Source organism: Colius striatus, chromosome 23 (genome assembly GCF_028858725.1).
Source record: "Colius striatus isolate bColStr4 chromosome 23, bColStr4.1.hap1, whole genome shotgun sequence".
In the NCBI taxonomy this organism is placed as follows: domain Eukaryota; kingdom Metazoa; phylum Chordata; class Aves; order Coliiformes; family Coliidae; genus Colius; species Colius striatus.
Window position 1 is genome coordinate 3,881,925 of NC_084781.1, and position 269,793 is coordinate 4,151,717.

The window sequence follows — 269,793 nt, forward strand, 5'->3', positions numbered from 1 at the left end:
AACGGCTTCAATCTTACAGTGAAGTGGTCTGAATATTTCTGCTTCCTCTATTTACAGAGGGATTTAGAGGTGGTCAGAGGTTTTGCACATCTGCCCCTGACATCTGCAGCAAGAATACAGTTCTTTGGGAGTTGAAGTGTTCATTTGCTCCCAGAATGAGAGAGGCTAGGGTGTTAGGATTATATAATATACCTGACAAAAAACACATGCAGAAGACACAGACACTGAGTTAGAGCAGGTTAATGGGTAATCAGGTTTGTTCTAGCATTAAACCACTTCTGAATCTACCACTCCCTCTGCCAAAATAAGCTCACAGCTTTGATGTGATCCTCTTGTCCCAATTATCATTATTTTGCTTTTGCACACTGTATCAATTCAGTGACCACAGACCCAATGTAATTTCCTTAAAAGCATGCACTCGAGAATTTGACACCATTAACTGTAATCAAGTAAAAATCCACTGTCTGGGACTCAGATATCTGGGCCTGCTTTTTACCACAGTTGAGTATAGCACCTAAGAGTTCTACATCTGACAGGAACGCTGCCACACCCTATGGCTGACAATTCTCAGGGGACAGACTGGCTGACACAGTGCATGTCAGAAAAAGCTGATGGACTGTTTTGCAGTAGGATGACAGGCTCCACCCCAACCAGAGAAAGAACAAAGCTTCTTTCCTCAAAGAACCTTTACTCAGAACCAAAACCATATCCCAAATGGACCACATTCAAAGAAAAGAAGTGTTGCTTTGAGCATGTGGTGAAGATGTGCTTTTTGAAGACAAAAAACCTCCACAAAACAACTCCAAACAACCATTTCCAACACCCTTTCTCCCCCTCTCCATGTCTAACAGTCCAATTCAGGGCTTCTTCTACACTGCTTGTTCTCAAAGTAAACTTCAGCCTTCCTACCACAGTTTTAAGTCAGACACCAGCAAACTCCAGCATTTTTTCTTAAGTACCCATGAAGGCAGTATCCTTTTGCAAAGATGTGAATAGACCAAGCAATCTTCTAGAGAACAACTTCATCTAGCATAAAGGTGTGTCACAGTAGCAGACCAATCTGCAGCCAGAGACTAAAGGCACACTGCAGTACAGACACTCAGGTTATCCTGGATGGCAGATGTAATCTGAACACAGACAACAGAGCAGCAGGATGCACCAGCCAGCTCAGCATCAGCCACGCTGTGCTGATGGGAGTACTTGGCTCATGTACACAGCAGCATGGATAGAGTAAGTCAAAGGAAAAACTGACATCTCCCATCTCCCATGGAAAAAGGTAGTCTCAAAGTCTCCCTTCATAGAGGGTACAACTTACTCATTGTCATGATCTACTACAAAATAGCAGCATTATATGTGCTAGGGTGCACCACTGCTGGGATTATCACAGGGTTTTAGCAACCTTTACACAAAAGGTGGTAGTTAACAAGCCACAGAGCCACCTCCCAACTACTCCAAATCACCATTTTTCTCTAGATGCTCAGCAAGAAAATTTGCTCAAAGAACTTTTTCCTGCAAATTTGTCACCTTCTGGGCACACAGACAGCGTTTAAGCCCATCACAGCATAAAGTAACTAGTACTCCACAAAATACAGCCCCACCCCATGGCCTTTTACTGAGGAAGCTGTTTTGCCTACACTCCTTACTCTACACAAGTCAGCAAAGAAATAAAGTCACTGCTCTTCTGCCAAGTAGGTATTTCCAAGTAAAGCACTGGTCTGGCAGCAGAAGCAAAATGAGCACACAACTGCAACAGACAACCTGGAAATTCTGCAAACCTCACATTGTCATCAATGTCTTGGGTGAGTCTACCTGGACTTGGAGAAAGAAATGTCTGTGCTCAGAAGCCCAAATTTATCAGGGATACAGCTATTTTTCAAATACAGCCCTTACTCAAATGAGTTTGATATGTGAAGGTTATCTTCATCTCTTGTCTTGAGTGTTCATCTATAAAAAGCAAAGCTGACCCTTTCCAGAAGCCTACTCCTTCATGTATCACCTGATGGCTCAGAAAAGCATCCTTGAAGACAGAGCTGTCAACGCACATCTTAAAATATTCTAAAGATGACAAAGTTACACAGGGATTTCCATAGGAGCTGAGATAGTGACTTTTCAAGGTAAAAGGAGAATGCAGTAATAGTACCAAAAAGGATGCTTCCTCTGCTTACAGCAATTTTGCAATTGGACATCATACTTCCACCTGTCTGTTTTCAGATTTAAACCTGTTCCCTTAGGAATAGAAAACATTTGTGTCCCTACAGCCAACTCCACCATTTTACCTCCCACAGGCTCTAATCTCACTTCTGCAAGCAGGGAATCAGCACAGAGCTAACCCAGTGCTTCTGAGAATGGAATTTGACCTCGAAGACTTGTGGATATTGATAAGCTGCAAAAGAAAAGCAGCTTTACAAACAAGAAACAGAACATTTATTAAGTCTGGTTGCACAACATGTTCCTATTTATCGCCCCCAAATATGAAACCTTCTCTTAAGACTCAATTCAAAGGTAAAACCAGCATTTCATTTTTGCCAGCCCTTCAGTTTCAAACATAAAAATCAGTCAAATGCTGCTTTATTACTACACAGTGTTATTTTTCCTCTGAGCAGGCACAGATGGCACCTCTCTCTCTCCTAACCACAGAACTAGACTTAGCACTTACCTAGTCCTCACTGCTCTCAAAGTTTTACAGTAGTATCCCTTCAAGGTGGAAGTACATCATCCCAAAAAGAGAAAGACAAGGAAAAGATTGGCAAAGATGGGATCAGAACTTAGGATCAAAATGCCATCTACACTAGAGGATTCTTTCAGTTATCCTATCTTTCAGTTATCCTATTGCTCTGCATTTTGCAGACATCATTAGTTTATGAGCACGTGATTCAGGATGGAAATGAGCAAGTAAAGCAGCTGGAAGCTGAACACTGCAAGTACAACTACTAAATCATTCACAACTCCAATTGGCTCCATCCAGCTATGTATTGCTTTTACTTTTTTAGCTGCCAATTAGAAAGAAAAGCCAGAAAAAGACCTCATTCTTCATTTGTAAGTCCCATAGGGGAGACCTGAAGGGAAGTGAAATTGGGCTTTTTCATTCCAACAGAAAATGGAGCTGTGGAATTTATTCCCTCTCCCACAACTCATAAATTTGAACACAAACCAGTTACCAGTGAACTGGAGTAGGGACAAAGGGGAGGCAGACTGCAGACAGGAAATTCAAGAAGAAATTGAACAGCTTCTGGTTTTGCATAGAGAGCTGGAGCACGGGATCTGAGTGACTCCCTGTGATTTACAAGGTCGCTAGACATCTATTCAATCCCCTTGGGCATTCTGCAGGATTGTTCCCTGCTGGAGAGTGATAGAATATGTAATCCAGTGTTCAGGAGAGTCTAATGTGAAATGACACAATCAAAGATGGAATCACCTTCTCTCTTGGGAAATGAGAGTGCACTCAGAACACTCTCAGACAATGTTTCAGCAAAAAGCTCACTGTTTGCTGTTATTCAAGTTTAAACTATGCAAACACTGTGGCCATAAAAGAGATTGGACAGCTGATCACAAGGCTGAATTTACAATTTGTTGGCTAATAAACACTATACAGATATAAAAGGAGTTCCTTCAGGAAATTAGTTCTTTTTCTGAGATAGAGCTTCTATCACACAAACAGGTCCTAGGCTTTGACCTAATTTCCTTCCATATAGCCAAATCTAGCTTCCAATAAAGGCATCAAGTGATTTGGAAGATAAGAGCCATCTTAGTACCTATGAGTGCTGAAGCAGAGAAATTAAAGCACACGTAGAACGCAGAGAAATGCTTTGAAAATACAAATATTAAGTTCCTCTCTGAACCATTTCCATGAAGAGTTCTTCATTTACATGCCATTTGCACCAGAAGAACTGGACATGAAGTTAAGAGGTTAGCCCATGTTTGAAGGCTATTGGTAACAGATATATTCTTTTCTTCAAATGAATGTTCTTGGTAGAAATGCTCAGCTGTAGGTGCTGAATTTCTTCAGTGAACCGTTGCATCCTACTTTAACTCTTGTTTACTTCAGACTGCTCACTTAAAATAACAAAACAGCAGAGATGAGTAATTGGATGCAAAAAAGGTACAGTCTCAAAGCCATAGCACCCTAACAACAGGGGTGGGCAAAACAAACCTGGCAGCAGGGAATGTGATAGCTTTGAGCTTCCATTTCACAGGAAATAAGCCTATTATCCAAGTCTTGCATGCTGTAAAATGACTCTGTATCTCCTATTTGTTCTAGCAGAACTACATGTCAGTGAAAGTCCTCAACTATCAGCTCCTGCTGCAATCCATAACATCCATAAGGAGAAAAACCCCAAAGACACTAAGACAATCAGTCCTTGATAGGCTGCCTGGCATGGCCCTTCTTGAAGCAATTAGATGGCTAACTTACCCACTTTCAGCCTCAGATGCCATTCAGAAACAGTGAAAACCCCAAAATAACACTTTAAAGTTTCTTTTAGATATGGTGATTCCATAGATATGGAAATGCCTACCAGCAGTTTCAGCTCACTACAGTTATCAAACCAAGCATCTTTCACCAATGTTAATGTGCCTCTAAAAAGGCTTTTTAATAGTTACATTAATATGGTTACTTAAGAGTTTAAAGTGAATTCATACATTATCTCATGCTCTCTTGAAGAACCCAATTTCCTGGGATACCAGCCTATGCTTGACTTGGAGATAAAGTATAATGTGCAATACAGACAGAGACTTGCAACACCTAGAGCAATAAAAAGACTTGCAACTAATATATCTCAGTGAAAAAGGCCCTGTCTCCCAGAAGGTTAAACTACTCAGAGCTATCCAAGCAGATAAAAGCCAAGCCTCTAACAATACCACTTTCAAACACACATCAGAAATTTTGGCAGGTTTAGAAGAGCAATTTCAGCCCTGCAACTTAGAATTTTACTGTCTGCAAAAAGGCTAAGTTGAGCACAAATAAAAGCCTTATGCAAGTTCAGATATAGATTTGGTATCAAACTCAGAGCACAAGTTAGTTCTGCCTACAGAAGCTCATTGTGCATTGGGGGGACTGTATAAGTATCAGCTGCTAACCTCAGGGCAGTTGTGAGCTGTGCCCTCTTGGGCTATAATCCAAGTCATTTGCCAGAATAATGGCCACAATTAGCTAGTTTTGATTTAAAGCCCAGAAGACAGGCACAGAAGAGAGTCATGACATCTTCACTTACCCTCCTTACCTCTCCCATTCAAGTGGTCATTGCCATCAAGGCCAAGACAAGCATAAAGCTGATAGATTACATTAGAGACAATCAGGCAACAGTAGACAATAAACACCAGAGATATAAAAGTTCACGAGGAACACTGGGGTTTCAAGGCTTTTTTCAAGGACTGGGTGTTTCATAATAAATGCAAAATTAATACAGCTCTCAGACCCCTGGGGCAGGCCTTTGGGGAAAAAAGATGGGCCTGGAGCTGGTTTTATTGGAATCATTCAGCATATTCACAATGTTTGCTCCATACCAAAAATACTCCACACAGATGCATTGTCCAAATTTAGCTCTTAAATTTCCCCTTCTTTCTAGCATTTCCACACACAAAACATTCCTCAGGAAGATCTTTCAAGCAGCAAAGAGAACAAAGCAAGTGAAAAATCAACAGTATATCAAGGGCATCATTTCTGCTACACAGCAAAACAGTTCCTCTTCAAAGTAATCTAATGAGAAAGCTTCCAATGTGACACTGGAAAAGAAATTGTATTGAGCATATGGGGAGAGCATCTGCTTCAAAGCTCAGACTTTCCTAGTCTTTCTGGGATACAAGTGACTACAATGAACATTGCACAGTGTGACTTTGAGAGCACAGAATGCTATTGACTGTCACTGATTCACACACTGGCCACTTACTACACCTTCAACTCCAAGACATGTGCTTCAGCAACAAGAAACATCCCTTCTTCCTTAATGAAAACCTTTTTTAAGTGTTAAATATGATGCTATAAATACAAACTCACACCACTGTGCAGACATACTTGTATGAAATACTTGCTCAACTTCTTAACTCATGCTGCTTAGACTGTCTTCATAAATGAATACTGTTGCTCAACTAAAGATCTCAAAGCCCTTGACAAGTTTGAGCTTTACTTGACACAGCTCCATCTTTGTGCCACTGTTTTCATCTGTAGAGGAAGAGAGACCAGCCCTGTAAGCACAGTCTCCTCATTAAGGAGTATTTCCAGCACACCTTGGTGTTTAAGCAGGCTGGCCATCCTTCCCACAGGTCTTCAGGGAAGATAAAAAGCTCTGATGGGAAGCATAATTTTACTCCTTCTTAAAGGAGCAGAAACTTTCCCTTTTGAGAGAAAAAGCATTGGCATTAAGAGGACTCAGCCTGGAGAAACTGCTCAGATATCAACCACAAAGCTCCAGTGAGCAGGATGTGGTAGAGCCCAGCCTCTCTGCAGCATGCCAGCAATTGCTACAGTTATTTTGAGCCTGCTGCAATTGACTTAATTTGTGTGCAGTATACTCTGTAGGGCAGGGATTATATTTTATTCTGTGTTTATACAGCACCCAGCAAAATCCTTCTCCAAGTTTAAGGCTCCTAGATGCTAAATGATAAAAGGAACAGATTTATGTACCATAACACTGAGCTATCTCTGGCCTGGTCAAGGAGCCACAGTCCTTAAGTGCCCTCTTATGCCTTATTATGTAGCCCAGAGCACAAAACCCAGTGCCTCTTGAATCCTTCTTACATTAAGCATTTCTGAAGGCATATTTGCATACATTCACTTGCATGAAATTCCTTTCCATATTAAAATGCCCTTTCCCCACCAGCAACCCACATCCAAACTAGCTCTTAATTATCATTGCCTAATGAGCACCTTCCAGCTTGAATTTGCTTTCCTAGTGTGCTAAATAGCAGCCTTTCCAGCCAGTCTTACACATAAGACTGTGGCCCAAAAAGCAAATGATTGCATGAAATCTTGTTAATTGCACAAATCCTGGCTCCTCATTTTGCCTTTAAGGGATTTTGTTGACATCCAGTAAGGAAAAAGAGCATATATAGGTATTTGCAAAGAACATTGCTGGGACATACCTGTTCACAGGTGGCACAGCTGAAGCAACCATCTGGTTTCTATACAATCTACTATATTCCTGTTAGTGCCCACCAAAATGTGCATGTGTAGGAAACAGCCATTCTGTGAGTGGACATACCTGCAGACCATCATAGTTTTGCCAGTGTACACAGCCTGGTAATTTACTTCAGAGTGCAAACCCTGACACTTAGCACTAAAATAGCATTTGTCCCCTGCAGCATTTGTCATGAAATGAAGAGCACATTTTACATATATATCAGTACTAAGGAGAAGTCTTCTAAGCAGTGGTGGAAAGCAGCCACCAGTGCAGTTCATTGAAACTCTGTAGAACAGTAAAAGACATCAGGCAACATTTCCTTTTGTTGGAATAACTGAGATGACAGGATACTATCTACTTTGCAATAAAGCCAAAAATAACTTCAGATGGAAGCACTATGTGCTATTTAATAAAAATAAGCCATCAGGACTGCTCTTTTGCACCACAAATGCATCTCCTGTAGTACATTATCCACCAAAGTAGTGTGGAAAAATTCCAGCATAAATAATCTCTCATCAGACTTTATGGAGTTTATTTACAACTCTTTATTCAACTGTTAACTTAGGCTAACCCTGCTTAAGTTCCCTTGCCAGATAAATATCATGACCTAGGAGAAATTTACTGTGGAAATCACCAGAAAAACATGCTTGTAATTCAAGTACAAGGTAGAGACAGATAAATGCACTAGGGAAAGGCATTAAGTTTCTTTGGAGGTCCAAGGACAACCATATTTAAGCTTTAATGTGGTATGACATGAGTAGACTTAAATTGTTAGATCGTGATCCATCCTACTATATCCTCTTCCCTAAATTCCTAGCAAGGATGAAGCACTAGACCCCAGTCAAAACTGCTTCAGTTTTTCCAAGCTGTTGTGCAGTGGTTTTTTTTCCTGAGACAATTTGTTTTATCTCTATTAGTCTTGTATACCAGACTAATAAGCTTCAACTATTGTCCTTTCCAATTTACCCCACTAACCCTTGCCTTGCCACCCTTTCCAGAGTTTCTTGCCTACCAGGATGAGCTTAGCACATGGAGCAGTAGCTGGAAGAGGAAAAGCTCAGCAAGGACTCCATCTGCTGGGACATGGGCTTTTCTGGCATTTCATCCCAACACGGGGATGAGGAGCTGACAGGAGGTTTTGATGCCTCAGAAAGGTTATAGCATTCATGCATACATTCAGTATGATCATACAGCTGCAAGAGGGAGACACCTGGGATAAGACAAAACCTAGATGTCCTGCACTTAATCAGGCTCCAAGCTCTTCTGAAACTTGTTTTTCACCTTTTCATCTACTGAACTGAAATAATCTGTATTTCCCAGAGTGTCCATGGTTAAGAGCTGAGAACAAAAGGAAAGACATTTTACAAAGCAGTCAAGTTTGACTTTTAATCCCTGCTGAGGGGGACTAGAGGCTGCAGCTCTAAACTAGAGCAAACGCCTCCCAGCCAGCTAGCCTCTTGCTTTTACTTCATACCTTCACATCCTCTTAGTATTTGTATATTCTCTGCTAAGTATGTTTTCTGATGAGCCCAAATCCTTGTCAGGCAATGCTTATTTCTGTGTAATTCTGTGTATCAAAGATAATCATTGCTAACATGTAAAAACTGTTGGCAGTCTCCTCCAGGAACGCTTGTTATGAAATGGAAACAGAAGGGATGTTTCTGGTTTGCAGGCAACCCACGAGCTCATTTCACACCCACTTCTTCCCTGTGACAGAGAAATCTACTATTTCAATGGCAGCATGAACTAATAAGCAGGCAAATTTCTATTTTTTCCTCCCAACCCTCGACATTTAAGGGGATTCTTTGTGAGATGGTACAGGCATTCAGTTAAGAATTCAGTGGTTTAGCATCTGTTTGTCCTTTCAGGAGCAGGTTGTTCTACACTGAAACAAGGGAAGAATACAGAATTCTAAAGAAAATATTAAAATAATGGTGTGTGCAGACAAACTTTTCAGGCCATGAACTCTTTTGGTTATCTTTTACAGCAAAAGCTTGAAAGAGGTGGAAAGATGAGGTTTTGTCTATGCTTATCACCATAGCATTGGAGCTTATCAGTGCTCAGGGGCTGTGGGTAGATGAGCTGCTCAATTACTGAAGTTTAACAAGCTGCCATGTATCAGCTGCTGCACAGCAGCTGAGTGGCTGGAAACATGTCCATTTTATCAAGTTAGAGGATTTTTCAGTTCTTACTTATTCATAGAAATAGACACCTACTCACAGTGGGAAAAGGATTCCTTATTTCCTGACAAAAATGAGTAGAACAATCCACATAACTGCCCTGTGCTCTGTTATTAACAGAATGATTTTGTTCTGTCCATCACTGTCAGAAGGTATCACGGCATGCACTAACTGTTTTTGTTGATGCTGCAGGCCAAGGAGTCAAAATGATCTCTCTACCACCCTTGCCTCATTCTTCTAATCCACCTTATCAATACTGGGTTACAGGACAGCCTCAGATATTAGAAATACCAAGAACTTTAAAAGAGCTGTTTCTCCATGCCTTATCTATCTCAGATGGATGTGGGATTTAACTGCATTAACCAGCTCTTTACAATCTTGAGTAAAAGAGCAGTGTTTCGAGGTGCTTAAAGTTTCCAATGAATGAGCTATTGTTGGCACTGCAGTTCTTTGGTATGGATTTGATAGAGGTGTCCAGAAATTAAGTTAGCACCTGCTGCTTTAAACAGTAAATTAAAATCCACCAAATAGACTTTCACTTGCTCCATCTGTGAGAAGTAACTGAAGAAACTGGGTAAGAATAAAATGTTATTGTTAAAAAGAAAATTGCTGCTAGATAAGGCTGTGTAATATAAGGGGGATAAGTAGTACATGGACAAAGGAAATACCACCAGCCTTTCCAAAGCATTGGGAAAATGTTCTGCCTGTGTCCACCCCCACTGTCCTTCCCAGCAGCCAACCCCACTAGGTGGCATTCCTTACCAAAAGAATAAGAGCCTGGAAAGGCATCATTGTGGTTTAGTCGAAGTACTAAACCACAAGCTTTGACTGAAGTTAGAAACCAGATTTTCATGAAAGAAAGTAGCTTTAAGGCCAGGTTTTCCCTTAGTCCAACTTTTAGAAATCAAGTCGGAGACTGTATGTGTTGTGCATGTGTAGAGCACCTACTTGGTGTGTGCAGCGCTGAGTGAGGCTCTGCAACACCACTGTAACTCAAATCACCAACCCCCTCTGAGGGGCAGGATGAGGCTTACTTCAGGGTCATGGTTAGTTTTAACAGCTGTCTGGACTCTAGTTTTAATAAACCTGTGTCTTCCATGCCCCAGAGCTTTCCTGTTGTGCATCTCCTCTCCAGTCCTAATTTTCATAATAATAACAACAGAAGTGCTCTCATCAGTTTCATTGCTTTTGACATATGCCTCAATATTTAATGACTGGAATTAGACCACTGCTTTCCATCTCTATGTCCCTTGTTCCATTTCAAGTTGCAAGTCTGACACTTTGCTTATTCCACCTTGAAATAAGTATGGTCTGATTTTCTGTTAAAATGCTCAGCAGTTGCTGAGAAATGTTTCATTTCTGTTCAGCTCAATGCTGTGTGTATCCTCCTTAGGGAAAAAAAACACTGTTGTTTTTTGCTTTCTCATGGTAGCAGTTTAACAAGTGCTTCTAAGACTATATCAATGCCCACAAACTGTATATTGATGGTATCTAATGTAAGTAAATATTGTACCCACTACAAACCACTATATAAGGATCCAAGATAGAAGCCTCCATTCTTGGTAAAGTCAATAGAATGAGGTAGCACATCTAGTTAAGGTAGAGGATCCACAGGTTACCCATGTTACCCATCCTGTTACCCTCTCTGAACCCCAAAACACAGTTTAGCCATGGTGATGTCACCTTTGGATCAAGTCACCTGCAGGTGATACAAAGCTGAAAAGTTTGTTAAAATCAGTCCTTGTCTTTACCTCACTCATCTGAGCATGGGGTGCAGCTGGCATCTGCTTAGATGATTTCCTCATCAATACTACACTCAAGACATAAAACAGAAAGAAAAGACAGCACCCCTAATTTGTAAAATTGTCTCACTGCTAGGTAAATAGGACTAAGAAATTGTCCTATTTTATTTTCAACTCCATTGAATATGAATAGCCAGGCTGAACAATTTCTGGTGTTTCCTGCAGAGCATGAGAGCTCCAAGAATCAAGGGTTTCTGCTGCTAAAGATCATTCTGTCCTTCTCTAACACCATTATAATCAATGTGACAGAGAAGAATCTGAAACAAGGTGATATTTTCTACTTCACTGTGCAAAACACAAAGTAGGAGTGGATTGTGTTCCCAAACTACCAGCAGTCACAAACATCTTACTAGCTGAAGGAAAAACTTTACAGACAAATATCACACCCTGTATGTGGTATGTGTGCCCATGCATGAATGGCAGAAGCCTTCTGAAAGATGGTAGATGTGCCCTCCTGCCAGGGGAAGGATAGATAACAGGCCCAAAATTTATTCCCACACAAGTTTCTGTTCTTCAAACACTAAAACCACAAAACACATGAAAAGTTTCCTTCATGTCGTGTCTTCCCCTTGAAAGCAAGGCAGGCTGGGAACATTTTCAGTGCATTGTTCTCTTTTCCCTATCTTTTTCCAGTTTGGGAATGGCTTTTTCATGAGCTCATGTGGAAAAGAGGGCATCTGGATGGGTGGAAAGTCTGTTTGAAGAGGGGACTATGTCATGTACCTGTTGTGAGTTATCTGCTTTGTAAAGACAAATGGGGAAAGAAATATGAAATGATAGTCCTCCTTTCACAGATGAGTGACCTAGGCATTGAGAGATAAAGCAAGTAGCTCCACATCACCCCCAGTTGTTGTAGTACAGCCAGGAAATGAACACTGATTCCAGGAGTCCCAGGAATTACCTGTCCTTTCTCATCACACAGTTAAAACTCAGAGCAAAAGTGAACTAGTGCCAGGATAGATACACCTGGCTACCAGCAGCTTCTAGTTCTGTTCTCATACCAAGCTGAGCAAACAGAGCAGTAAAAACAAATGGGAAGTGTTCCCTCTGGCTTCAGTTAGACAACTAACTTGTGAAAACTGGGAGTTCTGATAAAAATGTGCAACAGAACCTAACAATATTCCCAGGTAAGAGTGGTCACCATGGTGCTACATCAGGGACTGGCTTCCACTGCAATTCTCTAATCTGTGATCTGTTCAGCGGTGGCATTCTGCAAGAGAAAGCCATTTCAGCTCTTTCACCTTTCACTGAAACAACCCATCTCCTTTAGAAAATGGAAGCAGAGGTATTTGGTTACAGCAATGCATCCTCATTGTTCCTGCAATTTTTTCCCTCCATCTGTCCATGAGGTATAAATATTGTCAGTGACCAAGTTTCCAACAGAAGCTACAGAGAAACAGGAATGAGACACTAATCCTAATAGAGCACTGTCTGTGAATTACACATTAAGCAACATTTTTCTTTCTTTTTTTGTGGTCAGACATTGGGAAAACCACAGGTTCTGTAACATTGTCTTTAACAACTTGTGCATCTGCCTAAAACATAGTTTTGCTTTTAACAGGCTGCTAGTTCTGTTCAGTAGTGTGGAACTTCTGCATTCAGATGTCAAGGGACAGCTCCCAAAAGGTCATGTAGCTGTGTCAGAAGCATGCAGGCCCAAAAGACTCTGCAAGCATCACTGAAACCAAATCTTGAGGTACCATCCAGCCTTAACTTCACATCAGAGCACTGGCATCATGAGCAGGTAAGACATTCACGTTAATATGCTGTCCTCCTATTACATAACTACTTCAATTCCCTTCCTTCTCTTCAGACATCCTATCATTCCATTGTAGTGAAGTCACATCAAATCTGCTGCCAAATTAGTCTGAGGAATGGATAAATTAAGGGCTGCAGAGCTGTCAATCTAGAATTTTGCACTAACATCCCCTTTCAAGATAGAGCATCAGTCAACAGAACAAGCAACAAATCACTTGACCTTAACAGTGCAGAGGACTCTACATTTTCTATCTAGTCTCTTTGATTCTCAAAGATGAGCAGTATTTGTTGCTCTCTCCACATCAACCTTTCCACCCCTCAGCATTCCCTTCCACCCCTGTATCTCACAGTCTAAGAGAGGGAACAATTTTTCACATGACAATAACAGGACTGTCTGGGGAGTAATAAGGACTTCTTGTGGAGGATGAAAGGAAGAATACAAACAGAATGTCCTTGACACTGAGCTGATTTCCTATACAATGTGGGAAATAGCACCAATTTCAGACACTGATGCAGCTGCTAAATACTCAGCATTGCCACTTGAACTCATTGAAACTGCAGTTGAAGCGAGGCAAGGTAAGGGCCAACTCACAGCCAACACTCCAGTATCAGCAAAACCTTCACTTAGAAGTGACGAAACAAAATACACAACAGGGAAAGTAGTATCAATGATTAAGTGTCCCCTTTTCCCAGCATAAGAAAAAGCTGCATCTGCATGCCTTAAAATGCCAGGACTTGCACTCCCCCACTCTCCCAAGTGACAGACCACCCAGCTTCCCCCTGCTCAGAGACAGCAGGGCACAAGTTCCTAACATTTATGTTCCTCAAGCTTTTTGCTTTATTATCTCTCAGACATGTTATTTTGTCTTCAGTTCCAAACAGACACACAATGTACTTCTGAAAGATATTTACATTTTGAAAGCATTTCCATCAACTGGGTTTCCTTTTTTCCCTTTGCTTTTTTGAAGGTCAGTCATAAATAATTCAGAGCTACATACTGAAGGAACATGCAAAGTTCAATTTTTTACATACACTAGAGTTAGAGGACAGGTTTTCCATTAATGGAGAATCATCATTGTGGTAATCTGTGTGCTGTTACATGCAATATGTAAATCTAGTTAAGCATAGGAGTAATGCAGCACTAATGACAAAGCACACAATGTATTTCAGGGCTTGAATTCAGTTGCAGTAATGCACAGGCATACTTTATCCTGTAACACCAGAAGATGTTGATAGAACATAGTATCTAAATGCATAGTTATAACTAAGTATATAGTGACTCACATTAAAGCCTCAGACTGTTTATGCTTTCTGAAATTTCACAGAAGCAAAGACATGAGATGCCAGATAAAACATTGAACCGTGTACTTGTACAAAGCAGTACTGAGTCATGAATAGACTAAATGAAAACAGTAGGCTTTATCTTCCAATTTCCCAATTTCCCCAGCTCCTTTGAGTTAAAATAGTTTATTTTTTCAACCATCAAACATTGGGAGGCAGTTAGAGCCTCTGGCTCAAGGAATCTCCAAATCACTCCCTGTAAAACATCAGGGTGATGCAAAGGAGAAGGTCATACTCTGCTTGCCTGCTTCTTGTACTCATCCACTAAGCTTCTACTATCAGCCAGCATCACACAGAGAATGCTACGATTTCTGGACTTCTGCTCTCATCAAGTACAGTTGACTCTCTTCTTTAGATCTTCCACTAGGCAGGAAGAATATTCTTGGCCATGACCACAAGCAGAACTAAGACAGGACTCATAAGTAACCTTGCAACAGTGGTGTCAGTTATGATGCAATAGTCAAAGTGCTGCTGCTCCAGAAATATTATCATCCTCACCAGGACACATGCACATACTCTTCACCTGAAGGTTCTACTTGAGAGCTCTCACCTAGCAGCTCTCTTCTTGGGCTGAGGCTGTCAGATTATGACAACTTGTTTAAAACTTCACTAAAAATATTTCTCACAGCAGCAGCAAAACCACATTTCTCCAAGAGGAAAAGAACCTCCCCAACTCCAACTTCTTAGCCTCCGGTTACCAAACGTAGAGGAAATGAGTCACCTAAATTTGGAATCTACTTTCTTGGAGCATCTGTTCCTCATCTGATGGTGGACTACTAAATAGCATGATCCTGAGAATTAACTTACATACAGGATAAACATATTTGAGTCAAATACACAAAAGAAGGTGCAGCTGGTAACCCAGGAGGGGTTAGCCAAAGGACCTGAGTGGTGAGCAGTTTTCTCCACATGCACTTGAATGTCAAGAGAAAGAAAATCCTGTTTGGAGTTCAGTGTTTTTGGCAAAGGCACAGTATTCTGAGTGACTAAACCAGTGTGCAAGTGAACATCTTCAGCTGACTAGCAGTGTACAAATGAGATTTCTCCCCCACGCTGCTTCTCTCAGCTGAAGAATTTTCATCTCTACCTTTAACCTTCCTTTCCTTCCTCCTCTCCTCCACCTTCTCAAAATATTTGTATTTTAACTTAGTTGCAGAAATTTAGTTTGGAGCTGTTCCAGGTTGGAGCCTTCAAGTCCCTGTCAGCAGAAGCCTGTGAGTTAAGAGAAATAAATTTGCAAAAATCTGACACCTGCCACTTTCCATTGAGCTTTGGGTGGAAAATGTCCCTGGCCTCTTCCATTTTTAATGTCAGACCCAGCCTGGTGGAAAAGATTACCTCCAGGTAAAGTCATTCAGAACAGGAGTCTGCCTGCCAAGCCCCTCCTCTTTCACCCCTCCACTGATATAGCAGAACAGCCGTGTGTACTCAGACTGAGCATCACTTTTTCGGTGGTAACCTTCTATAGGGGAGATGCTGCAGTCTGCACAGACAGGATTGCTGCCTCTCTATTTGTATTTGTGAGGCTGGGACTCTAATGATATCCTGAAGAGAGCAGGCTGTCTCCTTTGCAGTTTTTTCACAATAGTAACCAGCTCATTTCAGGAGCTGGAAGAGATGCTAGAAGTTAGCAATGTGGAAAGCTCTAGCTTCCCAGATATTTAGCAGCCCTCAAATGCCCTTATTAGTCTGAGGGAAGAATGTCTGCTGGGAAAAAAAGTCAGGTTTGTTCCAAAACCTAAAGGATTATGCATTTTAGCTCTTCCCAGACAGGGTTACATCTCTACCAAAGGAACAGCCTCTTTCTGTGCTATATATCACCACTGCCAGAGCATTTGTGCTGCAAATAGGAAAGAAACAAGCATGTGAGAGGTTAGGAGGGTTTACTCAAGACAGAAAATTATTGGACTTAGTATTTGCACTTGTGATCTCAGAGGGAACTGAGAGGGGAATTCCAAGTGATGAATAGGTCTGATAATCTTCTGGCTCAAGTAAATCCTCATAATTATTGGACCTATTCAACGTTTGGATTTCCCTCTGCCAGTTCCCTCTGAGATCAAAAATCCCCAGCCCAGCAGAGATGTGCTCCATGGCAAAACTGACAGACCAGGTTTCCTCTTTAGGAAACTATGTAACACAGAATCAGCAAGGTGGTACCACCAGTTCACAGCTCTTCATACAAGAAAGGGAGACAATACCAAATCGAGTAATACAGCCTTTCAGGTGATGCATTTCAGATTAGGACTTAAGCAACAGCCTATAAGCTGCCTAAGTCTTAAGTAAATGGCTAATAAACAGATGGTTTGAACATGGAAATATGGAAGAGTCAAGGAATTCTTGAAGGAAATTCAGTGATAGTCTAAAAATGGTCTCCTTGTTATCTGGGTAAGAGATAAGGTTGTGACAGGGTGAGAGCAAGGTTTTACCTTATACCAAAGCAGCTAGATAGGGCTCACCTTTTAATTAGTACTGGATTAATTACTTCTATAAAGCCTCAATCTTCCTGAGAAAATGGGCTTGAAGTTCTGCTACAGTGACCATGCCCGACTATCCACTGAAAACCCATCAGCTTGCTGCTTCCCTCCCTATATTCTCTTATCAGTTCTTGATGTTCCTCTGGGACCTCTCCAGCCTGAAGCTGAGGCATTCAGACCTACCAGTCAGCTCTCTCAGACACCGAGGTGTCCTAGGAGGGGGCTTAAGGAAGGGTCACACAGCTGCTCATCTCCCACAGTGCAACACAAAATGCATTTTTTTTAATCAGATCCTCAGTCTTGTGCTTCAAATGTCGTTTTGAGCTGAATGGTATAACCTAAATTTTCTAAAATGGAAGGAAGTGAAAGCAAAAATGTCATTCTTTCCTCACTAAAGTCATAAGATACTGATGCTCTTCATTTATTGATAGAGTGCTCTCCCTCCAGCCTAGCAATCTCAACATCTTCATGAATATTTCTGTGCACACAGGAAGGAGATCCTTCTGCTTCTCTCCTTACTGCTGGGACCATGGAAATTGGTTTCCTTAGAGATGCCAGGCTATTGTAATTCAGCTGTCAAGAAATGTGAGCAAGCCCATTTTGTCTACCTGCTCTCCTTAAACTAGAACTCTTTGTGATGAACAGAAATCCAGTTTCAAGTAGCCAGGAATACCTTTGAGGAATATTACTCACTTAATAACATGACTAATTCACAGCACAGTACCTATGTGGTTAGCCTTTTACAAACACTTAAACCCATTTCATCTCCCAAGAATAGTCACAGTAGGTGGGAGAAAGTGAAAAATGGAACATTAACTCTGTTAAGTGAAATTTATTAGACCCATATTAAGAAGTAAAGAGAGAATAAGACTCCTTTAGACTTGATCAGTCCTGGATGGAGTCAGTCCAACGCACTGATCTTTATATCTATACAAAAAATTCCTACTGCAAATAGGCTATCATACCTCAGAGGAGACAGACAAATAGATAAGATGTTGGAGTAGATGTTCTTGTTAAATAACAGGAGACAGGAGCCTTATATCAGCAAGCTAATGCAGGAGTCAAGAGAGAGAGCTTCTGCAGGGGCACAGCCTCCTGAGACAGGTGGCTTGTACAGAAAGCAATTGCTCCCTGTTGTACTGGCCTGAGAGTTACCTAATTACTCCCATTAGCCATGATCTTGTTCTTTCCAGGCTTCCCACTGGTACCCAAATGATTTGACTATCACTCAGACCACTAGATAAGAACATAGGACCTTGAGGCAAGAGCCAAGGAAATTCCTGCATTAGCCTGCAACATTCGCTGCTCTTTTTATTTCCCTGCTTGAGCTCTTCTGCAGCTTGGTGTGGATTTCCCCAGCCACAGCTTGGTGACAGAGACACAGCTGTGAAAGAACTTTTAAGAACATTGCCCACGTGGGCATGGTAGGTTCCTATGGCCTGGGTTCCTTCTCTGTGCTCGATTTCCTATCACTTATTGAAAGAATCCTTTGAGACTTTGGGTTTAAATAGGTTTGATTGGTGCAACTAGGACTGTCAGAAAAGGTTTTGTAACTGAGCAGTGAGCCTTCCTGAGTGTCTTTTAGCCATACAGAGTCAGTGTCACAGCCTCAGTGACCACACTGGCATTTTAATAGAAGCTGAAAGAACAGGTCTTGGAACCTTCACTCCTTACAGCTCACATTAAATTAGTAATACACATAAAATCATCTTAGATGGCATTATTTAAACATAACCTCACAGGACATTTGCCTCAAGCAAACTGCAGGAGAGAAGATATTGTACAGAGTGACCATTTCCACATGGAAATAACCTGCTTGGTTCCTCCTCTCCCCTTCTCTGAAGTTGAATACATGAGAGCTACAAGAGAAGCAGAGTGTTGCTTGGATCTTGCAGTTTTGCTCTCAGCATGGGTATTCTTAGATTGCTCTGCCTGCTATATACACCAGCTTCAAGTTCACTTCTAAGCATTCAGAAGAAAACTTGCAAAGCATTTCATTCATGCCCTTCATTTTTTAAAACATGCCTCTTTTCTAAGTCAGCACTTCTAAAGAATCTCTTCCAACATTGAGAAGAAAATCTGGTTTGCTAACCAAAATGTATTACACTCTGTTAACCCAGCCAAAGGACTGACTTTGCTGGCAGTAGTGTGTCATACAAACTGCATCCTGTGATGAAAGTGGTCAAGAATGTAAGCTTCAGTCTAGTTGTTTATTAGAAGAGAGTTTATAGGGGCAGAAGTACTTGGATGGAAGATACCTGAAAGCAATTCAGTTATGGCTTGTTGTTCTGGAGTGTATTATTATCGATTTGTCCAAAAGCAGCACTAACTTTTATATTGAAGGTATAAAAAGATTTGTTTAAAGCTGAGAAGAACAGAAACCTCAAATGTGAAGTTAACCTTCTACCTTCTACAGTTTCATTTAAAAAGGCTTAAACATTTGTTCTTGGGGTAACAAAAAAAATGGTGATGTTTTTCCTGCAGATCAGACTCCATTTCTGCTAAGCTTTGTTGAGTCCTTTGAAGAAGTATGCACAGTGTGCTTACAGGCTTACATGGAAAATAAGACTATCCAAAAATGTAATAAGGGTCTTTTCCTGTTAAAAATAAATGTTGGACTAACAAGCTCTGTAGACTGAGGCACTTCAAATTGGCTTCAAAAGCAGCTCTCTGGTTGTTTTTTTCACAGATACACTGTGAGTGCTAAAGCTTGTTAAAGTGAGACTTTTCACTAATATTCAATTGCTAAATAGTGCTTTTAAGATCAATTATTGAAGCCTACTGGAGAGATGAGAGAGCTTCTTAAACAACAACTGGTTTACAAGTCAATAGCTGAGTGCTGATCTAGCCTTTCCACCAGCGACTGACTGTGAGAAGAAATCTGTGTGAAGGGTTTTAGTTTCTACCCTAACAGTCCTTGTTGTCTGTTTTCAGTTTCCTTGTTCAGAGACTGCTTTGTTAGTGTGGTGTGTCTCTCCTGGGTCAGTATTTTTGGTGCTTTTCTTTTCAATTGCAAAGCCAAAAGCCAAACAGAACATAGTTTTGCTCAAGATATTCACCAGCCTCTGAGGAGAATTAGTCCCTTCTGGGGGGACATGTCTCAGTGTGCTGCAGATAGATCCCCTTCCCCCAAACATCAACAGCAAAGGTCTTGAGAGCATGTGCTGGTGTGAATGGCAAGAGTGTCTTTGTACTTAACAGCAGCCTGCCTTTAGTAGCCTCTCACTGGAACTGTTAGCACACAAATGATGTCCTTGCCATAATAGGTGTGAACACCAGAGGGGTCACTGAACCCCAAAGCTTGACTTGCTCTGGAGGAGCTTCCCCAAAGGGGCTGAATGAAGTGTGAGAATGGACTGTGGAACGTCAGAGATGATGAAGAGGAGATTTTGCATGCATGGCTTCCACATCCCCCTCCCCTCCGTGTAAGTCATTCAAACACGAGGGATTTCAGTGGAGGCTGGGCAGTGGCTGAAGAGTGACAACACTTCTCTCTTGGCTTCTGATGCATTGATTCTATTAAAGCCAAGCAGCATGCTGGGTATTTACAGCATAGCTTAGGACATCTTCTGTCAGCCTCATAATGCAGAGAGACAAGCTCAGGGCTGCTTGGCTTCTGGAAAGAGGGGGAAGGGAGTAAATGCACTTTTCTCCATTGATTTATGTCCTGCACTGAAAATCAATGGTGTTCTCTCAGACCCACTCAACTGTTTGAAAACCAGCAGCCCATTTGGTCAAGTGTGTGGAGAAAACTTCTGGAGGAATTGGCCCTTTTGATATGTGTAGATGGGATAGATACAGTGGCTCTGTAGGAGCTGTTATATTCATCTGACCATGATTGCTTTGGTATCTTCAGTCTATACTAGTTGAATATGCTGTTTAAAGCATTTTTTTCTGTCAGAACAGCTGTTTTGCAGAGGAGGAGCCAAATGCTGCTTTTGTTTCTGTCTGAGGCTGGGAAGGGCAAATGAAACTTTAATGAAACATGATGCAGAAGGATAATTTTTATTCATATTGTTTCTCTCTGGGACCTGTCTGAATCTACAGTCTGATTTTGTTCAAGCTAGCAGAGTTTCTTTGTCTTCAGGTGAATGCTTGAAAAGCTTGCATGGTAATGAAAAACCAAGGTACTGAATTCTGTTGGAGCTTCTAAGCATAGTGCCCTTCACTGTGGACTTCATAAAGGCTGCTGGGTTTGCTTTCCACCCTGAAGAGGAAGAGCAAGGATGCTGTCGCTGATTTGACCAAGGACATATGTAGAAACTCTGTAGATGGTAGGACACAGGAACTAATGAGAGCTTAAAACTGCAGTCTGAGGACTGAAGCCACAGGCTGTCAGTCTTGCATGTGGCCAGCTCTTTGTCTTAGGTCTTGATGATATTTTCACAAGTGCTCCTAAGGGAAAGGATTTTTGTCATAGAGTCACAGACCTTGATGAGTGAGTTTGTTTGGTTTGGAATGAGCTGTGTATGATGAGTGTTTTGTGTATGTCTATTTTTTACCAAAAAAAACCATCAGTTGCTTATGTAGATGTAGCTCAGGACATTTAAATTAACTACCTGTGAGTAGATCTGCATAGATCAGCACAGGATGGCCACCCCAATGCTTACTCAGCTTTTGAGTGGTTCTACAGCCACTAAAACACTGTAGCTGGTCTTACTCTTCTGTAATAGCCACATAGGCTAACTGGAAGTGCTTTGCTTTTCCAAACAGCAGATGATGTATCCTACAGCATATGGCTACAAAGGTGTAAGCATGACCTGTTTATGTGCAATAGATAGAGCAATTGTGTACATACAGAAACACAAAACCACTTTTACCGTGACCTTGCTGTGAGCAGCAGGTTTTTTTGTTATACTAAAGAATGAATAAGTTCTGTTCTAGTTGTTTCAGCTCAGTAGATTGTCACAGTCATCATCTGTGAACTCTACTCCCTCCCACATTTGATCCTTCTTACAGAAACTGTGAAGTTTGTCTTCCCTGCTGTCACAGCAGAAATTGAGTATCTGAGCTAGTTTTTAAAACTTGCTCACTCACAGCACCAGGGTAGAGCTGAAGATATGCTGTAAAGGTCTCTTTGGCTGCCTTAAAATGGCCTTTGGGAATAACTTAATTCACACTTCACAGCAGTCATTGAATGTAGACAACCAATTTCTGCTTGTTTTGGTTTTTTTCTCTCCTCAGTGAAGCATATATCAAATGCAAAACTAAATCCCTTTTTAGGATTGTTTTCCTCCCGTAGAAACTCCAACAAAACCACAAAGAAATGATTCCAGTTAGACAAAATGCTTTAATTGTGCAGTTTATCAGCTACAAAGAGAATAAAGACAACATATAGATGTGAGTGTATTTGCTGTTGTGAAGAGCATGTGTGCTTTTCTCTGAGAGTCTCTCTTTAGCCCTGGAGTGACGAATCTGATTTTTTTCCATGCTGGATTTTTACTGCCTCCAAACTTAACTGTTTTGATACTGAAGAAATCCTCTTTGTCTCCTTCAGAGGTAAACATATATATATATATTACTGCTAGAAATGAGCTCTACCTCACCCACATGACTGGTCTTCACTATTAATCCCAGCTGATGGTAGGGAGGGGCTCTTCTGGGAGGCAGCCATGTGGTGAACATTGAGTGCAGTGTTTTCCCCTGCTTCTCTCCTTTTCAGACAGGCGAAATTGTTGTGTGCTGCCGTAGACGTGAACTCCTTGCTGCACTGCCTCTCTATCTCCCCTTTCTCCAGAAACTCGAGGGCCTGAATTACCAGCCACGGAGATCTAAAAGCTCTCACTGAAGCTGGAAGGAATATAGACAAGGAGATGCATAGCAGAAGGGAAGAAAGAGTGAAGTTGGTTATTTTTCTGGCACATGGATGCAATTACGCTCAGTGCATTCCAGAGGCGTTCATTTGAATCCTCTGCAGGTCTGCCTGCTGTTCCTGGGAGAAAGGGAGAAAAAGGGAGGCAAAGTCCCTCTTGCTTGGAGACGGAATGTCTGCACTTTCCATTCTCTTTTTAGGTAGGTTGGCTTTTTGGTTTTGTTTCATGTTTTAATCCAAACTTCCGTGTGCCCTCTCTTGCATGGCTGAAATTCATTTGTGATGAGCTGGAGAAAGAGATCTGTAAAGAAAAAACTTTTAGGGAAGACTCCCATTAGGGTTCTAATCCTTTTCTTGTTGCTTTAGCAGGAGGTACATAGTGATCTTGTAATATCTGGGCTCGTTTTTGAGAAGTGGTGGCTGAACAGACTCCTTTTCGAGTGCGTGCTTCTCGTTTAAGAGGGCACTGCTCTTAAGCCATGAACTAACGGGAGGCTCCAGCCTCTGTGGCAAAATAAGGTGAACAAAATGTCTTTGTTTCAGGCATAGTGTCAAATTTGTTTAACTCTGTTTTGATTTGCTTGGGCATTTAACATTCAGATCTCAAAATAATAAAGGGGGTATTGTTTCCAATTGATGCCTAAGATGAGAAACAGATGTGTTGAAGTATAAGAGGGAGGAGTTGGGGGGAGAAAGGATGAGAGAAGGGAGATAGAAAGGGGGAAGGCAAGAAATGGGAAGAAAGAGGGCTGCTGAAAGAAGGGGAGGAAAAGAGGTAGAGGCTGATGAACAGGAGAGAAGTGGAGAATGGGGAAGGAGATATTGGAGACATGAGAGTGAAGGCAGAAGGGAGGGTTGAAGAGAGCTGCTTCTTAAAACTATAGCCTATGGAGAAAAGAGTTTGCAGCCCTGAGGTCTTTGAGAGGGCTTGCCTACAAGACTGACTGTGATGCAGCCTGGGTTTCTGCATCTCCAGAGGCACTGTAATGTGATGAGTGAGCTTCCTTTCTGCTCACCAGATCATGCTGACAGGCAGACAGCTTTGAAATCTTTCGTGACTGGGCAAGGGCTATGATTCCTGAGTCTTCCTGTTCCCCAGGAACCTGAGTAAAGGTGTAAAAGAAGTGGGTTGATCTTGGATTCCCTGGGAAAAGTTGAGCCCCAGGGAGTGAAGGACTGATGTGGTTGGACACAGGTAGAACAGAGATTTTGGACACTTATGAAAAAATGTTGCAGGGGGTAGCCCTGTTCTGAAGTCACATAGAGATGGAACATGGACTAGATGCTTTTCTAGGTATCTGAAAGACACTGTAGAGCTGCTGAGTATGTGTGTGGTTGCTCACCACAATGCCCATGGAGTGTTACTGGTGATTCTCAGACAAAGACATGTTCAATGTGCCAGAATCAGTGTGTTATATGATGGAGTTGGCAGAGCTGTTGTATGAAAAATACCTTTTGTAGCAATATAGCTGAGCTCTGAGCTCCAAACTCTGAGGTCAGTGACTCTCTTACAGCACTATCCCAGGGGTATACAGTGTCTGCATTGAACACCAAGGCTCTGCACTGGGGAAAAGGTTATGGTGCAGATCTTTCCAGTGCCTGTTGGCATGAGGAATTGGGTCTGACAGCGTGCATTTGCCCAGGTATTCACCAGACTTCCAGCTTGAAAACACATGATGATACAGAAGCAGCTCTGCTGGGTTCAGCAGTGGCAGGTCAGCCTGGGGCTTTGCTCTTGTGTACTGACTCTGGCCTTCTCTCCTGCTATAAGAGCACAGACAACCTGCAGTGTGTCCTATCACATCTCCTTGAGATCCTCCTCCTTAAGAACTTGCAGTGCTGCAATTGAGCAAAGCCAAGAGCCACTGCAGCGTTATTTAAAATAAAAAGCACTCCTGTTCCTAGCCAGGTTACTGGGAAGTTTTACATTTGCATGGAATGCCTCTGCCTGCAACTTAGTAAGAAGGAGGGGAGACTGTTTTAACCACCTGAAAAGTAAGCTGATAAAACTTACCTCTGCTGGTTTTCCAGGTGTTTCCTCAATTTCTAGCAATAACAGTATATTAATATGCTTGCTATTTCCCTTTTTTCTCATGGCTCCTTTTCTGTTGCCTTTGCCTGTTTGTTTTATGGTGTACTTAGAAGCTTTGGGCAAGGATTTTTGTCCCTTATTTTTACAGCACTTAACAAAAAAAAAGCCTTGACTCAGGAGCAGAGTACAAAAAGGGGAATGAATCTGTGAGTGAGATATTTGTTGTGTGGATTTCACTTGCTCTTTGTCATTGGGTTCTGAAGGAATGCAAATGTATTTAGCTCAGACTACTCTCCCAAGGGCAGCTTCATCTAATTGATAATTGACAACTCATTTCTGTTATGAAGACTCCAAAAGCAGACAACAAAACATCAACTGTAAGCAAGATGCAACCTGTTAGGGTAGTGTGAATTTAATTCTAGGACAGGGCAAAGACCTCTTGAATAAAACACTTCTTCAGGAATACCTAGGGAAAGGGAGCAGAGCAAAGCAGTGAATCCATCTGGCTTCACATCAGGGGGAATTCAAAACAGCTAGACAAAATCAAGTTGCTATCTGGCAGAGTATCAGGGTTAACACTCCTTGTGAGACACAAAAATTCTTCTAAAGCCAAGGATGGTTTGCATCAAGTATTTTCTGTCATGACACTTGATAAGAAGTGGCCTATTTTTCTCTACTAGTGCTTTGTTTGATATGAAATAGTTTGCATTTTTAGCATCTAAAAGTGTTTATTTTGGGGGGTATTTTTATCCTTTGTTTTTTCCATTTTATTATGAGGAAGAAAAGGAGAAAACAAGGTAAACTCCCAGAGTGAGGAAAAGCAGCACACCAAAATTGAGATGAGGAATTCATTTTATGGGAAATGGTGCCAGGGAGTGAATGGGCAACTTTTCTGAGTTTCCCATGGAAAGCAACTGGTGTTTTGCCTTTTTGCTTACCCTAAATCTTGTCTCTTCCCTGTAGAATTAGTGGTCTGTTTCTGTGGGGTACCCTGGCCCACTTCAGAAGGACTTTTTGTGCAAGAGCAGCAAGATTTCCAGAAATGTCATTGCACAACTGGCTTGGAGATATCCCCATGTTTGTCCTCAGGATCACAAAAAACAACCCTGTTTTCCTCAAGGCAAATACAGGGCTTTATAGGGAACTCAGCAGGTTTGCAGTCTGGGATTTGTTTTGAGTTTTCAGGAACTGCCTGAAAAGAAATGTAAACAGTCACTCTGACAGCCCCAGTGTGTTTGAGAAATCTTTTGTGTAGAAGTGTGCTTGCTACATGGAATTAAATGATTGCAAATGTGTGTCTAGTGCCAATGAGATGGGGTGCTGCCAGCTGCTTTCTGTGCCTCTTCTCTCCAGAAATAGTCAAACTATACCTGATGTTTCTAGCTAAATCAGTCCCTTGTGTTAGCCAAGGTAGTGACCATTGCTTGTCTCATGTATTTTATACACTTTCAGAGCAATCTTGGCTCACATGCACACGGTATTGTGCCTATCTTGCATGCACTAACGTGTTACCAAAGAGGCTGCTTTGGGTGCAGTAGGAACTCAGTGGTACCCTGTCTGAAAGATGAATGAGTCTTTTTTAGTTCTTCCCTTCCCCAAAGCTGTTTCTTCATCTGTTTTTAGAAATGGTTGGTTTACAGAAGCAGCCCAGCAAAAAGCCAAGGGTGAAGTCAGGTCGCTGAGGTCTGTGAATAGATTCTCAAATGACAGGACAGTGGAGGATGCAGAAGTGGCTGTGCAGGCAGCACAACAATGGAAAATGTGTGAGGTGTTGCAAAGTCAACAGAACTGAGGAGGGTGGATTTCTATCTTCTTCATCTCAGACTCATCTCCCTTCTGTCTCCTTCAGTATTGCTGTGTGGAGTAACAGCCTATCTCTACCAGGCAGGGGTTCAAACCTTGCCTGAACCATGCTTTTTCCTGGGCAGAATACAGAGAAGGTGGATGCAATAGTGACTAGGAGCTCTAGCAGTACATTAGCAACCCAGAATAGAGATGGTCTTTATTCCAGAATCTCACCAAGTACTAGAAGCAGCAACTGGGCAGAGTGCTGTTGCTTAGCCTTTTTTCTCAAGCTACTTTCACCTGACTCATTGCCCTGTCTCTTCTTTGCAATTTGTTGTAAAGAGGACTGGGCAATTTCAAGATGCATTGAGGATAGTGAATGTGACAGAAGGTCATGAAGCAAGTCCTGTCCTCATCTGCACCTTCATCTTCTCAAGGAAAGCACTTGGCAGTTAAAGGTAAATGTTGTACCTCAGCATTTCTCTTAATGGGCCAGACCCAGATTCATGATAACAGAATTACTGTCCTACAGGAGTCAATATACATTACAGGATATTTTCAGCCTTTCTCTCCTACGTGGCTAACATCCACTTTTTGTGGCTGGAAAATGATTACCAAGTCTTAGGGTATGTGTCTTGTTCCCAAATGACTGGGGAGAAAGGTTGAAATTCCACTTAGTGCCTGCAGTTTAATTGCCTTTGGTAGGAAAAGGTCAGTGAAAATTTTGTTGTGCTTGTAATAAGCACTGGCAGAGGAGAGGCTGCTCTTCTGGAAACACTCTGTTGAAATGGAGCGTGCAGAGTTAGAGGCAACTGATGACCATGACTGGGCTGCATTTGGTCTACCATAACATTGCACTGCTGCTGCCTTTGTAGCATGCTTTGTGCTAAGTGTCACATGTAAAGCTTTGGGTAACTCAGTCTAGGAGAGACATATTGGCTAGAGAAGTATTTCATGCCTGTCTAACAGGAGGCAGCTGAGATGCAGGTGAGTGCACAGTGCCTAAAGGTAAGGTAGCAGTTCTGTTACATGACCCTCACTGTTCCACTTCAAGCTATTTTCCCTTTAATATGTCCTCAAATATGGGTAGAAGTAGTGATGGGCAGATCACTGACAGACAGCTAAATCCATCAGCTACAGTTTATGAAGCTGAGGTCCTTGAGCTGCCATCTGGAAGGTTGACTCCTAAGCAATGGGAAGGTTTGACTTACCCTTTCTTTTGTAACATAGTTAATAGAGTATTAATGGCTTTTTAATACCAGTGTGCTGAGAAACTGCACTCATGGTGTGGTCAACTGCTGGGTTATCAGAAGAGCTTTCACAGGAGCAAAATTCTGGCTATGTTGAATGGTAGGTAGGAGCTCCCTGTCCTCCTCTGTGGCTTTTGATAAAGAGGTATATTTGTATATCTGCCTTAAAGCATGCACACTGGCATTCACTCAAATGGAACTGCTCCTTATAATCTTTTAACTAGCAGTAGTGGCATAGTAACTCTAACAGCATTGTACTCTGTCAGTGGAAATGCCTCTCAAAGGCTGCTTTGTAGAGGGAAGTGGTGTGTTTTGCTGGAGTGTCTGAAGGTAAAACAAAGTAGCAGCTCACAAAATGCATCATCATGGTCAATGCATGAGCTGAGGGTCTAGAAGCTGGTCCCTGCTCTATTCCAGATCTTGGCAAGTCACGTTGGCCCCTCTTCAGCTCTTTTTCCACTGCTTTGAACCTTTTACTCTCTGGCTACTTAGGCTGTATGTGGTTTTGAGCAAGGAGTGTCTTTCCCTATGTGCCTGGATGGCATCTGGTACCAACTGGGCTGATAAGAAGCATTTCCAGAACCACAATGGGAAAATGAGTGACTCCCTTCCCTTCCCCCATTTGTGCCTCAGCAAAAATATTGGGAGCTAGGTGGTTTTCCAGTATTTGGAATATTTGAGATGCATGCTGGCAGAGACTCATAGTTCAGAGTGCTTAGGCTATTTTTTGTTTCTCAAAGGCTTGATTAAATTTTAAAAGCCATAGTTATGTTTAATACAGACGTGAACCTTTATCTATAGGGTAGGGCTGCAGCCTGCCAGGACTGATGGGGTTGTTTGTTGTGTGCAGAGGGAAATCTTTCCTATAGCATAGCATGCCTTGAATATTGAACAGAAACTGTCAAGCACTGGTTTTAAAAAAAATAATAAATAAATGGCAGGGTTTTCAACCTTGAAGGCAAATCACTTTCTGACTTCATTGTTTAAATTTAGGTTTTGTTTTGCAGGGGGGATCGTTAGACTTGAAGCAAAAGCCTTATAGCCCAGGGACTGTCACTTCTGATTACTTCCAGTGACACTTCCAATTATTTCCAATCACAATTCCAGGGACAAGAGGAAAAAAGGAGCCACGTTCTCCAACATCAGGGCTTTTGTTCTGAACAAAGGACCATTTATCGAATCTCTGCAGAAAAAGGTACATAGGCCAGCTTTGAAACTCTGCTGTGGCAGGGTAATTCCAGAGCAAATCTGCTGAAGTGAGACTCGAGGCCAGTGTCTGGCAGGGTGCTGGGAATCCTGCTGTGGATCCTGCCTTCTTGAGTAATATTAAGGAAATTGCTTCATTTTCCCCAGGCATTAGCTGGCACTAGGACTCATTTCAGTGCAGCACCGTGCAGCTTCAGTGCATGTCTGCTAAATGCTCTGTGGGTCTTGTAAGACATGAGCACGCGAAAGAACTGCTTGTGGAAAGCAAAGGGCTTAGTGTGCTCAAAATGGGAAAGAGGCTGCTGAGGGAACTTGACTGGCTTCCAGGTACATGAAGAGTTTAGTGCAGTGTGTTTTATCCAGTGATGAGCCTCAGCTATTGTGTCCTTCACAAAGTGAAGCAACACAAGATTGCCAGTGGAAGCTGGAGGACTACCTAACTTTCAGATGTCTCTGGTAGCATGACTTCCACCTGCTCAAATGTGGAAACTGTCTTAAAAGGGTGTCCCAGCTGTCAACCACATTTAGTGAAGCCTCTGATTTCCTTCATTGTACTGCACTGTGAGTGAAGTTGAGCCCACTGAGGGTAAGAGTGACCAGCAACTGCGTGCTTTCTTTGCTTTACAGTGGTCCTTAAACACCCCAGCTAAGATCAGGACTCTGCAAACACTGGGGAGGCTGTTTACATTGGACTTATAGATGATGAGCAGCAGATCTGATCTGATGTTAGGAGCCAATTAAGGAACCTGAGTCAATTAACAATGGGAGATGCATACTGGACGTGAGCAGCTTTTGAAAGCAGTGTCAATTAATACTTAGCTCCATGTGGTGACTGAGGATCCTTGACTCTGCTTTTGAAGTAGGAATGATATGTATCAGTCATCTGTCCCAGTGGTGTTCTGGTGATCACTTATTTACCCTGTTGTTCCTCAAATGGTTGTCCTTATCCTCATTTTTCTGTGTTGGTTGTGGTCTGCCTGGAGTTGGATGTCTCTGGATGCTGCCTGTGCCAGGACTAGTGTGTCTTTTTGTAGCACTGATGCTGCTATAACATACTAACACTGGGTAGTATTTACCAGTTGAGCACAGAGCAGACCACAGAGATTTTTGGCAGCAAAGATCAGAAATTCTATTCCAGATGAGCAGTTTGGCATTATTCTTGTTCTGAGACCTTCAGAGTATTCCTGGTCATCAAGGCCTGGAGCAGGTTGTTTCCATTGTGATGAGGTGGCACTTCATCTAATCACCTGGAAGTCTAATTCCAGTTGTGGAACTGTCCTACTGAATTCATCCCATCTGGATGGATGTTTCCATAGAACATATTTGTCTTGTTCTAATGTGGTCTGTGCTGTGGGCAAAAACCCCTCTTCCATTGTTTCAAGCTCTTGTTTGGAGACAAAGGGGATTTTAACCAGACAAAGCATGGCTTTGCAGCTGACAAATACTGTGATTTTTAATGTATTATTTCAAAATATCTCTTCCAAAGGGGAACTTTAAGCAACTGTAAGTGCTTTCTGGTCAAAGCAGCATCTATAATGTCTAGATTCTGTTCTGGGTTTGGCCAGTGACTCAGTGATTTAGTAATTCAGGCTCCATTTTTAAGTGCCTGTCAATATTGAGTGTCTCTATTGCAAGTGTTATAAAGAGCACTTCTGAAGAGGCACAAGAGCTTGGTCACACCAACTCTGTACTGTCAGGTATCCTTGGAGCATTCCATGTTTTGGGGATGCATTTGTAAATGCTGGTTTCAACTGCTTTGTGCCTCAGCTACCCTTCTGCAGACTTCAGTGTGAGAGCATTAAGATGTAGCACCCTTTCCCTTATGAGCTGTAAAGTGCTTTGGAATTTGGCAGCTCCATTTCTAGTCAAAGTGATAGCCTAAGATCTGTCAGGCACTGGTTTAATGGGTAAAGATAACACTTCAGTTCTGGAACCTTCCCATCAGTGTGGCAAATGGATCCCAGCTTGTCTGGCTTTGTCAGAGCTCCTTCTATTTAGCCCCAGGCTACCCCTGGAGTAAACAGAAGAGACAATCTTGCAGCAGTTAGTTAATTCAGAAGCAATATGACCTGGTACAAGAACAGCTCAAAACTCTGAGCTTCTCTGCTCTGGAGCTGATGGTCCTGCATTGCACAATACTTCTTCCCTCTAATAGTTGAGCTTGCATCTTTTTCCCATTTAGTAATGCCCTGGGCATGTTGCTTCCACTGTGGGATAGCAATGAATAGATACCCATTAGTAAAAGCCAGTGAATGCAGAGGAGGCTGCAGTGTTTCTTTTCCTTTCCAATTGACAGCAATCTCTTTCCTTCCTCCATATCCTCTTCTGTGAAAGCACCAGAAAAGAGGAGGAAAGCCAAAACCAGAATGTGAATGGGATAAACTGGGCTTTATTGCACCAGACTGAACTATTTAGGATGATATCTTCTGGGCCTGTTTCTTTGGTGGTTTGCTCTGTTCCCTACAACACTGCAGATGTGAAAGCATCGCCATCCAGGATGTCTTAAATGCCAATGATACGTGCTTTGAGTGTGCTGAGGCTCATTACATCCATATCTTCTCTTGTGGTTTTGGGCTCATAAGCCTTTGATGGGGTCTGGGATGTTTGCTTCTGGTGATGTAATCCCCCATGCTCCATGCTACTCTCTGCTTGGTACAACCTCCTCCCTGGGCCACATACCAAGCTAAGATAAGTCAGGCATAAATCACTAAGGGCAGCAGACCAGAGCATTGATGTACCTGGCTCCTGCTTCTCCTCTTGCTTGGAAAAGGCAATAACAATTAAGCACCTCCTGACAGCCTGGTGCATCTATACCTAGGTCATGGCCCAAAGTGAGGACACTAGGTCTTCAAAATTGAGCAAGTTCTAGGTCTGAGAAACTAGTAAGTTAGAGTGAATCTTGTCACTTTTCAATCTGTAATTAAGCCACTCTCTAGATTTTAACATTATACTGAATCACCTAATTAATCTTGATATTGAATAATCACTAAGTACTGCAAAGCTGAACATTTTGCACACTGAAAGCACCTGACATACTGAGTCTGGCACAGGAACATCTTTAGCTCTGTTCCTGCAAGGGAGGAGCTTATTCAGGGAGAAATTGGCACTGCTTTTCCATCCTTGCTCCTGATGTAAATGCTTCTTCATTTTTTTATGATCTTGTATAAGCAGAATGGAGGAAAAAATCCACTGAAAGAGCAAATTCTGTTTCTCTAATCTATTCTGTGGAATAGATTGGAGCTGAGCTTACTCAGTGTTCTCCTTGAAAGGATGTCTCCTAGCACCCTTTCAATATGGCTCTGCCTGGCAGTATGATTTAATTGTCCTGAATTTAGGAGTTATGTGACCATTTTGGTGTTTATTGAGTGTATCTGAGTCTCTTCATCCCTTTATGCCTTGATGTCCCAGCACCAGTTGGTGTCATTTCTGTTGTGACACTGGGCTGTGAGTGCTTTAGTTCATGAAGGGGAGATGAGGTGTGTGGTCTCCTTGTTACTAAAAATTGATCTTACAAGCAAATGAAGAATATGTGATGGGTGGAGGTTGTCAAAGGGGGTCTGTGATTTGCTTTCTCTGGATAAGGTCTGTAAGTAGCCAGGTTTGAACTGATTCTCTCTGAAAGGTGGGAAGGACAATAGTAGCTGTATGTTCCTGATCTTGAGGGAACAGCCCTGCTCATTGCTTTAAATCATTCTGGGGTTTTATTTTTCTGTGTCAGCACTGTCAGAGCCTATAATCCTCAACTGAAAGAGGCCATCCTGCCCTACCAAGAGAAAGGACTTAAAGTGAGGAATCCCCTTCAGCAAGGATGTGGCAAGCAGACTGACAATGTTAAACCAAAAAGGAATAACATCCTGAGCCAATATGCATAATATTAAGGCCTGATTATGATGCAGAATTAAACAAAACATGACTTTCTCTTGTACAAGGAGCTGGTGGAGGCACAGGATGGGCAGCACTTACAGCCAGCCATGCATTATAACACCAGTAATTGAGCAGGTAATGATTATGCATGCTTCATAAACACCCACCATCAGTTATGTCCATACTGTGCAGACAGGAAAGACTTGATGTTGCAGAAATAGGACATTTTAAATAGCAGTCACTGTTCATATATCCTCTACATCCCCCTCTGATGCAGGAGTAGTACATAATATATGAACATTCAGAGTAGATGCCAGGGAAAATGTCCTAGGCAGCTGTGAGATTAAAGATACTGGAGAATTAGACTTGCATCCATCCTGAGTCGTGCTGTATGAACGTTGAGAGGTTGGTTGTATGGGCAGAGGAGCTCTGTTCCTTACCTGGCTTTCAGGTCTCCTGGAAGACTAAGCAAGACACTAACCTTGTGCTTCAGGTGGAGATAGAGACTACCTGTAGGAAGCACAGTGTGACTTAGTGTATAGGAAATGACATGAAAGACTTGGGTAGTATCTTTACAGCAAGAGAGTCGTTGTTGTTTGTAAGGGGAAGAGATGGGAAGACAGCAATCTGTGGCTTCAAGTTCTATTGGTGACTCTGTAGTCTACTGGAATGAAAACTTTTCACTGGCAATATTCAAATCTGTTGTTCATTAACTTGTCTCATCTTGACTGTAATCCCAGTAGGTGGTTTTACAAGTCCTTTTGGAGCCTTGGTTTCCCCATGTGTAAAAAGGGAAATGTCTCATTATAGACTGTGGTTTATGGGTTTTAGACAAAATAATATGAAGTATTGGTAAATAATTGGATCTCTTTTTTTTTATCAGCCTGCCCTTTCCAAAGAGCTTATAGCTGCTGTCTGCTTGCATTTGTTTCATGCCACTGGGACACAACTCTGCTCTGACAGAGCCAGCTCTCAGCATTTAAGGAAGAAGAGTTTGACATCTTTAGGAGCCATACACATCCTTACTTCAATTCTTTATAAATTTTGTAGGAAATACACTCAACCATACTTCCTAAAAGAGGAAATGCTTGAGACCTGTCTCCTGTGTTTAGAATAAACAGAATCCAGATAATTTAATCTAAGAAAAATGTTCTTTTGAGGACAACCAGCCTGAATAAAACATTTCTGAGCAAACCCATGACAATGTCCCTCTCCTTGCACCATCCCCCACTCAAACAGCATTTTATATCCTGAAGGATGCCAGAAGCAGCTCGCTGATCAAGGGAATTGGCCTCATCAGAAACCAGACTGTAAATCTTACTCAGGATACCCTGTTATGCCTGCTCTGATCTTGCAGGTACCTGTAATCATCCCAAAAGATCCTTGAGGATCAGTCAAGACCCTGCAAGTAGGCACATCCTATTTGGGTTATTCTGCAGAAGTGGCATTTAGACCCATTGCCTGGCAGACTGATACTTTGGTTTTGTTTCTAGATGTTAATGAAAGCCAGATGCAGAAACTTGTGTGGTCTGGGGCCGATGAACTGCTGTTATCTACACTATGGAGCCATTTGATTTCTTTCCCCTTCTTTACTAGGCAAACATAATAAACTATTTTCAGTGCAACTTTTCTTCTTGCTGGGCTGAAAAAACACAGGAGGCAGAGACTGGAAGACTAAACTCAGGCCTGGAATAGGGAAATGGGGGGGTGTGTATTTGCTGTCACTCCAGATATGGCAACCAAAGAGCAAAGAGGCATGTTAATTGTCAGTGCAAGATTCACACATTAAAACTATCTGGGTGCAGTGCCAGCATCTAATAAGCATGTGCTACAGAATAAGAGGAACTATAAGGGTTAAGATACCCACTTAGCCTGTTATCTTGTTTCCAGTTATTAACAGGAGCTGTTTTCAGGGAAGGAATAAGGGAACAGTGTAAAAAAGGATCTCTTCCCTACCCATTTTTTCCCTGATATTTATAGTCAGCAAATGGCTAATGTACTTATTTAGCCATATATATACCCATAGGCTTGCCACAGTTTTTCATGCCCTTGGTTCAGTTCTGTGAGGTATCACAATTGCATCAGACTCTGACAGATGCCTTGGAAACTCTGCAATAACCCTAAGAAGTATTTCATTCCCCTTACACAGATTCAGCCACTGAGTCAGTCCTGCCTGAGAGCAAATGTGGAAATAAGGAGCTAGGACTGCTAGACCAGATGAGACTAGTATCTAAATAACTTGTTTCAGTCCAAAATGGTTCAGTATCAGGTGGAGTGAATTTGTCAGCTATAATAATACAGGCTGGATCATTTCTTGGTTTGATAGAGGAATTGAAACAAAAATAGGCTGGGGAACTTGTTGAGGAATTTGAGCTTTGGGCTTTGTGGAGAGTTTCGTGTAGTCTCAGGTGGTTTTGTGAGGAGCTGACCTGCCAGATCTCCCTGCAGCCTCCCAGCTCTTTTTCTCTGGTTGGTTCAGGACAGAAATGTGTAAATAATGAGAATGTGGTGCTTTGTTTAGGAGCTTGTGCCTGGAGTGTCTTGCTTAGTCTGGGTCAGGGTAAAGGTCCTTGCAGTAAGCCCCTGGCACAAGGCTGCTTTTCAGCTTGTTGAAACAATGCAGATGAGTGATGTTTAGCTCAAGGAAGGAATGTGGACTGTTTAAGACTGAGAGATGACTCTGGGCTGTTCTTGCTGTCAGAGATACACAAAGCTCTGTCAGAATGTGCTGTGTGGCATCTCCTGGCACCTCTAATGTTTTACCTGCTTATCTTTATAACAAATGTGGGTGTTGAGAACTAATATGTCCATGTGAACACAAACACAAGGATGACACGGTGGACACTGCCTGGATGAGGAGTGAGGGTGCTGTAATAGATTCCCTGAAAAGACACAGAGAATGAAACCCATCAAGTTATGTAAATCCCACCTCCCTGGTTCTGAATGAGCCCTGGATCCTAACATCAGCTGACAGCTGGGACTGGTTCATGTTAAACCTCCCCTTTTCTGCATGGAGCCTGAGATCAGGGTAGCTCCCACTGTCCTTATTAGATAACAGTTCTCAGAGGAGTCTAATCTAGAATACAAGGGTGTTTAAGAGCTGGTAGCTAAAAGACAAGCCTTGAGGAACACAGGATAGATGCTAAGGTTCAAGGACTTACAAGGGAGTCACTGAACCAGTCTATAGTAGGGCTATTTCTTGGAAATAGATGCTAATATTACTGCAAGCTGTCAAACTGTGCAAACACCACAAAGTTCTGTGGTCTCTGCTGTACTGAAAACCTGGATGATCAAAATTCATCTGTTCTGGCTTTGACAATCTATTAATAGACGTTGTGTTTCATTCTTAGAGCTGTATTGTGGGTTGAGACTTCACCAGTAATATTGGAACTGTGCACTCAATGTCTCATTGAACTCTTATGGACTTAAAATGTACATTCTGAAGTGAAACTGCAGTAGTTCTGCAGCACTGTGTTGTGCATCACCATTAAGTAAGGTGGCAAGTGCAAATGTGGGTAGACAAGTGTATAACGATGAGTGGGCCAAGTCAGCTCTTAGACTCTAAAAAAAGACCATGCAAATGTCTGACTTACCTAAACAAACTAAAAAAAGAGTCTGTTTTTCTTATCCATCTAAATTTTATATTAGAATAGAGGCCTGATTTATCCAGAGTCTTACAATTTATTCTGAAGATATGTACAAAGCTTCTTTTGTTGCTTTGAGAAGCCCCAAGGGGTTTGAGGCTTTGTCAACTTCTCCAGCTATTTTAAAAAAGCTTAAACAGAAGTTTATGTAGAAACAACAGGAAAAATTGATACCCACAAGATGTTTTCAGCCTGAATCAAGTGTTTAAAAATGCTTCACTTTCTGGACATAAAGCAGCTAGTTGAATGTTGTATCAGGAGGAAAGGTGCTTTAATTCCTTTCCAGAGCAGGAGGCAACAAGCAAGCATTGTGCATGTGTAGGTATAGAGTATGCTCTTGCATTGTCCCTCTTTTTGTGTAAGTTCTGTGCTGTTTCTTTCCCCATCTATGTGCTGCCTCTCAGTCTCTGCCAAAGGCTGCACAAAACCACAGGAATTTTGAATCCAAGTACAGACATTTAACTTTGAATGGTTTTGAAATTAACTGAGGAGTTAAAATCCCTGTTGCTTTGCAAAAATTCTTCAGCTGTCCAGTTTTTCCCCAGTCACTTGATAACCTAAAGATTTTCAGTCTGAAGTCCTCTTCTATGAGCTTCTCAGCTTCCCCTTGTCTCTTGTACACAAATTTTCAGTTACCCTGAATCACCACTCTCTTTGTTATCCTCTACTCTATGCAGCATCTAAACAAAAGATATCCTTGTCTGAGGGCTTAGCCCAATGTAAATAATATTGAGCCACATGTCAAATAGACATCTTTAATTAGCCAAATTATGTAGTCAGAAAAACAAGAGTGGAGGGGATTTTTTTCCTGAGTAGTAATCTGTCCCTAAACATAAAAGCCTCAGACGCTCTGTTTCTCAACTCTGAAATAGATCCACCACATCAAGAGCCTTACAATAGCAGGGAGGCACCAGGCTGCTGCTTGCATTTGTGGCATTTCTTTTTGATTGTTTAGTTATTTGATCTTAAAAGTTCTTTGGGGGAATCTCCTATCAGCTCCAAAATGTGGTTGTGCTGGTAAATAAGAAGCAGTGACATTAACAGTAATTGACATTAAAGTGTTGTGACATTAAAATGAATCATGTTTGATGGATGGTAGAGACTCAGTCCACTGAGGCTCCTGGGTTCATGTTTTAGCAAGTTTTGACATTCATTCTCCCTCTTGGTTCCTGCAGTGGTTGTGTAACTGCCTTCAGCAGCCACCGCTCCCGAAAGTTGTGGAAGGGAGGGAAAGGGCTTTTCTCAGAATTCATTGCTTGGTAGCTTGGAGTGTAAAGGCTTTTCTCTTCTCCATCCAGTCACCTAGTGTCAGGTTCTCAAAACCAACACAGTACTGGTGGCATTGGTTTCCTAAGTAGCAAGAGGAGGCTGAAGATGGAAGGCACCACTGGGATGTCAGCAGCAGAGCTGATGGAGTTCTTCTGGAGCCTTTGTTCTATGGTAGTTTCAGGCAGAAGAAGCCTTGTAAGAAAACCTGACTCTTGCAGTGTGAATAGGGATTTTTTTTGTTACCTTTTTAGAAAGAATGGGAAAATATTTCATTTTGGTAGAGGTTCAGAAAGAAACAGTTTCAGTTGCCAGTTCTGCTCCTGTGGCACCAGCACCAAGTAAAAAACTGACAGTGTTTTTCTTCACAACCTGGAATTTCTCAAAGAGCTAGGGAGGATGTGGTATAACCTGACACCTATATTTTACAGACAAGTTCTTTAGGAGCCAGGAATATGATGAGTGTCAGGAATAGCTGATGGCTGGTCACTATTCCCATGCTTACTTTATGAAGCAAGAGCCAGGTGTAATTATAACAGGCTGCTCTCTTCCTTTGGGTGGCTGAAGCTTACCTAGAGATGTTCCTTCCAGGCAGGGAGTGACAGGGAGAGATGCAGCATTTCGTTTTTTTTCAAGCATAACATTTCCCAACTTCCTTTTTTAGCCATGTGAAGCTTGAAGGGGCCTCAGAAAAACGAACCAATGTATTGGGCAAGAAGCCAGCTACCTCCTTGCAGCTTGAGCTGTGTGCTGGCTTCACTTTCTGTCCTATTTGGAAATGAGAAGTAATGAGCAGACATGAGCTGATTCTTCCCCCCTTCCCCATTGTGGTCTCTATAGGGTGCCAGTCTCTGAAGGCTGGCACAGTGGGCATGCAGCCTTTTTCTGTGGCCTCTTTTTGACTCACCAAGTGGTAACTTGCATGAGATTCGATGCATCTTAACTTTTATAAGAAGCCAAAAGACTGTTTAAGTTAATTTAGCTGGAGTTAAAGCTTGGCCTTGTGGTTAGAAGCACTGAGAAATTCCTGCCTTTTGCAAGCTGCCAGCCAAGAGATATTTCCAGTGTGTAGTTTAAGTTGGATGCACCTTGTGAACTGCAGATCTTATTCCCCACTCTGACACTGATTCCTTCTGAGCTTGTTGTTGTCTTTCTAGTCATCTATGGGAAAAATTGAGCTTTCAACATCTTTTTCCTTTGCTAACAGGAAACAATGAAACTTAGGAGCTTCACTAAGGGGCTGTGAAAAGAGCTCTGAGATCTTGGCATGGGAAGGTTGGGGATGAGGGTCATGATTTTGTCCTTTTCATTGTACAGTGCACACAAATCACTGGAGTACCAGTGTGGGAAGATCATGTTATGGATGGTTTTGCTTATGAAATCAGAACTAATTAATTGACTGCCACTGGTTAAAGTCCTAACATTAAAAACCTGACACTTTATTGAATATACCATTTCCTTGTCTTTACACTTTTCCATTTCTCTTTGGTGATACTCAAGTCCCTGAGGAGTAATAGATAAGCTTGAGTGTCTGGATGTGCAAGGTAAACTACAAACAAGTTACAACTGAGAGTGTCTTGCTGGCTGGTTTGCAGAGGTGCTGGACACCTGCAGCAGTGCATGTCCTCACTGAAGGATCTGAGGGTGAGCAGCATCTCGGAGAAGCAGAGAAAGACCAGAGTGTTCAGGGTAGTGTTTTTTAACCTAGTCTTCCTTCTGACTGAAAATGCCTTAAAGCAGGGGGAGAGAAGCTGTGTCAGCTCCTATTAAAGAAAATAGATTTTTCTAGAGAAGCCAAACCAGCAAAAACCCACAAGTACTGCAGAGATTAGCCAAATATTTTAGCTGCTTTTTGTGGCAGTTTTGCATCAAGAATACTGGGAACGTTTGATGAAAAACTAACTCATTGGAACACTCAACTGTAATAATATAAGATGATTTCAGCTTGCAGAAGAGCATGCTTTGTGAGAGAGAGAGTGCCTCCCTGCACACCTGGGTTTATCTGCATTTCTGGGATCACCAATAGAGTATGGAGACAAAGCAAAGTGGAGTGTTTGAGCTCCCCAGTTCTTCCTTCAGTTCCCCAAACCAGAGCACTGCTGGATAACATACTATGCAAATATTGAACTGTTACCTTAGCACATTTGCTTTGCCTATTTTTTGCTGCCACTTTCTGTGGTCAGTGAATGATTTTCATTCTTTTTCTGGCACTTGGAAATAAATTTGTGTTGCCCAAGTAAGTATTGGGGAAAACCAAATGTTAAATAGGTATCTTTACTTGTAAGTTCAGGCAATCAAGAAATAAGCTCAGGTGATGTATCTGATCAGTTACAGCAGCTTGTTTTTTCCCCTCATGTAGAGAGAAAAATAAAGACTGGTACTGGCATGAAACTGGAGGCAGCTGTGACCTGCTCACAGATACTGTCAGCAGTAAAAAGAGGTTGAGTTCATCAAATAAATGATGTGCTCAGTTATCCCCACAGACCACACATGTTAGGAGAGATGGGGTTTATTGTAAATGTGGCTGACAGATGGCTGACAGACGTTACAATGGACATAATCATGGAAGACCCCACCACCCTGATCTAGCAGCTGTGTACACAGCTTGTGTCATGGTGGCTGAAACCAAACTGTGGCATTTAGGACCTTCTCTGTAGCCAAGGCAGTGGGAGAGGAGCATTATATGCTTATTCTTCTGGGCAGTCTAAAAGTTGCAGTGAAGCAGAAAGGTCCAAGGCTTAGGGAGCAGACTTGAGTCTCATGGGTCTGTCCTTGACCTCCTGTAAGTCTTAGAGCTTGTTATAGAGCAGTATAGATCAGAAGGGATTTCTGGGGGTCTCTGGCTTAAAGCAGGGACAGCTTACATCAGGCTGATCAGAAATTCAGCCAGTCAAGTTTTGAATAGCTCCAAAGATTCTGACTCCAGAGTCTGTGAGCCAGTGTTCCAGTGGTTGACTGCTCACATAGTGAACTGATTTTCCTAATATCAGACTGGAATTCCTCTTTTTAGAGCTCCTCTATTGTGTCTTACACATTTGTGCACCTCTGAGAAGTCTGGCTTTGATTTCTCTATAGCTTTGTTGTTCCCTCTGTAAGCTTTACATATGCATCCCTGAGGCATGCAGGTTTTTAACATAAATTGAAAAGGACAGAAGTGAGGCATGGAAAAGCTTCAGCATGTCTAGGAAACCTTACTTCTACATCAGGGCTTGAGGTCTTTTTCTAGCTTGAGCCTTCCTACCAGGAAGATGAGATGGATTTCTTGAGAACTCCCCACTGCCAAGTCCCCCAAATCAGTCAGTAGAAATTTTTCCTCCATTACTTCTCATCAGACAGTACAGACCCACTGAGATCCTTGTTTTCATGGAACACTTGTATTCCTGCACTAGCTCTGGGGTACTTGTGTCCATCTCCCTTTGCAGATAAACTACCTGGGGTTTAGAGGGACAATATGAATGTGAGTCAGAAATGTGCCCTTACAGCAAAGGGCAACAGCATTGTGGGCTGCATCAGCAGGAGCGTAGGTAGCAGGTCAAGGGAGGTGATCCTTCATCTCTCTGCAGCACTGGTGAGGTCATATGTCAAGTATTGTGCCCAGTTTTGTGTACTCCAGTTTGACACAAATATTCTGGAGTAAGTCCAGATAAGGGTCACAAAGGTGATTAAGGGACTGGAGTCCCTGCTTGGAGCAGGGCATTGGACTAAGGCACCTCAGGACATCCCTTATGACCTCCACTGTCCTGCAGTTCTAAAGAAGTTATGATGAAACCGAGGTCAGGAGTTCTACAGATGTTGATTGCCTTCAACAGCAGTGTTAAAAGTGACCCTGAAAGTGATCCATACACATCCTGATCACCACAAAATCCAAAATACAGTTGTCCACAAGATAGGAGCAATGTAATCTTATTTTTGGTTCTCACACTAGCCGTTCTCCAGCACTTTACAACATTTAACATCTCCTGCTTTGTAAGTCAAGGCTGTTGATAGGAACACTTCATGATGTTGAGGAAATCAGTTGGTCAAGCTGTGGTAGGGTCTTCAGTCTGAATGAAAAGATGGGAAAAGTTCAGTGATGCTTTTAAGTTGGTCAGACCTCTTAGATATACTGCAAAGGAGGGTGGAAATGCAGAGTCCCAGCAGTGGAGCTTGTCGTGTGTGCTGCCTGTTCCTCCTAGGCTTAGTTCTGTATACTTCACCTGACCTTTGCAGTATGTTTCTTGATAAGATGCCTGACCTTTTCACATCCAATTAGTAGATTTCTTCAACTGTTGCCTGGATCCTGTTTTTTACCCTCCTCCCCCTTCTGAATCCCTCTTCCTGTTCAGCATCTTGGAAACATTATGCTTGCTCACCAGAGCTTGTAGCTCTCACAGGGCTGCTTTGCTCTTGGAACGCTGGTACCCAATGCCTGTTTTTGTGAAGGGCTCAGCCTCTCCAGTCTTACTTAGGGCATCCCTCACTTCAGGAAAGGGACAAGTGCCACAGGAGAACTAGATTGCTCTTTTGTGCAAAGGTCACAGGAATATTTGGCCGGTATGATGCTTGCATGTTCTCATTCAGGGTTTCCCCTAGCAATGGCCCAAGGCTTTTGCAGACTTTGTTGCTCTGCAGAGCCTTTGGTATTTGCAAACATGCAAAATATATGTAAGATGTATTTCAGCTGCTGGCACTGCAGTCCCGTGGTGAGCTGAGAAGAAAATCTGCTTCCTTACCCATCTCATGCCCATTGCAGAGGCAGTTTTTTTGATATGACCATTAGAAGTAAAGTACTTAAGTCAGCTCTGAAATCCTGAGCTGTTTAACTCTGGAATAGTTTCCCTCCTTGTTCTCCCCCCAACAGTTGACAGGTTTTATTTGGCTCAAGTAGTACTGAAGCTTTGGTTTAGTCTTTCCACCTGCATGTTTGGAAGCCAATTAAAACTGGATTTGGAAAGTCAGTACTTTGAGCACATTCCTATTTCTGAAGGGAGCAATATGCATATACTTTCTGGTTTAGTCCTTCTGCCTTTTCCAAACATCTCACATGGCAACTTAAGACATGCTTTGAACTTTTAAAGTAAGACTAGGGTTTTGCTATATCTCCATTAAGAAAGAAGCATGGGTTTAGAAGCAAGTAGACAACTGGAAACAAACAATATGCTTTTCCACTTGTTTTTAAACGTTCCTAAACTTTCACAGAAGAAAAAAATCAGTAATTCTTCATTTTCTTATGTTGTTTCTTACTTTGCAGCACTTGATCAACTTGATTAATGTAACTTTATTGTATAGTCATATCCTTTTTAGGATTGTAGGCTGCTGTCAAGTGGAATGGGTCCAGAAGTTGGATTTCAGCCCTCAGCTCACACACTGTAATGCTGTGGGTAGTGGAATCCTCCAACTTCACCCTGTCAGTGCACGAGGATGCCTTAGGTTCAGCTGTGCTCCCAGCAGTCACTGGGAAAAAGTATATGCAGGAATTCATGTTTTGTGTTAAATAATACTTCTTTCCTTCCTGTGTGTAAATTCTCAGTCCTTTTCTTGAGAATCACTTGCAGCAGCTGTGCAGTGTTGTCAGTGAAAATAGCTGTTGTGTTCCACGTTGGAGAGCTGTCTCTCTGAAGGGAGGATGCTTTCCAAATGATGCTTGTCCATTTGAAAGGCAACACAAGTTCTCACGAGTGTAATATTCAGTCTAGTCTTTGGCTTGTAAATGTTACTAGGAAGAAGCTCAAGAACATTTTGAGCACAAGTCCTCACCAAATGCAAGGTCAGACTTCCTTCAGTACAATGCTAATTCAGATTTAGCATGTAAAGATTTGGTGAGTTGTCTGTGTGATGCCAGCTCCCTAAAATGCAGTAGGTGAGCGTCTTCCAGTGTTCACAGGGCAGTGTGCATTCCTTGGTAATCCCCACTTGGTCAGTTTGTAGCTGTGATATGGAAAGTTGGAGTTAGAGAACTCCACCTCCGCTTGTCTAAGACCTTAGTGTACATGTCCAGATGCTGTAACTCCTGGTAACAGAGGGAAAAAATGAGGGGAAAGATGTATCTGATCTCAGAGTCAGCTTGCAGCTGGTATGCTGTTGTGCCAAACTCTAGGAAACATGCAGGGAGAGAGCTGAATCATAGTGATAAGATAATTAAGACCTGATCCTCCTTTTTCCTTTGTTTCATACTGTAGCTAGTGCAAGGATGAGGATTAAGAGAATGAGATTTCTTCAATTTTCTAACTTCTGATGGGTTCAGAAAATACAAAGTAATTGATCCTAACTATTATAGCACTGGTGAGAGAGCAGCTGCAGGCAGCTGTGTGGGCAGTGTCTGTAACATAAGTCTTACAGAGTTAAGCTGGTGTTGTTCCTGGTCCTGTTCTCAGACCAGAAGACTGCGCCTCGTGTGCTTCTCAGAAGTGTTGCAGAGTTTAATATGTCTCTTTCACAAGACTTATGGGGCTGATGGGGAGGAGCTGCTGCTGCTGTTCATTTTCTGCCTCAGGGAAAGCTGTAGCTGAGGATTTGAGATGGAGTGAATATAAGAATATGAAAAGTGACAGAGTGCTAATACATTAGGCATTCATTTTTGTATCATATTAGTAGTGTTTGTGGTGGATAAGTGAGATGTTCTACTGTGTTATGTGCCATTCTGAGGATGCAGCTGAACATCTCATTGAGGTAACATGGATGTGCTGACCATGGACTGAGGCTTCTACCTTAAAACCACCTCAGCCTTTGTGGAAAATATGTGAGAGTCAGATGCAGAAAGGCATGAGGTTTAGTTTTGGATATGTTCTGGGTTTCTTGGTACTTTTTTTTGGCAAGCTTAAAACAAGCTGTATTTCTATGACCAAAAGCAGTGGAAAAGCACCATCAGTTCAGTGCTTTCTGGTTAACATGTTACTCTTTGATGCCAAGAGAAAAAAGATAGAGGGAATCCACAGTAAAAGAATTACTTTCTTGGGAATCTTTATCAACCTCTCAAGTCTATTCCTCTTTCCCTGACTTTCAGAGTTACTTCAGCTAATGCAACCTATTCCTTGGGTTTTGAAATTGGTGGAGAAAGATCCAATGGACAAATACTATTTTGAACTTGGTGTTGTGGCTGTCTCTTTTTGTTTGTATTCTGGATTCTGCCTGGTGTCTGCCTTGGGCAGATAACTTCATTTCAGTATGCCTTAATTTTTGTGTCTGTGAACTGACAGCAACAATAGGCTCCCTGGAAGACTGAGGCCAAAGCAAACTTCTCAGACAGAAGACACCCTAGAAATTGTTGTTGAAACCTGCTTTGTTCTCAGACTTTCAAGCCTCATTTGAAACCAGGCAAAAGGAGTGAAATTCCTGTTGTTTAAGAGAGGAATGTCTTGTTCTCTTGCTTTCAGTACAAAGCTCTAAGGTACACAAGGCAGCCCAGAAATGCTTGCAGAGAAAGGGAGTATCAGACAGCCCTAGGTGCTTCAGCCCCAAGGAATCTGTGATATATACTGACAAGCTCTCTGTAAGGTCTAGCATACACAGCTTGAAATCACCAGCTGCATTACTGAAAGGTTTAGCTGAGCTGTGTTACTGTAAACAGAAGACACCTGGACTGTTTTACTGATAAAATTGTCTGGGCTAAAGGCTAAGGGACTTCACACATTCCTCAGGACAAACACTCTGTGAACCATTAAATAGGAAGATGCAGCTCTGATGTCTTGTTTTCTGTTCTCTGGTCTCCAGGGATGTAAGCCCAGAATCTCCTGCTTGTATTTGATTTAAAAATGCAATGGAAAAAAAAAGGCCAGCAGCAGTACATGGCTGCCAGTGAAGATCCTCAGCTAATGGGAAGCTTAAATGTTTTCCCAATATTCCAATGTCTCTCCAGGCTTTGGATTCATTAGTGTCTGTGTTGTTGCTGAAGGCAAACTTCATGCTGCCATTTTGAAGGGTAGAATTTACCTCTTGATAATAGGAATGTTTAGGCAAGATCCTGAGATTCTGTGTACTCACTGGGTACTGGAGGATCAGTCTTCCATCTCTTTAATCTAGAGGAGAAGCCCTGAGTTTTCCTCAGGGAATATATAGCATCCTTGCTGCTGGGGCTATTTGAGAGACCCAGACCTGCACTGGGGGAACCATCTCACTCATTCCTAAGGAGAGTGTGAAAGAAGGTAACAGTGCATTTAGACACACCCCATGTGCACTGCAGTGGTGCTGTGAACAGCATAGATCACTTCCCTGGCTCATCCAAGGCTGCCCAGGGAAAGATTTTGGCCAGCTCCTGACTATGCTTGTGAAAGACAGTGATGATCCTGTTGGTAGGAGCCTCTATCACCAGACAAATTCTATCCCTCTCCTGCACACTTGCTTTAGTTGTTGCAAACCTAAAAATGAGAGGCTTTGCTGTGTGAAACATTGCTTTTTCAGTTCTCCTTGGGCCTTCCTAGCTCCTCAGCAGTTTCAATTCCAAATGCTTCACGTCACCAACTTGGAAACTCAGCAACATGCAGGACTCTTCCCCTTTCCTTTCTGTTTTAACAGCCTCCTCAAACCTCAGCCCCAAGCACATGTGGTTCAGATTACAGAGAGCCTCAGCAATGCTATGTGGGTATGCATGGGGGGAGGCTGACCTCTTTATTTTAACACAGCTAGCCTGTTCCTGCGGGAGCTGACTGTTAGCTCACATTTTTCTTACTGGAGATGCTTTTGCTTCACAACCAAATTCCTGAAATCAAAGGGAGGCAGAGGGGAGCAGGCTGCAGGCAGCACGCACTGGGGGCTGGGTCTTGGTCACTTGGAGCACTCGAGCTCTTGGGAGAAGGCAACCTTTGGCCTTTATGTCTCTGCCAGCCAAGGAACACAGAAAGCAGATGTCCCAGAGCACAGCCTTGGCTGAGTTGATTATCCTTAGGAGACTTTGGCCGCCCCCAGCTTCTCTCCCCTTGTGCAAGGAATGCAAAATAGCTGTCTGTAAGAAGACACCGTTTTATATTTATTTTGGCTTAAAATGCTGTCAGGGTAACTAACTGTTAGGGCTAGTGTGGTCTGAGGGTGAGCAGGGGGTGTTGACCTTGTGGGTTCTCAGTACAACTCGAGTGAACCGACATAGCTATCCACTGTCTTGGTTTATCCACAGCAGAAACTGGGGGAGAGAGTCAAAGGGGAGATAAAAGCCTCAATGTGCATGTGTCTGTCATCATGACTGAACAGTATGGGGGGGAATGTTTGGTTTCTCAATAGAGAGCTTAATTTTAAGGCTTGATGAGCCTTAAATACTTAACTGTAGAACTAGTTTCTTTAGTGTCTTCAGCACTTCGCTCATTTGAGCTTCCAAGTCACTCAAGCATCTCAAAGTTTTACTCAAGACGTAGTTCTTTGACCATAAAAGCAGTTATGGGCTTCCTATTTAGGCCTGTAAAATTCTACACTTGCTTAATGCAAAATGCTCATTACCACTGGTCAGAATTAGGGGCAGGCTTTTGCTTTTCCATAAAGAAGCTTAGTAAATCATCTCCTGCAAGACTGCAGCGAGATCAAACTCTTAACAGATGTGAAATGTCTTAAATTCCTGGCGTGAAGGAGTGGTTCAAAGTTGCAACATGTCAGGCTGTCTTGGGCTTCTTGTTTTTAACTCTCAAACATATTATTCTTGTATATATCCAATTTAGACATCCTCTGTTTTCAAACAGTTTCCTGAGAGGGATAAATGTTTTTAACACAAAAATGAGTGAGTCAAATGTGCAGGATTATTCAGCTAGAGGAACGCTACGAGCCTGAATAATTCTGGGGAGATTGATTCTCTTTGGGCTAAACTGTTTAAGTTTTGGTTAATTTGGATCATTTTGACAGAAATGAAGTACTTCTACAAGCAGTTCAGCCTGCAGATCTAGCTGAGACCAACTAGAGCATGGGACTGTCAGATGTACTGAGGTGGGTTTTAATCCAACAGCCTACTTGAGAAGAATGTGTGTGCTACTTGCAGGACCAAAGCTTCCTGCTCAGAAAGACCCCATTTCTAGCTATGATAATCACACAGATGTAAAAATAATGAAGAGTATCCCAAGGAGGGCTCAAAATTAGGCCACAAAATTGGTTATTATTGGTTACACTTGAGAAGTTGTCTGTAGGGAACTGTTCTCCTTTCTTTCAGAAAGGATGTGATGCACCTTGACAACAGTGTCCATTCACTGTTCATGTCACACTTTCATCCAGGAAACATTTTGATATTAATGAACAAAAGCAGATAGAGCACCTATCACAGGTGAAATGGAAATTGTCCAGACAGTGCTATAAACTGCAGAGCTACCATCCTAATTCCTGCTTTTGCTGTTCTATTGAACAAAGTTTTCCTCAGTGGCAGATTTGAGCTGCTTCTTGAGTCACTTCCCTCTGGCTGCTGCTGGCACAGGATATCTCTAGCTGCAGGAATATTACAGATTGCATTTCTCTTCCATGGACATCAGTGTCTTGGAATAGTCTGTTGCAAAGGCCATCTTGGAAAAACCAGAAGAAATTACACAAAGTGCAGCTGAAGAATAAACTTCACAGACATTCCTGGAGCAGCTGAAATTGTTCAAGACCCATTTTGGGTATTTGCATCTTAAATGAACTTGGTGCAGGTGTGGTCTGAGACAAGTTCACAGACCATCATTATGGACTTCTTTTATCTCAGTTCTCTGAATCTTTTCAAGGCTGTTCCTCCTAATTCCAGCAGTTAAGTGATATAGCACAGCTTATTACTTTTTAAAAGCATGATCTTTATTTAGCATTGCTCCCTAATTGAAACCTTCTTCTGAACCTAATGAAAGATTTAAGTCTGGAAGCTCTTTAGCTTTTAGCACATGAATTTGCCTACCAATAATAATGTCAGCAAAACTTTCATTTTCACTTTGATTCTGCCTGTATGTTTATGGATCTTTGATGTTGGGTGTATATGGATATGCACAAATGTTATTGGATGGGCAGGAAAATAAACAGAGCTTCATCATAGTGTGTATATGAGAACATGTGTGATCATGTTAAGGATTCAGACCTGAAAAACACTACTTTGGATGATCATAGTCTGTGCTGAGGCTACACACCGTCCCAGTTTGCCCAGCACTTGCTGCATTGCACAGAAGGCGGTTCCTTCCCTCTACATCCATTTCCAAGGGCTGATGTCTCTGAAAATCAAACCCTTTGACAGTATGTATTCCAAATCAATAGTCCTTTAAAACTTGGAAAGGACTTCTGGGAGTTGCTCTGACTGACACCTTTGCATGAGAAGGATGCAGGGTATAATCCACATTTTACTCTCTTTCCATTCTGCTCAGGGTAGAAGGCAGAAGGGTCTGTTCTTGAGAGGATTAAGAGACCCTTTTTGTGCCCCAATCTGTGCCTTTCCCCTGGTAAATCTGTGCTTATGCTGTTTGGATACTGTCTTAGGTTTGGTATTGCTTAAAGTATTTGTTGCCCAGCGTTTCTTGGATATATAAAACATCAGTGTGAGATAGAGGACAATCTTTCTCCCTTGTCTGCAGGGTGTTGGGTGAGTTATTGTCTTCTGAACAATAGAGTGAACATTTCAGCATTACAATAGTCTCCTCCCCCCAAATACAGAACATTACATGGCCTGTGGTGTGTCAGCAAGCTTGGCACTGCACCCAACACTCTTTCAGGCCCAGGGCCAATGATTTCAAAACGCTGCAGTCGCAATAAGCTGAGGATTCCTGCTCTGCAGGAAAAACAAACCTCCCTCCTCCTGGAGTCGTGGGATATAGGCTGAGTAAAGCTGAAAGCAGCAATTCCCAAATTGCTCTTTGCAACATCGAGGGCCACATGCAGGATGTGGCAAGGGCAAGTGGGTTTCTTGGGTAAGAACTACGGAGCCTGCATGTATGTGGTGAGACTCTGGGATCCCACTGCTGGGAAAATCATCTATTGTTTTCATCTATTGTGTAGTGGAGCTGGCCAAGGGGGAAAGATGGAGCCATCTGCCTGTAGGACGTTTATTCTTTGTTGAATAATCAAACACTAAAAATAACCTAGAGGGCACTTGGATAGGTTTTCTAGTTCCTTCTTCTTTCTGAGGCACATACTGTAAATTGCAGCACATACCTAAAGGTGAATGGCCATTTAATCACTGCTTGCTCCCGTGAGACTCAACTACTCCAACTGTTGAAAGGCAGGAGCTTGCTTCACATGGAACACTGAGTTTGTCTGAATTTCCTCTGTTGGGTACTCTGTGAAGCTATGGTTTTGAGCTTCCTTTTGACTACATGTATGGTTTAGTTTACTGATGGGCCTGGCAGTGTGAGGTTGGTGGTTGAGCTTGATGATCTCAAAGGTCTTTCCCAACCTTAAGGATTCTATGATTCTGACTACATTTTAAAGTGTAGAATACCCTGTGAGGTGTGCACAAAACCTCTGGCACAGGACTTGGGAAACGTTTCAAATGTTATGTAAATGCTCACTATTGTGGTGCCCAAATTAAACTTATTGATCAGTCATCTAGGGAGTGTCAGCGTGTTAATGAAGGCAGCCTGCAGCAGTGTGGGCTGTGGGAGAAAGCAGAGTTCCTCTTAGGCAGAATGTATAATTGTATTTGGCAGATGGAGCTTGGAGGTTAGTGAATCCAGTGATAAACTGGATTAATTTTCCCTTTAAAGAAAGCAGCTAATGTGGCTGAAAAGGAGCTTTCACTCTCATCGATTCACACAGAGATCTGTGTAGGGGAGGAGAGCTTGATCCTCTCTCACACTTCACCTGTCTTAGAATTCTGGGTGTTTATTTGTGTGCATGCAGGGACTAGATGGCTTAGCAAGTATTGATTAAATAGCAGGAGCTTGGGAGCTGAGGGATGGCATGCTAACAACTCAGAGGCAGACCTGAGAATGGGAGCAGGAACAGAAGGAATTTTCTAAAACCAATGTTAGTCAAGAAACAGAAAAAGCTGAGGATGTGTCATGTTGGATGCTATTTTTCCTTGGATGAGTTTTGCTGTTCGAGAGGGTTTTTTTCCCCCCTCTTAAAGGCTAAAGATCCACTGTTTAAATACAAGTATAGGAACAAATTCAGCCTACGTAGCTAGAGCTTCTTATGCTCTTGCCAGTAATCTTCCTATGTAACCACAGGATTGTGTGTTCCATCACACATGTGACTTCTTAGTGCTGCCAACTCTCAGTTTTCATCAGTTTCACCATAACTGGCCCGAGAGGCAGGATATTTCATCTCACTTCGTTTCGCAGGGGGAAAGAAATACGCTTGGGGGCTTTCCTCTTGCACAGCAAAACTTAAGAACAACCCAATTGCACTCCAAAGATTCATACATAAAAGGCAGATGGTATTTGTGCCCTAGAAATCCCCAGGGAAACTCGGTTGGGATTTTTTTGTAATGCAGTGTTTTAGTAGACCTTGGAGGTTCCTGACCCAAACACCTAAATTGTATGGACTTAAATTGTCCGTATTTTCATTGTTTGGGTCAGTTTTAATTGAGTTTAACTTACTCTAGCGAGTCTACATGGTCTCAAAAGTTGAAGATGAGGTCGAGTTTTGGCTTTGCCCGATTTTGATGCAGCACAGAAAGAAACTGGGAAAGCCTGAGCCTCAGTGACTGATGTGACCCAGGTAAAAACCTGGGAGTTACCCTGCGTTTTAGCTTACTGGCTCCCATTTCAAAGGCTCTGCTTCCCTCTAGGGGCTCAGCCTGGCAATTTCGTCTTTTTTTTTTAAATACCACAAACCCTGACAAACCGTTTGTGTCAACTTGGGATTTTTTTTTCATGTTCCTATTCGAAGAGACCTCATTATCCAGTGTCAGGGAAGAGACTCCAAGCCTTGTCAGAGTGACATAGGAAAAAAGCCATGGCCTCTGAAGGTCTTCTGGGTAGAAATAGTGCTTATGAAATCAGGTAAGAAAAGGTGAAGGCAAAACCAAGGAGATGATTTGAAATGTTGAGTATATACAGGATGTGGGTGCAACTTTATTATTGACAGCTCTGGGGTGTGAAGCCATCTGTTCTTCATGCTTAGATATTAGTGTGAAACTAACTGCCTGTGCATGTATAGATGTCTCCTCTAATCAGCTCAGTCTGTCCAAGAAGCCAAGCTGTTGGGTTTTATATGATGCTGTCGAGCAAATGAGGAAGGAGCCAGGGAAACCTAAGCTGGCAACACTTTGTCAGTGCAGAGCTACACCCTTAAGCCTGGCTTCTGACCACTAGTATCTGTCTTTCAGCTTCCTGCTCTGCTTGGCTGTCTGAGGCTCAGACTGAATTTAAGAGAGTGGCTGAAGAAAACGTGACTTTGCCCTGCCACCACCGCTTGGGCCTCCTGGAGCAAGGGAGCTTGGATATTGAGTGGCTGCTGCACATTTCTGAAACTGTACAAAAAGCGGTAGGTCCAGCCAGGATTGGCTTCTGCTGAGAAGATCATCTTATTTTCTGTATTGACAGCAGCAGCCATTGATTTAAAGAGACCTGTGTGATGATCTTTGCAAGTTATTCTGATGAAGTGAGCAGTGTTTGGAAAGCACAGCTGCTTTTTGTAGGTATAAAAGTTATTTGATACTCCCACATTGCTGTCTCAGAACAGGTTGTGTTACAGTCAAGTTTTCTTTAAACCAACGCTGTTATATAACCCATCATCACTAGATAAACTTCACAGTTGCCCTTCAGGTTTTCAAAAATGACCTTGGGGGTTTCATAGGCCCAGTTTTTGGAATCTTGGTTTCAGGGGAAAAAAAAAAGTAGTGCTTGAAAAAAATCAGATCTGCAGTAACTTAAGTGAGCCAAAATCAAAGACTGGTTTTAGATATCCTGGTGTAAGCTGATGTCTATTTTGACACCAGTATTCATGCTCCAGTGTGAATCTCTGGCATAAATACAGTTTATGTGTCAGTCTCAGGCTTGAAATCCAGGTTTACTTTTCTACCCTGTCGTGACCCTTGGCAAGTCACTTAACCCTGCAGATCCTCACTCTGCACTTTCTGGAAATGCTTTGATTTGTTGTCCTGCTTGAAGGTAAAATTCCAACTGGCTGATCAGTAACTCTCTCTGCTCCTCAGGTGATCACTTACTCGGGAGGCCGTGTTTATGATGACCTGAATGAGGATCAGAAAGGGCGTGTTTCCTTCACATCCAACTTCCTCGCTGGAGATGCATCCTTACAGATCATATCCCTGCAGTCCAGCGACGCTGGGAAGTACATCTGTAAGGTTAAAAATGCTGGGCAGTACGAATGGGCTCGCATCACCCTGAAGGTTGTAGGTAAGGACATTGTGGTGTTCTTCCAAAAAAACCCAAAACCCAAATCACCAGACTCATTTCCTGGAGAGAGATTTATTTCAGCAGGTCATAAATGCAAAGACATCTCACCATCAGGTTTTGCTGTCCAGCTCCATATCTGCCTTTGCACTTTTTAGCAAAGGACAGGACCCAGGAAGAGCCTAAAGAACTGGTTTGAGGTAAGTATAATTACCTGCAAAATGATATGAACTGTTCTCAGGGCTATGAAGTTGAATACTGAAGACCTCTAACAAACATCAGTGGTGTAATTCATTGGTGTCATTCCTTAATGCCTTCCAGAGAAGGCAGCTCTTGGATGCTGATTCAATTACATACTTCCCCAAAGAAAGGATTTCCACTGAGGAAATAATCTGCTGCATTTGCATGACCTATCTCCTCTTTCTTTTAGAAAAACCTTCTAAGCCCAAATGCTGGCTAGAAGGGGAGCTGCTGGAAGGAAAGGAGCTGTCCTTGCAATGCCGATCTGCCTCTGGCACTGCCCCCATCTCCTACCGATGGCAGCGCATCAATGAGGAAGAGAGAGCAGAACATCTTCCCCCTACATCAAGAGTCAGTAAGTCAGGTTGTTTCCTCTTGCAGCTCTTGGTACATGCAAAGCCAAATGACTGCCTACACATATATGTTCCTGCTTTGTGGAGATTAGGAAGAACTTCTTCACTGAGAGGGCTGTTAGACACTGGCACAGACTACCCAGAGAGCTGCTAGGATCCCTATCTCTGGAGATACTGAGAAGCCATGTAGATGAGGGGCTGAGGGCCATGGGTTAGTGGTGGGCTTGGCAGTGTGAGGGGAGGCACTGGACTTGATCTTAAAGGTCTTTTCCAACCAGAACACTTCTATGATTTAATTTGTGCCTCTGTGTCCTGCCCACTGATAAGATTTCATAGTCTTTCTTGACAAATCCTGGTGGTGTTTTCCCTGTTTCAGACATTTCTAATCCTGGGCAAGTGCTATTGAAGAACCTTACACAGATGAGCACAGGGCTGTACCAATGCATTGCCACCAACGAGGCTGGACAAGAGAGCTGTGTCGTTCAGGTGACAGTGCAGCGTAAGTATTGGCACATCACTAGTATTTGCACCACCACACGAGCAGTGCTGCTTCAGAGCTCGATGGGTGAACCCTGTGCCACACCTTTGCCCCTTCATGCTTGATTCACATGAAGTAGTTCTTACTTAGTGCAGTTACACTTTGCATGGCAGTCCTCTGCATAACCTAATGTCACAGATACATCGTGGGGGCTCAGGTGTTTCAATCTGCTGGAAATTTTAACTCATGAAATGGGAAGGAGAAAATGGAGCTAGAGGTTCTACAGTGTCCATTTTGTTTAGGTAGTTCTGAATGGAGTGATTGCATGAGAGTGTAAAACCTCCCTGTGGCTATTCTATCATTCCAATTCCAAATTCTGTGTGTGTCACACTTGGGCTAATATACTATCTCAAGGCAGCTGGAAAGGCTGATTTTGACATGAAGCAAGGTGCAGAATAAAAAGCCATAGTCTAGTGTTACTCCACCTTGAATAAATTCTGCCCTGGAGATCAGAGATAAAAATCAGTGTCCTGGCTGATTAACCCTATCAAGGGTGGGTGCATGTCTACATACCTGCATCTTTTGCATATGCATGTGAGGAAAAGGGTGGAGTTTAGCACCAGCATTGAGGACAAACCCAAACAATACAGCTTATCAGGTTTTTATGGGAGATCAGCAGGAGCTGGAACTGCTGTGATAAAAGACTGCTAATAGAGAAGTCTCTTCTTGGAGATTCCATAGCTATGGAGCTTTTCTGCTCAGCCAGGCCTGAAATAACTGGAATATGGCCATGTAGGAAAGGAAAGCCTGTTTGCCTCAGGCACCTGAAGTAAAAGCATCCAGGCAGCTTTTATGCCAATTGAACCAAATTGGTTTAAAACCTCACTTTGGTTTGTTAAACCCTCCATAGGGACAGGCCTTAAGGAAACAACTTTGAGCCAAACTCAACCTAATCACTTTTATCAAAGGAAATTGTCATCAAGCATCAACTAAGGGCCCAGATACACTAAGAAATATTCTCTTAATAACTGTTATTTTGGATGAAAAAATGCCTTGCACCTGCACAGTATGGTCTTCCTTTTCCTCCTCCTTCTCTATCCTCCTTGGGTCATTTTTTCCCCCAGCTGAATAAATCATTCTGCAAGGGGACTGTAATCACTTCAGGGTGAGTTGAAGGGGGGAAAAAAAATCTCATGGGGAAACATTCATAGTTCAAACCTTCTTCTGCCTCTGGGAAGCTGCTTGGTGCTCTGTTTTGCATGTGAGTTGTCCTGTCTTGTCTCTGTACTCTCTGTGGTTCTGTGCTCTTAGGAGAGCATTTTTCCTCCTCATTTAAATTGACCCATAGCTGAAGGCATAGCACTTGTGATCCTGCCCTTCCAGAGGCAAATACTTTCCTCACTGTTAGCTCAAGTTTAGAAACAATGCCTGAAGATAAACTGGTTCAACTTCTGTGCTGAGACACACCTAAATAAGTAGACTAACACCTTCTGTTCTGGTTTACAGCCAGAGCTCCAAGGTGTAGTGTGAATCTGACCAGATGACCCTTGTGAGAGTTTCCCAACTAATACATTTGTTTTCTGGAAAACAGATGCACAAAATATTGGCATGATAGCTGGAGCAGTTTGTGGCGTGGTGGTGGGACTCTCCCTCCTTATCCTAGTGGTGAGGCTGACAATAAGGAGGAAAGAAAAGAAGAGATATGAGGAAGAGGAGGCACCTAATGAGATCAGGTAACGCCTTTTATTTAATCCCCTACCACCTCCCTTCTTTCAGTTTCACACGGCTTTTAAGTCATGGCAGTTACTTACAGTTTCAAGTAACCCACCTATAAGTGGCTTAAAAGGTCATTCTAAAAAGGTTTTGAAGTCTCCCTGAAATATTAGTGACAAATTTCTTGGCTGTGAGAATCTTTGTGAATTTCCAGAACATCAGATAGATGAAAATGTCTCTTTTAGTTTTCCCTTCAGGGCAAATCAGCATAAACCCCAACAAACTATTCTCTCTCACACTTTCCATTGTAGCATTTGTAAGCATTTGCATAATCCTCTCCAGGACTAAATTCAACCCACTTGTCCATTGTGGTTCTGAGAGGCAGCCAGGTTCTCTGTGTCTTTCTTGAGTCTTTTGAACAACTGTGCTTCTGGATTTAGCTCAGGGTGAAAAATCCCCTGAGCTGCTGCGTGAGAAGCCTCGCCCTGAGCGGCTGTACCAAGAATGCTGACGCATGTTCTTTGAACTCATCTGTTCCATGCATGTGAGGTCTGCCACTGCACTCCCCTGAGCAGAGGTTGCTTTCTAGCCAGTCGAGCCTAAACTGCTCAGGAAGGAAAGTGCTGGAAGAAAAGATTATTTCCAGGAATGAGTTTTAGCTGCTCGTGCCCTTGAAGAAACTCTTTCCTTGCCTTGTTGTTACATCTATTTGTAACAGACTGCCTGTCCTTGTACCATTGTACCACTAGGCATCTCCCTCATCCCTTCAGCAGCTATTACTCTGCCTGATGGTCAGGTTGCCAGCCAAGAAGGTAGTCTCTGCTCATTTCTCACTGTCTCTTTTTCCTGTACTCTTTACTTTCAAATCTTGCCTTTCCTTTTTAGTTTGAGCTTCTTCCTCTTGTATCATGTTTTCATGCATGACTGTTACCTTTTCCTTCTCTGTCTGAGCCTCGTTCTTGCCCTTCTTTCTCTACCCACATGAGGGTTTTTTTAACTAGAAGAACTAGTTTCAGCTAGTCCTGCCTAGATCATTTGTCATTATGAGTGAGGATTGCAGAACAGACAGCTGGATCTGAACTGTTTGCACCAACACTTGGCATTTGTTCCACAGACCACAAGGAGCCAGTCGTGTGCAGCATGCATTCTAAATCCCTGTGACCAATAGCTCTGTGGAGAATTTAGAGTTCAGTCCTCAAAGTTACACAGCACAGAAATGAGAAAACCCTGTATGTTGCTCAAGCTGCTGGACAAATATTTGTGTCCAGTTCTGGGCTCCCCAGCTCAAGAGTGATGGAGGACTTCTGGAGAGAGTCCAGCACAGGGCTACGAAGATGATGAAGGTTCTGGAGCTTCTCTGTGACAAGGAAAGGCTGTGAGACCTGGAGCTGTTTAGCCTGGAGGGGTTGAAGCTCAGTTTATTTACCTGCCCATCCAATAACAAGTGTATATGTGCATTTGTGTGTGTACACAACATCCCCTGAGGATGGGACCAGTCTGTTTTCTGTGGTGACCAGTGACAGGGCGAGGGGTAACAGGCACAAGCTGGAACACGGGAAGTTCCACTGGAGCAAGAGGAGACACTACTTTGCTGTGAGAGTGAGGGAGCCCTGGTACAGACTGCCCAGGGAGGGTGTGGAGGCTCCTTCTCTGGAGGAATTCTGGGAGTCTGTGTAATTCTGTGAAATAGACCCTGGTGATTTGCAGCTCCAGTAAGCAATTGCTTATTGCAGCAGCAATTAAGTCTGGTAAAATGTGTAAGCGTTTCTGTTCTCATGGTATTTGAGCCCTGTCATCTTTGATTGCAGGGAAGATGCAGAAGCCCCCAAGGCCCATCTCGTCAAGCCCAGCTCCTCTTCCTCTGGTTCCAGGAGCTCGCGCTCAGGTTCCTCCTCAACCAGGTCGACAGCCAACAGTGCCTCTCGCAGCCAACGGACTTTATCAACTGAAGCTACTCCCCATCTAACTCCTCCCCAGTACAGCCAGAGGGAGATGGAAGGAAAAGAAATGGAGCCAAAGAAAGTCGACTATGCGAACCTGATGAAAATGGGAGCGACGCTGGTCATGGTGCCAGCCCAAAGCCGAGCCTTCCAGACCGTGTGATAGCTCACCAGCCCTCTCCAGACTCCTGCTGTCCAGAAACACTTCACATACCACCAGCCACATAGGAATTGATAGATTAGATAGTTGTCTTTCTGGTCAGCTTTGTTTTACTCACTTGTGATTATTCACACCACAAGAAGCCCTCCCACTCGACTCTTACATCTGCCAGCACTGAGGTTCTGAGACAGAATTAGTTTTGTTGTGAAAAGACCCATTTGAGGGAAAAGGGAGCCTTCTTTTTAAATTATCTTCTCTTTTTTTTTTGAAGTGGAACACTGAGCATTTTAAAACTACAGCAGCCAAGTGCTGTACAAATGAAATGAAGCCAAACCTCGGGATTTTTTAAAAGGGATCAACAGAGACATAAAGACACATAATATTCCAGAGAGGTTTTGTGGGGAGGGAAAAGTCTCCTGTCCTGTTTTAGAGAACTTTCTCAAAGATGCATTGTCTTCTCTGAAGATTCTGAGGCAGACTTGCTGCTGAGGTTAGTCTGGTGTTCAGCCTCAAAACAGGAGCTTCACTTTTTCTGCATTCAGCCTTCTAGTGAAATACTTTCAGAGGCTGTAACTAAAGTGGAAAAGAAAGGATCACTCAAAAAGATCAAGAGATGCAACATTATGATTAAGGCATGTGTCCGAACTAACCTCTGTACTAAAGACAACCGACCCTTTATGTTAAGGAAACAGAGGTGCTTTAATTGCCAGAATAAAAAGCCTGGCTCTGCTTTTATGGTCAGCACTGCAAAGCCACAGTAACTCCACTGGAGCGATACCTGTGGCAAATGAGCCTTAGTGCAATGAGAATTGGGCACTGAATCCAGAACAAAGGGAGTACCTCACAATCTACCAAAAGGCCTGGGCAAACAGGTTGTGGATTCACCAGTTTTGGGTTAAGTCATGCTGTAGAAGCCTTACAGAGAGCTCTTCCCAAGACTGAACAAACAGGATTCTTGAGCTGACCTTCAGGCATCCAGGTAAGACTGAAGGACAGAGGGACAGAGCATGTAGTGAGGAAAAGACACCAGGGACAGGTAAGAAAGCACAATGCTGCTTCCATGAGAAAACATTTGTGTGTATTGACCCATTTATACCCCCAGCACTGGGCCACATGATGCTTAAACCTGAGCACAACTCTTTAAGGAGTTGCAAGAACCATAAAACTGTTTTCTGAGATTAAATTAGCCAGAGTAAACATTTCCAAGGAATACAGAGTCTTGCACTTCAAGTTGAAGGCCAATGGGAAAGGATGGGAGATAGGGACAGGCTTCCTCTGGAGGCAGATGCTCACACAGTTCTGTCATTTATAGCTTCCTCTGAAGGACTTGGCTCTGATCACTGCTACACACAAGACACTGAGCGTGTGGGTTCTAGATCCCTCTATTCCTGGAACGATGATCTTCTATTAAAAACAAAGTGTTGTGGGGTTTTTTTCCTTTGAGGGAGGGGATGTTTTCTCTGATTTGTGGAATGAACCTACAGGAGATGGATCAGCACAGAAGCAGCACAGATCTATAACTCTTTCACTCCAGGGGCTGAAATTACTCTCTTTTTCTGACTGAGACCCAGAATTCTAGCTTCTCTGCTCGAGATCTTAGACAATCTGACCAAAGCCAAGCCTTCCTTTGTTGACTTCTTTAGGGGAAACATTTTTCAAACTTGCCCTATAGTAACTGAGAACTCTTCCTAGGAGCAGTCACCTATTTTCATCACATGTACCAAACTTCTCTTGCTCTCTCTACCCCAGAGACAACCTAGCCACCCTCAGCAGGACCCAGTACTGCTGTATTGTGCAGGGAAGACAGTCCTGAGTCACAGATTTAAACACAAGAGACATCTGGTATTAGGTGTCTGATAAGCTTCTGCTTTTGTGAACAGCTCCTGGCATTAGATAGTCATTTTACTTAGCTTCCTGGATGCTCCAGAGGCGCACTCCTGGATCCAGCTGTGTTTTGGTGGATTTGGTAGTGACTGTCACTGCTTGGACACAGCAGTTGTGTGTGTGTCTGTCTGTGTGACTCCTTTGCAATTGCTCTGTTCCTGGACCCTGAAGGCCTTAGACACACCAACCAAGGTACTCCAGAGCTGGGAAAGTCCCGAAGAGCATGAACAGGACTGCTCAAGTAGTTTGTGGTTTCTTTGGTTGCTTCTTGTGCTTTATGTTACTGGTATTACACCTGAGATTATTTATTCTATGCATTAAAAAAGAAACAAACCCAAACCAGGAGTGTTTTTCTCAGTGAAGAATACATGCCTGGGCAACCAGAAGCTTATTACCACAAAATAAGAGTGGCAATTCAAACAGTTGAGCTGGTTACAATCCAAGTACTGAATAGTGCAGGTTAGCCTTGAGTCACAAGCCAGAGTTGCAATTAGCAAAGAGGAGGATGCTCAGCCTACAGCCTGGAGGCCCCTTGCTGCTGGCTAGAATCTGCCCAGCCTGCTCCTGGCAGTCCCTCTCCTGGAGTGCTTTGGGAATATGCTGCAGAACTGATGAGCCATGGCAGCTCTCTCCTGGTCTCCAACTCTCCTGGAGCAGCAAAGTCACTCTGTCGTATGGGCTGTCTGATTGCATAGGAGGAAAGGTTTACAGACCTTGGGGAGAAGTTAGTGGGGAGCAATCACTGAAGCCTGTGATGATTTCAGGAAGCAGGTGGTACGTGTGCCCACTGTCTGGGCACATGCAGCCTGCCCTGCATCCAAACGCTGGCAGAAAAAACACCCTGGCCCTCTCCTGCCTCGGAACAAAGATGTGTGGCCCTGGCTAGGAAATGTGAGTATGACAGTCATTTAAAAATCACCAGGTCTGAAATGTGGTGCTTCTGGGATCACACATCGGTGATCTCACAGGTCACAGTGAACACAAAGTCACTTCTGCACTTCAGTTGCTCGAATGAAGCCCCGAAGGCGATGTTCATTACTCAAAGGGAATCCAAGAAAGGCATCGCTGCAAAGGCATTTTGCTTCCAAAGGGACATTTTCTGAGCTCCAGATGACATTATCAGGAGCTGCACAAGGGAAGCAAATGAAGCCTAAGCCAAACTCTTTTGTAACATAGTGTACTTAAAACATTTACTGTCATATACCACTTATTACTAGTGTGATTAAATGCAATGTTATGTAGCTTTCTTTTATTTCTCAGCAGCTAAACTAAGCTTACATCTCTTCTACCTGCTATAGTCGGTGTACTGGTACTGTGTCTGAACAACTCAGAGAAAAGCAAATATTTATTATTGATTCCTTTGAATCAATGATTTCATAATTTTTTTTTGTTGGTTGGTTGTTTTATAAATAAATGTGCTGCAGCTGAAGTGCTGCAGCTCAGCTCAACTCGTACTGATGCTCTGTCTTCTGTGGTGTGATGTGTTACAGGCTGTCAAGCTGCAGCTCAGCTCAACTCGTACTGATGCTCTGTCTTCTGTGGTGTGATGTGTTACAGGCTGTCAAGCTGAATCCAAAGGAAAAAAGCACAGAGTCAAAAATACCACTTTTAAGCTAACAAGGACTTCATGCATATCTGTGTAGAAAGTGAGAGGAAGCTGATCCTCTCCCTGCGACTTTTTCAGTCTAAATTACGTGACAAGGTATGTGAAAACCTTGGGTATATTGAAGTCAATGTTGTTTTGACTTCCATGCAGCTATTTCACCCAAGATATTTTGGCTGAGGATGTAGATAGTTCAAGCTATTACGGTAAATAGTGCCAGCACAGACACAGCACCACCAGTGTCATTGCCCTCCCACTCCTACATCTTTCACCTTCTGAAACACCATCTCCTGGGTGAGATAACAATGAAACCTTGAGTGACTAAGAGCTGTGTTCAGACAGTTGAGATCTCTGCAGATAGATAGCACTAGAGGAACCTCCAGTCAGGAAGATGTGGAGTTTAAGGTAACTAAACATAACTTTGGTTGATTTCTCCTGTGGTGCTTCAACCTTCTTTCCCCCAAGGCTGGTTTGCACAGAGCTCTCTCAACATCAGCAACCTTCTTCACCGAAATCCGGGAGTAAAAATTGCAACATAATTGCACAGCATTTAAAGCAAAACAGTGACAACACAGTGGTCTCATAGGTGTGTCATTCTGTCTGTCCCTGACTCATGAGGAAAGGCTGTTAGCTCTCTCCCTCCTGAGTTGTTGACATGCAAAACCTGATACACATTTCCAGAGGAGTTGTGTAATTGAATAATTTTGTACAGTATCAGGAATCTGGGGGTATTTTAACACCCCTGACAGGGGGAGAACACAGTGGGAAAGGGGAAAAACCACCTTGGGAATGTGTGATTGTCAAACTTTGAACTGAGGCTGGAGGATACAAATGTTACATACATAACAAAGATAGGGAGAGGAAGTAGAAAGTAGGACTAGAAATAGGAAGCCGTTCTTTGGTAACATCCGCTTTCATTGCAATCTGTTTTAAACCCTTAAGGAGAAGCAGTGCTTGATCTCTGATGTATGAAATGGGCTTCCAAAAACAACATTGCAACTGAGAACTTGGGGAAAAAAACCACCCCTCCCCACAGACTATTTGCCAGTGTCCAGCCTGCTGAGTCTTAATTTTTATGGTAGACAGTAAATGAACTACTTGTGTCCAGCAATTTAACAGCCTTCTAATGTAATGAGTCATTTGCCAAACTCCTCCCTGCACTGATTCACTGTTGTTTCAGGCTGCCTTCACTTGCTGTCAGTCTGCTGTGCCAAGTACAGTTGCACATCTAAATGTCACTGTTTCGTTCCAAGGTGCAGGTAGTGCTATTCTTAGGTCCTACAGGAATTCTGCCTGGGATTTAAAACAAAGCAAAGGCAATCCCTTGCTAACAGCACGGCTCCTGTGAGGCTTGGTGTGTTATGTACTTGATGTGGCTTAGTGCTGCATGCCTGAGAAGCATCTCCTGTGCAGCCTGGGGCTGAGTGTTCCAGCAGGCTGCACTCTGGACAGGGTGGAGTGTGCTTTGTGTGCCATACCTGGTCAGATATGGGGTGATGGTTCCTACTGACTGCCCTTATCTTTAAAGGCACAGGAGAGTGACAGCTAATGCTCTGTGATATGGAGCCCCTTTCCTTTGCCTGGCCTGTCTCTAACCTTGTACACCTCCAAACTACACCTTCTGTTGTCACACAAAGGTCTGATTTCGGTTTCCAGCCCAGTGTGTGGCAGAGTAGGAACAGAAGCCACAAATTATTGCTTCCCATGGGTCAGCACACCCACCAGGATCTGCCACAGGAGCCTGGTGGCATGTGGCAGTGACTATCTGCATGCCACAGAATCCCAGAGTGCTGGGGGTTGGAAGGGCCCTGCAGAGCTCATCCAGCCCAACCCCCTGCTCCAGCAGGTTCCCCTCGATCAGGGGGCACAGGAACGTGTTCAGGTGGGTTTGGAAACCTCCTGAGAAGGAGCCTCCACATCCTCCCTGGGCAGCCTGTGCCAGGGCTCCCTCACCTCAGCACCAAAGGAGTTTCTCCTCCTGTGCCAGTGGAACTTTTTGTGTTCCAGCTTGTGTCTGTTATCCTGTGTTCTGTCACTGGGCACTACCATGTCATCTCTCCCCACCCTAGTACTGGACTTTTAAGCAGTTACCAGGAGTGTTTTTGCCTAAAGCCAGCCCTGTGGGCAGCGTTATGGGTGCACCAGAAATGCCTTTTCATGTAGTTCTTCCCTGTGACTATAGATGTTCCTTTGCCCCTTTCGCCCCTGCACAGGGTCACAGAAGGTGGCCAGCACAGGGTTTTGGTGTAGCCATCCTCCTAGCCACTCCCTCTGACTTTTCCAGTCAGCATTTTATGCCATGTAAACATTTGATGCAATTCCCAGCACTCCTCTGGAGCCTGACCTTAGGTGATTTATGCCCTTTGATCAGCTTTCAGGCTCTGAGACCAGCCCAGCGTTTACAGCCTCCATCTGCTCACTCCATCCCCAAGGACACTCTGCAGCCAGGGTTCTCCCTTCCCACTGCAGTGAAACAGGCTGAGAGCACAGTGAGCAGCACTGTACATACAAAGGGCTGTCATCTTGTCCCTCGGCTCGGTGCATTAGCACCGATTACCGCGGAGAAAAAGCAGATGGGATTAACAAGCAGGGCCAGAGACGTGTGGGGAAACTTCAAAGTACACACAACATGGTTTCCTCTGCCTGGGGGAGGATGAGGACGTGGGGGAAATGGGGGAACGTTGTCTTTTGCCTTGTTAGAACAGAACACAGAGGGTTAGAGCAGAAAGGCGCTGCTGAGGGAGGTTATTGCGGTGAGGGACACCCGCTGAGGCAAACGCTCTGCCATAGGCAAAAAGCTGCCGGCACCGGCACAAGTGCCGTTTCCTCTGGGGGTAGCGGGTGACGTTCCCGCCTGCCCCAGGGCACGGGGACAGGGACCCCTCACGTCTGGAGATTCGAGGCGCCTGCCGCTATTTCAGCGCGCTGAGTCAGCCATGGCTGCGCGGAGCTGTACCCGCAGCCCGCTCCCAGCGGCGCAGGGACCAGCGCCCCCTCCGCTCCCCAGGGACGGGGACACGGCCGCTCGCGGTTTGTACCGGGGGCGAGCGCAGTGCCGAGGCCCGGGCTGGGAGCGGGATCCCTGCCAAGCCCCTCATGGCGCCGCCATTTTCCGCCCCCCCCCCTTCTTCCTTCCCTCATCCCTGAGCCCGCCACGGCCTATGTAAATGAACCCCGCAGCGCGCCATCTGATTGGCCAATCCCACCCCCAAGGCGCCTTTCCCCCTCGCGCGCGAAATATGCAAACGAGGCCTCCGGCGCCGCGTCGCGATTGGCTGCGGCTCGCTCACCTTCTGCTTCCCGCCCCCTCCTCCAGCCTACGCCGCGCCGTGTCGTCACCCTCATGCTGCCCCCCCCCCGGCCGGCTCTCATTGGCTCCCGCGCAGGCGAAGCCCCGCCCCCCGTGGCCGTGCGTAGCGTGAGGGCGGGGGCAGGGCGAGGGGAAAGCGCATGAAGGTTCGAGAATACCGTCCGCGCGGCGGGCACGCCCCCTTCCTGTGCGCGTCACCGCGGGCGCGGCTTCCGGTGGGCGGCCATTGGCCGGCGGGGAGGCGGAGCGCCGGCGCGGATTGGCTGTAGCGGCGAAAAGGGGCGGGCGCTTCTGGAAGGTTCTGCGGGGAGTATATAAAGGCGGAGGGGCGGGCGGCGAGCGGTCTCATTGAGCAGCGGATCGTGAGGCGTCTTTGTGGTGTGTTGGTGTGTCCCCGCTCTGCCCGCGGCGCTCAGGTAACAGCGCCCAACCGAGCTGGGGGGGCGGGGAGAGGGGTTTTGGCCTTGGGAGGGAGTGCGGGCGGGCATGTTGCGGGTGTGGGGTCGGGTGGGGGTTGTGTGGGGGGGCGGTTTGTACTGGCGGCTGTTCCCGTGGCGCCAGGGCCTCTGTAGCTCGTCCATACGCATTGCTGTTCCTTTAAATCCGCTCCAACAGCACTTTTACGGTTCTTGTCCTTTGTGTGTCATGGCGCGGGCGGGCGGGGAGGAAGGGAGGGTGAACAGATAGAGATCTGGCGGCCGCGTTGCCTCCTGCCGGGAGCGCCTGAGGCTGCGTGTGGGAGGGACAGGCAGAGAAGTGTCGCTGAGGCAGCGGAGCATGATGGGGGTTGTAGTTCCTGGCAGAACGTGGGTGGGGGAATATGCTCCAGGGCCGCCACGCCGCGCTTGGTGGGGACCCCGAGGGGCTCAGCGGGAGGCGGAGGGGGGGAGGGGGGTTGGTCGGGCAGCTGGGCTGGGGCTGTGCCAGGCCACATGGCCCCGCAAGCTCTGCCCACGCTCAGCGCGGAGACGCCATTGCCGAGCCATTAAAATGTCCCAATCCAGCCCCTCCTCTGGACCCCGCCGCCACGTGGTGGGCCGCGGAGTGAGCTGGGAAATGTAGTCCGGGGGGCACCCATGTGACCGGGCCCGGGGAGCCCCGGGATCACAGCGAATGTGGCTTTACAGACCCGTTTGTCTTTAATTAATCGGTGTTTCTTTCTTTTTTCAGACAAGATGTCGAAGGGACCAGCAGTCGGAATCGATCTCGGCACCACCTATTCCTGTGTTGGCGTGTTCCAGCATGGGAAAGTGGAGATCATTGCCAATGACCAGGGGAACCGGACCACTCCCAGCTATGTCGCCTTCACAGATACAGAGAGGCTGATCGGCGATGCTGCCAAGAACCAGGTGGCAATGAATCCAACCAACACAGTTTTCGGTAAGGCTCCAAGATGTGATTACCTTTATGTACAGCATGGGGATGAGAGAGGTCCCTGGGTTATAAGAATGATGTATTTTATATAGCTTAAGAACTGATAGCAGGGTTAAAGCATTTGTATTAGTGCTTCTTAGCTTTAATTATATACTCTGAAAAAATGCCTTGGAGTTATAAACTTTATTTGCTGCAGGGTTTCTTGGAAGTCTGTTAAGTGGCCTTGACTAAATGTCTTGTGTAATTCCTAGACTTGAGTTGTGGTTACTACTGGAGCAGCTGTAGCACGGTTGTGGGGTGACTAATGAGTTTGTGTGTATCCAAGAGGTAAAGCCTAACCAAGCCTGCAGCTGGGTCTTAACATGGCAGTTTAAATAATTGCAGTTTAAATACAGGGCTTTAGGGTTTCAAGACAAATGAACACATTTAACCTGGCCAACTAATGTTTTGCAGATGCAAAGCGGTTGATTGGGCGTAGATTTGATGATTCCGTTGTCCAGTCTGACATGAAGCACTGGCCTTTCACTGTGGTGAATGATGCTGGCAGGCCAAAGGTCCAGGTCGAGTACAAAGGCGAGACAAAGAGCTTCTATCCAGAGGAAATCTCTTCCATGGTTTTAACCAAAATGAAGGAAATTGCAGAAGCATACCTTGGGAAGGTGAGGTTTAGGAGTTAAGGTGAAATGCAGTGGTTAATTCTCTGGGGGTGAGTAGTTACCATGTACAACTGACTTCTTCCCTTGTATTTACAGACTGTTACTAACGCTGTGGTGACTGTACCAGCCTATTTCAACGACTCTCAGCGTCAGGCCACGAAAGATGCTGGAACCATTGCAGGGCTCAATGTGCTGCGAATTATCAATGAGCCAACAGCTGCTGCCATAGCCTATGGTCTGGACAAGAAGGTATGCTGGGCTTTCTCTGGTGTCTCAACGAGCCAACCTGCTGTAGTATGCACAGAGAACAAATGAGCATTGTGAGAATTGTCTTTTCTAGGTTGGTGCTGAAAGGAACGTCCTTATCTTCGACCTCGGAGGTGGCACCTTCGATGTGTCCATCCTGACAATTGAAGATGGCATCTTTGAAGTGAAATCCACAGCAGGTGACACTCACTTGGGTGGAGAAGACTTTGACAACCGTATGGTGAACCACTTCATCGCCGAATTCAAGCGCAAGCACAAGAAGGACATCAGTGAGAACAAGAGGGCAGTGCGCCGGCTCCGCACGGCCTGCGAGCGTGCCAAGCGCACCCTGTCCTCCAGCACGCAGGCCAGCATCGAGATTGACTCTCTGTACGAGGGCATTGACTTCTACACGTCCATCACCAGAGCTCGCTTCGAGGAGCTCAACGCTGACCTGTTCCGTGGCACCCTGGATCCTGTGGAGAAGGCGCTGCGGGACGCCAAGCTCGACAAGTCACAGATCCACGACATCGTCCTGGTGGGTGGCTCTACTCGTATCCCAAAGATTCAGAAGCTGCTGCAGGACTTCTTCAATGGCAAAGAGCTGAACAAGAGCATCAATCCTGATGAAGCTGTGGCTTATGGTGCAGGTAATGACTTGATTCGTGTCTTTCCCCTGCTGGAGGTGTTGGGTGGTAGTGGCCAACTCGGTACTGAAGCCTCAGAGCAGTACTGGTGTAGGCCCTAGGCCTGCTGCCTGAATGGGTAAAGCAGTAAGAATCCTTCCTTGACTTGCAATGATGAATCAGGTTCCAAAGCCATTCGTAGTTTCCACCAGAAGTCTACTAATGATGGCCAAAACCTTCCTTGGATGTCTGAGCGAGCCATGGGCTTACCTGCAGTGTGCAGGCTATCCATTGTGAGTTTCTTAATGGTGGTTTCTTTCTTCCCCCAGCTGTTCAGGCTGCTATTCTGTCTGGAGACAAGTCTGAGAATGTACAGGACCTGCTACTGCTGGATGTGACTCCCCTGTCTCTGGGTATTGAGACTGCTGGAGGAGTCATGACAGTCCTGATCAAACGCAACACCACCATCCCCACCAAGCAGACTCAGACCTTCACAACATACTCTGACAACCAGCCTGGTGTGCTCATCCAGGTAGGCAATGGTACACATTAACAGCAACCCCTTCACAGTGCTTTAGTGGCTGAAACTTGAAGCAAGTCTCAGTTAGCAAGGGATGCAGGTCAATACCTGGTTGCTGTGATGAAAGTGATTCCAAAGCCATTCGTAGTTTCCACCAGAAGTCGAAAGACTTGTGTTGGTCCAAGTACCTTCCTTGGATGTCTGAGCGACCATGTTCCTTCAGGATAATACCCCATTCTGATCTAATAGTGTGCTCGAAACTTCAAGGGAGCTTAATTGGCTGTTTCCTCCTAACAGGTATATGAAGGAGAACGTGCTATGACTAAAGACAACAACTTGCTGGGCAAGTTTGAGCTGACAGGGATCCCCCCTGCTCCCAGAGGTGTACCTCAGATTGAAGTAACCTTTGATATTGATGCCAACGGCATCCTGAACGTGTCTGCTGTGGATAAGAGCACTGGCAAGGAGAACAAGATCACAATTACAAATGACAAGGGTAAGGATTGCATGTTTCTAAGGGTGGGAGGCTGACTGGCTGCTCAGGTTTTGGTCTGGCATCATCTCCTTTCTATCTGTCCTCATAAAAACTGGGCTACAATGCCTCTGCAGGTCAGTTTACAACTGAGCCTTGCTTTTGGTGTATAATCCATGGCAGTTGAAAAGACCTGATGTGATGCCTCATGGGCCTGTGCAAGCTAGCTTGAAGTGGAAGCTTTTTAGCATATGAGAGGCTGTAATCCACTAAACTGACTTAATCTGTCCTGCAGGCCGGCTGAGCAAGGAGGACATTGAGAGGATGGTCCAGGAGGCAGAGAAATACAAAGCAGAGGATGAGAAGCAGCGTGATAAGGTGTCCTCTAAGAACTCCCTCGAGTCTTATGCATTCAACATGAAAGCTACCGTGGAAGATGAGAAGCTCCAGGGCAAGATCTCTGATGAGGACAAGCAGAAAATCCTGGACAAATGCAATGAAATCATCAACTGGCTGGACAAGAATCAGGTAGGTCATAGCCTGTGTTGGGTTGGTGTTTATTGCAGTGTTTTGCTGAGCTACAAAGCTCAAGAGGATGGAGGAGAGCTGCTGGTTGCTGTGATGAAAGTGATTCCAAAGCCATTCGTAGTTTCCACCAGAAGTCGTAAGACTTGTGTTGGTCCAAGTACCTTCCTTGGATGTCTGAGCGACCAAGGCTTGCAGGCGGGCAGCTTTCACTTCCTCCTTTAAGCTGCCTCGGTTAAAAGGAGAATTTCAATGAGTTCCTGGTGTTCCAGGAGTGATCAGAGAGCCCTAAATCAGTAGAGCTAGTGTGATAGTGATTCCACTAGGGCTAGTGTGTCTAGCACACTAGTCTGGCCTGGAGAGGTTGAAAACAGGCTGGAAATGAGCAGAGACACTAAAAATTGTGACCTTTTTGTCCTTTTCAGACGGCTGAGAAGGAGGAGTTTGAGCACCAGCAGAAGGAGCTGGAGAAAGTATGCAACCCCATCATCACCAAGCTGTACCAGAGCGCTGGGGGCATGCCTGGGGGGATGCCTGGTGGGTTCCCTGGAGGAGGAGCTCCTCCCTCTGGTGGGGCTTCCTCTGGACCCACCATCGAGGAGGTGGACTAAAGCCTCTGGGCTGTGCATTCCACTAGCAGTTAGTGTTGGAGGGACCCCAGGTGGGGGTTAGAGTGAAGGACCCAAACCTGTAAGCACATCGGGGTGTTATTTTGCCAGATTAAAACTCCATAACTGAGCTGCTGTAAAGAGAATAATTAAAACAAGACATTTTCTGGGCATTTTAAATACTTGAACATGTGCACAGGAGGGGAGATGAATGCCATTGCACTTTACAGTACTGTAAACAAGTGGAAATGCAATTCATGTCCTGCGGAATAAAAACTATTTAATGGGCATCACAAGCTTTCTGTCTCTGTTTCTTTTACATGGAGCAGCACTGCAGGTGTACTTAATGATGGGCAAAGCTCTAAATACCAATTTGTGTTTTAGAGGATAAGGTGGGGGAGGGCACAGAAGACCATGAGCTGAGCTTCATTCATAGAATGAGAGGAGGTGGAAGGGACCTCTTCTAAGAACTTAGCTAATTACCACTGAGCCAGGGGGGAACAAGTACAAAACTAAAGTGATTTCAGCTTGAGCATCCTCACCTTTTCAGAGCTCTGCAGTGACATTAGTTACTGCTGAACAGGGAGGTGGCTTTGGGCAGCCTCTTCAGCCATAATGGGCAATTATGCTGCTTATTACCTGCTGTAAATAGTGTACTATAAGTGTATATATAGAACATATCATTAAGTTGTGACTCAGTTATAGAAACTACAATTATGTTATTACAGAGGAGTTATTCACAGAATCTTAAGGGCTGGAAGGGACCTTAACCATCATCCAGGGCAACTTCCCTGCCAGAGCAGGACCACCTAGAGTAGGGCACACAGGAACTCATCCAGCTGGATCAGTGCTGATTATTTTGTATCTGAGTACTTGAATTAAACTCCATTTTTTATCTCTTCCCCGAGTAACTTCTTAACACTGGAGAACTGAGGGGTTAACAGCAGTGCTTAACCACAGGGGAAAAATGCTGTGATGGCTCAACCCCTCTGCTGCCTCTGCTGTGATGGCTCAAGCCCTCTGCTGCCTCTGCTGTTCAACACGTTGCATGTTGTGTGCTCACACGTTTCTGGACTGGAGGAGGGTGAAAGGGAGACTGCAGGACATTTGGGAAAAAAGAAAAGTCTTGGAGCATCATCTGGAGAAGGTGTGTGAGCTGCAGAGTCTTTTGTGCCTCACTGTTCATGATCCCCTCTGATTTTCCTGCCTCTAGGACCAGCAGTGCTGCTCCCAGTGAAGCCTTGTGTGGTGGAGTGGCACTTCTCACTCAGTCATGACTGCAGTCTGTAAAAAACATCACTAAAATAGAATTGTTCAGTTGGAAGGGACTTGATTATCCAGTGCCACTGCCTGACCAGTTCACAACAGTTAAAGCACAGTGTTCAGGGCATGGTCTCTTACACCCTGACAGGCTCTAGGGAGGCTGTTCCAGTGTTCAACACCCTCCTGGTCCTGTCTGAACATCCCTGTTCCTGCACATCCTGTCACTGCATCCCAAGGAGAAGAGTTCAGCACATCCCTTTCCACATCCCCTCACTGTGGTCACCCCTCAGCCTCCTTTCCTGCAAAGCCCTCAGCCTCTTCTCACAGGCTGTGCCCTCCAGCCCCCTGCATTTAAGGACCTCGACATCCTTTGTAAGTTGCACTTGAGATGAGGCTGTGAGGATTCTGAACACAGTGGGACAATCTCACTGTATTCAAACACCTCCCTGATTCATCACCACTGTTTTCATCACAAACCCTAAACACTAGGAAGAAATGTAACTTTACCCCAGCCAAAGCCAGCACACAGGGTGACCTTAGCACAGGATGGTGACTTAGAGCCATCTCCTTGTCTGCTCCTGCTGACTGTTCTCTGCCCTACCAGGAGGCCATTAAACTTCCCTAATAACAGCTGGGGAATAACCAAACCGACACTTTCTCACCAAACAGGAGGCAGCTGAATACGAGCCAGCAGTGGGAAGGGAGGGGATGCTGAGGAGCGCTGCAGTTCCGATCTTGGCCACTAGACGGCAGCACGAGACCACAAAACGCCCCTGAGTGGTCAGTGGTGGGTGGCAAGAGCTGGTTGTAAGGGAAGGGCCTGAGTCAGAGTTGTGATGTGAAGTTGCCAGCACAGAAGGGCTTGCTGTAGAGGCAAAAATGCAGCTAAATCAGGAGACCAAGCAGCCTGCTGGATGCTGAGCCTCAGGGCTTGTCTTCCCTCTCTGGTCAAGTGCCTGTGTTTTCATCATGACTCAGTATTGTTCAGGCTGAAAGACAGGAATGTTTGCTAGAGGAGGGACTTGAGGAGGTCCTGGGGCTTTGAAAAAAGCCAGGATTCCTAGGTTTGCTGCCTTTGAGCTGTGCACCCAAGCTGGTGCTGAATAAAGGCTCTTCTCTCAAGTAATAGGTGACAGGACAAGAGGACATGGGCTCAAGTTGCCCCAGGGGAGGTTGAGATTGAAGCTGAGTCAGAACTGTTTCCCTGAGAGGGGTGTCAGCCCCTGTGTCAGGCTGCCCAGGGAGCTGGGGGAGTGCCCAGCCCTGGGGGGATCCCAAAGCCCTGGAGCTGAAGTGCTGAGGGCCAGGGGTCAGTGGTGGCTGTGGCAGGGTGAGGGGAGGGCTGGGACTCAGTGATCCTAAAGGTCTTTTCCAACCAGAATGATTCTGTGAGCTTTGGTAGGAAATAAAGCAAACCTCTGGGTGTATCCAGCAGCCTTTCACGTGTAGTGTGTGATTCTTTGACGTCTGAAAGCAGCACCAGAGCACCTGAGCCTGGCATCTGGGAGCAAGGTGGAGTCAGCCACCTGATTCCTCATCTCTGCCCTGTCCCTGGGTTCATTAACAACACTGCCTTTAGTCAGCAGTCTGCTCAGCCTTCCTCTCCCCCCGTGCTTTTTCTCCTGCCCTTCATCCACTATCCCACACCATCAATCCCTTTTCTGTCGGTTTCCCTGCAATGCCTAATTCCATGTCAGGGAATGATTTCCCACCGGGCAGCAGTTTCTTTCTGTCATCACATCTCTGATGCAATCTTTAGGCTCGAAATATTTAGCCCCGGTGCCTACAAAACAGCACAGTGTTAACGCGTCGCGAGCTGCCTGGAGACAGCATTAGCTTGTAATTTGAAAGCGAGTGAAGTGCTAATGCCATGCGCAGTGCCTTTGTGAGCCTGCATTAATGCATCCTCTGCCAGGGCCACTCATTGACAGCCAATCGACTCCCACTAATAGTGTAGGGGAGGGTGGCCAAAAAAAATTGAGGGTGATGCAGAAAATAAAGCGTATTGACCAGGCAACTGCAGAGCCTCGGCAGCCTTTAATCTATTATTGCCCTTGATGGGGAGGTTTTAATGCAACTTTACTGTCAATTGCATCTATAGTCGCACGCTCTGCCTGCTGGGGAGCACTGTGAAAATGGCAGAAGTCGGCTCATGCTGTTGCTTAGAGCTCATAGGTATTGATTGTGGCCGGGCTCAGGAGTCTGGGTTATAATTATTTCATTAAACCATTTAATGGTTATCAAATATGAACCCTTGGACCGTGCCGTTCAGGAGACGCCAGCGAGCGTTCCGGCCGTGCTGATCTTACGGCTCACAAACCACCCCCTGCTCCCCAGCACTGGCTGCTCCCCTGCCAACAACCTCGTGCCTCAGTTTCCCATTTCACTGATGCACTTTCTCACCTTTTTTAGTTTTCACTCATTCAGGGATTAGGCATGAAAAGGGCCAACTGCTACAGCCCAAGTCCTCCCCTTATGCAAAGACAGGCTGTAAAGGAGGGAGGCAATTTCCCTTCCAAAGTCTTCTTGATTTCTTTTTGTTCCTTTTTGTGAGAGTGAAAACAATTATGTTGTTTTTCTCATACAACCAGAGCATGGCTGCATGGGCCCAAATGTTTGAGGCAGCCTTAAAAGCATGGCAGGCAAAACACAGTCTGTTGCTGCATCTCTGACACTCAGTGTTTTCCTCTCTTTTTTTCCCCCCAGGGTGTGTTATCCTTGACAAGGCAGCTTAGAGCACCTTGTGCTGGTGTCACTGGATTGCACCAGGGCCTGGCAGAAATGAGGTGCTTCTGGGGAGCTGCTCTTGGTTCCTGGACCTCTGGAGGCACTGCCAGGCACTAATTCTGTGTGCTTTAAGGTTGTATTTCCCATTAGAGTCATGTCCTCTGAATTCCTTTTCAGTTCACTTCTTTCCTCCTTGTATGTGGCAGATTGAGTCAGGGTTTCATTCCTGTGACTGGGAAGCCTCACAGCAACCAGAGGAACAGCAGAAATCCCAGGGAGTCTCCTTGTCTGCCCTGGGCCACGCTCCTGCCCTCACTCACACCTGAGTGCTTTCCAAAAGTCATACAGACCTTGTGGTTAAAATGTGGACAAACTGGGTGAACCCAGGGACAGGGGGGACTTTGGGGCAGCATCTGGGTAAGCATTTGTATTCCAGCTCCATGGAAAGCCTGCATTTGTTGGCAGCTCGTCACTAAAAACCCTGGATGCTGTGGAAAAGCTACATCTTAATTTGAACAAACTGATTCCCTTTTTTTTCCCCTACCGTGGGCAGGCAATAGTTTCTGCAGAGTCCTTTATCAGTATTCTGTGCTGCCTTCTGGCAGCTGCTCATTTTATGTTGCCTCAACCTATGCTGACCTCATTTTCTATCACAGAGCAGTGAAGGATTTGGTAAAAATTAGTTATATTAGTAGCTCCCGATACAGCCAGTTTATTTGTGATATGACAAATATTTCAGCCATTAGGATCTTTCCATCTCTTAGCAGCTTAAATGCACTCACTTATATTCCAAATCACTGCTTAATTTAAAAGCCTATTTGTCTAGATTGTTGCAGGCATGAAAAAAAAATGCAGAACACTTACCCTTTCAAATAGGCCTGCAGCACCACTGGAGCTGTGCCTCTGATTGGATCTCTCCCTCCATAACTTTACACTCGGTGAAGCCACAGACTAATCACTTAGTGCAGAGCAGAAGCACATCAATTCCACGGAGGAAGGGAGGATGAGCACGACAGCAAAGATGTGGAAGGTGGATTGCTGCCTCCTCCTCTCCAGGCAGTGAGCCCGTGCCTCAGTTTCCCCACCTGCCCTCGATGGGATGTGGGAGGTGTTTTGGGGGACTTTCTGGAGCCATTTGATCACCTGCCAGCTTGGGGATAGGATGTGTGCAAGTGCAAGGGTGTCACTGTGGGGTTAGGGAAGGGCAGGAAGGCTACACAGGCACCCTGACAGCTGGTAAGCAGGCAACTGAAATGATACTTGGAGATGTTTCCATGCTACCTGTGACCCAAACACTTCTGTAAAGCACATAAACCCAAGGCAATGCCCAGTGTCTTCAACCTTTCCAGCCTCTTTGCTTAATCCTACAATTCAGAGAGGGAGAGAAGGGTAGGACCACAGAGAAGATGCTGGGATGACCCATCCCAGGTTCTATACCTCCTTGAACTCCTCCTAGCCTTGAGCCAGCCCATTTCTCTGGGCTTTTTTCCCCACATTTGGGACCTCTGAATGCTCCTTTTAGAGACCTTCACATTTTATTGATTGGAGATGACATCAGGATGGAACTGTAGGGTTTCTTTAAGGAATCCACACTGTCTTATGCAAGGGTGAGAGTAAAACCCAGGGGCTGCTGACCCTCCTGCTCTGAGTGTCTGGCCACTGAAAGTCATGGACCAGAGCTTTCTGCCAGCTCCCTCCCCATCTCCAAGAGGAGTTCTGTGCCTGTGTACTGCATCAGCTTTCTCCACTGAGCAGCCTCCAGCCTTGGTGCTGGTTCTTCTCTTGCTCTCTAATGGGCACGTTTAAATTCACAGGCAGCACCTGTTCCAAGCTCACTAAAGGGAGCACCATAAAGACTTAGTTGTTTCTGTGGAAGGAGTGAGCTGTTGTTTAACTGTCTGGGAGGAATCCACAGGTAGGTTGGCTGGTGTGTCTGCTGCCTTTTTCTGCCACCCCTGTTTTACCCTCCCTGCAGGTCTACAAACCCTCCTCCCCCTCCAGGAGCTTCTGTCCCTGGACCTCAGCTGTCCCTACTGGGATGAGAAGAACTACCCATCTCCCTGGGACTTTTAGGACAAGGGCTGAAGTTTATCTGAGGGGATGAAGGATCCCCAGGTTAACCCAGTTAACCTCTGTCTCTGGGGCTCCACAGAGGAAACCAGTTCCAAGCCTTTACCTCAGGACCATGTGTTATCCCTTCCCCTGGTTTTCCCTCCCCTCCTCCCAGGTAGGCACCTGGTGTTTCTGTATCCCACCTTACAGCTTTGCAAAGGAATTTACCATCTCAAGAAGGCAATTGCTGAAAGTGTCATTTGCCTTTGAGGGAAGGTGTTTTGCTGGTGGCTTTAGTCCCTCGGGCTCACAGGCATTGCCTGCTGCTGGTGATGCTGCTGAGCATCCTTTATGGTTGTGGAGAAGTAAGGAAGGAATTTGAAAGTGAAATGTATCTCCCATGCAATTACTGCTTTTGATTGTGTCAGCTGGGATGTTTGACATCTTCTCTAAAGGTAAATCATCTCTGTAAAAATGTTTTATAATAGGTTATGGCAGAGGATTCTGACTAAGAATAGTTCTGCTAAGGTAACTCAGGCTCGATCAATTCTCCTTCCCCTTCCACAATCAAGGAGTTATGATGGAGATGTATTTAATTGCTAGAAAAAAAAGCCTTGCAAAACCAGAGCAAACTCCTAATTCTTGCTTAGTTTCTCTACTCAACTCGCAAGACTCTAGGAGCTCAAATGCTGATGGAAGTGTATCGATTTTCCCCTATATTGAGTGCTTCCCAAAAAAACCCCTCAACAAAACAGCCCACCCCACCTCCCGTGATGCAAGTCCCATGGTTCCAATTAAAATCACCTGTTAACTTAAAAAGGTCTCTTTTTAAAAAGGGTTTAAAAGATTTTCATTTAATTGATTCTGTGTAAAAATGCCCTTTACAATTACCACTATAAACTACTTGTTTCCCACCGAGTAAGACCCAATTTGAGATGTTTATCAAGACTTTGCACTCTTTCCACTCTTCACACTGAGTTCTTGAATTCCTTATTGACAGCTTGCATCTGTCAGCAATGGATATTTTTAGTTTGTTGCAAGAAAGCTTTTAAAAGGTTGTAATGGCTTGATTTTTGTCTCTGTGGTCTCAAGCGATAAATCAGCTCTGAATGGCCTCATGAGTGTGGGCAGCGCTGGGTGGGTGCCCTTGGTTTCAGCTGTAGAATGACATGATTGAACAAATCTTCCCTACCTCCAAGGATTTCCATAAAGACAGTGTTAGTTAAGGCAAAGATCAACCCCTCTCATTTTTTCTTTGCTTTTTTATATGTGTCTTACCACACTTTATGATTCAGAAATCAACACCCACTTTGTTGGGTGTTTTGAGGAGACACAGCAGCACCTGAGCTCTGCTTTCCTCAGCTTGATGATGCTTTAAGGCAAGAGAAGATGAAAATCAGGGTAAAAGATGGAAAAAATAGGACTACTTTGCTTTGAAGTGTGTGCCCAAGTCCAGCTCCACACCTTAATCACCTCTTCCCAGCCCAAGGATGAAGCTAGATGCTTGCTGCATACATGGGCAGCAAGGAGAGGTGCTTGCTGCATAGAGAAGGGCTGACACCCTTCTCAGGGAAAAGGTTCTTCCTCAGCCTCCCCTGGGGCAACTTGAGGCTGTTTCCTCTTGTCCTATCACTTGTTATTTAGGAGAAGAGACTGGCCCTCACTTCACTACAACCTCCTGTCAGGGAGCTGTAGAGAGCGAGAAGCTCTTCTCTGAGGTGCCTGGGAGGCAGGCTGATGGCAGCCTGAAAAACCCTCTTGGTGCTCACTTATCCAGCATCTGGACAAGTGAAAAAATGCAGAAATGCTCCATTTAATGACTGTTAAATAAAATAAGCAAGTGCTGGTGTTGTGAGAAGAGGCCACACCTCACACCCAACATTACCAGGGGTTTGGGGTGTTGCCTCTTTTGAAGAAGCCCATCCTGCTGACATCCCTATGGATTAGGTTGCTCATTTACTGGGCTTGAAAACATTTTCCTGCTCACAAGCTAAACAGATGAGACCTCTAAGATTCCTCTCTTTCTTGTTCATTTAGGGGTGAAAAATTGCCAGCAAGAATTCAATTAGCATCATATCTGCTCAGGCCAGGCTGCACTGAGGGCCTTCCTATACCCATGCTCACACTGCATCATCTTCACAATAGCAGCATCTGCTTTATTATGAGTTGCCTAATTGATTTGGACATGCCCAGTTATTATATGTTAACAATGTCCTCCAGGGTGAATAGTTAGAGGGAAAGGGAGGGTCGAGCACAAAGATGTTTCTCTTCTGTTTCTTGGCCCTCCTTTCAGCACAACAAGCTGTGGCTGACCCATTGCATTGCCTTATTCACTGAAAGGTCCCTGACTTCTGGACTTAACTGACTTGGAAATGCTGGTGGTTTTGCTGAATTCTTTGCTTCTTCCCTTATTAGCAAATGCACTTTCAACAGTGGCTGGAAAGCTTCTACCTTGTGTGCAATGGGCTAACGTGTTACATGACAATGCAAGTGGCCTTGGCCATTTTTGCTGGTGGTGGTTGAGGTGAGCTTGGGCAGGCTGGCAGTTTCTTTCACCAGCTCAGAACACACAAGCAGAAAACCTGGCCACCCTTTGAAGCTCACAAACTTTTTCTCACAGAACTCCAGACCAAGTTCCAAGCTATTGCTGCTTTGATGGGAGGAGATCAGCAGGGAGAGGTCGCTCTTCTGTGGGAACTGTAAAAGCATCCTGACTTTTCCTACTAAGAAAATAGGAGGGTGTTGCTGTGTGCCAAGATATGAAACTTGCTGATACAGGGCATCTAAAAAATCATGGGGATTATGGGAGCAGGAATGGGGTTGGAATTCAGCAGCCAGACTTTCAGTCCCAGCCCTTTCCAGGGGAGAGGAGCAGAGAACGTTTGGGACAAGGAGATGGACCAGGGGAGCTCTCGAGTGAGCTGCCAGTCCCACTTAGTGCAAAGCTATTTGCATGGCTTGAATACTATTTTGGCACTTTTATTACCCTAACCTTTGCCAGTTTTATCATCTGGCTTGATTTAGACTTGCAGTTTAATTTCTGTCCTCATTTATAACCCCTGCAGAGACATTTCTGTTGTTAGTGGTGTTTGTGAGAGCTCACGTTGTGCTCGGCTGGGTGGCAGAGGTACATCCACATCACCCATTGCCATTTCAGGCCACGTCTCTCCATGCTCTGTATTATTTCACACCAGTGAAAAGCTCACTCTGAAGGCAACACATGCTGCCCTTCTCATTTGTGCTGCTGCAGAAGAGGAAGAAATCTTCCTGCACCTCATGACCCTTCCTGGGAGCTGCTTCTCCTGCATGATGCTGTAAGGGCCTCTACACTTTGTAAGCATCACCTGGGAAGAATCAAAGTGTCAGATTAGGAAAGGACTCACAGCAATGCAATGGCAAAATGGTTCTTGCTGGCTAACATAATGTGTGTTTCTTATGGAAGCTGCTTGTTCGTGGCAGCCCAGTTCTGTATCGATTTAACTCTGGTTTACCCAATCCCTCATTGCAGCAAGAGCCTCACTCCTCTCCCATATCCTTCATCACCCTGCAGTACCTCCTGATCAGGGGAGCTTGATGGCTCAGGAAAGCAGCTTTAACCAGCAGGGACCAGCATGGATCCTGCCAGGTTCTGTCTCTTCTGTTTGCTTCCTGCAAAAGAGGAGACACGTGATGCTGAAAAGTGCCCATGACACATGAACACATGTGCTTCATATACAGGGAACTGAAGCATGGAGACACCAAGGCATGTCAATCTAAATCCTGTTAGAGTTAGACTCCTCTAGCCTTTGAAGGATCTTGAGCTTGTGCAAGGTCATTTGCTCCAAAGTCCAAGCCAGAAACGATGCCCAGGGTTTGTGAAACAGCCTTGCTCGAGCTCTGTCCTCTGGCCTCTGACATCTGGCCACTCTCATAGCTCAAGACCAGGTGGGACAAAGACTATCCTGGGCAGGTTTGGATTGGAGCTGAGGCAGAACTGTTTCCCTGAGAGGGATGTCAGCCCCTGTGCCAGGCTGCCCAGGGAGCTGGGGGAGTGCCCAGCCATGGAGGGGTCCCAAAGCCATGGAGCTGAGGTGCCGAGGCCATGGGTTAGGGGTGTGCTTGGCAGGGTGAGGGGAGGGCTGGGACTGCAGGAGCTTCAAGGGCTTTTCCAACCCAAATGATTCTGTAATTCTCTGAAGGCAGCAAGCTGCCAGCAGCCCCCTCAGCATGCTTGCTGGCAGGTAGGATCCATGAGGGATGCATTTTAAAGGTGCTAATTCTCTCCTCTATCTTGAGACGAAAAGGAAAAGAGATGGAATCAGGCTGTGCTAGAGCCCTGCAAGACATGTGAGAAGTGGCTGAGGTGAGTGTGTCCTGCAAGTGTTTCTCCCTTGAGTGGGAAGCTGTGTTGGAGTCCACTGCTCATTAAAGGCAGTGTCTATTGATGCTGCAGAGATGGGGCCATTCACCCAGCTGCCCTGGGAAGTGTCTTGAATTTTGTCAGAGTAACTTATTAGGGAGAATTAATAAAACTTGTTACCCTAATTGAAACAAATACTTCAATAAAAATCAAGGCTTCAGACATTAATGGAAGTGTGTGGGAGAGAGAGAACAGCACACGAGTAACTCAGCTTTCTGTCCTTTTAGGATTGGATAGCAATAACCTTCCAATGATGACAGCTAAATTAGAGAAGATGGCTTTCCATAATTTCTCCAAACAATCACTTAATGGGAGCAGTATAATTCCACGAAATAGGTGAATGGAGTACTGATCCATTTTATGGAACCATCAATAAACTAAACCTTGCCTGCTTTTAAGAGAAAACTGAAAAAAAATCAAAAGGAAGGGGGGAAAAAAAAGCCCACAGTGAGGGAAGGGAGAAAGAAAGAGTATTTATCTTTACACATAAAATTTGTGTGCTAGTAAAGTGCAGGCAGTGACAGGAATTTCAATTATTTAATCAAAAAGAAAATGAAAGTGGCTTTAAGTGTTGTGATTTGAGCCAGTGAAATCTAATGTGGGCTCACATTGAATATGAGGAAAATGGGAAGAAAATTAAAGCTGCTCCTACTTAAATCATGTGGTTACAAATGGTAAATTAGTTTCTCAATGTTTTCATTTAAGTGTTTAAGTGGAAGGTTTTATTCTTAATGTAGTGTTGTGACACAGAATAAAAACCTTATCTGTCTCTATAGCTTTTTTTCTTCCCCCCTCTGTGCTGCTGCCTTAGAAGGCAAAAGAGGAAAAAGCTGCAGCAATATTAGACTGCTTTTGTTAAAATTAGGAGGCAATATGCTTTCACCACAAGCTCATTAAGGTAATAGATGAATTATGGCTATTAAAAATGCACTAGGCTAAATGAATTTAATGTGTGTTGGGAGGGAAATTGCATTTGCCAGAGGATACAAACTGGAAAATTCTCCTTTTTTTGTACTTATTTTGAGACTCAAGTACTGATCTCAGTTGGACAGAAACACACAGACAAGCAGACACAGGAGTGTGCACACGCAGCCTCTTATTTGGGACCTCGTTAGAAAGATGCACAAGCTTCTAATGTTCTAAAACACCCCCTTAGCTTTGAGTGTGTTTTGTATGATATGTTGTTCCCCATGATTGTGCTGCTGTTTTGCTCTGCTCAAGCTTACAGCTCTTGACCTGTTGGACTTGTAGGTTTAATTCTCCACGTGTAATAACAAACAGCAAATTGATTTGTGAAGGTGTCTGTAGGCTGTTGAATGCCAAGTCTTGATCTCCCCAAAGTCAAAAGGAAACTAAAGCAGATTTTGGCAGAAAACAAATATCTGGCATAGGTGAAGCTGCTGATTACATTGCATTGATCCTTTCTAACATTAGCTTTAAAGAGAAGACACCATTCAGTGACTGGAGAAGGAGCCTGTTATCTGCCTTAGGTCCCCACATTTCAGTGCCAGGGGATGGCTGGAAGGGGATCCCCAATTTCTTTCATCATTACAAACCATGGTAATCTTTCTGGTCAGCTGGATTTCCTTCCCCTGCTGCTGAAACTTATAATAATCCCCACAGCATCCTCCTGTGAGATAACTGCTGAGCATTTGTTTTCACTACACCAGCCCCAAAGGGAGACCGTCGGGGTTTTGGGGGAGTGAGAGGTCAGTGAGCAAGAGCCTGTGTGGTTCCTGCAGCCTTGTGCTGCAATAATGAAGTTGCTGCTTTCTGTTCAGCCACTTCTGAAGCATTTTGGGAAAGTGTATGTTTGAGACTGCTGATGGCCCAACTAATTTGAGTGGAATTGGCTGCTCTGTTAAAACCTGCCCACAGTAAAAGTTAAAGGGGGGTGTACGAGCCTCTGTTTTTGCAGGAAATCACATTGAAAAGTGAGGAACAGATGGAATTAAATAGAGTTTATCCTCTGAAGCATGGCAAAAATCATGCAAATATGATCTTACTAATTTGTTATGAGGAGCCCACCTGCATCAGCACTCGTTTCAGGTGACCTGGAGCATTTTAAAACTGCCATGTACAAAGAAGCCTGACAAATGTGAGAATGTGCTTTTAACATCAGACATTTCTATTGTATTACACCATATTGCCATTTGAATACCTCATCCTTGGAAATGTACAAAATGCCATTTCCAAATGTGATTTCCAGTTTTACAGCATTATTTGAAGATGCATTTGCGAGATGCTGACCACATTCTGCCTCTTTTTCTCTTCCACCCCCTCCCAGACCTGTCATCCACTTCTGGAGTGCTTAAAATAAAGTGCACAGATACAGAGTAAGCTGAAACAGTCAAGAAGCAATATAATACAGAAATGTTTCCAGTAAAGTGTGTTACTCAGATCTTTCTAAAGTACATTTCTCCCTTTATTCTGAAGGCCACAGCACAGGCAACTCTGACTAATGCAAGTAATGGAACCAATCTCTTCCTTTGATCATCAACAAAGGTTATCTTTTTTTGTAAACCAGGTCCAACTAGTTTTGCAATCTGTTTGGAGCAAACATGAAAGGAAAAGGTTTAATTATCTTGCAAGAAAGAGTGATTCCTTTTCTTTTAACAAAATGATCACCTAAGACAGCACCAGTTTGTGACCTGTGCAGGGTGGGAGATGTGACATTTGTGTACACCTATCTCAGCATGAGACAATTGTTTGTGTATTTAAACTAGGAGGGGAAAAAAAACCCCACTAGGCTGTTGTGTTGAGGCTTGTCCTATGTGATTTATAAAATCTACTCTCCAGTAGAGATTGAGCTTTTCACTGAAGCCTGGGTCGTATTTGCAAAAGCTTAGTGGAGAGCTTGTAAATCATCACAGATTGTCAATGGAGCTGGGTAAGATAGAAATAAGGAAGAAAGGGGAGGCTTGCCAGAGATCTAGAGATAAAGCTGCTTGTTCACCCTGTTTCTAAACACATGTTTCCATATGTTGTGATGTAGCAAACATCATTTAAAGCATTAGAAAAGTGGCATTCTTATTCCACAGCCCACAGAGGCTGGGCGGGGAAGGGGGTTGGTTCTGAGGTTGCTACAGGAGCTACTGAATGAAACTCCAGCTCATGTGATTCAGGAGGTCAGGCTGGGTGGTCATAACGTCTTCCTCTGACCTTGGAGTGCATCACTTGTGTACTTTTTTTAAGTGTTCAAAATGAGACATTTAAAAGTTGGAAGGTAAAAAGTGGGATTGAAAACGAGTCAAAGCGTTTGCATCATTTAGATTTATATGCTCTGTTTTATACAAGTTACTCCTGATTTACACCAGCCTGAGATCAGACTTGGGGTTTAGATATGTGAGGTTTTCATGAGGAACCTGGAGCTGCAGAAAGCATGGGATGAATAATCAGAGGAAAACCACAAACAACAGCAGGAAAACAATGTGAGTAAAAGAAAGGTTGAATGGATAAGAAAGGGAAAAGGAGGATTATCCTGCCCCCAAAGGTTAAATGTGAGGATGAACCAGGTTCATATGTCATGAAATTGAGGAAACAAGGGAGATCCTGAGTCATTATCACAAAAGGAGCAAATCAAAACATGGAGTTGTGCAGATGATTGTTACACAGCTGGAATGAAAGAGAACGAATAAGCGTTAATGTGCTAAAGGACACCAAAGCAGTGACTGTGGCACGAGAATGGATTTTTTCTGAGAGCAAAGGATTAGCTGAGATGCCAAAGTACAGATGGTCTTGGGTGAAATAATCACCTTTGCCTCGAGGGAGTGAGCAATGCCCCTGGGCTGGTCACACGATGAGGAGGAATTGATATGTAACCAAATGAAGAGAAGATTAATTGAAAGCAGGTCCCAGGGAAACTTGTAAGCCTCCCTCCCAATTTCTGACTCACTCCAGGGAGAGAGAGAAACAAAGAGGGAAAGAGAAGAAGGAACAGTACAGAAAACTCTGCTGAAGTTGAATATGAATAAGAGGTAATCAAGAAGATCTTAGGTATTAGTTAATGAGCCACTGTTTTAGGGGAAGCAGTTAGACCAAACCTGTCAATATGTTGATTTTCTATGGGTAAGTACCCTGCCTTCAGAAAGTGTTGAGGATCATCAGATAATGAGGGAAATATTTAGCAGAGAGATCAAGTTCTGAGTTTAGGAATGAAATCCTGAACAAATATTTCTTTGTTTCTCCTTCTGCCTCTCCTTCATCTCAGCTGCAAATGGAGGTGAGTGCTAGTCCATGGGCTGCACAATGACGTCTCTTTGAGGTGACAAAGGCCAAGAGTTGGCAGAGTTCTGAGCCTTGGCAGTACAGAAAACCCTGCTGAAGTCGAATTAAAGCATTAGATAATTAAAAAGATCTTAAGTATTACTTAATGAGCTCATTAACTAGGCTGGATCACCTCTTGTTGCCATCAGCCCCAATTAGGAAGTAAACTCTGATACTTTCTTTCCTCTCAGCCCTGTTGTTTGCTCTGTCCATCCTGATGCAACCTGTGAGGCATCGTTGATTTAGGCAGAACTTGACCTCAAAGCCCATCCACCAAGCCCTTCTCAAACTTGAGCTGGTGTCAAGACATACTAGGAGGTTGCCAACACTACAATGTTGTCTGTGGCAGCACTGAAATGCCAGGAAAAGCTTCTAGTGCAGACCTGCCTTAGTACTGAAGGGGCTTCTCATCCCTGCCTTCCTGCCACGTCAGATAAGCTGGGTTTATAAACTCTCCCACCATGAACACAGCTGCCAATTCACACAGTGAGTTTGTAGGGTGGTAGGAGGCCAGATTGGACACCAGGTGTAATGGGTTTGGGGGACCTGCAGAGAAAGGATAGACATAAGCAAAGGCAGATGGGATGTAGATGAGGAAAGGAGCTGCAGTGAAAGACAGGAGTGTTTTTCCCTCTTGCCAGCAGCACCCAGTGAGGCTCTGGGCAGAGGCACCTCAGTCCAGAGTGGGGAGTGGTTCTGCCTGAAGCATCAAGCATGGAACAGTCTCCATTAAGCCAGGCTTTGTGTTCAAAAGACCTCTCTCATGTTCTGTGTGTGGCTACTCAAACCGAGCTCTTCAGACCTTTTTTCCTGCAGCCAGGCTCCCATTCTGATCATATCAAGGCTCTCTGTTTTTAATTTAACCCTTCCTTTTGGAGTGGATTTGTCTTGAAAGGCATGAAAAGGCTGGGCTCCCAAGCTACCTTACCTCTTCAAGAACCGGGGAAAGGTAAGTGCATGTATTTTTAAATCACACCAAATTTATCCCTAAGGCAACACACTGAATAAAGCCACTGACATCAGTGTGGCTGCACTTTTCAATGACCCCCCAGGTTTGAAGTCAAATAAATGTATGTTTCCCTGAGCAAAATTTCCTCATGAAACCTTAATCTTAAGCCTGCAAGTAACAAGTAATGTTTATGTAAGCAAAGCACTCGTGTGTTATTAAATCTTGGGAGAGGTGTGTGTATCTACACATATCTGGAGGGATACACATGCTACCAGCAGAGTTTACAAAGCTCTTTGAGCCTGTAAAAATCCTTCTGTTTTATTGAAGAAACAATAACCAAACTCCCCAGCAGTGTGGGTGTCTGGCCTCATGGACCTGTGACCCAGGAGGAGGTCTGAATTGTTTGGGATTGCAGGCTGAGATGCTACACTGTCCCTTGAGGTGTTTGAGGAAGGATGCAGGAGGACAGTGTTGAGGGGCAGTTCTGGACCCTTCCCCATGGGAAAGGAAACACACAGTGAGTAAAACAGCCAAACCTGTTGCTTCTCCCTGCCTTACACTGACCTGGTCCCTCTCATTTTCTCCCCAGATGTGTCCTTCAGCCCAGCAAGACCTCAGGTTTCTGCCAAATCTGGGGAAAAGTCATGGGACCACCTGGACAGGGGATCCCTCTCCATCAAGAGGAGGCCACAGAAGGTCTCTTTGGAAACCTGACTCACTCGGGAATTTGGCAGCAAATGGAATTGTGTGTGCAAAAATACATAGGAACATCTACTTGCATCTGGCCTGGCAGGAAAAAAAAAGGCTAATGTGTGATCTAGGTCCTCAGGGAGGGCTGAGGGTACAGCCAGGTCTGGGAGTATTTGGGGGTGCTGAGGTGAGTTCCATACTGCAGTTCCCATCCTTGTGGAGACTTGCAGAAGGTCAAAAAGGGGGAAATAGGTGAGAGGCTTGTAGGGCAAAGCAACCACCCTGCCAGCAATGCCTGCCACGGATGGGAAGCACCTGGGAACTCATTCCTGTCACAAAAAGCCACTAGAAGTGTAAAGTTTTAAAATCCCTGGGTGTGAGGACTCCAGTTCAGAGGTCTCCCCTTCCTGGGGGTTACCTTCCTTTCAGAGAACTTTACAGACAGGAGGATTTCACCTCTGCTCCTTGCCGTTGGGTTAGCACCAGGAAGAGGCTGCAGTGCCTGAAGTGCTCAGACTGGGGCTGAGTTTTGCTGCTGTCACTGCAAGGTAACCTCATTCCCCCCTCCCCAGCTAAATAAAGAGGGAGCCCCTCCCGATGTGACTGTCAGGCAAAGAAGCTCCTGCCTGAGTCCTAAAGCTGTGACCCAATCCTGTTGAAGTAACAAGTCTTTAATCTTGCAGATCTGCTTTAAATACCTGTATTTCTGTCCCCCGGTGATGAGTAAAACCCCAGCTCTCCCGGAGAAGCAATCTCAGCTGATGAAATGGCCAGTCAAGAGGCTTACACACCCCTGGCTCTATTAACAAGTTGGGCATTACACCCTTTTCATCACTGTTAATTCATTTGCTTACTCATTTGCTCCTCAGAGAAAGTTGTTAGCCTGTTGTATTTTTAAACCCCCCCGGACAAAATCCCGGCCTGATGCCGAAATGGGCGTTTCAGGAGGAGACTCTGCAACAGGTTAAATGTGGTTGGTTTATTTGTTTGTTTGTTTTTCCTGGAGGAAAAGAGGGAGTTTTGCGGAGCGGGAGAAGCAGCTCCGCGGTGGGTGAGTGCTTCTGCCTCGGTGCAGCGCTGAGCCCCATCCAGACCGTGACAGAGAGATAGATACAGATATATATGTCGCTTAAATACGTGATGAGCCCAGTGCTGGCCGTCCGCGTGTGGGCACTACACGTGTCACACCAAACGAATCCCTGTGTACAGAGAGAAACCCGCTGCTGGGAGTTTCCTCCCGGAGTTTTGGCCAAGTGGAACAGAGGCTGGAGCCACATCTGTGCTTTAAAAGCTGCCACACGTTATAACACGGTCGTTCTCAAAGCTCTGCCCGCTGTGGGGGGAGAAGTGGCTGCCCGTGCTGTCGCCCACGCGTGATTGTGCCCAGCATCGCTGAAAAACTCGGGCGCTCCGAGTTCCAGCTTCATTAAACCCCGACGGTTGCCGTTTCTATTCTTTCAAAGGGTTTTTTTTTTCCTCATCTATTTACCATTTACCAGCTCATCCATATGGAAGACATGGCTTACACTTCTCTGAGAACTGTACTTTTAGGACTAATTGATTCTGGTAATTAATTTGTTCTACCTGCTGGATCAGATGGAAACGCTGTCCGTGTGCCCAAGGATTAGCACTTGCCTTCCTAACATCTTTCTTAATTATCTAATAGCATGGGTTGCGCGAATTCTGGCTCTATTAGAACACTTTTACTATTAACGGCAGTGATTGGAATTGTGATGACAACTCGATTTCAACAAATTAGAGCTTAAAACCAGGAGATGAAGGAGAAGTGCCTTCTTTTAATTTCCCTGAGTTTAACATCAATAATTAGAGCAATTTTCTGAGATGCGAAGCGAAATTATCTCGGCTATGATGTGGTGTATCACCCCCATTTTAGCAAATTGACTCCGGGGAGATGAATGTTACAGATTAGGGAGGGGGAAGGAAAAACATAAAAGACAAACAGAGGAAAGACCAAAATAATAATCATTAAGAAGGAGTGTTAGGACAACAGTGAGCGGGGAATGGATGGGAAGAAAACCCCAATGGGGTGATAACCGGGGGCACAGGTGGGGAGACAAGTTAGGAGTGGAGTGTAGGACACGGGAGGGAAAACGAAGCCGGGTCGGATTCTCCCCCCAGCAAGTTTTGGGGTTTTTTTAAATGAAAAAAGAAGGGAGAAACCCGTGATATTTGGGGAAAACACCCCAGTGCAGTGCCACGGCTGAGGGCTGCCTCGCTGCGCGGGGGAGCTTGCGCGGGACCAGAGCGGCTCCGCACCCCCTCCGCGGCGCGGGGGTGGTTGGTTGGGGTGGCCCGGTGGGCTCGTCCTCCCCCCGCACCTCCCCGCACGCCCGCTGGCGATTGGCTCGCGGGAGAGCCCCCTTCCCCCCGCGCCTCAAAGGCGCGCATCTCCCCGCGCAGCCCGGACCCGCCCGCCTCGCATCCCCCGGCTCTTTCGGTTGATTGCTGGCTGGAGGAATATCTGTATTTAAAATAATATTTATTGGTTTGCTCCGGAGTTTTGTAAAATAATTGATATTTATTTGTCATTCTCTTTAATTTATCCTCTTCGGCCCCGGGAGGTGCGGCCGGCAGCCAGCGCTCAGCCCGCCTCGCTCCTTTCCCCGCTGCCCGAGGCGGGGATAACCGAAATGAACCTCAACTTCACCTCGCCCGTGCACCCCGTCTCCGCGCCCAGGCCCACCTCTTTCTTCATCGAGGACATTCTGCTGCACAAGCCCAAGCCCTTGCGGGAGGTGCCCCCCGAGCACTTCCCCGGCTCCTTGGCCTCCCGCGTCCCCCTCTTGGACTATGGGTACCCCCTGATGCCAACTCCCACCCTCCTGGCACCTCACCCGCACCCTGCCCTGCACAAGCCGGAGCATCACCACCACCCCTACTTTCTCACCACCTCGGGTAAGTTCAGCCCTTGACCTGCAGGGTTCGTGGCGTCGAGGTGGGGACTCGGGTAGGGACAAGGGCCCGGACGGGACATGGTCCAGCAGAGAAAGACAAGGGCGGCGGGACAGTTTTGCGCATCCCCCATCTCTTTGCCTTTAATTTGTACTTTGTTCAAATTACTTTTATTTTTTTCACCCATAACACCTTTTTCCTTGCTTTGTCCCTTCGAACAATTATGGAGCTGTGCCGGCTCCGCTCCCCGAGGCTGGGAGAGGGTCCCCCTGCCCAGCCGGAGCCCTCGGGGATCCACACTCAGCTCTTCCCGGCCCGTTCCTTGCTCTGGAAGGAAAACCTCCCAAGTTTGTCCCTGAGCAGTGCAAGCTGCGCACTGTCACGGCCGAGGAGGACCTCTCTCCATCTGCCCGCTGTCCTCTCAGCCTTTTGCAGAGCTCTCCTCCTTTTTTCCGTGTCCATTTCGTTGTGGTTTAATTGCCAGGAAAGTGAAGGTTTCGCTGCCAGCCTCGCCCCGTCGGGCTGCCTTTGCCTTGCTGGGGAAGGTTCAGCAGAGGCGAAGCTCTTGGCGTAGCCTCGTGTTTTTAGAGTAACAAGATCCCCGAAAGTAAACACGTAACGAAATAAACTGTAATGATAATAATGGCAAGGAAGGAGCCCACTCCCGAGCCGCTGCCGCCCACCCGAGGGGCGCAGAGGATGGAGACCCCCGGGCACCCGCGGGGCCGGCTCCCTGCCCCACCACAGCCCGGGTTTCGGCCGTGTGTCCCCTCAGGAGTGCCGGTACCAGCCCTCTTCCAGCACCACGCTCACGCCGAGCTGCCCGGGAAGCACTGCCGCCGCCGAAAAGCTCGCACCGTTTTCTCCGACTCGCAGCTCTCCGGCCTGGAGAAGAGGTTTGAGATCCAGCGCTACCTCTCCACACCCGAGCGGGTGGAACTGGCCACGGCCCTAAGCCTCTCCGAGACTCAGGTACCGGGACGGGCTCTGTCCCTTGTCCCCATCTCTTATCCCATGCTGCATCCTTCGCTTTTCATTTTTTTTCGATTATTATTAGTATTTTAATATTAGTTTTATCCTCCTGCTCTCCCCAGGTGAAAACCTGGTTCCAGAACCGACGGATGAAGCACAAAAAGCAGCTGCGGAAAACCCAGGACGACTCCAAGCACCCTGGCGGGGAGGAGAGCCGGGAGCAGAGCTCCCCCGAGCCCGAGCTGCCCGAGGCTGCCGGCGCCGAGCCCCGCAAGGGCCCCCCCGGCCCCTTCCTCCTCCAGGACCCCGAGGACGAGGTGGACATCCTGGAGGAGGGGGACCTCTGCCCCGGCACCCACCGTCTCTAGGAGCACTGGAGCCCGGCCAGGGCTCACTTATCCCTCCGGGGCTCTTTTGCCCCGGCCCCTCAAGCCGCTCCTAACTCCCTTGCCTTGAGTAGTGCCGGAGCCTAGAGGGAAGGGGGTCACGTTTTTGGAAGGAGGTGTTAATGATGGGGAAACCTCCTCCCCGGGGCGAAAGTAGCGATGCCCGGAGCGGGCCGGGGACTCCGCGATGCCCCATTGTCCCCCCCAGCATCGAGCTTTGCCTGAGGGGGAGAGAGCAAAAGAAGGCAAAATCTCCTTTAAGTTTCCCCTTCCCTTCGAAAGATCGGACTTTTTTTTTGCCGTTACCCGAACTTTCCTCGATTTGAAAATAAAGGTATACCCACGCCAGCATGTTGTGGTTACTGAGGGCGGCGGGCAGGGCATTGCCTCGCCCCGGGCCCCTCAAACCTGGCCGCAATTTCTGGGCACCAGCGAGCTGGTGCTCGTCGCATCCCTCCGTAGTGCGCTCGAGGGGTTTAAATCCCGGGCAGAGCTTCCAGGACACGCAGGTAGTCGAAAACAATAATTTTAACAAGCAGAACCGTCCTCCAAAGAAGCAGGTAAGACCAAAATTACAGTTTATTTAATTCTGATACTGGGAAGAAGCGGGGAGCATCACGAGTAATTTGATCCTGCTGGGGCTGCTCGGAGCAAACGCCATCCCAGCGAGCAAGAGAGATATTCCACATCTTGGAGAACCACCTGCGTGAGCAGCCCGATTCCCTCACGGCTTACAGGTGGGAATCTGCTTCTGGCTAATTTTCCTCTTAAAAAGCCTCAGAGCTGCTCCTACCTTTGGCTTCCGTGTCCTCCCCATCTCCCTGTCCTCAAGCATCCCTATTGCAGCCAGACGGAGCAACCACCGTCCGTGTGCGCTTTGCTTTTTCCTGCCAAGGAAACTGTTTTAATTCCCAGGAAATCAAGGTATTTTTTTCTCCTTAAACGTTGATGTTCTTTTCTCTCTGGGGAGAGCCGCTGGCTGGCAAATGCGCTGCGAGCGCGGCGGAGGCTCCGCATCTGCAGGGGCGAGCTGGAGCTTTCCTGGGTGAGAAGCTGGAGGAAAGGCTGTGCTCGCTCAGGTGTTGGCTGTACCTGGGGCGGGTCGGGGTCTCGTCAGGCTATTTCATTTTTTCCCCCTTTTATTTTTGCTTTTTAACGGGACTTTAATTTGGTTATCTGGCGCCATTGGCACTTGTAGGCATTTTGGATCACAGGACGTGCGGGTTTGTGAGAGAAAACGTGTCCCTGTTTAATACATAAAATATAGATGACTTATGCTTCCATCCTTTCCGTGGATTTCCCTTTGTTCATTTTTTTCTTTACATGCAAAGTAAAGACGATCACACTTTAGGGGTGGGAAAATACCCAACCATCTGTCCAGACAACGCCTAGTTGTCTTTTAAATAGTAGTTATAAACACATGCAGGACAATCATTTTCATCAACAAACTTTGCTAAAATACCCCCCGCCTCCCTAAAAATGATAATGCAGAAAGAGAATGCTCGGCTCCTAAAGCCGCGGGGTGGTTGGGAGCAGCGCGGAGAGCCAAGCGCACAGTCCAGCAGGTCGGCTCCCATTGCTGCTTCTCCGCCTGGAAACGCTTCTCCGGGCTCCGCGGCTCTCCCTTTATCTCAACACCTCCCCGGCCGTAGGGTGCAAGGTGATGGAAACAGCCTCGGAAACATTTCAATTCGATGCTGTTGTTCCTCTGTTTCTGTGCACCAACACCCGCCAAGTACTCTGTTCGTTTTTCTCTGAGCTGCTTGTCAGCCACAATTAATTGTTCCCACAATTGGGAACAATTAAAAGTGATATGAAAGAGAAGTTTTACCGTGATGTTGATATTATTTGTCTTTTCCTGCCCATGTTTACTGCTGCTGTTCCTGGGGCTGGGTGCTGAGCACCGCTAACCACGCTCTGCTGTGAGGGTCACTGACTTCACACCAGTCACTTGCCTTTGGTAAGAGGATTGGGCAGCAAAGTATTTAGAGAAATAAAAGAGAAACCCCTGTAGTTTAGCAAAAGAGAACATTAGGAGCAAGTATGAAGATGTAATCATTAAAGAAAACCACCTGCTATTAAAAATCCTGTTTCTTTACATGTGTGTGTGATGCCTTTTGTTTGGGAAAACAATTGTTTATTCTCTCCTTACTGAAGACAAAGGTGTGTAAAGTACTCTGAGCTGGAAAGAACACAAAGGAAACAGGCAGGGGAAAGTAAAAGTAGAAGATTAAGATGTGCAAGTGAGAGAAGTTTTGGGGCAAAGGGAACTTCCTCCTCTGTGTGTTTGCACTGATCTTCTCAAGGCAGCCAGTGGATGTTAAGAGGACAATGATGTCAGGCATCAGGCACTGCCAGGCTCAGCCATCCCACCACAGCTCCAGAAGTGGGATCAGATGCTGTGGAACCAAACACCTTCCCAGTGCACCAGACATCCCTGAAGTGAGCGTTGATCTTGGCTGCAGCAGCAGGGCCTGAGGCATTTGCACACCCCTGGGCTTGCAATTGTGATAGTCTAATGGTGGTTCTCAAGGGAAGGAAGGCTCCTGGGGTTCCGGTGCAGGCACTGGGACTGTGTCCAGAAACAGATTTTGCAGCACAGGATATTTCACGGGCAGCACTGCAGGTGACAGTGGGTGAGGTTGGGGTAAAACCCCCCCAGATATTCTCCCCTCACTTTCCTGGGCAGGACTATGTCCCTGGGACCCCTTTAGCAGCAAGGTGCCACGGTTTCTCGGAGCATAGGGGTGTGAGAAAGAGGCTGTTTCCCCTTTTGCCACCAGCATTATGACAGTTGGGATAGAGCAGGTCTATGTGGAAGGGTTGGAACATGAATCAAATAACACTCAAGTCCCAGGTGCCTCTCCCCTGCCTCTAAAGGAACTTTCTTCTTCATAAAGATTTTATTTTAATCAATGAAATAACATCTACCCCCAGCTCCCCCATATCTGTAGCTCGAGGCACCTTGGCTAACATTTAAAATCAGTCATGTTTAAAAGCCACTGCTCACTGGTAACCTCAGTGACACACACACAACGTGAACTGCCCGGACTCAGGAATGCCCAGCCCAGCCTGGGAACTGAAAAGGTGTGCACAGAGTCTTGTGGCTTTGGGAAGAGGCTGCTTATCCCTGAAAGTCTGGTGCAAACATGGGCAAAACCCCCTGAGATAAAGACAAGGAAAGGAAACAGTTGCTGCTTGAGACATCCTCTCCCTCAGCAGCCAGGTCCTTCCGGGCTGGGAAGCAACGCTGCTGGGCTGACAGAGGCTGCAGCTTTTAGGCAGTCTGAGCAAGCTTTTGGGAAGAGGTTATTGTATGTTTGAGGAGTGGAGGGGGTCCTGGGAAGAAGGAAGGGATGGGGAGGCATTTGGTTTATTTATTTCAGAGATTTCTTTTTTTTCTCTTAGAATAAGTCAAACGAGTTTTTATTCCCTGGTCCCGACTTACCGTGACAGCTGCTGACTTCTCCGTGCTCTCCCTGAGAAGCTGGAGGGAGAGAGAATGTTTCTATCTGGCTTCCTCCTTTATTCTTTCTTTTTAAAAAGTTGATGTGAAATATTTGGATGTGTGTTTGAGAAATGCTGAGGTGGAAATGGCTTGCAGGAAACAATAGCTGGAAATAGGACATCTTGGTGGATGCCTCAAATTCCTGTTCTCAAGAAATCCACCCAAGTATTGATTTTCATTTAAAGTCTTCTGGCAGGTTTGGCTTCTTCACATGGAATTGTTTCCTGATAATTTATTTCAACAATACAGTGGTCATTATTAAATGATCTATGAAATTCTTCCATGAACCTTTGCTCTCTGTTTGGATTTTGAGCATTTTCCTGGCTACCACCCTAACACCGTTAACTTTTACAGGGCTGGAAAGCAGTTCCAGCTCAAGGTTTTTCCTTCTATGGCCAGAGCTATGTAGATTTTTATTTTTCAGACATACAGGCTCTATGGGAAGTCTTAAAGTGAATAATTTGCAAAGTCTTGCTATTAAACACTTGTATAGTGTCATCCCTAAAAGCACTGTCCCTCAGGAAAGGTGTCAATAACTTGGCACATTCCTTTTCCACTGGTTTTCTGAAGGGAAGTTGCTGCAAGTGTGGCCATGCTGAGCAGCAGAGAATGCTGCAGGGGGATGTAGAGAGGATGCTGGCTGCAGTACTGTGAGCTCCTCAGTGCTGCAACCTCCTGAGTAGACTACTTTGTGCTTCCTCTCTTCTAGTCAAGCAGCGTCACCTTAATTAACTGCAAACTCTTTCTTACTCAGTTGAAAAAGTGCCTTATTTCTCTCTTGGACTTTTTTTCCTACAGCATAGTAAGCTCCTTGATGTAGGATTCATGCAGCAGTAGCAATGCATTGCACTTGATAAAGGCAGGTGGGTGCAAAGTGTTTCCTTAAGAGTAGGTGGGATGATCCCACACTGGTCTGCAATGCCTCTTCTACCTGTCAGGGTACAGACAGTCTTCCAAGCAAGAAATTGGTTTAAATTCACAATGATGAGGTGACTCTGAGACATGTTTCTGAAATGTCAGGAGCAAAGGCAAGCTTACCAAATTTTGTGACTCTGTTCAGCTATTGCTGAGACCACTCAGCTTGCCTTCCTGAAGTGAAAACTCCTGTCTCCTCCGGTGTTGTGTATCCTGTTGGCTTTGCTGTGGCTGCTGGAACAAACCTTTAAGTGCTCCTACGACACACAGAAAACTAGCCCTGTGGTATTACCTGCAGCTGCCAGCTCTGTACTCAACGATTATGCAAAGCTCTTGCTGAGCTGCTGGATGCTTCTTTAGCATCTGCTCTATCCAGGTTTTTGGCTCAGAATCACTTCTGTTCAAAGCAAGCTCTTCTGAAGGGCGGGCTGTTTTAACTCACCCTTGCCAGCTGTCACAGTGGTGATTCACTGCCTTTACCAAGCACAGGGATTTTGTGCATCTAGAGCTCTTTCTCACACCACCCAGCCAGGCGCCAGCGTTGGTCCTTTCTTCACGTGCCTGCTTATTCTCACACAGAGAGCACTTAGGTTTGGGGAACAAGCTTAGTAAAATAAAAGAAAGAGGCATATTATTTGTGCTATTGTAATTTACTGTAGAGCTGATCCCTAATGGGAGATGATAGTAATAGCTTGTGGGCTCTTCGGACCTTAGAGCTTGTTTGTTCCTATTCCAAGCATCCTGTGACTGCAGGAGTTTAGGCATAATCTCATCTGGTTTACAGTTCTCAACTTTGACAGTTTGTCTTTAGAGATGTAATGATGGAATGTGGCTTTTAGGTTCTGCCTTAATGTTTTTTCACTGACAAAACAGTATGTTTTTGTCAGTCAGGTGGCTGTTGTACCTTTTGGGAGATGGTGGGGGGAAGCCGACATCAGTTATCTTGGAAAGAGCTGTGATGGTGATGTTGCTGCAGCAGCATCACTCCTCAGTAGAAGTGACCCTGGGCCTTTGACCACTGAAGAGCTCAGCTTTTATGCTTCCTGGATTTAAAATATTAAGAAATGTTGGCACTAGAAAGGGAAATGTTGACAAGTTCTGCTGCAAGGTGTCCACAAATACGTTTCTGCCCCTGTGAAGGCAGCCTGTGCTCACAGGGAGTAACGCTGTGCTGATAGCTGTGCTGGGGCTGTGGCAGGCAGGTCCTACTCCAGCTCAATCTCTCTCTGAATACTTAATGCAAAATTCAAGGCCTATTTCTTATTTAAATTCCTTGCCTTCCCAATTTGAAAGACATTAAGTTTTGGCCTTTGCTTTTAAGCAGATGGATGCTCATCATTTACTTGTATGGTCCCTTTTTGTGCCACTGTATCTGTTAGGTGCAGGAAAAATTTGCATTAGTATCGAGGTAGATCAAAAGATTTTCTTTCCATATATGCTGCAAGTAATGTCTTTTTTCTGGGAGGAAAAAAAAATCTCCTCAACCCAGTCCTTTCCAAATGGTTTGTGAAATGATCATGATCAGTGTCTTTAATAAAAAACCTATCCCACTGTCCCAGAGATGCAGCATCATTTAAGTGTTACGTGGCTTCTAGTTGGGCTTAGTACATAAATGTTCCCTAAAAGTTCACTGCTTTATTAAAAAGAGACCCAACTGAAACACACCACACACCCAGAAAGATCACCCTAATGTATGGGAGCTCTAAAAGGTAGTAGGATGACAGATAGGGAGGAAGGTGATCAATTAAGACATTAAGCATTTTGCACCACATGGATGCATCTGCATGTCAGCCAAATAATAAGGCCATCAGCTCATTTTCAGGGGGCTGTTGCCTACTTCAGCTCAATCCTCAGATCAAAGAGAAAATGTCTGCTTGCATTTTCTAATCAGAAAAGGGATGCTAATTTAGGTTCCTTAATGTGTGGTGGTAAGAGACTTCTTCAATTAACTGAATTCTATAGCTCAGAAAATAAAAAAGGGGGATACAAAGGGAGTCAGGCTGGAAAGGCAGAAGTTCTCATTAAATCAAAGGTCCAATATTCATTACCTCCAGCATCTGGGGCTAAACACTAAACATGGAGAGCATCAAAGGGGGTTTAATGGGTTAAATTGAGAATATAATCTAATTAAAATATTAGATACGAGTAAATAGCTCTTTGATATTCATCTGAAGGTTTCATTAAAATAGGTACTTGAGGTTTGTATTAAGGGGGGATTATCACTTTTAAGCAGAAACAACAAGTTGAGGTTCCCTAATCAGAAATGCTTCAAAGTGTTACCATTTGGTTTGAAAAAATAAAAGTAGAAAAGCAGCAACTGGCAGAGCATGGGAAGGTTTACCCAGCCTGGCTCAATGGGTCATACCTCAGGCACACATATTCCACAGTGAGGGGGCAACTGCAGTTCCCAGTCTGGGGAGAAAGGAGGCTGAGGTACAGGATGGTCCTGCTCCAGGAGTTGCAGTGGACATTTGAAGATGTTCACTGCTGCACTTTGATAGACAAAACATTCCCCCTGCAGTCTGAGACACATTCCACAAATTGGAAGATACTTCTTCCACCAAGCTTCCCCCAAAGATCATGTATATCCCAAGTCTAACAGTCTAACTTAGCACAAGAGGATGGAGAGCTGCTTATCTCCTAGGTGGGTCAGGAGGGCTTTGAAGAAAGGAACATGTCCTTTTTCAATGGCAGAGCAATGCAGTATGTGGATCAATTTTTTCCACATTAGGTTGGGAGCCTGACTGGAGATCCTGCAGGGTGTGCTTCAGCAACCAACTCACTTTTAGAAGGACTGAGGCATTCTGAGGACTGTAAGCTTTAGGGCAAACTCACCCCAGACTCTATAAAATGAGAGGTACAGAACTTTTCTAGTGATATAATGCCTTGACTTCACTATGTACCTACTGGAAAATTATCTTTATTGTGAGACACCCAGCCAACAAAATGTTAAACTAGAAATGTGTTAAGTCTTACACACTTCTATCTTTACCTTTAGAAAAGGGTGCAGATAGAAAAGAGAAAACTCTCCCAATTTTATTCCCCACCTCACCTTTCCATCATTAGTCTCCTTTAAGGAGACTCAAGCCCTCCTTTTTTCCCCCAAGATTCTCTCCCCATATAAAAGGGGACCTAATAAATTGGATAAAGCAATTACACACAATCACAAGGTTGTTTCTGTTTTTCCTTTTAACCAGATGATTTTCTAAGAGATTTTAGGGTGTTTTCTTTAAAATTCCCTTGTTGTGTGTTCTAATCACATTTCATATGTTGGCTTAATTCATAATTTACTAAGTTAAAGAAATGGAACCATTGTAAGAAACCCATCTGTTTGTTGTTATTTTTATAGATTTAATCTGTTAAAAGCTGTTTCCTCTCAAACATGTAGCTCTCAATTATCCTCAGTTACTCAATATATTTTCCAACTGCTTCTGGCTAATAACAGATTGTCTGCATGATCAGCCAGTGCTTGTTTTGAATTTTCTTGGCCCAGACGAAGCTTCAAAATTTTGGTCTTCATGTGACAATTACTCACTAATAGAGTAACAGTTGAGTAACTAGTGTAGTATCAATACCAACTGCTATGTTTGGTGCATAGGGGTTTTTTTTCTCTTTAATGGATTTTTGGGGGGGGCTTTATTTCTGGAAAGTTTGTCAAAATCCCTTCTGCACTTCAGAAAGAGAAACACTGCTGGCATTACGATCATCAAATGAAGCTGGTGGTTATTTTGTTTGATGCCCACATGCCCGACCTGTCAGTTGCTGATTAGTCTGAAAGATGCAACTGCTAGATCAGTTGATTGTAAAGGAAAATAACATCAGAGATGGCAATATTTTAAATGCTACAGAAGCAGAATAGAAGTGATTCTAAAATTCATCAATGATTAAACTTAAGGCCCCTTATATTTCAAAAGAAAAGGAAATCAATATATGATGGTCATAGCTCATAATTAAATAGTTCAGATATTTTTGCGTTGAAGATATCCCTAATGATTTTAAAATACTTATAAGATATGAAGGGTTCTGAAAGCAGCTACAACTTGCTTCTCCTTCTCGTGTCTATTTTGCAAAGTTTCCAAGGATGGGATTCGAGGTAAACTGGCTCCATTAAAAGTCTGTGGCAGAACTCTTTCCTCTTTCACCTCTTCATCTGATTGTCTTGACATGAAAATCTTTGGTTTGGGAATCTTCTTAGCATATTCCAGTGCCTAAAAACATGAAGATTGGGATAAGTGATTAAGAGAAACTCTGACAAGTGTTTCCAAGAAAATGTAGGTATTTCTATGTTGAATCAAATTAGTTGCTTTTCCTAGTATGTATTTCTGGAGCAGCATGTGGGCAAATTTGGGAGTGTGAATGTGAGACGTGGGTAAGGACTTTTTGCAAACATACTTACTTCTTGTATGTAAGTTCTGTTTAATTGAGCTGAAGTCTCACTGCATGACAGGTTTAACTACCAAAATTCAACAGAAAAAGAGCAATGCTCAAGCTCTTGTTCTAGATCTGACCTGTCTCAAACTGAGCAGGGCCATGATGAAAGAGGAAAGCAAAACAAATACCTGTAGGAGTGTCAAATTATAGGGAATCATGTATGGAACTTGGAAAGCTGTCTTGCAGGGGGAATAGAAACAACATTACAGAAGTGTGGAAACTGAGTGCTGTGTTTTCACCTGAGATGTTCTTTGGCGTCTATGTTTCAGTTGCATGTATTTGGGAAAACCTGCTGTGTCTCAAGTGGAAGTTGCATTATTTCATTTTTGGTGAAAGAGTGTTTGAGAAGTCTTATGAAGAAATCTAAAACAATTCTGACATCCAAAGAATGCAGTTTCTTCTCCTTGTTGTTTGTATGAGGTTTGGAAATAAATGCAAGTGAGGAATTGCAACTAATATTAAACTTCAAAACCTTCCAGAAGCATGCAGCTCTCCTTCGTCATCTTGGAGAAATACCTGTTAATGTGCTTTTCAGCACCAGGCAGGTGAGCTCCTGCAGAACTGATGGATAAAATAGATGCTATTTCCAGAGCTTTATTACTTCCTGCAATAGGGAAAAGGTGGTCCCTTTGTTTGTCCATACACACTACTGTCACCAAGTCAGTCCTTGCTCATTTGGGCTGTTTTTGAAGGCCAGAAAAGGCTAAAGTGATGTTGTATGGGCTTGAAAAATAAGAGCAATTACTGTAGCTATGCAACTGAAGTGAAAAGAGTTTGTGAGTGAGACTGACAGGCAGGTGAATAATAGACTAACAAGAGGATATCTGTGGTCCATTAGAAGAGTGCACTTTGCAGTAGTGTGGCCTCTACTTCTGATGTGAAGCAGAGCATGTGCTTCACTGGGTCATATTCCTAGGAGGGTCCCACTCTCTTTATTCCCATCCTTTCCCCAGGAAAACATCACTAGCTGTTTAAACCAAGTTGAGTGCTGGTAGCTTGGATGGAGTACTGCAGAAGGCAGAAGCATGCACTGTAGGCTGCTGTTGGCAAAGATATCGTCAACTCTCGGCATACATCTACAGCCACAACAGAACTGATGCACAGACTAGCACTTGCCAGGATCTCATGAGAGTAGTTAAAAGGAAAGTAAAAATGGAGAAACTATTTTAGCCTACTGTGAGTTAAATTTACGCTTTTCTTTTTCTTTGTGCAATGTCCAGGATCTCTCCCTGCCTTGCACTTTAAAGGGACTCTGTTCTTACCTTCTGTCTTGACATTGAAGATACAACCTGAGGTTTTGTAGGCAATCTATGAACTGGAGCAATGGTTTTCATATTGTGTTCCTTAACTTGCTTTGCATATTCCCTTTGCTGCTTTAACTTCTCTTTCTGGGAAAAAAGAAAACTGTCTATGGTTAATTAAATGTCTTGATGGACTGCTCCCTGTTTTTTAATTACAAAATTAGAGGGTTAAAATTATCCACAATACAGTTGTCTCTCCTTCTATCTGAATCTCCTGTTAGGATCTCAAGCCATACCTAAGTCAAGGTGACAAACAGAAGACAAACAGAAGTTGTTTGGCACCAGTGATTACTTTGCCATTGTCCCATAAGTTCACTTTGCACAACTTAAAAGCAGATCATATCACAGGGAGCACTTACTTTCTCTCTGATTGATTCATAGTCAGGTCCAAGGCCTCCAAGTTTCACATTCAGATCTACATAGGCTTTTGAGCTGCGTGTCTGAAAAACAAACACCTGTGGCAGATTTTCCTTTATATGATTTCACAGAGAGCATAATTAAACCAGCCCTCGTAGTGGACACACAAGACAAAAGCAGGATGCAACTTGCAGTTTTACCTCTGTCATCTCTCATTTTAAGGACTGCAAGTGACCAAAAAGATTGAGTTAATTGCACAAGTCAATTTAAGCTGCATTTCTTTTGAATCTGGGCAGGTAATCACCAACCATTCAAATCACAAAGCAGTGATTTCACAAAAAAGTGAGATACTTTCCCAGTTAAAAAAGATCTTTTGTGTGCTTTATTTTAAAATAGGTCAAAGTGACCCATTTGACTGTTATTAGAATGAAACTCCAAAGCAACTGCTACAAGAGAAGCAGACAGAAGTACCTGATTTTGGTAGTAAAAAAATCAGGCAAATGTTATTAGTAATAGTAGTCTTTATTTAGTCTCAAAACTGCACTAGAAAATTGTTCACAGGGAGCTGAAAAAAAGCACAAGCATAGGGAAGACAGAAGATGTGACGGGTGATGCCATTTCAGTACTTTGTGACATCACTACAAAGATCCCCAAACTTCCAGAATCTGTTGAACCTCTTCCATGGACACTAGATACATTTTTAGAAGTTAATTACATCACTGGAAACTCATTATGATCAGCTCTGTAGTAATTTCAATCACAGAGTAATGCAGAAACACCAAATAAAATGTGCATTTCTTCAAAGGACATGCCCAAGTTAAACTCAGCTGCAGAGAAACTAACTCTATGCATGAATTCTCTATTTGATGCTTCTTTGTGTCAGCTATCCCTGTTCTTTCATGATACATTTACTGTGAAGAGTTAATCATGTAGCTGTCCACAACAAAACCAGCATTTTCTCACTTCATGCAATCAGTATGACTGCCTTTGTTTATTAGGAAAAGGTGGGTTTTTCTGAGACATAAAGTCTTATTTTCTGTGGCATTCCTCACATATGAAGCGTGAGAAAGCTACTAAAACTACAGGACAGAAACAATGACTTGAACTGAAGAGAACAGAGAGGAAAGGAAATCTGCCCTTCAGTTAATATCATAATCCAGCTAATTCTTCTTAGAGGCACTCAAGCAGCAATACACAAACTGCCTCCTAGATGAAACACAGGAGTAATTATTCCAGCTTAGTTTGTCTGCCCTGAGACTTGGACCTAACTTATTCAACATTGAATTTGTCATGGACATACAGGGACATCTCTATATCCTTCCTCAGTATCTGTGTTAACTGGTTACAGCATGAAACTGTGCACATGGAAAAGACAAAAAGAACCAAGTTTTAATAAGGACCAAATGGGATCATCAGGAGACTTGTAATAATGTTTATGCCGTTAGCTTAACAAATCCTCTAAGTTTGTTGTTCTTCAGTTAGATTCCCTTGGAAACCAAGAGATTTGAGTCGGATAGCAAATCAGCATGACCAGGATAATGGTTTGTTCAGATCTGAGGCCTGGCTACCTGCTGCTTTACACAAATAGCTTTATTTTAAATCGTTTTATCATTGGATAACTTAAAGGACAAACACTGCTCTGTGTGTTCTTAGAGCTAATCAAGACTGAAAGTGACACAGGGAGGGGTAGTGGTGAACCGCCTTGCTCTTTACACTAAAATGATTTTAGTCTCTGTTTCCACCTTTGTTCCTTGGGTTGTAATGCTCTGGGCAAGTCAAGTGTATGTGTCAGTGTGCTCTCTGTAACAATAAAATATTCCTCAGTCCCCATTCCTTTTTTTTTGTGTGTGTGAAGATCTTCAGATGGGGAAATAGAAACATAAAACCATCCACTTCACATCTATTTGCTTACCTTCTTGCCGACTTTAGGCTGCTTTTGCTTTTCTGTTTGCACAAGATATCCTTCTGAGTTGCTTCGGCTTATTTTCACTTGAGTTCCTTGACCACTCTCTGGATCTACCTCTGAATCACTTCCTACCTGGGGGATTATAGGTGGAAGTAGGCTGAAAAAGTCAGCTTCTGCCAAATAAGGGTCTTCTTGGTGATGTCGCGCCACCGGCCGTGTAAATTGGGAGGTTGTACAAGGGGCTGTCAGTGAGCTGTGAACAGAAGATTGAGAAGACCTCAAAAAAGCTACAAGACTGTTTATGTAATCTATAATGGCAGGTTTATGGCAAAATAATTTTATGCTTTGGACTTTGAAACACTTTCTTATTCATTTCTATTTTTGGGGGGCAGCATAGTGTTATGACAGTACTGTTTCAACACATCCTTACTGCAAAGTACTGATAGCACAGTTCTGATACCTGTTACTTGCATGAACGTGTCTCCTGCAATCCTGAAATAATACTTGATCCTTCACCAATGCCTGAAAGTTGGCTTTAAGAGTAGATGAAACATTCCTCTCATTTGGATGTGCTTGACTGTCACCTCTTGCAAAAAGCTGCATAGTTACATGGTTGTACAAACGTTGCTGGTCATGTAGAAGTCTATTTGGAGAATCATGTTGATATTTCTTGTTCTCCTTGCTGGTGTACTCTGGGTATAGAACCTCTGCTGGGTTAAACTTAGGTAATGTTGGATTAAAAGTATAGGTAGGTATGGTAACATCCTGATTAATGAAATGCCTTGAATTTGGGAAATTATTTAAGCAAGTATCTGGATTTGCTGCTGTACCAGTGTCTGGGCCAACAGAAGGACTTGGATACAGTGTGCTGTCTTGCTCCACTGCCTGCATGGGAGCAGTCTGAAATTCTGATATTTGGTGGTGTCTGAGATGCCAAGACTGTGGTTCTGCTGGTCTTCCTGGTGGCTGCTGGCTAACATTCCTTGGGAAAGCTCTCCCTTTGAGAGTCTGGTTGGATTTGATTTTCTTTCTCTGGGAGGACTTATTTTGATGATCCTAAAACAAGTTATCAAAAAGAGTAAATTTCAGTGGTTGCTGTTTGATATGGTCACTAAAATCAACAATATACAAACAAGTGGATATGTTTGCCTGTCATAATGCCTTTCACGTGGCTATATCCAAAGTCTCTCCGTGCTGCTTGTATCTAACTCTGACTAATATCTTGAGCTAAACTGACACACTTTAAATCTGGAGTTTATTTAAGATTTATCATTTTCCAATTACAGCATCAGGTGTTGCCCATTTTGAGGAAAGACATGGCTTTCCTTCCAGGGAATACACAAATCCATTCTCAGTCTATTTAATCTTTGTCAGTGCTGAAATCCTCCATTTCATCCTCCTGTCTCTCTAGGGTTCTTTTGTTAGCAACACTTGCAATTACTACATAGCATATGCACTCAGAATAACTACTTAATGGTAGGTATTAAATCCACACATAGAGCAGAATGTTTTGGTGAAAGCTTTAGCACTGGGGAATCCTGACTCCTGGTGCCAAGATGATGATTTGTTAGCTCGACCTCTGCTATAATGATTAATGTTCTGGCACACTGTGCCACTGGTGGAAAGTGGGAACTGCTGCCAAACTGGGACTAGGCCAATGTTTTCCCATTTAAATGGAAGGAGTAGCCTTGTAAAATCCCTTCTTCATTCTGAAATTCCATATATAAAGCACATCTCTCACAATGAACAGCAGAATAACATCTTGTTTGTCCTTTACAGAAGTGCAGATTCCCCTCTTAAGTGAACAGAGGGGAATTTAAACAGCCTGCCTGAATTACTTCAAATCCTTGTAATACAAAGAGTGTAATTAGGTTTGCCAATAGTAATTCCAGTTGGCTTAAAGTTCTGGTTCTGAAGTTCTTGTTTTTTTTCATCAGTCATGACGAGCTGGTCTCTTTTATTGCTCCAAAGACTATGCCATTGCATTGATTTGAAAGGCCAGCACAAACCAGATCCACAGCCTTACATGTACAGAGGAGGTCAGCACAACTGTTTCTACGTGCAGTGCTTTCTGGCTTATGGTAAATCCTTGATGTTCACAGGAGGACAAGTAATTCAGTAGTAAAGTTCTAGCTCAGAATCCTCATGAACCATCAAACACAACCATGTACCAGTCTATGCTTTTACACTATTATCAACCAAAAAAATATCCTAAATAGACATATCCTAAAAAGATTCGAGCTCAACATTTCTTGGGATTTGGGACCTGTTTTGTCTTAAAATCATTCAGAATGTAAAGCAGCATATGCATTACATTTTGATGATTATCTACTCAGATATCTCTAAAGATTTATTGTCTTTGATACTTTAAAAATAATGATATTATGAGTTTAAATATTCAAACTTCAATGCTTTTACATATCTACTTAAATTATCATGTCCTATCAAAAAGGAACCTTGAGCTGCTGTGCTTTCAGGTACCATTTCTCTTCAGGCTCCATTTTCACAGTTTGTAATGGCTGGACACCCTGAACTGGCTCCTCATCAACAGTCTCAGGATCTGTAACCTAAAAAACCAAGCATGTTTACGGCCACAGCCTAACTAGATGAAAGGATTCAAAAGTCTTGGGGAAAGAATGAGAAATAGTTTGCCTCCTATTAAAGCTAAAATGCTAAAGTTAGGGAGTATTCCTTCTACTTTTAAGAAGAGGTGAAAAGAAAATTGCAGGAAGTAGCCAGCACAGAAACCTGCTTGGAACTCTCAAATGTCTGGCCTTCTCCATTTATATGAGAGCCAGTGGATGTACCTAATAACAGAAAAACAACTAGACAATCATCATTGTCCAAGCAATCAGCCAGTGTATCAAGGTACTGATGGATGCCATACACCATAGCAAGGTCAAACAATAGTCATGCAGGCAAAGATGGCAAAACACAGTAATGCTGGTAGAAAAGTACAAGGAATAGCTGCAGAAACAAAACATCTAATACACACAGTCTGGCAACAATATCAAAAAGCTTGTGCAAAATAACAAGCCTGCCAACAAGAAGAACATCTTCACACAGCCACAGTCGTGGTAGCATGATGACTGGAAATGAAATTAGAGCAGTTTTTTGAGGGTGGCTGCTGGCACTACAGAGTTGGAAGTCGAGCCATACTTCACTAAACATAGCAATAATAATTTTTTTTCTTGAAAGCATCAAACTCTTTTTTTTTTAATTTGCCAATCTACGAAGCTTCAGGAAAAACAATGCTTTAAAACTCTTTCTTTATACCTATGATGTCCCAAACTATTCTCCTAAGTACTGTAGGAGGTGTGACCTCAATTAAGAGTGCAGTCAGGCAGTCTCACTGTAGAGAGACTACAGCTAACTGTGTTGGACTCATGCTTGTAGTACAAGTGCCACTGCAGAGTGATGCTGGCTAACACAGGTAACATACATTGAGAAGAGCAAGAGAATTATTAACTGAAAATCATAGTGGTGAAATCAGCGTGAAGGAAGCTGAGCTTCTCATCTTTTAGGAGTGAGAGATTAGGACAACTAGGAAAAGGTAGGTAAGGTTTATTGCTGAGTTTTTAGGTGATCTCATTGCTCCAAATGACAATGCAGATTCTATTAGTTGTGACTAGAAAAGTTCACAAATTAGAAGTTGCCACACAGGTTTCCTGAACTGTGGATGGATACAGCTTTGCAGTCAGTAAGATGTTTTTGGTGGAACCAACTGACTCACTGTATTGATAGTTTACTGGGCAGGTAAAGCATACTTCTACATTATCTCTTTGAAAGAGGAACAGGACACAACCTCTGCCAGCATTTTTTGTGAACTATTCTATTAATACCAATCAAATTGAGAAAATGATCAAATGAAATTGCATTTTGAGAATCATAAGCTGTGTAATGCCTATTCTGTTAAATTGAGGCCCATAATTGCTTCTCTACTGAAAAGATACAACAAAGACAGCAATCATGGCATGTCATTATCCCAGACCAGAAAACCGGCCTTTGCAGTGAGGACTTCAAAGGCTTGTGGTTCTCGAATTGCATTTGGCTGCTATTGTTGAAGCGCAGGCAATCTTGATTAGGTGTTTACACTGAGGTAAGGCGCAGTGCACAGAGAGTCTGAGTGCCTTGGTCTAGAGCCATTAAAAAATTGTACATTATGTTCCTTGCTTTGAAGTAAGGGGCTTGTAGGTAGGAAAGCAACTCATATTGAGAACAGCTGAGCTAGATTGGGCCACTACTTCTCCCTCTTTCTCTCTCTCTCTCTCAAAGAAACTCATCATCAGGTTCTTAAAGAATCAGGCAACACTGCAAAGAACTTGATGCTTTATAAAATGCTGTATAAATCAGTAAATATACAGATCAACATACATTTTGGTATGTTTTGGTACATACAACCTGCTGTCTGTATGCACATAGGTGACAGCTGTAAGTCTTGTGAGAATGAGGCTGCAAATACTTTACCTAACATTGGTTGAAAAAAAGCTGTATGCAAAGTACTCACTTCAATGTAAACACTACTTCATTACCACAGTACCTGACAAGGTACCAGTGATCACATCAATAAACTCAGCTTCAGCATCCTGCAAATCTCAAAATAATCCAGTTTAGGAACAAAATAATATTCAGAACATGTTGGATTGCTCCAGCAGAAGACATGTGGCTTGTTTGCTTCTTCTTCACATACTTAGTGGTTTTGCACTTTTGGTACAGTTTTCCAGGTGAGGTGACCTCAGTTGGCTCATTGGCCAGCTTTGGTCAACAAGATGCTTCTGTCAGGCCTTCTTTCACCCCCTCCTATAGTATGGAGCAAGAAATGCCTCAACTAAGGACATGAGAGATAATGTTTATCTGCAGCAAACACAAAGGTAGCTGACAGTAGGCATTGATGCTGTTGCGGCTGTAGCAGTACACCCAAGTGGCCAAGAAAGTCAATGGTATCCTGGCTTGTATCAGAAAGTGTGGCCAGCAGGGTCAGGGCACTGACTATGTCCCTGCATTTGGCATTGGTAAAGCCACACCACGAATACTGTGCTAAGTTTTGGGCCTCTCAGTCCCAGAGGGACACTGAAGTGCTGGAGTGTGTCCAGAGATGGGCACTGGAGCTCGGGAAGAGGCTGGAGCACAAGTCCCACAAAGAGAAACCTGAAAACTTGAAAAGAGGTTGCAGTGAAATGAGGTTGTTTTCTTCTCCCAGGTTTTAGACACTGTCCCAGGCTGCCCAGGGAGGTGGAGGAGTCCCAGTCCCTGGAGCTATTGCAAAGCCGTGGAGCTGAGGTGCTGAGGGCCATGGGGTAGTGGTGGGCTTGGCAGGGTTGGACTCAATGAGCTTAAAGCTCTTTTCCAACCTGAACCATTCTATGATTCTGTGTATCCATTTGGTGAGGAAAGAAATGCACCTTTCTACATGCACACTGCCTGGCTCCTGCCATGTGACAGCTCTGCTGTCCCCACGGCTACTTCAGCGAGGTAATCTTAGAACATAGCCCTCATTTTAACACATTTTTTTTCCCCATTACATATCTTTGAATAGTGTCTACACAATGAAGTCCTGATCTCTTGCTCTAATACCTACATATGAAACATTTTCAGAATTCCCCAAATAGTAAACATAATCATATCAACACAGCTTTAATTAGCATCAATCTACATTAATTATTTTTACCATCAACCAAATTATAACTGAAAAAAAACAAGTGCTCTTAATAGCTCTGCTAGAAAAAAGCTTATCCACAGTCACACTCATTGTAATGTAGTCAGCAGATGCCCTCTAATGTTGTGTCAACTGTTCATTAGCCTTCGAAAATGTGTCACTTGAAGCAGAAAGTCTCTGTAGTTTTGCAAGTTAAGAATTTTCTCTGCTACAACTCATGGAGCGATTCAATGACTCCCACCTTCCCATTATGCATAATGAGTACCAAATAAAAGCAACAAACTCATGTATAATCATTCATTAGGAATTGTAATTACATTTCCACTTAATCCTTAATACAAGTTATCTGGCATTTCACAGTCAATCATAAGAAAGCTAGGCCCTTTAAACCCAAGTACTGTATATGACTGGTATCTGCTGACTGATTTCAAATGTAAGGTTTGGTCTGGTTAAGAAAGTAAGTAGGGGAACAGGGCTGTCTGATCACTCAAATCTTAACAGATATTTCTTGGATTTCTTTGAAAGCAGTGTGACCATAATGTGCTTTTGGGTCTGTAAACTCAACTGTGATTTTACATATTTATTTATTATTATCAGTATAGGTATAAAAACACTAATATAACTTTTTAAGCCAAATGGTGACAACAGAGTTTCCCACTGCAGTTACAAATAGTGAATGCTCTGCTATTAGAAGCAGCAATTTGCATTAGCTGCATTGAGTAAAACTGTTAGCAGAGATAATAATTACCAAATCCATGCTGGCCAAGCAGAGAAAAATCAGAAGCAGCAAAAGGACTACTGAAAAAGTGTAATGCAGATCCCACAGGAAGGAAGACAGTGTTTCTTTAGATAAACTTAGTGAGAAATCCTCTCTGTGACATGCTTTATAGCCAGGAATATATGTAGCTTAATGAGGTTATAATGAGGCCATCACTGTGGCTGGGAGTAACTGAGGACTTGTCAATTACTCCATAAAGGATGAATAAGAGTGTCAGCGAAAATGGTAAGTTATCAGTTGGATCATAGATTGTACATTTACTTACCTCCTCTGCCAACATGATCATGCAGCTATTCCATTTTAACACTAGAGAGTCCTCAGTTTGTACCAATTAGGAAACATGTGAAAACTACACACCTGCTCTTGAACTTCATCTTGCTTTTTACTGTGTAACTGAAGATAGGAATTGATCTTCTCTGAACGTAATCCTAAAGTCTGTTTATTTTTTTTCACAAAGTCTTTTTTTGCTCTTTGTGGTCGATCTTGAATCCGAAGAGAAAAAGCATTGTCGTGTGTACTGGGGCTGTCTTTGAAATGACAGTCGTCTGCAGCTTCCTTCCCTTTGGTATGTAGCCTAAAAGGTTGGCTGCTGATCACAACAATTGGTTCGTGAAAGCTAGGTAATTCGGTACCAAATTCTGAGGATGGATTTGGTGACTTTGCCTCCTGTTGATTCTTTTCTTCTGGGCAGCCACTGGAATGGAGGTAAAACGGATCTTGTGAAAAGTCCTCACTGTTTCTTCCAGCAACTTGACATGTTTTTTCTGCCTCAGAAAATTCTGCTACTTCTTTTATATTCTTCCAGTTAGGATTGTATCTCAGGTGGAAGTATTTGTCCACAGGCTGTTGTTCTCTACTTAAAACAAACCACAACATGATTTATGCAGAAATTGTACAAATTCTGTATTATTTCGGTGTGTCATTCAAGCCAGAAAATGCCCTGCAACTATGGTCAACTGAACTATCTCAGTACATGCAGTATGACCAATTGTGGGATCAGCATTGGAACAGTTTTATGAAACATTTTCTTAGTAGAAAATTTAGGCAGGAACTCCTCTTCCTTTTTAATTTTTATCATCAGTGAATGATAACTTGGCTTAATATTCAGAACAAAATCTTTACCCTAAATTTAGCATAGAAATCCAAGTACTAATAGAATCAACTAAAAGATGAAATGCTATATTGCACTGTTTTGGTTGTTTCCTTTAAAATGATGTAGCCTACAAAAGATGGCATGTGTTGCTCATTCTTCAAAGACTCTACACTTTTTTCACTTTACATCGGTGAAAACATTATTATTCCCAGTTGTCAGACACCACAAGTAAACAGAAATAGGTGACCACATTTTGAAATGAGTACAGAAATATGTGATATAATTGCAATGATTCAAATAACAGAGTATAATGCTAAAGAGTTCTATTGTGCTGAAATGTGTGCACAGCGGCTCAATTGTATTATGCAGGCCAGGTCACTGCATGGGAACAAAATGAGTGTGAAGAGCTCCTTCATCTCTAATCATCTGCAGACAAAAAGTGCACCTTTTATTCCTCCCACTAACTTGATATAAAGGTTAGATGGACTCTGTACTCATCAACAAGAGTGTTGTATGTAGACAACAGATGCAGCGTTTCCTCTTCAAATTCCGAGGTTAGTAATGGATGTAGAGAGGGGGTTTCATATGTATATGCTGTGATATTTGCTCCAGTTAATGGACTGTATTTGAGTACTTACTAGGCTAAGTTCAAACAAAATAAAATCAAATTTCCATTTAATGAAGAGCCTCACATTCAGCATAGTATTCAGTCAAAAAAATTACTAAAAATTAGAGCATGTTTCCAGTACAATTAACATCATTTGCACTCACAATAAAATATTCAATAACTGGCCATTTTGCCTGTTGAGGAGGTGAATAAAAGCATGCTATTAATCATTTAGCCTTCATTTGTTTGCCATTTTATTTTAAGTAGACAATTAAATTGAAATTGCACATTATTATTACTTCAGATTTAATTTAATCCCTTTAAACTTGAGAATTATTCCCAATTTACACAGTGTTAAACCTTTTATGCATGTGACAGCAAATTAAATTCTATTTTATGTACCAAGTTAATGCTTTCTAAAGAATGTTTAGAGGTGACAGTAACCCTGGAAATTTTAATTTTAAATTGAAACAGCTCTAAGGACAGAACCACTTTTACTCAACCCACCAATTTTTGCCCCTAAGTTTTCTTGCAGGATGTGGATTGGTTTGCTCAGCACAGATCTTTCTGTAATGAACAAAGAAAGGGATCTGTTGGTACTGGTGGTTGTTTTTCCCCTGCTCCTTTTTCACAGCCTATCTCCTGAAACCCATGACCTCAGAGCTGTTGCACCATGTGAGAGCTATGTGGTTGCCTCTTTGAGCTGGCAGCCAGCACATGCTGCTAAATACTGTAGTGCCTGGTCCACAGCAAATGACAGTCATTGGACTCCTTTTGCTGACTGCAGCTCTGGATCCTGTAGACAGGAATAAGGGGAGACTAATATTTGACAGGACTTTACCAGAAGAAACTGTAGTTAACTGCTCCCCTATTAGCCTAACCAGTCATGTTGAAGAGTTGGGGTTAGCGTGTCCCTGTTCACCACTTCCTACCTTCTTGTCTGCCTGTTTCAGAGGCAACTAAATAGGCATGTAGTGTTCTCCTTGGGATGCAGTGTCTACAGACAGCATGTGGGGAGCCTATACAGGTCTGTGAGGGATGTTTTCTATCTTACCCACCTACACTGGTGTTCCAGCCAATATAACAAGCAGTTGAGGCTATGTAGGAGAAATGGGTACATATCATTATGAACGTAGGTAAGATGAAACATTACATTTTTGTGTGTAACTAAGTCCTTAGGTGCTCTTAATAGCACTTTGGCAGTACAGACTGGTCTTGAAAATGTAACGTGTAATGTGAAGAACATAAGGTTTTAAAGTGTGAGGACTATTCCACTCATTTACTTAAATCCTATGCCTTACCTTCCCTTCTTTTGGACGTCATTTGTATATCGATTTGTGTCACACTCAGCTGCTTCTTGTTCTTTTAAACTCTTCTCCTCCAAGTCATCTTCTTCTAAGCTGTCGCTCTCCAGCTCATCAGAATACAGCCCCACCAGCTCTTCATTTTCATGAACCTGCCGTTGGAGTTCTAACTGACAGTGTCTCTCCTGAATGAGGCTTTCAGAGTCAGACTCTTGTGAGTTGTGCAGGTTTGAGACAAAGCCCCCTTCACTTACAGATGGCCTTTTCCAGTTTGCAGGGTGAAAATCTGGTTGCATGAGTATGTTTTGAGGAACACGTTTTTTAATCATGTTGCAGGTGTGTGGAGAAGAAACTGTAACATACTTTGTATGTGAAGAATTCATTCTGTGTTTTGCACTGATGGTGTATACTAGCCCTGTATTTGGAAAACATGAGAGTAAACATTAAAAGGCTGTTCACTCTATAGCAATGCTTGTTAAAGGCTGGAATTGTGGGTAGTGTCATTAGGCTTGACCTATAGACAAAACAATTCATTACTCTCATCTGTTACACTGATTTTCCTTTAAGCAGTTAATATCAAGGTCCTTATACAGCAAATGCATGACTTCTTGCTACAAAATCTCCCTTAAACCATTAGTGGTAACAAAGCTAATCATGTATAGACAGCTTATGAAAATTAGGCTAAGACAAAGCAACAAAATGTTATCTGTTAAGTTTAGAGAGGTAAAAGAGATTTTATATGTTCTCTCTATTCAACTGTATACCACCTTGACTTGTAAGCCTGTGGCAAGAAAGTGTGTGACAGAGAGGAACAGAGTGAAAAGGACTATTTCTTAAATTAATAAGAGTGTTTCTTTTCATTTGACTGCATTTAAGTGTCTCTGAGTCATATGCCCCTGCAGATATTAACAAAATAAGGTGTCTTCGAGGAAGGAAGAAGGCCATGTTTTGTGAAGAAATGCATGCTAGTTACCGTGCACATAGTGTGCCTCTTCCCTTTAAAGGTCCAGCGAGCTTCACTTTAGTACATGGGGCGGCTGTTAAGATACAGAAATGCAGAAGAGATTTCTGTTTTTTCCAGGGTTAGCACTGCTTGTCACACACGAGTTTAGGCCCCGGGAGGCCTGTTACACCTGGGCGGTCCTGTACTCGCAGTTCCCACCGCCGATAGCTGATGGCAGCTGGCACATACCCTGCAGCCTGGAGAGGAAAACCGGGCACCGGGGATGAAGCTTTCGCTGGGCACTACCTGTCCCTCAGCAGCCGCCGGTCAGCCCCGCAGCGCGTCCGCCCAGGCCGGTGAGGCCTTACCTGGCACCCCTGCCCCAGGAGCCTCTCTCCGGCCCGAAGACAGAGCTTCAGCCCCCCGAGAGAAGCCAGGCCGGGCGTATTTCCCCCTGTGAGGCCTCGCCTCGCCCCCAAATCCTCTCACCCGCCGTCCCCTCACCCTCTCGGGTCCCGGCTCTGCCCCACGGCCCCGGTCCCGCCCGCCATCCCGTCGCCATGGCTACACCGGCGGACGCCGCGCCGCGCCTACCAAGCGGGAGGGCGGCGGGGGGAGCGCGTCTCCCCCCACCGGGAGCGTGGTAGCGCCCGGGTAAGGGGGCGAAGCCACCTTCCTCTTGTAAACGGAGGCATCCCACGGGCCTTTATTCAGTTCAGTGCTCAAAACCTGCATTTTTGCCTATTCCAGAGAGAAATGATAATCTCTAATGAGAAAGAGAAACACAGCCTTCTGTGGTAATGTCGTGGTTCAAGCCCAGACGGCAACGCAGCCCCTCACTCACTCCCCTCCCCACGTGTCCTGTAGGGCGGGGAGAGGAGTCGGCAAAGAACGTCAAAACTCGTGGGTTCAGATAAGAACAAGTCTAATAACTAAACTGAACAACAGTGAGAAGTATAAAGTATAATAACAGAAATTAAGAGATGCAAAACCCAAGAAAAAGATAAGTGATGCCCCGTGCAATTGCTCACCATCCACTGACTGATGCCCGAGCAGCAATTCACCCCTTCTGACCGACCCTTCCCAGTTTATATACTGGGCATGATGTCATATGTCAATAGCCCCTTCGCTAGTTGAGGTCAGTTGTCCCAGCCATATTCCCTCCCAGCTTCATTTGTGCTCCCCTCCCCACTCCATTCACTGACGGAGCAGGGTGAGAAGCAGAATCAGCCTCCACGCTCTCCTGTCTAGTTAAATCCATCTGAATGTCCAGGTTTGAGGTCAGAATGAGAAAATGCACATCCCAGTTGATTTGCAGGTCCCAAGGTTTCCTGCTCAGTCCTATGATTGCAGAGGAGGCAGCTGAAGCGTTACATGAGTATCTTCATACCCTGCTGTCCTCAGAGCTGTGTGTTCCCTTGCCAGGACCCTAATTGCTGACAGGACATTTGATAGGATCGATGAACATAATTTCTGACAGTGGTTAATTAAATCCTTTGAGGATTACAGGTAAAACAGTGTGTTCATTGCTAATGGGTTTCTAGGAGCTCCAGTTCTATTACCTGGCCCACTGTTTAAAGAAAAACAGTCCCAATTGGGTTTTGGATTGAGCTGTTGGTATTTCTGCTCCTTGAAATCATATTGATAACTGAACACCATAATGTCATTATCAGGAAACAGTGGCATTTCTGCACGTTGTACAGGTTTGCCATTGCTACACATCTGTTTCCTTTCCATATCCAAACAGTTTCTCACTTATTGCAATATTTTTGTCTCTTGGATTCTTCTGTGTTGTTTCCATGTGTCCTTCTGTTACGTATTGCATGCTGGACTTCTGAGTGACAACTGGAAGATAAACACACATTTAATGCTGTTTTTGGAGTGGTGGGAGTACATGCATGGTTTAAGTATTTTTAATTTAAAAATATTTGCAAAAGGAGAGTTTTGAAAACACACTGACAATAATTATGAGCCACCTTCTCGTTTAATGCAGTTTATGTGATGAAAGAAACTCTTGTTGAAAGAAATTGACAAAGTTCCCTTTTTTTTTCCCTGGGGGCTTATTCACTTTCCAAAGGCTGTCTTTGTTTAGACAAAAGTCCAAGCATGGAACAGAAACAGGCAATGTGAGGAGGCTGACAGACCTGCCTCCATCTCTAGTCACTGGCTAAGGACAGGACTGAGGAAGCAATGATGTTTTGTTTGTGGTAAGGGCTGTTCAGGATAGGTTAACAGTAGCATTCCCAGTACATATCACTCATATTGCATTAATAGTGTCTCAGTATGTTATATTTAGAAACTCACTGTGATTATCCAGTCTAACCTATCAAATAAAAAGCAGTGCCTTTCATTTTGTATGGTTCTGCATCACTCTTGCTGAAGCTATAATATCTGTGGTAGATCTCCAGGTATGAAAGGTTTGGGTTTAGAAAATTCAGGTTTAAAACATACAATCTACAAATATCTCTGTGTAGAAAGGCTGATTGGAATCTGCTCTGGCTGTGGCCAGTAGCAATGCTCTAACAGGAGTTAGTTTTTGAAGGTTAAAGCTTTTTACCATGTCCATTCTTCTCATGGCCTGGACTGTCTTCAATAGATTTGGATTTATAACTCTCCAGTGTCTGCTCTGAAACATCATTGTCTGTGCAGAAAACAAACATAATGAAGATTATGAGATTTTACACAACTCTCCCTCACTCTTTGCCTCAAGCATTAAAACCCTGAGAAACTGGTTATCAAATGGGGGTTCAAGCAGCCTGACCATCTACGAGAGATGTTTAACACAACAATTTAGTTGGCTGTTGTAGTACCACGTCAGGTGAAGCACAGCCTGAGGCTGCCAGTTACAGGAATGCTTCAACAGTTGTTTGTAACAAATCACAGCTACTGTCTATGGGAGAAGGACATTTAATTGGCAGCTGGATGAGCCAGCCAATTGTCTTATCTGTGCTTAATGGACTCCTCTCCATCTCCTTGGAATAAAGCAATGCCAGCAGTTGCTTGGCCAGGACCATCACCCACCTCTCTTCCACACTCCATGAGCTTTTTTCAGCTTCTTCACAAAAAGTAGGACAATGATGAGCAGCACAAAAATCAGAGCAGCCACTAAGATTGGCAGCAAGAGATTACTCTCCTTCTTTCTGATGCCTTCAGATACTGTAAAAGAGGGAGGTGTATGTTTGCATTATTAAATAGCTTCCTGTGGGTCACTGGTAATTAAGAACAACATATCTTGAATCAGGCCAGATGAACATGGTGGGAGGATAGAAGCCACCTTATTTGTCTTAATTTTAGGATGTGAGATCAATTTTTCTTCTTGTATGATCATGAAAAACTGACTTAAATCGATGGACTTGTGCTCTGGCACAAGAAACAGTCAAATTTAGCTTTTTTTCTAGATGGTAAAAACAGTTGTTTCTGTGGTTTCTCTCCAAGACTGCAGGCCAGCATTACCCTCACATCCTGGAGAAGGTTTGGAGGAGGATATGTGGTCAGAGAGAACCAGCTTGGTGTAAGAAAGCTTGTTGCATGTTTGGAAGTTGTCATTAAAGAGTTCGTACCAAAGTTGATGGAAGACACAGTTACATTTTCACTTGGTAGAGGGGCTTCTGTGCTGGAAAGTTCCTCTTTTGTGCCATTGCCATCAAATGCTGTTTCAGTCCCTGGAGGAATGGAAAGGAAAATATATCTCTCTGAAGGGCAAAAGGATGCTTAAATGACTTTTTTTTTCCTTCCCAGCAGCTTTGAAGTCCAGGGCAGCTGGTAAAGCTGCAGAAAGTGACTTCTAGAGCCCTTGACCTAAAGCTCTATGCTCATTTCCTTAACACTGTATTTCTTTTTAATCTGAAGACCACCAGGATTTTATGAACAGAAAATCCTCAGAGACTCTTACACATTGTTGAACTCAATGGTTCCTATTTACATCCAAATCCAAACAAAGCCTTTGGAGCTTTCTTTGTCCATCAGTTTGCTTCTCTTACTTGCAAAACCAGGAATAAGCATGTATCTTTTTAATTAAAGCAGATGGTTTTTTTGATATTCATTGTGATGACCAATGTAGCACTTATAAACAAATATTTATAAAGTGGTCATGTATTTCTAAACCAGCCAATTGATTTTTTATTGCACGGCCTGTCACACTAAGCAGGCACCTGTGTCATCCTTGGTAGGTTTTGGCCAACCAAATTTGGGCAGCAGAGCTTTTAATTCTTCTGCTAGGCCTAACTCCTTAGTTCCATTAGTTCAGCCTGCTCTATGCAGAGATACAACTGTTGTTGCAGAGTGCCATCTAGTGCAACCGGCCAGAGAAATCTCAGCCTGGGCTCACAGCCAGCTGTGACTGGCTGTTCTAGCTGCTGTGGCTAATGCTGAGGTTCTCCTGCATCTAACCTGAAAGACTTTGCTTTCATGGCTGTGAAACTACAGGCTCCCCACACAAGCAAGAAATGCTGTGGTGCTTGTAATGTGGAATGTAACGATGTCCTCAGTAGCATTTCTGCCCCGCTTTGGTCAATTCATGCAAGACCAAACTTACAAGTAGATGTGATGCCTGGTTGTAGGTTTTCCTGGGTTGGTGCAGATGCTGAGCTGGTAACTACTGGATCCTCTACTACTACAGAAGGGATGATGGATTGTTTGGATCCTAAAGGAAACCCCCAAACACAAGACAAAAATTAGAAGACAAACTTTGTCGTTGAACTGATCCTTGAGAAACAAAACCTGCCCTGTATACTCTATGCTGTGCATTGTTTGGATGCTCTATCTGATCAGTGGTTAGACTTAGCAGTCCTACTCTCCCACCTTCAGCTTCCCTGTCCTCTGAATATATTTAATGCCACAAAATGGGGGGGGAAAATGAAAGTGAAACCCTTACCATTGTGCTCTGCATAGCTTGGAGCAGAGGCCATGCTGCTGTTCAGATCTGACACTGTTGCTGTCACTGTGGAAAGAACAAGTGGTTCTGAAGGCTGTGCAAAATGTCCCTCACTGCCAATAACAACTAGTAATAGATGCTGTGTTTATCTGGCTTGGGCATTAGTTAAAAAGAGGCCAAGCAAGTAATGTCTACATGTAGATTGCTTGTACTTAGAGACACGTGTATTCACCTCTGGTGCAGGTGGTGAAGGATTTAGTGTTGTCACTGAAAAATGCCAAGAAGAATACAACTTTGAGAGCACTTTATAAACATCTGTCGAACCAAGTAAAATAAGGAGAATAAAGTAAGAATAAATAGCTCTATCCTGAATATGAGCAAATGGGCAGACAGCAGACTCTACTCTGAGAACTGACAAGAGGCTTCAGTATTAATTTACAATATTTATGTCCTGCTAGCTTGTCCTGAATTATAGCAGCAGCATCAGGGAACTGACCTGCCTGGGTGTTGTGGCTTAAGAAATTTTAAGACAGTTAAGAAGCACGAAAATGACTCAAAAATCTTGACTTGGAGTTCTTCCTTTGCCCTCTCATTTAAAAATAGGCTCCACATATGAGGCAGTAGGTTATGGGCTTCAGCTTTGCTTATGAATCTGAACAACTTTCACCACTTTAGAGTGGTAAAATAGCATAGCCTCTGCTGAAGGAACCTGCAATACCTGTTTTAGTGAGGTCCTCAAACCAGAAAGTTGCCATCAGTTTCTCTCTTCTCAGTGCTTGGTGATGAACGATGCAGCTGGCTGTTGAATTGGGCCCATATGCAAGGACTGTCAGCGTGCTGGTTGTGGTCCATTTCTTCCCATCAGCTTCTAACTTGTGCTTAGTGTCACCTATACACCCATTGGAAGAAAACATTTAAGTGCTTTCTAGTCAAGAGCAATTTAATGAAAAACCTTCCAGGCACAGCCTGCGTTACTTTGCTGTGCTGAAGCAGTACCTGATTACTATACACAAGTGGTTCATTGTGTAAATGGATTACATGGAAGCCCAAAGGCAGAAAGGTCATGTTTTCTTCTACTACACTTGTTTAAGCACACACTTCTCTGTACCCAGCCCTAAACCTCTGCTCAGGTTCATGACTCATGAGGGAAAATTGCCTCTGGTGTCAAAATGTCCACACACTCACCATGGCACTTTTGGTCCTTACTGAACAGAATAAATCCCTTTGCTATGTGCCACAGCCACACATATCCCAAAGTGAGAAGCCTCAGGGTAAGGCCCTTTTGCAGCACAAGTGAGGTCTAGAAAAGTTCCAATTCTGCTATGTGATATCCAAGGACATTGAATGTCTTAATAGCTGTGGATGTGTTACCCCAAAGATAAAATCTGTGCTATATTTGTGCATATTTATAAATATTCACAATAAATATCAATGTGCAATATTTACATTTGTAATAAATAAGCATTTCTCTGTGAAATTCTGTGCATGTCTTCTGTTATCCCTACAATGAAGGTTTGACTCTTCCTCTTTTCTATCTGGGGAAAGTTAAACACAAAGATTAATTACCTTGCCATAGTGAATTAGAGAGGGCCATATAACTTGCCCTGGTCCTCTGATAATACTGACTTCTACTCATATGGAAAAGTAAGGACATATTTCATGTGACGCAAAGATACATATTTGAATAGCTCTGGTGAAGAGGTTTTTTTAGCTATCACCTTAAATGCCCATGATGGCACAATTATTTCTATTGTCAGTTTATACCATGGAGGTTCTCTAGAAACAAACTGATGCTTTCTCTTGATCTATTACCCTTGCTAACACCCTTATTTCTTAAATGAAAGAAATTCCTTGTTTTCAAGCTCACCTTTACAGGTAACTTGCTGTATCACATAGACCAATATTTCTCAACCCTCTTTTTCATCCCCAGCAAAGCCATGTAAGAACTCAAAAAGATTTAGATGTGGTTTTACTAGGAAGGAAATAACCTTTGTCAGCAACAGCTCAGTAATTACAGTTGATTTGCCCCTGCTGTGCCACAGTGGAACTCAGGTGCTGCCAATAATTAAGATGTCTTAGCTATTCTGTGATTAGTATAAACATTTGCAGTAAGCAATTAAAGCTGAGAATGGAAGGGAGGAGAAAAGTGTGCTATTCTTCTCTGTTTTCCCCCTTTCAAACACTTTGTGTCTACCACAAGCAGGCTCTGAGTCTTCCCGTGGGGTCAGCGTTGGACATCAGCTGGATCTTCCAGGTATGGCTTTTGGACAAGTTTTTGTTAAAATAAGTGGGGAGGAGGCTGCACTAGATGATCTCTAGAGGTTGCTTCTGAACTCTGTGTTCTGTGATTAAGTGTATGGAGGGCTTTATGTGTTGTGCGAGGTGTTTAGTGCCTGAGTTGTGTGTTGGGATGTTACAAATAGGCTTTATCAATCCAAAGCTGGAGTTGTTTCAAGTTTAAGAAAACCCCTGTTTTTAGAAGAGCCCTGGGGAAAAAATGCATATAAAAATGTAGAGGTGACATACAGCTTCCCTGAGCTCTTCATGACTTCACAGCTGGTGTTCCCTCAGGCCCTCACAGTCACACGTGGCTTAGCCCTTCCTGAACATGTGCAGGATTTTAGACCCTGCTTTTTCAAGACCATACACTCCTCCAGAGCACCTTTCCCCTTGCAATTGCAGATAGCTTTCTGCTCTGGCTTTCATGTGTTGTACTTAGAAGCTCTGCTGCTTCCCCTGAGTGCAATTCCTTTAAGCACTGAGCTTTATGCAGTTGCATTAAGGTCTGTGTGTCTGGCAGCCTGGGTTTTTTTTCTGTAGTCATGATTTGTAGCTATATTCAGGCCAGCACAATTCTCTGTTGTTTTCTAGAGCTCTTAGTTAAAATAAATCACCTTGGGATTACAAGCTAAGCTTTGAATATGTTACTCGAGGATGCAAAACACAAGAGCTTTTTAATATGTCACATATATGGGTATTTTCCTTGTGTGGGAAAATGGCAGCTGCCTGGCTCTGAACAGAGGAATGAGGAAAGGCAGCTGGTATATGAGAGAGCTGCTCAGCAAAGCTGAGGAAAATCTGAACACGGGTTACAACATGGAAATGGTTATAATGGATTTATTAACTCACTTTATACTGGGGCTTTGAAAATTGTGCCTCCAGAGTTTTGGTTTTGTTTTATTTCAGTGTTGGTGATAAGTGTTGTTTTGTACTGAATGTGAGCAAAGCAGTTCAGCCCTCTCCTTTGCCCAAACAGTGGAATTTAGTGCTGACTCCTCTCCAAACCTGCACCATGGGAGCCAAGTTGTACTAAATGTGTGGAGGATGAGTGGTAGTCCATAGCTGATGTGTTGCAGAAGATGTTTCACCCTCCAGTATTTTTAAATATGGCTAAAGCTGGTAAGAAGGAGTTATTAGTAATTACTACCTGCTCTTTTGACACTTACCAGAGAGCTCTATCCCGTTGTCCAACAGCCAGGTAATCTGGGGCTGTGGTTTACATCCTTGGGTATAACAAGACAGTGTGATGCTTCTTTCTGTGTCTTGGGATACTTTCAGTACTGGATTAGAAGGTGGAGCTGCGGCAATAAGAGTTGGAATCAGTTACAATGCATCTTTCTACTTGATTATCTGAATGGCTGCATATGTAGCATTATTTGGGAGGACTGAGCTAAGACCAAGTTTATGTTGTGTTAAGCACCGTGCAATTGCATGTGAAAATACAGGTCTGGATTTGAGGAGCTGGCTTTGTTCTGCTCCTCTGGCATGAAGTGGATGAAAGAACTTACCAAGTATCTCAACAGTCTTGTTCTTGCTTTTGAATGGGATGCCATAGTAGAAGCATTTGTATACGCCTTCATCGTGCACTGTTACGTTAGACAGTTGGATGGATAATTCATCCTCGGAGTAACGGACAAGTTTGTACCTCTGATCTCTTAAAGCTGTAAGGAAAATAAAATCCAGCAGGCTGTGTTGGTTAGTACATCTGAGGAAGACAAAACAGTAATGAATGACAATGATTTTCTTTATTGTGTTTTTAAAATCCACCTACACTTGATGTAAGGGAGCAGTTCTGGCACAAAGTGTTCCTAGCTGGTGCTGCACTAGCACAGAGGCAGCAGTAAAGTGAGAGAGGGGATGTGTGTGCTGCTGTCAAGGCAAATGACATATTTTTTCTCACTCTTTTATTCAGAATGTCTTATTCCTGTGTTCCCAGGTATTATGCAGTTTGGGTTCTCTAAGTGTCTAGGTGGATAAATGTAAGGAAACACTGGGGTGTGAGGCTGTAATATGTGGCCAGAAAAGTAATCTGACCTTTGAACATAGAGCAGAGATGCATGAACTGATGACCTTTCCCTTCCTCATTCTCCAAGCCTTTATTTTGCCTTGAAAAAAAATCACTTCCTTTCTTTGGATGTATTTTGTGATAAATAAATGAACACTAATGTCAGCACACATCTCCATATTAAATGCCTATTAATTGCCTGGTTTACATCACCTATCCTTGTCTAATTACCTTGATTTTAATGAGACCATCTCCTAGGATATCTGTACTCCGCTGTACAGTCCACTTTCTCAACTTTCTACTCTTTGTTTCATTCCTCCTGCAGTCAAAAACCTAGGGAGTCCTTGAGGTCAGCAAGTCACATGGACTTTTCCCACAATTGCAGCACAGAAAGTGTAACTTTCTGTCCTTAAATTGAACTGAAACTTAGTTTTTGAAGTCTTTTTCTCCCTATCTTTTCATTTTCTTACTATTTTTTTAGCTGAGGTCTTGTAAAAATACCATGTTGGGAGAAGATCACAGCAGTGCTACAATTCATGGAAGTGATTAAATATTAAAGCATTTTGAAGTCACCATGACATAAGGCTCGTAGTTAGCTTGTCACACTTTTAGCTACAGTTTATCTGGAGGGAACTGATTCACAAAGTGGTTTATTGGAGAAGCGATGTGACAGAGATTCACAGTGGTGATTCAGAATAAAAACTGAAAACGTCCTTGTGCCCTGTAGAATTTGGTTTCTCTCTAAATGAGAATCATTTTCTTTTGTATTGCAAAAGGAAAATATTTTGTGTGTCTGATGTATGAAGGATCCAAATGCTTTGCAAACTCCAGTCCTCGTGGGTGTTATCTCATGTGTTTTACTGAAGAATAATTGTGGGATGTTGAAACTGTGGGTTGAATCATGAGGTGGTTTAAAACACTGTTTTGTTCACTCAGGTAGAGTCTGCTCCTATAGATACCAGTGGATGTGTTCTTTCCCTAACCTTATTAGATTGCTTTGTTGAGTCAACAAAACTTAAAGTGTTCTAAGGACTAGAGCCATTCAAAGAGACATTTAAAACTGAATATGGACACAATAAAGCATCTCAGTCCAAAATGGTTTGCATAAGAAGAGAGTGTTTTGACTGTAGCCAAGACTGTAAAGAACTTGCATAATTGAAAGAATTCTTGCTGCTTTCATCTATCACTGCAGTGTAAAATACTGAGAATGTACATATATGTCAGAAACAGATAGCTGATGGTGAGGTGATTTCTTTCTAGGTCTTGCAGTTCTTGGAGGCATGATCAGACTAATAGGCTGCAACAGGGGGGAGGAATCCCTGCCATAGACTGCTGTATTTTTGAAGCCTGGATGTCAAAGCATCACAGGGCAGGTTGCAATAGCCCTATTTCCTATATTGATTAGCTGTTAGTGGTTCAGCACTGAGTCTCTTTTGATCCCATTTGAATCCAGTGGTTCATATGCATTATACTGAGAGTACTGGACTCGGGATCTTGGGTTCCACAGGAAAGGGTTGTGAATCATTTAATGTTGCTAAAGAACACTCATCCCACTTGCTCTTGTAACTGAGTGAATAGGAGCAACAGTTACTCAGTATGTTTTCCATTTAGAAATACTGGCAATGCTTGCAGGAAATATTAGTAGCCTGGTCTGATGTGGGTGGCAACACCTGGTGAATGGGATTCCCAGAGCAACTGAAGAGGACCCTCAGTTCCTAGGCAGTTTTAATGGGACTCGGGTGCCCAATGTCATTTGGATAAATGCTAGTCATTATTATCATTCAAGTCAAAGGGCTTTAACAAGCAGGGATGCTGACTAGATACTGTACAAATGGAGAAGACTGAGGCTGTCCTCATCTTTCGGAGCTGTTGAGTTTGGAACAACTGGAGGAGAGATAAGGACAGAGAGATATGAGGTGCAGGAAGCAGAAGGGAACACAATAATTGTAACTTAGGTCTTGTCAGCACGTATTGGAAATCACTGCTTGTTTTCTAAAAACTTCCTTTTGATGCACTCATCCCTGATGTGCAGAAGAGTACACAGGGCTTTCAGACACATCCACTCCTGTCTCTCTTGTAAGGCAAAAGTGGGTTTTTGTGCACGTCTTTTGGTGTTGGTGGTAACTACAGTTTGTTGCTAAAAGCTCAAGTGCCAGACCACTCTGATGTGGGGAGGGTGGGGTGTTCCATTTCATCAGCTTCCTGCCAGAAAGGGGCTGAATGTAAAATCAACTCGAGTGGCTGTGTGCCAAGTGAGTCAGACTGGCCATGGGTGGAAGCTCGGAAAGCCCACTGCTGAGTGACCCTCCAGCCCCCCGTGGAAAGTGCTGCATTCAGTTTTCACACTTACCCTGCTGAGTGTTGAGAAAAATGGCAAACCCACGAGGGTTTAACCACTGCCGGGCAGAGCTGTTGTCACTGCTGAGGGTGCAGTGGAGACTTAGGTTCTCTCCTTCCTTTAGAGTTATGATTTCATTGCCAGCTCCTGGAAAATCCCCTGCTAGAGATGAGGGGGGAAAAAACCCAAGTGTTAATATGTGACATATTAAAGTGACAGTGTTTTGTAGAGAATAATATATCAACTTTCTTTTTTTTTTCCAAGGATTTAAAGGTTGGGTTTTTTTACATTATGAAACTTGTCAACATGATTGTACTGATATAAATAAATCATAGTTGTTAGGTCATCACAGTCACTGGGTAAGACTCAAACCAAAGATTTGGGATCTTCACCTGCTAGCACAACCAGATTTAATTATTAAACCTTATTTCACATGAGTCAATGAAGAATTGATAGCAGACCTATTTAATGTCTGTTCTCTCTGCATGTTAAAACACACATTCATTTTCATTATCCCATACTCCTTTCTGGAGCCATTGAACCTGATCTTCCAACCGTGTGTGAGCAGTGAATGGTCAGCAGCTCGTGAGGCTTTTTTTATTCAGACATTGCAATGCTGCAACAGCTTTGAACTGGCATTTGAATCTTCTTTTGAAGATAGGATTCACAAACCCAGACTGGCATAGGTTACTGGAGTGAAATTTCCTTCTCTCTCCTCCCAGTTAATTTTACAGATGGGCAGTAAAGTGTGTTTTTCTCTCCAGACATTTGTGAAAATATTTGATGACCTGGAATGAATTGCCTTCTCCAGAGAAACAGCACACCCTGGAGAAATAACTAAGAGCAGTGCCTGGATCAGAGCTAAGTAAACAGGCAGTAAGAGGGTTTCATTTTTCATTCCTGCTTTGTCTGTTTGGATTTTGTTTTCCAGGTAGCTGTCTGCTGCAAGTTCCTACTGCATACCTGAGCACTGCAGTTTGGGCAAATTAGTCTTTCTGGGTTTCAGGAAAGCTTTTAATTTTCTTAAAAGTATTTAAAAGTATACTAGAAATGAAGCTGTCATAGGGTATTCTTGCTACACCTGTTTTTTTTGTAGTGATGCTTTCCTGTAACTAACAGCAGTGTGAGGTCTTTCCAAGTCACACCTTTTTGAGGTGAGAGCAGCAAGACTGAACGAGAAAAGGTGGGAGTGTTGCTTGCTTTTCTAAACCAGCAAAAAGCAGCCCCCAGAACAGAATATATGTAATTTCCATCTGAGACCATGACTCACAGGTCAAGTTTCCTTCCTTGTACAGGGGGCAGTTTGACATGGCTATGATCTTTAAGCCCACCATGGTACAATCACTGTGGTATGGGAGTTGCTCCTCTGCCAGCTCCACAGGACAGTACTTGTGAAGATCCCAGGTGCCCTGGCTACCTGGAAAAATTAGTCTGGCATCAAGTACAGTGAAATAGCCACGTTCTTGGCAACAAAAGGCAACTTTTTTTTGCTAGTAATTGCAGGATGCAACAGAGCAGAATGGTTTGTGCCTCTGGTTACTATTATTGTAGCCATCAGAAACTGCAGAGAACTTGTAGTAATATGATCTCAATGCATCATTTCAGAGTTATCTTTAAAACTGTAGACCCTAGAGACATCCTGTTTATTGAGTTATTTTTGACCTGTGGCTGCTAACCTCTGGGTGAGAGTCTGAATTAATTCTGATGGCCAATTAATTCTGATAGCCAAGAGCAGCTAGTGATTGCCAGCAGGTACTTTGCAAGTGCTTTCAAAATTACTCTTCTTCTATTAGCCTCTTTTTGCACAGTACATGAACAAAGGCACACACAGAAATCCAAGGCATGAAAAGTAAGCTGTGATAACACTGCCCAAATTTAAGGGAGCATCTTTTGATTTCCCAAGGCCTTGCCACTTTGAGCATGCCACCAGCTTCTGGGAGGTGAATTGGTCTCATCCAGACTGGATTTAGGAGTCAGCTGGAACTCAGCACCAATATACTTTGGAAATTAAGTGACAATATAGCACTGTCAACAAGAAAACCACACCAGGAAAGCTGCCTGGTGTGTGGTGTGCTGAAACTCTGGAAATTGAGTTCACCAAGCTGGACTGCTTGCAGAGGACAAATCATGTAAAGACAATATGTATTGCTTACCTTGCATCAGGAACAGAGCCGTGATGTGTAGCACCCTGGTGAAAGTCATGCTGTGGTGTGGGTGCTGGCAGCTTGTGCTGACTTCCTCTCTCTGCCACAGCCACTCTGCAACAGGTCCCTTTTCAGCACATGAGGGAGCAGATTTACCATGACTTCATCACTGCTGGGGTCTCAGCCTCTCTTTCTTCTCTCTGCTGTTCCACTCTCTTCTCTCCTCCGTCTGATGTTTCCTATGCGTTGGCATCTGGTGAGAGATCAGTGACCTCACAGGTCCCTAAAATGAAACTGGTGGGCAGCACAACTGGAGATGCTTCATCTTGCCCCCCTCTCCAGCTCTGTGTCACTCACTATCCATGTCAGGGAGACCTTTAGACCTTTAGAGATCATCTAGTCCAACCCCAAATCCTGGCAAAACAAGTTATGAGAGAAGAGTCATTTGCTGCATGTGTTTTGTGGCTTGCCAGGGAATGAAGAGTATTGGTGAGGTGGTTGTAGAAGGTTCACTGAGCACCAAATTATGAGGTGGAGGGATGACTGCATCGAGGAGGTCCCTGAGGACCAGAGGCTTAAGCTGGGTTTCCCGTGTCCCCTTACAGGTCTGTTTATCTCAGAAGCGATCTGGACCATAGCAAAGCTTTTTGTGTCTCCTATGTGCAGCATCCAGTAACATCACAAGATTTATCCAAGCCTGTTGTAGATACAGCCTCATTTCATGATGTAGCCATGTTTGCTGACTTCCAAAAAGACTTTGGCAGATCTTTTCTGTCACTTCTCTTTGCACCTTTAGTGCAAACAACTGCTACTGCCAAAATGAGCTGACCTTAGTAAGATGAGGAATGTAGTTTAAAAACTGCACTTTCAGCACATGGGTTTGAGTGAACTGGGCAAAATGATTAATTAAAAATACATGATGTGTTTCACTTAGAACCTTTTTCCATTGAACTTTCAGGCATGTGAAGTTTGTCACTCTTAGTGTATATTTGATTGATAAAAGCTATGGCTTTTCTATTCATATAATATGATCAGGAAAGCAGAGCTATGGACTGTAAAGTTTAATGTGGGTAAGTTGGTTTGATAGGAAAGAATCTCATTGAGAAAACTGCTTCTGGATTTAAAATCCAGATCATGAAAGAAGATGTGTTGGAGAGATAAGCATTGCTTTGGTTTACAAGTTTCCAAACACCTAAAACTGTCAGTAATGTAACTCGGGGGGGGGGGGGGGAACATTCAAGCAGTGGAGACACAGAAGCCCCCTGCATCAAACCGAGAGGGAAAACTCTACAGTAGAAAACCAGACTCGAGGTGGTTTTGTGCCATCTGCTGTCAAATAGATGAACTTCACCTTCAGTGGAGCATAGACTAATGTAGCTCAAATTCTCCTCCTTCTGGCGCTTACACCCCATCCGGGTGTCCCTTTTTCTTCCAAGGTCCCAGTAGAGATGTGTTTTTTCTACCTACATCTTGCTGTAGCCACAGAAAACATTGCTTTGGTTATTAAATCATCAGCGAGACGTTTTTGTCTGACTTCCAAGAAATCCATTTAATGTCATAAGCAAATTAAAATGCAGTGGTTGTTTTAACAGTTGTTAGCACTTGAAACTGAGCTTAAAAACAACCAACCAATCCCCCAAAATAAAAAAATACAGATGTCACAGGTAATTATAGCTATTTTTGGCAATACAAGTATTGATTTTCTTTTTAAACAGCAAACATTTTTCTCCTCAAATAAATACAATCTGCTCACACTAAAAAAAACATCATAAACAGAATGATACAACAGATTTAAAATGGAAACAACAAAAAAGTATCCATTGATAACATCAAGTTTTAAGAGATGTCCACAGAGAGAAACTTGAGAAAAGACATTTTAATGGGAAGTAATAGAAAGGAACTGGCTGTGTATTTTCTCTTATGTAGCATGTATGTCTCATGAATATTCCCCAGGGAACAAGTGTATGAGGAAGTGGTGAGAAGTAAGTAGTGGTTTAAGGTGTATGCAACCAGTCCCACTTACTGCTTAATTGTCTTTTTTTGTTCATTCATTCATCGTTTTGAGCATGTCTGGTACCACCACTGTTTCATGGATATTTTTAAAGTTCAAATAATTTCCTCTATGCTTAGGCTCCTTTTAAAATAACAAACCAAACCACAAACCAAACCTACTGAGACTCCCTTTGTAAACAATAGTTTTCATTCAGAATTTCAATGCACTTTAAGTTGTGAAGCATTGCAAACTGATTTCCTGCTCTGGGTTTAAACGAGGGTTAGTTGATTACAGTCTGACTCAACCATCTAGTGTCCTGGTTTGTCAATTGGACAGGGGTAAAGCAGACACTAAATCTCACCTGACTTGTGCATGCATTTGTTAAATCAGGACTGGAATGGCTCAACCCTGCTCAGATATGAGTCCTCCAAATTCCTCATTAGAGGACATCTAGTTCATTATTGGGATCTAGATTCCTTATTAGGGGATATTCCTATTTTTCTGGAGTCTGGGTCAGGCCTTGGTAAGGACCTAGAGGGAAAAGTTCCCAACCTCTCACTTCCAGTGGTGTATGCAGGGACTAAGTGGAGAGGCTGTTTGTCACAGTGCTGTTCACAACTCCCTCCCCCGCCATCCTCTGACCTTGCTTTTTCCCCAAGAGCTGCACAGTCAGAAATGACAGTACCCACATCCCTGAGATATTGCTACTTGGGGGGTTCAGGGCTGTGGATACAACATCATACACTGAGAAAAAACTGTCTAGCATCACTTCCATCCTCTTTGTTGTGCAGAATTACCAAATTTTGCATTCACTAAAGATAATTCCTGCAAAATTCTGGTCAATAACCACTTATACAGTGATGGAAATCATCACTTTCATACTATTGTTGCCACTAGAAGCTGAACACCAGAGGAGAGGAGGTGACTCCTGCCATCAGCTGACTTCTTTCTGAAACTATTCAGAGTGAGTGAAAAGGGAAATGTTGGGTTTTTTTTCTGAAGTTATGGTCTGGATCCTCAGTTTGCATAAACAAGCAAAGCTCTCTTGATTTGAGTGTGCAGTGTCAATTTACACTCAACAGAGAACCTGGCTCCATGCTCAGAGGATTTAAGTATTTGGCTGTAGCTGCCACTGCACTAAGTGTAGGAGAAATGCATGAAACTTTAGACCTGGCACCTTCATTAAGCTAGAAAGGTGTCTCCAGGCAGAGCTGAAGCCTTGGGGTTGGGGGAAGCTGCAGACCCCTCCCATCCACTTCAGCAGAGGGAGATACAAAGTCCAGTGATAAGGACAAACTCTTGATCCAACCTGAACTTTCTCAAATACCCTGGTTTTGACCTTCTTGTATTTTTCTGGCCCAACCCTGAAGTTGCAGTTCATGAAAATCCTGGACAACTTATTCTTGACAGATTTCCAGCTTTATTCCTTAATTGGGAAGAGAAGGAAAACTCTAGGAACTGCTGTTTACCTCCTGTAACCTAATTAAACTGTTGGGATCTGATGCAGCTCACAGGGAAGGCAAGGAAAAGACTTCCACACACTTTAGATCAAGACACTGGGACAAGACACTGAAGTGACATTAAATGCACATTAATGAGCAGCAATGGAGTGAAAGTGAAGCAGCAATTATTTTGTCTTCTTAACACTTCAATTACAAATTTTAATGGAACATTTTTTCCCCAAAATAAGCCTTATCAACATGAGATTATTTAACTCAAAACCCTTAGGAGAAATCAAAATGCTAGAAGAAAATAAGGTCTTTCTTTCTGAGATTCTTGACACTTGAAAAAGCTAACTTAAGACTACAATTGTTAAAATACTTTCCCAAACATCAAAAAATAGACTTTTTTTAAAAAGAAGAGACTATTTTAACATCTACCTCCTCAAACAGAACACTTGTCTATATTACTATATGCAAAGATCAGCCAGTACAATATTCAAATTGTGCATTCAGATTTTGTTCCCTCTCTGTTTCATGCTTCTGTCTAAATAAGCCCCTTGTCATGTTCCTTAACTACAGCAGGACCTGAGCAACCTCCACTGTTTTGTACAGACAATATTTGTTCCCTCAAATTACATATTGCTGGCTCATAGCATGAAACAAAAAGCAGTCTGGAGAATTACATGTGCATCAGTAACCAAACTAGTTTTGGTGTGATTGTCATCTATTTAGTTTTAAACTCTTTGCAAGTTTGCAGGTGGAGGAAAACAAGCCAGAAATACTCTTCAGAATGTCTGTACACAGCCAAAAATAGTTTAAATTACAGTTAAAAACAAAAGTGACAGCAGTGTAACTGCATGGGAGCAGTTTCTTCTGTCATCTCATAAGTTAGCTCCCTGACTTTTCAGTATACATCCCTGGTATAATAATGCACTTAACGAATGGTCTACTGTGTATGACATAGTCATAAATGTATAAATAATGGATTCTTGTTACAGATTGTGACAGTGTACATATTGCACAGGATGAGCTCTCTGCTGACTCAAAGTATGTACAGAATCTGGTCTACTATCCCTGGAAAGCTCAATAAATCCCAGAGTCAAAGCTGAGCTAAATCCTCTTATGATTTGTTATATGGCAATCCTGAGTGTTTTGCCTCATTTATAGGAAGAATGGATGGCAGTTTATCACTCCTTAATCGTTCTGACTGACGAAAGTGCAGCTCAGTCATATCCCTCTGAAGGTGGGACCAGTCCTGCCAAAAGCTTGAGAGGTTTAAAGAAACCAGAACAAACCAAACTTTAATAAGCCTTTGTCAAAGTTGGCCAGTATAAAGTTCTGTGCCATAGAAGCATTTCAAATGAGGACACGTAACACCTTCTGCAGAGGAACTGCTGGACAGAAGAGGAGTACCCAGGATGCCAGAATTTCTTTGCTGGTACTTATAAACTTTCCTTTGGTACCCTGTATGGGAATACTCAGACTTATGGCCAAAATCAAGGAAGGAGTATGCCTAAATCTCTTTCATCCTATTTAAGCATGTTTTTAAGTACCTTCTGAAAGCAAGCCTACACTGATAAAACCTGTACAAATATCTGCAGGAACTCTTTTACCCAAAGCTGATGACTTAAGGTAATATTAATCTTAAAGAAACCTACTCTGAAACCAGTTGATACTATGAACTACCCACTGTGGTGTATTTTGCATTCTCCTGTGAAGCAGCTGATATTGGCATCTTGCAGACTGTTGCACTAACAGGACACTTCTGGTGATTTCAAAGTTTTCAAGCTACAGATGGAAACCCTTATCTTTCCTTTCTCCCAACATCCTAATCCTTCCCCCACCAATAAGTAGCATCTGAATAGGCCAAAGCATGTTGCTACTAAATGTAAGTGTACTGTTTTCTTAGCTCTGCTTTATCTTTATGACAGATGGCACTTAGGAATTAAAGAAAAGCAAGCAAAGCATGTGGTGAAGGGTGAATTTGAGTGTCTTTTTGGATTTCATCATTACCTCCTGAAGAAAGCTGCTTACTGCAGAATCTCACCAGGGCTGACAGAAAACCTCATAAGGGAAAGAAGGCCACCACTGTGTAACCAGCACAAAACCTGAGTATAAAAGGGGCAACCCTTTTCCAAAGTCTTCTGAAGGGAAAAACACAAACACTTTAGGTTGGGTCTGTGCACAAGGGTGGATTTTGATAACCTAAATAAAGAAAAAAACCCCTCAATCTAAAATGACCCCAACTTCAAAATTTGTCAGGTTTGATTGGAAAAGGCTTATTTCATTTCCACTTAAAAGAAACTGCTCCCAGTATTTGTTGACTATGGTACTGTCTTTTGATATGCAAACAACTTCTGTAACTGATGTGAGATACAGAGTTTTCTTCTGACACAGCTCAGTGTGGATCAATCTTTGCATCCACTGTGGCCAACACAGCACCTGGCACAGTGCTCAACTAGAGTAGAGGAATATTCTGATGCTGTCTGCAGAGGCAATGCTGAACTCTCATTTTCAGCTGGTGGTGACAGGCTTTGTGGAAGGAACTGAGAATCTGGGGGTTGTTAGTGCCAAGGGTGTCAACGTGTGGTCCTGAACAAGCCTGCTAATGCTTTGCAAAAATAGTAGTGAAAAACCCCTCAGCATCTTGAATGTTTGACTTTTACACAGTGCTGGGTATTTCTAACAAGGTGCAGAAGGCAGTGAAAGTTACTGGTGTTATCAGAGCTCCATTCAAGGTGGGAAAATCTACCCGAGCTACTGACTAAACAGAGACTTCCTGCTGTGCAAGAGCTTCAATCTGTATTTCAATACTCTTTTCCCTCAGATTGCTCCCTTTTGTATTTGCCTAGTTGTACATGAGAATTTTTGCATGACTGTGGCTGTGTGAGAGATATGCTACAACAGCTATTTGTGTGATTCACTGAAGATATTATGATTATTTTTTCCACTGTCAATAAACACAAGAAAGAGACATTCTCCAATGCTTAGAAAGGCCATGGGTTTTCCGTGCTCATGTAGCTTTGCCTATTCTTGTAGTAAGGTTTCTCTCCAGTTAAAGCCTCCAGTTGGTCCATGTGTGAGAGGGAGGATGGGGGGGTCCGTAAGCTGCCAAATGCCTGTATCTCCCAGTTCTTCACATGAACAAAACCCCAAGTATGGAATCTGTGTCAAGAGAGATTGACATAAAGACAATGAGCAGGGATGGAGCTGTGCAAGGAGAGCTCCCCTCAGTAGTCCTGCTGTGTTACTGAAGCATCTCACACTCTTCTTTACCTTTCCCCAAAGACCATTTCAAAGGATTGTAGGATTCAGGTGTGATGATCAGATTTCATGCGCTATTGTATGTGCAAGAACACGGGGAAAGACAGATTATATTCCTGTATGGGCCAGTTCAACCAATGATATCTTGTTAGCTCACATGTTCCCAAGCCCTGAAAGCCAGATAGCAATGGAGGAGAAATATAGATGCTACTCTGGTTTGAATGTCCTCAGATGCAGTATCAGCTACTAATATCCCACTGCAAGTCTTGCAGTGAACAATGCCATCTCCTTAGCCAGGGGGAGAGTAAAACAATGGAGGTAGAAGACTCCGTGATCATTTTCAAGCCTTTTCCCTGACCAATAGAAACTCTTTGGAGTGAAATAAGAAGGAGAAATGTGCCTTGTTAACTTGTGGTCAGGGTGTTTTCGGCACTGGAGGGCACTGTGGGAGCCTCTGTACAGCCCTAGTATCTACAAGCATAAAAGAGTCACTACAAGAGCATTGGTAGGTGGGCATCTGATCCCATGCTATCTGTTACAGAACAGACACATTAAGATAAGCCTCTTAAACCAATCTGCCTCACTCTCCTGTCTTCTGAAATGGATGAAAACTCACTTAACAAGCAGAATCATCAAACCAGAGGAACAAAGCATCCTCTGCCTGATGAAGCAGATTGCAGGTTTGTTTTCTCTTTGGAAAGGCAGGGAGCTTTACTCCTTGCTGAGAATTACCTTTCGGACCATCTGTACAAAGTCCTTGGAGTTCTGTGGCGAGAGCCCTTGGAGCTGGCAGGTACAAGCCTCCAGGGAGGACGCGTGTGCCACTATCAGGATGTTATTTCCTGAAATAAAGTGAGAAATACAAGCTGAGGAGGGAGACAAAGCCAGCTTTAGGGACTGCTGCCTAAGATCAAGCAGACCATTTAAAATGTTCAAAATGGGCTCATATAACAGCACATTAAATGGTGTATATGGGGGGAAAAAAGCATGTTTTAGTAATGTATGTAGAGCGTTTATCAGTTTTTGGGGTAATGGTTAACTCAGTGCTACTGAAGAAAAGGAGAATTGCAGTGAGATTTCAACTGACTTGTGAAGCAAATGATTTTTTTCCTACCCCAAAATGAATTCTGATTAAAACCAGCACTTTAATTTCAGCTGCTGGCTTTCTACAGCATTAACTTGAGATTTCCGTTCCCAAGATCCTTTACAACCAACACCACACCATGCTATTGAGGTTTGTGAGCAAACTGTTAAAATAAAAGCCTAGAATGTGGAGAAGGATCAGTGAAATGGAATTAATGAAATCACAGGAACTTGGAAACATCCTGTTCCTATACTGTGAATGAAAAACAGAAGCTAGAGATTTGAAAGTTTCAATGTTGTGTTTGGAGAGAAATGTTCTACAGCCTTTGTGGGTAATGTGCTTCAGAAGAGCAGCTCAGCCAGGGGATGGATGATGCCCCATCAGATGCTGGTAGCAGAGTGCAAATGGTTTCTTTTATACCCTGGAGGAACAGCTTGCATTGGGTAGGGGTCCCTAAAATGCTTCTACTACTGAAGTTTATGGACCTTTATCATAAGCTAAGCATATCTGATCTCATAGTTCTGAGACACAGAGGAATTTCCAATATCTCTAGGAGAGGGGATGGAGATTCAGGTATGGGGTTTCACCTCCTTGAAAGGGAAAGACTGGTCAGGAATAGTGGCACTCATATCTTGGTTTTCACCCCCTCTGTAGCACTTACCTTTGCCTTTACATTCACTGATGATTTCTTTTGTTACTTGGTAGCTTCTGCTTATGTATGTATCATAAGATTCGGAAACCACTAACTTGCTGACAGGAATATGAGGTCTGTGAATAGAAAAACAAGCATGGTAAATTGGAGATAACATTTTAAATGCAAGTTATGATTCATCTAGAAGTAGCTGTTTCTTTAACTCTTCTGACTCCCCAAATCCCCAGAACTGCTGCTTGTGTCAGGACCACTCTGATGATTTGAAACTGAAGCTCTGCAGTCCTAGCAACGTGAGAGGCCACTGGCCAAGCTGTGTTTGCCAGACTGAGCTCTGCACTGTGCCACCACTGCTTCCAGCTCAGAGGGTGGGCTGACAACATCTGTGCTGTCTGAGGAGAGCAGGCAGGTAGAGGGAGAAACCTGGAGCATGATGGACAAGGTGAATGCTGCTTCTCTTCACTACTCATGATTTGGTGGTGAAGGGCAGAGGCAAACTGCTGCTTTGGCCATCTGTAAAGCTGCATTGCTGGGAAATGCCTGGAATTAGCTGGCCTCCTCTGGGCCAGGGCATTTCAGTGAATTGCCTGGCCAATTCTATCAGCTGGAGCAGGTTGATGTGCACAGAGAAGAAGAGGTAAGAAGCAGAAGGCCGTATTTTTGTGCTGTGGTTCAAAAGAAAGACCTAAATTTTCCCTCCATCCAGAACTCTGATATATCTATAGGAGTTACTCTTGTGAGAGGAGACAGAGAGCACCAGGAAGGCTGTCTCCCATTCCCCCAGCCTAACCAGCTGACCACACAAGAACAGCCTCTTTTCTCATGCTGAGAATACTCATTGTGCTCTTCCCAGAAGGCATGTATTTTCTGAAGCAGAGACTCTCCTGTGGTCCAGCTGCTCTGCTGAGCGTTAGCCATGTGATACCCTTTCAGGGATAAATACAGTGTAAGGACTTCTATTTAGATACCCTCAGTGTTGGAATTTTAGCTGCAGACCAAAAGGATGCAACACAAATTGTTTATGGTATAATTAAGTATATAAAAAAAAATTCAGTGGGTTTTTTTTTCTTTGCATTTTCTTGTTTTAACGTTTCAGCTGCTTATTCCACCCGAGGGTTCTTATACACAAGTGCATTGGGACATGGAGAAACACCAGCATTTCTGATGATACCATAAAACAGAAAAGCCCAGCCACAAAATATCTATCACCAAGCCCATGAAGGCAGAAACTTCTGTGTGTGTATGTTATGTGTGTGTTATCAATGTTTTGTTTTTATCTGAGATAGCTCAGTTGGTGATCAGGCTCACGCCAAGATGGAAAGTGCTGGTCTCAGCAAGAAGTCACAGCGATGCAGATATTTTGGCAGTGAGGAGCAACTGGAACTGTTGCACCTTTCTGAAGTTTCCTTCTTTGTGGAAGCAATTCTGAGTCATAAATTTGAGAGTAGGAAGCCCGAATGGATCATGTTGTCTATTCTTTGCCACATGTCTGTTTCAGCTGGGTTTTCTTTAGCCTTTCTCTCTGCAGCTTACAGTAAAAAGCATTTGTATGTTAGGCTGGAGGGCTCCACAGCAGCAACGCTTCACTGAGGAGTTCTCCAGACTCAGGCTGCAGATTGCTCCCAGCAGCCCCATGGTGTTTGTTGGCAATGATATTGGGAATGCAGTGATACAGCCATGTGACTGGATAAAAGGAAAGCAGCAGAGGCTGGCAGCAAGGGCATGAGGTCAGGATATGGAGGCACCAGGACTGGTCTGTGCAGCCACAGGAGTGGCTGGCAAAAATGTAGAGCTCTGGGAAGGTCGGCTCTGCACTTTTGGAGAGGCTCTGTCAGGGCCCCTGAAAGCTGAGTGAATTATCTTTGTGTTCCCCTTTTCTGCAAAGTGGGAGGGAACACCAGTGGTGCATATCCATTTGCCACTCAAATGGTTTCAAACCAGATGTTTACTTTGTTTGCTTTCCCCAACCGTTTTTGGGTGAAGTATCATGAAAACCTGAGTCAGAAACCTGCAATTTTTTCCACCAGAAACGTTTCAGATGTTACTGCTGAGAAGTGATAAATGCTTAGGGTTTAGCTCTTTGATAGAAAACCTCTGAATTCTGATGTCACAGGAGACCCTGAATTCCTGACAGAGGTAAAAATGTTCCCTACTCTGAGAGTTTCCTGGGCATCTGAAAAATGCACTGGATGGAAGGAGTAATGCAAAGGTGATCTCCATGGTCAGCAATATAGCTGGACCTTGCCAGTCATCTGGGAAATTTGGTTTATAATAGGCCATTTTCAGATCACATTCAACACAGCAGCCTTGAGCCTGCTCTAAGTTTATTCAGGGAGCCTCAGCAGCTCTTCCAGTCACTGCTGAAACTGAAAAACTCAGCAGAGTGTTACTCTTAGAAACAGAAAAATCCAAAATGCAATGCAAGACCCTCTTTGCCCCCGTTTGTGCTACCTGTAGGTTGTATCAACGCTTAGAGTAGCTGCAGCTAAATCCATGGGGGGTATCCAGGCAGGTAATGTGTTCCCAGAGACCCACTTGGTCCATTCAAACAAGCCTGGCTCTATTCGAATTTTCAGGTTGTTCTCTTGTTGCATACCTGGAAAAGGGAGAAAGGAGACCAGGTATCAATGAAAGGAGCAGGGGAGGAAAGCAGCAAGAATTTAATAATTCAGTTTGTAAATGATTTTTTTCCTCCCAAGAGTAGTCAGTTGATATGAAAGATGAAGTATTTAATATATGTACTTGGATATGATATATGGTATATGGTATATGGTATATGGTATATGGTATATGATATACGATGGTTGCCAGCTACATGCAGTATACTGAACTTACCTTTCAGGATATTGTGTGCTGTCTGTACACACCGTAGGGATGGAGAGCTGTAGATGTAGTCTACGATGGTATTACTTTCTAGCAAGGCTTCACCTGCAAGCAAGTTTCAACACCCATGAATAAAGCCAGACAAACAGCAGCGTGCAGGGTACCTGTCACTCAGCAAGGAGCTAAAGCAGCTTCCCAGCTGCACTGCTTGCATTTTGGGAAATATGTGTACCCATCACAATTTATTTCAGTGGTATGTTGTGCACTGTTCAGCTGTGGAACCAATATCCTTCTGTGTGCATTGCCCCATGTGCATCTAGATACCTGACCAATGTGCAAAGAAATCACAGCAGCTTTTGCCTCTCTTAGATTTAGCAATAAAAGCGAACAGCGTGCTGAGAAAAATTGTAGTGAGCTTGAGCTTCATTTAATTTTAAGCCATAAATCAGAACGATTCGACAACTCAAACGTAACTTAATTCAATTGGCTTGATACTTCACCAGTATAAATTACTATTTCATTACACAGGTGGAAGATCACTGGAAATGAGATAAGAATCAACTCCACTATTAGGGTTATTAATATTCTTACAGTGCCTAAGGGGAACCAAATGAGAACAGGAATCTGCTTGGCATTGCACAGGCTTGTAGTAAGAGTTATATTTTTGTTATATTTGAAGAGGCAGGACAAAGAAGTGGGAGCAAGAAGGGGTTATTAACCTTGACTCGGTATGTTTAATGATGGCTGTAACCGTGTCAAACCCACCTACAAATCTCTTGAGAGAAGTGGTGTCATTTAGAAGGAGCAGCACATCTAACAGCCCTCCGTCATGGGGAAGCTGCTCATTTGCTTTAGTCATGGGAGGAATTAGGGCTCTGACAAGTGTCAAGGTCGAGTCTGTGCGGCTGCAGCGGGGAGCAGTTGCCCACAGATGGCTGACGTGCCGCAGCCGCGCTGGCGGCTCGGTGGCGTCTGGGTCACGTATGCGGTTGCGTGCTCGGACCCATTTAATGATACCAGCAAAGTGTGCAGTGATTGCTCCCAGATTCGCCTTCTGCTGTGTGCATATTGTGAACCCTGATGCCATGTGACCGGGAGCCTGAGCATCCTGCTGTTATACAGTGATTTGGTTTTGTTTAAAAAGCAAGTATAATTTTAGCTGCCCTAGTTTGAATGTGACCAGCATGAAGTACTCTGAAGGACTTGGATTTGAGAAAATGCCAAGTACTGCTCTCTTGAAGAGCTCGTGTCCTTAAGAGCTGCCCTAATCAAAATGCTCAATATGTGATCTTTGCCTACCAATTTTCTGTCACAAACCAACAGGCTCTGAAGTCAGGGACAAGGATGGACAGCAGGAGAACACCTGAAATAATTAGGGCTGTTTTTCTGCTACATGAAGTCAGACAGGCTAATAGAAGTATATTGATGTAGCAAAGTGCAGGTCAAAATTTAAGACTGCCAGAGTCAAAGAAAAAGCATATTTTGCATGAGGTGACTGTCACACTGCTCCATTTCTCACCAACACTGATAATAAGAGCTTCTCCCAGCATGGCACATTTACAGGGCAGTAGCGAATGTTCTGTGACCATACTGCTGATGGCTCTGATTCCATGCTATGTCCCAGATTGTGAGCTTTGTCTTTTCTTTAGCTGAAGGAGACAAGGTCTCCTTTGAAAGAAAGGGCTCAGTGGGGAAGGTGAAAGGACTTTGCAAAGGTTCTTGAAACATCTAAATCCCATTAGTTCAAGGCATCCAATTCATTTTTTCCTGCCTTGCTCTTTCTCTAGCTGGGTGTGTGGGAGGAAGATAGCAAAGCTTCCTTGGGCATGCTTTTGTTTGCTGAGGACAACTTACCAACAAGCCTTGCCTGTGTACAGCCCAGCACGGTGATTGGCGCATCTTTTTCATAATCCCTGAAACCGCCACTTCTCTGAGGTAAGCTGTGAGGCATATTCAGGTTACTACGCATGTACCTTCCTGAGAGAGAGAGGGGAGAAGCAGTCACTGGAATTATTCCATCAGAGAGGCAGAGAGCACCATGCCTGTTTCTACTCTCTCTCACCACAACTTCTGCAACTTGCAGGCAACTTAGGCCTGGCAGTCGAGTGTTTTTTCCTGTGTAAAACTATCTGGAACCTGACAAAATTAAGTTAAGCAGCTGTATCAGTTCAAAATCAGCAGAAAAGGTTGCTCATGTCTTTAAAGTTATCTTTAGGACAGATTTCCACAAGGGAAAAGAATTCTATCCCACAACAAACGAAACCTCAAATGTTACAGTTTTACATGAGGCTAATAATAATCCTTCTTACCAACCATTTTGACTACAAGATATTGGCATTTTTTTAGTCAGAGAAAAGGCTTTTTTGACAACTTTCTGATCCAACAGAGGCTGAAGTTATAGTCTGTTAAATACAGTCCAAAACTCAAGCATATCAACTGGTTTGCAAACTCCAGCTTATGCCCCCAAAGGCACTCTGAGTTCTACCTGTAGTGTTATTTTCCTTTAGGACTGACAGCCAACTGTGCAAAAGATTTCCCTGATGGCAGCAGATATTTGCCCTGGGCACTAACTGCTAATATTCATGACTTGTTTCCAAATGTGAATGCTCTTTGGTGATGGTACTTAATGTAATCTTTCCTGCAATAGTTTCAGCAAATATATTAACAAACGTAGTGTTTACTCCCTGGCTTGTGTTTCTGCTTCTGCCTGCAGCTCTACTGTGGCAAAGCACTGCACTGAGGTTCTCTGCCACATTATAGCAACATTTTGGGTTAGGAAACCACATCTTCCATCTAAGCTTTGCCCCCAGGCAGTTGCTGCTCTCTTCGTTTAAAGCCTGAGCTCCCCACGGGAGCTGACTCACCTTTGGCATCAAAACACTGTGACAACCAGTACTTCCCAAAAACGACATCCATCCTTTCCCCATGTCTGCAGACAAACAGGCAGCGTTTCTGGGGCCCTGGGTGGCTGCTGATTCTCAGGGGCTGGAAGAAAAATTAGAGGATGTTTGCCCTTGATCAGAGAGCAAGGGTTTTTCTGAGCTCTGATGGGAGTTGGGACCAGACACCTCTTGCTTTACCTTGGTGCAAATGTGGGTGTGGGAAGCTCTTCTGAAGTTGGTACATTTGTGTTAGTATAAAACTGCCAAAGTCAGCAGAGGATAGGGCCTTGATGCCCCATGCTAAGAGCAGGTTTGGGGCCAGCCATGTCTTCTATGCCTGTGATTAATCATTTTCAAAAGCTTGTAGGGGATTTTAACTTGTAACTTGTGATCAAGTAGAGAAAGGAGACCAGAGAACAAGTTGTCAGGGAAAACTCAGTTGCTGCAAACTTGCTGCTAAAACTGTGTGTGGGTCCCTACCTGCACGTTCTGGCAGATGATAGTGAGTGGCCCTGCATCTCCAGGTCCTTGATCTTCCTGGTGTCTTCTTTCCAGGGCTCCATCAGTGAAAGCTTGAAGGGATGGGGAAGATGTAGTATTCAGAATTGAGTAGGACCTGCCAAAAATAGAAAGATATTGGCTTTGGGAATGGTTTGGACTTTGTGTGCTCAGGCTGCAGTAAAGACATTCCTGTAGTCTCCAGGAACTGATGATAATTACTCTTGTCATATTGTTACATTATTATTTGTATTTTAGTTCTGCCTAGAGAGCACCTTGCTAGGTGATGTACACACATGAAGAGACAAATCCCATCTCAACAGGCTTTCTGTTTCCTTAGAAACAGTTTGATGGAACAACAATTCTGAAACATTGGTCTGTGAGGTTCTGTCAGCCCTCAAGCATCCTCATGGTAAATGCCAAGACCTTCCTCACAGTCACAGGAAGCTCACTAACATCATCTGGGGACCAGCTGCACATTACTTACTGTGGTCTTGTGGACAGAAGCTTGGAAATGAATGGCTACAGGGAGTTTTCACTCACCTTTGTAACATAAGCTATTGCTTCAGTAGAAAGCTGGAACACAGTCCTGCCTCTCATGCTGGGCAGTTTTCAGGGTTTCTGTGCACAAAATAGCTTGTATCCCCTGGTAGGGACATGTCAGGCTCAGTCTGAGTTGTTGTTTCTACATTTTTCAGTGCTGTCTCTTCTGTTTCCCATCTACAGTGGGAATTCATTCTCACCAGTGCTTCCTGTTAAGTGTAGCCAAAGGGATATAATAGATCCCATTCTTCCCCAAGGGGCTTGTGTAATGATGGTCCTTCTGAATAAAGCTCTCATGCCCAGATATTCAAGGACTTTGACCAAGACCTTTGGGAGTTAAGTCTGACAGGCAATTAGAGCAGCTGCAGTGACCCAGTTGCTGATTTGGTTATATTGCATGGGTTATGTTTGCTTAGTCATTAGAAAAAAATGTTGCCAGATAATGTATATGGTCATTTACTTTGACAGAAATAGTTGCCATTGCTTGCACTTTTCAGTGCCTTAAATATGTCAGAAGATGCTCCCTGACTAACACCTAGTTAGAATAAAATCTCTGAGGGGTTTCATAGCTGCTAAAATAACACCAAGTATCTCAACCATTGGAACAAAAATAGGTCATCTGCATTTTTGAAAAGAAATGATATGTCAAATCATATGATTCACACCAGTTTAAAGAAGGAAAATGCTATACTGTTGGTCCTGATGTTAATGTGTTATCTGGTGGAATTAGGGTGCAAGGATGAGACTGAGGTGCCTGGCTTATTTGGTCAGATACAGCCTCACTGGATTTGTTTGGTTACCCCTCTTCTCTTTACTCCCAGGAGCTCCTGCACAGTTTCTCTGAGGCTTGCTTTCCCTCTAAGCCCTTACTAAAAGGCCATGAATGCTCTATTATCTATTTATAGATGCTAAGGTTTGCTGTGAATGATGATGAGGCAAAGGCATACTATCTTGCTGTGCCTGGAGGAGAGCCTGTCTTCAGTGGTATCTCCTTGATGTTGCTGGAAAACAGAAACTGCTGAAACTATTTCAGCTTAGTCATCTTCTAAGCATAGGTTGTTGCTCAGAAGCTTTTCCCAAAGGTTTTTGGTTTCTCTGCTTGGCAAACAGACTGAAGGCAGACAACATCATCTAATGTCTTCTGGATGATGCCTTGTGTTCACTGCTGTGTCCCCGGAGGCAATGTCCTCCCAGTCAGGAAAGGCTATTTGAAAGAGTGAGATGCTTGCAGCAAAAGGGTGGGGAAAGTGTCATGGCACAGCAGCACCGGTCCTCAGGTGTGAGTAGGCAAATATCACTCAGCATTGTCTAGAGGAGAGGGATCCCTGGGAAAAATGAACCAGCCATTGTTGCAGAATGGGAGGAAGAGAGTGGAAAAAACCTACTGAGGCCCAAGTATAGCTTGAAAAGTTAGGGCTGTTTTTCCTCCTCCTGATATTTGTGCCAAGTTTGATTATAAAAGGGACAAGGAACAGCTTTGGCATCTCACGAGGAGCCGAAATAGGCTGCGGAGTAATATCTAAAGTGCTTCTATCCATTTTGGGGCAGAGGAGGTGACTATTTCTGGCTTTGCTGGTAATGGAAAATGTGGTGCAAGGAACCATCACAAGTTTTAACTTTTGTGGGGTGCAGATACAAAGATAGCACACTGACTTCTGCCATTTGCCTTTACATGCATACATGGAGAGCCCCATGATCTCGAACGCTTGGTTTGTGTGGCTTCTGTGGGGCCAGTAAATTCTTGTACCTGTGCTGGGCTCACCACTTATTCTGGGCTCTGTGTGCTGAGGGTAGAGAGTTTCTTCTTTTGACTTGGTAGTCCAATAATTTTCAGGCATGAAAGGTGACTTAGAAAATGCCATTCAAGCAGCCTTCTGGGGAGCTTTTAAGGTGGAGATATCTATCTGTCTATCTCGTTAATACTGAACCTGTAGTTTGGATTAATTCCAAGTAGTTTCATCTCACCTGTAGCTTCTGCTGCTATAGGGAGAGGATTTCCACTTTATTACCATACAGGGGGGAAAATGTTTTGTTTTTAACATACCTGTGGCCAGGTCCTCTCCTAGCCTCAGTCAGAACAGATCTCCTGATATTGTATAAACAAAACCAGTTCCTTCCCTAAGGAGTGTACATTGCTTGGGTCAGAAAGCTTATTCTTCACTTATATAACCTTACTGAAGCAATGGCAAGAGCAGCTTACACAGAGTCAGGATCTAATTTGCACCAAGTGAGATACTGAAGCAATTTAGCTTAAATTATTTTCAAGTCTTTAGCACTGATCAGAGATTGAATATTTCTCCATACTGTTAGTAGTAGGTCCATTCCAGGCAGGAGAAGAGATCATGCAGAGATGTGCCACAGCCAGCAAAGAAATATAGTTTAGGTGTACAGAAAATCCTTGGGGTTTGCAGAACAGAAGTGATACCATTCCTATTTTTAGTAGACAGGGAAAAGATTCAGATCTGGAGTCTCTCAAGACACAACCTGGTTTCTTGGGCAGTAACTCTGGCCTGAAGACAAAGCCTGTTCTCACCTATTAAACAGTTTATCAAGCTGGTGGTCTTAATGTTGGCAGCCTGTTGGTCTGCAGCTGAGGTACAGACCTTACTACAGGGCAGGGACATCTTTCTGTGGTATGTTTGTACAGTGCTAGGCAGGAAGGTCTGTGTGCTGTGCAGAGCTCTTGAGACACTATTGGGATATTAGGCATAAAACCCGTGTCCTGCAAAGGCTATAATTCAACTCCTGCTTTGCTTGAGCAGTCCAACAGGGAAACCTTTTTCAGGTGAAATGTGCTAGCAATCTATTTTTGCCATATTAAAGATTCAATCAAATATCCTAGAACTGCATTTTGCCTGTCATATCTCTTGTGTGGTGTAGCCAGGGTGCTGCAGCCCAGAGTGAGCTGTATTTTCATGATGATCTCAATAATGCATGATTTTTCACTTGAAGAATGTAGTCTCTAGTGACTAGGAGGGAAAGCTCTATGGCTGTTATTTTTTGTCCCCTGCAGGAATAAAACAGGACGTGACTGTGTACACAGAGGCATCACAAACCAGCCCCTGGGATCACAGCAGCCTCGGTCCCAACACCACAAATTGAGCCCCATCTCCTGCCCTGCAGTAGTTCCCTTGCAGTCCTGATGAGTTCTGCCGTGCTTGCTTTTATGTCTATGAAATGAAGATACCTCTGTGTGCATTTATTCTCTTACCAGAAGGATCCTACCGTGAATACCATGGCCTAGATGGCAGTGGGGCTTGGGTTGCTTTTAAGTTGCTATATTGTTTTGACCACATGACATTCTGTAACCTAATATTCCCTGTGGGAAAGTGTTGTGTAAAATGAGACTGTTTCCGGGTATGTAATAATGTTTTTGATAAATGCTCCATATTGCATGCTCCAACTCATGATTTATGGTCTTTAGTGGTAATCAGGGAAGGGGCATTTCCTTTCCTTGCTTGTCTGGAGGCAGAGGTGCTGGACTTACAAAACATTTGGCTTTCCTTTTGGTTGCTGCTGCAAGAGTAATTCTTTCCCATGCTGCTTGCTAAGCCTCAGAACTTTTCCAGGCATTGGAAGGAAACAAAGGAGAATCTACTAGAGCAGGCTGCTGCAGCCTATGCTGACCTGAGACATTTTGGCTGGCAGGTTTTAGGGGAAGAAAGGATGGTCTAGCTGTATTGCAGGTTGGAAGGCCTGGATTAAGTCCTGTCTTTACACTGATGCTCTGATTGACTTTGCCCATATGTCTTGATTTTCATTTCTTTAAGCCTTGTTGAAGGAGGTCTTTTCTTTCCTTGTTGGAGTTGAATAGTGACAGATTGAGTATAGATTTGTTCTGTTTGGCTAACATAGGGATAGATCCCCTTTATTAGTGGTGTTAATTTCTCAGAGGACAGGCAAGAAAAGAAGAAGTGGTTGTATAAAGAGGGATAAATGAGTGATTTCTTGCTATGCTTGTCTCTGCCTAATGAACTTCTGGGCTCGGGAAGACTCAGGGTAAGCCAGGACTGGTTTACAGAAGTGCAGTGGTTGGTGGCAGTCACATTGGAAGCCAGCCTGCAAGATCTGATTGCCATGTGCCTGCTCTCTATCTGTCATTTGCCATGGTGCATGTTTTAAGCCTGAAAAGTCACAGGCAAAGGAAAAGACTGCTTGTTCCTTTTGCTCTTGTTGTTTCCTGTGTTTTGCTTGATTTGAAGATTTGTTGCATCAGTTTCTATTAAATGCCGAGTTAGGTCAGTTCCTCTGGCTGTCCTGTGCTGACGTGGTTTACTGAATGCTTTCCCTTTCTCTCAGACTCTCTCTCAGTCATGTTTGCCCACTGGAATTTGAAATATGAACTGCCTGTGATTCATTCTGTATCTCCATCCCTTCCTTTGTAACTAAACCTGTCCGCTGCTGTGACCATAACCAAATTCCTGTACTTGTGTGATGCTTAGCAGAGCAGCAGCAGGCAGCAATGCATCTCTCCTCCCTCCTTGTTGTCTTGTGCTCTCACATACAAACTACTCTATGCTTTAGATTTGGCAAAAATGTTTGGGTGCTTAGAGATACAGAGGAGCCTTGCAGGAGCACCCAGACCCACCCCTCAAGTGCTGATTTTTTATTGCAATTAAAAAAGTTCTTGTCAAAATCAAGAGGCATAAGGCATAACCTCATTCAGAAGGTGAGGTCTGCAGTCTCATTGAAGCCAACAGCAGGCAGGCAACTCTAGCCACTTCTGAAAATCTTGCTAATTATCTTGAGAAACATTGCTGATGATCCCCAAGTCCTTGTGCCCAGGGAATTATACATGGAAGATCTCACTTCCCAAATTAATGCTAAAATTTAAACCTTCCTGATCCTAGTCTCACCACAGAGGTGTCTACACAGCAATGGCTCTACAGGAGCCATCTGCTCTGGCTCCCTTAGCCAGCAGCAGGGATTCTATGAGTAATGGTTGCTGTAACATCTTAGCTAAATAAATCACATCGTCCTCTAATCCTGTGCACTGGGATAGCATCTGCTCTTCCTTTGCTTATGAGATAGGGCTTTGTGTGCCAGTACATTTCCCTCAATCGACCTTCTCAACAGCCTTGGGAGACTCTTCACTTACCCAGGTGAAATCACAGCTGCTAGACCCCTTTTTTACAGCGATGGAAACTGGACTGAGCAGCTTTACCTACCCATGAAACACCCAGGTCCCACATTCATCCGCCTTCGTGATGTAATTTTCAGGCAGTAGCCCAGAACAGCCAGTTGCAAGGGAAATGCCATAAATCCAGCCTTCACTTGTACTGGTTTGTTCCACTGGGGACATGAAAATAAAATCCCCTGGGACCAGCTCCAGCTCATCATCATTCTGGGGGGTGTAAGGATAGATCACTTGCAGAGTCTAGGGGAGAAACAGAAGCACAAATGAATGAAGGGTTGTTAATGGAAGGGAAACCTTTAGCGGAGTGGGCAGGACCACAGACTTCAGCTCTCCAGGAGCTTTGGCAACTGTTTCTTTCGTGGTGTATCATGTGCTGGACTAGAGTAACTTTTTCCCACTCTCCCACAGGTTTTGTGTGTATAATTCTGGACAATGCACTTTGGTTGGGTTAATCACCCCAGCTTTAGGAGTCTAGTTAGCTGTCTAAGCCTGAGCAGGCACCTTCTGGAGGTTTCCTCCTCCAGGAGCTGATTCATCCCATCCTGAGAGGTATCTTAGATGGGTCAGATGATTCACTTTCTGGAGGTGCCTGCGCTGAGCCTCAGTGCAAAGAGAGCCCCAGACTGGCTCAGATTTAGAGGTCTAATAGAGATATTTGCAGGAAGGTGAGATGAATCTCACACATTGTCTATGCTCAAGATCCCAATCTGCAAATTGGAAGTAATCTTTTTCTTTTCAGTGTATTGTTTTGGAAAACAGCATCATTAAGAAAGCCATGTTAAGACATATACAGCAGTTGCAGAGTCCATGTGAGTAACTGAAGTACACAGGCTATGAGGGTAAAGGTTTCTTGCATAATGATACTAAAAGCTGTGATTAATATTAATGTCAAATCTGTACAGAAGAAATGGGTAGCAGTCAAGTTAAGATACTGGCCTGGTTCTTGATTAGACCAGCTTATGTTGAGCTACCAGGAGAGTCACTGTAAGAATTAATCTAGCCGGACATTGTTCCCACAGAAAGCAAGAAATGGGGTGAGTGAAACAGCAAGTCTAGACAGTATGAGTAAAAAGGAAAACCAAAGGCAAGATGGTCAGTTTAGGATGACTGGTGGGATGTGAGATCTGTGTTCTAGGACCTCAAGCAAATTCCTCAGTGTCTGTACAGCCTGTGCTGCATATCCCTACAGCTTTCAGCAAGGCGACATGGGAGCCTTCATTCAGTTCCCAGCTTGTGAGCACTCTTGAGCTGCAAATGCAGCTGAACCAGCCCACAACTCTGCTAGGTCCTGTATTAAAAAAAAGAGAAAAAAGGAAAATTCCTGAACTGAAGCAAGCTCCCAAACTTTACCTCGTGATTGACGAAGCGAATGTCTCGAGAGAATATCGCGGCGACCCAGTCGCAGCCCAGTTTGACATCGATGTTCTGCGCTAATTTCTCCAGCGTGGGCAGGTGGCTGGTCTGGAAGTGATAGGCCAGCGTCACGTGGAGCTGCTTCTTGTGGGGCTCCACGTGAACATCTGCAAGGAGAAGATGTCAGTTAACAAGTGACTGTTGAGATTAGCAGCTTTTGGAAGGTGTAAGAGTGTCTATCGCCTCCAAGCTGGAGCTGGGAGATGAACTTTTCAAGGTAGCTCAAGTGGAACAAATTGTAGGCTTTGGGGAAGTCAACCATGAATTCCCTGTATGTGTTACACCTTGGATCCAATTATTAGAGATTTGTGGTCTGATTCAGTCCTGATTCACACCAAGGTGGTAGAGAAGACACCCCCACCAAACTGCCAAAACTCATTTGCATTCAGAAAACAACATGTTTCTGGGTGCTGTGATAACAATTATTGTCATTTTGAACTCACTCAATCTTCTGCTAAAAGTGACACTTTTCCAGGAAAGGAGTGGCATTTGTTTCATTAGCACATGAGGATCTCTCTGAAACAAGCAAGTTAAAAATGGAAATGTTTCCCCTGCCTCCTCTGTTCAGTACAGTAACAATTACAAATCCATGGAATTTACAGGTTCATCAGGGTTGATTAAATCTTTTCCCTGGACATTAGTTGAATTACCAGTTTCCCCACTGAGGGCGAGGTATTTGCCCTCAGATATTGATATGATAATGATTCAAAATGATCCAGCAGAAAAAGAAACTTTATTAGGAAAAGATTCCAGGAAGCAGAAAGGTGAAAGTATGTGAAATATTGGGACTCTTCCAGGAGATGGGGAAATCACAGGATACATTGTTTGCATGTGATTTATTGCTTATTCAACCAAAAATTGCAATTAAATTTGACTGATTATTCAGTCAGAATTGCATCTATTCAGAGCCCTGGCTCCAAGTGCCAACCAGAGGTAGCTCTGCAAGCTCATCCATCTTTCTTTTTTTGATCAGCAAGAAAAAAATATGCTCTGGATCTCTGCAAAAGCCCCAGAGACTTTCATGTGATAACCTGACCAAGCTGTGGACTGCAATGCAGCAATCGGCTGCCCTTAAGAAGGAACCAATTTAGTCTGCGTTAGAGCAGCTGCAGGGGTACAAGCTGAGAGCCATTGATGCTGCTGCTTCTGGACTAGTGTTTCTGGGGTAAGAATTGCCCCCTCTGGCTGTGTTGGTTTGGAGAGTACATCTACACTGTGCAGGGGAATGCTTACACCATCTTTGGACACACCTGTGTCTGTTGGTGCCTTCTAAAACATGCTTTTGTAAATGTAATAGCCATTTTCTCCCTCTTCTGAAGTGAGACAGAGGTGTTGGTACTGAGATTTGAAAAGGTTCCTTTCTAGGTTGCCAGGGCACTTGGGGTCTTCTCACAGAGCCCTGTTTGCATCTCAGAAGTGCAGTGAAAAACCAAACACAGCCTTCACATGACTGAGGAAAGTTTTGTGGCAGTGGCTTGAGGTAGTGAGTGGAGCAGGAAATGCTCAGCCTTGCAGACAGCGACTATCTGAAAGGTTAAGGAACCACCAAATGTCAGCTTCCCTTTCAGGAGATAACACTTGACACTAAGTATGAAGTGATCTTTCAGCTAAAAAAGCACTGAAACCCAAAGCACCCGATGGGGTATTCCTCTCAGGCTCTTAGCCTTCAAGCCACTTTCAAAAATCGCCTCTTGGCTTAATGAGCTTTGTTTCTTCATGCCATCAGAACTGTGGTTGCTGGAAATGCCCAAGCCTCAACCAAGCTGTGAGCCCTTTGTAGCTGTCAGCATAGTCACTTACCTGCTTTAGAAGCAGCCTCTGCAGCGAAATCTGCAGCAAACTTCTTGAGCACCTCAGCACTTTCTTCCTTGACAAAAAGCCCAATGAAGTTTGAGGACGTGTAGAGCTCCAAAGGCAGAGGGGCAGGGAATTTGCATTTCCACCGCATCACAGTGGCCTGCAGAGCTTCAGTGAGAGCATCGACCTTGCTGTCTTCACACTGCCAGAGGAAACGGGACAGGCATTTCTCAGGTGGAAGAACTGTTCCTTATGCCTGTGCTTAGCTCTCTAGAGCACATGGTAGAGAAGGGAAAGGTGTGGGTGGGTAGGTGTGAATGGTCTACCTTTGCTGTAATGCAGTGAGGAAAAAATGCAGGGTATTATAGAAAGGTACATTTATAAATCATCTGCCTCTTCTGTATCTTCCAAGCAGGATCAGCTATCCTCAAGTAACCGTCCTAGCCTCACCTTCCCCTGGCCCCCCTGTCTAATCTCATGTTAACAATAAACTTGAGGAGATGACAAGAATTTGGGCTGCTGCTGCTCTTCCCTGAAAACAACTCACTTAAAACCCAGTTAGGTCCTCAGTGAGCCCAGGCATCAAGCCCTTCTGGTAACAGCCTCCCCCCAACTCCAAAGCACAAACTCTTCTGCAGTGACTGAACGTCTCCAGTGTGAGCCTGGCAAGGGCTGCTCATGAATGCATGCATAAAGGCAATGGAAAGAGGAGCTCAGGTTTACCATGAAGAACTGACAAAGGGTGATATGTGGGAAAATGTTGTGAGCTTTGTTCTTCCCACAGATCTGCTTTGATTGCTGCCAGAACTCAGACAGCTTCTGAGCCAGGGGGCCGGTGGGGCGCAGGTAGAGGACATACTCGCGGGGCAGGGTGTCATCAAGGAATGGGTCACCCACATGGGAGAACAGCCTGAAAGGAAGAAACAAGTGTTAGACTGTCAGATAAATGCTTTTTTTTTTCCTTCCAGCAAAATCAGCTCCCCCTGTGCCCTGTCTCACTTGCAGCCTAGTACTGCTGCTAAGTAATACAGAAAATTGGGTTTTAGTTTCAGACTGAGGCTCTGAAGATCTAACCCAGGTCACTGTTTCTCTCTTTCAGTATACAAAACACAGGGAGGAGAGCACTAGAAATTGCTCATCATCTCTGAAAAGGCAGCTCTCAGTTTTCTGTCTAGGTGCTGGTGTGGAAAGAGTAGTGGTTCCTTTCTCTCACCCTTTTTTGCCATTACTTGAGATCACAAACTCTCATCTGAGGCTCGTTTCTGGGTTGCTTACTTTTAGCACTCAACTCCTCACTAGTTTTGTTAGTGCTTTTCAGAGCATGCCTTTGTTGAAACATTCCACATTCTAAAAGCCAAAACCTTAAACATGAATTTCCCTGGTTTATTTTACTCTTTTTAACATGTATTACTTCATACCAACCAGTCGCATGCTGCTTGAACACTTCTTCCGCCTGTTGATGCCAGTGCTTTTTGTCTGGAGAGAGAGTAAAACAAAAAGAATGTTTCAGTGATGCTGGGTTATATAACTGTAGTCACACCTATTGCTTGGACCTGGGTCCTTGCTGGGGAAGGGCTCTAATGGTGTATTTCCCTCAGCCCCGGGGCTTTCTTTTGGCTGTGCTGCCTGTCAAATGACTGTACACAGAGGGGCAAAGTCATGCAAGCTGTTCAGAGTATGAGATGTGGACCTGTGGGTTTTCCTTGCTTGGCCTGGTGATTTTGAAGCACTGGATATTGGCGTTTAATGGTGAAAATCAAAAGGTTTGGGTCTAGGACATTACAATGGCACTGAGGACAAGAAAAATTCAACTGCCACGAGGGGGCACAAACCAGAGACTTTTCAGGTTACAGTAACCTGCCAAAGTTTGCTCAGCTTCCTTCAGTCCACGCTACATTGCAAGTGCTCTTCTCTTTATTTCCCTTCAGGATGCCTATAAATTTCCTTTTCACTCCAGCTAGAAAGACCCAAGTTTTCTGTTCAGCAAGTTTTCCGCTGCAGAACAAACCAACACAGTGCTGTTTGACTTGTAGATATGGAACAGTGTTTTCCAAAACGCTTGACATCAGCATTGCAATGCAGCTGTGCATCAGCTCCACTTTGAAACACTCATACTTAGCAAAAATTATGAATGGAGGCAGAAAAGGACAGAAACATTAGGGTTGTGGGGCAGAAGGCAGGCCCTTAGTTCGGAGTCAAGAGGCAAATTCCTCATGAATAGGTGATTTCAGAGCTTCTTACTGAAAGGAAGAAGGGCTGTATTGCTCTCAAACAAGTACTACAGGTCTGGTAGGAAGGGAGCCAAAATGAAGGTGGTGTTGGTTTAATCTCATTAACCAGCTCACACTTGTTCAAAATGGTGTAGGTGGAGGAAGGTCTGAAGAGCAAGAAGCCTTTGCAGAAGGTGAGATGGGATCTCCAGGCAGCTGTCCCCCAAAGCCAAAGAATGGATCCTACAGATGAGCAGTGCCAGAAAAGGGTCTCTATCCTATGGACCTACCACACAGACAGAGGTGCCTTTCTCAGTGTTAGACAACAGGGAAAGCATTATGGCACCAGTGCAGCTCCCACGGAAGGTAAAGTCCCATTGGATGCCATTCAGTGTGTGAAGCATGAGCAGGGGTGCAGCCCAGGGACTGACAAAGGCAGCAGCCAATTGGATTGTCTTGTTCTTAATTTGGCTGAAGCAAAAGCAGGCCAAATGTTGCTTCTTTTTTTTCAATGTGTGTTGTAGGCTGTGTCTCAGAGCTGCCTGCTCTGACAGAAAATCTGACTGAGGACAGGAAAACTTCTAAGCTCATACCAGCTGGCCTCAAGCTGTAACCTACTCTTACTAAATATGGTATGCTACAGCTTGGTAGTAGTGCAGAAGACTTGCTGACATATTTAAGCCAGAGAGAATGCATCTGACCAAAGGGACAAGATCAGTGTCCTATGCACCCTGTGTTATCTGCTGTGAGAAGATGCTGATGGTTGGTCATAGGAAGAGGGGCCACGTGAGAGAAAAGGATGGTGACTCCAGGGCCAACCCCATGGCTTTAGGATTAGGGCAGATGGACTCCAGTATTTCTTGTGCTGTGTAGGATGTTTGCTGAGTTTCTGTCTGCAGCAATGACTTTTGAAAGCACTCTGATAACCACACGGGAATATGCAACATTACCCACCAGCTCGTAGACATGTGTTGTTGACTCAGCTGTGTTTCAGTGCTGCCCTTGGCTTCCCCACCCCTTGAATATACATATTTTCGTTCACTTGGAGAGTAAGAGGAAGGCAGAAAGATAATGCTGCAAAAAGAGGGCTGTGTTGCAAATGTGTGCTTATAAATACTTCCTCCTGAAGGGTTTTTCTGCCCTTATCTGCCAACGTTCATTTGAGATCCGCAGAGTGCTGGTCCAAGCACCTGCCTTCTGGAAGGATGCATCTTGCACACTCAAACTTGTAGTTTGAGCTCTTCTGTCCTGGTGACCTTTCTCTAGCCTGGCTCAGATGTGCTATGCAAAACAGCCACTGCTTTGCTTTGAAAACTAGCTCAGACATGAGAAAATAGCAAAAAGCCCTCTCCCCTTGCTCAGGTTGGGAACCTTTCAGGGAGGCTGCTCCTTGAGCCAGCTGTGGATTTTCCCTACTCTGGTTTCATCATCCATTTCTGTTATGTTGCCTTTGCTCAGTTCACCTCCCCTCTTGCCTGTCTTGTTTATGCTCTTTAAAACATGACTTAAATGTGACTCTCCTACCCATCCATCTTGCCACCGAACTGTGTGTGTCTGTGTTGTATCTGAGGCAGTGAATTAAAAACCGTCTCTGGGTAAAGCTCTGGCTTTGAAATGAGCAGTTTCTCCTGTTGCAAAGCGAGGGCAGATGAGCTGGCTCTCACTCATTATTTACTCTCTCTGGACCCCAGAGCAGATCTCTGAAGGAGTCATGCACAATCTAGCAGGACAGACGGTTCTGCCACCCACCCTTGTTGACTTGTTTGCTTAATGAATTGATGTTTCCTTGGAATGAATCGCACAATAGAGCTCTGCTGGAATTGACTGCAGCTCCTTCTCTGCTGCCTTTGTGCTCCCAGGACTCCAAAGGGAGTTAGAAAACATTAGGCTGGGCCCCACACACGTTTGTTCATGCCTGATTTCAAAAGGTGCCTATCTCTTCCATGGGGACAAGAAACTCCCATTTCAATTTCATTTTCAGTGCAAGGAGGAAACACTGCATAAAGCAAACAAAAGCCAAAGTATATTTTTATCATGGGAGCTGCAGATGACAGTCTCTCTTTTCAGAAAAGAAAATTAATGTTGGGAATGGTGCTGATGACTGATAGCCTCTGGTTAGTCACAAAGCAGGGCATGCACTGCAGCCCTCCCAAACACGCTCCTCTGTAGCCACCAGCCAGAACCTGGAGAGGACCCATCCTCTGTGTGCTTCAGCTCCCAGGCTCTGTCAGGATCAACATTTGAAAAGTTGAGTAGTCAAAACTAATCATAGTTATGTTTGGCCACTTATAAAAGTGGCCTGATTTTCACAAGTGCAGTGAGAGCTGGAAGACATTCTGCTCCTGGGAAAATCAGGTCACTTAATTAGGTGACTAGCTATGGCTTAGGTGCTCAGGTTGACTCGTGCTGAGTAGCAAGTGTTGGCTGTAGTATTGTAAGTACAGTGGTAAGAAGTGATTTTGTGACACAGACACAGTAAAAAAGAAAAAAAAAAGCCAGAAAAGAGTTATTTTTCAGAATCTACAAAAGTGGCATTGCACAGTAACCAATTCTGGTCATGCCAACATTGCAGCTGGATTCAGATAGGAGGCAAAAGCTTTCTGTAGCATTACTAGTCCCTCAAGCCACCCGGTTCCTCCATCTTTTGACTTTTGCTACCTCTGAGATAAAGTACAGGGAAATCATTTAACAATGCAGAACAACAACTAATAGCAATCTTTACCAGACAGCAAGGGGGACACTATGTCCAGCTGCAGATCTGGAGATGGAGAGTTTAAGGCAGGTATTTTAGCCACCACAAAGAAGCAGATGTTTTTGATTGTTCAACCTCAAAGACTTCTCTGTGGTCCTCTTCAATGTCAAGCCATAAGGAAAGTCAGTCACTGGTTAAACAGTATAAAAATACTTCTAGGAAGCATCACAGCTAAACAGTTGACCTCTTAGCCTGAAATATTAATACCAGGACTAGTTGCTACCCTGGAATACATATTAATGTGTAAATAAGTGCCCATTTTAACCTCAGCCCACTTAATGGGAGAGCACATAGCTCTACATACTATAGAACTTAATTCATCTCTGATGAAGAATTTTTGACTTTCTGCAACTTTAAGATGGGGAAAAAAAAGGCAATGGGGGAATGTCAATTCAGCCAGGACATATATATCATTAAACATGAAGTCTAATGGCAAAATCCCGTTTACTTCAGAGGAAATGACTGCAGTGGGGAATGATGCATTAACCATAAAGAGAACCTTCAGTCTCAGAAGCACCACATAGAAACCTTCCCTCTCTAAGTGCTTGGCTTTCTTATTCTAGCCCAGTTTAAAAGAGGAGGGTGTGTATGGCTGCCAGTGGTGCCACAGTGCGTGGGGTAATGAATTGCCATGTGAGAAAGTTGATGCAAAGAGCACAGCAGCAAGGTACAGGGGTGAACTGTTTTGACATATTTCTTTATCTGCACCTGCATTATATTTTCTCACTAAAAGGATATGCATGCTTTGGGGTGTTGATGCCCACAGCATCATGTACAAGGTGGTCTGCTGGGGCAGGGAAGATGAGTGTGTTTTTGTGCTGTGGTGGTGCAGGGGCCTCAGCCTCCATCACAGCTGGGCTGCAAGGGCTGAGACATCCAAACCCTTAGAGCTGGCCTTTCAGGCACACATAGAGCAGAGACTGCTGCAGGCAACCTCCTCTCCTCTTGTGTTCAAACACCCCAAGGCTGAGGCATTCATCTGGTCTGAACCCTCAGGTCCAGAAAGCCTGTGTGTTGTCCAGAAGCAATGTCTAATTCATAGAAAGCTGGCCCCTCTGGCTGCTGCTTAAGACTGAATTTCCCTATTTCCATTGGCTCTCCCTTTGCTGTAATGAGCAGAGATTCAAACACTGCCTTCAGCAGGGCTGCTTTCTCTCCATTTGTATGAGGGACCTTGCTCTGTTGTGTTGTTGCTGCTCACAGAGGCTGTAGAAAACGCAAGCAGCAGCCTCTACCTCAGATCCACCTACGAGCTGTCTGCCTACAGAGGCACCGAGGGATTTGTGAATGAGCAATGGAAGGATCGAGGCAGCCTGTAAAAGAGAGGGAATGACTAAATCTTCCCTTTCATTATGTGCCTCAGGACTAGACAAACTTCTTGTCTGTGAACAAAACCTTTTGGAAGGATGAATCCATCATTTCAAGTAGCCCCGAATCTTTGGCCCATAAAATATTTAGCTGTGTACATAAAGGTTTTTTGGAAACTGGATTAAACATGATGGAAGTACTTGGCTCTCCCATCGTTAGGTTCAGTCCAAAGGACTGCCTGACGTGATAAGATAGGGAGGTCCTGAATTCAAACCCTACTGTAGAGTGATATGCATAGGGAAGCAGTTATAAATTCCTTGCAGATTGTAAAAGTCTTAGCTTTCCATGTGTGTGCTTGCTTCCAAATTGCCCAGACTTTACAGATCCCTTTATTGTTGCAGTTTTCATTAATGGTTTATACTATTAATAGGACAATAGTGGAAACGTGTCTATTTTAAGCTTTCAATAAACAATTGCACATTGCAGAGCAGTTTTGCAAGTAAAATTTCTGTCCATCTAAGACCTGATTATTTGATGCAGGGAAAAATACCCAAATTGCAAATAACTGACTGTGTCTCTCTCTTGATTTGCTTAGTTGTTCTGCACACACAAATGGCTGCAGTGAGGTGTTCCTGCCAAATGGTTTTTGATGTGGGTTATTCAAATGTGTTCCTCTGAATTCTCATTATGCAGAACGCAGTTGGTCACCAAAAATCATATGATATCGTTCCTGTTCTTATTTGAGTGACCTTACTTCTATAAATAGAGACAGGACAGGAAGATATCACCAGGGATCAAGTTCCTGTTTAGGGTAGGGGGGATGGGTAGGTTCCTATTCTGCAGTTTGTTAAGAAGAAACCCCCAAAACCTGGGTGGTTTTTTTTGGAAGACAGAAGTGACTTTAATGTAAGTACATGGCAGAAGAATTACTTTTTCTCCCTTTCACTGAGCTTTGGCTCAATCCACCAAGCGTTACCTTAGCTTATCCTTCTGCTGCTTTCCATGCATGATGGTGGAGATAAAGTCCTCCTCACTTTAACTGAGTGACTATAATTGCAGCCACATCCTCCACCAAACGTGAGTTGGTTGCTGTACACCAAGATCCCATTAGGAACACGCTGTTCATTACAACATCCCCAATTTAGGTCAGCGAATGCTATAAGCAGATCACAGCTATGTACAGACCCAGGTCTTGCCTGAAATACAGGAACTTTCAGAAGAGTACAGTGAACTGCCTGACTGCACAGTGGCTACAGAGACTGCAAGATTTCAAACTGTGCTGTATCCTGTAGGTCACATAAATATTTATAGAAGGTGCCTGACAGCATTATAGGGCTCAGTAGTTCTTCTCCTCCTCCTTCCCGAGGGGTGGCTGCTTACTCCCAGCTACTGAATACCAAATTCTGGTAATAAGAAAGAGAGAGAGATGGGAAATGCCATCAGAAATAAGTTTGGGAAACATGCTGCTGTGTATTTCTAGTTTCCATAATATAAAATGTTCATTTTTTCAGAGGATGGTCCAGCTGGCAATCTGCAGTCTGGCCACATGATGATGATGATGATGATGATTTTTAAGTGCAAAGAAGAGAGAGCCTGGGCGTATGTCTCTGTTTGATGTGTTTGTTTTTTAAAGTTATGTAAGATTTTGAAGGCGGATTTTTTTCCCCTTTCTTTAGCACATGTGTGCTAAGTCATTCCCCTAATCCTCTGCTTAGCCAGCTTGTTAAAGTGAAAGAAGAGGGAAGTACAGACTCATAAAAAGTGTTTGGGATAAAGGCAGGAATGTAGCAGCCATTTACCATTTTTTAAAGAGATACACAGTTTAAAAAGGAAACAGGATATTATTTTCTTTAGAACAATAACAGTGCAGCTTTTTATGAGGTATGGGCTTAGATGTCAAAGTCCTGAGTTTGCAGTTGCCAGCCACCACGTCCCTGCATGGTGGAGGAGGAACAAGGCTCGGGAATTCTGGTTGATTTGAAGAGTGACAGGGTTAAGGAAGACAGGTAATAACCACTGCTGTTGAAGGGCTTGCAGAATCCTGAATATGAGCAAAATCATCAAATATAGATAATACAAATCAATTCAAATAGAAGGTGGTTATATCTGGAGTGCATCCATCAGAGCCTTGTCCCTTTCAAATACCTAATTTTAATACTAGCCAGAATGCTGCAGAATGACCAAGATTTCATTACTCAAATAACACAGTGCAGGAGAGCAGAAGCTTCCATCCCAGTACTACTAATACTTTTTTAGTTAACCAGGAAGACAATGTCTTTGCAAGGAGCCAAGTTAGACGTTGAAGTATGCTCACATGTACCATCTGGAGTTGCAGTGATAGCCAGAAAAGGAAGCAGTTGTCGTGCTGATTGGAAATAAATAAGTTCCCTTGGAGCCTTCAAGAGAAACATGATGCTTTCTTCTCTCTAATTGGTTTTCTTCTTATACAGAAATAAGCTGGAACGGAACAGAGACTTATCATATCTGTTTTCTGCATCAGGGCCTCTTTTTCCCATCACAGGTGGGTTTTAGGCAGACCATGGACATGCCACATGGCTTCCCAGAGTGGGAAGCCAGGCCAGGGGGCTGCTCACGGCACAGGATGCCCAGTAAGTGCTGCTCAACACATGAATCGCAGTTGTCTTGCTGCCACTTCATGAGCACCTGCCTCTCCATCTGTCCCCTCACCTCTTATTCCAAGCGGCACAGCTCATTTTCAGCAATGGCTGTTTCAGGAGGTGTCTGCAGTGCCCAGCACAGCTCCAGCCCATAACTTACTAATAGGCACAGCCATGGAGCACACACCATACACCCTAATTCAGAGAGTGTGAGATGGGAGGTGGAGAGAGGGTGAGCTAACTAACATCACACAGGTTATGGAAGAGGGAAGGCTTTTGCTGTGGATGCTCTGATGTGCCCTGTCAGGCTTGAGGCTCTCTGGAGGGACATGTGCTTGCTTTTTCTGCCCCACTTTACTCCTTTGTATGTAGATTTTTTTTGGTATCTTGTAGATCTTTAGGAAGAAAGAAAAAAAATAAAAGCCACAAGTAGCACTTTAAAGTGCCGGTGTTAACATTTTCCAGCTTCTTGGGTTTCAAAACAGGAAGTTTGGGGGCGGTGCAGTTGCACAATTTGCCTGAAAGCTGCTGTTCTGTGAAGTCGGTGACAGTGCACTGTACCAGGAACTTGTGCCCTGCAGGCCACCAAGGCCCTCGTTTGCTGGGACTTAGTGCCATGAGAGGACTTGATATGCTAACTCCTATTAGTGGGAGCCCCGTGGTTTTAGTTCTTCTTGACTGGTAGTAGAGGATTGGCTTGTTCTCCAGAGACAGAGTAAAGCCCAGAGCAAAGGGGAAGTTTTCCCAGGCTGACAGAGGAAGCGGGTAGAGATAACAGCCCAACGTCAACATGGTTGAGCTAAAGACTGAAAACAAAGCATTGAGCTACTTGGTTTGGATCTTGTGATGAAACTTGTGATGCAAACTTCCTTCTATGTTAGAGTCCAGGTCTTTGTATCGTGCACATCTTCAGAGAGAGAGTTTGAATGTTTGTCTGAACTTGCTCTGAGCAATGAGATTTGGGTTTTATTGTCTACCTGCGTGAAAACCACAAGGACACATAAAGTTTTGTTCAAAGAGGGTGAAGCATCAAGTTGGGGTCTGCATAGCCAAATCCATTCACTGTTTCCAGTCCCTTTCCATCTACTAGAGGGAAAGGAAGATATCACAACTAAAACCCGCTGTGGCATCCACAGTAAGGCTTCATGGGCCTGTCTGGAATTTAATAGTAAAGTTGGTCAGTGGAATAACTTTCTGTCAAGAAGAAAAGTGATGGCTAAAATCAGAGGAATGATGTTTTGTGGTTAGTCTGAATCTCTCTTTGCCAGAAATGGAAGAGGTAAGATACCCATGTCCTGACAGCTAGACTCAGCAAGCTTATTTTGGTATTATTTCCTGGGTTTGGAAGAGCCTAGCTGAGTTCCTCCTGGCACCTTATTTTCTTCTCAAGCAGTTATTTTCTCTTCTTTATGGGCAATGTCTGTTTATGGTGAGGAATCTTACATGTCGTATGTCCTAACAGACATACAAACTTCGCTGAAAAGGCAAACCCCAGAGGCAGAAAGTAGGAAGTAGCTGCCTAGTGAAAAACCAGCCACGATCTCCCACCTAAAATAGACTCACGCAAAGCAACAAGAAGGAAGTCGAAGAAATTAAGGAAAGTGGAAGGAAGAAGGGTGGAGTGCTGAGATAGGTTAAAGGCAAAAAGAGATACTCAAAATAGCACCCTGCTCTAGACAGCTCTGTTCAGGAAATTTCTTAAGCCTTGCTGTTTTCAATAATAGAAAAATGAATATTCCTCTCTTACTGTTTCTTGTGTCTAGATGGGACCAAGTATATCAATATTTGTATGGGAGACCCAGGCAAGAACCTGAAAGTGCTGTAGGAGATGGGGGAAAGGAGGGTTAGTGCAGTAGATGATGAGACACACTTGCCACTGACTCAAGGCTAAAACAACTTCCCTGAATAGTCTTGGGGTTGGGAGGGCCACGGTAGTAGATGCTCCATCTCGGGGTGAGAAATTACACACAGGTCTCAGCCTCTTTCCTCATAGATTTTTGAAGTGTGTGGTTAAACCAGTAAGCTAAAACTAATGTCAAAGTTTCCATTAGGGGAAAAAAAGAAAGTTAGGTAGCATGCTCTGGCCAGCATTTCAATTTGGGTAGCTGTATTTGGTCTTCAGATCACTTTGTAGTCCTCAGCTGGTACAGATCTTTGCTAGTTGTGGTGAGCTCTCTTAAAATAACCCAGTAGACCAGGACTTCAGGAGAACTGCAGTCAGATGAAGCTCTATCAAAAACTTTGGTGGAGATTTTAAAGTTAGCTCAGCTTTGGCTTGGATTTTCTACTTCTTGTGTCAAGACGAGGAGATTTAGAGAAACGTGGATGCTTTTGAGAGTCCTGCAAAGTACAGTAAGATGGGATATCCAAATTGGAATGAAGTCTTGTGGTGTTAGTATCTGTCCCTTACCAACCTCAAGCAGCAGAAGCTATATAAATGCATAATACAGTTATTCTGCTGTTATGACATTATAACAATGAGAAGTTATAAACTCTTGGCCAGACTTTAAACTCTAATGCCAGATTATATATTAACAATGTCCTGGTAATGTTTGGTTAACTAAGCTGGAATTTGCACATGACTTCTAGCCAAGAGTCTATGAAAGGTTTAAATACTAACTATGGAAGGGTTAAAAAAAAGCCACATTAAATATATATATGTTTGAAGTCTAAAAGGGAACAGGAAATGAAGAATTGTGATAAACTGAGAAACAATGAGATAAAGAAGGATCTAAGAATGTAATGAGAAAACTACCACAGACTGGGAATACTTCTCTGTGTACTTCCCTCATTTTCTTCTAGCCTGTCAGTTCTAACAGTAGAGTCTTTATTCCTGTATCTGATTATATTCTTGCAGAATATGTGAGTGAATTACAAAAAAGAAAATAGGAAGTCCTTAATGAGACCTGGGTTTAGCAATTATCCCTACACCAAAGAGTACTTGTGCATACCTTTAACTTCAAGCACGTACTTACAGACTTCAGTGAGGCATAAGCACAGTCCTTCTGCAGAGCATATGCTGAAAGGTTATTGCAAATCAAGGCTTTGAGTCTATTCTTCCTTCTAGCACAGTTTCTAAGGATTTTAAACCAAGTGTTTGCCATGATAAAAGTAACTTTTCCAGTTTACTGACAAGCTGGGGATTTGAGGTGACCAAGTTACAAATGGATGTATATCTGCTGGAGTAGGATTGTAATTGACACTCCCACCCTCTCACAAAAAAAGCCCCCAAAGCATTGTACCAGCTGCTTTGCTCCAGCACATCACCCAGTCAGGTACTGGGAATAAGGAAGGAGATAGTCCTCGCTCGTTTTGTCTGAGAGAAGCTCGTAGTGTGTGTGAATGAAGATCAGACACTTAACCTGACCTGTCCTCTGCCTCTTCTATCCCTATGCTTGGCCGATATGTTTTGTGATTGCTTGGGTACATAAATGGTTGAAGATGTAGAGCTTCCCTTTGGTTAAGAGCTTTGACCATAAGGTTTCTCAGATGAGATGTGTTGTCTGAGTATGAAGTGCTTTTTCTCATGATTCTTCCTTTGCCAGCCACCAAAGCCAGCTAGCACCTTGCCTTAGCATTTTACCAGGAGCATCTCCCATGTGGAGGCACACTTCATCCTATTGCCAGGTTGTGTAGGAGGCCAAGTCTTGGATGCTTGCCTTGAAGACCTTGTTATCCAGATTGATCTTTTCAGGCAGGTATTGTTAGACAGACAGACACACATCCACAGTAGCATCACCTCATTTCCATAGCGTAGCTCTCCCCCGCGCTGGAGTGTAAGAACTGGTGTGGGGGTGTATTTCTAAAATTACTCATGATGCAAATCCTCTACAACTGATCCCCATCTTATCTATTGTGTGTTTGTGTCCCTTATTTTGAAAGCATGTGAAGAAGTGCAATTTTTTTCTTAAGTGCAGAAGGAATGGTAATAATAGTTCAGCCTTTCTTTCTGTCACACTGAGGACGCAGCCTGTCCGCTGCTATATGTCACTGATCCACTTCAGCTCTTCTTAGCCAGGCAGCTGTCACCACCAGCAGCATTAACAAGTGTGGCATGTCAGTGGCAGTACCCAAGAAGAGCACCTTGCAGTGTTGGTACTCCAAAAGAATAGCTGTGCTTACAGCAAGACCCTCTCTGGGGTCCAGAATCCTATTCTTCCAAGAGACAAACTCATTCCAGTGTGTTTTGTGGGAAGAGAAAGCTGCAGCTTTGCTTTTATCCCTGTCCAGTATTGCTTTCTGAATGCAAATGCATTCAGGGAGTCACTGCCCACTTCAGCTGCTGCCCTACAGTCTGCAGCCACAGGCAGCTGCAGGCTTGGCATCACCAAACCAGGAGACAGGCTTAGAGAGGCCCTCAGCTAAAGACTAAAAGAGAAAATACCAAATTTTAAGTAGAAAGAGTTCAGGGTATCCTGGGAACATGTTTCAAGCTTTTCTCTGCAGTGAAGCCTTTCCCTAGTCTAGTTCTCAAAGGAGCTGAGGCTTACAGGACTGTGCTGCATCCATGTGTGTGTCTGCAAGTCTCTCCAACTTCCTACAATGAGTGCTGAACCTACCAGTATATTTAAACCCAGTGTGACAGAGATGTAGAGCTATCAAAGATATTTCATGTCAGCTTCTATAAAAATAGGTTCTTGGATAGCCATAAGTAACCTTAGGAGTGCACCAGCTGGAAAAGATTGTGAGCTGAGCTTGCTTGTTATTAGACATCAGAGGATCCTCACAGAAGCAAACCCTAAGAAATGCTGCAGTCATAAGAAAAGCATCAGCCATCAGAAAGACATGTGCACAAAACGAGGCTTTGTGAGTTCTGGCATTCCTGCAGCTGGTTGTTCAAAGACAGCGAAGGTTCAAAGGCAGCCACGGCATGCTCTACACATTTTTTCTGATGTAGATTCATCAGGGTAGGCAAGGCTTTTGTGCAGACAGTGCACACCTGAGCAAGATCTGTACCAGAGTTCGGATCTGAAAGTGCATAAACTACCCCAACACACTGAGATAGTGCCACAGTTGCAGATATATTGGGAACTTTTGCTGACACTACTATCCTGGGAGAGCTAAAAGAGCACAATGTGTGTTTCAACAAGACCTATGTGTCAAGGGTATCCTAAAACTACAAGAGCTGAGGCTTCCAGAAAGTCAACAGACTTGGCAGGATAATGACCTCTCAGCTGCAGATCTGCAGGTCCCTGTGCTCCCTGTGCTGGTGCCTGCCCTTGCATGGGCATATGGGCACATAGGATTATGTAACCTTTCCTCAGTCCTCCTCTGTTGTCCGAGCAGACCTGCTTCTGCCAGCCTCTCACTGCTCCTACCTCTCTCAACAGTATCACAAAACACCCTCAGGAAGCACAGACAAGGAGATTCCATGAACTGTGAATGTGTGCACTTAGGGATCTTGGTCTACCCATGTTGTTTTCACCTGTGGCAATACTCCACTTCAAGCTGCAGCTGACAGCAGACCTTTCTGCATGCATTTCTCTTTGCCTCTTCTTCAGTTTAACATTTAATGTTTCATCTCCACACAGCATGTTGACAGGCCTCTTTTTGTATAATGTACAAATAAATTGCATGGAGTGAGGCTGAAGTGAATATCAGGACAAACTCTGTCGGTAGGAGACAGACCTCGGTACCATTTTCTGCTGCTCAACATTTAACTCTTTCCTGCATTAAGTTTTTGGGATGTTTATGGATGCTAAGCCCAGTTCTGCATGGATTCCTGCAAGGGCAGACTAAACTGCAGAGAAATTACTCCATCCTCCAAGACAGATAAACACACGGTATGCTAAATTGCATCAAGACCATGAGGTTTTTCTGAAGAGCTCAGCATTAGCCTAATTTTGCTCCCAGAGGTATTGAATGTGGCAGAATTAGGCTAGAGCTGTGCTTCTGAAAGCTGTACCCTATCTGTAGTTGTCTAAAAATAAGGAGTCCAATTAAATCAACAGCAGCACAAAGTATGAGGGAATGTATAATTAATTTAAGAAATTAAAGGCTGTCTTACAGCACTGATCAGTGTTTAGCAATCCTGCCACCAGCTCTTACTCTTCTCATTCTTCCTTTTTAATCAATTATTATTGTTATATCTCCTTATTCTACTATCACATATGCTGGTAATAGTTCTATGTGACTGTGTTCTCTGGGAACAGTAAACTGAGTTGAAAGAGGAAAATGAGAAACTCTCCCTTAAAAGAGGAAGGGAAAATGTGTCACCAGCTCCAGGTTCAGACACCTAACTGGAGCCCTGATATTGCTGAAGCATAAAAATTTGCTTCCTGTGATAAGTCCTTTGCAACACAGTCCTGATGAAAAACTAAAGCCTGAGACGTAAGAAATTACATGTCCAAAGCAATCTCTTAGAGCTATTGCTCTCTCTATTGCTATTGTTCTATATCTATCACTCTCAACACCAAAAATTGGTAGTTTTTGTCTATCAAGAATGTGTAACGTGGCCACCTGTCAGCACAAGGCTTTGGCACCTCCCAAACAAGTGTTTCACACTTTTACTTTTCCAGTGCAGTGTGAAGGGAGCTAGAGAGGATACGCTCTTCTCAGTTATCCTGGCAGAAATCCCTAGTGCTGCATTCACAGCAAATCTGGAGTAACTCCATCTGGGTTGCTGGGAGCAGAATCTGGCTTATATTTTGAGTGCCAGCTGTTAATGGGAAACAGTAAGGCAACATGGAAGGAGAATCCACATCATCACATTCTGGCGGCTCTTCGTCAGTCTACGTCTAGCTTCTCCATTCTACATTCCTTTGTCCAGCTGAATTCATGGCAGTAAATGTGCACAGACAAAAAGCCTCATGAAATGGCAGTGGCATAAGAATGGAGTTTGGCCTCAAGGAAAGGTTGATGAGGATCTGCTTCAGCAGTGGTAGCACCAATGGCTCACTTTGTGGGTAGTTTCAATGAAGTAAATGAATCTTGTGGTGGTGACATCCTTCCTTGTAAATACAGTTGTATATTGTAGGTACCCCAACTAGACTTGTCTTTACAGTCAATGGAGGCACTTGTAGGGCATGTTTATTTTTGGCAAGGGTAGGCATTTAAAATAGGTTAGATGACTCATGCTTTAAGTGTCTGTTTCTCCCCATTGCCTGGAAAAAGAGTGAGTTGACTCGTCCAGACATGGGCATCACCAACTGACATGTAAGGTCATGTGAAAGTGCTCCTGCCCTTTATTTTTATGTGCCTTTTCTCTGTCTCTTGTTGGTGTGCTCTCTTTTTCTCCAGTGAATTTAGATCATAAATTCCTCTCGGCACTGTAAACTCCTCTAATGCATGACATCAGCATGATGGTGTCTCGGGATCTTTCAGCAGTACCATCACAAAAATAACAGTACAATACTTTCCAATTACTATGTACAGACAGAAAAAAATCAGATGTGAGAGACAAACCATTCATAGTGTGGTCTCTATCAAAAGAGCTGAGGGGGAAGATCTTTTCCTTTAAGCCATGCAAGCTGCTTTTATGTATGACTCAGACTTTTTTATCCTCAACTAAATACCCCTTGTAAGAAGCCTGATAGAAATTATTAGTGAAACATCACCCACTTCTAGGTTTCAGTGAAGTTTAGTGGAAAGCTATGTCCCTGCTGGAGATGGGTGTAGAGCAGCTCAAGGAAGACCATAAAAAGGATCGTATTTTTTGCATAGTTCTTTGAGATTTCCAAGCAATGGCTTTAAGACTTTTATTTGTACAAATGCCTGCCCTGTGGTATTTTATAGTGATGTGTCTGTTAAACTCAAGGGGTTCTTTTCTTTTTGGTGTGAAGTATAATTTCAGATACGTCCTGCATTACTGATTTGCAGTGTCCTTTTTGGATACCTAGTCATGTGAAGGAAGAGTTCAGTACTGCAAACCCATCTGCCTTGCATGCAACACTTGGCTACTTTGTTTTAGTGTATTTCTGAAGGATTACCCCCTTAGATAAGTCCTTCAAATAGATTCAGGATTCCAGGATAAAGCCATGCTGCTGCCACTTTTAAAAAGAAAGATCTCTACCAGATTGGATTTTTTATGTAGGGAAGAGTCATTCTTACTCCTCAGCTGCTTTGCTGACCAGGCATTTGTTTCCACTACGGACTGCTGCTCTGAACTACACATTTGAAGTTATTTTTTGAAGTGCATTATTACCCTGAAGTTGCATCTCTCCCTTTTTGATGCATAATTTAGATTTTAGCCTTTTATAAATTACATGCCTAAGGAACTGCTGATGTTTCTGGGAAAAAAAGAGTCCCAACAATAATAAAACTCTACAAAGTGTTCTTTGTGAATGCTGTTCTGGGTATAAACACATTTACATTTCTCTGAGTTTCCCCTATTTTTGTCTCTGGGATGTTTACATGAATACAGAAAATCTATTGTTTGGTAAGTCACCAATGCTGATGAGATCTCATGAATTCTCCCTGCACATCATCCATATCATGAAACTGCAGTTCTTGATGGTACTGTGATGGATGGACAGACAGACCATAGGTGGAAGGGAAGTTAGAAGTAACTGTTGTTTTCTAATGGAGAAGTTCTTTGCACTGCAGAGACGAAGGGCAAGCAAAACACTGGGAGAAACATGGCTATTGAAACTGTGAGGGGGCTTGAGTAGCTTGATCCAGTGCTGGATTTGGTTCTCTTTTGCTAGTTAATGTTGACAAAACTGTTTATTTCTGGGCACATTTTATCCTGAGGTTGCTTTTGTTTTGCTTTATATGGATGTTGATGATTAACTTAACAAACCCAAGCTTGAATGTCTTTGGCTTTAATATTTCTAATTAAAGATGTAGGCATTTTGGATAAGATCCCATAGTATATGAAAAGCCACTGCTTCATACTGGACTTGGCTTAAAATAAGTAATACCGAGTCCAAAGTTAATTAAAATGACAGAAAACAAACTCTCTGTTGAGAAACAACTAGGATTGAAGATTTCAGATGGCTCTGCACCGTACCTGATAGTTAATTGTGAGTTCATCTGTGCTGCTTCTGAGTTGTTACCTGAAAGTATCTATTGATGTAAAACTGAGATATGTTGGAGGATGGGAAAAAAGTCTAAAGTGGGATGTTTTTCTAAGTATTGGAGGCAACATCAGCAGGTTTTTAAGTATGTAATTTATAGGGGAAGTGATTCAAATGAAATTATGCACTTTAAAAAATGATGAAAGCGTTGAGGGTATAATAACCTTTGAAGAATTTTAAGAGCCTTTCATATTTGTATTGCTAGAGTTCCTCAATCCTGTAATTTTACTTCCTTTTTTTGTTTTTTAATGGCACAGCTCCTAATAACAAGTGATTATTTCAGAATCAATGAGTTATGAGAAAAAGCAAAGTCAATCCATATCCTTCAGCGCTGGGGAGAAAAGCTTAAGAAAACAACTTAAATGTATCCTAAAACCTTAGAAACCAGGAGGAAAAAAAGAAATGTCAAGTTTTAACGTGCTGGTTTTTAAATCACACTGTCTCTAAGCCAATGTAATGAGCTTTTGTCCTTAGCCATAAGCTCTAAGTTTTGAAGTCCTCAATTGGAATAGGGGCAAGATGGAGAGAAAAAAGGATCTGAAACTCCAGTTCTTCCATACCTCAAACTTTGTGGCAGTTCCAGGAATTAAATATATATATGTCAGTTTATGGTGAGGACATGCTAATTGTCTATCCCTCAGTGGCATTAATAGGGAGACCTGCTACAGCATTTCTGGGAGGAAGCCACCTCTATTTAACAATCTACTCCTACAGCCCTCACAATAGAGTCCTCACTATTTTCACCCTCTTCTTCTCTCAAGTCAAGGAGGCTTGAAGACATTATTCATACAGAAAAGGCAAAAAAGTCTGTACTTGCTGAAAAATCCCTTCTTTGTGAGCATTTTAATCCACTGGTGATGTTTTCATTTTCAGTGCAACATTTGACTTTGTGATACTTGAGCAGTGTTACATTAGGTCTGATAAAAGGTCCATGTAGACCATTATATTTCCCCTTCTGTGGGCAGAAGTGACTATTTCAAACCAGTATAAATGCAGGCACACAGAAGTAGTCTTCTCTGCCCATACCTTTGCACCTTCCCTGCATTCAGCAACTGGCAGTTTAAGTACTTCTTGAGCCAAAAAGTGCATCGGAAGGACTGTGACAGATGATCTCTTGGAGCCACTTTTGCCTTCCCCCTTTACAACACTCTGCCTCTGTGACTTCCACACTGTAGCTATTTGCTGTATGAAAAAATTCCTCCTTGAGCTTCTTTTAAGCCTTTTGCCTCCTGCACCAGCAGTAGGACTCAGGCAGCCTCTTAGGTTGCTTGTGGCCAAAGCCTTGTGTAAAATGGGTCTAATACACTAGGGAGCTACACATCAAGTGATCTTCCAGTTCAGAGCACATGATCCTGGGTAAATGCCAAGTAAATGACAGCTTCACACCTTAATCCATGAGGATTATGCATTTCATATAGCCCAAAAATGATGGGTTTTTTTTCCCTGAGAACTACATGTTTGCAAACAAAGCACACACTTTTTTGTCACTGTTGAAAAGAGATGAAAATGTTCTGATTTCAAACTTGGATTTATTTTTAGGGAGCAGGTTTTTTGATGAAATGAGAAAATTCTGATAAACTCTTCTACTGAACATTTTAGTCTCTCCTTGCCTTTGTAATTGAAATTGTGGTTTGGTAGAGGTTTCTGAAGGGTCACATGGAGGCAGGTTGACTTTGTTATCCTCCAGACTATCTCTGGTGGGAGAAAGGTAACACCACTGAATAAACTCCCTCTGCCTTTGACCCAAAGATTGCAAACACCCTTCACAAAGGGGCTGGAATTTGCTTCAAAAGGAGTCAAACAATAACCTTTCAATGGATTCCATCACTTCCTAATAAACAAAACATGATTCCCTTTCAAGCTTATCTGTGTGCCAAGTTCTGTGGTTCCAGTACAATAGCTGTATTGTTCTTGTATGCTTCAGGCTAAAATGTATTTTGGTAACTGCTGCTCTTTATAACACAATTGTCTGATGACAAGTTATTCTAGCAAAGCATTAACTCCTTCAGATAGAGAGGACCTCTTCCAAGCAGGCTGGATAAACCTCAAGAAGTCATTTTTCTCCCACTGAGCGTTGAATAGAACAGAAAGTAACATAAACTTGGGACTCTCAATGTTAGATAACATGTAAATTATGGTGACTCATAGTGGAAAATCATAGATAAAAATTACACAAAGACTTATTTAACCACCATCTTGTGATTTTTTTCCTGGTACATGAGTGTGTGAGATATACTCACACATACTTGAGAATAATGCTACTATTTGTCCATCCCCCCACCCCACAGCTGTCTTGGAAGATATGAGATACAGAATAAAAATATACATGCATATTCATATTCACCTCATGTTCCCCACTGAGGCATGAATGAACCCTGAAACAATTTTAAACAGTGCTACATTTGTGATAAATACACCCATTCCCACAGTTCCATGCTCATGAAAAAGCTTGCTGGTTTTCCCTAGAGTGCCAGGGCTACTAATGGCATATTCCCATTTTACAGTTTGGAAAACAGGTATAGGGAAAACCCAAGAAGTTAGTGCCTGATCTGAAACAGTGGGAAAGCTGGAGATGTGGAGAACAAAAGGGGTTTGTTTTCTGTGAGTGCATGGGGTAGTTTTTGAATTCAAGCTCAAGTCACAGCCAAACTCTGAAAGAAACCAAAAAGCCAAGTATGTTAACATGAGTTAGAGACCAATTCCAGCAGTGACTGGGAGTTTAAGGATGGGAGATATTCCTTTCTTCTGAAGTAACATCCTAAACTATGCTAAGGAAACATGCCAGTGAGGGGAGAGAAAGCAGCTTGTCAAAAAACAAAACCAAAAAGATATTAACTCCTGACATGGGTTCATATGTAAGTGCCAGAAACTGTCCCTGGGTTTCTAGAGAAAGGCTGGAAAAGTGCATTAAATTCCAGAGGAGTTTCCATATTACTCATCCTGTCCATCTCCCAGCACAGAGTTGTTCCTGGTAGTAGCATCTCATTTGCTTCCTTCATCTCAGAATTCAGAAGCTCAAGGAACGAGGCCAGCCAACCTTACCATTCGAAATGTTCTTCCTAATGTTCAGCCGTAATTTGTCTTTGCTCATTTTCATGCATTAGCCTTCATGAACTTCATGAGGCAACCTTAATTGCATTCCCTTCTGGCTGCTTTTCTTTTGCATGAATTGAAAGCAGGGTTTGAAGGCAGGGTCCTCAGCTTTGGCAGTCACATCCAGGGAGCCTGCCACTGGGCTGTTAGTCCTTCCTACCAACTGTTTCCCCAGCGCATGCTGCTTCAGCAGGGGCATGAGCTTCACATACCTGTCACTCAGCCACTGCACATTTTATCCTTTCCATTCATTCATTGCTGTGTTTCACTGAACTTCCTTGCTTTGTGGATAGCTCTCTGCTGTAGGTGCTTCAGCACAACGAAGTCTTTGATGGCTTTTTTCTTCCTGTGCATTCTGTAGCACCAGAACTGGGATTTTTAGCTTCCCAAATCAATTTTTGTTTGAAAAATCACCTTGTGTTGCAAAGATCTAAATTGCTTAACTCCTTCAGCCTCTTCTGAAAACCTCACTCCTGAAAATACTTTGTAACTCAGAGCTCATCTATAACATCCACACTGAAATGTAGCTCTGAATGGGGTCAGTAACTTGCAGAGGGAACTAAATAGCACTTTACATACATTGTATGTTACAAGGGCTACTTCTGTCTTTCTAGGAAGCTCTGTGGGTAGACAAGGTGTAGTCCTGCCCTCCCATTTGCCACACAAAGCACATCTTCTAGCATTACTATTTGCCTGATTCTCTCTGAAAACAAATCCTATTCAAGCCAAATTCAGTGAAAAAACTAAAACGTTTTGTTTGTTTGTTCCAAAGAAAAAAGACAAATTGTCTGCTAAGAATTTCTCCTAGTAATTTGCATTCCTAACAATTTTTATATGAGGAAACAGAAGGTAAAGAAGTGTGGTAAAATGGCAAAGTCAGTATTGAAGTTTGTGTCATTGATTGTCTCCTGCAGCGTTTGTACCAGGGTACTGCAGTGATTAGATGTGTGATAGATGGGGAGAGAAATTGGCACTGAAACTTAGGTTCATTAAGGAACATTCTTGGAGCTGTAATTCAGGCTGAGGAACAATTTTTGACTTTTGGTTGTAGATAGACGAAGTTTCCTGAAAAAAAAAGCCACCAGCATCCCTTGGAAATGATATGTTTTAATGTTAAGTATAGAAGCCAAGAGATGGCAAGAGTTCTGAAGTTGAGGAGTCCTTCAAGGGCTCTCACTGTGTTGATGATGGGACATAAACAGGCCTGACAAAACTACAGAACTAGAATAATCTCTCAGAACCCCTTGAAAAGTCTGATCAAAGTGAGCTCAATTGTCTGTATCAGACAGAGGAGTTTGAAAGACCAAAAAAAAAGCTTGTGCAGGGAGAAATGTGAAGGCTAAAGGCTGCTCTAACCACCAAGTATCAACTTCATCACCCACCCACCTCCCACACGCAACTAGAAATAACTTTAAATAATTTACTTAAGTGTGTCTCTATTGCAGTTACATATTTAATGACTTAAAGGGACAGTGTTTCACTTAGGAACTGATTTGAATTTTCCATAATTTGAAGGTAAGCATCAGTCCTGCACCCTGTCTTCTGAGAATTTCAGAACGCTTTACAGTGCTCAGTGGATTAAACTCTACGCTGCCATCTCAGGTAGTCATTACCCTTATTAACAGAGAGAAAACCACAGCAGGAATGGGTTTAGTAGCTAAACTTAGAACATGGTAACTCACTGAAAGAACAAGTAACAATCTAATTCCCCCATCTTGCTCACTGAACCTTAGGAGGAAAAAAGTGTCTCTCCTCTTTCTCCTGCTCCTATTGTTTGTTGCCTCCAGAATTATCTTTTTATAGATAATAATATATTCAGAGACTTAAGGGCAAAAAGTCAAGTGGGAATGATAGAGGCAGAATGATGGGGACATCATTTATAAAGGAATAAGAAAAGGAAGCTTATGCTGTAAAATTCAATGTGAGAATTATCTAAGCTCATTAGAGATGAAAACATCTAACTGAGTCATGTTATGAATTCTAATATTAATGGTGAATAGTTCATGTCTCTGGAATTGTCTGTCCTTTTCTTTAAAGACCTTTGCCTTGATAATGGTCATGGTTTGGTCCATCTATATCCAGGAAATTCTGATTTTCATGTGTTGGAGCATATCAGTGCATTTGTAGAATTTAATTTGGGTTTTATCAGCAGGGGAATAATCTTTAATGTGGGTTTTGTTACGGGCTGCCAGTCATTTTGACCTTGCAAATGGGCAGGAGAGCTGATGAAACCAAGTTCTGGCGTGCTTGCTTTTTTACCACACCATGTTGACTGACTTGGAAGAGAGAAATAGAACCAAATATCCCAACCAGCTTGGTTGGTCATTTCTGTGCTTGCAGCTTGCTAGGGACGGTAGAGCCCCAGAAAAGAGAGAAGACTTAAACTTATACTTCTGGCATCATTTTCCCCATCCTCCTGGAAGACCTCAATGCCCTCATGGTAGGGTGCTGCATTCCAGTGCAATGAGGAACTGCAGAGATATTTCACAGCAGATAACATCCCAGTGCAGGACCACAGATGTATCATTCAGTCTCCAGCTATGGCTGGAGTTTGGCAACCCTCTGTGGAAATACCAAAAAGAATCATGGTCTAAATGCACAGCTATCTATAAATTCATGCAAAGTTCCTCAAGTCCTCTCCTTTATCCCAACACTGGCCCTGCTCACACCAGTCTCTTTGCAGAGACCAAAGTGTCTCTTCTTTCTGCTGGCAGTCAAGCCATCTGACTTGCATAATACCACTTGGTTGTTGCTCCTGTCTTCTGCCTCCATGCATAGATTAAGAAGAGGCTGCCCTTGTCTGTAAGCTGGGATATATTGTGGTTTTCCCTATATGAATAGAATTCCCCCAGAGGGTGACATCTGGGGAGTCTTGCCTTGGTGAGTACTTCTTTCTTGTAGTTGTCTAGGAAGTAGTCAGAGAACCACTTCCTGTGCTGTCAATGGGGTGAGATGAGCAGGACTGCCAGTTTTGCCTTCATCTCTGCCCTGAAAGACTCAGCAAAGAGCAAACAGCATGTGGTACAACCATTTTGTTAACAGAGGGAAAATCATGATCTTTAAAGCATCGTTTTCCCCTGTATAAATACACGGTAAAGAAAAGCTAATTATAGCCCCAAGGCTGACAATTATCAAGGACAAACACAAAACCCCAAACAAACCCCCCAGTTTCTCATTTTCAGGAAGTTATAGAAATGCTCTTCTAATGGCATAACACTGAACTACATGTCAGCTTTCTTTTCTGCTGATGCCTACCTAGAATGAATCACTGCTTGGAGGGAAAGCAGAAAGCAAGGAGGCAGTTGAGCCCTGGCAGCTGTCTGAATCTCAGGCATCTTGCTTTAATTTCCCTTTCTTGGTGGCAGATGGTAGCTTTGCAGGGGTGTTAAATCTGCTCATAACTAATAGGGTGTTGTTTCTTCGAATGCTCCATCTATTTCCACAGGAACAAACCATCAATTTTCACTATAACATGGCCCAACCCAACAGTCAAGAAACAATAATGTGACTGGGGGAAAAAAAATCACACCACCTACATCCCCCAAACCTCTACCAAATAAACAGTAAAAACCCAGAGTTGTTTACTATACTGTCTCCCATCTCGTGTATTCTGTTAGTTTAAGAGCTGAACCCGGTGTGCTGTTCCCCAGAGTTTTCACAGGCAGGCTCCTCAGGCACGCTAAAATAAGCAGGCTGAGAGAGATGCTTTAACTTCCTTCAGGCCCAGAGCTGCTGTTTGTTCAAAGGATAAGACACAATCCCTGCCTTGAAGTAGTCAGTTTAAACAGAGAAGATAGAGGACAGAGTAAACATCATCCTTAGGACCTCCCAGCATTGAAGAGGGAGCAGGTCAGATGTGTTTTGTAGGTCCCAGCCCTTGTTTTACTAATCTTTCCTTTCACAAAGCAATGTAATTCTGCAGTAGCACTATCATTTTGGTTATTCCCCTTTCACCTAAACTAGCACAGCCCTTGGCTATATCTGCAAGCGTTCACCAAATAGGTAAATCCAGAATGGCTTGAGTTTCTTCATGGAATTGAAAGCAAAGCTTGAACAAGGAGTTCACAGCACTTTGAGAGACATGCAGCAGCTGAGGCCTCAGGGGGGTGACTCCTGTACCTGGAAAGCAGCTTTCACACAGGACACCCTCCTCTGCAGGCACAGAATGGTCTCTGGACACCCTTGTCACACAGGACTGTAAAATGCTCTGAGGCTCTTGCATAAAGACTTTGTGTCAGTGACATCACTCTTAATGATAGGTAGAAGGGCTTAATATGGCAAACATTAGGATTCATCATTTATCAGCACAAACATCCAAGAGTGTGGACTATGTGATGTTTCAATCTATAGTTCTATATGTTCTCAAGCATCAGGATTGGATGAGTAGACAAAGGAGATGTCACATGGAAGTAAGGAGTTTTCCCACCCACATAGCAGACACAATAACACCTTCTTCTGCTATCAAAAGATAGCCCAGCTGTTTGTTAGTCTTAGCCATCTCTAAAATGTAGAGGCTGTGACCTTTCCATTCAGGTCGCAGGAAATCAAATGGCAGGGATCCCAGTGATTTCACAGTCTGGCTCTTGTTCAGATTGTAGACTGTTAACTGCAAGACAAATTCTGAGCTCCTTCCAATTTCTTCGTTTTGCAGAGGTAAGCTCACATGCTGACACTACTTCTGGATAAACTGCACAGACCTAAGGGCCAGACTTTGCTTCCAATTATTCCTGTATCATTCCCCACTCACTCTCATTCAATTAACTATTATCATCCATCCAGTAATAAGCTCAGCCAAGAAACAAAGAAATTGGATGGTGGGATTTGCTTATATCACACTTTTACATGATACTGTAAACTGGTTTATAATTCTCTTCATCTCAGAGCTGGCTTAGAGAAGAAACACATAACTGCTGTGCCTGATAAGGGCTCACTCCTGCTCTTCATGAGTAATTTCTGGGGTGTTCAACCTAGGTTGAGTTGAGAATACTTCAGTACTGAAATCTTAGACAGCTCTTGTTGCAGACTGGAGAACAGGGGAATATCGAGCAGTGAGTGAGAGACAAGATTCTCACAGGGAAAATTTAAGCTCTTTTTTTTATTATCTAAAAGGGAGAAGGAGGGGTTTTGCATCTTATTAAGAGAGAATGTACCCAGATAATGGCCACAGACCTCCATTTGTCTGGTCTCTTGCAGTAACTTGCATCCTTGTTTCTCTCCATTTCCTTAAAAAATAAGATCAGACTCTTGTAGACTGTATTCACTATGATTTGATTATGAGTCAGAACTGTGCTCCCATTGATTTTCACACAGCTTTGCAGTACTGTCTTTGAAATCTCTCCCTAATATGCTCCTGGCCTCAGTATAGTACTTGATGGAGTTAGAGCAAGCAGATGCCCAGCCCAGATGAACTATGGATTTGTTAATACCCATTGAAGGCCAAAATGAAAATGTATCAGACCAAATCCTTTCTGTGCTGTCAAAACTTGTACTAAGATTAATAACTAAGTCTTGTCAAATGCATTTAAAAGAATGAAGGGCATGCCATGTCCATGCTTTTTCCAAGGGCTATCAATTAAAAAATATACCAACAGCACCCACATGAGTGGATGAGGAGTAAAAGGTTCAGGTATCTTTCAGTAGAGAGGGAAGGCAGATGTTTGCCTTTTTTTCACCAGTAAAGTTCTGTGTGCTCTGCTGAGTCTTGTTTGCTAAACTCAGGATTGGATATTTCTCATGTGACTGGGTGTTTTTAACTGAGCAACCTAAAATAAAAGCTTAGGAGCCTTGGGCATCCTCTAGAGTCAATTTAGATGCTTATTCAGGCAGCCTTAGATCTGAGCTTAAAAGAGTCAAGATCTTTTGTGCTTCAAAACATAAGCAAACAAACTCAAGTACTTTTAAGATAATGCATTACTGAGTGGTGAGAATTACTGGCACATAGTGTTGTGGAGGTTAAAGTATAAATGCATTAAGAAAAGGGAATCTAAATGAGGATTGCCTTAATGGTGGCTTTCAAGCATTTGGGGCCAAATGCAAAGTTTGGCTCAGGAAATTTCCAAGTTGCTGATGGGCACAGACTCAGAACAGAAGTGCTTTGTGGTGTATTAAGCTAAATGAACCTTTCATCTAACAGGCTATGCGAGTCTTAACATTTTTATGTGTGTGTGCATTAGAGGAAGGGCAAGCTGTTATTCTTTATAGCCTGGACAAATGATTTCTGACATCTCTCGTATCACAGCAGGCCAGGACTGATGGCTGAGTTCAGTGTGATAACAGTGGCAGAGCCCCACTGGCAGCAGGGGATTTGGACTGCTCATTTATCACTGTGCAAACGTGATCAGTATTGAGCCCATTCATTTCCTGAAACCACTGGCTCACATCCTGCCCATGTTCAACCATGCAATGGTGTGCATCTCTCAGATGAAACCACAGAAATGAGGCCTTGCAAGACAATACATACACACCACTTTCCCCAAAGCACTGTTTGTCTCAATAAGGGTCTGAGGGTGATTTGCTGTGGTCCTGTTATTTTTAAGCCCTGTCCTAATTATTGTTTAACAATAGCCCACTGTTAATCGAGGCCACAGCTTGGAAGGCATGGGAGAAATAGTCATGTAAGATGTGCAACCGTCGGATTTTATTAATCAGGCACCAAGCTCCTATGAGTGTGTTCAGGAAGACATATCTCATCAGAACAAGTATGTTATAGGACAGGTTTATGTTTCTAGTGCCTGCCCTTGCACATACTTCGCATGTGGTCTGCATCACTTCACGCTGCAGACCCTCTGCAAACCCATGGCTGGTTGGGGTCTCTCCTTCAGCTCTTCTAAGTGATGTTTGCCATCAGCCTCTAGGTTCTTCTCTGAACCAACATGTTCCTTTGGCTTCTACTGCTAATTCTGATGGTTTAGTTTGTATTGCAGAGAGTTAGAAAAAAAAAAAAAAGAAGGAAAACCACATATTGACCACAAATTGCTGCCTAACTTCAACTCTACATACCCTGCGTGCTTCACTGTATATGCTGTAGGAACGTGTGTATGTGTATATAAATGTGTGCATATGCCTGCATAGATAAAGTAGGTATATTGTGGTGTATTTTTACAGCTACTAGCCCTAAATAATCTCAGGGATTTTCAGCATTATAAGTCTGTTGTATTTGAATAGACATGCATTTGCTTTAAGATATTTGGGGTGGGCTGGATAGCTGCAGAAAGGTTGCAGATATGGAAGAAACCCTTTCCTTCCTTCCTTACCAGATTCAGAAATGCACAGGAGATAAAATGTCCCTGTGATTTGTCATCAGAGGTTCCCCAGGATGGTGTAGGGGAGGCAGAGCAGGGAGCAAATCCAAGTACCAGTGTTTGGGTGGAGGAAAAGGCCTCCAATACCTCCTAGATACTCTGTGCTTTTGTTATGGCTTGTAAAGACTATGGAAATGGATAAAGTAGAGCTCCAAGGGCTGCATTGGTCTTGGGAAGAAACCAGAGAATATGACTTATAAAAAGTCACAGCAGTTTTGGGGAGGGAGGAATTATTGTTTCTCTCCTTTCAATGTGTCATAAAGAGGAGGGATGAGGCAGGCACAGAAATCCTGTATTTCAACATTTCAGCTACGGTGGGCCAGCAAAATCACTTGTCACCACAGCATATTTCTGTAACCAGAGCTAAAACCAGAAATAGCCACTGGTGGCAGATTTACAGCTCCAGATTTCTGACCTTTGTTTCCTGCCCAGAGCAAGGACAGTTGCATGGTGTGCTCTGCCTGACACGTTCTTGGGAGAGGAAAGGAGAGCCTGGGACTGGCTTTCTGGGACATGTTCAATGCTGCTTTGCTGTGCACTGTCACATCATGGGAATATGAGATTCTGCAAAAGCAGAGACCCTGAGAGGGAAAAAAACTGTATACACAATCTCCCTGGTAAAAGCTGCCAATGGGGCATGCCTGGAAAGCATTAGCACAATGGAGGGGAAAGGTTTGCCATGTGTTTAAACTGCTGCTGAATGACCTCTGCAGGGAGGAAAGGCGGAGAGGGACACAGTCTGCAGCTGGAGGGAGGTCACCATGGCTGCCACCCTCTCCACAGCTGCTGTTCTGGTTTCTCCAAACGTTACTCACAGAGATAAACCTCTGCAAATATGGCAGCTGGTGCAGGGAAAATGGTACACAGCTGGATGCTCACAGTGATTCAGAAACCTCCTAAAAGTCAAACCTACTTCAGAGCTTTCAGAAAACATTGACCAGTATCGGTAAGGCCCTCTGAAACCCGGAGGGCTGTGCTTCTTACTGCCATTTGCTTCATGCAGCCATTTTGAACACATGCAAAGTGGGAGAGCCACTCCTCTGCTGCCAGGCTGCCTGCTGTGCTTAGCTTGCACAGCGAGGGAGAAAGCAAAATACTTCTCTACCTCAGTCCATCCCATTCACTGAGATCAACGGGATGCAAACATGTGTTTAGGGCAACCTAAATATCCTTCTCTGTGTGTCTTAATAGATCCCATTCAGCCATCAGCACAGAAGATGCATTGTCACCAATTATTGCAACCATTTACACGTTTTCTTCTCAGTCTGGCCTTCTGAGCAGCTGAAGCCATGCCAGTCTCGCTGGCTAGGCTAATCACGTTTCCTGGCTGAAGCTGGTTTAGAGATGACTCCAATATCATGAGCACAAAAATCAATGCTTACAGCCTGACTAAAAGGCTGCTGAATCCCAGGGAATGATTCCTCTTCAAGCCAGCGTGCTCTGAATGAGGCTAGACAAGAGAAAGCTTTGATAGCAATTGATTATTGAGGGAGAGGAGCTGCGTCTTTTGCTAGGTTTGAAAATGAGTTGTTTGAAAGGAAAGGTAAAATCCATGCTGGCTTGGGGAAGGTGATTGTGGCTGTACAGAGCCTCGATGATGAGCTGCAGGCAGGCTTCAGCCTCTAATGAAGAGAATTGAGAGGGGCTGTGTTGGATATACAGAAGTACTCTACTGTGAGAAACGAGAGAGTGAGAACTGATAATGAGAATGAAGAACTTCCTTTGATTATTGCTTCTCATTTCCTACAATGCAATCTGCATCTTTAAAGAAAGCTTTTCTGTCAGATGTTAGATCCCCCTGCATCCTCCATGTGGTTAGATGATCTTAAGCACTAGTATTGAAAAAGAAAGGTTAACCAGAATAAAGCTGAATACAAGCCTCTTTCTTCTGACTTAGATGCTGCATTAATGCAATGTAGCACCATAAGTATGAGTGGAGTTGTTTCAGATGCACAGCAAAATCTGTCAGGCAGTAAAGTGCAGACCTGGTACATGGCAGCAGCCAAGACAGTGCTGACAGGATTGAGAATGAACAGGCTGAACCCATCCTGGGTTGGTCCTGGGTTTCACAGAGGATCAGAGTAGGACTGTGCCTGCAGTTTCTTATAAAAAAAGATAGCTGGAAAGAAGATGGAATTGTTGTGTGCCTGGATGTTTAAATACTTGTGAAATGCTAGCCTGGAATCACCTTTGAAAATCACTATTGAACTCTAGTAGACTGTTAGACATGTCATACCAGGTTGTATATGCAAATTGGACTGGTAGTTTGGCTTTGAACAAATTACATAGACTCAGCTTGTTGAAAGCAGGTGCTGATTTTTTAATGCTTCCACTTCAGCTGTGCAAGGATTTTCAAAGATGTTGAGCGGGATGCATCTGGGATTGGATGTGTGAATGCTCACACATGCCTGTTTTTACATGTTTCAAACCAAAAAATTGAAAGCCAGTTTTGAAAACAGAAGCTTAATCCTTCTGTACTTGCAGTTTCCCTCTCTGTGAAATGAGGATGGTGACAACACTTCTCACCCTGCTGATGGCAAAGCAAGCTGCCAGAAATTTCTCTGCCTTCCTTACATTGCAGTGGGCGGCAGAGCATTCAGTTCTTGTAGGGCAATGTCTGTACTTGAAACCTTGTTCCTTTACAAGTAGCAGATTAGGGACACAGGCAAGGGGTACAGCAGTAATTAGAGCCAAATAATGGAATTGCACATTTCAGAACAAACAGGATGCACATAAGAGAAAAAGGCTTCTTGATTAACACCCAAGAGGAAATGAAATTAGAGACACTAATCCAGATAACCAAATTGAGCAGTTCTAATGTGGGATGGCAGTTAGCTAATGGTAACAGCAGCAGCAAAGGACTATCAGCAAAGCTCCACCCTATGCCACAGTATTAAAAAACAAAGTTGTTTCAGAGGCCAAAGCTAGCCCTGCATTTGCACGCCTCCAATCTCCATTCAAACCAATGGAACTACTCCTGTGTTTGAACTTGAGCAACACGTCTGAATCCTTTGCCAGATTGGCACCTAAATTCATCTCAGTTTCCTCCTTGAAGGTGGGGTCTGGTGGAGAAGCCTGTGGAAACCTGTGTGGCTCCTCAGAACATGTGGTTCAAAGGATGGCATTCCCGCTGCCCGGAGGGGCCGCTGCAAAGCTCAGCTTTGCCTTCCACTTGAAGAGCCACGGGGATGTTTGTACACCAGCCTTACTTTAAACTACTCTTCAGCAGTGGAAACAACTCTGCCCAGACCTTGCAGAGTGTAGATGGGATGCTGCCAGGATTCACTGATGATTTGCACACCAACCATGACAACAATAACAAAAAAGCCGTTGTTTTCAGTGATTTTCATTCCAACCAAGAATTTGTCTCTGCTTTGACGCATACCTTGAAGCAAAGGGACAATTATCTAGTCACAACATTCAATTCCATTTGCATAATCTCATCTAAATTGTTCAAAGGCTTCAAATACTTCAGTGATCAGAAAGATACTCTGCAAATAAACTGACTGCATGTTCCTACACTCAAAACTAAAGTGTTGCAAGTAGGGGAAAGATAAAGCAGCATGGAAGAAGGATTCCTTCCTTACCATTACTTACACCCCACCTATGAAACCACAAAATTTCATGTTCATTACTGAAATGAAAGTCACATCAAAGGTCCTGTAAGACTTGGGGATATGCTGCAGCAAAAATGAAATCATATTCAGTAGGTGGAAAGTTGAGCTAGATGCCTGGAACAGTATCTAATTGTCACATAAGGGTACATTTTTGTTTGTTTTGTAGCCTGATGGCAAATCCAAATTACTGAGATCTCAACTTAGTACTGCAAGAGACTCTCTTGTGTCCTCAGGCAAATACCTTCTAATGCTTTCATGCTTGTTGGGAGGTGTTTATTTTGCAGAGACACTGAGCATCAGTTAGCCAAGATTTTCCAAAGTGGTTGCTGACTTTAGGTAATTCATTTTGGACCTCTGAAAAGGGCTTGGTTTCCTGACCCAGCAAAGCATTAAGGTTTCATAGTTAGTATCTTTTGGGGGAATCAACTCTCATATGCAAGGAAAATGGCTTTTGGTGATCTAGGGGGGAATTCTGCCCTTTTTCTGGTCCATGTACAATCCTTATGCCTCATCCCTACGATAGCTCACAGCTTTACAATCCCAATCGTTCATGTATTTATGCTGAGAAATACCTGTGAGACAGGGAGTTACTACACTCCTCCAGCAATGAGCACCTGAAGCCAAATAAAAGGAATCACCTTGCCCTTGAAGCAGCCAAGGCATCGAGGCAGCTGCTGCCTCTCCTAAGCCAGCAGCTGGGATGCTGCACAGGCTGCTACACAGCGGCTCTCACCGTGCTGCTCACTATAGCTTCCTGTTTGATCTGACAAGGTCAGGAAGGACTAAAATGACATTTCTGCCATCCTTCTCCCCTAGAACAAGCTGGTGACAGCAAGCATGTAAAATTCTTAAGCTGCCATCCAGGGAAATCCTGTGACACTTCAGCAAGCTTCTAGTCCTACGGTTGAAAAGATGTTGGAGCAGAGTTGGGGGGTGAATGGAGAGAGGAATGACCATTAAGACATGGCAATCTTGTTCTCATGCTAAAGGATCTCTGAGCCCAAAAGATGCAAGTACCTACTTCCAAATGTAGCTCTGCCAATCAGGCCTCAGGCCCCCACAGGCAGTTTCTGCGTCATCATGAAAGATCTATTCATTTTTTCCTGCCTGTTGTCACATTTTAGCAGGGTTGCCTGAGCTTTACCCTTTTAAAGTTCACTTTGCAGCAGATGGGCCTATCTAAACACCAAGTGCAAGCAAAGAAATCAGCAGCTGGTCACAGGAGTTTCCTAGGAGAACATGAAAAGAGTCGCAGCAGGCTGCCCGGCGCCCTTGGTTAGGCTGACTCACACAAGAAGCCTGGCAAGACATGTTTCTTGGGTGCTTGAGTCACTAAGACACAGCCTGGGCTGAAATCACAGGGGCAACGGACTAGCAGAGGAATTAAAGGTTGTGTGAGTGATGGCTGTCAAACGGTGGGAGGCATAGAGGAGTGAAACAAAACTCCAGCCGCTCTCCATGTGCTTCTAACGTGCCATTCTCCCCCTTGGAATTCCCAAGGGCTTTAAAATCCTTTGATCCTGCAGCTTTGGGGCAGAAAATGTTGAAAGTTGGAAAGATACATTGACTTCCCCCAAGTCAGGTCTGATGAACTCCTTTGGGAAACTGAATGATGGAATGGAGAGCTCTTATGAACACTGACCCTCACCTTTGCAAGTGGAAAACTTTACCTTAGGGAGAAAAGAGGAAAGGCTATGGGGAAGTGGGTCAGTGAGACTTAAAATACCCTCATACAGCTGGTTTCAGGTGGTGGTAAGAGGTCCCAGTTGTGCAGCTCACCCACATAGGAGGCCTCTTGTATACATCAGGGCTAACCCTGAGAAGTGAGGGGGTGAAACAGCAGAGATGATAGATGGTTGTGGAGCGGTGAACCTGGCATCACTGTAATACTGGGAGGAAGCAGTATCAGCTGTCCTGTACCACCACAGCACAAGCTATCCTGCTACAGGGAGTGTGCACAATTCAGGTCTCTGTGGCCTCATCCTGACTCATCCTCTCCCCAGCCTGCTGAGCTCGGCTGACGTGTACCCAAATAACCAGGGTACATGGGGAGCCAGCTGCACCCATGCTGCCTGGGAAAACATTATTGTGTGCAGCAGCTCTCCCAGCACTGAGCAGCTGTGGTACAGAGCTGGAGTCACTATTGATAAAAGACTGTGGCCCTGATGTGTAAATGTGTTGTGAATAGGAGAGAAACACCTGAGGTTTCTATTTTTCTCCCAGAGGCTTTGGTGCTGAACCTTATTTACACATAAGCTCTTTGCATTACCTGAGTGGTGTAAAAACCCAGTTTCTCTAAAGGAAGCTTTCAATGCAGTGAAAGCTGGGTTATTTCTGGGTAAGATCCTCAGCTGGGTGTGTTTTAGAATCACTCCAACAAAGTAAATGGTGCTGGGCTGACCTGGGAGGCTTTGCTTAACTGAACACATTTAGGATACAGATACACCATAGGAGGGGGTCAAAGAGACTATAAAGTGAATATAAATGTGTCTTGTAAGATGCAGCTGTATATTACATTTCTTCCAGGACTTGTTTCTGTTGCCCATGCAGTAGTGTGAGTATGAACTGGATCCAGTCCTTGTTTAGTTTGAGATCTCTTTGAGCAGTGCCTGAGAGAACTGACTGCAGCTTCTCCATGGGTAATATGCTGTGATTTGACACTTGCTAGGACTTGGCAGCTAGTCTCAGAAAGAAATATTGATTGTGAAGAATAAATTCAATATAATAGTAGAACAAGGGAGCAGGACATCATTGACACCATTTTACAGGCTGTAATTCTGGAGAACCCTTTGTCTGGAGTGGATGGCAAATGTTAATTAAGATGCCCTCTCTGGCATCAAGTGACTTGATGTATTGTCTCATTTTAATTTTTCCTGTCTGTAAAATGGGAAGGATTCTTATTTCAAAGTAGCTGTTCACAACAGTGTCATTCTCATGCAGCTGTGAATTCCACCCATCAGTCTAACTTGCTGTAACTATGGGTAACGACTGGGAGCAAAGGATTTTGGAGGCAATGCTGGGATCACTGCCCATAAGCAGGAGATGATAGTGTCTGCTTCCTCATGTGGCCTCTCCCAATCCTCCTCTCTGGAGGCATTTGCTCTTTCTGGCTCCTATTTAGATTCCTGTCTCTTGAAGCAGGGATGATGTTTTCCTTTTCTGTTTGCACAGCCCCCAGCACAACAGGTACATAACAATCAGGCTCCTACTCACTGGTGCCATACAAGGGAAAAATGATACTAGTGTTTCATGTCAGCACAAACTCAGGGCTTGAAATTTGCGTCACAAAACCAATTCAATCGCTCTCAATAAAATGAGGAACAGCTTAGAAGAAAAACAGTACAAGTTTGCCTATTTCAGGTACTTCCAAGTCCATTTAATGCAGCCCTCTTCATGCTCGGTAGAAATGTATTGAATGTCTTGATCTCAGCCATTCAAGAGGAGCTCGTGCTCGAGGGCTTTGCTGAATCGGGCCATTAATGAGATTTGTGTCATGTAGGAACTTGCTGTATTTCATTAGGTGGAGGAGAAAGAAAACAGTCATTTTTACAAATTAGGAGAAGAAAAATCTCTCCGAAACACACCCATCTCTACCCTGGCAATTATTTCACACTCATCAACCACAAATGATGAATTCTTCACTGTGGCCGAGCCCAGCTAACGCTACATGAAAGGGAAAAAAGCGGCACTTGCCTCACGTTTGATAATAGCAGGGAGGGGATGGGTGTGAGTGAAACACAGTTCAAACCTCTTTCAGTGTCAAGCTATGGAAGAGCAGGGTGTTTATCAGTTACCTATCTTTGGGTATGCCTCTTGCATATCTAGCACAGAAGACAGATATCCCAAGGTTTACTCCGGGCTGCTGTTCGCTCAGGCACGTGCATAGCCCTTCACTAGCATTCTCATGATCATCTCCTGCTGACAAGGTCTGGCCTGCAAGGTATTCATGTTGGCAATGACAGGAGATTTCAGTCTCAAAGACTTGAATTTGGTGTCTGGGGAAGGCAAAGGCATCAAACACATCTCCTGTCCCTCCTTCCAGGTTCCAGTTTATAATTGCCTACTTTCTGTTTAAATTTTACGCTTTATGAGTGACAGAAACCACTCAGGTCCTGACAATACCTGTCAAGATACTGTCATATCTGCACATGTAACTCTGCTCTCTGTGCTGATCTTTATTCTTTTGGGAATCTGTGTAAAAAAACCAGGAAAGCTGAAGCTTTCCAGGGAATGGAAAGACTTGTGCAAGACTGACTTCTCTTAGCTACTTCATCACCATCATACGAGTTATGGGTGTTCAGGAGCACCTTAAAAAGCACCTTTTGCTGTTGATCCTTGTCAAAGCTTCAGGACAAATATTGGGAGAGTGGATTTGAAAGGGCAGCACCTGTGTCTTATGAACACAGACAAGAGGTACAAGATGCCTAAACCATGCTTTATGTGGGTTGTCAGCCGCTTTGTCACGGTGACTTTAGCAATTCCCTCAACCCATCCCGTTATTTCTTGCTGTTGTTTTTTCCCCTCCACTTTATGCTGCTCTCACAACCAGGCAACATAGGATATGGTGAGGACAGAGTAATGCCAATGGAAGCCAAGGCCTATTCTTTTCAGGTCTGTTTATATAGGGGGTGAGTAAGACACAAGCACCACGATGCACTCCATTGTAATGCACAAAGCCTACAGTGAGTCTTGGTGATGGAATCCAAAATGCTGTCAGCTGCTAAACTGCAGCTCCTTTGATGACTTTGCTTGTTGAGGATAATTAGACTGGTGCAGTACAGGCACACACACACACGGATGTCTCTATTCTTTTTGCAGTGGCAGAGCACATGCTATGAATCCACTATGAGCACCAGTTAAAACCTAGGGCAATATTTTCAAGTGAGAGTAAGACTTGGGAGTCTAAGATTCATTTTTAAAGGTGACTTAAAAACCCAGTTCTCATCAGGAGCCAGCAGGGTTAGCACTTGACATTTAAAACCACCTTTTTATTTTATCTTTTGCTCATCATCTTTCAAACAGTGTCATTCCCCCTGATTTCTGTTGGTGTGTTTATTAGGAGGTCCCAAGGGCTGGCAGCACCCTTAGAGCTGAAGGTCTTCATGGCTTCTGGTAAGAGAAGGTCTCTCTCCATTTGAAATTTTGATACAATGTCATGGACATAGATGTTCTGCTTAGACCAGATATCTAAGTCTTGTGATTAAGCTAACGGACCGAAACTCTACTGATTTAGGAGCAAGTGCCAGCCTAACTAGAGATTTGATGTATATATCGAAGCTTCTCTGTGCCTCAGTTTCCAGACTATACAGTGGAAATAAAGAGCCCTCTGTGTTTTAGCACTTTAGATCTTTAAAGTAAGGAACAATCTGATACAGATTTCCCCCACACCAAATAGAGTGGAGCTGCTGACATGTAACAGACTGCAGTAATCACCTCCCAGTCCCACAGAAGAAATCTGCAATAAAACAAAAGCAAAAAGAACCCCTATATATGCAGAAGAGCCATGGGACCCAGTCCCAAGTGTGTGTTTGCTGAAGCCTTTCTCCAGTTCACCTTCCTGGCAGCTGCTAACTCAATAGCAATGTCCATGTTCCACTGTGCAGTGCAGACCTATTGGGATCCCTTCCAGCACAGATGTACAAAATTGTTCAGAGGCCTCAGTGCTGAACCTAGGAATTGCAATCCATGAACTGGATCAGTTAATTGCTCAAACTGTGCTCAAGTTACAATGCAGAACCTCATCTGTTACACCCTGGCACAGGCAAAGGGCTGGATGCCTCATAACTTCTGAGAAAAGCTTGAACAGACACACAGAAAAAAGAGGGGCACAATAGGGAAAGCAGGTCTTGTCCAAGTGATCTGCCAAATGCACCTCCAGCAAGTTGTGCCTCTTTCACTGTTTGTAAACAGGTCACAAAATGAAATGTCTACTGGCAGTACTGGAAATGGAAGTGTTTTGATTAGATGGTTTCTCTATGTAGAGTCCAGTAGCTCTATCTAAGCCCAAAACTCACTGTTCTGAATTATGAGCAAGGACAAAGCACCACAAGAAGCTTTTGCCTAAGCCCTTGCAGCTATAGCCCAAGGGAAAATGGCTTTAAACTGAAAAAGTATACATTTAGATTAGATAGTAAGAAGTTCTTCCCTTTGAGGGTGGTGAGGCCCTGGCACAGGCTGTCTAGAGAGGCTGTGGATGCCTCATCCCTGGAAATGTTCAAGGGCAGGTTGGGTGGGGCTGCCAACCCAAACCATTCTATGATCATTCTCTGATTTTCTATTCAATAGCTGAAGATTTCCTCCAGTGCTATTCACAAACTTGGAAATCCACTTTCAATGTAGCCTTCTAAAATGTTGCTTCTAGAAACATTTCTATCCATCAACTTCTTTACTTGGGATGGAGTTTCCCTCCACATCTTGTGCCAACACAAGTCACTCTGAATCATGAAAACCCTTCTAAAGCTTGGTCTCCAGTGGGATCTATGGGATGCCCACGTTTTGGGCTGGTCGCTTGTAGTAGAATGAATCTCAGGCAAGAGTATTTGCAGAAAATTTGCTGTGAAGGAAGAGAAACCACTTCAAAATCGAAGCATTATTTCAAGCAGTTTGTTCCATGCAGGATTTTCCCAAATTCAGCTTAAAAGCTAGAGGAATGGGAGCCTTCACACTCCTTCTGTGCCCAAATACTGCGATGTTGCTAAGTCTGTTACTAGGAGAAACATGTTTTAGCAGCCTAGAAAACATTTGCAAAACACAAGAGATTTTACTGTTTGTAAACTGGATCTGAGCTTCTTTTCTTGGAGAATAATGAAACTCTTAATGCTCTTAATTTCTCATAGTTACTGAGAGACAAAATCGAAATCAGACTGGCTTGGTTCTGTTCAGGGCCAGGGGAAGTGTGGTACAGCTTTCTGTATTAAATCCTCTTTATGCCCACGAACACAGAGTTAAACCCAGGTGGTCTTTTGTGGGAGGGAGGAAGGAGGAAATGCACAGCATAGGGAAGCAGTGAAGTTGGTTCATAGTAAACTGCACAATATTCCTGTCTATTCCATTTTTATGAGGGGAAGTGTTTGTAATGACATGTAGTGTCAGCAGATCCACCCAGGAGCACAGCATTACATACTGAACCAAAGCAACAGACCTGTCTGTAGAAGATGGTTCCTCTTTTTTGAGGCTGAGATGATAGGAAGCAACATCAGTTTAGCTTTGGAAAGCTTTGCCACCCGTGGCAAGAGCAGCACTCATCTCTTACCTTTATCACTCAGAGCATGTCTGTAATTTAACTATTCTGTTTATGGGCAGTGATGTACCCAGTTTGAGTAATGACAGGAGCTGGAGAATTAGCTTCATTTTTTTCTAAGCCTGGCTCTCCTCTGAAACAGTACCTCAGGGCTGGGGCTTCAATTCAGACGTGTGCAGGAGAGCTTTAAATGTTGTACATTTATACATTCATGCACACCCAGAAGTAAAACAAAGCAAGCAGGGTGGCTGTTTTTTTCTCGTAGTAGAATTCTAACTTTCTGGTTTTGGAGGAGTTGAATTTCTGACATAAAACTTCTAAAACTGTGAATCACTGAACTGACAGACTCCGGAGCCACACGGATTTCTGCTCCTTGCAGGCTAGAGGATTTCAGATGCTTATCTCCCTGTATCAGTTCCAATAATTTAATTTTGGTCAAAGGCCCTCTTCCATCTTGGAAGCAACTGCAGCCTGTCACTAAATTTTCCTATTTTTAGTCGTCTTAAATTTTGCAAGATGGATTTTTAGCATAGATTTTTTTTTTAATTGCTTGTAAATGCATAATAGTTTTAAGGGATCCCCTGTGGCTTCAGTGGCTTATAAACTACATTGTGCCTCCCCTTATATTTACTCTCAGGCAGACTATCAAACACCTATATAGGGATTATCACACAATAATGAGAGTTGCTGGCAGTCAGATTAGATCTGTGGGTGCAACCACTGACAGCAGATCAATAATGAGATGAGGTACAGTATTTCAGAGCAACTGGGAAATAAGAATAGTGTGAAATCTCTTTCTGGAGGAAGCCTTTTCTTGTTTTTGGGGTCTTGAGACACTGGAGATATGGTTAGACTTCTGTGATACCCCAGGGTAAAATGCTTGTCTCAGTGCCTAAATTGCAAAACGGCACTGAGAGCATCACCTTTGCCTCCGTTGTTAAATCAGAAACTACTTGGGATAGGAACAGCCTCCTCCTGTGTGACTAGACAGTATGTAATGTAATGGGCTAATTGCAAAATAAAAAAATAACAGTTGTGTGCTGACCAAACATAACCAAAACAGAACAGCTCTCCACAGCACTAGTCCAAAATGATGACTTACTGCAGCAGTTTGAGCAATTGCCATCCACAGGTAAATGCATCCAAAGGTGGTTTATACATCACTGCATCACCATATCATTTAGAGAGGTGCAGCTGAATTGAAGCTATTGCTAAGAAGAAGAAAAAGAGACAGACATCTGCCCAGGAGCACACAACAGCTGCTTTTCTACCCGAATCAATAGGGACTTTAGTGAAGGAGTGAGGAAACCCTCTGGGGTCTCGGTCTGTGTTGTGAGACATCAACAGCAGTGGACCTCTGTTAATTTCAATACTTGCTCTCAATTTATCTTAGCTCAGAAAGGAAAGGTATGTCCTTTGATGGACCCTTTATCTCCAGTTTCCCATTCAAGGGTATGGACAAATAAAGGCTTATTTAATAATGCTTTGGGTTGATCCATGATACACTTGATACCTGAAGTGTAAATGTCAAGGACACCCTTTCTTGGTTTCAGCCTGGCTTATACCATTTATTGCCCTTAACTCAGCTAGTCTATACCCACCATCCAGTAACACTTGGAAGTCGTATTTAGTCTTTCACCTTTGATTATTTTAGCATACATAGGGTGGAAATGGCTTGCCCAAAGTAACACAGAACCAGGAAAACAAAATGAACATGAGATGTCAGCACAGCAAGCCCGAGTCATCTGAGCTCCTATTGCTGTTAGAAACTGTAAGCGTGGAGAAGTGGTATCAAAGAATCAACCATTTCAGCTTTGGAGAGACAAAAGCTGACCTGCCCATCAGCAGGAGTGTGAGGTACAGAAAGTTACTTGAGCTGAATTAGAAGCTGAATGTTAGGCAGCTGAATGTTAGCTGAATGTGATTGCTTCCCAGGATCTCAGTACTGCCTCAGTACTGCATCTGAAAGCATCTCTCTTGTGATCTCCAGGTAGCTCCTGTGTCTCTTCCTCTGACTTCAACAGTCCTCTCTGTCTCCTGCCCCAATCAGCCCCTTCAGCTCTAACAAGAAGCCAGGAGGTCACTAATGCCAACTGGAATGGCATTTTGTGACATGCCTGACAGACTAGTCTGACAACTCGGAGCTCTGTTTTGCATAAGCCATCCAAACAGATGGTCACCACTTTTAAGTATCAGCCTGGCTTGTATTTGTAGGCAGGATCTACAGGCACAGATCTGAAATCCCTCGTTTCACTGAATTCTCTGCGTCCTGTTGTCACTGTGGCTTAGGGGCAGAAAAGAGGGAGTTTTGGGAGAAGACTCAAAGGGTTTTTACTCTAAGGCTACTTCTCAATACTGTCTTTGGGCGAGGGAGTGTTTTTACCTCCTTGGCAACTCAGTAACATCTTTCATTCACACTTGCAGGGTAACATGCTGCAAGTTAAAGAGCAGCTCCTGGGAAGCAGTGACCTTTAGGGAATGTCCTTTTTTACCATGCAGTCAGTCCTCTCTCTCACACAATCCAAACCTGTGCGCCCTTCCAGCGTACCCTTGGTGGCAGTACTTAGTTGTTCCATTTCATTATTGTTTTGCCTCTTACCCGAATTTTAATGGTGCATTATTTGTAGTACTTCCAGCAGGCTGGAATAGGGGCACTAATTGCTACTTCAGATGGGGAAGGTGGTCCCCCTCTCAGCAGGCAGCTAAGCTACAGCACAGGACCTTGAATTTAGTACCAAGACAGTTTTACCCATCTGGCTGGTTATATTTGCAATAACTCTATGCACCTGGGGGTATTTTAGCTCTTCCTCCATCTTGCTCCCTCTGTTAAACCATCCCCATCTAGTATGCTAAAGCTTTGGGTCTATTTTTGTCAAATATTAGCATTTTCTCAGGCAAGAGTATGAACCACAGACATAGTTCCTCAGTTAACGGTTAGGTAAGCCTGGTGCTGACTGTCAGCCTTGATGGCACTGTAGTACAGGTAATAAATAGTTTCATTCATAGTATTCAAGCTGTGTTTTTTTTTTTTCTCTAGCTACACTGAAAGATGCACATCTGTTTTTTTCAGACAAACAGAGCATGAAGTCACCAGGCTTCTACTATGTCCATGTGCATTCACGGTATATAAATGGGTACGTTGATTTCAGCAGATAACTACAGATCACTGACAGACATAAGAGGCATTAAGTAGGACAAGAGAAAACATTATTAGATTTTCTGTATGTGCTAGTGGATTCATGACAATCTCATGAATCTCACGTCCTTAAAAATGCATGAGGGCATCTCTACATTTACGAATAAAACTGCACAAAGATGGGCTGCAAAACCACCGAGTTCTGATTGGTATCAAAAGGAAAACTTCAGAACAAGGAATCAGCCAAATCCCCACTGGTTTCATTTACATCCTAACGAGCACAGTCCCACTTCAGGAGCCACGACGTTTAAACCCGGACAGTGGTGATGAAGTTATCGTTAGGTTGCTGCCTAATTAATTTAAAGCAGAGATCGGGGCATTGCTAAATTGGGCAAGAAAAAACGAGCACTTTGACTACAGAAATTTTCTTCTATTGCTCTGTTCCTTTTTGGTTGACTGTACACAGATTAAAGACAACCTCACGGGCGACAGAGTTAGCCAAAGCAATCCCGCCAAGGGCTTCTCATTTTCTAAGCACGGGAACGATGGGCTCTGACTTCAACTGGAGGTGCAAACCACTGCGTCCCTGGACATCTCAAACTTTCCAGCGATGCCTGCCCGAGGGGTGCAGGCGGGTTGCACCGGGCAGCCCCGAGGCCCTTCCTTCAGCACCCCGGGGGCGGCGGGGACGGGTCTGGGAGCGCTTCGGGCCGGCACCTGCCGCCCCCCGGCACCTCGCCGTCTCCCTCGCCCCGGAGCGGGAGCTGCGCTCCTGCCTGGCCGCGGCGGCCGCCGGAAGGCGCGACCCGGCGCATCCCTCGGCCCTTAAAGCATCCCCGGGCCGCTCCGGCAGCGCATCCCCGCCGCTGCTCTGAGAAGGCGGCTCCGGGAATAGGGAGACCCTATTCCCCCTTGGGCAGGCCGTTCCGGGAGCGCATCCCCCGCTGCCCGGCGCTCCTTCCCGCAGGCTCGGCTCCGCGCCGCCCGCCCGCCGCGGTCCGGAGCGGCGAAGCAGAAAAGGCGCCCGTCGCTTCTCGCCGCCGTAAAACGAAAGGAGGGGAAAGAGCCGAGGGAAAGGGGGCCCGTGCGGCGACTTACGCCCGGGCTTTGGGGAAGCCCATTGACAGCAGGATCTCCAGCGACGAGCCATGTTTGATGGTCCCCGCGCGGTGCTGCCGGTTCCGCCGGGGGATGACTTTGCTGTACAGCTCCTCTTTGGCAGCCATGGCGTGCGGTGCGGGCTGCCCGCGCTGGGCCATCACGCAGCCATCGCCGCCCGCGCAGGGCCATGCAACCCCCGCAGCGCCCAGCGCCCCGCGGCCGGGGCACGGCCCTCCCCCGCGCCCCCCACCCCCCACCCCGCCGCCCCGGCCGCCGCACGTGTGCGCCCCACGCAGGCAGCCCACGCAAGCCCACGCCGCCGGCGACTTCGCCAAAGGCTCGGCGAGCGGCGAGGAGAAGCGGCCCGCCCGCCCCGCGGCCCCGCCAGCCCGCCCCCGCGCTTCCAGCCGCCTCCGGGCGGGGAGGAGGGGAGCGGCAGCCCCGGCGGGCGGGCGGGTCGCCCAGCGCCGTCCAGCCCGGCAGGAGGGGTAGGAGAGGGGGAGCTCGGGGAGTGGGACGGGGTCGTGGCGCCCACCCACGAGGCAGACGTGCGAGGGGATGAGATGAGCAGAGCTGGTGCTGGAAGGGATCGGAGAATGAAAGCTGGATCAAAGGAAAAAAACAGAAGCACGTGCACAACCATTATTTGGGGTTTATTTAGTTTTTTTGTTGGTTTCTTTTTGGAGAAAAAGCTGCGCGCGATATTGGGCGAACTACAGAGGGGAGGGAGCGCAGAGGGGAGGCAGCGTGCTCTGCACGGCAACGCTGGGCTTTCAGGTGCTCTGTCAGCTGCTGTGATGTGATAGCACGGATGGTTTAAGTACATGTCCTCAGAGGCAAAAGGGTCGCACTAAATTTCCACCTCAGTCTTGTGTTCCTCTATCCTTCTCAGCACTCCTCCAGGACAGGGACTGCCCTTCCCAGTTTCTGAGACACAAAGCCCTGCTCCTCTCTCAAGAGCTGTCTGTTCCCATGAGCTGCGTGGGACAAATGTTGCTGCTTTCTTCCTAGTTGTATTTCTGCTCAGACTTCAGTTTGGCATGTTTGGGGTGTAAGCCGAGGGGGTTATCTGGCATCCTTCTTCTCCTTTGCTTTTTCTTTTTCCTGACATCCCTTTCTTCCCTCCTCACCCCTTAAAGACAAGCAGAGCACAGAGCAGGCCCAGCTCATAAGGCTGTGGAGAACAGCATGAAACTACAACCCTGCAAAGGAATGAAAACCATTAAGAGGCATTTTTAAAAAGTACAATAGTTTATGTTGGGGAAGGAAAGCAGTTTTGGCTATGACCAATGATCACTACAGTTAGCATGAGGGAAAACAACCAACCCACTTCAATTTTGTTGGTAAAAAATCCCCTTCCAACTCCCTGCCCATTCCCTTCCCATGCCAACTGGTTCTCTGCAGCTTTCTCCGAGGGCGTGGTGAGAAAGGGCCACATGCTGCAGCCAGCTCTCCTGTGCCACACTGGGGTCTGTGTTCCTACAGGGACAATAGACTGACAAGTCATCCTTGCACTGCCTCAACTAACAAGCGCTATGAAAGTTACAGCTCCAGAAGGACACTGCACAAAGCGCTACTTGTCCGTTTCTTGGAGTCACTTTTAACTCCTTTGATGTTGCTGAAACGCTGGTTCTTTCCTTTGCCCCCAATTATTAATTGGCAAGAACTTGATTAAAGGCAGTGGGTGAAACCAAGAAGCGTTTAGTCATGGATTTCAGCCGTGTTAGACATTTTGGAACTGTGAAATCAGGATCAGGCACCCAATCTGTTCCATTTTAACAGAGGAGGACAGTTAAGGATTATTAATAACCATATTTGCACCAAAACATACATTTCCAGATCCTCCAGAAGTGTTCATCACCAACAAACCCATACCCAGCCATGCTAGGACCACCACAAAGATGCAGCTTGTTCTGGACCCGTGAAAAGGGAAGATGAAAGTCCCAAATTAACACTGACCTCACCCTCCCACCTCCCAAGCATTTATTTTTTCACTCCAGCTGTATTAATCAGGAAATGACAATATCAATAGAATTTGCTATGGAAGCAGCTTCCAGTGACTTTACCCAGATGAGAATCTCCTGGAGCTGTGACATTCACGTGACCAATTAAAGAATCTCACGTTATAGAAGTTATGGAACAGTTATTGGTTGGTTGAATTTCTGCAACTAATTCTACTGGAAGATATTAAGAAGGAACAGCAATAGAGTGTCTAATTCATAATCCATCAGTGCAACTGGCCTCATAATGACTTGAAATGACTTTTCAAGCCTTCTAAGAGAACTTTAGTGAGTGCCTCTGTGTTTGATCTGGCAGTGCTTTTTTTTACATTCAAACCCTCTCATTGGGAAGAGGGTTTTTTTTTTCCCAGCAATTAAATCTGTGCCTGGAAATGCTGCTTCCTCCCACCTTTTTTTTCTTTGATTGAAGGCTGAAAATGAAAGCTGCCTTAGTGATCAAATGGGGAAAGGAAAGAGAGTAAAAGTAGAAAGCAAATTTTCAAGAAAGCAAACACCCAGTAAATTGTGTTTCAGTCCCCAAATTAACAACCACTTTAAAATATACAACAGGACTGGGCCTGTATGAAATCTGTGATATGCAGTTCATTTTAAAATGCTGTCAGATTTTCACATAAACCCTTTCTCACCTGTTTTTTTTTCACATGGCCTTCCCTCTACTGGCCTCATCCTAGAAATGTATGTCTGTGCTGCACTTATTACTGCTCATCATTTTCCTGCCTTCACTACAACAGCTTCCAGGTGCCTGAAGCTGGGCAAGCATGCGAGTTCTTGCAGCAATAGACTTGTCTGTGTGTTCTCTGCGCTCTTCTGTTATTTTCCTGAGTGAAACTCAGATATCCCTTTACCTACAGGACAATGGGTTCTTAGGGGATTATTGATATCACTTCCTTCAATGCAAGGCGGAATTAATTGGGAGGAGGGAGTGTTTAAAAATGCCACACTGGACAGCGAGTGGGAGTGTTGCTGTGTACTGCAATAGGAAGAGGTCAGGCTCCTAAGGAATCTGAGCCAAATTTAGCCATCTTCCCAGCCTGATGCTACCTCCTTGTGTTCGCATGCAAAGGGTTTACTCTCTAACAATGGAAATATTCTGAAATAGACTGCAGGAAACAGAGCAGGGGTTTTGCTTTCCTCTTTCCTAACTTCCCTCCTTTGAAAAAAAAAAAAGGGGTCAGATGCTTTTAGAAAGTGCTTGTTCAAGCCTCTGCTTTTGAATTATTACCAATGGAATTGTGGTGTTGCCTTGAGGGGGAGGGAGGGACAGGGATGGGATGTGGAGCTCCTCCTGGGCCAGCACCTCCCCTGTAGAAGCAGCAAGGGAAAGACTATCCCTTCTCCCTACCACCCCCAGAGAAGAGAGAGAAAAGAAGTCTGCCATAACATTGAGTACAAGCTGAACAATGAAGGACACAGCAAGACAGCTCCTTAGGCTCTGAGCCCTAACGTGTAATGGTTTGTGTGCTAAAAGCCGTTTACATACACAGATACTCCACATGCCAAACTCAGGCCCTGAAGCTGAAAGGAAGAAGGACTATTGCCTTCCACCTTCTCTTATTTTGGCAAGTCCAGCCTTCAATTATTCACCTGAATATTGAGGTGGAGCTAAATAATGTGCTAAATAATGAAAAATAAAAGTGAGTCTACCCTCAGTGCTTCCCCCCCCCCCTTTTTTTTTGTCTCCTGAGTTTCCAAATGCCAAGAAATGGTGATTTATCACTGAGAAAAATGAACAGCTGCCTCACACTTGATCCAAAACAGCATTAGAATTGAGTAAAAATTATTAGTCAGAGTATTTACAAAGTCTAAGACAAAGGAAACTTCAACAAACTTTCCTACATGGCTGGTGAGTGCTGTGTGGGCAGTGCTTTGTGGCTTGTGTTTTGTGTTATAACACCCATCTGAGCACGTTTGGAACAACTACTAAGCTTTGGTGAAAGCAGAAGAACGACATTCCTGAGAGCAGCCTAGTTTTAAAGCCTAAAACACCTTCATCCAGATATTTTACCTGTTTGGGCTTCAGTAGTTGAGCTGGAATGAGCATTTTCTGTGGTTCCATCCCACAGGAGTAGTTTTCTTCCTTTGCTAAGCATCCATCTGCCTAGGTACTTACATGAGCCTCCTCTTCTCTCATCACTGCAATATTTGAGTCCCTCCAGTGTATTTAAAAATAGAAAGAGCAGCTGGTTTATAGGAGAACAGGATTCTGTATTTTATCCAGCAGGCTGTGAAAGGACTTTTCCCCCCTTCACCATATCTAACTCACCTCAAGCCTCTGCCATGAAATTTGGGCTCTGGAAGGATTCATTAGGTCTGCAAAGCAATCCCTAAGGACCAGGGATTTTTTTATCCATCTCAGCTTTTATTGCCTTGAGGCTGTAAGTCCAAACTCTGGGGCAGACATGGAGGTGTGGGGATGGATTCAGGCCCAGGGCTGGTCACAGCACTGTTGGCTTCATTAGACGGCAGCTGGGGCTTGGGTCTGGAGAATCCAAGCTGGCCACAGGCACAGGAGAATTTGCTTTTCTAGCTTGGATTTCCTTCACATTTGGAGTGTATTTTCCTCATTACAAACAACCCACTTTAATTTCAACACAATCCCTTCATTTGTGCACAGAGCTGTGGAGTTAAGCAGGACCCTCAGGTATGAGCCAAGAGGCAAAGTGACCTTCAGATAGTTGGCTTTGAGAGCAGAGGGCAGGAAATGATATCGAGTGCAGTTTGCCTGACTTTTAAAGCCTAGTTCTCAGGGTAAAAGAAAGAATATAACAACATTGGTGTTTTAAAATGCTTTGAGGTATTTTTAGTTAGAAGACACAAAGGGATTTTGTGTGAGGAGGGACTCCTGGGTTTCTTGCTGGATGTGCCTAGGAAATGGTTTACTCTTGTCCTCTGGAGCAGAATATGCCTGCCAGGAGGGACGGCAGCTTCATTTGGCAGTCTGGGCAGAATGGTCTTTCATGGGTCATTAAAACATGAACAAATCACAGAAGCAGGAGTAGTGTATAGCTGAAGCTTTGCAAAACCAGATTTTACCCTCTCCTAACCTGTGCAGCACTCTGTCCCTTCACATATTTGGCAAATAGCTGTGTGCAGCAAATCTCCCTTGTATTTTCTCCTTGCAGTCTTGCTTGCCACAGCAGTGCAGCTGCCCAGGGGAAGTGCATGTACAGTGTGTTGTGAAAAACGCTTACAGCCTCTGTTCAGGAACATTGGGAACTAAAGCCACCCATAAATTAGAATACTGGTATGAATTCACTTACGGGAATCACGGTGAGTGAGTTCCTGCCATGGGCTGTTCTGTGTAATCCCGGTCTCTGTAAGCGGAAGAACAGTCGAGGAAACAAAAGATTAATAGACTCCAAACTTCCATCCCATGTGCAAGAAACAGCTTGAACATTGGCTGTCTTATCTATTGGATTTCATGTCTGCTTCTGCTACACTTGTATGAATCTAGTTTAATATGATGATTATTTATTTGCTTGGAAATGAGCCAAGAAATAACCAGATACAATAGAAAGCTGCTGGGATTTCCCCAACTCCCACACACAGCAAAATATGCCAATCTGCAGGAGGTTGTACAAAGTCTGCAGCATTTCTGCAAAGGCCTTTCTTTTTGACTTTTGCTTTTGTTGTAATTAGTTGTTGTTGTTGTGATTTGTTTAGCTACATTCATTAATAGGGCCCTTGCCAGATTGCATTAAAAAATGCATTTGTTTGATAAAATACTGGAAAGGAAGGGGAGTATTTATGGTCACTTGAAATCTCCTTAATTATTCTATAGAACTGAGTGAAGAGGTAGGAAGTTGGGTGATTTGGTTTAGTCTCAAAGACAGGCAAGAACAAGCTAAGATCGTTTAAATGACACTAAGGATTGCTTGGGTTCCTTTTCTCATTTTCCTTGAGCTATTTTTGCTTTTCCACTTTCCTTTCTTTGGATCTGGCAACAGCCTTTGAATGGAGAAGAGAGTGAAAGTGCTTACCAGCAAAAGTGCAAATGGTTAATCGAGTTTCACAAAGTTCATTGAAATAGGAATCATAAAACAGCAATAAAGCCAGAATGGTAGAGAGAAGCAAAATTTGGCACAAATATTTCTAACACAGTGTTTGAACATGCTTAGCAATACGAGGCACATTTTAGACGTTTCTGGTAAGACTTTTGCCTTGAAAACAGCATTTTAATAATGCACATCGCTTTGTTACACAAGAGAATTGTTTTACATGTGTGTCTGTGTCCCTTAGATGCATTTATGTAGCTTGAGAGGAACTTAAAGATGTAATTTCAATATGAATGAATGAATATCATCCAACATCCTGCTTCAGCTGCAAGTGTTTGCAATTTAGTTCATATTTAAATCTTCATTATATGAATGGCTAAAAGACAGAGGCTGTTCTCCATAAATTAAATCCCACCGTATGTGGCTCCATGTGCAACTCTTTGCTATCATTTACTAAAATGTTACATTCACACTTAGAGCATAAATTTACATAGTGCTTTGATTTCAGCTGCTACTGTCTTTATCTGACAGAACAGCAAATGAAATACTCTCAGTCAAAACTCTCATCCCTACTAATAATACTCAGCATAAACCTTGCTCTTGTCATCTGCAAGAAGAGTAATTAAGATTTACTGGTTAAGGTCTCAGTCCTAAAAGAGTACACATATGTTTGGCTTTACTGCTCAGCATAGCCTCGTTGTACTCCCTGCAATGAAATTAACTCCATCCATCAGTGTCTGCTACACTGAGGCCCAAGGTAAGACTTGGTGTGATCAACACATCACATCAAAATAAATGTGTTGCTTTGTCAGTGCTTTGTAGTTTTGCTTATCCAGCTCTGCTAGCATGAAGTAGCTTGCAGTCGTTATTATCCTACTTGTGTTTCTTGTTAGGATTTTGAGGGGTAAACAAAACAAGGCAAGCAAACAAGGAAAGAAAAGAGTTCCTGTTTGCAAATAATTTCCCATCTGTTTCTCATTCTGTTTGACTCCAGGGAACATTTCCACACTGTATACATCTCGTTTTAAAGAATACAAGGTCTCGATGGATGCTTTGAGCTTCCTATTTCTGAACTGGATTCCTATTTCACTTGGATCTCTGCAAATGGCCCGTGGCCCTGCAGGAATCCTTGGTGTTGTGCTGGGCTAAAAGCAACCCCGGAGCGATTATAACTGAGCTCCAAGCTGCTGCATAGTAGAGACGATAGTCCCTGGTGCAAGGGCTGACACTAGCAAAGCATAGACCTGCTTAGAAATGGGAAAGAGTAGGAAATGGAGGTGGGAATGCAGGAGGACTCAGATCAGGAGCCTGAGGCAGGAGGAGAGCTCAGGGGCCACTGAGGAACAAGCATGAGGATCTTTGAGCCTCAGCAAAGTTGTAGCTGTGGGCCCTTCATTTCACTGCCTGGACAGATGTGCTACTTCAGTGAAAATGTGGTAATGAAGCATGAGAGATTTTCATCTCTGAGAAAGGGTCTTCAGAGAACTGCTAGAGTTCCTAGAATACAGTCCTTTGGGTTTTCTGGAAATGCAAAGGGATCTTGTATTAATTCATTTTACAATTAAAAATCACAATGACAAAAGATTTTGTTAGACAAAGGGTTTTTGAATCATTCTTAAGAAGCAGTGTTAAGATGTCAAATTGTCGTGGTGATGTTCAAAGTACAGTCTGAAAGCTCATTGTCTCTGTTAAACCTGGTAGGATTTCCCATACCAACCTCTGAAATGCTGAAAATCCTAGGTGGCTGGATTCAGATTCCTGCTCTGTGGTTTAGTAACACCCCTCTTTTAGAGGCATTCTGTTGCAGATGAGATGATGAAATAGTTGAATTTAGGCAAGCAAAAATATGGATGGTTACAAATGTAGCTTCAGTAGAATATGCAGTCCAACTGAGTTTAACCCTGAGCTTCAATGACATTTGCTTAAGAAGTTGGGCTGTGGCTACAATGCATCTTGCACTCAGCTGGAGCTCGCTGTGTTGTTCACTAAAATGGCCTCCTTGAAGCCATGTGAAATAAATGAGGTTCTTCACAGGTCCAGGCATCAGTACAGGGGAAAAGGCTCTCCCATGAAATGACCCAGCTCTTCTGTGCTGTTGTGCCCCGGTGTGTGAACACAACCACTACTGAGAGCCTGTTGCTCTTTCCCTGCAACAGGCTGGATTTTGGTGCTGCACTTCCCTCTTGTGTTTGCTGGTAATAGTGTATTTCCTCTCCACCTGCTTGCAAGATCCGCAGAGCCTCACACTCCTCAAGTGTCTCCCCAAATCCTGGTGAATGGTGAGCAGCTTTTGGTTACCCTTCCTTGATTTTCTTCTTTCCTAAGAGTTCCTGGAATAATTGAATAATATCCCATTCCACTTTGGATCTTTTTTCCCTGAGGCAGGAGCCCTATTTTTGTGCACTGAATACAGCATGAGATAATTGTGGGCAGCTTGTGTACCATATGGCTGAGGTCACAGAAGAGTTGCCCCAGGACAGTGACATTTTGACTTTTTTATAAGAGAGAAGTCCATGTAAAGAAGATTTCTCCCAAGGGACCAAGGTCCATGACACTCCAGTCTATGGAGTGCAAACCAGCCTAAACAATGGCAAAATCAGGATCTGGTCCCAGAGCTATTAAGTCTGAAGTATGATTGTGTACCCTGACTTATTTTAGGCAAGAGATGAAGTGATGAGGTTTTCTGTCAGCAGTTGTGCTCCAGCACATTTTTCTAACTTCTACTGTGAAGAAAAATCATGTGGTAGGGAAACCTCCAGAAGTACAGTGACACCAGTAAATTATTTCTCACTGGGATGAACGAGGAGGTTGGAACTGCTTAATTACAGTGTGATTAAGTGTGACTTTTTGAGGTTTTTTTCCCTGGTTTTGCTATTCCTATTTCCCAGAGGTTAAAGTCTCAGACCACCAATATTCCCAAGGAAATGTTTCATAGTGAGGAGCTATCATGGAATATGTAAGGTCTGCTTTATTTTTGAAAGATTTCACTACTTTGTGCACAATATTTGGGTACTTTTTTGACAAATCAGAAAAGCCCAACAAATCCAAACACAGGGTTTTGTAGCAGATGGGACACACATGATCAGGCATCCTTACAGTATGTACAGACAGATGCCTGTCTTCCTCCCTCAGCTCTGGATTTGACACCATAAGGAAGGCAGACATATGAGCTGGGATCAGCTTCCCTTACTTAACTGTGCTGAGAGGGACTTCTAACACTGAATATTGTATAGAAATATTCTCCAGTCATGTCTTCAAAGGACTGGGAGTTACTCTGCTGAAATTTATCTGCAGTGAGATGCTGTTACCTGTTCCCCTATGGCATTTAAGTGTGGACTTTCTTTCTGTCCTTCCCATATAAAGTTGGTTTGCCTGATGGTATTCAGTGTGCACCACGCTGTGCTCAGCTATTGATTTGGAGCAGGGACGAAGAGGAAGTTTCCAGCAGGTCAGATGAAGAGAGATGAGAGCACTTGATTTTAATGCAGGCCTCAAATGACGTGTTTCCATTTATCTGCCTCCTTGAAAGCTTGGCAATTATTTATTAGAAAATGAGGAGGGGAAAAAAATAAATCTAGGTACAGTATCTGCAGGCTAAATGTGTGATTGAAGATGAGGTTTTCAGACATGACATGAGACCTTTAATGGGCCTGCATTAGGGTGTTTAGCTAGAATGGGATCATGAAAGACATGGTGCCTCTCAAGAGTGCCATAAGGTGCTTTGGTAGCCATGGAGGGTTGTGGCTTGTTAGTGATGAATCTCCATCCTTGGTGGTACATGAGAGCTTTCAGCAGAGAAATAAGAAACCCAAGCCAGGCTGAGCCACAGGCAAGGCAAACTAAATTAACTGGTGTCACTCATTCATACATGCTCTGATCCAGTCTGGGAGTTAGCATTCAGCCTGGTTGTTAGTCTCACTGAGTCTGGACTGAAAATTTCTGGTTCCTTGCCTTAAACTTATCTCTGTTAAAAAGTTAGCATCCTTCTGAGCACAAGCAGCTGCATTTTGATAGTGAGGTGTCCAGGATTAGAGTGAGTCCACCCGTTCTGTTTCGGGTGCTGAATCAGGCTTTTCTGTGTGAATGGGTCGTTCCCAAGTTGTCTGTTGGAAGTGATGAGTAAATGCAGGAGGGGAGTGAGGGCATGAAGCAAGTTGAAGGAAGCCAAAAGTTCACTTCTGTGCCAGATTTTGCACAGATGCCCAGTATAAGAAGAATGAGCGATGAGGCTCCCAGCTGAGAGCAATGGCATGGTGGTACACAGGCCCCTGCACACCAACTTCATCAGAGGATCCCTTTCCTAAGGGACATAGAGTCTAGGTTTGGGTGGATTAGTTAATTCCTGGCTCTAGTAATTCAGGCCTGGCAGGTCAGCATGTGTGTGGGGAATATGGGAGCACAGCCAAGGCATTGGGCTACTCCAGCCTGGAGCAGCTTTAGAAGTGAAAAAAGCAGTTTAGCTCTTTGTGCCCTGGCTTTCTCCCTAGTTCTACGGGCCTGGTGAAACTGTAGTGAAGGGAAATCCTGGAGAGGTTTATTTTTTTAATAGAAACTCCAGAACGTAGCTCTTTGCCCCATCTAGTGGGTACACTATGTATTGAGCCTGGAGTTCATTGTCAGATTGAATACTGCCGTTAAAATACATCTAATGCAGCTCTAAGTCCCCAGTTTTAGTCTTGCCTTCTAGCTGTTTCAGCAATACTTGTACACAGGGAAAAGTACACAGAGAGAGTTAGTTCTTACCCAGAGAAACAGCTGAAGCATTAGTTACTGAAAGGGAAGTGGTGAGTGAATAGGGCACATTCTTTCCAGAAGGAGATTGCAAAAAGAGCAACTTGGAACATGTCAAGATTTTCTAGGTGAGGGGGTGGGGTTAAAAGAATGAGTATTCAGAACTAAGAATGGACAAAGCAAAACTTAGAGAATATAGAACATGGTCATCTGAAACTCAGTGGCTCTGGCAGTGACCTTGCCAGGGTGGTGACACTGTTCTGCTTTGGAGGAAATAAGGTTTTGCTGTGCCTCAGAGTGGAAGGTAAAGCAAAGTACTTAATGTCTGAAATACCTTATCTGACCTCAACATGGCTTGGTATTGAACTGACATAGGAGACCTGAAGGCTTCTCCCCATCTTCCTCTGTGCCAGTGACTCCCTCCAGACTTCTTTATGAAGCATGTAATGGTCCTGTGCTCCAGAAAACCCCTGGCAGGGCCAGCCTGTGGCAGTGCCAAGATGTCAATTGTATGACAGCTCTGCCATCTGCCAGGAGGGAGGAATCATTTTCAGATCTCGGCAGAGAGAGTATATTTCTTGCAAGAAATGTTGTTAACATGTTTAGCTCCCGGGCCAAGGAGGTCAGTTTGTACTAAGTGGCCATCTGGCTTGTGGATCAGTAGGGGATTTTAGCTAGGAGGACTTGCATAATCAGTGTGGTGCAAGGACTGAGGGTAGTGACTGTCTTATGGATGGCTGTGGGTCAGGAGTACAGCTTCAAAAAGCATGCTAAGAACCCTACTATCACTGGGAAGTAACATGAGCTGCAGGGTCTTGGGACACTTCTGGAAGCAGAACTGAAGCTCCTAGTTCAGTTGTGTGCTTTGCAGAGCTTCTCTAACGACTCAGCAACACTTGCAAATCAGGCATATTTCCTGCCCAGCAGAGCACATAGAGGCTATAGTGTTATGTACAGTGGCCAATTCTTTGTCTCCTGATTCCACCAAGTGGGAATATTTCCTACTTTACAGAGATTGAGGCTTAATTTAATGCATGTAAAATATTATTACAGTTCTTGGATAATAAGTCAGAGTGGTAAGGGAACAATTATTGTTTCATTTACTCTAATATGCTAAACCAGATAGTCTTCTTTCAGGCATACTTTCAATCTGGTCAAATACTGGACACAATACACCATGAGGGTAATAACAGTGTTTCAGTAGGAAAGAGGTAAAGGAATGAGGACTTACCATTATAAAATACAGTAACTGAATTTGTTCTGCTTATGTTAATCTTGCTGCTTAATTCACTGCCTCCTCATCTTTAGAAACAGTAATTTGCTGACAATGACTTATGCTAAGAGTAGCACTTTCAGTTGTTGCCTACAGGAATAGGGAATCAAAATAACAAGGTTAGGTCTTTAGATGATGAGATAAATTTGTACATAGGCCCTGGACACGGCCTGCTTTCCCCTTCTCAGATCCTGTGCTCAGTTTTCAGTTGCCTAAAGGCTGGTTATTGGGAAGATGTGCTGAACATATAGCCAGGGTGTTCCCATTCCTTGCAAAGGTGACATAACAACTTGCACAGCATCCAGGTTTCTACTTCATAGAGAGCCAGATCAGATGAGAGAGGAGCAGCACAGAGAGAACTGTTGTGATTTACAAGCACCCGAGGAAGAGCTTTGCAAAACCATTCTCATGGATGCTGGAGCTTGGGCCATGCCTGAGCTGCTCCAGCCTGGAGTAGAGGAGACATACACCTTCCATTGTGCTTTTGGTCAGCAGTGGAGTAAAGGGGGAGTGGATCTGTTTGTGTTTGACTGGATATGTAGTTTATTGCTTGGTGAGAGGAACTCTGTCAGATTCCCTTCATGCTTATTTGTGACTGCCATGTTTTCCCTACACCTCCAGGCATGTACTAAGTACCTTGTACTTTGATTACTTACCTTGCAGGGGTCTGAAAGCAATGATTAGTAAGTGATTGCCAAGTGCTTTGAGATCTCTGGATGGAAGGAGCTGTAGAAATACAAACTATTATTATTTTCTAGGTCAAGGGAAGAAACCAATTACATGTAGGCCAGTAATTTTCTTTTTCTATTTTATCCTTGCAAATGAATGTGAACAGAGGATCACAGCAATTACACTGATGGGATGGAAAGAGGCTTTCCAACTTCTCTTGGACCATTATTCACTTTGAATTTCCTTTGAGGTGGCAAGTTTAGTTTTAACCTTGTGTGTAACCCCAGTCTGAGAAAATCCCTGAGGTGTCTGTGTCCATTCCAAGGCTGGAATGACAAAGCATGGGAGGATCTCTCTGTATGTATCCCATTCCTATATTTTTCCCTAGCACCATGGTCACACAGGATACTTGGATTAGATGGGCTGTCGATGCACATAAGTACATAGTCTGTCCTCCATGTACAGCACACACTGCTTGCCTGCACTGTGTCTCTTGGGAGAGGCAGATATAGCATCTGACCTCGTCTGCCTTCAGAACACTGTGGTGGAATGTCTTCCATGCAAACCTAACTATTGTCCTGTGCTGGAAGGCTGAGGAGGGGCAGAAAATGTTGTCCTGTCTTAAGATTGTTTAGCAGTAGCTGCTGGTCTCTGTGTTTTAGGATGTGTTAATGAACTGTTCACATGTGGGTGGAATTGCAAACCATCACCTATTGGAAAAGGTGCTGAACATCTATGGTTGTCTGGAATTCAAGAATGACAGGTTGCTTTAAAAAGCCTCAAGTGTTTTCACTTTCTTCCATCCGGCCATTATTTTTAGAAGACTTTCCTAAGGAAATGTGACTCCTTGAACAAAGCAGCTGCTGGCCCAGTGGGCCAAGTTGTCACCTGGGATGTGAAAGGCTTGAGTCCAAGTCTGTGTCAGAAAACAGATCTGCACCTAACAATGGGGTTTTCCAAACAACAGAATCGATCACAAGGGTGTTTGGCTGGATAGAGGTCAGTGTCTCTCAGAGACTCTTGATCCATCCTGTGGTTTGGTCCCAACAGAGTATTTCTGACTCAACATCCTTCACAACTGCTTTTTTTCCTTTCTGACAATCTAGTATTTCTCAATGAAAGTTGTAATAAAAAAATATCAGAGCAGCTGCCATCGCCACTGCCAACCACAAATTGCCTCGCTAGTTTTGATGAGAGACACGCAGCTGCTAACAGCACAGCAAAAAAACTCCATAAGGGAAGTGAGGCTTGACTGTTGATTTGCATTTAGCTGAAGTCTGGAACAGTTAGTCTAGATTTGGACCTGTTCTTATATGTTGGTGTATCTTTTTTTGTTGTTTTGTCCTTAGACATCCTTGTGAATCTAGGCCATTGCTCCCGGCAGTTTCAGGGGGCATGAAACCAGATAGCAAAGAAGGTTACAATAATAATAATAGCAAAACCCTGTCTGTTTCATGGTCTGGATACAAGACTCAAGGGATCTCCTTGCTCTAAGTTCAGTTCCTCACACTTAAGTCAGCTCCTGGACAGAGGTGTAGTTCAGAGGGCTTCACAGAGTACCTGGTTGATTCCTCAACAGTCACAAAATACCCCTGTAAGAAACTGAAGAACTGCAGTAAAGATGTGAAAGGTCACAATCCATAAAGCACTGCACAAAAGAAATAAAATCCATGCCAAAAAAAAAAAAAGGAAGAGGAAATCAATGCTATTGCCAGTGTCCTAAGGTCTCTCCACCGATGATATATGTGTTAAGTAAAGTTCATAGATTATCGCAGGAACTAGAGCATGGTCTGAGATGGAGAGATGTCATTAACACATTGATGTAGTACAGGAGTGGTATACCTCTTGTCTGTACAAGCAGCTAGGCTGAAAGCCTGCAAACTTGAAGTAAACAACAGAAACAGTGGAAAAGAAGTGAAATCTATGCCTCAGAGCACAACAGATGGGTCACCTCTGCTGTAGGTCATTTCTCATATTTGTGGCCAGCATGAAGCAGACTTAGAAATGTCAGTGTGAGGTAACTGTAAAACTGTTGCATCCAACCACAAATTCTTTTGCCACAAATGTTACAGGTTTTCATTCTGTCAGCTGAGATTGGAGATCCATTGTAACAGGTTTTCTCTGTTCTTGAGAAGTTGAATATAAATAACTCCTGGAGTGGTAGGCACAGCAGAAGCAATAGCTTTCAGTTACTGGCGGATAGATGAGGAACACAGAAGTGGCTAAGGGTTGCCACTTGAAAGATATAACTGTAGATACCTTTATAGTATAGTCCTCAGGGATTTATTCAAGGTCATGCAAGGAGTTTGTAGCAGAGCCAGGGCCTGCATCCAGATCTGCCGACTCTCAGTGTGATGCCTTAAGAATAAAGGCTATCTTTCATCTAAATTAAAATACCACCATTTTATAAAAGCTTCAGGGCCTCTGTCTAATCTATTCACACAGCATTCATCACCATGGCATCTAGGTGCCACTCTCCTCATCTCTTAACCTTGCCAGAGTCTATCATGAATATTCAGAGCATCTACATGGGTTTCCAAATGAGATGAACGCACTCTTCCACTCTCTGCCTCGACTTCCACTTCACACAGCCAGACTATATGTCTGATAAACAGCCCCATCCATTACAGCCTTGGGAAAAAAAAAAGCAAAGACAAACCACCAAGAGGATGTCCAATTAGCAAATCTCACACTTAGCCATATTTTGGAGCGTCTCTTCTCCCTTCCCCATTAGAACTTAGGCACTATAACAACACGGCCTGTCACTGTGCAGCCCGCCAGCTGCATGAAATCAAGGCATCGGGCTGTTTTAATTGAATGCTTAATGAGTTGACTGGCAGGTTTAATTAACAAAACTCATCCTGTGTATGCACCTGGAGGTGAAAATAAGTTTAATCAAGAGGAGTTGGCAAGTGCCAACAGCTCTGTCATGGGCGGGTTGGTTTTGAGTTTAGGGGGTTTTTTTTTCCCCTCTCTTCTTTTGGTTGTTTCAACCTTTGTATTTGCAAAAATGGCTCTGGGTGCTGATTAATTATCTTTTGCCCAAGATTGATGAGCTGTTGCAGCTTGCCTTGTAATGAGAACTACTGCTCCTGGAAAAGCTGCACTGAAAGCTTTAATAAGCAGTCTGCTTTAGATAAACTACTCTATGACAAACATTCAAGGTGCCTGAACATGGCTTTATTATGATCAGCCTTGAGGACCTCATCCATGTGAGGAAAACGTGTTCTTAGTGTGTGGTGGCTGACACATTATTACTAAAAGAAGGTAGATTCCTGGTGAAGACAGTGGTCTAGTTACTTAGGTTTAATTCTGTTTTGAAATGGCAAATATAGCAGCTTAGGTGACACTCCTGTGTTGGTTAATGTAGCTAGAAGGTAAAAAAAAAAAAGTCTTCTGTCCTCCTGATGTCAAGGCTAGAGGATATATTCTCAGGCATAAGGTCAACCTGTACCATCATTCTCTCTGCCTACAAGACAGGACACCCGCTCTATTTCAGACATCCACTTTGGCCCTTCTGAATCCAAGTTAAAGTGCAAAGCTGGAAGAGTGGAGATGGAGAGATGGACCCCAGAGGTGACTGTGGACAAAGGCATCTCCTCTGCCTACCACAATGAACCCCTGAACAGCTGAGGCCTAGGGGTGTGCCTGCCATAGAGCTGCTGGAGTCCCTCGCTTCTTGCACGGAAGGTATCTACAGAGCCAAGTTCTAGCAAAGGTTGGGGGCGTTCTACAGGGAGGTTAATGCATTCAAGCTGTCAAAATATTCTTCCTGCTATTCACCCAGTTAACATGCCCTCTCTTTCTTTTGCCTGAAAAGGCATTTGCTATGGTATTCTAATACATGGTCTGTGTTCAAGATGTTAGTGACAGCTGTTGTATGACTACAGGAAGGAAATTATGACTCCCTAATGATAACATGTCACGGCATGTCTCTTTGCTTTTCTTTGCCTTTAGATGTACATTTCTTCTGCCAATGTCTCCATCGTTGCACACATGCAGTTAATTGTGTACCAGCGACATGTATCCCATGTGCTGAGAACAGGGCTTTAAAAAAGAATCTTCTGAATGCTTCTACCTCATCTTTAAATAATGTGGAGCTGGCAGAGGAGATGCCCCATGTGGCAACTTGATCTTTTGTACTTTGGGATGCTTCATATCCAAACATCAGTATTGCCATCCAGCTTTCTTTAGGGGTAACAGAGCCACAACACAGTTAGGGATCAAGCATTCAGGATAATGAATGTGTGCATTCAAGTATACTGTCAGTTTAATCTCTTAACGTGACTTTTATGGCTTCACCCTGATAAAGTCTGGAAGGGCTGATAGCTGTTGGATAAACACAGGCTGTCTGGATGGGCCACCACAAGCCCCTCTCTACTGTATTTCAGCTGTGATCTAACACCTCCAGCCTTTGCAGAGAATCTTGTCACAAAAATCTAATGAGAAGTGACCAAAAAAAAGAGTCTTTACATCTGCTTTAAGGAACTTACTGGAGTGACAAGTATGTTTAACCTAGTTTTTAATTCCCTTGATATGGGAAAGTTTCTGTGCCCAGGCAGAAGGCCCAGAAGGGTTATACATCATTTACAACCCAATGTTCAAAATGAGGGGCAGGCTGGGGGTGTGTGGGAGTGAAAATGTAAATTTATAATTCTCAGCTCAGCAGGAGCCACTGCTCTGTACAGGGGCAAAACCCAACTGATTAACAGCTTCTGGCAAGGGCAGCAGTTCTTGGTTCCCTCTCACTTCCAGCTGGCATGGCAGAGAAAATGTCCTTTCACTATGGTGAGTTGCTGCTACCAGCTGAGCACACCCCTTTATACAGCTTCCAAGCTATATCTGCAGAACCTTGTCAGGTTCTGGGGTGGCCCAGAGCAAGGCAGCAGGTATAATTCGGCTCTGTGAGACACAGTAGTTCCTGATGTTTTCCTGTTGCATGTAGGAGGCAGCTGCTTGAGTAGTCTTTTACTTGGAATAAGACAGGAACAGCAACAAAAAAAAGCTATCTGCTGATATCTGGAGATAATATGCTCTGTAGATAGGCAATCTGTAGCTCCTGGGGACCTGTGTGGCTCTATGAGCATGGGAGTCAGGCAGTACAGGGCTGGGTGCTGCTGAGCATACCAGAGGGTATCCAAGTGCATGACTGAGGCCAGCATTGCCTGCTTGTGCATGGCTCATCTGTATAGCCAGGCTTACCATGGCCCTAAATGGAGGAATTACCTGGGAGATCTGCTGTCATCTTCCTCCTGGGCTCTCAGAGAATTGGGGCTTGTGTCTTGGGATTGTCGTATGAGGATATTAGTCTGCTGCTGAGAGGCTTCCCCACTCCCAATGCACTCAGCCAGCAAACAGAGCTCTTCAGGAACAAGCTTACTTGTGAAACTAAGTCAGATAATGCCATGGATGCAGGACAGACAGGTTTTGTTGAGTAGGGCTTAAAATTTTGAAAGTCTTTATCATGTTGACATTTTCAAAGCACTTGAACTTGCTCTGGGATTCCTTGCCTCTCTGAGCTGTGTGGCAGGACAGCATGATTTCTGAGGTGGAACCTCACAGACAATCTGCATTTTTCTCCCAGAAGGGATTTTGATATTGCCTGTTGTAAAAGAACATAAGCTTGAAGGAAGGGAAAACACTCTGGAAGTTGTTTCAACACCTGGTAGCTGTGACAACCATAAAAACCTGAACAAGCTGCCTTCCCACGCTGTTGCTCAGCAGAGCTGTATCTATGGGAATGGCTGTGCATCCTGGCTTCCCAGAGACCTCCTTCTGACACAGGCAAGATGCCATTTCTGTTTCAATTTAGGCAGCCCCGAGAGCAAGCAGAAAATGCTTTAATGTTACCACTGAGCTATGGGTGGAATTCATGTAGATGACTTCACAAGGCCCATGCAATCCTTATTTTGTAGAAATTTGTGTCTCTGTCCCTCTAGTTTTATGTCCCTAAGGTGGGTTTTCTTTTGGGAGTGATGTCAGGAGTTGAATAAAGGCAAGCATTCCTCCATCCTCTCTGTGTTGATGGACACGCGTGTGGGATGTGCACGGAGGGAGTTTTTCATCTCCTTCTGCACAAATAGTCTAAATAATGAGCTGGCCAGGGGAGGAGAGACCTTGGGTCTGGCTGCTCTGGGTCGAGGCTGAGCAGCCACAGGAGGTCAGTGTTGCACTGTGGATATGGCTGCAAAAAGGCAGCATGGCCTTGGAGGAAAACTTGACCCAGAAGGGAGGGTTAATTCCTCTTGGGCGCATCTGGGTTGTTTGCCACTCTGGTTTACTTTTGTGTTCAACAAAACCCTCTGCTAGCCAGCAGTATGTTCCTAGAAGGAACGGAGATTGGTTCCAAGTGTGAAAGGAGAGCTGCAAAATGAGCGCGGTGAGGACTTCATGGATTTGCAGAGGCAAGGTCCTGGGAGCTGACACTAGATGGCTCAGGAATTGGTTCTGGGACCTGCTTTGTTTTTGGCCCGAGTATTTCCTTGCAGCCTCAGACAGCTGTTTGGTGGAGGTGAAGTGGTTTGGCAGCCATGGGCCAGCTGGAGCAGAGGGTGTCTGACATCCCAGCGTACGCGGCTGCTGTGCAGGTGGCCTACTTGTTGGCAGCTTCGCTCCAGTTATCAAGGCTGAAAAGCCCTCTATGCCTGATCTCAATTCCTCTGCCTCCAATTTATCCTTCCAGGGTGGTCCAGGGGCAGGTTGGTGCAGGAGGCGTGAGGGATGCTTGCATCGCTACCGTCAGGGTCGTGTCTGGTTGCTGAAAGAAGATTTGCATTCCAGGAGTGTCCAGCCACTGCCTTCCCCCAGGGCTCAGTGCTCTGAAACATGTTTTAAGGCCCATTCCTAGGGAGTTCTGGCAGCTATCTGATGTGGTTGCAGCGCTTTTAGAGAATGGCTGGGACAATGACAGAAGTGAAACTCAAATATTCTCCAGTAGGCTCTGTGGTTCCTTCATTAAAAACAGACAGACAAACAAACAAATTACAGCCCATTATGACCATGTCCTTTAGTTCTTCAAACAGCTTTTTGCTGTTTTAAGAAGCCTTAAATAAGGACACAGCCTCTCTAGTCTCAGATGCAAACTGTTGGATTTAAGTTTTCCTTGTGCCTCTAGGTCCGTTGCCTTTGCTGTCTTCTAGCTGTCTGATGTGAGCTTTTCATTCGCTTGGCTTTTCCTGGTGAGAGGCTTCAAAACAAGATTCCTTGTGTGCAGTCTTTGATGTTACACCACAAAGAATCTCCCCTTTTTCCTAATGCTCTGCTGAACCCCCATTAAAAAAAAAAAGGAAAGTTTTCTGTAACTAGGTTGAGAGGAAGTGGGGTGACCCATGCAAATAGTTTTTGTGTCACTTACAAAGGCTCCGATGCTATGGTGATGGGTTCAGCAAAAAAGAGATGAACTTACTTAGACAGAGCTGAGCTGAGATGCCTTTGCGTTGTGTTGGCTGAAAGGCAGAGGAGATGCAGCCAGGGATGTAAAGGTATGCCTGCCAAGCTGGGCTAATACAGTCCATCCTTTCCAGAACAGTGTGTGCTGGCCTGACTGGTTTGCTGTCTCTTCTCTGCACACTCACGAGTATGCTCTGGTAACACTGGCTTTAAGAATGCAAATAACCTGCAACCCTGGGTCTGGAAAAAATGAGGTGAAATGCATTCTGGAAACTTAGCCAGAATGTTTCTTCCTTCAAGTAGCTGTTTTGCTTCATTTGACACTGAGAGACTTCTGTTTTATTGCTTTGGTGACACTGGGCTTTTGATATTAGGACTCTGTCCTTGTTTCCCCGTGTTTTACATCTTCAAATGCCTTTGCATTTGGGCATCTCTGATTCTTCTCACACACAACATCCTTAAAGCTGAGGGACAGAGGAAATTGTCATCTTCATTATAGTTGAAAATAAAGCTCTTGATTTTTCTAGTCAGTGTCTTTGCTTTTGCAGCCTGGATTGCTGGCTGAAGGCATGGTGCTTTGGGAGTATTTTGCTTGGAGCCCCTGCTTGTGGTCTAGAAACAAGACAGGTGCCATTGCTGTAGCATGTGAATCTTCAGCTTCATGAAAAGACTTTGTTGTAAGTGTGTTTTGGGAGAAAAACCTGTGCGCTGACCCTTTTCAGTATCATCTGATGCATGCACCATGATTAGAAAGAGTAGGGGAAGTTAAAAATAACCTGTGGAGGAGGCATTCTAATGAGCAATTATCATTCCTTTCCATTGACTTTTGCAGCAAGACTCTCCATGTGTTTAGTCTTCTCGAAAGAACATGCCAGATGTTAGTGAGTGACTTGTTAAGTCCCTGAATACTACTCTCACTGGCGTACTGAACCATTGTTGGGTTTTTTTTCCCTGTAACTATTAAAATAATTGTGCCCTGAACATTCTGACCTGATAATGCAAAAGAATCTTGGCTGGCTTTCCTAGGGGTCACATTTATGAATAGAAAACTCAGGGAGTGTTTGCTAGAACAAAGAAATGTTTCTGTATGCAAAGATCTTCAATAACTTAATCTGAGGTGGAATCATCTGGCTTCAGAAATCATGCCTCCTGGCAAAATCTGACTTTTGCATTTCAACATCCTGAACTTTAGTCTTCAAGGAAGCTTTTGTACTTGTGGGGCTCTGCTGTTCTCCCAAAAGAGAGCTCTTTAGAAATGATTGACGACAAGGCCAATTCCACCTTTGCGAAACTTTAATATGAGGGAAGCAATGAGGAGAGCAGGCGTCTCTTTACATAGCGACTGAAGCCCTTTGCCATCCCTGCTCACGCCTAGGAATCTTAATTGGATTAAAATACAAATCTGTATATTGTGATTTTGCATGCTATGGATCCCACCCTCTTGTTTCTAGCCACATTGGCCAAACTCAATGAAGTGCACGGTCAATGTTTTAGCTTTGCCTTTGGTGTCCCTCGGTTGGAGCTCATTAAGCATTCGGGGAATAATAATTCTGGGACTTGAACTTTGATCTGAGGAATCTGGGAAAGAAAGGGCCGGAAATTGCAGCAGCCTGATTAGCTACCCCAAGTTGATCAACTTTTCTGCCAGATGCCGGCAAAGCTCCCAGAGGCTGAAAGACAATAGCGCGAGCGAGGGCGAGCCGCCTTCGCCGTGTTGTGTCTGCGCTCCTATCACATCCCATTACTGCCTCTAATGCAGATGGTGCTTTGAACCACCTCACACACACCCTCAGCCAACCACAAACTATGTCCAAAATATCTACTTGTCAGAAAAATGAGAATAGATGTATTTTTTTTTAACCCTAAGTATTTGTTTGCTAATTTTCACACATTTGGGAGTTGCCGTGGTTTCATCTAGGAGTGGAAAGTGGCAAAATGACTTGAGAGAAGCTCAGCCAAATTGCTGAGGGGAAAGGTGTCTTGTGTGTGATTGTGAGCTAGTGGGAATTTCAGAGGGACAATATGAGTTACAGTGTGGCAAGACCAGGATAGACTGTGTGTGCTTTGAGCAGTGCTTTGTTTCTCAGGTGGAAATTTAGGTTGGGGTATAAAACCTAAAATGCTTACATTCAGAACAAGACAGAATTTGTCATATATTTTCATTTTCCCCTAAAATACCATGAGAATTTCAACCCAAATTCAAATACATGTTGTGACAACCTAAATTTGATGATGAACCAGCTTAGCACTTGGCTGCATCTGACTGGGAATTTTTTGACACTGGTGACTGAAAAAATCCCAGCTGTAATTGGGGGAATTGTGAAATAAAGTTGCTACTCACAAAGCAGACTTTGAGACTCAGATACCTTTCTGCTTGTAAAGTTGACGGTAGATGTACCTGTCACCATCAGAATACCTTGAAAATAATGAAATAGTCTACCCTCTATCTTTGGAAGGCTTTCCTTATAATTGTCACTTTCCTCTTAAAGCTTTTTACACCCTCATTTTCTGCCAAGAGGCACATCAAATGTCTCTACCTCAATATCTAAGGGAAATAAATACCCACAAGCAAGCGCTGCCTAGTGCCATGTTTCTGAATGCCTGGCCAGCTGGCAGAGGAGGAATGGGATGTGGAGCTTTTCCAGAAGAGCTGGATTTTTTTTTGTTCCTGCTAGAAATCAAACACTAAATATTGTAGGTTGCAGAAAGAAGACATCATGATGTCTTGTGAACTGTAATTGCAATGCTGCTTGGTCCTTCTTTGTACGGGAGACGCTTTGCTTCCTCTCCCATGGTTCTTGCCCAGCATCCCGTCTCGGGTGTGGAGTGATGCAGTGGTCTATCAGATTGAAATGTACCCAGGATGTTTTTCAGGAGGAAAATCACTGTCATTGCAAATAGTGTTGTTTGAAAGAAAGTTTCCTTTTCAGATGAAAAACGTAATACCATTTTGGCAAACACCCATCTGCCTTGCATTCCAGATGCTCCATGTTATGTCTGTGTGTAGTATCAGAAACTAGCTTTAATATGATTTTGGAAACTCTATGTGAAGTGACTGGGTGTCAGTTTTCATGATGGAGAGGTGTCCCCTTCTCAAAGAGCCAAACGTTCTGTCAGGTTTAAGGTTTTCATCCCTGTGCAAAGCTGAGTTTTAGCTTCAGGCAGGAGGCACAGTGACTGAGAAAGCTGATGCTATTCCAACATGTTGTTCATATCCTGAAGCCTTTTAATTTCCCCTGGCTGCTGTTGCAATAGCACCATTTCACTGAATAAATTAATCAGAACAGAAGATTTGTTGAATACGAAGACTCAAAAAACAGGTTACACTTGTGACTTTGATAAAGCTGCTGTAGTTGGTGGTTACTCATTATTTTCCCCTCTATGGGTGAAACGGTTACAAGAACCTCTGCTATTGTTGCTAGAAAAAGTGGCTTCCTGTGATATAAAGTTATTTTTTTAAATAGGAAACATATGGCTGGTCCCTAACAACAAAGTAATATTCAGGTGCTGGTGGCATATGCCTCCAGTCCTATTACAGGAAGCTATCTTGGAAATCTGGTGGCAGAGGCTTATGCACTAATTTTCAGGAAGTGGAGTGGGGGGAGGAATCTGAAACTGATATCAGAAATACATTTACATTTTTAATTTCACTGGCTGGTTTTTGTTATTCTTGCTTTAAAAGTCTCTGATATTTGTTGCCTGTTAGCTATAGTAGATTTGTAGCTATGCTATAGGTCTGCATTGCTCCATTTAATACTTATCTGAGGAGAAAACCCAACAATTTCATAATGAGGCCCCTTTCAGGACTTGTTGTCTCTCATGATTTTCACCTGTCTGTACCTAAGGTGGCCACCTCTGAAGAATGCAGGTGATTGATAATCATAAACTTATAATCATGCTCTGCAGTCCACCCCCCATCTCCAGTTCAGGCCCAGATTGTCCCTTGGCACGTCTTCCCACCTAGTTTTGTTGGAGGCTCAACCGAATCCCTTGGTGAGCAAATTCTGTGGGCCATGTAGGGAGAATAAGAAACCTCTTCCTCCAAATCATCATTATCCTATTCATCTTTTTTTTTGCCTACAGTTGGGATGTTGCTGCAGCACTAGCTCTTGCTTTGCATTTGACTGCCTCTTTCATAGCTTGATGAAAGCTCAGAGGGCCATTAGTGCTTGCCATGTGCTGAATTACGTTGCTCTTGTTGTGGTTCTTGCATTAATATAGCCAGGCTGTAGTGAGGGAGCTTGGCCTGAACTGTACTTGGGGATTTTATTTTTATCCTCCACTGCTGGCATTGTTGCCTACCTGCTTGTAATAATTAATTACATTTACCTTTGTTTCCTTAGCACTGAAACCTGAGACAAACTACAAACTTTTTTTTCCCTGGGCTTTGGCTGCAATAGGTGTGGTATTCCATCACAGCCCCAACATTCAGGTCCCTTCTCAGCTAGAGCTTGAGTTGGGCACACAGCCCAAAGTAATGTTGGTTATCAGAACCTGATACAGAACTGGAGATTTGCTGTCTCTGTACTTACAGAGAGATGTGGCAAACAAATGAGGGGTGTATGGGATCGGCCTCGCTGGTGAGCTCAGTGGGAATTGCATGCCTTTGTTGTGGGGCAGTGTTAAGCCACCAAAATTCATTGTGGTTTTATCTTCATTCACAGAATCTTGCAGTTGTGATTGCTGAGTCTACTGCAAGAAAGCCCTTTCCACCATTCCCTACTCCTGCTTTCATTATTGTTCAGTTATCCAATTAGTGCACTCACACCTGCAGCCTCCTCTTCATCTACAAATGTGCCATTGCTTTAACCCTTTGGAGGGCCACAGCTGGAGGAATGTTAATATGTGAGAAATATTTGTCTTTGGAGTGACTTTTGTGTGAAGCAGGACATAAGAATTTGGTTTATCCCTGTGTTTTGGGAGTTGACACCTAAGTAAAGCAGGGAGTGATTTTTGTTCAGCAACGAGCTCTTCTTAGGGGGCAAATGGCACTATGTAATGTCTTTCAGCAGTAGAAAATACATAGGCAAGTGAGAGCCCCAAGGTTTTCTAGTGAAGGCTGAATTGTGTATGAATCTTCTTCAGAGCTGCAGCAAGTTGTAAAGATACCGAACAGCTCAGCAGGATTGATTAAGTGTCTACAACTATGCGTCTAAGATAGTGCTATAATAAAAGTGACAAATGAGGAAGAAGAGCGTGTCTGCTAGAAACTTTGCATGACTGAAGGAAAAAATGCAGAGTGTAATTTATTGTCAATGAAGAGCCATCAGCAGGAGAGAGTGAACCTAATTCATCCCAATTAATTAGGTATGGGACTTAAACCTTGATCTTCCACAGCTCTAGCCAGAGTCACTTGGTATCTCAGAGGACTTTGGACCCTGACTGCAAAATCTGAACAGAAATGTTAATTGATATTTGCCAGAACAATAACCAAGAAAAACCCTTTGCATATACCCTGTGTAGGAACATCACCACTATCAGCAGTTTCCAGGGTCTTCACCTGGGCATTTTTCTACATGTCCAGAGCTCTTTTAGCACTACAGTTTGCAATAGCTTATGTTTTTTAAAACAGCCAGGCTTTTCCATGGCAGATGCTGGTCTGCAGTGAGTGTTTGCCATGGGGCTCTCATTGGCATTCACAGCACAGGAGATGGCCAGTGCAGGGTAGCAACAACCTTCTCTGGCATGAGGCTGGGCAGAGCTTTGTGTCACCTGCTGCTTTGGCTGTTCACTCAGACTCTCAGCACCGCCCTCCAAAAAACCTGCAGGTAGTTTATCCTCCCCTCTCCAGCCTGATAAACTGCATCCTGCTGATAACAAAGCAAGCTGTAGTCCTTCCCCAGGTAATTTTCCCTTTCCCCAGCCTTAGGAAGCACTAAATCTACGTGGGTAAGGTGGGATAGGGAGGGGGCAAACAGCAGCACCTTTTGCATGCTTGGCCAGAAAACCCATTCTCAGGCATAAAGCACAGAAGGAGATGTTTTTTATGAGGCTGGGTGAGGCTGCTGCACACTGAAGGGATCCCACCATGCCACCACATGCTGATAAAAGGATCATTTTCTGTGATGTAATTCCCAACATGGTCTGCGCTCCACTGAAGCTTCAGGCAAAATCACTTTGGTCAGCTTGAGGTTGGAGTGGCTGGGGGAGAGCACAGGGGAGGAGGGCATCCCAGAACAGGAATGTTTTTACAAATAAAGGAACAAAACAAAACAAAAAAATGCACTAAAGCTCTTCCTCCCCTGACAGTTTGTCAGCAGTGCCTGGGTTATGTGTGCAGGCTCCGCCTGAGCCGGTTGCTTGTCCTACAAAAATGATTTGTTAGACAAGTATAGCCAGAGTTGAGAGCAGGGGGAGGTGGAAGGAGTCAGGGTGGAGGGGGAGCCTTGGAATGGATTCAGGAATGACTGATGGGCTCGACTGAAAATTTTATCAGACTACTACCTTATGGAGGGGGGTTGAGAAGTGGAAGGGGGAGAAGTGAGAAAAGGCAAATGGAGAAAGGCTGGGCTGTCTGCTCTAGCACCGTGCTATTTGATTTTTCACTGCTAAATGCAGAATTGGTTGTTTTTTTTAATGTATAAAAAGAAAAAAACCACCCCAAACAACCACACCAAGGAGCCTCTACCTCTTTCTTATAATTCTCAGACAAAGGAAGCTGAAGCAGACACCCCAGACAATGGATAGTCCTTTCTCCCTCAAGCATTTGCCTTTCTCAGCAGTTAAGGTTAAAAAAAAAAAGACCAGAAAAAAACCCTCATTGAAGGAATAAATTAAAAAGATGACCCCGGAAAATGCAGCAGCCTTTTTATTTGATGAGGAATCAAGTTCATAGAGTGTGTCACCAGAGGTGCTGTGATTTGGTCTTTTATTTATTTCCTGGCAATAAGAACATTCCTTTTTAGTCTGGTATCATCCTCTCATCTTCCCCCTCCCTCTTTCTATCCTCCTCTTCCTCTTCTCGCATCCTTTTTCCTTCCTCCCTTTTTTCTCTCTCACCCCCTCGCCCTTTTTTCTCTTTGCTTGCCAGTTCAGGCATTCTCACATACATTACCCCTTCCTTTCATCTCTGGAATGACCTGAAATGACCTTTTGCCTGGCACTAGACGTGACTTAACTGATAATAGCAGATACTTGGGGGCCTCAAGCGGTGGCTTGTCTGAGCACGTAGAGGGAGGGGAGAAAAAAACCCTCCTTTTTTTTTCCTAGGGAAAGCATGGGCTTCTCTTTGTAGCGGCATCTCCTGCAAGGTAGCAATTAATGACACTTTGTGCTGCTTACTGCCCGTTAGATAAAATCCTTCAAACGCTTGCCTTAGAGTGTCTATCCCAGAGCTGTTATAGGAGCGAGGGAGGGGCAGCAGGGGAGAGGGAGAGAAATCTGTCTGCAAGTGGTTAAATACTCCACACCAGCATTTTTATGCCACTGGCTACTAATGCTCTGCATTGCGTCTTCTCTGCCTTTGTGCTCCTGTCTCAGCCAAATACTTGTTGGAACAGCACAAATGTCCTTCTGTCTTAAAAAACCGACACTTTTAGGTGACTAATCTGGGCAAAGGGTTATTATTTTGCTTCTTAATGTCCCTCAAAGCCTTCACGGCGAAGATAAGGTTTGCAGTCAGACCCACTGGGTTTCTGATTTGATTTTTTTAACTATTTATTTGGATACTCCGTGAGACTGGGTGAGTTACCACAGCAACGACTCTGAGTCTTGAACATGAAAGGGCTCTTATTGTGCCATGTGGTGCCTCAGAGATACAGAGAAAGAAGGAGGCGGGGAGGAGAATTCCTCTTTAAAGAAACAATAGCCAGACGTTATGTGAACTTTTGGGGCTTTATAATAAAGTTTGAAGGGGGAAAAAAAAGTGTGGGGGGGTGGGGGCTACAACAGTCTGCAGGGGAAAAATGTGCTGACTTAGGGAACTGTGGGAAGAGAGGTGTATATGTTTATAGAAATATTAACTGTTAAATAAAAGCTTGATATATAGACATGTATTTAGTTCTTTTCTCTGACAGATCATTTAGATAGTTGGCTGTGGGACTTCACAAGGAGATCAGAGCTCAGGGTCAGAATCCAAGTGATGTTTTTCATTTGATTTTATTTTCTGAACTTTGTTCTGCCCTTCTTTTCAAGAGAAAGGAAGAGGGATGGGTGTTAAAATGTCAAGAAAGGTATCACAGTGTATTCTGCTTTCCATTGTCCAAATAAATGGGGCTACTGAAGCTCTAGACAATGGGAAAAATGTGGATAATAGGGTTACTAAAGGATGCAGAGCAGAAGTACGTGAATGGCTGCATGCAGAAGCAAGTTAGGTGCAGAGGAGCAGATTAGTTCAGATTTTCCACTACCTTGACCAGATCCAGTCTGGGATTGGATGTGGTGCCACTTGAGTGTCCTTGTGTTGGGCTCCCTGTGTTCCAGAAAGGTTTATTTGTGCCAGACCAGAGCTGGCCCCCATGTAGAGCCCTGCATTGGGCTTTACTCTACCAGACCTGTGCTGGTATGGGGCCAGCTTAAGGTATCTGTGTTCTGTAACACACTCAGAAGACCACCTTGTATAAAACTGGGAGTGACTGTTCAAATGTATCCCTAGATATTCAGGTATTTAAGATCTTTGGCCAAGTTTTCAGCCCCTGTGCCTACAAATGGCTGCTGCTCTGAAGAGCTTACTATCACCACACCTTTGGTCATTAAAGTAACCTTTCCCAGATGTGCAGCATATGGAGTCATTTAATGCTTTGTAGTCTTCCACAGAAGGGTCCTTGTAGGGTTAGCCCCAGTAAGCAAGATGGCAACACTTTGTTTGGGTTATAATACTCAGTTTTCTCTTCCCCAGCTGGTTTGAGTATGTGTTGCAGAACTCATGAGCACTGACACCTTGTTGCCTACCTTAACCGAGAGAGAAGGCATTTCCTTTTCAAAGACCCTTTTACAAGTCAGTTCAGATTTTTCTTCAGCTCCAGACATTGCCAGTATTTGGGATGGGGGCAGAGAGGTGGGAATGTGTAATGGGGGAGTAGAGATAGACCTGCTCAAGATGGCATCTCAGCAGCAGCTCCTGCTGTTTCAAGGCTTATTTCACTTGGCATGAGCTGGCCAGTGACGTGTTAAACACTAGTCCTGGACATACCTCAAAGCTCCGTGTCAAACTTGTCCCTATCTCCCATGCTTTTATCTGGAGCTATCATGCAGCTTGACCTGAAATTCATGTGATTTCTACACTTCAGCCCCTGCAACTGAGCAAAGTTCTTGGAGTTCCCCTGCAATTTCAGAGAAATATTACCTTTTTACAAAGTGAAGGAGAGAGTCAGGGGCTTCACTGAAAGTTAACATTACTCTAGCAATTTTAAATCAACCATGTGTCGTTTGTACAGTGCTTCCCATCTCATTTTGTCTCGTGATATTCAAATCTTGGTGTATGAATTGTCAGTAACGTTAACATCAGGCATAAAGGTATAAAAATACTGTGGGAGTAACCATCTCTTTGTGAAGTCTTTGACTCTGGAGTGCTTAATCTCATAATCTTGTTAGACATTTGTATGTGTATTGTGTATACATACAATGTTTGCTGTCCTGGAACATTCCTATAACGAGATTGCTTTTTCCTCACCATTGTAGTGCATATAGTTTAGAAACTTTAAATTTTGAATAATATTGTATAACTACTTAGGATTACTTTCCCTCTCCAGTACAAGTTCAAGCTCCATTCTTAATTAATTACCTGGGTTTTCAGCTCTTCTTTTTTAGAGGACTGTCACTAAATTGAGTGAAGTGGATTAAGTAACTGTTGCAGGTGAAGGACAAGGCAAATCACGGTTTATTGCCTGAAAAGCATGACTGCCTGAAGTGGTAATGATTGTATATTCCTAAGGATGTTAAAGTGTCAGCTGTCTAAATGTCTCCAGTGGTGGTATCAGAAAAGATTCCTGGTTTCTTTCATATCTAGGATGCGTGGAAGTTAGGCTGCGATCTGTCAGGACAATATTGGCACTAAACCTCTGATTCTCAAAATCCACGTGAATGTGAGATGGGGGAAAAAAGTTGGATTCAATCTCTAATATCTTTATCAATAAGAAAAAATGCTGCAGTGAAAAAGTGAAGTGTGTTTGCTTTTGACTGGTCAGGTGAAGGAATAATGCATATTATGGGTTAGCAGCCAATGGAGCTATGCCTGTAATTCAAGTGGCAGTGGCCTCTGCTGAGTGTTTCAGGTTCAAAGGCTTCTAACAGTGTAAGTTGGAGCCACAATGCAAGAGCACCTGGGCTTGCAGTCTGTGGCAATGGCCCTGCCTGGAAAGGTCACAGCCTGTGTTTCCCTACTGTCCATCACAAAGACATGGTCTGGGCTCAGGAGGAGCATTTGACTGACTGTTCCCTGTGCTCGTTACACTTTGTTAAATACGTTGTCGTTGTCTTTGTCGTCCCCGCTCTTCTTCTTGCAGTTAGACTAAAGGCCACATCTACTCACCAAAGTCCCTGAGGTTAGTGTCAGCTGTTGACACAGGTTCCTCTGAATACCTGTAGCTAGCCAAGAGGTAACATTAAGCAGAAAGTGGATATGAGGCCACACGAATATGACTGGTAGTCTTTGCTCCAAAGGCTTGCAATCTGTTTTTAATTCTATATCTGCAGAGTATCTCTCACAGTAGGATAACAGGCAATAGAAATAACAGCAGCATATAGGATATGTCAGAAATGGTTATAAGCAACAAATTGACCTGCTAAACTCTTTACTACTTAATATAGAAACACTTACGTGTTTAACGATGTACCAATCATCTATTAATTCTTCATCCATGGGGCTTTATAAATGGAACTGTTCTATAGCTGTAGAAAGGAGCACAGTGTCCCAGAAAACTGACAGGAGCCCAATACTCAGAAGTGATCCTCCCTGTCTACCCAAGCAATGGCCTCTCTGTGGAGACCACAAAAAACCTGCTTCTCACTTATTTTCTGACACAGACAGGAACTCGTTGGGTGAGCTGAGACTTGGAAGCTCATTTCATATCAGACACCAACCAGTTGTTTCCTCTTTAATCAATTGCTTAACTTCTGCATGTTAACAGCACCAACAATAAGTGATTCAGATAAGCTTGGGTTATTAGGAAATCTTTTTAGAAGCTGTGGAGTACATCAAGCTTATGAAAATGGCTGTTAAAAGCATTTGTATTACTTAGTAATTTGAAAATAGAGAAAGATAAAAAGGAAATAATGTCCACAGTGAGCTGGATGGTATTTGTGCATCTCCAGAGACACGAGCTGGAAACTGGAGCATTATTTAAGAGTTTTGACCCCTGAAACTTGTGTCTCCTTCCAACTGGCAAGTGAACTGTGCTAACCATAGAACAGTACTGTCTTGGTGAGTTCTCCAGCAGCACTCTGCTTTCTATAGAGAAAGGGGAGAGAAAGCTTCAGACCCCTCTGCCTCTTCCTTTCCCGTGTGTCCTATCTTCCCCATGCGTGCTGCTGCACATGATGCAATGTGGTGCTGGATGTTGGGACTCCTGATTTATGGCCTCCCATTAATTTCAATGCATAACCTTGGGCACATAACTGCAAACTCTCATTTGTGAGTGGGAGTGGAAGTATGTGGGATATCTTGAAGTGAAGGCTCCTGGCTGTCTGTGTATTCCTTTACCGCAGCCCTCTGGTACGCATGAGCTCCCTGTTGAACCGCTTCAGTTCACAGCAAGATGTTGAAAGGTGCTGCTGGTTGACTTAGAAAGGCCGTGCTGCAAGCAGTGACATTTCAACACCTGATGCTTCGCCAGCTCAGGTGAGGGGCAGGCAGCCAGTCTGAACATCCCTAGGAACTGAAGCATTCACTCTACAAGTGCTCTAATTAACCAACTGGAGACAGTAAGCATTTGGGGAACACTTTCTTAACTGATGCCTGTGCAGCAGGCTGAGATCTGCAAATTGCAGGTACAACAGAGGAGCAAAACTTGTGCTGTACCTGAGAGGTCTGCCTCACTCTGTGCTGCATTAAGTACATGGGCACTGATCTTGTAAAACAGGGGCATTCTGATTGAAGAAGGCTCCTCTAGGAGCAATTATTTTCTGCTGAAAGTTTCCAACAGAAGGAATAAAAGCTGCTAATAAAGAAGGGAGGCATATATATATTATTTTTCCCCCTGAACTTCTTTATTTAGAAGTTATTTGCAACGAGAGCTTTTGGTTTGAGTTGACTCAGTGCTCTGCCTGCCTGTGGAAGGTGCTATACTCTGCAGAAGAGATTGTAAAGGTCACTAATCCAGCAAGAGGAAATGTGGCTCTTGAGCTGAGTGCTGTGACACTCCTCTGGTGAGGCAGAATGCAGATGCCAGTCCCTGTTCCAAGCACTTTGTCTGGGTACCACATGGGTACTTAGTGTGTCCTTTGTAAGGTGTTCTTTCTTTCATATGGTTGCTACATCTGAGGTACCTTCAGTGTTTTGATGGGTCAGTTGGTAGGTGAACAAGAAAGCATCCTATAGCATCTCTTTGCAGCATGGAACAGGAACAGCAGAGCAGCATCTATTTCTCTTGCTTTGTTATATTAAAATTGCATCTTTAGCTGAGCTTTTTCTTCTGATGTATAGGTTGTATTGGTAGGCAAGTTTCCCTAATGATTATAATTTAATATTCATAGGCAAGCTTCATTAATGGTTATAATTTAATTGCATAATTTTCTTGCATGCTGACAGAAGAATAGGCCCCCTGCATAAGTATCTGAAGCACTCTGGAGTGTTTTTTCCTCCCCTGCTCCTGGTATTATGACTTGTTTCTCTCAACGTTGTTTTTATGTAATTATTTGTTTCAATGTCAAAAAAGCTACAAATCCTGCAAACACTTACCACTAGGTGTAGCACTCAATACCAAGAGCTTTAGTCCCGCTGACTCTTTCACAATTATGTATTTATGGCAGAAGTACATTTTAAAGTGGTTTCCAAGTAAACACAAGACAGAATTCTCCTCGCATGAAAGCTTTAGAGATGTGGATGTATTTATTGCATCTACCTCCGTAACAAATGAAAGGCTTGCACTTCCCTAGCAGTTACTGAGGTAGTTACTTCAAGGCCTGTAGTGATATGGAGATATGTGGATTCACTCAGACGCGTTCAAAACGACTCAATCACTAAAGGGCCTGCTCAAAAGGAGAAGTACTACATGCAGTGCTGTAGTGCAGGGTTAAAGCAGTGATGATAGGCACATAAATAGACAACAGCATTTGCAGGACAGGCAACTTTTAAATTCATGACTCGGTTTGACCCTGCAAACCACTTAACCAGGATAAGCTAAGACGAGTTACCAACTGCCAAAGAAAGGATGAGGGAGATATTAAGAAGAGAGCTCCTTGAATAAATCAGCTATCAGGCAGTGGCCTGAAAAGGGAGGGAATGTGTATTGGATGGAAAAAAACCCCAACCAGTAGATGTTTTCAGGTGAAAGTTAAAAACAATTGGTACAAGCTAAAGCTGTTTGGGAGTTATTGGATAAATAAACTTGGATGATAAAGTGTCAATATATCCAAAAGTGACGTTTTCACAGTGTCAGTTTTAAGGACATTTTCTACGACCTCTTTAAGATGATGATGAAGAATCATGCTTTCTCTTTCTCAATCTTGTCTGATAAAATAGTTGTCACACTTGAAATACTCCACCTGGGACCACCTTTCTCATGGAGATGCTGGGGTGGCTACTGTAGACCTACAAAAATTAAGGACCCCCTAAATCACCTCGGGAGAATTCTATTGACTTTCACTTTGTTCCACGCCTTTGCAAAATGCTTGAGGAACCTTTGGCAATGCAATGACATCCCCAGAGGCAAGCTGTTATAATCCTGCATATCTGCAAACGTTGATGTGGTTCTGTTATTGGAAATCTCAAAAAATAGGGTGAGAAAATTAAGCTGTCACCTTTCTCCTCCTCTCTGCCACAGACTGTCGTGAGTTAAACACAATGTTACCTAAAGAAAAGCAATACAAAATCCAGAGGTAAAACTTAGCAATTCCCTCAGTGCTGCAAAATTTGCTTGATAAATGACTTTCCATTCCTCTCACCCCACTCTGATTCAAGAGCACTGTGCATGCTGGCAGTGAAGACTTTCTTTTTGTTGGGAGTGCCAAAGTTGAACTCACCAGTGACTTGAAGTGGAAAAAATGAAATGGGTCCATTTGATTCATGGAGATGATGTGTATCCTGTGAAAAGCACTTGGAGATGAAGTCCAAGGCAGACTGTTCTGGCTTTTAGCTGAGGAAGATGATTAAGGAGATGGATATTATTGCCTTGTTTTTTAAATTTCTTGGCTCTGTTGTTGTGCATATAGTCAGTTGTCATTTTTCTTTGAGATGTTTAGGGACTTGCTTTTGCTGCAAGCTCCTGCAAAATGCCTGGGTAGTGCTAAGTCTGGAGGTTTGCATGTGGGAACTGGTAGACTCAGGTTCTAATTCTGGCTAGCCACATAGTAGGATGTTTAATTTATGTTGGAAGAGCCCATCACAGGAACGTAGCAGTGCCTTTCAAAGAAATCTTCCATCATTGCTAAGGTTGTATGATCAAGGCGACCAGAAAAGCAAACACTTGACCTTGTCTGGGTTTTGTAGGAGCTACAGTTAGATTTAGGGTCCAGCCCCGTTCCCATGCCACCTCTGAAAAAGTTCTGCCTTTATGACCTGTTCCTTGCAATGCTCCTGGGAGTTATTATCTGCTCTTAACTTTCTTATGTTCAGATGCTGATACTCACTGCACTAGGGTCTGCTCCACAGAGGTCTTTTCACAGACTGATGGCTTTGCTGGGATTAGGTACCAGCAAACTCATTAATCTTGTAGGGATGGATAGATGGTGAGTCCTTTTATGCTGGCAAAATCACATCCAACCCATATTCAGTAAGATATAATGGCTTTTAGTTATACTTGCTCAGAAGCAAAACTCTGACTTTTTTCCCCCTTATATCAGAAATGACTAACAAGACTTGATTGTTTTTCCCTTTTATTCCCTTTTTTCCCTCTTTTTAAGTATCATGTCTTATTGAAGTTTATTTGTTTTGAGATAAGAGACACAGCACAAGTCATGTGGCTGAACTCCTTCAGAAGTATTGCACTTCACCAACATCTCTCTGCAAGTATTTATCACATGTCCCTATGCATACAAAACATTTAGCCTTGAGACAGCTCTCTCCTGAGAGAGGGGAAAAATTAAATTCCCTGAGCTTAAAGCTGTTTCTGGTGCAGTTTGTCTTTTCTCCTCCCTCAATCAACTTTATTTTGCTAGAAATATAAAAGCATAGGTTGTCAATGGAAATCCCTGCTGTCATTACCCTACCCTAAGACTCTGAAAAACCACAGTTAATCTTCTCTGTATCACAGGTGTGCTTGCTTTGCTCCAGTTTCTTTTTTCTTTCTGATGTGTAATTGCTTTGCATATTTACATAAAGTTGAGTTTGGATCTCCTGGAATTTTGTGGCTCTGGCTGGATCTTTCCTGCATTATTTGTAGCCTTTTTGTAAGTGCTGGCTCAGATTTATCATAACAATTTTTTGATCATAATTACATCCATCTCCTTTTGATAACTTTTAATCAGACACGTAAAGAGTCTTGCCCAAAGTTGTGTGGAAGACCAGTAGTACAACTTTCTCCTTCAGCATCCTTTGTCCCAATATCTGGTACCTCTAGTCTGGTGATGTCATCTCCCAGAGGCACCTCTCTTGGGGATGCTTGTGTACACACCATTACCTAAAACCAGCTTGAGTTTTGGCTGCCCACCTGCCAGTCTGTAGGAATAAGGTCTCCTGGGTCACACTCTTCTCAGTGCAAGGTAGGAATAAAGCTTTACTGAAGTAAATGGGAAGCAAAGGAAAAACACATCTTTGGAAACTCACATTTGCTTGTTCTGCCAACAGAGCCTCTGTGGTTTGCTCTCTGGGAGGCTTCCAGTGTGGCTGCGTTACGTGATCTGTACTTGACGCCAACCCCGTGGCTGCTTCACAGAGCAGTGCCAATCTGCTGTCCTTTGTGGCTTTTCCCTCGTGGCTGTTGCATGGTGCGATGCCTGAGGCTCAACACCTTGCAGAGGACCTGCAGAGTCTCTGAAACTACTCTGCAGAACTGGGTGCAGAGCTTGGTGCTTGGCCAGCATCTCCTGCAGAGCTGGACCCTGTGAGACAGTAGCTCTGAGGGTCCCATGGCAGGGTAGGGTCTCCCACACAGGAGCAGAGTTATCCTGCAGCTTTTTCATCTGGTTTTCTCCTCCTGTCTCTCTAAGGAGAGGGAAGTAAGACTTGAGCAGCTGCGTGGGTGTCTGGTAGCTGGCCAAGGTCAACCTGCCAGGACAGGCACTAAAAGTCACCACTGAGTTAGACCCCGTCATCCAGACCACCCCTGGATGCCCATGGCCTCTCTGGAGGCTGTTAAATGAGAAGTGGAAAGGACTGGATGTTTCTTCAGACACTCACAGGCAGAACACAGTTTTCTGCAGTTCCAGCAGGAACCTGGGAGCCAAACTCCTGCTGAAAATCAATGGATTTGAGTCTTCTGAGGCCAGTTAAGTCCTTTTGAAAAGCTGCTCTATAGCCAAAAGCTAACATCACAGTTAAGAGAACCAGAAATGGAACCCCACCCTTTACAATATTTCTTCAATTTGTCTTTTCCCACTAAGAATTGAAGGATGGATGCATTTGAACACCCAGAACAATGAAGATGAGAGCCAGCAGACAAGCATCCCTTGGGAAATCCTGTTCTTTCTCACTGTAGTGTTTCAGTTGGCCATGGGGAAGTATCGGCAGGTAGGGCTGAGTTTGTATATAGTAGCGCTGGCACATGCAGCAGTGCCTGCTGCTTGCATATGGTGGAAAAATCATGATGTGTCTCCAGTTCCTCCAGGCAAAGAAGATGCTGTAAATAGCATGGCCAAGTTTCAAGCTCTCACAGTACAGTGGGAAGCAATCCAGGCTTTTCTGGTGTCAGGAAGGAGAGCAAAAACGCATTTTATGCATCCTAGGGGGAAAAGAGAAGCAAAGCTATCCCAGCTGGAGTTATTAGCTCTGGGAGGGGCAGCCATTTGGCTCTCATTAAAAGTGGCAACGTCTGAAGTAACAATAGTTCCCTATTGGATCTTGGTGAACATGCGTTGGTGGGCTCTGTCATTCACCCCAGCAAGGACTGATGCCATGCCAAAGTCAGTTTTGGGTCTGTGCCTTAGGGCACAGTTTACTGGTTAAACAGAACATGTGGGCAGCATCCCAAAACCCAAGTGGTTTCTCTGCCCAAAGCCTGTACCATTCCCTATAGGCTTTTCACTTACCCAGGCTTTTCCTACTCCTTGTCCTGACTCATGTATGCCTGAAGAAGACCGTGTTCTCCTCTCTCTGTTGCTGATGATCTGGGAGTCACCTAATAGCTTCTACACACAGGACACGTGTACTTTTTTCCGCTGCTTTGCAATCCTGCGCAAATCAAAGCCCCAGTTGCAGAGCCTAAACAGTGTTTAAACACCTCATTCCCACTTAAGTTCAATTTGGACTGGTACATGGTATATCATCCCACAGTCCCAACTGAATAGTCACAGGTAGGACTGATCCAAGTTTCTCTCAAAGAGACCAGTAATCCTACATCAGGACAGAATATGTATGGCTGGGCTTGTCTCAAGGTACAGGCATTGTAGCTTTGGCATACAGTGGCCCATAGAGCTTCCATTGATTCACAGGAGGGAATAGTTTTCTGGACTTGAATGCCCTGCATGATTTTTCTTTCAAGAAGAAAACTGGAGGTAGAATGTTTTGCACTTGGACACAGGACTCGTCTGAAAGCTAGGCCAACGCTGTGCTAAATAAATCATCATGCCAACTGCTTATGGGTAATTAGGCATGAAGAGAATCAGCAGTTTGCTCCCTCTGTTGTGACTCACAGACGGCATATTTGCAGTGTGCCTTTAGCTTGCAGGGCTTCAGCGCCGTGGTACTCACAAGGAAAATGGATCCTGAGCATACAGCAGCCTTGAGGTACTCAGTAGCTCTCCCACTGGTGTTATGGGGAGATGTGCAGTGACAGTGCATGGTTGCAGCTTGAATAGCTCAAGCAGTTTGTGCAGCAGTTCCCTTGTAAGTGCCAGAGAGAGCTGAAACACTCATTTTTGTGGGCTGCTGTGGTGTTCATGTCTTACTGTCTCTCTAGCAGGTTACCATCTCAACTGTTTGCAGAGTGAACATGCATTTAAGCCTTGGGTTCATCAGTTCAGAGCTTTAAGGTAATTCCTTTTAGTCAGGAATAAGATGAACTGTCCACCTCCTTTCCCCATCTCGGGCTCAATGAACACCTAATTGGTTTAGGTCTTGGCACAGCCAAGAAAAGTGTCTGAGAGATAGTCTAGAGATAAAATTTCACTTTATTTGCCTGTTAGGAAAGTCCCCTGTTAGGGATTTTCCTGACCAAAGGAAAGCTTTGGCATACGAAGTGGAAACATACCAAAGGGAAGAGTCTTGGTTAGAGTGTTTGGGTTTAATTAGCCTAACTAATCTGCAAATCTGCTCTTCCAAATCTGCAGGAAACTTTCTCTGGGGATTTCCAAAATCTCTTCAAGTTCAGTATGACTTGTTTTTCTCATGCAGTTTGGGGACTTTTCCTGGCTTTATTCAAGACTGTAAGAGGAGGGATGTGTGGGTAATGAAACTATTTTTAAAAACCCTCAACACTTGATTGCACTTGGGAGCAAAGGACCCACAGTGGCTCTGAAACATCCCTGGTCAGTACAGTTCCAATGTGCATTATCAAGATTTGCAGTGTAAACTGAATATATATTGTAAAAGTATGAGCCACTTGGAATCTAGGGTTTCTGTTCAAATCAGAACCTGCAGCCTTGTGAAGCCTGGAGTTGCTCAGACAGAGGTCATCATTGACTTTTAACCTGTGTTAAAATGCAGAGTGATATTCATTATCTTAAAGGTCTTAAGAGCAGTAATGGCCTGTCCACTTGTAATTCTGATTAGTGCTTCTTAATCTGGTAATATTATGGCTTTTGTTATTTCATGATAACTCTTCTGACACTTGGTGTTTTGATGAGGGCTGTGACACAGCATGGGCTAATGGGCTAACTTTCCAGTCCTATTGTGGAAGAGAACTGTGACGTGAGAGTGAAGCATAACCTCAAGGAAATACTGGGAAGCAACTGAAAAAGCTTCAAATAGAATGAAAACCTTTAAAAACAACACATGCTGTCTTGTAGAATTGCTTTTCTTCAGCAGCTCTTGTGAATGGTGTGAGGAGGGGGCTGGCTGCTGCACAGGGTTCGAAGGCTCAGACACAGCAATATTGTAAATTGTAAATTGAAGTGCCAAAACCAGTCTGTCCTGTACAGGTCACTGAAGTAGACATAGCTGTTGCCTGAAAGCATTTGTAATCTAAAACCCCCGTGCTATTCTTGTTGAAGGTAGCGACAAAACTCCATGTGACTGCAAACGGAACAGGATTAGGCCCTAACTAAATAAAAGGTGCTTTTTTTTTTTGTCACCAGATACTCTTTACCTATGATAAATTCAAGTTAACTTTTGTTCAGGAATCCAATGACCTAATTTTGTCTGAAAAACTTCTTTATGCAGCATTCTTTCCTGGCTTTAAAGCAGGTTTGGAAAGACAAGATTTGAAAGAGAATTCTCATCTGTTATTGAAGCATTTAATCATTCTTTAAAAGCCAGTGCAGTTTTATTTTCTCTGGGGAGTGAGCAGCGTTAGCCGAAGCATAAAGCAAACTATACCAAGTGTAGAAAAAACTCACCCTGATGTCCTGTTTGACAAACTGACCTGCGGGTCACAACCTGAGTTTATTGATCTGTGGGGCCTTGTCTGGGTGTCGGGCATGTTTTCTGGACTTTGGTTTCAGCTGCATTCCTGACTTCTGAAAGAGTAGGGGGTGTGGATTTCTACTAGGAGTAACCACTGGGAAGGAAGTAATGTTCATTAAGTGTGCAGGCAGTGCAGGACTAAGCATGCTCAGTGAAAAAGCTTTTCTCCTTTGCCTGTCAAGCCCTATGTTTGAACTCATTCCAGAATGCCGGATTTACTTTTCACGAAGAAACAGTACCTGGCTGGACTGCATTTTTCTTTCGCTCCTTAGTCACCGGAAGATTGGAAACAATATTCTTTTGCTGATCAGTGCACACTCAGTAATGCAGTGTCTGCATGCAAGCGTGAGGCTTGCAGGGGAGAAGGAAGACAAACTTTGCTACCTGTGAAATGAAGACTTCTTAGGTCAGTAAGAGGGGTGCAGAGGAACTAACTTTTCGAGCAGCTTTGAACTCTTAGCTAACGCTTTTGTTTTCTGCTATCCTTTAACCCTTGCCAGCTTTAGCAGAGACTAACTTTTGCAAAAGTTTAGCAGCTCTCTGATTGTTCAGCCTCTCTGATTAAGGTAAATGTGTTTTAAGGGAAAACGGTGCGAGATTTGTGGGAGCTGAACACAGTTTCTGAAAACCTGAATTGCTAGTAGCATAGGGGTTTGTTTTCTTTACTTTTTCTTTTCTTTCTTCTCCTTAGTGGTTCCTATAAATGCAATCCTTTCCTTCCAGTGTGTGTTTTAAAAGACTGTTCCCCCTTCTCTCCCCGCCCTCTCCCTTAGAGCTGAAAATGAGACTCGTTCTTGAATAATAAACTCTGTATGTTATCAAGCAAATCTTGTGGCTTGTTCATGTGATCATTTCCAGCCTGAGGATAGATGTTTTGCCTTTTAATACATTCGCTGTTCTTTCTGGAAAATGAATTGCAAAACTGTTAGCAGAGGGGTGAGAGAAAGCAATTTTACTTGATAACAGCGTGCTTTAATGGAGCAGACCATTTTGGTTTTAAAGGCTGAGGTTTTGAAGTGTTCCCAACCTTAGACAGGGGAAGGAGAATACATTTTTTTCTTGAGACTTTGTGCTGCTGAATGGAGATTTTTCTGAACGTAGGCCAAATGGTCAAGAAACAAAATGACCAGAGAATAAGTGAAATGGACTCAAATAATTAGAAACTATCTGTAGCTAATGATTTTTTGAAGTAAGTTGGAAACATCTGGTAGTTTCTGGTGTTAAATTCTGTTCTTCTGAATAGTCATATTGCTTATCAGAAGTTAGCAATCAATTGTGTAAGTGTGGAGAGTGTATACAGCCTTCAGTACTTGAATGATGTGAATGTCATAAACTTGAGGTTACTGAAGAAATGACTATACATGCAAATGTAAAACCCTTGTGTTTAAAAGCTAAGTGTTTATCATTTGATTCATTTCAAATGGAAGTTGATTTCCCTGGCAGAGGATCTCAGTAAGAAAAAAGGGGTAGCAGGTTAGTAGTGATGCATACTCCTAGTTACAGGATTAGAAGTGCACAGTTTCTTTGGGAAACTACAGTAGGTTGTGCTGCTGCTCACCACTCACAGTTGAAAACTCTGCAGGAAAAAAAAAACCTCTCAACATCTCTTCTTTGCAAAGAGTGAGAGTAGAAGTGACTGGGTTACACTAGGTCTCTCAGTTGATTCCCACCGGGATTACCTGCCGCGTGTGCTTGCAGGAGCAGGGAGCAGCTAGGCCAAGCAGAAGGAATCTGCAAATGACCAAAGCTGAAGCTGTCTGATCTTTCCTTGCTTTTATCCCTTGAGATCCAGGGAAATTATTTTTATGAGAGAAGGCTGGGAAAACTTCTTTAGCAACCTGCAGGGGATTATGGAGGCAGTCAGGGTTGTGCTGCAGATGGCCATGGATGCATGCAATACCTCCATTTCCTTAGCTGTGAACTGGGCAGGGTGAGAAGAAAAATGCCTTGTTCTCTCAGAGAATTTGATAACCCCAGGCCACAAAACTGCACATCCAGATCTGAGTTTTGGTCACTAATTTTTGGATCTCAGGTCCACGGATTTCTCTCACATCCTTCTAGTGACAGTGGAAAGGCAAAATAGTGTTCTTATCTAGACACAAGCAACATGGCCTCCCCATGCTGTTGTTCATTTTCAGGTATCCCACGTGCAGCAGCTTTGCATGAATCCACTTCACGTGCAAAATATAATTCAGGACAGGAAATGTTTTTGGATTATTTCATTTCCCCTCCTAGGGCTGAGGTTTTGCAATTTATAGGCTTGCAGAAGTTACAAGTGGAAAACAACTCTCAGCCATGTCTTAGCAACCCTAATTGTGATGTGTAACAGTAAAGTCCATTAAACGAGTGTCAAACAGATTTTGGCCAATACAACATTTAGCCTCTTGCTCATCTTTCTTTTCAGCCTTCCTTTTCCCAGGTATTCCCAAGGCAAATCCACTTGTGTTCATTGGTCTTTCTAAAGTTTCATTTACCTCCAGAGCAGAGCAAATGCATGCAGCATGGTTTTCTGTCTGTCTTTCATTTATGTGCTGAATCCTCGTTTTCTGAACAGTTTAGGTTTTCTGAACAACTTAGAATGCATCTCTCCTCTCTGAGTTCCATGTGTGATCTGGCCCTTTGAAATGGAGGCATATTTTCTGAAACTAGCCATAATAAACCATTTGAAATAATTCAAAACTTTGCATAGAGAAAGCAGGAGGTGTAGGGATGGGATGTGCCATTTCACCTTGTAGGTTACCTTTGCTGGGAGTCTGTTCCCGCCCTGGGATGTGCAGAGCAGGAGCACAGTGGTCTGGAGTTTGTGGAGCAGTTAATTGTGGCAGCTTCCTTGTTTCAGTGTGTACATAGAGGCATTGCACTGAGGCCTTTTTTTTTGAAGATGGTGATTGCTCAGAACATTTTGAGTATCAGGATGTCAAGACCTGTTGGAAAACACCCTGGCTAAGTCACTCAGAAAAGCAAGCCAGCTGGTATCCGGCACTGCTGTAGAAAAACAGACCCCGATGGGTGTATCTCTAATGGGTCATTCTTGACCTACAGATGCTAAATGTGATCTGTTCAGATAACGTACCCTTGTGATTACTGAAATGTTCTCCAAAACTGGGCAGGGCTTTCCAGTGAAGTATAAAACAAATAGGGGATGATTTATTTTAGAGAAAGCTGCACTAGATGACATTGCATCTCTTTTGAGGAAGCACAGAGTTTGCACTACATGTCAGAATGTGCAACTGCATTTTGTCATGTCTAGCATAGGAGTGCAAGGCAAAAGCTGATAATAGTACCTCAGTACTTTAGAGTATTGCAGGCAGTAATGTGGATTATTGCCCCATGCTTTTGTCCTTGAGAAGAACCAAGGAATAGAAGGTCAAGTCACTGTAGACTCTTCTGTCTAATGTTAGTTTTATCTTGGACATTAGGGAGAAGATCTTTCCCCAAGAGTAGCATGTGAAAGTAGCTGCAGAGGATGAGCCGTGAAGGAACTGGAATCTTATGGTCTGACTAAAAATGTCTTTACATTTTTACACAGAAGCACATCTGAACCCATCCCCTCAGTCACCTCTCGCTGAGGTGTCTTCCTGAGCCAGTTGTAGAGCATCACACAGAGAATCGGTGCCATCAGTACTGTAGGGCCAGCTGGTTCTTTGTGCACTGGTGGGTTCAAAGGTGCAGAGGCCTTCAGAGCACAAGCAGCCAAAAGTGATTGATTTCTGAGGAACACTTTTCCTCAAGGTGTTGATCTTAATGCAGTTTTTCCTAGAAGGCAGAGAGATGCTGCAGGTATTGCCATAGCAATATGTGTTTCAGACATAGGACTGTAAGCAAAAGACAATCCTTTAGTGCAGCACTGGTATTAATGCTAAATTCTTCCATTTATTTTTACAGGTAGCAGTGGAAAGAAAACAGTTCTATTTATGCTACTGCTCACATACCCCACAAATGTAAGTACAAATATAGTTCAAAACTGCGTTATATTTCACCATAAGTAGAAATGTGAGTCTCATGATCAAAGAAGAATATGCATGTTAATGTTGTGTAGGTCTAAAAAATGCAAACAAACAAGGAGACTAAGGGGAAAGCTTCATATTTGACATTCTCTTGCTGGCTTTGCACAAAATCAGGATTCATTTGGATTTAGATCCTGCTGTATTTGGGCCAAAGTTGTCTCTGGAGAAGTCTGGGAGGGACAGCAGAGAGAAAACCTTTTAGCTCTGTCTATTGAGAAACCTCCTGGGGAGCAATTTCAAAAACTCCTGCGGGACCAGAACTCCTATTTTTAGAAGTATTATGGGAGCTTAAATCAGGCTTTAAAGCTTTTAGGAACCTGAAAATGCAGGTAGGAACCCCGTGGGATCTGTGAAGTATCTGAACAGGTTATGTGCCTCGCTCTGAAAGTTAATACTTAACTCACTGTAGGGGCATTAGTAAAACCCACTAGACTTCGGCATGAATCTTCATATATCCCATATCTTTAGAAACCTTATGTCACCTCGATTCAGAGGAACTGTGATTCATAAATATTGAAGCTTGAGTTTAGTGTTCTCAATGGATAGAAGTGATTTTGAATGTATTATCCATTGCTTTAAAATCACAAGTGAAAATAATGAATGCAATACGTAGTATTAGTGCCTGCTGGTGCCTCATGGACTTGTTTCTCTTTCACTGAAGTTCAGGGGCTTTTTTGTTTGAGGCTTCAACTTCTGCCACTTGAGAGGCTGGAGAGTGCTGCAAATTTTAAGCTGAAGTTCAGTGCAGATTCTGGCCTTTGAAAAAAGTTTGGGGGAGTTGCTGTCTGGATCAGAATTCAGCATCTGGATCTCTTTCTCGGGCAGAGATGCAAACAGAGTTTTCTGCATCGATATGCTAATTCTTCCAAAGAAATGGGTGCCTTTTTGAATCGCCTCTGTGTTGCTGTTGGGGTTCAGGTGGTTGAAAAAACGAGCTTTGTGCTCCCAAGGCAGCAGGGACTAGGGTTTCTCCAAAGTGCCTTTGTTTGGGTATATGTAAAGCTATCAATGCGTCATTCTTTCTGCTTCAGCTGTTAGAGACTCCCATCTTCTCTATTGATTTTACCCAGAATGCTTACTGCCCTTGAAGGTGTGACCTGTACCTCAGGCTAATTTATTTCTGTCATGGCTGCAGCATTTTTTAGAGGGCAGCGGGGGTAGGAGAGAGAACAATGAATTCAACGTGGAGTATAAATCCCAAGTCTGTAGCCTTCAGACATTCCAGTACATACCCCACTCCCTGCTCCCATTTGGCATTATGCACAGCCTTGGATTAAGGGGGAAAAAAAAGAAAGGCATTTGTATAACTAATCAGGTGAGCCATTCTGGGGTAATCCCTTTGGTCACACTTACTGGCATGTATATTAAAATTTCACTAGGATTCTAAACCATTTACAATAATGTCCCAGTTTATGAGCCTGACTGAAAAGTCTCACCTTGATGGCCTCGGAGTAGCTTTGTTTTTATTCTGGAAACTCATTTTGGACCATAACAGTGGAGGCTGTTTTGTTTTATTTTACATGTGCTGTTTTGTTTTACAGTGGATCACATATTCTTTGCTGTTCACTTTTTATAGACAGTAATGTGAAACTTAAATGATGTGTAAGCACAGGAGTTTAAATTCTACAAATAGTGATCTCAGGAGCACCTGGCCCCTTTCACTATTCAGTTGAAATAGCTGGGCTCTGCCCTGATGACCTGGCTGTGTAGCTGGAGTCTTTCCCTCCTGCCCCATGCTTTTCATCAGTGGCACAGGATTTCTCTAGGGCAGACATGTGTCTTCCAAAGTTCTCCCACTGAAAAGCTGAGCATCATGTGCTGCAGTCGCTTGTGGAGAACTTTGTCAGAGACTTCTTTGGCCTGGGACTGTGTCCTTGGGGTGAATGCAAGCACTGAGGTAGGCTGTGCAGTGTTTTAGGGATCCCCTCCTCCCACTTTGCTTGGGTTTTTGATCAGTAGCCACTGAGTCTTCTGAAATGGGGGGCACAAAGTAGTGAACCCTGGATCTCCAGTGTGGTGATGACGATGATACTGAAACTTTTCCTGGGCTGACTGGTTGGACTCTGCAATTTGGGCCAAAGTTTGGTGCTCAGATTAGAGTGCAGCAGAGGAGTAGCAGCTTTAAGGAGCAGTATCAAGACACAAGCCTCACATAAAGCAAAGTTACCGCTTTCCTTGGAAATTTAGGGCTTGTGCTTCAGAACAGTCGACCCAGGAATACCTGGCCCAGGGTTGCTGCTGTGGGTCAGGGCAGTGGGGCCAGCTGGGAAGGTCAAGTTTCAGAGGAATGCAGGGTGCTCTGGAGTTAAAGGGTATGAGATTTCCAGGTGATTTGCTGGGAGCTGCTGTCACAGCAAGCGCTAAATTAGCCCAGGATAACTGTATTTAGTGAAACTTCAACTGGTCTGGCCTGAATTCAAAGGTTATAGTTAAATCTTGTTCCTTGCCATGTGATTTGAGTTCCAAGTGGGTCCGTGTCACACAGCCGTGAGTGTTTGTTTTTCTTCCCCTGAACTTTTTCTGCAGTAAATAGCTCAGAAGCGTTTCTGTAGCAGCTACTGTTGTAGAGAGTAAAGAGTTTTGGTTTGCTATGAGCCCCTGATGGGCTACCATTATTTTGGAGTCTGTCTTGTGGGTTTTCATCCTTTACTGTCTGTCCTAGAAAAGTATTTGTGTGCCCAGTTTAACCCCAGAAGGAGCCTTTTGTCAGTGATGGGAGGAATGAGTCCCAGGGCTAATGACAGGAACAGAGAGTGCTCATGTCAAAGGAACACTGCAGATAAGATGTATAAGGTGTAGTGGGAGATTTGAGGAGTGAAAAGCATTTCAGTAATGCAACTAGTTGGTTATTATTTAATATCTTATAAACCAAAAACATCAGTCAAATTTTCCAGTGAGAGAGATGCTTTGCAAAATAATTTTATATATGAGAAGGCCTCTCATCTGCTTCCCAGATGTACAATCCCATATGTCTGCTCTGTTAGGCTGATTATGGAATACATGCATTTATAGCTCAGAGCAAAGGGAGAATTGATTTCCTTCTAGAGTGGTGTGGATATCACTGTGTTCAAGGTAATTAAACATTAGACCTGAAATACACATGCACAGATGCACCCTGGTGTTTTAGTGTGAGAGAGGGTGGATGAAACTTTTGGCTCTAAGTAGTGCATATGTGAGAACGAGTTGCTTCTGGTGGCAGACTGAAGGTTTTCATTTGTTGAATCCAATGCTGAGAGTAACTTGACTCACAAGTTAGTCCAAAGAGGCTACTTACTGCTCACCTGCAGGAGCTGTATGCATCTGAACCCCACGACACCCTGGCCTAAGTGTAGTATGTCTTGGACATTCGGTATAATTGCTCCGGAGAGCTGACTGTTCAAACTCACAAGACAAAGGGAGTATTATTACACACTTGGATGTAAAGAACTGTGGGCTTGTCTACACTGGAACAGTGAGAAGTTAATTCGTATTAAACTAATGATGCATGCATAAAATGCATTAGATAAACTGCACCCAGCCTCTGTGTGGTCACTCTGGTTCATGGTGAAAGCGTTTTCATCTCAACTCGATTCGCTTCCAAAGCAAATTCAGTGAAACCGAATTAAAGCCACTTTGATTGTGATGTAAAAAGTCTGTGCAGGGATTTCAGTGGTGCTCAACTAACTTACCTCAAAAATTAATGTGGTTTAATTTTCTTAAGTACTGTATTGCAGATGTCACATGTTTTGTCCAAAGTTCACTTTTGATTTTACCATTCTCCTCTTGTGTAATAGGTGATTTTTTTGCCTCTAAGAGTGAGCTCCAGGAAAACCTGCTAATTTCAGCTTTCATAAAATAAAAATAGGCATGATTTGTTGCAGAGAACATCTTTGAGAATATTAACCCCAAAGGTGTCAATATCTGAATTTGAGTAATTTTAGACTAGTTTTAAAGGTGTACTTGCTTTTGAAAGTTCGAGCTTGTAAATGCTGGAGATTATTCAGTACCCCGGAGGGAGTGGTGGATATTGAATTCTAGTCAGTGTCATAACTGGAAATCTAATCTCTGTAAAATCGAGCTCATGGCTTAGTGCTGAATTATTCCATACGTAGAGGAAAAACAGCTTGGCTGAGCAATATCCATGGCTGTGATGAAATTGAGTTAGGTGTGGGCTTGAACATGTCCAAGTTAGCTCAAAGTCCCAAATGTGAGCTGAGCCCAGAGCATTTGGAAGCTCGGGCTAAAAGGAAAAGGAGCATATTATATGGCTTAATGTGGAAATAAACTTTATTCCTTGGGCTACGGAAAGCAGGTACCTTGAGCCCCTTCCCATTAACACATCCCTTGAGCTATATAGGCTGCATGAACTCCTTGAACCTGAGCTAACAGGCAGGAGGACAGGCTGAAGGCACACAGGACGTGGCCATGAGTGTTCCTTAGCTGCAATTAAATCACATAAATGTGTAATGGATCTCTAAAGTTTAGCTATTATTACTGTATTTAGGAATGGAGGTATTTCACAGGCCTGTAATGGGTGGAGGTATGATAATTGTATATAGATTGGGACCAAGAAAAACAGAAGTCTGTTGGATTTCATTTCCACTTTTGTCGCTGGCTTCCTCTGTTGAGGGGCAAGTAATTTAAGAGCTCTGCGTGTCTCAGTTCCTTCACCTGTCAGTTGGGGGAATTACTTCACAGGAGGATTGGAAGTATCATTATAATGATACTTGCAACGTGCTTTCATATGCTAGGCAGAAGAGTGGGAGCATTAACATGTACAAGAGGAAAAGAAAAAAGTAGGTTAGCTTGTCTGAGCTTGTCATGCTTCTACTGTGTCAGCAAACTCAGGGAGACAAGAGAAAGGAGAGAAAGAGAGATCAAAAGAATACATTAAATTAAAAAGTAAACAGAGAAAGTTAAACTTAAAGTGGCAAGTAAGGAGTTGCATAGGACCCATTCTGTGCTTAGCTGCTTTAGCCTTGTGTTTCCATCACATGCCAAGGTCTTTGTCATCAATAATATGCCACCAAAAATCACAAGGAAATCCCTGTGCCTGCAATGTGGTCTTGAGCTCCCATCAGCTCTGAGGAGTTGCCCAAGCTGAGGTGAACAAAGGCCTTCTGAGAAAAGTGGGAGATCCTTCTCCCCAGACTGTTGTGGGACCTGGTACAGCTCAGATGCTCGAAGAGTTTCCCTTCCCTTCCATTTCAGTAGGACTAGGTGTATTTGTTATTTATGGCACGTGGGGATGTGGTGTGCAGCTATTCATATTGCAGTGGTGATGGCAGCAATAAGGGAAAGGTTGTTGTACCCAGTCCTTGCCCGGTACCTGGTCCCTGGCAGTGGTAAGTGGCACATGCTTAGGGAAAGACTGTGTAGAGATGGAGTTTATATCCTGCTACCTCTTAGCCATCTGTACTTCAGGGGTCCCTAAGGCACAGGCTGCACCTGGTGTGGTGTGTAAGGCTACTGTTGAACTTTATTCTCACTTATATCATAGACAAGAGAGAGTTAATTTACCTTTCTGTGCTTGCAATGGTGGCCTCTGAAAGCTACTAAAGTTACACAAAACAGAAACACTGGAAAACAACTTTCAGAGTCTGCATTTTTCCCTCCCTCTGCTTTAGTGGGAGCAAAAAGTCTTATGTGAGGTGGCTGTTTCCTCTGAGCTTTGTCAACACAAACGTTCACAGTAGGCTGGGCTTCTTTCTGCACAAATGTTTCCCTGGGCTTCAAAGTCCATGTGCAAGGAAGACAGCTCTGTAATGTGGTACTGTCGTGCATCATGTTGCGGTAGCTCAAGAAGCAGAGCTGTCTCCTGTTGGAGGACAGATCAGGCAGATTGATTTGCTGCCTCCCCATTTGTGTGCCTGCAATATGGATTCATTTTTGGGAGTGGTAAATGTGTGTTGCATTCCTCCAGAGTTGCTGCTGTTTGGCATCTCTCGACAAAGAGGCCACTGAAATGCTCTCTCAGCCCTTTGGGTGTGAGGAAGAGACATGATCTTCCTATTTTTGTCCTTTCTTTACTCTCTTTGTTCTGAAGGTGCATTCTCTTGGGTAGTTAAGATGGCCAGATGTAGTTTTGAACTCTGATTGTATTCTGTTTAGTTTAATCTCTCTGATCATGAAATGGGCCAAGGACTCTTCATATGGCAAATTTTCCATGTGAGGTAGACTGAAAAGAACAAAAAGCACGTGGGGGAAAAATCTTGACTGTCAATATATGAAGGATTAGTGATATTTTTACAGAATTATAGGTCAAATGCTAGGCTGTGGAAAGCAATCACACCAGCTGTAATCTTCTTTAACTGTATCCACTCAGAAAAGATGAAAAATTGTTTTTTCTGCCTTTAAAGAATGGAAATATGTTTTTTCCATATCTGCCTTGACCTGGTTTACTGTAAAGGGTTCTGGATCCACTCAGCTAAATCATCATAAGCAGAATGTGATGGAAACAAATTGCACCATAAAGCTTATCCTAAAACTCCGCCTTTTGCACCTTCAGCAGTTGGGTGGTTTTGAAGGAGAAAGTGCTCAATTTGCATCCTAAGCCTCCTCAGACTGCCTTATCTGTGGCAAAGCTGGACTGCTTGGAACCGTGGGCTGTGCAGTATAATCTTCTTTTGACACGTGGTGAGACTGTTTCAGTGTGTGTCATCTGAAATGCACCTTTCCTTGGGGAAAACCACAAGTAACCACAAGCTTCCTCCCAAGTGCCAGACAACAGTAAGTTTTCAAACGGACTGGTGAGTAAATAAAAGAGTGGCAGGGCTATAGCAGAAAACTCTTGGATAACAAAGGGGAAAATGGCACCTGTGAGAGGTCTTATTAATATAAGTACCCCGTCCCCAGGCAACCAAACTGTGGAACACCTATAGTGAAATAAGACAACCCAAATGAAGGGAAGGCAGCCACTCAAAATACGGAGGGCAGGACCCTAAGCATACACATCTCAAAGATGTTAGGAACAGTGCATGGAAAATGCTCTTTGCTTTGTGATCTGCAAAATCTTGCAGTGGAGGGGGAGAACAGGAGGAGGACGGCAGAAACATCAAGGTACCTTAACAGCAGTTTAGATGTCACTTGCAAAGAAAGGGGGCATGGATGGGTGGGCAACTCTGTATTGATGTTTTAATGCAAATTGAGGCACTTGTAGGAGCAAAAATGTCTTGGACATGTTCTAGCAGATTTTGAAGTGGTAGTGTTGAGGATGTGGATAAGGTCTGGAGAGAGATTTATTGAAGTAATGGGATCTCCTTCATCTTTCAAACCTTGCCATCTGCAAAAGGAGGTTATTTCACCCCAGAAAACTTGTTGGAAGGCATGTAACATCCAAGTGCCTGAGGATTTATCTACATTAGAGTCACAGGACCTGGCCAAGCTGACCATCATAACAGGCACAAGTGAAATAGGGAGTTTAGCTTGTACAAATGCTCTCTTGCAGAGATAACTTTCCATCTTCTTGCCTGATGTGATGGTCTTTCTAATTCTTGAACCATAGCTGGTTAAATCTTAACCAGCTATTTGTCAGAAGTTACAGAGGCTGTGACTATGTTAAAATATTTCACTCAAGGCTGTTAGCAAGTATTAGAGCCAACTTTAATAAAAAGGAAAATGATGTGCTACTGTTGTACATTAAAAGCACTAAGAGATGTATTGAAAATTGTGTCTGTCCAAGTAGCATGATACTTTTTGATAGAAACTGACTTGCACACTGTTTTAATTGCTGCCTTCTTGGTCAGACTGAAGAAAGCAAACTTAGCAGATTCTGGTGTATTCACAGAATAGAGTAACCCAGACTAACTTGAGGTTAAGCCAAATTCAGTGTGGCCATCTCAAAGGATTCTAGCTGCTCTAATCATGAGGAAGAGGCATGGCTGGGAAACTGCAAAAAGGTGTGATGTGAGGCTACTTACCTTTGCTGCCCCAGTTTTTCTGCTTGTAATTCTGATAGTTGTGTAGGTTGTTTCTTATGTAGTAATAGAATAAATAATAGCTCTGTTTCAATACAGAGTGGATATACTAACAGCGTTGCTTAATGGTGAAGAACCAGTAGAGCTGTGCTGCTCTTGTTCAGAGGCTGGCCAGCTTGCTGCTAGCTGAGGTGCTATTCTTGGTTGTACTGTACAGACACGTGCAATGTTGTATAACAGAGCTCATGTTAGTCCCCTTTGCTTCTGCCCTAGTCATCATAAATAACGGTTTTAGAAGAGGAACTTGAGAAGGAGGTTATGCTGAGCAAAGGGCTCGTGGGAAGATAAAGGTGACATATCGCTTTATACAAGCCAGATGATTAACAGTGAGGTTTATAACTCCTGCTTTGCAGTGTTAGCATTTAATGCAAATATGAGCTCTATCAGAGAAGATAATAATTTGGCTTTTAATTCAGAACTGCATATGGGAAGTCAGTAGTATTGACCGTATAAAAGAAAATTGGAGCTACTGAGACACCCAGCCTCTTTATTTTATGAATGCATTCATTGTAGTGTGCTTAGTTGGTTGATTGTTAGTGATGCCATAAAATAGAGGCTATCTCTGGTGTTTACAGACTTCTGCTTGTTTTCCTGGTTCCCTGATTATGCTGTGGATCTGCTTACCCTTCATGCCATCTTGTGAGGATGTCAAACCATCGTCAGTTGAACAGCCTGGGTCTTGTTCCTCTTAAAAGAAATTTTTCCCTTCTGTGCTTTTGTGCAAAGCAAATAGCAGCCACTTTCCATTTTACTAGTGATACCTAAACTGTAAGGAAGGCTGGCCACTAGCCAATTCATTTAAGTCTCTAGAATAATAGTTTGCTCTCTAGTGAATGGTCTGGCTTTAAATCTCTCCATTCAATTGTGGTGACACTCCTAAAGTTGACAGGTACTTACAAGACACTGAGGAAAGGTCATTTGTTGGGTCTTAGTTTCATTGATTTGTCCAGAGAACCTTCTAGTCAATTCTCTCTACTCTTGGAAGGCAAAAAAGTAGATAAAAAAAAAAACAACAAAAACCCCAGGCAGAAAATCCTTGATTTTTTTCATATTTGCTTCAGAAGTCCCAAATAATCCAATCTAGGCAAGCAGTTGCCTTGTGTTCTGTCACTAAATGTAGGTCCAGCCAACAATATATGTATTAGTGGCCCATTATTTGTATTGGTAGTGCAGCAGCTACATTTGGGGCTCTATTAAGCCAATTTTGCAAGCATATCCAGGAGTCACTTTCTGGCCCTAAGAGCTTGTAATGCTAGCAGCCCTGAGAGGAAGAAGCAAACAAGGAAGGATGGATTCTTCCTCTGTTGAAGAGGTGGGTAAAGATTTGATCATTTGCCCAGTCTCACACAGAGAGTTTGTAGCAGTGTGAGTAACAGAACAAAATACCTTGAGGGCTTAGACAGTTATCCCGGTTTCAGCTGGGACTGTTAACCATGCCACACTGTCTTAACTGTAGGACTGTCCTAATGCCTGCATGCTGGTGCTTTTGCATGTATCCTAGAGACATATTTTATATAAAGTGTGTTGCTTGATAATGCTGTCTCCATGGATTTCCATGTGTATACATGTTTATATTTTTATATCTGCTGGATGTAATGGAATTCAGCTTCACAGCATCATGTTATTCTAGGCAGGGGAACCGAGGCACAGAGCAAGGAGAGGACTTGCCCTGGATGACAGATAGATGTGCTAATCTTGTCCTGGAATCTGGGTGCTCCTTGGGACTGGCTTGCAGTGAGCTGGAGTAACACCACTGTTACTGGATTTATTGCTTGCTTGATCCTTCTTCCCCTGTACCAATAAATCAAATGCTACCATTTTCTTCCTGAAGCTGGAACTTAATGATCTTAAAAGCAATCTGAGGAAGGAGTCTTGCAGTACAAATACTGGCTGTGCTAATGCCCTTTTCTGTTTACAAAAGAAACCAAAGAGCAGTGGCAAAGTTATCTTTACTGTAATTTTAATTTACTTTAGACCTTAGCTGCTCCCAGGAGTTGCCAGTCATATATTTCAAGAACTGGCTTCTTGATGGCCAGGGGAATAAAGCCTAGAGTGACTTGGACATTTCTTGCTCCTGTCTGCTGGCAGTGTGAGTGTGAGGTAGCTGGAGGAGAGAAATGTGATGAGTGTTTGGCCAGGACGTCCCAGTACACTCTAAGGGAAGGGGAGCAACCTGCTTGTGAATGTAGAGCTCCAACTTCTGCTCTTAAGTCACTGGAAGTGCTCTTGCAAAGCTGAGTGCACATGAGAAGGTGGCGTGCTCTTAGAAATATGGCTTTGAAGCAAGGGCCTTCGGCATTAAAAATGCAAGGCTGAATGAAAGATCCTTTATCCAAGCTGGCCACCAGAGCAGAGTCCTGGAGCTCTGTGGATCAGCCTTTGCAAGGGAGAGGATGGTGATACAGAAGAAAGGGGACAAAGGGTTTAGGTATTGTAGAGTGAAAGCTAAGGCTAAGAGGCAGTAGGAAGATACCAAAATAGGAGTGTGTCTGAACCTGCAGGATAGGCTGGGAAGTTTGAACCTCAAGAATAATACCAGAGAAAGTCAGTGAAGCAAGGAGTGCTGTGGTCAGAGCAGGCCATGAAATGAATGGAAACGTTTCCCCATGTAGATAAGAGGAGAGCATGCCTGAGGTGAAGAGTTCTCAGCCCAGGGAAGTTATTAAGTGCCTGAATTCCTGGCAGCTGGCCTGAGGACATTGTTAAGAGAGGAATGAAGTCAAGCATGGACCCCCACTATGACTTGGCTGAATTATATTTAATATTTAAGCCTTTGAAAGTGGAAAGAACTGCGTGGGAGCACCTCTTAAAGAGGAAGAAACACAGTCCCTATTGATGAACCGTGTATCATTCTCCATGATTTTTGTTCAGAATGATACTAGCAAACTAGTTTCGTCTGAAAAGAAGAAATTGTCACTTTCCAGTTGATTCACAAGTCCAAATTACTCCTCCTCTCTTTTTATCCTGGGTGGGTTTTCTCTGGTTTGACTGCAGCCAGGTATGGCAGAGTGGTGCCATCTGTACTGGAAACTGAAGGTTATTTTGTAAGGAAGCAAAACCCTAGTCCAAAGACACCTTTCCATGGGAGCAAATCTTTGTTTAAGAGAGGTTGGTAACAGGCAAATAACACCCAATGAACTGTTTCCCATCACAGTCTTCAGGCTCTGCAATACATCCTGCTTTTCACTTAGGGCATGGTCAGCTGTCAGGTTTCCATTCAGAAAATGGTCAGTTGACTTTTATTAGGAGAAGGAGGGAAGAAGAAATGAAGGAGGAGGGAAGAAGAAATGCAGGTGATGGTAAACTGCAGCAACAAGCAGCATGAAAGAGAGAGGAAGCAGAGAGTATTTACTTCTCACCTGCTACAAATTATCCTGCAGCACAATGGCAGCAGAAGGCAGTGAGGAGGAGGAGGAGGAGGAGTGGTGGGACAGGCGGTGGAGCTGGGAACAAAAGGCTTTTCTGTCTCAAAATGCTGTGCACAAAAGTGGAAGCTCCATGCTGGTGCTGCAGCTCTGTTCCTCAGGGCTTTGGTTTCACCAGACAGCCACGTCCTGTGGAAGGGACTGGAAAAGCTGTCCCACAAGTCTGGGAGATCTTTTGCTCTCTAATGACACTCAGGCTGTGTCCTGCTATTACTGGTCAGCGTTTTGCTCGCAGGCTAATGTTACAGTTGTACCAGAACTCGTTCCATATTGGCGTTTGATCCTGGGAGAACGGGAAAAATCTGGTCAATACGGTTCTCATTAGCCAAAAAAGCTGTAACATGCTGGAGTCATTAGTAGTTTGTTGATTGAGTTAACCGTGCAAAGCGGGCTGCAATTGATCATCTGCATTCTCATTAAATATGCTGCAGTCTAGGAGAGTTTGGTATGAAATTATTTGGAGGACATGCAGAATCTTGGTTTCAGCCAAAAACGCCAGTTGCAAAATATCTTTTGGCTTAAAACTGTGTAATTAATATCAGAGATGGGACTGAAGTGTAACATAAAAATAGTCTTTCACAAAAGTGTTACTATGCAGGGTCTTGTTTCAGCTTATTATGGGGAGAGAGATGGGGGCTGAAACTTGAATCTGAGTCTAAACTTTCTTAGTGCTGTGAGAGGCAAGGGAAGTGGTGAGGGTCTGTGGCTAGAGGATTTCCAATTGGAACTGTCTAGCAGGTATTTGAAGGAAGGAAGCATTGCTGTGCTTCATTTAAAGATAATGAGATCTAGTAAGCCCTAACCAAAAGTCAAATTCACTTCATCTTTGCATTGCTCATATGATAGTCAATAAGTTAAAAAGATATATGTAGAGAGAGGTGATGGAATTTCACTTTCAAGAAATGGGTGAACAGGAGCTGCTGAAGACTGTTACCTTGAAAATATATCATGATCACTTTAAACCTTGTCTATGTCTTTCAGCTTTTGCAATGCTGAAGATCACATCTTGAGGGAATTTGTTAGAGCCTTTGAAGTATTTTTATGTTAGGCCCCTATGGCAGAAGATTGTACAGATCAAGAAAGTACCGAGTAGATTTATTCACAGAAAATACATTTAAATTAACCAGCTATATGGGCACACATTCTTCATTTATAGCCTGGTGTCTGGTCTCTGAAATCCTCCCAAGAATTGAGGTCATAGAATTTGAAAATGAGCTTCTGTACACCATACTTCTGGCCTTTCAGATGTAACATGCTCTGCACTGTGTGGTAAATTGGACAGAATTCAGAGAAGAGCAACAAAAGCGATTAAGGGAGTAGAGGAACTGACTTACATGGAAAGATTAAAGGCATTACAAATTTGTGGCTTGGTGAAGCAAAGACTACTGCAAGTCATTGGAAGTTTCTGCAGACAGGAATGCAGCTTCAAAATCCCCAGTCTTGCCTAAACTTGTTTTTGTTTGTGTGTTGGTTTTAAAGCAAAATCTTTTTAGAGCAGTATCTTCATCTGGTGTAACTTACCACAGTTCCAGTGAAAACAGTGGGGCTAAGGGATCTGGGCCAAATTATACTGCCCAAAAATGTGGCCCTTTTGCTTTTTTTTAATGCTGGCAACAGCAGGAGTGAAAACAGTAGTTTAAAAACTGGTGTTTTAACTCCTGCAAGTTATTTCCTGGCATAGTCAGAATGCAAAGTGGTTAAACGGCGAAGATATTTGGACACTTCTGATACCTTTTTCCTCTCCTGCTCTTGCAGAAAGAGAGCTTTTAAGCCAGCAGAGAGAAGTGTAATAAAGTCCCAGAAAATGAAGGGACGGTGCCATGAGGAGTACTGAGAAGCTGCAGGTGTAATCCAGTACTGAATGTGTATAACATGCCTCCCCCTGTGCAACGTTTGCACAGAGGAGCAGTCTATAAATACCTCAATTAGTGAGTGTGGCTGGTTGGAGCAGGGTATAGCAGCTCATGTTTTCAGCCTTAGAAACCCTTAGTTCGCTCCTGGCTGAGCTGATCAAGATGGTGGCCACTCTGCAGACACAAGGAACGGATTGTTCCCGATGGTCTGCGGAGATTGAGTTACAGTGAGGCTGAGCAACCAAAAGTGCAGGCTGACTCAGGGAAATTAAGTGTAAAGCCCATTGTACTGCGAAATGGTCTGGGAAGGGAAGTGATGGAGGCCCTGTTGCTTGGGAAGTGGTGCTTTTCATAAGGATGGAGTGTTAATTGAAGTGTTGTGGCCAAATTTTAACCGAGATGCTAATTTCTGGCTCCCTTGCATGCTCCTTGTTCCAGCTGGGTAGGGAGTTGTCCTGTCTCAGGGCTGCAGTGTGGCTTGACTGCACATGAGGTTCAGAAGCTGCCACCTTTCACATCACTGATTGCTTTTATGAGATGGGTGAAGCTGCCAGCGGGCAGAGGAAGGAGATGGCAGTGCAGTAGCTTCTGGATGGAAGTTGCTACAGTTTCCCCTTTAATTCACTGTGATCTTCACTGGGGGATGAAAGTGACCAAATCTCTAAAACATAATTAGGACTAATTTTCAGTCTTACCAGTTGCACCAAAAAAGCAAAAGCATTAAAAGGGCCTGTGGAAACTGTGCTGCCATGATGCCTTCATCCTGATCTGTCTGGGTCAGGAGCAGGGCACAGATACCTGCCAGGTACCTCGTCATTCCTGTGATATCCAGCTCAAGGGATGAACAGGAAAAAAAAAGAAAGAAAGAAAATACAGCCCTCCTGAAACAAGTGTTTGGAGAAGGGGGAATTTGAGTGTGTGAATGCAACTAACAGTCAGACAGGAATACCGAATGTGGACCGAAGATGCCAGGGGAATTGTTTCCATGGAAACACACGCACGGAGGCTCACATGGCTCTCCCATCTCAGACTTATAAATTCATATGATTATCTTAATGGTCAAGATAATGGATGGAAAAGAGGTAGGTGATTAGTAAGATTTGATCCAAGTTCGATGCAGATGTAGGGAGCGTTGTGCCGAAGTCTCTGCGTGCGACTCAGTGGCCAGATGCTGAGCGCGTACCGCTCTGGTTTGCTGCAGTAAATCAGGATTAGCTCCTGAGAGGTGAATGGTATCCTACTGGTGTCAAAGGGAATCAGACCGAGTTTCTTTTAATTAACTTGAAGAAAAAAGGTCTACATTTGTTTCTTGATGCATTGTTCTTTCACCTTTGTCCAGTCCTTTTGCATGGCTGCAGACATAATCTTTTGCATGTAAATCAATACCATTCAGAAATGCCTCAGGAAATATTGTTCTGAAATGTTCTCAATGGAAGCACATGCCTTTCAGTGCCAGAATTTATGAGGGGCCCTGGGAGCCTGTTTTCTTCATTTGTTCATGGAAATATTTCTCCTCAGAAAATCCAAGATGTTTAGGACTAATTTATGTTGCTCCTGCCCCTTCAAAGCAGCTAAACACCTAAAAGTAGTGGGTTTGCCTTGCATTGGTGGGGTTCTGTGTGTAAAATGGATGATGCTGTGTTTAAGCAAATAAGCTTTAGTAACATTAACAAAGGGCTTTAACTTTGGTTTTTGTGAAATGAGGGTGTCCTAGGCTTTTATGGGTGGCATTTCTAGGGTCTGTGCATGATCTGTCTTCTGGTGTGCACAGTGTTTCCAGTTGAGGTTTTTGAGTGGTACCGTTGACCAGTTTTGCACAGGCACAAGCAGAGTGAGTTGCTGCGACGCCTCAGGATGCTGCTTCAGATGCTTTGGAATCAGGAAGGATGAGAAACATCCTGTGGGAATACTAATTATCAGGGATTTCTCACTTAGTGTCCAAAACATATGCACCAATACAGGATTCAAATTTCGTGTGGGAGAAGAGGATAAACCTTATAGTGCAGGTCAGAGCAAACCCGCAATGAAGCCCTGAGGTTTCAAACTGTAGTGCAGATGTGTGAGTTGGGCTACTCTCTGCAAAAGCCCATAAGGGCCTCGCTGTCTCCTGTGATTCTGTAGTTTAAGATGGACTAAGCTGACTTACTCTGATTTTAAAAGCAGCCAAAACTTCACAACCCACAAGCTTCATCTTTAATGACAGTCATTTGTGCTCTTTTTAGAAGAGACTCTGTGTGGAGGGGGAGAGAAGAGCGGGAAGTGGAGACAGGACAATTTTGTACACGATTTCCAGTAAGTGATGCTTCTGAGGAACTGTCCCATTTTCCAAGACAGTAATGGCTCTACAGCCAGAAAAATGTGTGGTGTTATCTTTCTGGATACATGTAGGGGGAAAGCAAAATAAAGGCTGAAATTATGGGGAGAATGGCTTCCATCTTTCCTCCTGGTTTCTTCAGCCTTTCAGAATTGTCAAAAAGTTGTTAAAGACCTTCTAAGCCTTAAGACTAGTCAAGCTCCAGGCAGGTCTCTTGATAAGCATACACGATGCTGCTGTAGCTCCAAGAGGAAAACATCTGAGGTTTGGGAAGGGTCAGCCAGAAATGACATAGCTGCAAATATGAAAGGAAATCAAAGAACTGCAGGGTTCCGCCCAGGAGAGAGGCGAGAGCGAGAGGCAGCCTGACCAGCCAGCACCGAAACAAGATTAACGGGAAGAGATACCCAGAGAGAAGCTTTTTCCCTCTCCAACATCATGTGTGTGAATTCAGTGCTGACCTCGCCCCACACTTTCAATTGCCATGTTTTGAAATGCCCTCCCTTGAACTAATTGGTGAGACTGCTCTTCCAGTTGCATGGTTTTGTGATGAACCGAGTAAAGGTTGATACTTTTCCTAAGGACCTGAATTGCAGAGTGACAGCAGTGTGTCAGCAGCACTGAGGTGCCCAAATTTCATCTGGAACCTCTGATGATACTCAGATTAAAATAACACTGCCATTTAAAAATAAAGTGGAAACGTTTCCATGCTTCTGCACTTGAAACCTGTAAAGTGTTGTCACGCAGGCAACACTTTAATTCCTTGATGGCATTCTTTCGTTTCTCCTGTACCAGGAGTTTATTTTCCACACTGTAGTCTTCTAGGACTCTCCTTTTACTTTGCTGAGAGCAGGGCAGCATTTACAAGAACATGTGAATGATTTGGACTTCCAAGTCCTATATTAAACAAACAAAAAATGCTTAAGGGCCAGCATTTGAAAGATACTCAGTTGGCAATGACAGGGATAGGCTCAAAATGAGACAAAAGCAAATAACAAAGACTTGGTGTTTAATATCTCTTGAAATAAACAGGAATTTAGTGTTTCAGTGTTGCAGAAAATTCAGTGAGGTTCCTAGCACTGTCTTTAGGACCCTAAATGCCTTTAAACTGGTGGTGACTTTTTAACCCATGTAAGCATTCCAGGCATTTTCTATTTTCTCACTTCAGCTTTAAGGCAGAGGTAGTCAGCTTGCCTAAACCAACGTGCATGTCAAAACATCCTACTTTAGGAGTGCCACTGCTGTGCTGTGCAGGCAACACAGTGGTACAGACAGTCTGAGCTGCTGTTAGTCCATCCCTGGTATAAAGGTGCCCAGCAATCCTGCCTGCGGTGGTGTCATTTGTTGGGGACACATTATGGGTCGAGGAGGGGAGTGTGTCCTGCCGTGCACGGGTGCAATGGGTGGGTTGGGAGGGAGTGGGGAACCATTAAGTAGCCACTCCTGGTTTCCCAAAACAAGGAGAGAAAAGGTAGAGCTTCTACCCAAACCTTATCTCTGAGCAAACATCCACTTGATTGTGAACAGTGTTGGTAAGTAGACAGTTGGCGCTGAAGTAGACAGTTGGTTCCCCCATCAGTTAGTGAGGAGTGTAGCTTGGACCAACTTTGCCGAGTTTCTAATCTTGGCAGACTTTTTGTTGCTGAACTGCATACAAAATGTAATTGGTTGCCAGCTCACACTTCCCTGACCCATTTGCAAAGCTATTTCATTTGATTGTGTTGGGTGATCTTTCTGAAATTATTTCTTGATTTTTATCAGAAATCCATGGATAATAGTTATTTAAGCTCTTTGTGTGCTATCTGGTTGTTTTAATTTCAGGGAGTACGTTGAGGAGTTTAAGTATGTATTAGTTATCATATTGATGGGTCAGCCAAGCAAGGAACATTTGGAAATTCACATACTCCTTCTCATTGACCTATGATATTTGAAAGATAAGCCTCTTGCATGCCATTAGCAGTTTGAACATCTATAAACATTTCTCATATGCTTAGGTTTTTCTTTTGGAATAGTTTGAGTGTGTCCATGTAGATTTTTCCTTTAAGCCATCCAAGAATATTAATTGCCCATTTGGTTTGCTGTTTGCCATTTATTTGATACTTCTCCTTTAAAGTAGCATTGGTTTGTGCTGAATCAAGTACACTGGTGAAAGCCAGTGAGATCTAGTTCACTGAAAGCTCACCTGAAAGCTGTGAACTGTTGTGGTCTGACATAGACGTGATTTATATCCTGGGTCAAATTGTGCACCTCTGCATCTCACTTCATCCAGCTGTCAAAGGGTGAGAATAGCACCTCCCCCTTATGAATGTGGTATGATTTACAGCTTATTAATGGCAGAGCTTGATGCATTTCAGAGGTGATTTGGTGGAGGTTCTCAAATGTGTGAATTATTATTCACAGCTTTTTCTCTCTTTTTTTGCTGCTCAACAGTGAAATTGCTTGTCAGAATTGGGCTCCAATGTATTTGAAAATCTTCAACAGGAGGGGTAGAGATCCCCTTCTATTGCTGGCCTGTGTTCACCCCAGATTTGAGCTAATCATTCCAAATTCCTCTCTGGGATCGTGCAGCGGAGGCACAGCAGTATCCTGGGAGTGCAGCTACCTTTTGAATCCCATGCATGGCTCTGTGTCTGGATGACAAACCCTTTAGCCTCCAGCTAGACCAAGTGGGAGCATCTGTTGCAAGTTGCTTTGACTCTTTAGCATCCCTCAAATCTGTGCCATCTCTTAACCTGTTGAGTTTGGATGCATGATCAAACTTTTAAGTATTTGTGAAGGACAGAAACAGAAGGATTATGTTGTTATGTGACAAAAGTGTTCAGCTGAAGAGTTTCAGCAAGGTTCACAGCCAAGTCCTCTGGTTTGTTATCCTATGGTGAATCAGCACATAAACCATGGCTTATGCAGTTCCACTGTTCAAAGCTGAGCATGTGAATAGTCAGACTAGACATCTCTCTGCCACTTTGAGATATGACACACTGTCTTGTCTATAGAATAAAACCAAAATGAAGTTGGTAAGCCTAATGCTCTATTTCTGCTAAGGCAACCCCATTGATATCAATTGTACCAACCTCAGTGTGAAATAATAGTCAGTGGAAGTACAAACAGCATCAATACTTTGCTTGTGAGGCTGCAGGGGATTCATACAGCATCTCAAAGCAAATGAGGAAAAGAAAAAAAGTAACTGTGATTAGAATCAGCACTAGATGTGGGAAAACTTCAGTCACATAATTTATCCCAACTGCAGGGCACACAGGATGGAATGGACTTCCTGAACACTTTGTCTCATCCTGTCACAGCAAGCAGGACAGCACTTCTCTCTACTGAAATTGCCCCATGAATGTGTCTGCCTGCCAATGCTACCTGATACCCCTCTGGTTAAGGTGCACAGAGATCTACTTCAGCCTTACGTTAAGCTGTTCTCCACATGGGCACTGTTAACAGTGTTGATTTCTGTAGAAAACATGACAAAAACTTCCTGGAGCCACTGATACATCTGTAAATTGAATGAACTGGGGTAAAGTCACTAAGCTCTGAAAATCTTTGTTAGGCTTTGGCCCTCAGTGTGGTATGTAGGTGTATTTGGGACAAATGCATCTGCCTATCTGTGGGTTTTCTGTAGAGAAATGGGTCAGTTCCTGCCTTTCCTTTCAAACATGCTAGACTGTTACCAAAATCTGTTTTCTATGATTAGAGGTTAATTCTCTTTCTATGAACACATGTACTCTGTTTGGAGTCTGATGATCCTTTGATGAGAGACACTGCTTTTAGTATGTCTGATTTTTCCACTGTGCCACCCCAATGTCATTCAAACATAACTCTGTTAAAATCCACTGAAATTGGTTAAAACTTGGTCACCTGATGCATGAAAACATGTGATCCAAGGAGATCTCTTCGGTCTTTAACTTGGGTGATCCAGATGTGTGAATCAATTGAACTACATTTACACCCTCTCCAGGAGCGATGTGAGGCTTAATTTGCTGAAGTGTGCAAATCACTTTGTGGTCCTTTGGGTAAAAAAAAGATAAAATGCAAGAGCACAGAGCTGTAGGAGTGGTAAAGAATATCCTTCTCTTTCAAGTTTCACAAGCATATAAGGTCTCTCTTGCACTACCTCTCTAGATTCCCAGTTACTGCACTAGGGGTTAGATCTGGTCCTTAGGCAGAGAATTAATCTGGATTCTTCTTACAAAACACATCTCTCAAGTGAAACTTTTGCCTATATTTTTCCCAGAAGATTCTTCTCTTTCAGTCCAGAATTTTATCAGCAATTCTTATGCTAACAGGGGTCAGGAGATGAGATGTTTCTCACGTTACACTTGAAGCTTCTCATGAATAATGGCCTGTATCACCTCTATTGTCTGTCCAAAACATAAGCAACCAGACATAAGGCCAGAGGAGAAATTTAAAGAGTGCTGAATAAGCCAGCAGGACAGACCAAGAACTAAGATAGTCGGAGAGTGAAACAAATACAAGGTAGAGCAGATGGTTGTTTGGGGAAATATCTGAGCAGATTAACTAGAGAATGAGTCAGTCTCCAGTTAAAAAGTACCCTGAAATCTTCAGAGTGAGATTAACAGAAGCACAGATGAAGATCACTGTAGCCAAAATAAATTAGAGGTCGTTACTCCCTAGTGAATTTTCTTAAGTGTTGAGTAGAGCACATCAGGCTTTTCACAGAAATATGAGGGGGGTTGCCATACTTAAGACTATCACTTGCTCCTGTGTAGGGGCAATCTGTCCGTTTTGAAGCAGTTTGCCCCATCAGTATTGCCCTTCTCATCTTTCTCAAATCCCTTTCTTTGCCTTTTTCATTCTCCTGTATGTGCATGTGTGTGTTGTGGATGGAAAAAAAGTATCTGCAGTTTGGGCAGGATGAGAATCCCAAAATACAAGGCATTGGAAATTGCCATCACAGGAATTTTAGTTCCCCCTTAGCCCACCACTCTGTTTTTCTTCAGTAAGGCTGCAGCTGCCATCTGATTTGTATTTATATATGCTCTTTATAGATATTAATGCAATAACAGATTAAACCTAAAGTAACTGTTACTACACAGAGAAATCTCAGGGTCTGATCTCGCAAACACTAATGCCTCTGAATAACTTTAGTCTTGTGCATTGTATATTTGAATTTAATGGGGACTCTTACACGCCAAAGTTTCTCACATACGCCAGTGTTTGCTGCAACTTCAGACTTTCCCCATATGTTGATGTCAATTTGTTTTTGCAACCTCAATACGGTTTAGAAACCTAAGGCTCTGATCATGGTTTGTATATAGGGGTTTTTTCCCAGTTCTGCAGGCTTCATTGTACCAGATTTTCAATTGGAAAAATGGGCCCAAACCCTGCTACTGTTGGTGAAACCACCTGCTTATACCAGGCTAAACTTGGCTTAAGGGGAGTGCTTCAGGTGTTTTCTCTGAGGTCTGAGCAAGCTCAGAGGTCACACAAGTTACAGAGTGGGAATGCTGTGCTTACAGTATTGTCTTCTCACCATACCTTCTGAAGGGTGACTTCTTAAAAGAAACTGGATTGTAAAACTTGGAAACTCGTATGGTAGCTCAGCAGCCAGATTTAATGCTTGTATAAATAGCTGAAGGTGTCCAGGAAACAGACACTAGGGTGGTATCAAGCTTCTCCACTGCAGATGGCCTCTGATCTCTGTAAGGGCTCAAGGTAAACTATAGAGTTCAGACTCACTGTGTTTGTTTAGTAGGGTCATCTTTTCTCTCTTTGGAGGATAGTAATTTTATCAGGTTTCCACTAGAATACAGAGCTTTGTTTCAGCCCAAATATGACTGGCCACATGCACATCCTCCAGTGAGCTGAAGCAGTGTATAATCCTTATATTCTGCCTTTGAAGGTATGAATCACGCTCACAGGGCACGGTCAGCCCGTTGTATTCTGCTGCAGAAGGCTGCTGAGCCAAAACACCAGCGGTTACTTTTGAGTTCAGTAATAATGGTCATTTTACAGGCTAATGTAAGTGTAACAAAGTCTTCCAGAAGGCAAGTACTGTGACCCTCTGGAAAGTTTTATTTCTCCAGGTTCAACAGTTTACATGTGACTAATGTACTTTTGGAGAAGAGGTGACTTTCCTTTCAAACATGTAGCAGCTGACTTGCAAGAACACTGGTATGTCTGTATTTGCAGTTAAAGCTCAGTAAGCATTGGCATAAATCTGATAAGCATCTGATAGTACCTCAAATTATCCCACTTCTCAGCTTTTGAGTGAATAAGACTTATTTCTTAGCCCAAGAAGTATAAATAGATTTTTTTTCTTTTCTGAATCCTGGCATTATTTAAGATGAAGCTCCTTTTTGTAAGGGATATCACCATAACAGTCAAGACAACATAAATGTGTGTGTGTGTGTGTGTATGTATGTAAGCATAGTCGAGGTAGAAGAACAACAAAAGGGTGAGAACCAAGGTAACAGATACAAGAAGATGAATAAACACTTGAAATTAAGAAGAGGTTTGCTTAAGTAGCATAAATAATATCTTTCTCTCAAGTTTCCACTCCTGAGATATTAGAGGAATGTATGAGACATATCAGTCTGTATGTCAAGAAGTTGTGTGGGGCAGTTGAGATACTGGCTAGGGCTTTTGAAATGTGGTATTTTCAAGTTACATAGAATATTCAAGAGTTTTATCAGTACAAGGCTCCTACATCCCTGTGGGATTAGTCATACAAGGGCTAGACACTTCAGAGAGGATTAACCTCAAACTTTAAATGTCTAGATATGAGTAGTTTTGGGCTCTGCTGGTCCATCAGGATCTCTTTCTAAGCAGTGGAAAGAAGGGATGAATGATGTTGACTATTTTAGATCCTGTGTTAGGGAGAAGTGTATTGCCCCTTTCCATTCAGTGTAGAGGGAGAGCACGTGAATAGTTTTGGCAACTGCTTTTTTTACATGCATAGTTGTATGAGTACTGTGTGAGCCCTAAAAATGCTGGTATTTTAAAAGTTGTTCAAAGATGCAGATAAAGGCCCAGTGGCTTCTGGTTTGGTTTTGGTTTTTGAATTCATTTTTTTTAAGTAGAGCCCATTTATTGGATATTTCTGGAGATCTTTATGGCATCTGGAGGGACTCACACAGCTCTTGAAAGGAAAAAAATGAGGGGAAAAAAAGTGTTCTGCTTCTTTAAAAACAAGTTGGTACTACTGAGTTATTGGTGTTAATTAGATGACTGAGAAAGCACCCCTGATGAGGGAACAAGAGCTCATTGCTTATGTCTGGGTGATGATTGGACTATTGTCTGCTTCTTTCTGAGTTGGGTGGGACTGGTGAGTGTATAGGATGGTGGTTCTTGCTTTCTGCTGTGGAGCAGCCTCCAAATGTCACTGACTTGTGGAGCAGCTGGGAGTCCTGGTACAGCTTAGTCTTCCACCTTCTGTGCTATACCTCCAGGGTTATACCTGCAGTGGAAAAATAAATCCATTGGAGAACTGTTCTCCACCAAGCCCCACGGCTTTGAGTAGATATCCCAGCAGGAAGATCAAGAGAGGCCAATTAATAACTCCTTTCTGTGCCTACTCCCTCCGTGTGTGTTCTTCTCCTATTTCAGATGGGCCTGAGGACCGGAGCTTGTCCTCAGAACACGACACGTACTAGAAGCTGCATTTTTGTATAAATTGGGAACAGAACTGGCCACCAGAGATTGAAAATCTGGCAGGCAGAGCTGATTAGACATGCTCAGAAGAGCTTGCAGTTTCACTGCTGTGTGCCCTTTGGGCTCGCAGTGAAAAACAAGGCTGAGCGCTGCCAATATTTGTGTATGTGATTCTATTGTTTTATCTGAGGATGAGATCAGTCAGTGGAGAGAGCCTAGAACAAAACTGAAGTGCTCTTTTTTATTCTGTGGCATCATGAGGAATGTGAAGCTGGGATAACCCCCCCCATCCCGTCCTGGCCTGTATGTCTTCTAAACCAGTGCTCCTCTGCCTTTTTTCATTCTGTTGGCAACACATTGTCCTTTCAAAAGGGCTCTGTGTGATTTAGGTGCCTAGGAAATGTAGAGCTGTCCTGCTGTACATCTCTGCCTCTTTTGGAGATCCTCACTCTTACCTGAGAATTTAAGCCATGCCTGACCTCTTCCAGCCTTGTAATCTCATATGCATCCTCAGTATACCATAGCACCTAGATGATCTTTATCAATCCCTTCCAACCCAAACCATTCTTTTGATTCTATGATCTCACTTACCTTCAGGTTTTCCTTTATCTGCCTTTTAATCATTTGGTCTTCTCAGGTAATTATTTGTAAAATGCAAGTACTGAAATACACCTGCTTTTATTGTGATGGAAAGGAGGGATTGCAGTGCTATGGTTTGAGTGGGGATTTGGAGAAAGCTAAAGGTAGGATTCCTAGATAAGGAGGCACAGGGGAGTTTTTATAGGTGGTGGTTGACTGCAGCATCCTTGTTGAATTGATTGTTTTAATGCTTCAGTGTAATTGTAGTATTAATCATGTGCTAGAGCACCAGCACATTGTGAAGGTGTCTTTTTAGTTACTGTTTCAGCAGAAGGAAGGAAGTTGAATAATGACTATTTAAACCTTGTGATTGTTTCTGAGTCCCAAAGCTTGGATTTGGTCATGACTTCCAGCAGTCCATGTGGATTTTTTTGTGTGCCTGTCTGGATGGCAGAGAGACAGGTAGCTGACTTTTTCTGTTGACAGAGGCTAAAAGAGGCTCCACAGCTTTTGTAGACAGATGCATTACCACAAGGCCAGATGCTACCGTCGCCTCAGCCACCCTACAAGACAAACAATTATAGACGCCTTCTCTTTATCAAATTCACTTGCAGTGGTTACTCCCAAAGCTCCTTTGAGGGAGATGTGGAAAAAAAAAACCCGAGAATTACCTAGTGAAAGCTTGTCCAAACCCATTTGAGGGAAAAAAAAGAACCCAAAAAAGAAAGAGAATACAAGTGTGTGTCTGCAGCTAGAGCAGGAGGCAGATGTAAGCAAGCCTGCCTGTGCCTTCTGAAGCTTGCTTAGTTCCTGGAAGGCAGCCAGTGCTGAAATAATGGCTCGAGGCGGCACCCCTTTCTCCCCTCTCCCTGACCTACGAGCAGACAAGACATTTGTACGTTGTTAAAGCCGTGAAGCACATACTGTGCTTTGCAACTGGACAGCGCAGGGCACTGTTCAGAGCTGCAAATCTCCAGTCACGCATTCGCTGTAAGGATCTTGTATAATGTCAGAAATGTCCCCCCCAACTCCCGTGCCTCCCTGTGTAGAGATGCTGACATATGCACAAAAACTAGTTGGAGCTGTAAAGTGTCCTCTAAGGCGGGAGAGATGATCTGGGCTGACTTCTAACCCGCGTGGCTGGCTGGACCTCGGAGGTCAATGAGGGAGATGTGCTGCAACCTACTCTTCTGAACATGCAGTGGGATCCTGAGATGCCCATGGTTGTGTGCATTTAGGGGGTAAGATATAGTGACATGCAGTAGAAATATTTTGCATTTGGCTTCCTAGTCAAACTTCCCTTCAGTTTTACAGCTTTCTCGTCCTATATTTCGTTTCACCCTCCTTTTTCTTTAGCCTGCATTCAGCTCTCATGTTTTATTCGTAAGTGAGTTCTTTGCTTCTACATGATTTATTTATTTATTGTTCTGTGTCTGCCAGTGAGTGGGCATCTCTCACTGTGCTTTAGTTGCAGTTATTTTGCAAGTCAGCTCGTGGGCATTGTCCCGTTTCACTTCTTGCCATGGTGTTTCCCGTTCCCTCCTAGGCCCACAAGCTCACAGGCTGTGGCTGGCTCCGTGTGTGGCATGGATGGGCACATTCACAGCCGATATTAGCAGGGCTTAGGGGGTGTTGTTTTCAAGGTGCTGCTGAAATTCTGAATTGCTGAAATTTGATCATAAAAGATGCTGAGGCGTTGCCAGAAACGATCCTTTAAAAGCACTCTTGGATATTCGAAAGGATTGGTGAAGTGAACCTTAAAACCCTTCCTTGTTTTCTGTCGCTGCATTGCTTGTTTTCTCTCACAAAGATTTATTTTCCCTTTATGAAGACTTCCAAAATACACAACCTCACTGGAAGTCTATTGCTCCCAAATGAAGGTCTTTTTTGCAGGTTTTGACCTGGGTTCATCTCCTATTACAGCTGCAGCTTCTTTCCTTTGAGGTAAAGCCAAAGCTGATGAAATAAGAGTCAGTGCTGGCGACTGAAGGCTTCTTCTGATCCGGAGGAATGGGTTAACGTTGACAGGGGTAGTTCTTGTCCAGTTTCCTGTCCAAGGCAACGCAAAGGGATCTTTCTGTTGGCAAGATGTGCCTCTCCTCACCTGTGACCCGGCCTTGCTCCTGGGAGGTCCACCAAATCACTCCTTCCTTCTGAGCTGCTCATCAGCCACGAGGTGGGAAAGCCTTTTGGGTTGAGCTCTGATTTCCCTGCGTGACCCAGAAAGGAGAGGCTTGGTAGCTTTTTAGGAAATGCACGGCTGCGTAACATTCAGAGGGAGGGTGTGTGGCAAGTCAGCCAAAGCTACCTTTACAAAGGCAAGACAATTCGGAATGAAATCCTTTTAATAATCGCAACGTTCTGGCTAATTGCAGTTTTCTCTTTCCCGTAGCGTTCGGCTTCTCCAAACAATACCCACGACATTTGCAGCAGGGGAATTGAAATGTGCTTGGCAGTTCCATTCTGCAAAGCCTTGATAATTTTTGTCATCGATCCAAAATCTTATGCCAGTTCCCTGATGTGAGGTCACTCTCATTTCATCCCATGGCTGCTGGTAGACTTCTTTTTGTGTCCCGTCTGCCCTCACCCCCTGCCCAACTCTCTCCCCACCTTGTTTTGTTGGAGGTTAATCACTGCGTGAGGTAACTCCATCCTTGGCATGTTCTGTGATCTGGAAATTTTGTCGCTAATTACTGCCTTCTCACCGGAGAACGAGTCTGCAGAGTCCTGCCCTGTAAGTGACTGCACTCCTCCATGGCTCACACTGCATAGAGGACATTTCTGCCTAACAGGAGTCTGCTGGGGGTTGACCAGTCTGAGCCTGGAAGAAAAATGGACTCCTCTTTATAATCTAGAGCGTCTGCCTAGAAAACACTTAGTGCTCCGTGTGCTTAGCAGCAGAAGAGAAAATACCTGTCTGGAAGGGAGACTGTCCTGCTTTGAAACAAAAAAGCCTGGGTGATATTTGCTTTGAGCGCTCAGGACTTGGGGTGATACAAGAATGTAGAGCCGAGGTGTGTGTGCAGAGGGGCTTAGACATCCCCAAAACCTTGCTAGGAGGATGAAATTTTCTTTTCTTTTCCCTTTCTGGTCACGTTTTACCACTGGAGTTACTCAGCGAATTAATAGGTATAGAAATGCAAAGCTCTTTTCTTATTACACGCCATCGATCTGATTGCAGTGTCATTAATTGAAAGACTCGGGAAATGTGATGGATGGTTCAGTTCAGGATTCCACATTCGTTTTGGCATAGCCCTGCAGGAGAAAAGCTGCATGAAGCTGATTGAAGGGCTCTTTTTGTCTGACATGAATTATTCTTTCATTGTCAAACCTTGTAACAGCATTCAGACATAGGGAGATTTACAATGTGAAATCCTAAATGGGGTCTATTCTTAAAATAAAATTAGGAAAAAAAAAAAAGAAGAAAGAGAGCTTTATCTTGCAACGTTGAAAATAGCTACGTTAAAAAAAACCCCACAACTCTTCCTACAAATTAAATCTCTTCTGCAAAACCCAAGGGGCTGATGTTTCTCACTTAATTTTAAATTATTCCAATGATAAGGCCTTAAATGAAAAAAAAAAACCCCAACAATTGCTTTAATCACGTAACTGTTGTCAACGTTTTATTACATTCAAAGGTATCTGTTTGTGTGAGAGGGTTTGTTTGTTCTTTCCACTGCTGTCATTTTCCTAGCAGACCGATTTGTCCATTAATCCGTGATTCCCGCGTGTCCAGTGGAATAAGAAGAGGTTTTCTTTGGGGGACAGCCTAGGTGGACGTTGTTTAAATGCTTGTTTTTAAGGAGATCATTCTGCATTTTAGAAAGCATAAAAATGGATCAGGCTTGGAAGCCGACAGGATTTCGTCCTTTTTTCTAGCTTGTGTCTGAAGGCAGATCTTACCAAGCGGTGGTTTTCATTTGTCACTGCTGATCTTGGTAATTCACTTGTTAAATTCCTGTTGCTCTTTTGTCTGTGTAAAAATTTGTGCCACACTCTGGGAATCGTTGGCAACTTTACGAAACGGAATGATTAAAAAAGTAGCAGAAAGGTGCCGGTCAGCTTTGCTTTTACACAAGGATACCGTTTGCAAAGTTGCTGAAGAGTTTCTAATGCAAAGCAGCCACCCAACTTGTGGTCTCATTTCAGAGTAAAATAGCGAAATAACATTATACGAGATCTGAATCAATGTCATGCCTGTTACAAATGCTGGAGCTGGTAGAATAGCTAGATTACACAGAGCAGACAGATTAGATGAAGAAGAGCATTCAGTTACATTACATGTGATTAGTGGTGTCTATTCATCTGTTGGGTTTGGTTTTTGGTTTAAAGAAAGCTGACTTATTTTATCGGCGTGCGGCGCGTTGGAAGGAGCAGCTGTGTCGGGACTCGGAGCTGCAAGAATTGGACATAAAATACAGTAGTAAAAAACCTCCAGCTCCCTGGTTTAACTGCCCTCCTCCCTCAGCTACCTTCTGGTCTGACGGACCCGCGTGCCCAGGCAGACAGATAGCCATGGGAATGATTACAGTCTGTACTCTTCCATTTAACTACTTTTCAACCCCAGATAAGTATCGAGTGATTATTTTCTGTTTGAGCTCCTAAACAAATGCCCCTTTTCACCTGAGATGCACATTTGCAGGCAACACACTGCCCCGATAAAAGAGATGAGTAATTCACGTTAAAGTGGGAAACAGCCTTTTCAGACACTAAGAAATAAAACGCATTGATGGGAAATGTTGTTCTCGTCCCCCCCTCTTCCCTCCCCGCCCCTCCCCCTGCCTGTTCTGCATGTAATACCCTGCCGTACGTATATTTTAAGGTCTCATTGTTCAGCGAAGGGCGAGATTATTTTGTAGTTTTCTTGTGTTATGCTTTTGTCTGCCTGGGTAGGACCTCTGGGCAAAGAGACGGCGAGCGTGGCTGTGGCTGCTGGAGTTGCAAAGCCGGCCACTGCTCCCCGTGTTGTGCTAGTCCTCTAATGCGGTGCCTTTCTTTCTGAGAGCAAAGAGCCTACGATAAACTCTGCACTTGGCATATTGGAAATCTTCTGTCTCCATAGCGCCTGCAATTCCCAACAGCTAAGTTTTGAAATGAAACTGCATGGCGGGTCAGCACAACACCCATTTAGCACCGTTTCTTTGAAAGCCCGTTCTTGCTTGGGTTGGTTTTTTTTACGCTGTACAGTCAGCTCTGGGACGCTTGCACTCAGGGCTTCTCTGGGCAAAGACATTGTTTTACTGCAGCTTTTCTTTAATCTTGCTTCATTGTGAGCACCTTCTATGTTGTTAGCCGTGGCCGGCTGTAATCTTCTAGGTCTTAAAAGGTGAGGGAGATGGGGAGTTATTTCTTGAAGGAGCTGTTTCTGTTGTTTCTAAATGTAAAGATTAAATTTGCTTTTGTTGCTTTATGCCCTCTAAAGCTAAATAAACTTGACAGTTTCTTGGAGCCCAAAATTGGGAAGAATGTTTTTCCTTTGGTGCCACTAATTAGCCTCCCATGGAAGCCGATATAAGTAGAAAGAGAGCTAACGAGAGAGGGTTATGCAGCATGCAATCCTTGCAGGACTCTGTGAGTGTATTTTATGGGGGGGGGGGGGGAGGGGGCAAAAAAACCCCCAAAGCAACAAACTCTTTCTGTGAAACTGCTTAATTTTCAGAGTTCCCTGCACTTGGAAACATGGGGGTGTAATTTCTGCAAATTAAATTCCTATTTGGAGCCGTAGCCACTCTTATCAAATCTGTGTAAATAACATTGTCCATCGACTGTGGTGTCACCTTTGAAATGCTCTCTGCTCATGGATAGCATCCCAGCTCTGTCTTTTCTCGTGGTGAAGGCAGGGTGGTGCTGGATTTCGGAGCTTTCTCATTTTCTTGGTTTTTTTGATTTTATTCAGGGCGGGTTTCTTTAAATTTTTAGTCCGTTTTGACTCTGACAGTTTTTAAAGGTAAGGCTTATTTTTTGAGATTAAGAAGAAGGAGAGAGTGAAAGGTACTGTATCTTTCTTCTTAATTGCTTGGCTTAAGTCTAAAACATCTGAAAAAACGCCCTTAAAATGATCTTAAAAGTAACAGTCGCTTAATTTTAGGAAAAGAAGAAAAAAGGAACAGATTTAGCTTACCCTTTGTATGGACTTAACTTCAGGAAATTAGGCATCCACTGTCTCCTCTGGAATAATCAGTTTCGTATCTAATATATATGAAATGACCGAATACATCTACATCATTTGCATCTTTAACTCGGGAACAATTGGTCAAAAAAATGGAAGCACTGCTACAGATCAGAGAATCTTTTAGTTTAAAGCCTTTAAGTCACCATTTATTTCCATCTAGTTAAGCTTAATTTCCTTTTATTGTGTTTTTCAAATGAAAATATACAATGCCATGTCTAATTGTGTTACTGTTCACATTAATAACCTGTAACTTTACATAACAATGAGCAAGAAGCATCGAAAAGGCAGAAACAGATGCAATTATTTGTTGCTAGCTAAGTTACTGTACGTGACCCAGGTGCTGTAGTACTATTTGCATGTGTTTCTCACCTTTGTTCACCCAGACACATGGGGATCTCAAGCTATTGCTGACTAATTGATAGTTGTAGTAACTGCTATAGGCTCCTTAGATTAGAAATGCATGCAGACGTGTGTCTTGATTCAAACATTAAGGAACACACACTCTCACTTACTTACATGGGCAGAAAGTCTTCATACTATTAGAGGTGTGTGATGGAGATAGCAGGACATAAAACAGAAGAGAGAGAGACACAGAGAGAGAGAGAGAGACAGAGACAGAGAGATGGCATGCAGCATATATACCCCTACAAATAGTTCTAAAATGCGTTTGCAAATGCAGAAGTCTTCAGAACCATCCAACAGTTCAGCACACCCTTTTTATCTCTTCTCTGCGGGACGTCTCCATCCAGATTACTCGAAAAAAGCGGAAAAGGTGAGAGCTCTGCCATCTTAGCTCTGAATTCATCTGATTTCCTTTTTTTTTTTTTTATTCCCCCTCTCCCTTGTATTCCTCATGCCATTGTCCATTCTTATGATGGCAGCCGCCCTTGCTCTTGAATGCAAGTGTCACAGCGGGAGCAAAAAGGGTTCAGGGCTGCATTGTCAAAGCCATGGTTGCCTATTGTTTCTTAGCCTTTCACTGCTCTGCTTTTCCGAGCCTCTTTCCCTATCAGTGGCCCCTGTCAAGGGGAGGAGTAGGGAGAAAATTGCAAGAGTTAGTCGTCCTTTTTATTGCACACTGTTATGATAAACAGCCCAGCAATACATCCCACAAAATTAGGAATTATAACGACGGGACGGGGGAAAAAATTCTTTGTAGGTTTGCGTTTGTCGCTGCCCTTATGTCAAAAGCTTGGTTTCTTAGGAAAGACTTTTGTATTGGTGTTTTGCCCAGCAAAAAATAGAGGCAGCTGCAAAGTGAACAGTGAGCTATTTAGCCACAAGGTAAAAATTTCCTGTTGCTATTTGGATACTGATGCTTTTCAATTTTAAGGGTTGGGGGGGAGGAAGCATGACTGAAAGCATTTCTCTAGCTGTCCATTCATTCATCCATCCATCTATATTTTATGTTTTAAAGCAATTGAAAATGATTTTGTAAAAGGCCAGAGAGAGAGAGAGAGAGAGACCGTTTGCAGCTTGGTTTTATTTGAAATTATCTCAGTGTAGAATGAGGTTTGTGTTTCAGGTGATTGAATCTTGTACTGGGAAATGAAAGGGGAACGACTGTCCTGCTCGTGCCAGAAAGTGCTGGCTTGTCAGGTCATCTCAAAGTAAAATCTTGTCACAATTTCTTCCTTTCATGGGAGGAAAAAGATATATACAGGGCTTTACTTGCCATTTAAGTGTGTGATTGTCTTGTGTGAACAGGCCAGCTTTTCTGGTGTTCAAAACTTTAGGGAGGTTACAAAGTCATGGCCTCAAAAGTTTTTTGTTTTATTGCGCTTGATATTAAATTGTTTAGAGAAAGAAATTCTGTCTAAGATACGGCTTCCAAGCAGAGAACAAACATATTTACGTATTCGAGTTGTAAATAACCTAGTAATTTCCCTTCCAGTATTTTTCTTTTCTATGGTGGTCTTAAAAATCTACCGAAGTAAAAGGGAAGCAAATGCAATTTGGTTTATGCTCCTGTTTTTGTAAATACGAACATCTTTTCAACCCTCCACACTTCCTCCCCTAACTGCACAGTATATTTAGCAGTTTGGGGATTTGGCTTTTAACAGTCTATTATTATATTATTTTGACTGAGCTGCTATATTATCAGATATTATTAAGAAACCCTCTACAGACCATTCCAATATGTGCTCCTTGAGTCTGAATATGTAAGTCATTGCAAATGTCTAGCGCTATTTTATCATGGCTAATAATAACAGGCAGAGTGCTCTCCCAGATTTAAATATGGTTTAAAGGAGCTTGCAGAGAAATACTTCTGAAAGTGCTGAACGGTTAGGCTCCTGTCTTGGTTATGATTAGGCATATCTTGTCATATGAGTCTCCCAGATGATAAATGTTTGTGGTGGATATACTTTGAAAGAAATGGGAAAAACTATTTCACCTGAATCCACTTTTAACTCTCAGAAGGCTGAAGTTTAAGTGATTAGACAAACAAATTCTCTTAGTCCGTCCTACAGGCAACTTGCTTTGCCTTTTGTTCTCGGAATCAGTCTGTTTTACACATATATATTGTCTTGCATTACCAAGTTCTAGGTCAAGTATGTGTCTGTTTGGAATATCTTTAGAA

At 43.5% G+C, this 269,793-nt stretch overlaps 6 protein-coding genes and 3 non-coding genes across 10 annotated transcripts; 6 read left to right on the forward strand and 3 right to left on the reverse strand.

The window, feature by feature from the left end:
* The first annotated feature begins 22,571 nt into the window (after positions 1-22,571).
* CLMP (CXADR like membrane protein) lies at positions 22,572-60,936 on the forward strand. The gene is made up of 7 exons (XM_010200351.2): positions 22,572-22,682; positions 51,694-51,851; positions 52,522-52,723; positions 53,151-53,315; positions 53,690-53,812; positions 55,383-55,524; positions 57,313-60,936. Exons 1-7 carry the CDS (start codon positions 22,655-22,657, stop codon positions 57,605-57,607), a joined length of 1,113 nt encoding a protein of 370 aa, XP_010198653.2. The 5' UTR covers positions 22,572-22,654; the 3' UTR covers positions 57,608-60,936.
* Positions 60,937-64,716: 3,780 nt separating this feature from the next.
* On the forward strand, positions 64,717-69,724 carry HSPA8 (heat shock protein family A (Hsp70) member 8). The gene is made up of 9 exons (XM_062013985.1): positions 64,717-64,817; positions 65,572-65,781; positions 66,229-66,434; positions 66,528-66,680; positions 66,772-67,327; positions 67,633-67,835; positions 68,121-68,319; positions 68,591-68,823; positions 69,246-69,724. The coding sequence occupies exons 2-9, from the start codon at positions 65,577-65,579 to the stop codon at positions 69,429-69,431; spliced, it is 1,941 nt and encodes a 646-aa protein (XP_061869969.1). The 5' UTR covers positions 64,717-64,817; positions 65,572-65,576; the 3' UTR covers positions 69,432-69,724.
* LOC133627666 (small nucleolar RNA SNORD14) lies at positions 67,470-67,560 on the forward strand. Its single transcript, XR_009820339.1, has one exon. It is a non-coding gene; the product is annotated as a small nucleolar RNA SNORD14 (small nucleolar RNA).
* Positions 67,936-68,032, forward strand: LOC133627667 (small nucleolar RNA SNORD14). The gene has a single exon (XR_009820340.1). It is a non-coding gene; the product is annotated as a small nucleolar RNA SNORD14 (small nucleolar RNA).
* On the forward strand, positions 68,909-69,005 carry LOC133627665 (small nucleolar RNA SNORD14). Its single transcript, XR_009820338.1, has one exon. It is a non-coding gene; the product is annotated as a small nucleolar RNA SNORD14 (small nucleolar RNA).
* Positions 69,725-88,425: 18,701 nt separating the features above from the next.
* Positions 88,426-90,027, forward strand: BSX (brain specific homeobox). The gene is made up of 3 exons (XM_062014260.1): positions 88,426-88,690; positions 89,463-89,659; positions 89,782-90,027. The coding sequence occupies exons 1-3, from the start codon at positions 88,426-88,428 to the stop codon at positions 90,025-90,027; spliced, it is 708 nt and encodes a 235-aa protein (XP_061870244.1).
* Positions 90,028-98,472: 8,445 nt separating this feature from the next.
* JHY (junctional cadherin complex regulator) lies at positions 98,473-112,284 on the reverse strand. The gene is made up of 9 exons (XM_062014258.1): positions 111,899-112,284; positions 109,255-109,750; positions 104,920-105,030; positions 103,226-103,519; positions 102,924-103,153; positions 102,470-102,758; positions 100,560-100,640; positions 100,162-100,287; positions 98,473-98,676 (listed from the first exon to the last, which is right to left on the reverse strand). The coding sequence occupies exons 1-9, from the start codon at positions 112,282-112,284 to the stop codon at positions 98,473-98,475; spliced, it is 2,217 nt and encodes a 738-aa protein (XP_061870242.1).
* Positions 112,285-114,558: 2,274 nt separating this feature from the next.
* CRTAM (cytotoxic and regulatory T cell molecule) lies at positions 114,559-126,542 on the reverse strand. The gene is made up of 11 exons (XM_062013911.1): positions 126,494-126,542; positions 124,353-124,499; positions 121,506-121,658; positions 121,164-121,295; positions 118,436-118,606; positions 117,718-117,783; positions 117,379-117,486; positions 116,405-116,506; positions 115,866-116,000; positions 115,402-115,485; positions 114,559-114,689 (listed from the first exon to the last, which is right to left on the reverse strand). The coding sequence occupies exons 1-11, from the start codon at positions 126,540-126,542 to the stop codon at positions 114,559-114,561; spliced, it is 1,278 nt and encodes a 425-aa protein (XP_061869895.1).
* Positions 126,543-128,006: 1,464 nt separating this feature from the next.
* On the reverse strand, positions 128,007-193,612 carry UBASH3B (ubiquitin associated and SH3 domain containing B). 2 transcript variants are annotated; one of them, XM_062014165.1, is made up of 14 exons: positions 193,400-193,612; positions 151,432-151,485; positions 150,733-150,919; positions 150,013-150,211; positions 148,150-148,319; positions 146,831-147,039; positions 141,102-141,237; positions 140,604-140,724; positions 139,594-139,716; positions 137,752-137,844; positions 137,368-137,512; positions 134,929-135,035; positions 133,916-134,025; positions 128,007-133,084 (listed from the first exon to the last, which is right to left on the reverse strand). In XM_062014165.1, exons 1-14 carry the CDS (start codon positions 193,558-193,560, stop codon positions 132,947-132,949), a joined length of 1,953 nt encoding a protein of 650 aa, XP_061870149.1. In that variant the 5' UTR covers positions 193,561-193,612; the 3' UTR covers positions 128,007-132,946. The 2 variants fall into 2 exon arrangements, with proteins under 2 accessions (XP_061870149.1, XP_061870150.1); XM_062014166.1 differs by having other exon boundaries at positions 151,428-151,485; positions 193,400-193,540.
* Between the last annotated feature and the right edge of the window lie 76,181 nt (positions 193,613-269,793).

Bases quoted from the DNA above. Each gene is read 5' to 3' on its own strand.
- CLMP (XM_010200351.2), top strand. From the start codon at position 22,655: ATGTCTGCACTTTCCATTCTCTTTTTAG. The intron at 22,683-51,693 runs GTAGGTTGGCTT...TCTGTCTTTCAG, and splicing joins ACTTTCCATTCTCTTTTTAG to CTTCCTGCTCTGCTTGGCTG. The intron at 51,852-52,521 runs GTAGGTCCAGCC...TCTGCTCCTCAG, and splicing joins CTGAAACTGTACAAAAAGCG to GTGATCACTTACTCGGGAGG.
- HSPA8 (XM_062013985.1), top strand. From the start codon at position 65,577: ATGTCGAAGGGACCAGCAGTCGGAATCGATCTCGGCACCACCTATTCC. The intron at 67,328-67,632 runs GTAATGACTTGA...TTCTTCCCCCAG, and splicing joins AGCTGTGGCTTATGGTGCAG to CTGTTCAGGCTGCTATTCTG. The intron at 68,824-69,245 runs GTAGGTCATAGC...TGTCCTTTTCAG, and splicing joins ACTGGCTGGACAAGAATCAG to ACGGCTGAGAAGGAGGAGTT.
- BSX (XM_062014260.1), top strand. From the start codon at position 88,426: ATGAACCTCAACTTCACCTCGCCCGTGCACCCCGTCTCCGCGCCCAGG. The intron at 88,691-89,462 runs GTAAGTTCAGCC...GTGTCCCCTCAG, and splicing joins CTACTTTCTCACCACCTCGG to GAGTGCCGGTACCAGCCCTC. The intron at 89,660-89,781 runs GTACCGGGACGG...TGCTCTCCCCAG, and splicing joins TAAGCCTCTCCGAGACTCAG to GTGAAAACCTGGTTCCAGAA.
- JHY (XM_062014258.1), bottom strand. From the start codon at position 112,284: ATGAATTCTTCACATACAAAGTATGTTACAGTTTCTTCTCCACACACC. The intron at 103,154-103,225 runs GTTACCATACCT...CTATACCCAGAG, and splicing joins GGCATTTCATTAATCAGGAT to TACACCAGCAAGGAGAACAA. The intron at 100,288-100,559 runs GTAAGTGCTCCC...CTTTTTTCCCAG, and splicing joins ATGAATCAATCAGAGAGAAA to AAAGAGAAGTTAAAGCAGCA.
- CRTAM (XM_062013911.1), bottom strand. From the start codon at position 126,542: ATGACTTTCACCAGGGTGCTACACATCACGGCTCTGTTCCTGATGCAA. The intron at 117,487-117,717 runs GTAAGGGTTTCA...GGTTTCCTTTAG, and splicing joins AAGCTATGCAGAGCACAATG to GATCCAAACAATCCATCATC. The intron at 116,507-117,378 runs GTAAGTTTGGTC...CCATTCCTCCAG, and splicing joins ACCAGGCATCACATCTACTT to GGACTGAAACAGCATTTGAT.
- UBASH3B (XM_062014165.1), bottom strand. From the start codon at position 193,560: ATGGCCCAGCGCGGGCAGCCCGCACCGCACGCCATGGCTGCCAAAGAG. The intron at 151,486-193,399 runs GTAAGTCGCCGC...CTCTCTCTCCAG, and splicing joins GGCTTCCCCAAAGCCCGGGC to ACAAAAAGCACTGGCATCAA. The intron at 139,717-140,603 runs GTGAGTCAGCTC...TCTCTCTCTCAG, and splicing joins ACAGTGTTTTGATGCCAAAG to GAAGGTACATGCGTAGTAAC.